The 220537-nt window shown below is 46.9% G+C and overlaps 58 protein-coding genes across 58 annotated transcripts; 30 read left to right on the top strand and 28 right to left on the bottom strand.

Moving 5' to 3' along the window:
* Window positions 1-365: 365 nt before the first annotated feature.
* LAJ45_07363 (uncharacterized protein) lies at window positions 366-1034 on the bottom strand (the record flags this gene model as incomplete). Its single annotated transcript, XM_046116921.1, has 2 exons — window positions 366-619; window positions 701-1034. 2 exons carry the CDS (start codon window positions 1032-1034, stop codon window positions 366-368), a joined length of 588 nt encoding a protein of 195 aa, XP_045969956.1.
* Window positions 1035-1730: 696 nt separating this feature from the next.
* LAJ45_07364 (uncharacterized protein) lies at window positions 1731-3119 on the bottom strand (the record flags this gene model as incomplete). The annotated part of the gene is made up of 3 exons (XM_046116922.1): window positions 1731-1813; window positions 1884-2638; window positions 2707-3119. 3 exons carry the CDS (start codon window positions 3117-3119, stop codon window positions 1731-1733), a joined length of 1251 nt encoding a protein of 416 aa, XP_045969957.1.
* A 5496-nt stretch (window positions 3120-8615) lies between these two features.
* Window positions 8616-10111, bottom strand: LAJ45_07365 (uncharacterized protein; the record flags this gene model as incomplete). Its single annotated transcript, XM_046116923.1, has 5 exons — window positions 8616-9028; window positions 9089-9363; window positions 9422-9785; window positions 9845-10000; window positions 10063-10111. The coding sequence occupies 5 exons, from the start codon at window positions 10109-10111 to the stop codon at window positions 8616-8618; spliced, it is 1257 nt and encodes a 418-aa protein (XP_045969958.1).
* A 592-nt stretch (window positions 10112-10703) lies between these two features.
* LAJ45_07366 (uncharacterized protein) lies at window positions 10704-11434 on the top strand (the record flags this gene model as incomplete). Its single annotated transcript, XM_046116924.1, has 4 exons — window positions 10704-10726; window positions 10814-10941; window positions 11162-11264; window positions 11320-11434. The coding sequence occupies 4 exons, from the start codon at window positions 10704-10706 to the stop codon at window positions 11432-11434; spliced, it is 369 nt and encodes a 122-aa protein (XP_045969959.1).
* Window positions 11435-12409: 975 nt separating this feature from the next.
* On the top strand, window positions 12410-13249 carry LAJ45_07367 (uncharacterized protein; the record flags this gene model as incomplete). Its single annotated transcript, XM_046116925.1, has 4 exons — window positions 12410-12440; window positions 12497-12619; window positions 12669-13108; window positions 13157-13249. The coding sequence occupies 4 exons, from the start codon at window positions 12410-12412 to the stop codon at window positions 13247-13249; spliced, it is 687 nt and encodes a 228-aa protein (XP_045969960.1).
* A 1232-nt stretch (window positions 13250-14481) lies between these two features.
* Window positions 14482-19931, bottom strand: LAJ45_07368 (uncharacterized protein; the record flags this gene model as incomplete). Its single annotated transcript, XM_046116926.1, has 12 exons — window positions 14482-15166; window positions 15229-15443; window positions 15519-15657; window positions 15717-16032; window positions 16082-16592; window positions 16647-16880; window positions 16931-17142; window positions 17201-17465; window positions 17519-18013; window positions 18064-18159; window positions 18209-19801; window positions 19881-19931. The coding sequence occupies 12 exons, from the start codon at window positions 19929-19931 to the stop codon at window positions 14482-14484; spliced, it is 4812 nt and encodes a 1603-aa protein (XP_045969961.1).
* A 729-nt stretch (window positions 19932-20660) lies between these two features.
* LAJ45_07369 (uncharacterized protein) lies at window positions 20661-22077 on the top strand (the record flags this gene model as incomplete). The annotated part of the gene is made up of 9 exons (XM_046116927.1): window positions 20661-20709; window positions 20794-20816; window positions 20891-20901; window positions 20961-20990; window positions 21046-21129; window positions 21184-21240; window positions 21305-21724; window positions 21778-21944; window positions 21998-22077. 9 exons carry the CDS (start codon window positions 20661-20663, stop codon window positions 22075-22077), a joined length of 921 nt encoding a protein of 306 aa, XP_045969962.1.
* Window positions 22078-22315: 238 nt separating this feature from the next.
* LAJ45_07370 (uncharacterized protein) lies at window positions 22316-23165 on the bottom strand (the record flags this gene model as incomplete). Its single annotated transcript, XM_046116928.1, has 3 exons — window positions 22316-22642; window positions 22699-22898; window positions 23057-23165. The coding sequence occupies 3 exons, from the start codon at window positions 23163-23165 to the stop codon at window positions 22316-22318; spliced, it is 636 nt and encodes a 211-aa protein (XP_045969963.1).
* A 3611-nt stretch (window positions 23166-26776) lies between these two features.
* Window positions 26777-30657, top strand: LAJ45_07371 (uncharacterized protein; the record flags this gene model as incomplete). The annotated part of the gene is made up of 7 exons (XM_046116929.1): window positions 26777-26779; window positions 26910-27734; window positions 27800-27943; window positions 28000-28070; window positions 28141-28597; window positions 28670-29882; window positions 29948-30657. 7 exons carry the CDS (start codon window positions 26777-26779, stop codon window positions 30655-30657), a joined length of 3423 nt encoding a protein of 1140 aa, XP_045969964.1.
* A 340-nt stretch (window positions 30658-30997) lies between these two features.
* Window positions 30998-32152, bottom strand: LAJ45_07372 (uncharacterized protein; the record flags this gene model as incomplete). The annotated part of the gene is made up of 4 exons (XM_046116930.1): window positions 30998-31002; window positions 31090-31792; window positions 31871-32031; window positions 32113-32152. 4 exons carry the CDS (start codon window positions 32150-32152, stop codon window positions 30998-31000), a joined length of 909 nt encoding a protein of 302 aa, XP_045969965.1.
* A 565-nt stretch (window positions 32153-32717) lies between these two features.
* LAJ45_07373 (uncharacterized protein) lies at window positions 32718-34231 on the top strand (the record flags this gene model as incomplete). Its single annotated transcript, XM_046116931.1, has 5 exons — window positions 32718-32992; window positions 33087-33835; window positions 33918-33991; window positions 34062-34083; window positions 34155-34231. 5 exons carry the CDS (start codon window positions 32718-32720, stop codon window positions 34229-34231), a joined length of 1197 nt encoding a protein of 398 aa, XP_045969966.1.
* Window positions 34232-36736: 2505 nt separating this feature from the next.
* On the top strand, window positions 36737-39755 carry LAJ45_07374 (uncharacterized protein; the record flags this gene model as incomplete). The annotated part of the gene is made up of 7 exons (XM_046116932.1): window positions 36737-37032; window positions 37119-37189; window positions 37269-37596; window positions 37655-38174; window positions 38232-38723; window positions 38799-39044; window positions 39111-39755. The coding sequence occupies 7 exons, from the start codon at window positions 36737-36739 to the stop codon at window positions 39753-39755; spliced, it is 2598 nt and encodes an 865-aa protein (XP_045969967.1).
* Window positions 39756-46392: 6637 nt separating this feature from the next.
* Window positions 46393-47690, bottom strand: LAJ45_07375 (uncharacterized protein; the record flags this gene model as incomplete). The annotated part of the gene is made up of 5 exons (XM_046116933.1): window positions 46393-46436; window positions 46493-47254; window positions 47344-47411; window positions 47471-47547; window positions 47601-47690. 5 exons carry the CDS (start codon window positions 47688-47690, stop codon window positions 46393-46395), a joined length of 1041 nt encoding a protein of 346 aa, XP_045969968.1.
* A 590-nt stretch (window positions 47691-48280) lies between these two features.
* LAJ45_07376 (uncharacterized protein) lies at window positions 48281-50053 on the top strand (the record flags this gene model as incomplete). Its single annotated transcript, XM_046116934.1, has 4 exons — window positions 48281-48536; window positions 48605-48732; window positions 48815-48896; window positions 49194-50053. 4 exons carry the CDS (start codon window positions 48281-48283, stop codon window positions 50051-50053), a joined length of 1326 nt encoding a protein of 441 aa, XP_045969969.1.
* A 5630-nt stretch (window positions 50054-55683) lies between these two features.
* On the top strand, window positions 55684-59522 carry LAJ45_07377 (uncharacterized protein; the record flags this gene model as incomplete). Its single annotated transcript, XM_046116935.1, has 4 exons — window positions 55684-56347; window positions 56401-58572; window positions 58637-58821; window positions 58878-59522. The coding sequence occupies 4 exons, from the start codon at window positions 55684-55686 to the stop codon at window positions 59520-59522; spliced, it is 3666 nt and encodes a 1221-aa protein (XP_045969970.1).
* A 3065-nt stretch (window positions 59523-62587) lies between these two features.
* Window positions 62588-63264, top strand: LAJ45_07378 (uncharacterized protein; the record flags this gene model as incomplete). The annotated part of the gene is made up of 6 exons (XM_046116936.1): window positions 62588-62605; window positions 62665-62758; window positions 62840-62945; window positions 63076-63089; window positions 63150-63181; window positions 63244-63264. 6 exons carry the CDS (start codon window positions 62588-62590, stop codon window positions 63262-63264), a joined length of 285 nt encoding a protein of 94 aa, XP_045969971.1.
* A 1450-nt stretch (window positions 63265-64714) lies between these two features.
* Window positions 64715-65708, bottom strand: LAJ45_07379 (uncharacterized protein; the record flags this gene model as incomplete). The annotated part of the gene is made up of 3 exons (XM_046116937.1): window positions 64715-65218; window positions 65278-65279; window positions 65465-65708. 3 exons carry the CDS (start codon window positions 65706-65708, stop codon window positions 64715-64717), a joined length of 750 nt encoding a protein of 249 aa, XP_045969972.1.
* An 8429-nt stretch (window positions 65709-74137) lies between these two features.
* Window positions 74138-74937, top strand: LAJ45_07380 (uncharacterized protein; the record flags this gene model as incomplete). The annotated part of the gene is made up of 4 exons (XM_046116938.1): window positions 74138-74191; window positions 74557-74607; window positions 74701-74770; window positions 74861-74937. 4 exons carry the CDS (start codon window positions 74138-74140, stop codon window positions 74935-74937), a joined length of 252 nt encoding a protein of 83 aa, XP_045969973.1.
* A 184-nt stretch (window positions 74938-75121) lies between these two features.
* Window positions 75122-76510, top strand: LAJ45_07381 (uncharacterized protein; the record flags this gene model as incomplete). Its single annotated transcript, XM_046116939.1, has 2 exons — window positions 75122-75166; window positions 75218-76510. 2 exons carry the CDS (start codon window positions 75122-75124, stop codon window positions 76508-76510), a joined length of 1338 nt encoding a protein of 445 aa, XP_045969974.1.
* Window positions 76511-77949: 1439 nt separating this feature from the next.
* LAJ45_07382 (uncharacterized protein) lies at window positions 77950-80387 on the bottom strand (the record flags this gene model as incomplete). The annotated part of the gene is made up of 7 exons (XM_046116940.1): window positions 77950-78188; window positions 78309-78461; window positions 78551-78696; window positions 78782-79065; window positions 79119-79627; window positions 79684-79995; window positions 80072-80387. 7 exons carry the CDS (start codon window positions 80385-80387, stop codon window positions 77950-77952), a joined length of 1959 nt encoding a protein of 652 aa, XP_045969975.1.
* A 226-nt stretch (window positions 80388-80613) lies between these two features.
* Window positions 80614-81268, top strand: LAJ45_07383 (uncharacterized protein; the record flags this gene model as incomplete). Its single annotated transcript, XM_046116941.1, has 3 exons — window positions 80614-81036; window positions 81096-81197; window positions 81251-81268. 3 exons carry the CDS (start codon window positions 80614-80616, stop codon window positions 81266-81268), a joined length of 543 nt encoding a protein of 180 aa, XP_045969976.1.
* Window positions 81269-81522: 254 nt separating this feature from the next.
* On the bottom strand, window positions 81523-83235 carry LAJ45_07384 (uncharacterized protein; the record flags this gene model as incomplete). The annotated part of the gene is made up of 5 exons (XM_046116942.1): window positions 81523-81773; window positions 81831-82513; window positions 82579-82937; window positions 83050-83118; window positions 83233-83235. The coding sequence occupies 5 exons, from the start codon at window positions 83233-83235 to the stop codon at window positions 81523-81525; spliced, it is 1365 nt and encodes a 454-aa protein (XP_045969977.1).
* A 993-nt stretch (window positions 83236-84228) lies between these two features.
* On the bottom strand, window positions 84229-85080 carry LAJ45_07385 (uncharacterized protein; the record flags this gene model as incomplete). The annotated part of the gene is made up of 2 exons (XM_046116943.1): window positions 84229-84894; window positions 84955-85080. 2 exons carry the CDS (start codon window positions 85078-85080, stop codon window positions 84229-84231), a joined length of 792 nt encoding a protein of 263 aa, XP_045969978.1.
* Window positions 85081-86112: 1032 nt separating this feature from the next.
* On the top strand, window positions 86113-86751 carry LAJ45_07386 (uncharacterized protein; the record flags this gene model as incomplete). The annotated part of the gene is made up of 5 exons (XM_046116944.1): window positions 86113-86149; window positions 86232-86255; window positions 86339-86454; window positions 86552-86641; window positions 86731-86751. The coding sequence occupies 5 exons, from the start codon at window positions 86113-86115 to the stop codon at window positions 86749-86751; spliced, it is 288 nt and encodes a 95-aa protein (XP_045969979.1).
* Window positions 86752-88043: 1292 nt separating this feature from the next.
* On the bottom strand, window positions 88044-88807 carry LAJ45_07387 (uncharacterized protein; the record flags this gene model as incomplete). Its single annotated transcript, XM_046116945.1, has 3 exons — window positions 88044-88371; window positions 88431-88706; window positions 88767-88807. 3 exons carry the CDS (start codon window positions 88805-88807, stop codon window positions 88044-88046), a joined length of 645 nt encoding a protein of 214 aa, XP_045969980.1.
* Window positions 88808-88977: 170 nt separating this feature from the next.
* On the top strand, window positions 88978-90507 carry LAJ45_07388 (uncharacterized protein; the record flags this gene model as incomplete). The annotated part of the gene is made up of 3 exons (XM_046116946.1): window positions 88978-89656; window positions 89722-89995; window positions 90054-90507. 3 exons carry the CDS (start codon window positions 88978-88980, stop codon window positions 90505-90507), a joined length of 1407 nt encoding a protein of 468 aa, XP_045969981.1.
* Window positions 90508-90893: 386 nt separating this feature from the next.
* On the bottom strand, window positions 90894-92673 carry LAJ45_07389 (uncharacterized protein; the record flags this gene model as incomplete). Its single annotated transcript, XM_046116947.1, has 4 exons — window positions 90894-91136; window positions 91358-91741; window positions 91977-92088; window positions 92663-92673. 4 exons carry the CDS (start codon window positions 92671-92673, stop codon window positions 90894-90896), a joined length of 750 nt encoding a protein of 249 aa, XP_045969982.1.
* A 604-nt stretch (window positions 92674-93277) lies between these two features.
* Window positions 93278-94962, top strand: LAJ45_07390 (uncharacterized protein; the record flags this gene model as incomplete). The annotated part of the gene is made up of 6 exons (XM_046116948.1): window positions 93278-93379; window positions 93449-93451; window positions 93638-93647; window positions 93704-94404; window positions 94455-94802; window positions 94858-94962. The coding sequence occupies 6 exons, from the start codon at window positions 93278-93280 to the stop codon at window positions 94960-94962; spliced, it is 1269 nt and encodes a 422-aa protein (XP_045969983.1).
* A 1626-nt stretch (window positions 94963-96588) lies between these two features.
* Window positions 96589-99391, bottom strand: LAJ45_07391 (uncharacterized protein; the record flags this gene model as incomplete). Its single annotated transcript, XM_046116949.1, has 8 exons — window positions 96589-97285; window positions 97366-97503; window positions 97572-97696; window positions 97775-97966; window positions 98029-98493; window positions 98558-98634; window positions 98711-98809; window positions 98881-99391. The coding sequence occupies 8 exons, from the start codon at window positions 99389-99391 to the stop codon at window positions 96589-96591; spliced, it is 2304 nt and encodes a 767-aa protein (XP_045969984.1).
* A 1977-nt stretch (window positions 99392-101368) lies between these two features.
* Window positions 101369-103337, top strand: LAJ45_07392 (uncharacterized protein; the record flags this gene model as incomplete). The annotated part of the gene is made up of 4 exons (XM_046116950.1): window positions 101369-101618; window positions 101727-103097; window positions 103157-103217; window positions 103289-103337. The coding sequence occupies 4 exons, from the start codon at window positions 101369-101371 to the stop codon at window positions 103335-103337; spliced, it is 1731 nt and encodes a 576-aa protein (XP_045969985.1).
* A 3498-nt stretch (window positions 103338-106835) lies between these two features.
* On the bottom strand, window positions 106836-108080 carry LAJ45_07393 (uncharacterized protein; the record flags this gene model as incomplete). Its single annotated transcript, XM_046116951.1, has 8 exons — window positions 106836-106870; window positions 106967-107236; window positions 107337-107350; window positions 107416-107417; window positions 107468-107525; window positions 107617-107640; window positions 107799-107928; window positions 107996-108080. 8 exons carry the CDS (start codon window positions 108078-108080, stop codon window positions 106836-106838), a joined length of 618 nt encoding a protein of 205 aa, XP_045969986.1.
* A 1730-nt stretch (window positions 108081-109810) lies between these two features.
* LAJ45_07394 (uncharacterized protein) lies at window positions 109811-112060 on the top strand (the record flags this gene model as incomplete). Its single annotated transcript, XM_046116952.1, has 5 exons — window positions 109811-109951; window positions 110051-111078; window positions 111157-111504; window positions 111565-111619; window positions 111686-112060. The coding sequence occupies 5 exons, from the start codon at window positions 109811-109813 to the stop codon at window positions 112058-112060; spliced, it is 1947 nt and encodes a 648-aa protein (XP_045969987.1).
* An 894-nt stretch (window positions 112061-112954) lies between these two features.
* On the top strand, window positions 112955-114619 carry LAJ45_07395 (uncharacterized protein; the record flags this gene model as incomplete). Its single annotated transcript, XM_046116953.1, has 8 exons — window positions 112955-112976; window positions 113064-113107; window positions 113172-113442; window positions 113498-113644; window positions 113697-114222; window positions 114270-114449; window positions 114503-114554; window positions 114611-114619. The coding sequence occupies 8 exons, from the start codon at window positions 112955-112957 to the stop codon at window positions 114617-114619; spliced, it is 1251 nt and encodes a 416-aa protein (XP_045969988.1).
* A 355-nt stretch (window positions 114620-114974) lies between these two features.
* LAJ45_07396 (uncharacterized protein) lies at window positions 114975-115417 on the bottom strand (the record flags this gene model as incomplete). The annotated part of the gene is made up of 3 exons (XM_046116954.1): window positions 114975-115011; window positions 115085-115187; window positions 115303-115417. The coding sequence occupies 3 exons, from the start codon at window positions 115415-115417 to the stop codon at window positions 114975-114977; spliced, it is 255 nt and encodes an 84-aa protein (XP_045969989.1).
* A 799-nt stretch (window positions 115418-116216) lies between these two features.
* Window positions 116217-118861, top strand: LAJ45_07397 (uncharacterized protein; the record flags this gene model as incomplete). Its single annotated transcript, XM_046116955.1, has 13 exons — window positions 116217-116319; window positions 116385-116402; window positions 116466-116542; window positions 116611-116677; window positions 116746-117282; window positions 117340-117649; window positions 117701-117736; window positions 117792-117843; window positions 117896-117936; window positions 117985-118048; window positions 118097-118301; window positions 118362-118592; window positions 118653-118861. The coding sequence occupies 13 exons, from the start codon at window positions 116217-116219 to the stop codon at window positions 118859-118861; spliced, it is 1950 nt and encodes a 649-aa protein (XP_045969990.1).
* Window positions 118862-120032: 1171 nt separating this feature from the next.
* On the bottom strand, window positions 120033-123288 carry LAJ45_07398 (uncharacterized protein; the record flags this gene model as incomplete). Its single annotated transcript, XM_046116956.1, has 4 exons — window positions 120033-120111; window positions 120161-121959; window positions 122018-122963; window positions 123032-123288. The coding sequence occupies 4 exons, from the start codon at window positions 123286-123288 to the stop codon at window positions 120033-120035; spliced, it is 3081 nt and encodes a 1026-aa protein (XP_045969991.1).
* Window positions 123289-125240: 1952 nt separating this feature from the next.
* Window positions 125241-127997, top strand: LAJ45_07399 (uncharacterized protein; the record flags this gene model as incomplete). The annotated part of the gene is made up of 6 exons (XM_046116957.1): window positions 125241-125369; window positions 125461-125942; window positions 125995-126471; window positions 126522-126845; window positions 126893-127317; window positions 127372-127997. The coding sequence occupies 6 exons, from the start codon at window positions 125241-125243 to the stop codon at window positions 127995-127997; spliced, it is 2463 nt and encodes an 820-aa protein (XP_045969992.1).
* Window positions 127998-128297: 300 nt separating this feature from the next.
* On the bottom strand, window positions 128298-128844 carry LAJ45_07400 (uncharacterized protein; the record flags this gene model as incomplete). The annotated part of the gene is made up of 4 exons (XM_046116958.1): window positions 128298-128426; window positions 128528-128656; window positions 128714-128724; window positions 128817-128844. 4 exons carry the CDS (start codon window positions 128842-128844, stop codon window positions 128298-128300), a joined length of 297 nt encoding a protein of 98 aa, XP_045969993.1.
* Window positions 128845-129284: 440 nt separating this feature from the next.
* LAJ45_07401 (uncharacterized protein) lies at window positions 129285-129963 on the top strand (the record flags this gene model as incomplete). Its single annotated transcript, XM_046116959.1, has 3 exons — window positions 129285-129490; window positions 129546-129762; window positions 129877-129963. 3 exons carry the CDS (start codon window positions 129285-129287, stop codon window positions 129961-129963), a joined length of 510 nt encoding a protein of 169 aa, XP_045969994.1.
* Window positions 129964-133127: 3164 nt separating this feature from the next.
* LAJ45_07402 (uncharacterized protein) lies at window positions 133128-134542 on the bottom strand (the record flags this gene model as incomplete). The annotated part of the gene is made up of 9 exons (XM_046116960.1): window positions 133128-133191; window positions 133258-133357; window positions 133430-133448; window positions 133503-133575; window positions 133640-133733; window positions 133795-133926; window positions 133986-134199; window positions 134277-134393; window positions 134477-134542. 9 exons carry the CDS (start codon window positions 134540-134542, stop codon window positions 133128-133130), a joined length of 879 nt encoding a protein of 292 aa, XP_045969995.1.
* A 610-nt stretch (window positions 134543-135152) lies between these two features.
* Window positions 135153-140777, top strand: LAJ45_07403 (uncharacterized protein; the record flags this gene model as incomplete). The annotated part of the gene is made up of 15 exons (XM_046116961.1): window positions 135153-135159; window positions 135588-136000; window positions 136055-136084; window positions 136161-136254; window positions 136311-136622; window positions 136671-136714; window positions 136775-137048; window positions 137107-137426; window positions 137488-138676; window positions 138733-138884; window positions 138934-139179; window positions 139233-140399; window positions 140454-140469; window positions 140534-140615; window positions 140663-140777. The coding sequence occupies 15 exons, from the start codon at window positions 135153-135155 to the stop codon at window positions 140775-140777; spliced, it is 4461 nt and encodes a 1486-aa protein (XP_045969996.1).
* Window positions 140778-141622: 845 nt separating this feature from the next.
* On the top strand, window positions 141623-143276 carry LAJ45_07404 (uncharacterized protein; the record flags this gene model as incomplete). Its single annotated transcript, XM_046116962.1, has 4 exons — window positions 141623-141833; window positions 141920-142023; window positions 142093-142164; window positions 142227-143276. The coding sequence occupies 4 exons, from the start codon at window positions 141623-141625 to the stop codon at window positions 143274-143276; spliced, it is 1437 nt and encodes a 478-aa protein (XP_045969997.1).
* Window positions 143277-145144: 1868 nt separating this feature from the next.
* Window positions 145145-145840, bottom strand: LAJ45_07405 (uncharacterized protein; the record flags this gene model as incomplete). Its single annotated transcript, XM_046116963.1, has 2 exons — window positions 145145-145576; window positions 145637-145840. 2 exons carry the CDS (start codon window positions 145838-145840, stop codon window positions 145145-145147), a joined length of 636 nt encoding a protein of 211 aa, XP_045969998.1.
* A 3419-nt stretch (window positions 145841-149259) lies between these two features.
* On the top strand, window positions 149260-150579 carry LAJ45_07406 (uncharacterized protein; the record flags this gene model as incomplete). The annotated part of the gene is made up of 5 exons (XM_046116964.1): window positions 149260-149479; window positions 149582-150054; window positions 150119-150143; window positions 150220-150336; window positions 150524-150579. 5 exons carry the CDS (start codon window positions 149260-149262, stop codon window positions 150577-150579), a joined length of 891 nt encoding a protein of 296 aa, XP_045969999.1.
* Window positions 150580-154139: 3560 nt separating this feature from the next.
* On the bottom strand, window positions 154140-157608 carry LAJ45_07407 (uncharacterized protein; the record flags this gene model as incomplete). Its single annotated transcript, XM_046116965.1, has 5 exons — window positions 154140-154273; window positions 154993-155058; window positions 155235-155313; window positions 155533-155636; window positions 155820-157608. The coding sequence occupies 5 exons, from the start codon at window positions 157606-157608 to the stop codon at window positions 154140-154142; spliced, it is 2172 nt and encodes a 723-aa protein (XP_045970000.1).
* Window positions 157609-163305: 5697 nt separating this feature from the next.
* Window positions 163306-164350, top strand: LAJ45_07408 (uncharacterized protein; the record flags this gene model as incomplete). The annotated part of the gene is made up of 3 exons (XM_046116966.1): window positions 163306-163812; window positions 163890-164210; window positions 164261-164350. 3 exons carry the CDS (start codon window positions 163306-163308, stop codon window positions 164348-164350), a joined length of 918 nt encoding a protein of 305 aa, XP_045970001.1.
* Window positions 164351-165052: 702 nt separating this feature from the next.
* Window positions 165053-168149, top strand: LAJ45_07409 (uncharacterized protein; the record flags this gene model as incomplete). The annotated part of the gene is made up of 8 exons (XM_046116967.1): window positions 165053-165165; window positions 165247-165399; window positions 165460-165592; window positions 165660-165794; window positions 165854-165968; window positions 166063-167343; window positions 167422-167685; window positions 167749-168149. The coding sequence occupies 8 exons, from the start codon at window positions 165053-165055 to the stop codon at window positions 168147-168149; spliced, it is 2595 nt and encodes an 864-aa protein (XP_045970002.1).
* Window positions 168150-170684: 2535 nt separating this feature from the next.
* Window positions 170685-171855, bottom strand: LAJ45_07410 (uncharacterized protein; the record flags this gene model as incomplete). The annotated part of the gene is made up of 3 exons (XM_046116968.1): window positions 170685-171128; window positions 171206-171419; window positions 171488-171855. 3 exons carry the CDS (start codon window positions 171853-171855, stop codon window positions 170685-170687), a joined length of 1026 nt encoding a protein of 341 aa, XP_045970003.1.
* Window positions 171856-173075: 1220 nt separating this feature from the next.
* On the top strand, window positions 173076-175842 carry LAJ45_07411 (uncharacterized protein; the record flags this gene model as incomplete). The annotated part of the gene is made up of 5 exons (XM_046116969.1): window positions 173076-173210; window positions 173283-173660; window positions 173743-175015; window positions 175072-175172; window positions 175240-175842. The coding sequence occupies 5 exons, from the start codon at window positions 173076-173078 to the stop codon at window positions 175840-175842; spliced, it is 2490 nt and encodes an 829-aa protein (XP_045970004.1).
* Window positions 175843-176800: 958 nt separating this feature from the next.
* On the top strand, window positions 176801-181178 carry LAJ45_07412 (uncharacterized protein; the record flags this gene model as incomplete). Its single annotated transcript, XM_046116970.1, has 9 exons — window positions 176801-177652; window positions 177713-178249; window positions 178404-179122; window positions 179275-179650; window positions 179742-179808; window positions 179920-180134; window positions 180192-180783; window positions 180939-181023; window positions 181109-181178. 9 exons carry the CDS (start codon window positions 176801-176803, stop codon window positions 181176-181178), a joined length of 3513 nt encoding a protein of 1170 aa, XP_045970005.1.
* An 851-nt stretch (window positions 181179-182029) lies between these two features.
* LAJ45_07413 (uncharacterized protein) lies at window positions 182030-186374 on the bottom strand (the record flags this gene model as incomplete). Its single annotated transcript, XM_046116971.1, has 6 exons — window positions 182030-182104; window positions 182170-182435; window positions 182493-182648; window positions 182708-184248; window positions 184303-184458; window positions 184522-186374. The coding sequence occupies 6 exons, from the start codon at window positions 186372-186374 to the stop codon at window positions 182030-182032; spliced, it is 4047 nt and encodes a 1348-aa protein (XP_045970006.1).
* Window positions 186375-190722: 4348 nt separating this feature from the next.
* Window positions 190723-191007, bottom strand: LAJ45_07414 (uncharacterized protein; the record flags this gene model as incomplete). Its single annotated transcript, XM_046116972.1, has 2 exons — window positions 190723-190756; window positions 190811-191007. 2 exons carry the CDS (start codon window positions 191005-191007, stop codon window positions 190723-190725), a joined length of 231 nt encoding a protein of 76 aa, XP_045970007.1.
* A 1847-nt stretch (window positions 191008-192854) lies between these two features.
* On the top strand, window positions 192855-194823 carry LAJ45_07415 (uncharacterized protein; the record flags this gene model as incomplete). The annotated part of the gene is made up of 6 exons (XM_046116973.1): window positions 192855-192965; window positions 193156-193308; window positions 193390-193556; window positions 193677-194351; window positions 194413-194644; window positions 194704-194823. The coding sequence occupies 6 exons, from the start codon at window positions 192855-192857 to the stop codon at window positions 194821-194823; spliced, it is 1458 nt and encodes a 485-aa protein (XP_045970008.1).
* Window positions 194824-196138: 1315 nt separating this feature from the next.
* Window positions 196139-197635, top strand: LAJ45_07416 (uncharacterized protein; the record flags this gene model as incomplete). The annotated part of the gene is made up of 6 exons (XM_046116974.1): window positions 196139-196336; window positions 196391-196516; window positions 196594-197018; window positions 197083-197191; window positions 197239-197394; window positions 197477-197635. 6 exons carry the CDS (start codon window positions 196139-196141, stop codon window positions 197633-197635), a joined length of 1173 nt encoding a protein of 390 aa, XP_045970009.1.
* A 582-nt stretch (window positions 197636-198217) lies between these two features.
* On the bottom strand, window positions 198218-199200 carry LAJ45_07417 (uncharacterized protein; the record flags this gene model as incomplete). The annotated part of the gene is made up of 5 exons (XM_046116975.1): window positions 198218-198421; window positions 198496-198653; window positions 198717-198835; window positions 198898-199031; window positions 199084-199200. 5 exons carry the CDS (start codon window positions 199198-199200, stop codon window positions 198218-198220), a joined length of 732 nt encoding a protein of 243 aa, XP_045970010.1.
* A 783-nt stretch (window positions 199201-199983) lies between these two features.
* On the bottom strand, window positions 199984-202163 carry LAJ45_07418 (uncharacterized protein; the record flags this gene model as incomplete). Its single annotated transcript, XM_046116976.1, has 7 exons — window positions 199984-200450; window positions 200503-200950; window positions 200998-201285; window positions 201491-201532; window positions 201586-201692; window positions 201858-201875; window positions 202109-202163. The coding sequence occupies 7 exons, from the start codon at window positions 202161-202163 to the stop codon at window positions 199984-199986; spliced, it is 1425 nt and encodes a 474-aa protein (XP_045970011.1).
* A 1789-nt stretch (window positions 202164-203952) lies between these two features.
* On the bottom strand, window positions 203953-205665 carry LAJ45_07419 (uncharacterized protein; the record flags this gene model as incomplete). The annotated part of the gene is made up of 5 exons (XM_046116977.1): window positions 203953-204288; window positions 204344-205119; window positions 205168-205362; window positions 205411-205461; window positions 205515-205665. The coding sequence occupies 5 exons, from the start codon at window positions 205663-205665 to the stop codon at window positions 203953-203955; spliced, it is 1509 nt and encodes a 502-aa protein (XP_045970012.1).
* Window positions 205666-208218: 2553 nt separating this feature from the next.
* LAJ45_07420 (uncharacterized protein) lies at window positions 208219-208553 on the bottom strand (the record flags this gene model as incomplete). Its single annotated transcript, XM_046116978.1, has 2 exons — window positions 208219-208481; window positions 208535-208553. The coding sequence occupies 2 exons, from the start codon at window positions 208551-208553 to the stop codon at window positions 208219-208221; spliced, it is 282 nt and encodes a 93-aa protein (XP_045970013.1).
* Window positions 208554-220537: the final 11984 nt, after the last annotated feature.

Consider the following 220537-nt stretch of genomic DNA (forward strand, 5'->3'; position numbering starts at 1 on the left):
TGTAGATCAATGTAGTCCACGTGGGCGCTGGAGGTGAGATTTGAGAGTGTCCTCATGGGTCATACTAATTTAGACGGATATGGAGTTTTAGACGGGCTTTTCATGTCTCTCGAGTGATATACCATGATTTACCGCTCTAACGCGTTAAGGTCCAACCTATTCAGTATCATTACTACATATTCATTCCAACACAACAAGTACTAAAATATTTTACAACACCCTAAATCACTTCTACTACATGTAGTTAGTGCTCGTAATCGCACACCAATTCTTCACGCAGCACCAACCGCAACCAACCCCACGCACCCACCAGAACCTACATTAACCCGTCTACCACCCCCCCCCCCCCTCCCCTCCCTCGAAATCTACAACAACGCCACCACCCCCTCCACCCCACCCTCCGGACCGCTGGCCGCCACCTCCCTTGCCACCTCCCCCCTAATCCTCACCGCCACCGCCGCCCCCTCCTCATCATCCAGCTCAGTCCTCACCCCATCCCCATACCTCGACAGCAGCCACCTCCCCTCCGCCCCCGCCAGCAACTTCTCCCTCTCCTCACTGCTCGGCCTTGGGATGATATGGTAGTGGACATGCGGGACCACCTGCGCTGCATGTACGCCTGCCCACCGTACCCCACTCTCCCCATCAGCCCTCCTCCAACACACGCACACATAAACAGAGGGAGAGCATAAACACCAACCGTTATTCTGCACAACGTTAAAGTCCCCCACACCCACAACCTTCACCACCGCCCTCGCAACAACCGGCAACCACGCACCGATGCCGCCGCTCTGGGCCGGCGTCAGGTCCGTCAGCCGTTCTTTGTGGGCGCGGGGACACACGAGGACGTGGCCGCGGGTCAGGGGCTGGATATCCAGGAAGGCCATGACGTGCGGCGTGGCCAGGATTATGTGGGTTGGGGGGTCGAGGGGGGCTGCCGGCGCAGCGTGTGGGGAGGACGGAGGGTGCGGGGGGAAGGAGGCGGCAATTGTGCAGAAGGGGCAGCTGTCGGGGTTAGAGGCGGGTGCGGCCATGGTGTATATGTGGTTAGGGTATACGAGGGAGGGGGGTGGGGGAGGGCTTAGGAGAATAGTTATGAGCTTGAGATGATGCTGATAGCTGGTAGCTGATCATTACTAGGACGAACTTGAAGTTACCGGTTGTTACCGAGGCAGGCCCCATCCCCGCGCACGTGCGAGCTACCTAACCTTTATCAGTATGTATGTACACAACCCACCAAGCGCACACCCCAGCGGGGGGCGGCAAAGATCAAAGCGGTTGAAGCGCACGGAAAGCTGCAGTTTCGATCATTGGCTCTTACTATATGTCGTTTGGGCTAACCAGATGTGTACAAGCTTCTACATCTTTACTAGAGGGATAAAGTGCCAATGATTGCTACGGCTACAATCTCAAAAAAACATAAAAATTAAAAATAAAAGATGAATATATAGAGAGAGATCCGTGGGGGGGGTGCAAAGGCCACACTAGACTGTCTCTCTTGCGCGTTGGCACTATCAACTAAGTAGTTACATTGGATCATTTCTTATTCTTGTTCTTTAAAAAGAAGCTCGGTATTGTTTGGGTATCTACATATACACATACGCGGGGAATTCTTGGGTAGTGCAGATAGCTACAGATCCATCATGTCCCTATATTCATAGCAAGAATAACGGAAGAAAGAAAGAAAGCAAGAAAACGAAGGAGGATAATACTCCCGCTAATAAGCCCCATCACCAGAAAAGCACTCTCCCCAGCATGCCACCTCTGCCCCCCTCCCCGCCCCATCTGCCTAGCCCATATGCCCACCCCACAACTACACCGGAAAGTCATGCAAATTCTTCCAAAACGCGCCATACGGCCCATCCCCCCACTTCCCCACCTACCCGACAAACGCTCCGTATCCAGCACCGCAAACACCACATCCCTCCACCACCCCCCGGTAAACTCCGGCTCCAAAAACACCTCCATGAAGATCTCCGCCACCTGCGCACTCGGATTAAGAAACACGCCGCACCCCAGCGCGCCCAGCACAATCCTCGTATGGCCCTGGTGCGCCGCGACGCGCAGCAGCAGCCGAATCTTGTCACGCATCAGGATGCGGTCCGCGTCCAGCGCATACCGCGGCGGATTCGTCGGCGTCAGCAACGGCGCATACTGCGCGGCCACGGAGACCACCGACACGCGCTTGTGGTCGTGGGGCGGGAGGATGGCGTGGCCTGCGCGCACGGAGGCGCGGAAGACGGTGACCTCGGGGGAGTAGATGGCCGAGACGGGCGGGAGCGGGTAGAAGGACGGGGTGAGTGTTACGCTGAGGGTGGAGCGGAAGCAGAGTTCCTCCTCCTGTGCCATGGCGCCGCCGAGCCAGCCGCCGCCGACAGCGTAGGCGTTGGCCAGGTTGAGGACGAGCACAGGGAGGGGGTCGCCCATCAGTTGGCCGAGTGAGATGGCGACGTTGAAGGTGTCGCCGTCGACGATGCGGATGCGCGTGCCCGGGGCGCCGGGGCCCTCGGGGTCGCTGTAGGGGAGGACGAAGCCGGGGCAGGCGGCGGGGTCGAGAGGTGGTGGGGGCGCGGCGGCGGTGAAGAGGAGCGAGGGAGGGGCTGGGGGGCGGAGCGCTAGAATTTCCGGTATCATTGTGCTGCGGACGGTGGGTTAGCTATAGCTATCTTGAAGCCCATATATAGCTGGGGCAGGTCATGTAGTTACACAGTTTCCGCTGCAATAGCAGCTAGATTGACGTCCCTTCTTCGCGGAGTATTCCTTGCGCCTGGGGACCATCCGTCGTCGCCGGAGCTGTTACCGCCACCGCCTCTATGGCTCCTGGCGCTTTCCCTCTGGGCCACATCCTGGCGGACCCATTGTAGGTCTCTGTATAACCCGTCAGAGCCTCGGTCACCGCCTCTGATTTGTCCCGGCGGTGTAGCGACTCTGGCTGCAAAATGGGGCGACGATGTTCCCGACGAGGACGCAGACGCAGACGCAGACGCAGATGATGGTGAAGGTGCGGAGGCGGCGGAGGGGGAGGTTCGGGGAGCGGCTCGTGGGAAATTGAGTTTTGACTGGATGAGCTTCCGTTCTGAGTTGGACTCGTTGAAGGGCTTTCTGGGTGGTGGGGGCATTGTGAGCGGGGAGCTGCACCTGGAGAAGGAAGAGGTTGGGGGTGTTTCGAGCTCGGAGAAGATATAAAATTTGTAGCTATTTGGTCACGTGCAGATGTAGCTGCGACTCGAGGTAATTAAGGATGGTGGTTGGAGCTGTAAAGAGTCACAGCGGTTGAGTCACGCGTGCCAAGGAGACTTCATGGGATGTCACTCGTGCAGGGGGGCGGCAACAGCTGTGCAGCTAGATAGCTAGGCGACCGTACAAGCTCTATATATATATTGCGAGGGCAGACAAAGAAGCAGTCAGACCAACCAACAAAGGGCCAACAAAGAACGAAACAGCGTCCGAGTCCGTCAGCTGGAGGAACATGGGCATTGTCATTGTTTCGATCATATGGGTCTTCGAGTCGCGTCGAAGAAGCATTGGGAAATCGTTGGATCGAAGCCGGATTACATTCGTATTATAAGAGCATCGATCCCTGGCCTAGCCTTCTAGCTACCAATGGCTCTCAGCACAGCCTAAACTCACCTTTAGAGTACTCCCCCCAAGTAAACTTCTCTCCTGTTCCTACTACCAACTCCTCCTCCCACCCCGAAACCCAGCTCAAGCCTCACTACGTACAGAGAAGAGATGATTATAGAGAAGAGATAACACGGGGCAGCTTTAGGATTCCTTGCATGAGTGGTTTTTTCGTGCGTGCTCTTAATTGGTGTCTCAACATGCAAACCGATGACCCGAGAGTGTGTCAGTGCGCTACCCGAGGCTAGGTGGTCTAGTACTAAGGTTCATGGAGTATCACTCGATTTCGAATCCTTAATCTTGTTAACTATTAGCCTTGCACGGCCTCTAGCTGTGCGGGTACTTGAGCTTATGGACGATTTATACTGGCGCTACATTCCACGTCGGAGTTGGAGAACATGAGAAACTACGGGGTAAGGGGTGAGGGGAATCAGGAGACAAGAGTGAACGGGACCAGGAGCCAAAGGGTAAATAAGAGCAAAAGAAACCCGAGCCCGAGAACTCCCCAATCCTTTTGTTGTCCCCCCGCTCAGAAGCCAGAGGAAAACGAAAAGAAAGGCAACAAGGGACGGAAGCCAAAGAAAAACTAGAAGCCAACAGGAACAGAACCAAGAGGAACAAGAGCCAAAGGAGACAGGAGCCCAGAGCCAAAAGGAACAAGAGCCAAAAGGAACAAGACTGGAGAGCCAAACAGGACAGGAACCAAGCCAGAAAAGAGCAAAAACGAAAAAAAAGAAGAAATCACCAAAAAAAAGTTCACCAACCATTTCATCCCCTCCTCGCAACTCAGACAGAAGACGACAAAACGAGAAGCAAGGCCCGCATCCGCGCCCCAACAAGACCAGGCCTTCGAAACCGAAGTTGATCAATAGCCCGGCAGCCCCCCACCCACCTGTAGCCCAACTCTGCACAGCGAAGAGCCACAGGGGGTGGTTAATGGTGTTGCAATCATATCAGCCCCAGCGCCAACAGGGCCGGTCTCTTGAAATCGTTGCAACGATTATAAGTCTAGCATTCCCCCTTACTAGGAGGGCTAATGGCGCTGGGCGAGCCGGAATCCCACTTATTGGGACCTCTGCTAAGTACCATGGGCCCCTGGTAGGTGGCAGGATCTGTGGGAGGGGTGTGACACCTCCCGGAGTGGTAGAGCTCCTGGATGGGGGAATGGGGGAGGGGGGGAGAAGGGTGGTGAGATGTTGCGCTTTTATAGTAGAGTGATAAATACCTTGGGTCTTGGCGTGAGTAAGTACGTACGGTTAGACTGGGGCTTTCCCCAAGGGTTCTGTTGATCATGTGTTGAGTGTGCATGTCTGAAATATGCCAAACCTCGTTCAGAAAGGGAGGGGGAAAAAAAGGGTGACTATGAATTCGGTAAGGTTCATTTACTGTACGTACGCTTTTCTTGTACGAAAGCTATATAGCGCGGCACCCCTGAAGTTGGCGTCCAGATACTGAGCTAGGGAGTATTACATTCAGAGAGGAAGGAAGAGTAGCAATGTTTTTTTTTACCAGGACTCGAGCTATGCAAGGCCTAGGGACTTCCTCGACTCCTAGATTTTCCCATGAGTTTCTTTCGACTTGCTTTCGACCTGGCCTGAACGGTTACGCGCATATAGCTAGCCCATACTCTTAATTCATATTGTCTTACCACTTCAGTCATATAGAGAGCTCAGTCAAATACTTCTATTGTTTTTTCTTTTCAGTGAGGTGAATCTAGAACAGTGAGACGGGGGATTAGCACTGGATCATAGATTATCACTCGCGATCGGCCGCCTTGTTGTGTCGAATTAAAGCTCAGTGCGGTCAACGAGGACGCTCGAGGCGAGGCTTGAGGGTGCCCTCGAGGTGCCTCGTCCTCATTGAACTCTGTCCTTGTCTGCCCTTGAAGTCCGGCACTGTTGTTCTCGATGTTATTGTCACGATGTTGCGCATTGTATAATACAGCTACTTTTTTTTTTAGCTAGTACATGGCTATAAACTACATACGTTCGGAGGACTAGCATAAATATCACAACCGCAAACCACAAAAGTTCGATTGGTAGGGTTTGCAGCAAATATGGCCTTACTTTTTAGAACTTAATAGTTTTTCGTCGTTAAGCAACCCGGAGCTGCGCGCACGGGGGGGGGGGGGACGGGAGTGTGATTTCACGTTTTACTCTACAATATTAATTCATAAATCGAGAGCTGCGAGGGCTCCAAAACATGACAAACGTTTTCATCCTTTTACACCCTCGGTATATCACAGTTAGAGGTATCACCCAGGGCGCAAGAGGGAAAAACGGCTTGACGCAACATTAAAATACCCCCTTCCTCCCCCACAAGGGGAAGGAAGAGGGCAGGGAGACCAAACGTACATAAATTAGCCCACTTCCCCGTAAATGGAGGGATTGGTCAAGGAGACCTAACGCAACTCGGCCCCCTCTCTCCCCACAAGGGGAGAGAGAGGGAGGTTACGCCTCCTCAACACCAGCCCGGGCGCCCAGGCTTAGGTAGAAGAGGAGGGGGGAGGTAGGGGCAGAAGATAACTCCCCCCAGACTCCCTTCGTCCTTTATGCCAGAGGGGCCAGGAGAAGGGGGGGAGTGAGACCATCCCCCATCGGGACCCTTTTAATCAAGGGCCCACAAGGGGGATGGAGGGAGAAGGCCTCCCATCCCGGCCGTTCCAACGGAACCCTTTACTCAGGGATCCAAGGGGCAAGGAGGGAGAAGGTGGGTTTTGAGGTAGCCCATGATGGAGAAAGAAAGAAGAGGGACAATGTGTGGGCTTATAAAGGAAGAATAGTTCTCTCCAAGCCCCGTTTTTTGCTGCCTAAACTTGGGGTGTACTTGGTAGGTTAGGGCTTACAGGTAGAAATGTACCAACTAGGAAGGTTCTGTTTTTTTTTGTGGTCCCTGAGCTAGCTGGTACACGTAGCTTTCTGTGATAACTACATGTAACGTATCGACTTATCGCCTTATCGCCTTATCGGGCCTGGTAGGCCCTAACAATTAAAAAGTGACAATCAAAGGGATAGAAAGCAACTTTTCTCTCACCTAAGTACATGTAACTCTTTAGATAAGTTCATTGCAATGCCTTGAACTGCCAAACGGACCATAAATTAAAACATCCACAGTATTTGCGGTTGGCCTGCAAAAAGGGGACAACCTTAGACCGTAACAAAATAAGCATCAGTTTCCTCTTCAGCTGGGCCGTAACTACATATAGATACATGTACGTAGCTATGAGCTACCTCATGGTCGCGAGTTACTACTCTTACTCGACCCTTCCCTAACGAATGCTCCACTCAATTCCCCTAGATAATAAGAGAACCCACTAGTCAGCCGGTTGTATGCTTTCAATCAACGTGTCGACTCGGTTTCCAAACCTGGCATACCGTTAAGGGGTCCCCGATATTTTTTTCCTCTCAATTTGGGCAAGCCGGCTACCATGCAGAGTCAGAGTTTCTGCTCTCGACCAACTGGAGCTAAAAGAAGTTCGAAGATTAAGGGAAGTATACATGTATACTAGCAGTTGGCTGAACTCGCGAGCGCGAGTTCCTTTTACTCCAATTAGTTGTGCCTTTCGTGGGGCCTTCCACCTCGACCGCACCACCCCCCAGGTCCTCCTCCCCCACCAGTTGATGATTCCGCTGCAAATAGCTTATTTGAGGTATCTCTCAATACCATCCAGTTAATTCAATTTAATGATAGTATACCTCCCCGTACCCCGTCTTTTGATACCCCGTTGATGATAGCTCTCTCTATACATTCATGGAATCTCAATACCCCTAGAATATTTGAAAGATTGTCTGTACCGTTGAATCCGGCCTGTTGACGGATTTGAAATTTTGAGTGGCATTTTGGGTGGACTGGTTGCTATGTAGGGTCAGGGTTTCCGCTCTCGACCAACCAGAGGGCTCCGGCGCACGCAAGAATTAAGGGTAGTTCATATTAGATACTAGCACCTACTACCCCTGGCACAATAAGTACATGTACTGGAGCCCGCGTCCTCCAACCTCCCTCTCTCGAGTTGTGCTTTACATATATGGAATTCTTTTCTGGATATATATACACGTATATATGCGACCTATGGTTTGACGTGGGTATATAATGGGTTCGTATATGAGATTCCATAGCTCATTTACTAAAGTAGAGATACTTGAGAGAGCGGTGTATTAGAGCACTATAGCCGCTCTCCATGTGGCCATATAAGATCCAAAGAGCCGCGAGATGATGTGCACGTGGCTGAATTCGAAAGGGATATACATATGCTCTACCAAGAACATCTATATCCGATAAGGCCAGAAGGGATATTTTTTATTGTTTGGTGGTTACTCGTACTTTTTGGGCGCCGCGTAGCTTGAGCATCTATCTGCACCCCGCAGCACACAGTGATGCAAGGCCCCCAGGGATCAGGCCCGTACCAAACGTCTCTTATCGTGAAAGTTACTCGTAGGAAGTGGGTACGAGGCTACCATCACACAGGTATAGAGGCAATGTGAAGCGGTTATGTACATGTAATTGATAAGATACCGGCGAGTACATATAACCAAAAAGACAGCAATCGCAAGTCTATACGTAAGTCACAACACTTGAATCATATGAATTAAAAAAAAAAAAATCACCTGAATCATAGAAAATCACCCGCAACCAAAAGCTAACCTTACCGGATTTATACAGAACCAGGGCTCTCGCCGCAAGGAATAAAAAGAAAGCAAGTGATATTTTTTAAACCAGGCATTGTGGCACGCTATAACATCGCAAAAGAATATATATACTCAAAAAACGCTCTATCAATTCACCTCTCCATTTTTTAGACCCATCCGCCCCGCCCCATTTTAATTCATGGCCTCATGAAAAAAGCAAGAAAAAATTGACAGAGAAAGAAGAAGAAAAGAATATGATAGTAACAAAAGAAGACAGAAAGTAAGTAGTAAAAGAAAAAAGAGGATAAGCCTGCCAACTAACTACCTAGTTACACCGCAAACCACGAAACCAAACCGCTAAACGTCCTTCTAAGCCTCGATTTCCAAAGACCTTCCAGCCCTCTCTACAGCGTTAGCAGACGCCTGCTGCTCCTTTCCATGCTGCTCTACAACTGCTTCCCTAGCGCCCCGGACAGTCTCCAATATTCCTCTCAAGCTCTGCCTCCAGATATCTAGTCTGCCGGCAACCTCCTCCCACTCGTGTTTACCGAATGAGCGGTATGTGGACCGGTGGATGAGGAAGGTCTGGTTGAGCTGCGAAAGCTTACCCTCGACAAGACCGGCACGGATCACGTCGATGACCCAAAGCTCGACTTCTTCACTAGGAATGTGCAAGCGTCGGGCGATGATGTTGTAGGGGAGTTCACGGTTAGGTGCTTGTGAAGCAAGGGAGGCGAGGGTGAGGAGACGGATCTTGCGGAAAGCAATGGGGTGGTCGATACCTACACCCAGGTCAATAAAAGTAAAAAAAAAAAGGTGGGGAAGACTTTAGAAGGACCAACCGTTGTCGTCAACCCAGCCGTCGTGCTCATCATTGAACTCCTCGTAGTCCTCAAGATCTCCACCAATGAAAACCTCAAGGAGAGCAAACGCCTCAGGGTCAGTGTTGGCAAGTTTTTGTACGGCGTCAAGGGCAATCAGGTCGTCGAACTCGAGGCGGGAAGGAATATTGACACCGGCCTTAACGAGGCGGAGAGCAAGAGCTCGGGCCTGCTCAGTGGCTGCATCGGCGGCGGGGATGGTCTGGAGAGCCTTGAAAAGGAAGGTGTAAAATTCACTAGACCGGGTGAGTTAGAGATAAGTTTATTATTTTTAATAAGATAAAGTGACCATACTCGTTGTCGCCAAACTTCTCGGCAGTGTCGGCAATGGAGAGGTACAACTCCCTGATCTCCTCGGGGGAGGAACCCCACTCGCCAACCCACTTCTCCACGTTCTTAAGCTGAGGCTGGAGCGTCTCGTACATTCCACAGTCAGAGGTAAGCTTCAAGGTTGTCTTCAAGACCGGGTATCGGAGCTTGCTGTCGGCGGGGAGAACATTGAAGATGGTTGAGAGCGCATGGATCGACAATGCAGGTCCGTTGTGTGGTGATGTAGGAGGGGGGGTCGCAAGGTTCTGGAGAACTGTGGGGAGAAGGTTTGGCAGCTCGGTGGAGCTGCGGATCAGGTGGATGAGGAGGTTGTAGGCGGGGATGTACTCTGTCCAATGTTAATATTTACTTTATATGTTTTATATGTATGTGTAGAAGTTAACCTACCCTTCTCTGGCGCGGAAGAAAGTACGCTACTCGCGTCAACGATCTTTTTGAGTGCCGTCTCCTTGTCTCCAGCCTCAATAAGAGCCTCGAGTTCCGGAGCGAGAGCCTGCGATCCCTTGCGGGTATCGATGTACTGGGCCATCTCGAGGATTTGGTCTACCCTGTCCATTAGCCCAATGCCCTCCAACACTGCATTGTCTGCATATTTCGGGAGTTACCGTCGAACGACCCCTCGACCATAAGGGTGTTTATCGTAGGAACCTCCATATTTGCGGTTTGGGCGATTTCGAAATGGCTTCGAGATGTCGATGGATGAGGTTCTTTTTCTGATAGACGTTGTTTAGTGGGGGAGGGAAGTGTGGGCTCGCCAAGACTGCAGTAAAAAAAGTTACGCTCAGTTCATGGAGGGGCTACCGGGATGGATAATGCGCCGGGTCGGTAATTTAGGTCACTTAAAGTAGACAATTGGCATGGCCCTGGGGGGTTTACACTACGAATGGGGGGTTATTTTAGATTTTCGGTGTAATTAAGGTCGATAGTTTTTAGATATACAAAAAAAAAAAACAAGGAGTTTGTGGTCGTGAAATTTCCATATCAGGTGACTAGGGCTGCACCCTTGCCTACACCGTCACAACACCCACCACCAATCCACACAATCACACTCGAATCACAGCTACCCTGCCAAAAGTTGTAAACGCCACTACCAACTCTACGACGACACTCGCCCGCCAACCACGAGATATTCCCTCCGACGAACCCGCCGACAAACCCTTTTCGTACGTCTAAATCGCCGACGCGCTGCTCGCGAAGGAAATGCTGACTGGGTGGAAAACTAGACACCAACAACTAAACCGCAATCATGGTTAAGAAGAGAGCTTCCAAGTACGGTTCCCCCTAGCAGATAGACGGGACATTGGGGCGCATGTGGGAGACGAGATGATGGGATTGGCTGCTGACCCGGAAAAATAGCGGTCGTAACAAGAAGGGACGTGGTCACGTTAAGCCGATCCGTTGCTCCAACTGCTCCAGATGTACCCCTAAGGATAAGGCCATCAAGAGATTCACCATCCGTAACATGGTCGAGTCAGCTGCTGTCCGTATGTGCACCCATTCACCCTACACTTTGCTTTTTCCAGCTTGGATACCCAAGGGAGGATTAGGAGGGAGGGGGGGGGTTGGTTGTCGGGGGTGACAAGAGGAGGAATATATGGAAATAAAATAAGGGGAAACCCCGGGGGGGGGGGGGGGGAATTGAGAGTGGAATGCTGTTGAGATCGATTGGTAAGATGGGATGCTGACCGTTCTGCGGCGACACAGGTGATATCAGCGATGCCTCCGTCTTCCAGGAGTACACCATCCCCAAGATGTACTTGAAGCTGCAGTACTGCGTTTCTTGCGCCATCCACGGAAAGATCGTCCGGTCCGTACATATTTGAATCTCAAGCTCCAGCTTCCTCAACTAATAACTTTCACAGTGTCCGTTCCCGAGAAGGTCGTCGCAACCGTGCTCCTCCCCCAAGGATCAGGTACAACAAGGACGGCAAGAAGGTCAACCCCAACCAGTCTGCTAAGACCGCTACCGCCGCCTAATTGTTTCCTTTTATCTCCTAAATAAATAAAAAAGTTAGGTGTGGGGATGGGAACGGAGGAATGAATGAGAGGGAGATCTAACTGTAAAAGTGGGCTCTCTTTTTTTTGTAGCACAAAAGAATCGTTTCTCTAGGGGTGTTGAATTTCAAAGCTTCTTTTCTTCTGTCCATGATGATAAACAATGTGATCACGATATGGGAAGATTGTTTCTGCTTTTTCTTTTGAGGGTTTCGGAATAGAATCTGATAATCAAATTTTTACTGGGTCTGGATCGTGTGATCATGAGTTCTCACTCGAGATAAACACTCGGTACATTTTTTTTTTTTTTTAATTCATTAATTGCATGCAACCTTACAGTTATGGCAATAATCCCCAGAACTACCCCCTCCTCCGCCACCTCTCTCGCTCTGCCTGACATAGAAAATTATATAAGAATTATATCATGTTTGTCCTATTCTTCGACTGCAGCGTCTATCAGTGTCCCCTATTCCTAGTTCCCTTCTTTCTTCTTCTGCATTTTCGTCTCGTCCACCCCTCTCATGTCTCCATCTAGTGAACTGTTTCTATATCTTTACTGCTGCTTCGAGTCCACTTGTTTTCCAGAGGAGTTTGATGATCGTGTTGTGCTCTTTATAGGTCGGTACATTATGAGGGCAGAAAGCTTCGAGTTTGTCTGGTAAAGACTAGGGCTATTATTAAAGTAATATTTCTGTGAGCTATTATTCTTGTCCGTAGCTCGTCGTGCCTAGCAATTGTGACGCCCAATGGCTCCGAGTTACGTTCACCTTATCGCTACACCCGATCATCAGTAGTAGTACATAGTCCAATGATCCTAGGATACATAAGCGCCTGAACGGAATTACCCGGCAACTAGTACTAGTAATCATATTCATTAATAATGACGCACCTCCCCCTGAGATTCCAGCTTCATCAACCCGACCTCAACTTCCCCATATCAGCCATTGTATACCCACCATGTTCACCGGAATAGTAGAAACGATTGGGAGTAAGACCCCCTATCTCTCCAATTCCTTACTACATTCCAAAAACTAATCCACATAGCTGTCTCCTCCCTCATCCCACAAGACGACACCACCACCGGCGGTGGCGGAACTTCCTTGACCATATCCAATGCCGCCCCAATTCTCACTGATGTCCATCTCGGTGACTCAATCTCTGTCAATGGTTCTTACCCCAATCGCCTCTCGCTGAAACTGAGCTAACAAGTCCTCAGGAACCTGTCTCACCGTCACCGCCTTTGACAATGACAGCTTCAAGGTCGGCGTCGCCCCCGAAACCCTCCGCCGCACAAACCTCGGCTCTCTCACTGTTGGCTCCTCCGTAAACCTCGAGCGCGCCGTTGCTGGGCACGTCCGTTTCGGCGGTCACTTCGTACAGGGCCACGTAGACACCATTGCGACGATATTATCAAAGACTCCAGATGGAAACGCTGTGACGTTCCGCTTCCAGCCGAGGGATAAGGATGTGCTGATGTACATCGTGGAGAAGGGGTACGTGACTGTTGATGGTGCGAGCTTGACTGTTGTCGCCGTGTCCGACGACTGGTTTGAGGTTATGCTTGTGGCATACACACAAGAGAAGATCGTCACCGCGGCAAAGCCTGTGGGCGGTGAAGTCAACATCGAAGTCGATATGACAGGCAAGTACATTGAGGTGGGTCTACTACCCCTGATCTTTAGGAATTGTGCTGATTTGCTGTAGAAACAAGTGAAGGCGTACCTCGGCGGAGCCAGGGGTTTTATGCTGGAATCACTAGTGGAGAAGATCGTAGAAAGAAAGTTGGCACAGAAATAAGTAACTACATTGTACACGACCTGATATCCATCGAATATATTACCACCCTGAACCCCAATATAAAACCTGCAATGTGATCATTGACATCCGGTAGGAGCAATGTGGCTCACGGGTTTTGAGATATCAGGCTTGTCATTCGCTCGTTGGGGCAGGGCTTTGCTGAAGGGGCAGAGCCTGCCTGAGCTTATTTGGGGCTGTTTTCTTTTGGTGTGTTATTAACACTTAGCAGTGATCGGACGGGCCAAGCTCAACTCCTCTGCTAGCGATGGCTGTTTCTTAGCGTAAACGTGGCTTTTCTTAAATGATCAACGATGAGTGGTTCTTCTAATTATCGCGGCCCAAAGTTTTGACCGTACTCAAGGGCAATACCCAACCTTTCATAAGGGCTCATCTATGTTTGTTCTTTCTCAAGGATTGCGTGTATGTGCTGTATCGCCCTCCCCTAATATATAAGTAAATAATGAATGGGATTTATGAGTTCCCGTAGCCTTGAAGGGAAGCTTGAACTCATGAAGATTCGATGATCTGACACGCGTCTTCGGGGCGTGTGGAGCCTACGCTATCTCTATGCCTTGTCTTAAGCTGGTAATATGCCTCTATGCAGTCCTAAACAGTCCAATGTAGCTCAAGACGCCTACTATCCTCCTTGGTTTGATGTGCCTGTGGTATCAATCAAGTATCTAACATGGCCCACCCTCGGCAAGAATAGACCATAGTATTGCATATATGTCAGCTCTAGCTGGAGAAGTGAGGCGTGGAAAACCGCTCAAACTCTAGTGCCTCTATCTTGTATAGATGTCGTTCTTCTGTCTCGGGCATATACAGAGTGCAGTACAGGATCAGCAAGAATTCTGTGACGAGTTATGTACATTGCACACCGCACTAGAGGTAATGTAGAAGATAAGTGGTATATAAGTAATTAACCGAGACCAATAACTAATCTATCATTTGCATACCCGCCATCATACACGAACACACTCCACATGTTCTCCAATAATACACACTAATATACAGGCTTGAGGTTTTATTTTCAGGACCCCAGATCTATAACGCATAATCCATAATCGTTCAAAAACCGCACGGCCCCCACCCCCCAAGTACCTTCTAATGATTACACCCACTAATAAATATTACACCACGGCCCCACATAAGAACATCTAATGTTACAGGTTTCAAAAAAAAAAAAAAAAAATATAAACGAACCAGCACACAAAAATAGTTCAAAAATGAAATTACACCATCTCGTTAACGACATCCCTCAAAATTGGCCTATTTCCCAAGAAATCTGCCCTCGACGTAATATTTTTCTTCCCATTAATAACCTTCACCAACTTCGCCGCCCCCACTTCAGAAGCACCTTCAGAAGCATCTCCAGAAGCACCTTCACGGCTTTCCTGTCTCTGAGATTGGGACTGTGTTTGGAGTATGGGCATAAAATGACCAGCCTGTGCCTCCGCAGGTAGGTCGTACACCCATTTCTTTCTTTCCATTAACCCCACAAAACTAGCCAATAGCTCATTGGTGCTCAATGTTGTCTTACTGCCCAAGATTATTAACTTTGTCTTGGCCCTCGTAAACGCGACATTGATCCTTCTCCAATCCCGTAGCAACTCGCCAACATTCTGGTCATCGTTTGAGCGAACGAGTGAGATGATAACCACCTCTTTGTCGCGGCCTTGAAATTTGTCCGCAGTGTGCATTTCGACAGTAGGCCGACTGCGGAGGAGGTTCTGAATGATTTTGATTTGAGAACGATAGACGGATATAACACCAATGGAGGAAGGATCGATCCCGGTTGTGATAAGACCTTCGACGAGCTGAAATGCAAGCTCAGCTTCAACAGGATTATTGATTCGATCACCTCGACGCTCTTCGCGAGCTGGGACGGTATCAGTGTTGACGAAACATGCTTTCACACTTGAAGACATGGAAGGTTAGCAATCATAATCAATCACTCGGTGTTAAATAAAACGCCATACTTCTCGCTCAACAAATCACGGATCCAGCAAGGACTGCCAGTACATGTTTTTGACTGGGAGTGGAGTCTATCAAGGCCCTTAATGTTCGGAATTTCAAGCTTCTTGTTCGCAACCTGCTCATTCCCGCACTTAAGCATTCCTTTATAAATGAGTTCATTCGATAGAGTCATGATCTCTTTACACATCCTATACTGGTGTTCTAGGTTGACAACTGCCTGTGGATGTGCTTCGCATAAGAGCTTGAACAGACTGATATCTAAACCTCCTTCTCGAGCCTCCGGATTCCTTACGAGCGGTGGTAATTGATAGTGATCACCAACAAGGATGAAAGTACTAGCCATGCGGATAGGTCCCAAGCAGACGGGCAAGGTGATCTGAGAGGCTTCATCCACTATGCAATAGTCGAATTTTCTTTCATTGAAGATTGTGCTAAAATGATGTTAGATGCTAGTTCCTAGAGATATTGGACAAGATAGAAATCAACTTACTGGTTAATACCTAAACACGTTGTTGCCACGACCTTTGGCTTGTGGAAAGCATCATGAATTTCTTTAAATGTTTTCCTCGGGGTCTCTGCTAGCTGGGCAAATCCTTTTACCAATGGATGGATTTTGGCCCCTGAGCCTATTCGCAAGATATCAATGTTGTCGTTCCGAATCTTCAAAAGAATGTTATCAACAGCCGTATGGGTGTACGAAGTCAAAAGCACACTTTTTCCCTGATTTACCAGGGCTCTTATGATGTGTGCAATAGTCGTTGTCTTCCCCGTTCCAGGCATTCCCAACACAAGCGCATAATCATGAGCTGTTAAATCAGCAATAGTATCTAATTGCAACAGGAAATTTAAACATACCAGTCATAACTTTCTCAATCGCTTTTCGTTGGTCCCCGTTCAAGCTTTCAGCGTTTTTTAAAGCATATGCAGTTGGAGAATCCTTGAACTTTGGCGTCTCAAGGTCGATAATCAGTCTCCGATACTTCTCTGCTGAGTTTGGCATCATCATCTGTATAAGATTATTCCTCACGGTAGCCATGCCGTTACTAAATTCGTCTTTGTCTAGCCTAAACAGCATTTCCTCGTCTTGGGCCTGTAATAACCAAGCATCCAGCGGCTTCTGATCATTCTTTCCGTCCTTCGTAACCTCCATAATTCCTGTGAAGACCTGGTTCTTTTTACTGTCAAACCCTGGCTCTCTCGTTCTAGCATTATGAAGTCTCCTATCAACCTGCACCGTAATTTTATGGCTTCTGATATCGGTGACATATCCCAATGCCAACGCATAGTGACTCTTCTCGTCGGAAATCACGATTGGCTCACCAAGACTGATCTGGGAATCCAGAAAGGTAAGTGTAGGGTCGTTGGTCTTCTTATTGAATGAGTACGTGTACTTATTAATCTTTCCGGAGGATTCGTTCACCGAAACCGAGCCGGGCTCGATCACAAGGTTTCCAAAACATCTCCCTACAGCTTCTCTTTCAGAGCTGATCATCCCCCAAAGCTCCCTGCGGAAACGAAACAGATCCTTTTCTTCTTTAGATAATAGAGTGTCCCAATGTTTGAAAAATCTTGCGTCAGAATTGCCAAGGTGATGGGTCATTTCTGTGAAGGCCTTTTCAGCACCACTGGTTTCAGGGGTTCCATCTTCCAAGAGCTACTAAAATCAGAATGTGTTTATTAAAAGTTCTTAGAATATAAAATTACCTTGTGATAAATGAAACATGGTGTTTTGGCGTAGCATCTTTCGCATGCATTTTTATTGCGTAGCATTTCAGGAAGAACTGTACGATTACGGCTGTAGCTAGCAATTTCATTGCGACCAATGATCATCCCACGTAACTCGTCTCGAATTGCCGGAACACGAATCATCTCTGCTCTCTCAATGTAATACAACATCCCGCATGCCACATCGATGTCTATCATCAACAGGTCAGCTAAGCTGCTAATAAAAACGGAGGAATGCTTGATACGAACCGTAACGGTCTGACATCAGGAGGGTATATAGCATAGTCTGTGCCCTGTGCATAGTCGAACTTGAATTTTGCCCACTCTTTAGCTCTAGAGGGATTGTCAAGGTCTTTTCACCGTTACTGTCGATGATTGTGGATTGAATTGTCGCATCAACATTACCCTTGAGTCCATACATGGGCGACCAAATATGTTCCTCAATATCAAGCAACTTGTTTACGGCAACAATAGGAGCACTTTTACCACGGTGGTCTGTTACTGTGGCATTCTTCTACAGGACTATTAGTTTTGCTCTGATTATCAAGGGAGTCAATAATTCTATACCTTTGGCTTCAGTGCCACAAATGTTTTTGCCCAATCCTGTATTAACCAGGACTTCGACCTCACATATTTCGTCGCAACAGGTATTTCCTCGTGGAGAACATAAAGGCTTTCAACATGCTCAACAACGAGTTTATCTATAACCTCATCCAGATAAACAGTTGAGAAATCATTTGCCATTAACGCCGCCTGAAATAAGGCGTGTAGAATATTTCCGTACACTAGCGGCCTGCTGACATCCCCTGCTGCTTTTACACGATCTTGCATGACCGATTTCCGAACACAGCTGAAAGAGTCTGCTACCACTGTACATGAAACGAGAAAATCGGGATGTAAAATGATCATGTTGTGGGCGTTGTCGACGATACATGTACGGGATGAATCAAATGACCCGATTAAATGTAGATGATCACCTTCAACCACGATCGTATCATACCAGTTCTCGCGAAGTTTGATGATACACTCAACTTTCTCTTTTTCGGCTTTCACTCTCAAAACCTAAATGATTTAGACTCTTGAATAAATAGGATTTGGAAAGCGCGGGAAACCTTCTCTTCCCGGTCTGAATGATTTTTCCATATCCAGCTTCCCAGGGAAATCTCAAGAACTAGATATCTTCTTATGCTCTTTGGTTTTAAATCTTTCTTGAAATCATTAGACGCCCAACGAAACACGATTGGGGAGACAACGCACCAGGCCACTAGATATTTCCAGTTCTTCGTCATTCCACTCATCAAAATCAATATCACCAAACTCCTCCAAGACCTGGGATGCTGCAATCTCAGTTGCGGTTTTGTGATATTCGGGCCGCGATCGAAAGAGTTGGTGTTGTTGATCAGGGCTTGATGTGTTTGGATTATTTACAGTCGTTTGGGTTGTTTCATATTTCGAGATGAGGTTTTCGACACCAGCCGCAAACTCATCATCATCGTCATCACCGAATTCATCCTCATCCTCTTCTTCCACCACACTTTTTTTGACAGGAGTCAGAATCCGCTGTCCCTTTCCTGAAGGTAGCTCCGGCTCTAAGACAGCGTCTCCTGCTAAGGAAGCCATGGTCTGATGCGTGCCTGTATTGTTTTCTGCGAGCTCTTCCGCCTTATCAAGCATCATCATATCAATATCATCATCAAAATCTCCAAAGTCTTCAGAGTCAGAGCTGGCCATATGTCCCTTTCCCTTATCATTACTATTATCTTCATCATCACCATCTCCATCCTCGTCCTCGTCCTCGTCCTCGTCCTCGCTCTCTTCGGCCTGAGGATTGATCGTATATGTCCTCCCGCCCCCTCCCCGACGAATTGGAGAGGAAGTGCCATCAAGAGGATTTTCGTGCAATGGTGAAGAGGATAGTATGTTTGGCATTGAGGAAGGTTTCTCTAGCGTTTCCTTCACCTTATCTACCAATCGACTAACCCTCGACAATCTCGACGGCCCGGGTGCACGATTTCCAGGCTCTCCTTCGCTCCTAATAGGTCCTTCAGGGACCTCATCTAGCTCAGAGATATCTTCGGACGAGACTATTTTCCTCCTCTTTAACCGCGTTTGCGGCCAGTCCGGCCCGCAACTATACGCCCTTCTCAATCCCAGAGGAGATTGATTCGTCCCTTCAACCCCAAATAATCGTGCCGCTGGATTGGCGTCGGGGTTTGAACCGCTTGAGTTACCAGTAGTCGAATATTTGCTCCACAATTGCATTGCTGGATCTGCCAAAGGTGTTTTAAGAACGCCCAGCCGCTGAGGGTTGAATGTCTCTCCACGTTTCCTTCCAATGGGAGTTACAACATTCGGTGATGCAGTTTGCTTCTTGCCCCGCCTACCTTTCTTTGGCGCAGGTGTTGTTTGTGACGCGCCATTTGGTGTCCCTCTAGGCGACATTTGCCACATGATTCGATCCTCAGGCGAATCTCTTGTTTGCAGAAGAGCCTGGGTGGGGGTCCCCTCATCACCAATTCCTATCAAATCCGATAACTGTAGTCTTGGGGCTGGAGTTTTGGGGCATTCTTTCATCGCATCAGGCCCTGGGATTGGTGTTTTTGAGTTGCTCTTTGAAATCTCTAAATCTGCATCATCATTGTCATCCCCGCCTCCACCGCCAGGTGCATTTCCGGGTCCTGTTGCTGCTTTAATTGGCGTTGATGGCTTATTGAACGCGAAAGCTCCTAGCTTGGATTTAGTCTCGGTGGAAACTGGAATAGAGCCGGCTGCCGAGTTTGTTCGGGATGCATGCGATGAAGGATCACGCTGTTGTAGAGCGTTTGGGTTCCTTTTCCAACGTGGGGCGCGCTTTGGGTACAATTAGTAACAAAATATACATACGACCAATGCTTGGATGCCAATGGCACGGAGGTGATGGAAGAGGTACCTTCGCGGAATGGTCCGTATCGAAGAAGCTCGTTGTAGGCTTTCGAGACATTGTATAGAAGAGTGTGAAGCTGGTAGATTGTGAATAAATTAAGGCCGCAAGGATAATAACTGATAAAAAGAGAAAAGAAAAAAAAGCAACCAGTTGCAGCGAAAGAAAGATAAACGAACGTCAAACGTTGAACGTTGAGGTGTTATGAGATTGGTGATGTTCTTTTCGGGAGCTAAATTGATGATCAAGACGCGTTTTGCCTAGCACGCGACGCGAGCGATCAAGCAATAACCACTTACAAGATAGCCTAGATTCACAATCTCAGGGATGGTTTTCTGGCCTGGACTGGACTGGTGCTTCACCCATGTTTACTTGAGTTCCGAAGCCAAATATACCATACGTGTAGTTTATAAACCCCATTCTATTACTTATCCATTATTATATTATATTTCCCAATGTTTCTCGCTCTCGCTCCTGCCCATTAATTCTAGTATTTACGATGCATGTCGAGTCCCCTCTGCTGTTGCATGAACCCTTTATGGGGCATGCAGCTTGAGCCTCCATCTTGTCATACAGACCCAGATATCCATAGCCGAGTTACCTATCGAAGTCACCCGGCTTTCTCCACCCCCACCTTGTCGCTCAAAAGTCCCACGGTCCAGGTGTTTCAATCGTGACTTTAAAACCCCTCGTGTGCCGATAATAAAAACCTCTTTCTCAATCTTCCAAACTTTTGTTCCTTCCTTACTCTCTTTACACTATAACTTTCTCTCTTCACTCATCATCAAAATGTCAACCAAAGATATGCCTATTCCTTTTTCCGTGACCTTCGCGGCCGGTGAGTAATTCCATAATTTTTTCTTTCTGATATTGCTTTTTTTTTGTACAAGAAAATTTGCGCAAAGCTGACTCGAGAAAATAGGTGCAATTGCGGGTATCAGTGAGGTCTGTACAGCTATGAGAAGATATGCAATGGCAGAAATCGCAAAACTAACTCAGTTATCTACTCTATGGATTAGATTCTCACTATGTATGTTATTTCCACTGAGCGCAATCTTTTCTATTACTGATACTCTCCGCTTGCTTCAGGTACCCTCTCGATGTTGTCAAGACGCGAGTGTATGAAACACCTTTCCATAAAATATCACTCGACTCTCTAGCTAAGCTTCGTTAGACAATTGCAAGACAACACCGCTGTTGGTGCTGACAGGTACAATGGCATGGTCGACTGCTTCCGCAAGATCGTCAAGAATGAGGGGTAATGATTTTTCCAAATATGAGTATATAGCTCTATATGCTAATCAGAAACCAGATTTTCGAGGCTGTACCGTGGTATCACAGCTCCAATCTTGATGGAAGCTCCTAAGAGGTAACTTCAAAGCCAATACTAGTACTGAAATTTCCCTCCAATCGGCTCTCTGACATGACTGAAGGGCTACCAAATTCGCCGCCAACGATGAATGGGGTAAAGTTTACAAGAAGCTCTTTGGCGTAACTGAGATGAACCAGCCTTTGTCGGTCCTCACTGGTGCTAGCGCTGGTGCAACAGAGTCCTTCGTTGTAGTACCTTTCGAGCTTGTCAAGATCCGTCTTCAAGACAAGGCATCTGCGGGCAAATACACTGGCATGATCGATGTTATTCAGAAGACCATCAAGGCCGAGGGTGTTTTGGCCATGTACAACGGTCTTGAGAGCACACTGTGGAGACACGTTGTATGGAACGCTGGTTACTTTGGTGTCATCTATCAGGTCAAATCCTTGCTTCCCAAGCAAGAGACTAAGAAGGGTCAGATGTTGAACGATCTGATTGCTGGATCCATTGGTGGTACTTTCGGTACCATGTTGAACACTCCGTATGTTCCCTAGACTGCGGTACTATCTGTTGCTGTTCCTGACTTGGGTTTAGTGCGGATGTGATCAAGTCTCGAATTCAAAACACTGTTCGTGTTAAGGGCGTTGTCCCCAAGTACAACTGGACCCTTCCTTCAATAGCATTGGTTGCTCGGGAAGAGGGTTTTGGAGCCCTTTACAAGGGTTTCGTTCCTAAGGTGCTCCGTCTTGGACCCGGAGGAGGTATGTGGACCCTGGTACATATTTAGTCCTAGCAGTTTTCTAACGCCCTCTAGGTATCCTGTTGGTCGTTTACACTGCCGTTCTCGACTTCTACAGAGCGTCGAGAGATGCAAAGGCTGCCCTGACCATCTAAAAAAAGGAGAAGAAAAAATCAAGAGGAGCGTGGATACTGGCGATGGTTTATTTTTTTTATTTTTTCAGTTTTTTACTTTCGTTTTGGCGGATGGGTAGAGTAAAGTTTAGAGTGGTGGATCCACGGTTTCTTTCCACGTTAGAGAAAAAGCACACTTCTTCCTTTTGCCGTTCATCTGGTCGTAAAGATGATTCCACTATTTCTTTTTGTATATATACTACTCCGTAAACTTAATTGTTCACGAAGAAGCTCCATCCTGTCGCTGTCTGGTATTCCTGGCCGCATCTGGCTCAATGACATGCTCCTGTACAGCTTGAGTGATCAACTCTCTGAGCTCCCTTTGCGTCTCCTCACTCTCAAAGTTCGGCCGCGACGCCATCTCTTGTATCCGCTGTCTCAGCGCCTCATCGACAGGTGGAAGAGACTCGTTCACATCCTCCTCTGCACTCAAGTTGACTGAGACACCCGGCGGAGGCTTCGGGATCGCCGGATCGGAGGGTTCGCGATCGCGCAGATAGGCAGCCACTAGTGGGAATGATCCGTCCTCTTCGATTGAATCCGCAGCCTAGAAGGTCAGAAAAGTCGCCCCACTTATGAGTAATTTCAAGTAGTAGTCCATACAGTCATCCCCGAGCTATTCGTGTGGTCCACGTTTGCGCCGAGCTCCTCCACGAGAACCTTTGCGACCTCTACAGTCTCTGCGGCAAATAGAGGGGTGTCTCCGTCGTGGTCTTCGACGTTCACGTTTCCGCCGTGGGTACGGATGAGGGATTTCAGCAGTGAGATGTGACCGTATGATACAGCGGCGTGGATCGGGGTGTCTTTTTGGTCATTTTAGAAAATTGCCTTGAAACGTAAATAGATGAATTGTTTTTTTTCTTTCTTTCTTATTGGGAAATATTTTTTTTTATATATATCTATATTCTAGTATTGGTGGTTGGGTGGTCATCTGGTGGGGGAGAGAGTGTGAGAGACTTACAACCGTTCTCATCATGAGCATTGACAGCAGTGGGGTCTTGCGCAAGGAACCAGCCAACAGAGGCGATGTCACCATCGCTGGCAGCGATCCAGATATTGGCGGAGGGCATGTCGCGAGGTATTTGTATCAATTGACTGGGCGTTTATTTCAAAACCGAGGTGATGGAAGGGCCGGATGGAGGGGTAGTGTGAGGCTCAAGACTTTTTTTTCTTTCTACTCCTGTCGGTGGGTTGGTGGGGGTATGTTTGACGTTCGCGCTCGCTTCGGTTGCGAGCAAGCTAGAGTAGCTACATCAAGCTATGGTAGAGCCTCAGTTAGGCATGGGCCACCCCCAACCGCTGTCATGGAGGGAAATGATCCTTTTGATACAAGTAGCCCCCATACTAATCAACAAAAACTACATGTCCTTACTGAGGAAAACGACAAAATTGGCAGGTGGTCAAGGACATATCTTCTTGTTCATGTAAGTCTTCCCCCTCCCGCCCCCGGTCTTCTCTTGGTCTGCGGTACCCGAGTGATTGCATGTGCATGCGTGCTTCTCTCTGTTAGAGGCCTCCAATCGGTTCAATGGAAACTTTCGTAACTTTCGTACTCAAGTACTAACTGTTGACGAAATGTACTAAGCTTTTACTAATTTAGAGGTGGTTTATTTGCCCTCCCTATATCTACCTATTAACTTTTGTATTATTAACAACAAGCAAAAATACAGATTTGCTTGTGATACGTGGTTCTCGAAAAAAAAAAAAAAACTCAAAAGAGGGCACCGGTCTTGACTATGAACGAGCATGCGGGGATCTGCAAACCGTCGTCGGAGTGAAATGATAAGATCGCCGATATTTTCCATTACAAGCTAGATCCTCCAATGAACATTGAGATGACGGATGGAAAGATTTCAACAAATCTTATGCTCCCATGTGAGATCTCTGGGCGTACTGCAGTTTCGAAATATATAAGTTGTTACTTTTGACCGCTGGACCCTTAATTGGAGAGTTTAAAGGTCTCCAATTAAGAGTTTCTGTACCCTCGTGCGCTGTCTCAATGCCCCTCCCTCGCTCGCCCCCCGCGGTATAATTGCGGTAGGTAGGTACGCTATGAGAAGAGTTTTTTCTTTCTTTTTTTCGTGTATTTTTTTTGCCTCGCGCGGAAGTCTTCGTACGTAAGGGTGGCGCGGGTGAGTGATTGTTTGAACCGTGGAAGGTTGAGTGATAGTGGCCTGATGTTTTATCCCTAAACCCACAGGTACCTCCTACAACCTGCTAAACCACAACAACATTACAACAACAGCAACCAACTGAACCCGATGAGGTGAAGAACGTGATGCTACTATATCCGCATAGAAGCTTATGTACCACAACTTATGGGTAGCTGAATCTTCCTTGAGACATTTGGAGTTGCCAGCCATAGCCTTTTTTGCTTTCTGAAAGGTCGGATGAGCGGAAACGTCAAGACATGTCGGATTGGTGGTTCAAGCATAAATCCTTTGTAATGATTGGACCCTTGTAGTTAACTACAATAAGCTATCTGGTCTCCACATTATTACAAGATTCATGACTGAAACAGGGACCATGAATGTGCTTCTGTCGGGTATGTACTCGTAGTTTTTTGGCATTTCCGGACTGGGGTGTAAATCGTGCTTGACAACCATATTTGGTATGCAGACCCAGTCCAGTCCGGAAACGCCAAAAAACTACGAGTAGATAGTAGGAGGAAGGGGTTTTGAAAAGCTACATCATACAAGTACCTACAAGTACTAGCTCGAAAGGCAATAAACAGAGAACTTAGCTGGCCCTTACCCTGAGCCCCAAGCCCCATATCTTCGGGCCGCGCCGAATGACACGGAAACTACCGCTGGTGCCTTGGTTTGGTACGGAGGATCCCAGCTCACACAAGGATCATGGCCATGTAGGTATCGGTATCTCATCTACCCTACGGTACATGTAGGTACATGTACTCAGTTTCCCTCACCCCCCCCCCCCTTCTTCCTTTGATTGCCTCCCAAGAAACCTCTCTCTTTCAGCAGCATCTGAAAGCTCTAATGGTGCGCGGCGCAGCTTCCAATTGTTGGCGCTAGCAGCACGGAATGGTACAAATGGCAAGCTGCATACATACATGCTACCTACATGTATCTACCTCCCGGTAGTAGTCTCGCAGGGAACGGCAGTCGTTGAACGTATCTCTTCGGCCTTCTTCTCAATCACTCGGCAATTTCGTGGGGCCTTAAGAAAGCTGTTTTATATGTCTCTGTCTGTAGGCTGTAGGTAGGGTGTGTAGGTATGCATTTTAATTCATGTATGTAGCTACATTGAGGTGCTCCTCGTGATTGCGGAGGATCATATTGTAATCATCTTGTCTTGCTGCTTGGTGCTGCTGCTACTGGTGTTCGTCGTACTGTCTATGGGTGTGTCTTTTATTTTGTTTGTTTGTGTGGTGAGATAGGATAGATGTGCGATACCACCGCAATTGCAGTACCAGTATGTAACAAAAAGTGTTGGGGGGGGGTGGTGGTGGTGGTGGTGGGAGGGAGGGGGGGGATTTGCTTCTCAGTTCGATCAAATCGATGTCGGCCGGAGCATCCGTGCGGCTTCTACTGCCTCATTCGGACCGCCGGGTGAGTAGGCACTTGGTTGACAGAGAGAGAAATTTGTTCTGTCTATTGCCGGGTGTTTTTGGAGAGAAGTTGTAGAGAGGTCTAGAGATCTCAAGAGAAAGAGGAGAATGGAGGTGAGGGAGGTGATGGTGGTGGGGTGGGGTACATAGAGAGAAACATTAGACAGAGACATACAGACAGACGTTCCTCAAAATTCTGTGTTCTGTCTGCTTCCTGCGCACATACTGTAGGCACTGTACTGCTGTATCTTTAGAACCACTCACTCGCTGCAGTGTTCAGCCCAATACACACCCTACATACACCCACATCACGTACGGTCGTACCGCACAGACGGTGACAGAACTGAGGAAATAAAAAAAAGGCAGCCCAGGAGACCACATACAACCAACATCTTTCCTTTTTTTGCGCCAGCACTTCCTATTGCATCCCTAGCCCATTCTGTTCTCTCTACCGAACGAAGCTTTCTTCTGGGTCCTACTATTTAATAGTTGTCCTTATTATATTATTATTTACAGTCTGTTGGGTACATACATTACATACATTGCAGGCCTACCTACTTCTCCATCCATCCATACAGAGAGAGAGAGACATCTCGGGTTTATTCTTTTCTCCACTCTCTTCTTTCTCTTGCTCTACACTTTCTAAACCTTTGCAATTTGGCGTTCCTCCTCCAATACGCACCCCCCCTTCTCTCTCCCTATTACCACCACCACCCTGTTTCCTCGGGCTGAACAACCCAACACCCCTCAAAAAAGAGAATTCAAAGAAGGAAAAAAAAAAGAAAAAAAAAAAGAGGCAAAAAAAAAGAAGCCTAGAATAAAATAGAAATCCCACCGTCGTCGTTGCCTTCTTCACAGTCACCTTCAACAACCACAACTCCCCATCACCACCTTAATCTACAGAATTGACCACAGCCTTACTTCGCGAAGGTCTCTTTAAACCTGTCCCAGCCACAACCGCATTAACTTCCTCCCATCAATTATTTTACTGCCTACAAACAAAAATCCAACTGAAGCTAGCTAGCTGTTACCCGGCGCTGATAGAGCGCACCTCCGTTAATACGGACAGTGTCCTAATTCTCATGCCTCTTTTTGTCCTGCGTTAAGTTACTTATGGTAATATTTTCACAGCTTTCCTTTTTCCGTTCCTCCCCTCTCCCTTCGTTACACGGGGGCGTTTTTTGGTTTTATTTGGCGTTGTTGGTGTTGCAAAAAAAAAAAAGCTCTCTTCTCTGACTCCTCTTAGTTTTGGGCTCTGATATCGCCATTTAGACACACAGCGGAGCCGCCGCGACTCTCCTCATCCTCTCCGCTACGGGCATTCTTCCAGCGCCATGGCGAAACGGTAGCCAGGCATCCGATCGTTTCCATTGTCACCTCCGTGGTGTTCGCTGTTGTGCTATGTTACCCTTTCCCGATCCTCTACTCAACAACAGCTCCCGGACTGCCTTCCGTGCCTCATCATGTCTGGACCTCCGCGAGGCCCTTCTCGAGTTCGTACACGGTGCCCGACATTGGAATCAAGCAGGTGTGGGTGCAGGGGTCATACATGGATGCGCTCAACAAAGATGTTCTGGAGGAAGCGTTGAGGATTCAGCAGCTGTTGTTGGGGCCAGAAACTTCTTGTAATTCGTTCTCGGAGGAGGGATACTTTAATGAGATGATTTCGAAACCGACTAGCATCTCGGCATTGGATAGGGAGAGGAATAAGAGTTCTGAGAGAATGCAGGATGGCATGTTTCTACACTCGCCTCTGCTATACTGGAATTGCTCGCTGGAAGCCATTCAGAATGACCCTAATCTACTACAAACCGTAAATCAGGGTCCCAGTCGCCGTTCAGCAGCCAATGTGACGTTGCGGTGGGGATCTGTGTTTGCCGGGAAGAGATTCCATCACCAGGAGTTGGTCGGGGCAGACGCTTTGGTTATCAGTATGTTTTATCAGCTAGATTCGCCAGTGGGGGAGATGTGGGACCGGCAGGCGGAGCTTTTGGCAAAAGGCGCAGAAACACATCAGAGATATCAGGTGTATCCGAGCGACGGGAAAGAAAGGGGAAACACTTTATACGAGGTTTGTCGATTATCTCAAACCAGGGAGGAAGGGCAATGTTTTATTGACAATGGGGAATCACGTAGTTCCGGTTTCAACTAATGAGCAGGTTGGACAATATTATGCTGGCTGGATGCTATTTTTTCACTTTGGCATATCTCGTTATGTCCTTGAAAGGCTTAAGGGCCGTGAAATCGAGGTTGGGCCTCATTGCCACTGTTTTAACACAGGTAACTACTTTTGAGGTCGGGGTTGGAGGCAGCAAAAGCGCTAACTAGGCTTTCAGATAGGCTTTTCTATCATGTCCAGTTTTACGATATTGGCCTTCTTCAAGGTACCCGTGTCTCACGTGCCGAGGTATGATTCGTGTTCAGTTCTAAACATCCAACAAAATTATTTAATTTACCCGTATTAACCGGTTGCTTAGAGAGTTCTTTCCGTTCGTCGTTATTGTCATTGGACTAGAGAACATGTTTCGTCTCATCAACGCAGTGCTAGAAACACCGGCAGAACAGCCTACAACAAACCGCATTGCTATCGCTCTCGGCGAGGTCGGGTTTCTCTCAACGGTAGCTGTAGGAACAGATCTTGGCCTGTTGTTAATCATTGGTCATTTTTCTGTGCCGGCCGTCCGGGAATTTTGCACATTTGCAGGGGTGGCCCTGATTATGGATTTTGTCTTGCACTTGACGTACTTTCTAGCTGTTTTGAGTGTTGATGTACGGCGTCTTGAATTACAAGATTCGCTCGATTGTATGAGCTTTAGTGATGACCATGACAGCAAAGACCCCTGGGAAGATCCACCTAATGAGAATGATTCATTTCTCAGGCTTGTCGTGAAAGGTGCACTGCCTGTGAGCACAAGAATTGCTGGCTCGGCGATTGTAATACTTTCCGTCTCTTGCAACTGTTTTCTTCTTTCCTTCTTTCTATCTAGGGCTAACATTTCTTTGTAGATGATTTGCTTCCTTGTGATACTCAACATGCACTTCTTGGAGAACCAGTCCCCCCTACGCACATTTAGGTCATTGGTCGAGATGTTCACGAGTACCCTGAGTGGGAGCCTGGAAAACGTGGCTAGAAGCCAGGTGGCCACCATGCCAAAGAATGTGGCTAGAACACCCACATCTTGGCTGAGGTTACAGGATCAACTTACCGGCAAAGAACTAATACGAATTGTTAAGCCTGGGGCGTATAGGATGGTTGCTAAAGTTTATAACCCGATATTTTGCGTCGTTAGCGGCTCGAATCGATCGAAGATACCCGGCCTGTTACAAAATCTTGCGAGCATGATTGATCTGGAAACAGTCGCCAAACATTTCCAGGGATTTCTTTTGACTATAGTTTTAGTGGTGGCTGGTGTGACGATATTGATGAACTATCTTCTCATAAAGTACATCGCAGATGACATGTCCGACGGTGGAACAGAGAACGAAGGACCTTTATTAACCTGTCAAACTTTGTATGAAGGACACTCATTGGATGTAGTGATGCTCGCAGCTTCAACAAGAGGGGTGGTGGTATCGGTTGGACTTGATAGGAGGATTGTGGTCTGGAAATTGAAGCCGAGGGAGCAGGTTCCGTCAAAAGATATCATTCGCCCAACCTGCGCCGAGCATTCCCTATGGCCCGTAATGGCCATCGCATTGGACGAAAAAGGAGAGTGGCTTGCTATCGCACCAAGGGTAGGGATGATATCGATATGGCATGTTGGAGAATCGACCTTCAAGGGCTCAGTAGCGATCGATTTGGCAGGGCAACAGCCAGCGGCATTTTTCTTTGAGTCATCAAAGCATGGTGATGCAGTAGACCGGGGGCCATCATTGATTATTCTAAGGCAGAACGGGTGGCTTTCAGAAATCTGCATCAAAACTGGGCAATGCATCCAACATCGAATATGTACTGGTGTGGTGGTTTCGTCGTCGCATGGGGTTTTCACGCCAAGAACGCCGTTGAGGATCGTCACAGCCTGCCAAAAAGCGAGAATCTTTGTGACATCAAAGTCTGGAGGAGAGTGGAACTCGAGGCAGCTCAATCTATTGGGGCAGCCTTGGTCACATCCATCGCTGGAGGCGGGAGTCGATGCCACCACGGTTTTGCCGTTGTCAGCACTGGGGATGATTGTCGTTTCTAGATCCTGTAGCGTGGATCTTGTGGATCTTGTGTCAGGTATGTAGTGCTAATGCGGAGAAGCGCAGGTTTATGCGGTTTTTTTTTTCTAACATTGACTGCAGGAAGTGTTGTTCGAACATTCCAGACAGGACAGTTCAAGTCCGGCTCATTAAGGGCCTTCCATGCTAAACGACGGACGTGCCTATACTGCGGATGTCCTGCTGTGCTCTCGTTCTCCATCGCCTACACGGAAAAGGAATCAGGCATGTTCATTATGCACACTTTCTTCTCGTCACGGGGAAAGATGCGGGATGTTTGTCTGCGAGCTGAGCGTGATAGAAGAGAACGCAAGTGCTTCGGTTTCGAAACTGTTGGGGAGACAACGCATTGGCTCGAAAACGTTGAAGGCTGGGAACCGACAAACTTGAACATGGTTACCGGAATCCGGCGGCGAGAGGCTCCCCAGGAGGACCAATCATCTGACGACCACGATACCTGCTCTTCCTCATCACAAGCGTACAGCCTACGCAGACGCAAGCAGATGCAGAGAAGATCCAGTACCGAGGATGAGGACGAGTGGGAAGCGTGGACCATGCATGCAGACGGCGTTGTCACATCATATCCACTATCCTACAAGAATGGGGGCAACAATGACGATTCGTTACTTGTGAGCACAGCCGGTCCCGTGTGTCGTGTTGGGCAGAGGTCAGTGGCCGTCGGCTTCGGGAACACAGTAAAGGTTCTGCTTGTTGGAAACGAACGCTACCAGGATGAAGAAGACGACGATTTGTACCAAATTTCACGCAAACCACGCAATTACCGACGCCAATGACCTTGTGAGCGGACACCCTGTTCATTTTCACGGCATATCTTTTTTCTCTCTCTTTTTTTGATTCTTTGGGGGGTTTTCTTTATTTCTTTATATCGTTTCTTTCTTAACTCCCTATCTCTCTTCTCAACGATACCTATTTTGCGACCCCTCTAGGACTCATATCTGTTGCGTCGCATTGCAAAATCCGCCTTTTTTTCTCTCTTTTTCTTTCTTTCTCTTGTCTCTTCCTCTTCCGGTTTTATCTCTGTCATGTACGCGGCTCTCGCAGCTAATGCTGGTGGGAGCCTGTTTGGTATCTTTTTTTTATCTATAGGGGTTAAATGGAGTTGGGTGGGATTCGTCATTCTAAGAATGGAATAAAAAAAAGACTTGTTAAATCGCTCGATCAATAGTGACTGTGCACATCTCTGACCATTCTCATTCACGGCTTACCTTTGACTTTCCCCCCCTCCTTTGCCTCGCTCTCCCTCTTCTCGCGCCTCAACCGCTGCCTCTTCGCCCTCTTATACTCCCTCACCGCCTCCTCCTTCCTCCTCTTCTCCCGCTCAATAATCTCCTCAAACCTCCTCGTCAGCGCCACCGCCCGCTCCTCAGCAGTCCACATCCGCGCCTTCACCTCCTTCCACGCCGCGTCCGCCTCCCGCCCAAACATCGCGCCCCCATCATCCCCCTCCTCGAACCCCACCTCCGCCCTCAACAACCGATCAAACGCGTCCTCCTCCCGCCCAACAACAACATGCTCCTCCAGCACCTCGGCAAGATCCATCCGCTGCTGTCGCTTAATGATCTTGCGCTTGATCGTCATATCCATGGCCGCGCTCTGCCCCCTCCCCGGCCGCCGGAACACGGGGAACGCGGACGAGCTCCCGAGATTTGGTATGCCGCGGCGATGGATTGCGGCGTGGTGTTGCCACCGCTCGCGTGCGACGGGGTCGGTCTGGGCCGCGAGACGCTTGAGACGCTTAAGGCGGGTGGTGGGCGGGGTGGGCGGTGGGAAGGTGGGGGGTGGCCGGGAGGGCGCGGTGGAGAGGGCTTTTTGCGTGCGCTTGAGGGCGCGGTGGGAGTGTAGTTGTTGTAGGAGTTCGCCGGTGTGCGTGGGGTGGCCGGTGGCGGCGTGGCGGAAGAGCGTTTCGGTCTGGTGGGGGGTTAGTGGGGTGGTGGGAACGGGGGGGGGAGGGGGGAGGGGGAAGGGGGAAGAGAGGGAGGGAGGTACCTCGTAGGTGGACTTGAGGGCGGCGCGGATGTTGGTCAGGCCTTGGATAGTGCGGCCTTTGCGGAAGCCTTTGGTGATGGCTATGTGTGCGTGGTTCTTGATGGCTTTGGAGAAGGGGAGATGCTTGGTGTGCTTTAGGAGGGCTTTGTACAGCGCGAGGCCTGAGGGGGGCGGTGGGCGGGTTTGTGTTAGCGGGGTGGGAGTAGATCAGGGTGGAAGAGAGAGAGAGGATGGAGGGTTACAGGCGGATCTGTGGGCGCTGATTTTGTGGAAGTTTGGCATTGTCTCTGGTGTGGTGGTATTAGGTGGGTATGTTGTGTGTATTGGATGTATTGTATTGTATTGCGGGTGTTGATTGAATTTATAGTGTGTATTGTATTGGGTGCAAGTAATGTTAGAGGGTGAATGATTAAAACAGCATGAAAAACCGTGCAGTGTCTCCCGCCTGTTTGAAATGCTGCTGCAGTCGAGGGAGGGTGAATGATTGGCACGACAAGAAAAGAGGGTCAGGCGAGTTTCGACGTCCGCGCGAGCCAATCCAATCCCAGCACCAAGGGAGCCTCACTCGTGCCCCGATCCGGGTAACCACACCACGCAGAGGATTTGAAGATATCGAGATCTAGAATTAACCCGTAATTCAGACGTCGACTGGGGATTCCCAAGCAATCCCGAACTGTCTGCGCACTCCAGCTAGCCACAGAGCTACATACCGGTCCTGTAATTGGTGAGGAAGTTTTGTTATGAGTGTCTACTGCAATTGAGCCTCTCCCCCCACTACTGGCACACCCCACTACAAGAAACACAATTGAGCAGAAACTAACCGGCAGAGACACGCAGGCCACGCATAATGATCCAGCCCATGTCGCTCTCGCGGCTGCTGCTGCGGCAGCAGCCATTAGGGAGCAGCAGCCTCCTCACGCAGCGCCTGCCCCTCGCGCTCCCCAGTCTCGCAACCACCGCACTCCGCTTCGCATCCACCCGCGTGCGCACGCGCAAGCCGCCCACACCCGCCCTCGAGGCCGCCGAAGACCTCGTGGAAGAGGAGGCGCCGCAGGAGGTCGGTTGGCGCTCACAGATGGTTGCAGCCGTTGACCGCAGCGGCATGGGGAAGAGTTTCCGCATGTATGTTCTACACTACCGTTTCCCTCTCTCTTATGATAGAAATATGTGTGCTATATATATGGGGGGACTAATAATGGGGGGCACACACACACAGGCGCACCTACAAGCCGCGCACCCCCGGTCTCCGCCACCTCAAGCGGCCCGTCGAGGACCACATCTGGAAATACGGGCCCCACCGGCCCCTCACCTTTGTCAAAGTCGGGCACGCAAAGGGCGGGCGCAACAACAGCGGGCGCGTGACCGTGCGCCACCGTGGTGGTGGTCACCGCCGCCGCATCCGTACCGTCGACTTCCACCGCCTCGACCCGGGCCCGCAGCTCGTCGACCGTATCGAGAAGGACCCCGGCCGCTCCGGCCACATCGCCCTCGTCACCAACGTCGCCTCGGGCAAGAAGACATACATCTTGGCCGCCGATGGCGTGCGCGCCGGCGACACGGTCCAGAGCTACATGGACGGCGTGCCGCCGGAGCTGATGGAGGAGATGGGCGGGAAGATTGATCCGGGTATCTTGGCGGCGAAGACGTGCTGGAAGGGGAATTGTCTCCCGCTACATATGGTGCCAGTGGGGAGCATTGTGCATGCGGTGGGGTCGAAGGCGAGGGGTCCCGCTGTGTTTTGTCGCTCGGCGGGTACGTATGCGAGTATTGTGAGCAAGGACGAGAGGACGAGGACTGTCATTCTGAAGTTGCAGAGCGGAGAGGTGAGGAGGGTGAGTAAGTGGGCGCCGGCCACGATTGGGATCGTGAGTAATCCCACGTGGCAGCATCGGCAGCTGGGGAAGGCCGGGAGGAGCAGGTGGTTGAATATCAGGCCGACGGTGCGTGGTGTGGCGATGAATGCGGGTATGTAGTGCAGTCTCCTTTAATTGGGGAGGTAGTGGCAGTAGTGGAAGTGGTGATATACTAACTATGTGGGGGCGGGCAGCGGACCATCCTCACGGTGGTGGACGAGGTAAGAGTAAGGGTAATAGACATCCAGTCTCGCCTTGGGGTATTCCCGTAAGTTTTCTCTACAATCCTATCATTACCACCTCTCTCTCTAGTACCTACTAACCGCCCAACCCTCCAGACGAAATCCGGCTACAAGACTCGTGAGCCCCCCGCTCTCCCCCATAACTTCCCTTCCCTCCCCCCTTCTACTACTACTAACAAATCCTCGCAGGCCGACCCAAGAAGGTCAACAAGTACGTCGTCACCCCCCGTCCCCGCAACCACGGAAAGAGAAGGGCCAAGAAATAGACACCTCCCCATGCACGTCCCCCATCTTCCCCCGACTTCCCCGCCCCTGCTTGCTGCGTTTGTATATATACTATTTTTCTTCCTCTATTTCAAAAAAAAAAAAAAAGGTATATATTACTATTCTTTTTTCTCTCGTTCTACCCCCTGCAGCAAAAAATAAGAATAAACCGGTAGCCTCCGATCCCCCAGACAGAAAAAAAAAATTTATACCTGTATGTACAGCTAGTAGATAATTGTAAGCGCGGACCGTACAGGAACAAGAACAAGAGTAACCCCGTGCCATGCCATATATGACGTTGGCTTGGTGTGGGTTAGAGTAGCTGGTTTCGTTGATTATGTAGCTTGTTTAGTACAGTCGAGCAGAGGATACATAAGGATAAGGCAAGCTCACCCATCCACACAATCACCCATCCGCCGTGCCATGCCATCCGCCTAGTTTGGTTCGCAATCTGTAAGACTCAGAACCCCCCCCCCCTTGTAGACTCTATATCTGCATCCTACTTTACTCCCACATCATCCATCCCATCCGGGGTTTCTCGGCAGCCAGTGCAGTGCAGTGCAGCGCAGCGCAGAAACGTCGGTGCTTTGCTTCAAGTAACTCTCCATACATACATACCATTTCGATCCACCTGCCTGATTACTCTCCCCTCCTCCCCTCCTGCCCTGCCCTGTCCTATCCTCCGCTGCTACTGCTACTACTACTACTACTACTACTACTCCTCAGTACAAATCTCCAATCCCATCTACCAGCCCCCACCCACAACCCACACCCCCGGGCAGCGGTGAGTATAATAGCGTATGTATGTATGTAGTGAGTACACCCTCCCCGACGCCGGAAGCAATGAGTACACACAGGTCCGTTCGCTGCTGCCCTCTCCTTCTCCGGTGATTAAGCTTCAGGCACAGGGGGGAAGCAGATTATTAAGTTAAGTTGCGAGGCGCAGTCGGTACCGACGGATGTGTGTTTCTCTTTTTTTGTTCGTATTTTGCTGGAGTACGTATTCTGAATTATTTACTCTGCCTGTTTAAGACGGGACGGTGGTTTTAATAAGATCGGAGCCCAACCCAACCAACCAACCACACGACAGTGCGCACTAGAGCACTACTCTAGGCATAGAAGTAGAGGACCCTGAAGCAAAACCAAACCAAACCAGTTCCGCAAAGGCAAAATGCACTATATACCATAAAACGGGCACCCACCATTGCTGCTGCTGCACTGTACTCACCAGCCCCTGTGCGACATAACATGCCCCCCCTCCTCTCCTCTCAGGATGAAACCCGATCAATTACTTCCCCATCTGCGCTGTAATCTAGAATGTTCCTTCATCGATTAACAACCACAAACCGGGGGGGTAGATACTGAGTATTAAGTGGGAGGATGGAGTGAGAGAGGGGGGAGCATGCGCGTTCACTCTCGCCCACTCAAACACACAGCCTCGCAGTAGAGTGGTAGAAGAATGATGCCATGCAATGCTAGTTAAGTACTCTATCTCCATGGATGGTACTATCTACCTACAACTCTAGATCCATCAGAAAGATGTAGACAGGCAGGTAGGCGGGTAAGTATCATATCGCCAGCCAAAGCTGCGATGCACACCCAGAGTCGTCTGCTCGTTAGGTCTGGTTGGGAATAGTTACAGAAGAAGCTTTTCTGTTCTTTCCTCTCTGCCTATCTACATCTAGGCCTGTTAAGTACATGTAGTAGTGAGTAGAGGATGATTAGAATTACAATCATTGCTCCTCCCTCCTCCTCCTCACACTCTCACTCTCACTCCCTGAACCCTTCAGCCCATTGATGCTTCTTTTACGCCTCCTCGCATCCCCCCCTCCCTCTTCTCCCTCTCGATCCCTCACCCACTCGACTCGCTCTCTTGATAATTCTCGGGCCACATCCCGAATCCTCTTCTTTCCTTTCCTTTCCCTTCCCCCTTCTTCCTGTATTCATACTCTACATTGCATACATTAAACTCCCATACCGTCCCAATAAACGCTTTGTGCACCCACCAGTGACTCAGTTTGCGTGAATTCGCTTGCGTTGCCCTGTCCTGCCCCCCTCCACCCCCGGACTCTCGGACACCCTCAAGCCCGAGTCGACATCAGGTTCGCCCGTCGCCGCTCGCAACCCTTCCTTCGTACCTTAAACCAACCGGAACGGCACCAGGAAACCAAGCACCACCGAACCAAGCAGCCCGGCTCCATCCATCTGCCCAGCTGCCTGCCTACACGGTTCATTGATAGTGGAGTAGAGTAGACGCTGCACTCCTGCACACACTATTGCCGCTACTACTCCTACTATTAACCTTCTACTGCTACTATTACTACTATATTACCTACTTGACAGCCACTCCCCCACCCCACCGCCACCACTCTCCCCCGGACTAATCCAACTATCCGCGCCGAAGGAAAAAAAAAAGACCTTTCAGTGATTTCTAAATAAAAATTAAAAAAGTAACAAGCAAGACAGCTCAAACCACAGCTACCCACCGGGCCTACCCGCCCGATCGAATGAACGCTAGCCCCCAGCTTCCCGGCGCCAGTTTCGACTTCTCGGAAAAGTTCAACAACTTTGCTGACATGAGTAGCATGTCTGCGCAAACACCCAGTTCAAACGGTGGGAGTAATAATGCCAGTCCTGCATCTGTAGGAGGGGATAACAATCATAGTAATAGTGGAACGGCCTCGGCAGCGCCGGAAGTCCCAAGGCCGAAAAGGATAGCTTGTGTCGTGTGTAGGAAGAGGAAGCTCCGGTGCGATGGCTCAAAGCCTAGTTGCGGGACGTGTTCGAGGTTGGGCCATGAATGGTGCGCTTTTCTCAGTTTTCTTCTGTGGCTTTTGATTTTTATAGGAGCTGTTACTGCTGTGCGGATGTTGACGGCGGTGATTGTAGTGCATATGATGAGATAAGGCGAAAGAGCGGCCCCAAGAGAGGATACGTCAAAGCGCTAGAAGCCCGTCTTGGTATGTTGCTCTATGTACCCGATGATCTCCTCCTCGGCGATTTGAGTCTGTCTTGTCTCAGTTCTAACACCGGCCGAAGCTCAGGTAGAAACATTGCTTAAGGAAAATACGACCCCGGAACCACCGGCGACAGTGACCAACTCTTTCGTACCCCACCTAGTCAACCCTCCTCAGGTTTACGGCGGCAATGGTATCCCTAATAGAGGTGACGGTGGTATGCTGAATATGTCGGAGCGATATTACGTTGGAGCTTCCCCGGGACAAGGCCCATTTGATGCAGGGTCGGGCATGCTAGATATACCGATGCCCGTACCGACCAACATCTTGGAAGAGCCTCAGTTACAGTGGGATCTGATTTCGATGGGGTTTGAGGAGGCGCTGCCGGAGCAGTCGGTTATTGATTCGCTGTATGTGGGCTTCCATCCTACAGTCCACACACATACACTGACCACCCCACCTTCAAAGACACCGGACCTACTTCGATAAGATACACCCATGCGTGCCAGTAATCCATAAAGGACGCTACCTTGCCAGTCTTGCCATGGGCCCCACCCAGCGGCCGCCCATTTGCCTGCGGTACGCCATCTGGACGATGGCCGCATCCGTTTCCGACGAGCACTCGCACCGACAAGAGTCTCTCTACAAACGTGCGCGCAAAGCCATTGAGGAAACGGAGCTGCGAGGCCATGGCGAGGCCATCATATCTGTGGCTTGCTCGCAGACCTGGAGCTTGATTGCCTGCTACGAGTTCAAGCTAATGTATTTCCCACGGGCGTGGCTGTCAACGGGGAGGGCGGTGCGGCTGGCGCAGATGATGGGAATGCACAGACTTGATGGGGTGGGTCTGGATGTCAAACAGTGTTTGCCGGCGCCGAAGGATTGGTGCGAGAGGGAGGAGCGCAGAAGGACGTTTTGGGTCGCATTCTGTATCGATCGGTATGCGAGTATCGGGACGGGCTGGCCCATGACCGTAGAGGAGAAAGATGTGAGTGGAGCAGAGTTTTTCTAAATCTACTCATCAACGGTGCTAATAATTCCACAGATTTTAACAAACCTCCCGTCAACGGAGGAGGCATACGAACAAGGTCGGCAAGAGCCGGGATTATCTCTAAAGGAGGCCATGACGGCTGATGGAGCGTCGAAATTGTCGCCGTACGGCGGCGTCTGTTTGATGGCCTGTCTTTTTGGAAGAAACCTCATTCATTTGCATCGACCTGATGCGGACGATGCGGACGGCGACATTAACGGGGCTTTCTGGACACGCCATAGAAATATGGATAATGTTCTTTCAAATATCAAGCTTTCGCTTCCTGCCCAATTCCGCCTTCCCAGTGGGATGAACGATCCCAATATTGTGTTTACTAATATGAACATCCACACCTCAACTATTTGCTTACATCAGGCTGCAATCTTCAAGGCGGATAAGAACAGAATGTCGCCTTCGGTATCATCTGATAGTAAGATTAGGTGTATAACTGCCGCTGCGGAGATTGCGTCGATCATGAGGATGGTTTGCCATCTTGACTTATCAGGGGTAAGTCTCTAATATTCCAAACTCCGGCCTGCCTGGGGGAAACAATTCGGGAGCTCATGAGGTATCAATTTCCAGATGAACCCATTCATTTCCTTTTGCCTCTACGTTGCTGCCCGCGTCTTCGTACAATACTTGAAATCCCGTCCCCGCGACGAGCAAGTCCGCGCATCTCTCCAGTTCCTCCTGACTGCAATGGGTCACCTGAAGAAAAAGAACCCATTGACAGAGTCCTTCCTCGTCCAGCTTGACGTTGACCTAACAGGCTCAATGGACACACCGGAGAACGTTAACAGGTTTCCGTACAGCCTCAAGAAGGGCCAGGTAAGTTCGGGCGTCTAACATAAGCTCATTTACGGGTTGCAACTAATGTGCTGAAACACTTAGCAGCCAGAGATCTATCCCGGTGGTTGCGATGGCTGCACTGCCATGATGCCAGAGGTATCAGACGATATTATCACCTCCGATCTCGCCCAGAACTGTCCATGTATGTCGGGCGACCTACGAACGCTGATCGAGCAGCACGCGCGGATGGGCCCACCCACCGCAAGTGTTGTCCACGAGCTCCAGGGGAAATTGCCAAATGTCTGCCAGTGCATGACTCCCGAGGTCAGGCTGTTTATAGAGACATGTGCAAATAAAGGAAACATGCTGCCGGACTATAATTTGAACAATAGTAATAGTAATAGTCAGCATTCGTCGCATCATAATATCAATTCAGATAATGGGCAGTCGCCGGCGTCGATGGATTTATCCGATAATTCGCAGGGCGTTACGCCCAGCTCGCAAGGTGTTACGCCGAGCTCGCATGCGACACCGAATCAGATGGGATCCGCATCGGGGTATTCGCCCATTGGCTTTTCTGATATGAGCCAAATGCAAGATCTAAATGGGAGCCAGTATAGTATCCCAAAGAATGATTGGGATGCGGAGCTATTAGGGTTAGAACAGTTTGATGACCAGCTTGGGGATTTGGCGGGTCAGAATTATAGTGAATTTTTTATGGAGGCGTCGACGCTGATGAGGGAGCACTAATAAGTCTGCGGATTGGGCTGGGAGATTGGAGTTTTTTTCTTTTTTTTTTTTTTTTTTTTTTACCTTCCCTCCTTTTTTTTAATTCATCGTAAAAGGTATTTTCTTATCTTCATTCTTATTTTAGTTTGGCGGTGGTACTGAGGTACGGATATATTGGTTTAAAGGTTTTGTTTCGTTTCCTTCGGATCTTTTTCTTTCTTTTTATGGGGTTTATTTGCATGCGTTTCGTTTCCGTCATCATTTTTTTTTATCCGTTTGACGTATATCCAGTGAGTCCACGGGAGAGAGGGCTACTGTCAGTTGAGAGACGGTCTCACCTCTTATTTTTCTTGTTTAGCTCTTTTCCCGCCCTTTTTCTCCCCTCCATTCCCATACCAAAACCCCTTCTCCCCTCTCGATCTCGGAAGTCGCGAATTAGATCTTGATGTAGATAGTTAATGGCTTTCTCAACGCCTATTGTTGCGGATATCTTGGCTCGACATGTATGTGAATAAGATGAACATATCACGATTCAAGCTTCGTATGCAGCCTAGCCATATGTAAGGAGATATATGATATCGGAAGAAGAGCCTGGAAATGGGTGTGTAAGCAGCCAAACCAATGATATCATATAATGCAAATGTTGCATGATGGCCATTTGGGCCCGGAAGTCCGATGTAAGTGAGGTCAGGTAGAAAATTTTGCTGTTACACTCCCTTTGTATATGGACAGAATTAGCCAAGCCCCACTGTGGAGTTGAGTTGTTGCCTAGGGCAAACATTCACCCATTATAATATAGGTATCATTAAGGCTTTTCAGTTGGTAATTGACTATCCTATAGATGAAAGAGATCGTGATTTTTGTTGCTGCGGCCACAGAGGGAAGAGAGGGGAGGATTAAATTCGGAGAATCTGGTGGCTAAGGCGCAGTAGTAGTGTACTAATAGTGTACTGAAGCCGCTATACCGCAAAAACTCGACAATAAGAAACGGGGCCGGGCTAGAATATATACTGTACTCTCACTAGTTAAAAGCATAGAAATTTACTCTTTCAGCAGTTGTGATTGAGGCTCAACACCCATTCAACAAATAAGAAAGCCGTATTCGCCCTGCGGTCTCAGCCCGGCTCCGTTCCTTATTGTCGAGTTTTTGCGGTATTCCTTACGAGTATCAGTGAAGTGAAGGGTATGAAGTTCATTCAATGTGGTCTTGAGAGGCAGAACCATGTAGAGTAAGTATGTCTATGGTCGGATACTGTGAGTGGATATCAGTTAAACGTTCGGGTGATGCAATCATATAATATCACTCGACAGAGCGTTCGATCGAGGCAACTCAAAAAACTTCCATGATTTGGTGAAAAAAGGTGCTGTCTGTCCTTTTACGCCTAAAAGTGCCTCTTATTGTATTTATAAAACTTCAAAAACCGAAATAGAGCTCTTTTATTACCTCCAAACCGTGGGAAATGTAAATGAGGAACTATCCGTCGGCTTAAGCTTTGGTTGGACCCGGTTATCACAAGCGTCGTTAGACCGTCGGGCCCAAAGACTAATCAACCCGAGTCCAGTCCGGATTGGAGTTCGTCCGACTGAGTGCAATAATATAATGTCAGAATAGGAAATAATTGAATATACCTCTCTAAATCTGCAGGTAGATATATGGTAATAAGCTACTTGTAACTGGTAGCTATATATGTAGCCACATATGCATACGCTTGGTTCTCGCGGGCGTGATGCGGTAATGGAGCTCATATACATCAAATTATGATTTAGATGACTTTCGACCAATCACAAATTCGAAGCAATTGGACTTGCAACCCTCGAATAAATATTTCAGTACTTGACACGCGGGATAATTATTCAGTTTAGATGTTGTTTATCACAGCTGAAGAAACAGACTTGTATTAGCGACTTGATACGTACACCAAGAATTAAATATGCAGGGAGGATTCCTTGCCTCCAATTGAGAGTGAAGTATATCTTACTGGAGCACTATAATAGTCACTCATCTTCCACAGTAAGATAGACTTTCAATTATGCGCTGTTGATATCCCTTAGTTTCATTCCCACCAGTGAAGGTGACACTAGTGTCTTAGTATCGCGGAGGTGGAATACCTTTGCATCTATTGATATTATCACAAGTATGATGCAAAATGATCTTCCGGTGTGCCATGGCCCAATTTCTTTTATCCGGCCCTAACTTCATTTTGTGATAGATCTTGGGCTACTAACGAATTATGTAGTTTGTGCATCCGTCCATTTTCTCTCCGATGAAATGACCCACGCTGATGCCTGTTAAATGCCTATAGTCACTGCTTTTTATTGGTCAATTCTTATTTCTTGAAAGTGGAGTACCATAGATAGCCAGAACTAAGTAGCATTTCTATCAACAGAGCAGGGGCTGGTATATTACGAGACAATGTAGATTCCTCCAATGTCGGCCTAATGTCCGTGAATTCTCGGGGAAGCTGCTGCAACCTTTGATAGTATGATGTGGATTGTAAGAAAGAGCGGTAGTGGGGTTTTATTGGGGTACGTGATGAGTTCTGATAAGAAAAAGTCGGGTTCAGCGAGGTTTTCAACTTACGACACTGCATAGCTAGGTCTAGATCTCCACCCTTGATCTTAGCACAAGGCCTATTGATCTCTGGACGGAAACCGATAAGGTTTGGCACTAGTAAACTAAGTCTCGGTATTAGAGCACAGGGTGTATCCTATACACCCGACAACATAGCTAAAAAAAAAAAAAAGTACTGCATCCTCTCATACATGTACCCAGGGGTGCCGGAAAGTGATGCAACGACTCAATTTACTACTCATGATTTCAACCACATGCAACCCAACTTTGACTTTAACGAAGCAGCGATATATAGTATGTAAAGTAAAGAGAGTATGAAGAACTCATCAATCACATCAAAATGAAAGAAATTACATGTAAGGTGGTTGCGAATTCACTAAGACCTCACACTATATTTCCAAGCCGTTGCATCACTTTTGGGTACCCCTGGGTACATGTATACGTAGTTCTGCACTGCATTGAACTTCACGTTTACTTTATACACTGCCCTTGTTTTACACATTAATCTCATCGATCCCAGAATCTTCTGCTTTAACTCTAGCATCTTGAGCTTAAGCTTTTAATCCTTGTTCTATATAGCATCCGAATATCCAGTACATGAACTTACGTCTGTTCTGTGGTATGGTGAGGAGTACATTTATGATTTATTAGGTCGTGTAGATAAGCATCACAAATAAGATTACTGAATGAATACTTGGGCTAGGACTATTAACTTCTGTTCACAAGGAATATAGCCATCCCACCCACCCATAGGATAAAACTAGCCTAATGCAACATTGGTCTACGGTCAATTCTTCAATGTACAAACCCTCGAAAGATAAGCAGGATTTCATAAACTTAGCAATTATTGTGGTCATAGATCGTCACTCGAATATCGATACCAGACATCTTCCTACATTTTTTTTTCGTTTAATTCATTAATTACATCTTCCTACATGGTGTCAGTAAACATTGCTGTGGTGGTGCAAGATAATTATAAGGGTGGGAGTAGAGTGTCTCAAATCATTATCCTATTGAAATAAAAGCATCCCCCGGAACTAGGAACATAATTCCCATCCCTTCGTCCCATCACAGGCTCTTTTAAGGAGTCTCAATCTGACAGGGCTACATATAATCGATGAACGCTCCTCATTTTAAGTCTCCATGACTCACCACCTTCCCTATGGGATCGGAAGCCATACCTATGGTATGTGTCCTTAAAGTGTCAATTATTCGTAGTTTACCAAATGATGTAATCCTCCATGCTGACGTTGTGAGCCCTGTACATGCCTCAGACGATCAGATCTATCAATCCCGTTAATGAGAAGAGATCCCACTGAGTGAAACGAGAGCGTAGGGCCGGTTTAGCACGCATATAGGTGATAAATATTGTACACAGAATTGGATAGCTAATTCTTTAGTGATGAGACACGAGCCGCTGGTCCATAGACTATATAAGACTCTCTTAATGAAGATCGGTTTGCCAAAAACTATCCCTTAAGCTGTTCCTTAAATGCCGCCAACATAAGACATGTTAACATCAGGCGAGCCTCGCACGCAAGTCACAGAATTGAGACATGGTACTTGGCAAAGTTGGCAGCTTTACAGCATAAGAGATAATAGAAACTGAGCAGGATCTGCAAGCATAGAGTCCTGAGCGCTTCAACAATATAGACAGTAGATCTCGTGTACTCGTAGAAATCTATGCCAATAAAACAATAGAAGAGCGGGGTGTGGTATGGATGAAAGGGAGGGGATAAAGGGCCTCAAAGGTAGAAAATAAACTCACTACATCTACTTAGTGATCAACATCAGCTCTTCTCCGGTGGCGTTGGACGTTGCATACAGTCATGGGATACGTATACTCAACCCAGTAGTGAGACGCAATTCGCTATATACCATGGATCGCGGGCCAGACCGATCGACTGATGCTGGTTATACAGAACTTCCTCTGAGTTTTAAATGCAAAAGATAATTTCATCACCGGACCGACGAACTTTACGAGGAAAAAAGTAGGAACGCAGGAAAACCAAAGTTATATCCGTTTCAAGGCCTAGTATAAATGATTTACCATACGTCCAGGCGATCTATGTTCCAGTTTTTCAAGATTTACGAACTTATTGCTGGGTGACAAAAGTAACCGTGATTTTGCGTAGCAACCAGCAAAAATTGCCCAAATCGACCAACTCCCAAAATCGGTTCTCGAGATTTATACCCAAGGGATAGGTTCTATCAATCTAAGTATTTCTAATTAAACAATCCTTTATTTCATATCTATTATGGTGGTGGAGTTATACTTGTTTCAAGACGCATTCCCATACAAAATCTGGTTGCAATGTAAAATCACGGTTACTTTTGTCACCCAGCTATACATACAGCACCAACCCTTCATCTCCCTAGGCTTACCGTCTATTTCGTTATCCGGTCGAAGTAGCATTTGGTTTCTTAAGATACGGGAGTTTCAGAGTTCACCCCCTCTGCATGGTGGCTTGCTAAGAGTCTTAACGATTCGATTCGTTGGTCGTTGATGGATTAAATAGTGTGCGTGTAAGTCCGGTAACAGCGCCTACATGACAATGTAGCCTAAGCCCCATGTAGGCCTATTGAGCTCAGAAATACAGTCAATGCGCGCCCTACACCTCTCTGTACTTTTATTGTCCTTCCCCCTTCGCCTTCTCCTTCTATCCCTTTGCCCTTTGCTCAGTCGAGTGATAATTCATGATTAATTAGCAATCCACATCGCGGCGGGCGAAGGATCTCGCCGTAAACCAATCATATCAATACTCCATACCTTCTAGACTCGTTTATCTTGTGTGAAATCCTAACCCCACCCTTCCCGACACGAGAGTTCCGAATCGCCCAACCAGGAAAGTGACCACTGCCTCGCGAAAGTTCCCTTCATGGAATATCACTCGATGCCGAGACTTGTCAACTCCCATCTATCATCGGCGCTAGACTTTTTTTTTGGAGGTGAACGAGGTGGTATTACTAGTGGATGTTTTCGTCCTCATCTAACTCCCTCATCCATTCAATCAACTATCATCTTGGAGCCCTAAACATGCCTCTCTCAACAAAAAACCGAGAGGTTAGGACGAGGTCTAAACGGAGCTCCCATGCATGACCACCTCCATACTGGACCAGTCATGTCAGTCACAGTTTACCTACAAGCCAGCAATTTATGTGTAGCTCGGCGTCAACACCCTCACTATCCCCACTATATCAAAAACCACACAACTTCGATACCTCTTATCATGTGAACTACCCCAGTTTCTCACAAACCCCCAACAAAACCAGTATGCACAGCTCAAATGACGTGCGTGCATGAAGTTCTAAAGCATCTGGAAGAGGTACCCTCCCTTCCCCAATAGATGATCGTACCGTTGGCAGTGCAATCTAACGGCTTATTTCCTATCCTCGATGCATGCAGCCGTCGATTCGAGAGCGGTGTGGGGCCGGTCTCCGGGTAGGCGTGCATGCTGAGTACGGAACGACCTCCACCTACAGCTTGGATAATAGAACATAGATACAAGAGTAAAAGAGGACTATGTGTAGTGGGGGTTGTAGGGACCAGAGTGTGGGGTATTGAGGCGAATGTATAGCTTCGTACACTCTACCCCTGCCCCACCCTGCGCACTGCGCACTGCACTCCGCTGGCTAGCGGGCGAATGAGGCTGCGGGCTTCGTATTCAGGCTATTGCTGTTTACAAAACACCATAGAAATACTAGAGGCCGGAGAACAAGCTGTTCTTCCCCGTAACAGGGGCGGATTACCATTCAGTACATGTAGTGTTGACTGACCTTAACGCACCAATCGAATCAGGAGTCAATGATCACACATGCATAAAATCTCGAAAGAGCAATGTCCAGTGATATCAAAGTTACTTCGACGAAATCCAATCACGACTCCATTCCCAACCATCCTGTATTTATACAAGAATAGAAAAAACATACAAACGCCAATTGCTATGAAAATCGAAAAATCGTGATTGAAGAAGTAGAAACCCCTTCCATCCCGCAAATTACAAGAAAAGATATCCAGCTATGCAGCTTATAAGCGGAATGCAATGGAATGACCATAAAATAGTAATAATACAGCAAATGAAAAGTCTAATTTTCAAGATCTTTGGGGTTTGGATCGCCAATGCCGTCCTCTACGATACGATTAGTCATATGATTTGAAAAAGTGCAGAGGAAATCCCAAACATACCATTGATAGCGAACATGCACTCGCTCTCAGGTAAACAAGGGGAGTCATAAATCTTGCAAATTCTCGTCTCTGCTCGCCCTTTCTTCAAAAACAATCTGGTAGTAGAAGCATGTGCAATGATGTTCCCTCCTATCGGCTTTTTGGGATCTGGGTTAAACATGGCAGCCCCACCATCCACTTGAGCGACAACCTGATTCGTGATGACAACAGCGATTCCAAACTCGTCCGCCAGGCGCTGTAATGTGCGCATAAACTTTGCAAGATGCGTTTGTCTCGCCGCAAGCTCTCCACGACCCGCAAAGTCTGTGCGGTACAACGAAGTCGCAGAATCAACAATAAGGAGAGAGAATCGAGTTTCAGTCATCATTGCTGCAGCCTGGTTAAGCAGCTGCAACTGGTGGTCGCTGTTATAGGCACGTGCGTATGCAACGTTATCTAACACCTCTTCCCCGTTGAGACCATAACGGTTCGCAACCGCAAGGAGGCGGACAGGACGAAAGGTTCCCTCAGTGTCAATATAGAGACATTTACCCTCTCCGCCGCCCATATCGAAGGGTAGCTGACAGGTCACGGCAAGGGTATGACATAACTGCGACTTCCCCGTTCTGAATTCGCCGAACACCTCTGTGATAGATCCAGTCTCAATTCCTCCGGCTAAGAGCGTGTCAAGTTGTTTTGAACCGGTCGTTACTGAAATTAGCTCAGAGCGACGCTGGTGCATTTCTGTGGCTGTAGTGAAGCCCATGGGCACAAGACGGGAAGCTAGGGGACTTGTCAGTACTTTTCTTCTTTCTTCTTTCTTCTTTTTTTTTTCGCTTTCAGCGAATATTGATTCTAGGTTGGAAATGTACCTTCGGCGATAAGTTTGTCTGCCTTTGCTTCTGAAATACCTTTGATCGTGAGAAGCTGCCTCTTGGGTCTATTGATGACATTTTTAGCATTTTGGTATATATTGGCTCTGGAAAGAAGTGAACTAACGTGTACGCCACTGACTCGACAGTATTATATCCCGCCTCGACAACAGCCTTGATATCTCTTGCAGAAATACCATTACCCTGGACAAAATCAGCTCTGTTTCCAAGACAGTTGAGGAGGTGGCGTTTCATACCTCTAGAGATGCAAGCGGCGTGGGAGCACCGGGCCCACCAAACTGAGAAGCATTGTCGTCGAACTGTTCCTCTTGACCTTCTCCAGACATGTTTACGATTACAGGCAGGGAAGACAGTTGGTTTTTGTAATCGATCAAAAACGAATGCTTCTGGGTTGGAGGCTGTGCTGTAGTGAGTGTGTCGTGCGTGGCAAGGAGCTGAGAGAGAGGAAACGCGACTTGGGCCCGCGTTGAGGGGTGCCAGCTTAAGTGCTTTCCCGGGTGGCTCAAGTAAACGCGTTTAGTGGCTGATGACTCATTGCGCGATCACGTGCATAATGTGTCACAAGATTATCTCTTATCTGCTGGCAGTGGAGTGGGGTGTGTAACGTTGCCACCACACAAACTCTGACAAAGCCCTTGTTTTGTTCGCCAATCGACAGCTGAAACATCCATCAGGGGGTCTACATCTCCCAACTCGAATCGCCGGAAACAAAGGGCCAGTGTGCGCGTCAACCAACCTCCATCTTCAGGGAAGAATACATTTCATCCTATCGTCATCGCTGCTCCAATATCATTCCATTCCATTTTCAATAAATCAACGCCGACACAAGAGACGCCTACTTTAGTCGCGCACCTCACCCTCATTCTCATCGCCTCGTTAGATCGCGCAAAAAGTTCACACCCCTTTTGACACAACAATGACAGATAAACTACCAGCAAACCTTTTGGTGCTCTTTGCACCTCGACCACCTCTCCGTTATCTCCCCCACTGCGATTATGCCCCAGAGAAGCGCAGAACCGCTCCGATCAGTGGCGTTGCGGCGTTTCTTGAAGAGCTCAAGAAACCAGATCCAAACTATGTTCCAACCGAGAGCTGGATGCAACGACGAGACCGACTAAGAGAAGAGAAGAAAGCGGCCTTGGAGAAAAAAACAAAAGAAGGGCTTGATGCTTGTATGCGCACATCTATGCAAATGGGATAATCCGTAAAGGACACGGTTGGCTAACATAAGTGTCAATAGACGATCCAGAACATGACCCGCTTGTCAGAGGTGATCCTTACAAGACCTTATTTGTGTCTAGATTGAGTTACGAAGTCAAGGAAAATGATCTTGAGCGCGAATTTGGACGCTTTGGTCCCATCGAAAGGGTGAGATAAGAATCCCCCCCCAAAAAAAACCCACCATTGTTCCTGTAGTGATCACCCGCTGACATCTCTTCTCATGATGCAGGTACGTATCGTGCACGATAAAGATACAGGCAAGCACAGAGGGTATGCGTTTATTGTATATGAACGTGAGAAGGACATGAAGGGTATTGAAACCGAAGACTCCCCCTATCCATTTTATATCTTCCCTCCCCTGCCGCAATTCGCATGTTAGCCCCCGGACGTGAAAAGTAAAAACATAGCTGCGCCGCCGTTTCAGTGTCGTGTCGTGTTTTGACTTATCTACTCCTCTTTCCCTCACCATCTGAATTTTATATCACCAACCCCACTCGAGCAAAAGCTCCTTCTCACAAAAGGAGTGGTACAAGTAAAGGAAAGTATGAAATAAGAAATAAACTGACACGGGTTTGAACGATTTTCTCTTCTTTCTTGCTCCTTTACAGCTGCTTACAAAGAAACCGATGGAATACGTATCAAGGATCGCCGTGTCCTCGTCGATGTCGAACGCGGCCGTACTGTCAAAGGATGGAAGCCAAAGCGCCTTGGTGGCGGCCTCGGCGGTCGTGGATACACTAAAATTCCTGTAACGCGCCCCACAGGTCCCTCCGGCTTTGGTAGTGACGGACCCCGTGGACCAGGCGGACCAGGCGGCTTCGGAGGCCGTGGATTTAGAGGTGGCGGAGGTGGTAACTTCCGTGGAGGATTTCAGGGTGGTCGTGGAGGAGGTGGGTTCACCGGAGGCAATAGATTCGAGATCGGAGGCGGTCGTGGCCCCCGAGGCGGTATCGGTTTCCAAGGCGGTGATAGAGGTGGTCAGAATGGCTACAGCGGTGGCGGTGGCGGTGGCGGTGGACATCCTGGTGGAGCCGAGGCCCCGCCAAATGCACCAACTGGGCCTGGAGGACGTAGGGGAGGCGGTGGAGGCGGTGGAGGCGGTGGGTATGGTGGCAGTGACCACAGAGGTAGCGGTGGGTATCAAGGATCTGGTGGGTATGATCGCAGTGCTGGTAACGACCGTGGTGGCCGTAGCAGTGGCTATGACCGTGATGGTGGCAGCAGAGGTGGCGACAGGTATGGAGGTGACCGCGACGCTGGCGGAGGCAGGTTTGGCGGACACAGAGACGACCACCGAGGTGGTCATGGAGACAGGGGCTCCCACGGTGATAGAGGATCCCATGGTGATAGAGGTTCACACGGTGATAGGGGCGGTTACGACGACGGCCATTCGAGAAAGCGCGCCTACGACGGCGCCGGTGATGGAGGGTATGGAAGCGGCGATAGACACAGGAGAAGGTATCAGTAGTGTGATTGACCAACCTGAACCTCTAAACTCTTTGAAGGAAGGTAAAGGATTAACTCACCATGCGTCATCTGCCAATCCTTTTTTCCCCCAACTACCGCCAAAAGTCCACTTCAATAATTACCTATTACTTTCGCCATCTCCATCCATCACGGGTAACAACTCATCAATGTCTTCAAAAAACAAAAACAGCATTTGTATCACTCACTTGGTAACACTCCGGAATGAAATGGAAAGTTTTTTCTTCTTTTTCCCCCCCCCCCGCAAATCACATAGGCAACAAGCAGAACTGCGGGTGGAGCAAAGCCAGTCCATGGAAAGCATGACTGGTTGGGTGAGTCCAGATATAGTCAGTTTCGCGCGCGCTTGTATTGTATCAGTTTCTTCTTTGTGCTTTCATGCTTTCTGTTCTTCCATGTGATTTTCTTGTCAAAATAATGTCCTATTTCCTATCACTCTCTTTTTTCTTCACGCACTCCTGGTCAGTTTCTTGGAGGGGTCAGAAGAACGAAAAATTATGGTTTGTATTTCTATCGTTCTTCTTTATTTCATTTTTCTGCTTGTTTGATATGATTTTCTTTCGTTCCGGGAGCATTCTCCCTCAAGCCCCTCTCCTTGGTAGGTAAGGGTACAGTATGTCTAGTATATGTGTAATCTTTTTTCCCGCGTTGGTTTTTCTGGCCCGGTTGGTAAGAATAGGTCTCCTTAACGTGGGCCAGGTACTAAGTAAGTTGGTTGGGGATATGCTGCTGCTGTTGCTGCTTTGAGAGGAGAAGATCCTAAAAATTTAAACCCTCTCTGGATGGATTGGTCTGTGAGGGTTTGGTGAGCGTGGGTGATGTGTATTTCTTTTTGTTTTTGTTCTTTTTTTTTTGTGTGTCTGATTATGCACTCTGTTTTTTTCTCTCTCGCTTGAATAGATGGAAAAGAAAGGTTTCAAACATGATTTGAGGTGTGAGGTTTGAATGATTGTGGCTAAGTGGGAAGTGTGGTCGTCGGAGGGCCTCAATCAGGCCAGATCTACGGTGCATAGTTCACGGGGATAAGTCAGTTGAGATTATGGAAAAGGTTTCCAAATGTAAGTACACCCGTGTCTAGAAAATTCCCGGATCCCACTCCATAGCAACCAAACCGCGACCCACCGAATATCTCAACTACAGATTGAATAGACATGAAATTGAAATTGTGGCATAATTAGATAGTAAAGAAATGAAATATAAAAAGCTACTATTTTGTGTGGCCCCCATTTGCCTCATAACCCTGATTCACCCTTGGCATACTATGAGCTCAAGGCACATCAAAGGTCTCTTGGGGGAAAATATCCCCACTCCTCAATGGAGGCTCTCCATAACTCATCTATACTATGAGGCCTTCTCTACCTCTTGTGCTACCTTTTCCACAACTTAGATTTAAGCAAACCCCATGGGTTTCATGGTGGTGTTTGGTCGTGGTCTGGTTGCTATGGTGCGGGATCCGGGAATTTTCTAGACACGGGTTACCGGGTGTTGAGGGTAAGTGATCAGAATCTGATAAGTTAATGTTGCGGTGAATACGTGTATTTGTCATCAGATTCTGATCACTTTTCGCTACACCCTAGTACATGTATGGTCTTGATCAATTGATACTTGCGGTTGTATCGGCCCAAGGTACGTAAACGTACATGTATGTATGCTCGTTCCACTCTCTTCATATGTACCCAGCTTGATCCTAAAGACCCAACATTTCCCAGTCCGGGCTTTCTCATCATCTTGCAAACCCGGAGTGCTCTTTTTTTGATTCCTTCAAGTCTATATACAGCAATAATATTCTTCTGGCTTCTTCTGACCCCAGACTCTACATGTATGTGCATCCAACAGCATTCCATCGTAATGTAAGATCTAAGTCGGACTGCAAACGATAGCAGCGTTGCCACTGGCAGTATTGCCTACAAAGTGAGGCACCTCGCGCTGTCTTTCAGACAACACATTGCAAGGGGCTCATAATATATGATCAAGCCTAAGCTGGCCACTCGAGGTATATACTTGACAGTGCTCGAGGTTTAGTAAGCAGGGGTAATGACCATACCGACCATTGTATCTGTGAAGGCTTTATGCTCCATTTTAATTTGCGGATTTCGCCCTTTACTAATTCAGAAACACATGTACTAGGATTCGCCAAACTCCTAGCCACTACCACAGCCAAAATGATAGGTAACCCTCAAGCGTAACAAACTAGTGGTTTGCTGCATACGGTCTTTATGCAGATACTCTTAATTTGAGAACTTGATCAAAGCTGCAAACTGTCGAGGTACCAAAGGACCCGAGTATTGGATATATACAGTACGATGCCAGTCGTGAGGGTCAGGCGCGGCGTCGCAACGCCGCGCGCGCAACAACCTTTTCACGGCAGGTTGGTACACAAGATATTAAATGTCAAATTATTGTTATTTATCTACTATTTAACAACTATACAAAAATTCAGCTCTCCAAAGGATCAATTGTGGTTGCTGTGCTGGTACCCGTGATGGTTCGGGGGGCGTTGCGACGCCGCGCCTGACCCTCACGGCTGGCATCGTACTGTACATATCGGTACTAGCATTCTTAAAACAGAAGGCTGTCACGCTAAATGAATCATCCACTAACTAAATAGACTCGGCTTAATCGGTGAATCCAATGCTACATTGACTTCCCAAAATAGAGTAGAGTATACCAAGAGTAATAAAATATCAAATCTTCTGACCTGAGAAGGCTGATGCATCTTCACTAACCTACGTAATCTCAATTATCACATCTTGTCAGGAAACCTGACCCCACCAATAGCTCCTCGTCTTTTTACTATACATGTCACTAGCACCGACTGATCTCGAGGCGCAATAGTTACCTGACCCGCTTATTTTTTAATTTCTTCTCCTCCGGTCGGGGATACCCCAATGAATGCGAAGTTCAGCCTTTGCTTCAACACAATATGCATCTGGGACTTGTTCCAATTTGACGCACGATAACAGCCAGTGTACCTACAGTCACTCTGATGAATGAGAGTTCGACATGTACTACTTCTTTCCGCTTTTTCTGGCTAGCTAGCAATATGGTCCACAGGGTAATACCGCTCGGTCGAGGCAGCAAACCAGGGCGCGGGGAATCGCAATCATACTCCAGATCGATGCGAGAATTCCAACATGCATACTCATGTCACATCTAATCAGAACCTATCCATTCATTAAGCTCCCAGTAATGGAGATGACATAAATCTGCATGCCAAGTACTGTGGTCGTACATGATATACATGAACAACTTCATAATTCAGTACCGCTAAATCTCGAGTTATTCGGGGGGTTGCCAAGGCAAAAAGCTGAGGATCTTCACCTTTAGAGGCAGAGATCTTCAATAAAACAGCCCTCTTCTGCAGGATCTAAACTAAATGTAGTTTAGCAGCTGAGCTTGGCAACCCCCCGAATAACTCGAGATTTAGCGGTACTCAAGGAAAAGTATAGTTCAAGAGAAAGTATAACTGAAATTTGATTCTATATATAGCGAGAAAAGATTTTCCGAGTATCTTGGGACTTTGTGTTGAACTGTTCGTTCAGCCCGAGCAGGACAACTAGGCTTAAGGCGGCCCATATCCTCACAAACTGCAAGGCAGAGCTGCACAGGTGCATCCGCTTAGCTTAAAAAGCATTGTATATACTGCACCACCCAGCTCTCTAAATAAGGTGTGACAATATGAATTTGTGATCCAGAATGAAACCAAGCCGGATGAATACAAAAGTGGTCATGTGTAAGGGCTAGGGTTTAATCACATACTGTCACTCGGTTGAACTGATCCTCGCGAGTCCAGGACTGCAAGTCAAAAATGTGCGACGAAAACAACTCTTTAGCCTCACGCACCTTTGATGCCTGATTAGAATCTTCGCAACTTATCTAATTCTTGATTGTCTTACTAATATTCCAGAAACGCGCCTTGGATCAATCTAACTTCACAATTTGACAGAGACTCATGGTTGAGCTTATATTACCACTTTAGTGTTAGTTTCCGAGTCTAACCGACCCTTTTAACGTCCTATAAGAGACCCTGTGATAGCTTCCATCCGATAAGGGCCGAATTTTCGTTCTAATCACATCTTGTTAGGAGTGAACCACAACGCAAGCCTACATCACATGTTATCACTCGGTATATTCTTGGAAAAAGAATACGACCAGTGTGGTCCTCCGGTACGGTTCATCTTCATCAGTACTACAAAACATAGATTTATATCATAAATACAATATCCTATTAGCTAGTCAGCCCAGGCAGGGGATCTGCTGCAACTGTTACGACTGAGCAGCAGAGTGACTGACACCCGGGCCCTCTTATATGATTATTCGATGTCATAGGACCTGTTAAGAAGAATAGATATTTCCTTATGGCGACGCGGACTATTGTATGGTACAAGACTCGTTATTCCCAAATCTTCATAATTTCTCCCCAGACGTATGGTAAGAGTTGCAACGGATAGTTCACGGTTAATTGTGCTTGATGATTTGGTGGTGCATTGAAGGTGGGGTACAAGATCCTGCCCTAATTCAGAATTTCTTTATTTTGAAGTCGCTGCAGCCAATTAAACTCACAAAGAACCCCGACCTTGCAACTAATACACGGGTAGTGTAGTCAGTCATGGCTTGGCGACTTCCGTTTTCAATCCTCACCGGGCCGGGAAACGCAAAACTTGGATAGTTGGTAAAATGTTTTCTCATAGAGCGGTGGAAGAGGATATATATTCCTAGCATGAAGAACCGTATTATAGTTCTCCGGTATCATGAGCGGCTGGCGAAAGCTATCCGGACAAGAACCCTGTCTTTTATGTGATCCTCGACCAATCTCTTGAACTGGTAGACTTTCAATTTTATGGACCGATTCTCTCTCTTGCTGACTGGAAACCAAAAACTAACTAGCGAATAGACGTGTGATTGGCTACATGTAGTTTGTCAACTGGCTGCCAAGAACCACAGAGTTGATATCAATACCGACGTCTATATGATTATCGGGTTAAATAATAGGATCTTGTCATCTACCCTGTCATATATACGGAGTAATATTCTCACATCGAGATATGAAGTACTTTGAATTCTGGTGCTAACGAACTGGCAATTGAGTAACATTTGCTTTAGACTGACACTATGGCACCGAAGAGGCCGGAGGCTACTCTTCATTAGTAGTCGTATATATTTCTGCATGACAGATGGATAAGGTAGTATGGGCTATAATGCTTACGTATGATATGTATATGTAGTGGTAAGCTAATTATCGATGGGGCGAGTTAAGAGAGATAATTGATTCGAATAATTCAGTGACCACATCATGGGTCTTAAGTAGACTTCAGTCATGGAAAATGACTCGGATTACTACCACAGGCCTTCGATAGCAGTACCTACCAAAAAATTAAACCACAGAAAGTTGTAGAAGATAATGTGGCATCAATTCTACCATATAAATAGAATACACACTTCCGGTGGTTTTTCGTTTCCGGTTGTGGTTCTGTTTTTCGCGACAACAACCTTGTGTCTTGGCAGGGCCTGCTTTTACGTCGCCTAATATCCGCGTCGTCCACAAGGAAACCAAAACTCACCAACAGCTCAAAATACCACAGCGTGGTCCAACAGTCTGTGCAAGAAGAAGAGATGACCGACCTAACACCCTGTTTCCTCTATAAAGAGACGCGTATAAATCTCGACTGGGACGATGCCTACCGACTGACCGCAAACATCTTCCTTCCTGGCCATCACGGTGGACCCAGCAAACGGAGCTCCCAACACTCTGCAGAACTCATCAAAACGCCGGAAGGAAAGCCCGATACACTATTCTCTCATAGATTCCTTGCGACAGCTGCGTCGGTACACTACAGGCCGGTCGAGCGATATCCAAGATGCATCATGTGGAGGGTTCTGGAGAATGCGCAGGTGTTGTCTGTGACGTCGGTCGATTTCACAAAGCCAAATGATATACGAGGGGAGTTTGCGACCACATTCAGATTCTACTTTCCGGAACCGATCAGGCAGAACTGTGTGGGCTTTACAGATAATCCGGATCGCGATGAGCTGGTGATCTATGCCCTGACCACTGGTAACGTCATCTACACGTTGAACTTGTCGTCAGAGTTTCTACTCAAGAATTTGGTCGTGAAGAAGGGCAGCAAAGATAGCGATTACTGCAGAACTTACTCGCCAAACTCATTCATTATACATTCTCCACATTTCCTGATGGCGATTGATCATCAATCTTTGCTTGTATCATTACAAGATGGCACATTACTCAAGCTGGAGAAAAGTCATTTATTTCCTGACGGTATGCGGTTCGCCTTTGTGCTTGTGGATGTGTAACAGCTGACAGATATATAGAACCAGATACATCGATTTCCAAATACTTTGAGAAAACGTTTAGCGAAGGGAGTTACCTTTCTTTGCTGAAAAGCAAAATGCCATTCCTCGGGCGGACTGGGCATTTGCGATATGGAAATGATAGCGTTTCATTCTCAGCGGTCATTTCATCAGCAGTATACACGCCAAGGCAATCTCATGATTCAATGATGATTGATAGCCATCAAGAAGCGAACGCTCTTCTCTTCACTGTTTCTGTAAACCACACTCTGAAAATCTGGGCTCTGAACAAAGGTCACCTTTTGCATGCCGTAGACCTTCTCAATGAGGAACCTCCTACCTCGAACCACACTATCAAAACCCTCCTTGATCCAGCGCCTTCGCAACTGCTCACAATTATCGATGTATCACTACAAGATGACCATATGTGCTATCTTGTTAGTTTCTCCTCCGCCACGACCGGGAAATTCAAGTTCTGGGCCGTGTTACGGGACGAATATGGTCAATTTGAAGGCCTTGCTGATCTCTATCCCACCTCTGAATTTTGCGCCGACCCCCCCACAGCAAACTCCGTCTGGATCATTTCCGAGTTCCGCATCACTGCAGCATCCCCCACTGACCCCAGCCTCTTTAACCTCTGGGTTCTCTGGAAATCGAACACCACATTCAAGGTCCAGAATCTCCAATTCAAAATGGAAGCCATCCCTATGTACTGGAATAAATGGACCAGTGCCACTCCGGACTCACTCCATGTTTCCCCTGGCCGCACTCCATCGGAGGTCACATCAGAGGATATCACGGACTACTGGATTGACTGGCTCTTCTTTCCGGGCCGTTTCACGGACCATGTTCTCCGGACAGCGCTCGCGGTGTATGAGGACTACTACTCCGTGCCTGCCAACAACGATGATGAGAACGATCCTATCAAGGCTCGCGTTGCCAAGCTCATTCCAGCTCAGGTTGAGCTGCAGAAAATGGTCGATGGGTCTCCGGATTATGATAAATACAGACATGAGCTTGGCTTGCAGTGGATACGGTACTGTAGACTCTGTACGGAGCTTGACAAGCAGCGCAGCGAGGCTCTATCGCTTGTTGCGGACCCAGTTAGCGGGTTCGTATGGACTGTCAATGCGGATGGCATTACGGCGTTGAGGGAATGCACAGAGAGCGAGGTCATCCTTCATAACTACGGGACACATGCAGGTAATCTGCAGCTGCTATCAGAACGCACGCCGAAACGGCTTGGCGCTTCCTTACAAGGGGAGGAGCTTTCGGATGTGCTAAGGCTTATTCAGGCTGCGACGGACCTGAAGTACGATCTCATGGACAGGGCATACGATAATTGTGTATGGAGATTGCAGAAGGAGGTACTGGAGGATGCTCTATTCTCCTATGGAGATAGGATGGACTCTCTCTACCATAACTGCATTGCGGATGAGTTATCACCATCCACCATAGACAAGATTGAGAATGCATTTGCGGCCATGAATGACCCTCAGAATGCCTTCTCGAGTATCCTATCGAGTCTATTCCACTCAGATACCTATACAGGCACCACGAAGCTTACCACGTTCGGTGGAACTGTACTGGTGACTGGAAGTCAGGAAGTCATCAACGTCAATCACAACCTCCTATTTAGTCTCGTCTTTCTCCTTGTCTTGATCTCTGTACCCGAAGAATCTCCCATTAGAATCGCGGAACCCCAGAGGCTCTTTACGCAACTTCTAGACTACGTGCGTGAGTATGAAGTCCTCGATTGGGTTTCCCGCACACCGCTCTTGATACCCGACAAGCGCCTCTCTACCGAAGAGGAGCTGTCTAAAGGCCTTGCCAAGTTAAATATTGAACCCGAGATAACTGCAACCATGAAGAAGCGCAGAGCGTCGGTTCTGCAGTGGCTCTTGGGTGAGAACTATGGTCCTCCGGCTCTAGGCCTCGGCAGGGGTGGTAATTTGGCGTTGTCTGAATGCGTTAGACAGTTCCTGACAACTCTAGAGCTGGGGACTCACGGTAACGGGTTCAGCACCATCTCGTCGGCACTGTTGGCGATTGATGCTGTTGGCACGGCGGTAGAGTTTATAAAGTATCTGCCAAGCACGTGCTGGGGTAATTATGTTGCAGGGAGGATACATCTGAGAGATGGAAATGTAGAGGCGGCGGCATTAGGTTTCAGGAGGAGCGCCTGTGGGCTTGGTATGTATTCCCATTGTTGTATAAGATCGACTTTGTTGAGTGCCGAATTAATGATGTGGTATAGCAAAGGCGAACCCGACCTATTACTCTGCGGTCAAGAGTCTGTTGACGGAGATTGAGCTCGAGTCCTCACTTGGAAAGGGACTGCCGCCGTACTATCTTCATATCGCAAGCCTCTTCGAGGAAGCGAAAGCTCCCGCCTATGTCGCAGAATTCTGCCAGGCAGCACTCGTAGCCTTAGATGATGCTGTAAGCCGACCCCGCTGCTCCATAACTTTCCATCTGCTAACTTTCCCTCCTCATAGCAAAACCTTGATCTCAAATGCGAGATCCTCCTAAAGCTGTTCCAGTCCAACCTCCAGATCTCCCTCTATGACCAAGCATACCTTGCACTAACCCAATACACGAACGGGCCGCTCCAGCGTACTGCCCTCCGCGAGCTCGTCGGGTCCATGGTTGAAGCCGGCCAAGGCTCCAAGCTCTGCTCCTACCCGTTCGTCGGCCTCCAAGACGAGGTTGACGAAGCCCTCGTCTACAAGTGCTCTTCCATCATTGACGTGACCACCGGCCCGCCCTTCCATAAGGTTCTGTACGCGTGGAGGGTCCAGCGCGGCGACTATCGTGGTGCCGCTGCCATCTTACATGAGCGTTTGCAGCGCATCCAGACGGCCAGTGTCGGCTCTGCTGACCCCGGAAGCCGCAGCGTGTCGGATGGCTTCCTGGTGCTGTTGAATGCCATGTCGTGTGTGGGTGAAGAGCAGGCATGGATCTTGAGTACAAAGAGGGTGGAAGATGGACAAGGCAGCTCTGCGAAGAGAACAAGGGTCGGGAATGAGGTTAGCAGTGCAGCGGTCAAGAGGACAGTCGTGACCGTAGAGGATGTGAGAAAGGCGTACCAGATTGAGGTTGAGAGGGTCGGGTTGTTACTAAACGGTGGATTCTTTGTATGAGTGCAGCCTAGTGGAGAACCATAGTAGTAATAGTGGTGGTGGGACACCAGGGCAATGTGTATTTTATTTTTTCCCCCTCCTTTTTTTATGATTTGTTTTTACAGTTCCGCTTTTTTTTTTTTTTTTTTTGCAATTGGGGTGTTCTGTTTCTTGGTTACTTAGTATGACGAGTAGTTTAGGATGCGTATGTAGTTCGGACTTTACCAATATCTTAGCAGTAACCGTTAGCTGTTAACGTAGCAACGAATGATATCTCATGATTCAAGCACCAATGATCCCGCCTACCCAACTAGGACATCTAACTACTTACCCAATCATATAAAGTGTCCCGATTAGAGCATAGAGACCGGCCTCATCTAGCCTTACCTGGTACCTGCGCCCGCTGCTGTAGCTAATAGGTGCATCTCTGCAGAGCGTTGAAGCAAAAGCACAACTTTCCTGTCACGTATTCCATTGGACTGTCAAGTGCTGACCTGTTCATGAGTCACGGCAAAACGTGGTTGAGGGATTGGTTCATGAGATCCAATGATTGATGGCATTGACAGCCACATTATTTTCTTTACAAATGGCCCCCACAAATAAAGTCGCCAGTTAGGTATTAGTAGTGTAACTAATGTCAGCTGGAGTAGACCTCTCTTGCTGACCTACTCGCGACCAGCAACAAGAACCCGAAAATGCACGTCCTAATCTGCAATTTCCATTGGAGTAGAAGTTAAAAATACACCAAATACTTGCAGCTGCATATTCGGGTACTTGTTGCTGGTCGCGAGTACATCTACATACTCAACTTAGCTACATGTAGCTACACAGCTACTCTGGGTAGGTATGTAATCAATAAGTACCGGACAATCACAATGCAGGTGGTTCCTGTCCGCCAGCTATGCTATGCACTGTAGCTAGCTAGAGTAACTACTCCACATAGTACCTACATACTCGACTATTGCCTCCAATGAGAAAAATTCGACAAAGAGACTTGCATTGGGCGGTATTTTTGAGTATTTCCCACAGCTACCGTACTTAACCTCAAGGCGTATGTAGTTACTTGCATGATTAAGGTAGAGTAGAGTAATATATGTATGTGCACATAATGTGCACATACCTACATACCTTTTGCTCAACTGATCAATACGTAAGGACATCCTTACTGAGGTTCTCATAAGCTTATACCAAAAGATCCTAAGACATGGCTACCTAGTTAGTACCTGATGTTCCTGACACGTAGGTGTCGGCTGTCTGATCATGACTGATCGCGAAATTTTTTTTTTAAAGGCAGTGGCTCGATCTAGTGGGAATGCAATTAATGAATTAAACAAAAAAAAAAAAAAAAACGATCTAGTGGGATCCGGGGGTGAGTGAGTACCTGCATAGTTATGGGTTCTTTTTTTTCATTATAGGTAGTTTACTCTGGATACCCCACAATATCTCCCCACGACTAGGCATGTATAGTTTAGTCAGGCATAATATAATTACTGCCTCCATGCCAACAAGCCTTATCCTTATAATACTATCATGATCATCATCAGACAAGCTTAAGCTGTGTAATATCTCGATACGAGTTCTTCAAATATACCTCCTAGGCATAGGCAGTTACCCATGGCCAGCTAGGCTTTCCCTACACAACAAGCTGCTGTAGGAACAGCCGGATCTCTAAAGCCCAACTCTAGAGTAGATAGTACAGCATGCCATATCATTACACCCAGCAGCGTGCATTAATTACTCCCGCCGGGTGCTGCCCCCCAAAGCCTCGTTATCACTATCTCACGATCATTATTAACCCATGTCTCCGATTACAAACAAACCCAGTAGGATGCATTCCACCATTTGCAAGCATACCCCCAGCTAGCTGAACTCCCCCCATGCGCAGCGACCAGAGGAAAACGTGGCCCCGGCCAGACCGATCATTGAGCTGTCTGCCTGTCTGTATATTCTATTCTGATTGCATGCATCTCCAATCACGCTATTGTCACAGGATATCACCCGCCTTGCCCACGCCCATTAACGCGCGATTACTGACTGTGGTGGTGCATGTTGTCGGTACTACTATTTTGGTTGTAGGCCTAGAAGTACTAACCTAGTCTGTGCCTGCAGTGCTAGGTAGAGTACAACCACAAGCTGATCCCTTGCAACACAGCCAACTAACAGTACTAAAGCGGCCAGGCGTCTCTATCTCCCTCTAGAGTAGGTGCAGTCACGTAATTCTTCAAGCCCGTAACGTAACTCTTCTCCTCGCGATCAACGGGGGGAGAAGGGGGAGCTGAAACCAATTGAAACGATGGCTGCTGTGCTTGCTGCAGTCCTTTTTTTCGTTTTCGTCCGATGCAACACCCTACCCCACCCTCCCTCTCCCTGGCTCCTTACCTATTCCAAAAGAAAATATAAAAAAATGAACTGAACTGAACTGAACCAAAATTGTGAAACGATCGTGGAACAGATAGAGGGTGGGAAAGATAGAGAGAGTCAGTTAGGTCTCTCCTACTTCCTCGGAGTCGGAAGAGTCGGGGGCCCTAATTTCCCTTCCTTGTTTTTATGATAATAACAATTATTATTTATTCATCTTCCGCTACGGCTGCCTACCCAACCAGGTAGGTACAGTCTCAAACAGCCTTAGCCAGCCGGCCAGCCATTCCCGCGCAAAGGAAGCGCTAATTAACCCACAACAACAAGAGAAACCCGGGACTGAGACAGGGCGGGATCTCGGAACGGAGCGATGATCATGACGTTCCCACGTCCAGGGCAGGGGGCTATCAACGTAATGTAAGGGCTGGCTGGGTGTGGTTTTGTTGGTTGGTTGGTTGGTGAAACATTTGTCTTGGTCGAGGAAACGGGATGTGGGGACTTCTGGAAGTGGATATGATTATCGATCGTCAAGATGTGTTTGATTTTGAGCCCTAACCCACGGAACATCTATCCATAGGCCGTGAGACTGACTGTGAATCTTCAACTACATACCTAACTGCCAACTAACTGAGTCCCGGGTTCTACTCTATCTAAGCCCTAATCTACATGCAAGACCGATATGGAGCCTTCTATATCAAGAATTATAAGAAAAAGAAGGTGCTTTTGGAATGTGCGGCCGCTGGGAGGTACACTGTTCAAGATTGCGACATCACCAAGCTTAAGCCCAAAACTAACCCCCACTTAGCCATGTGGGTATATAGAAATCGCGGAGATCTATATCGCACTCTACCGTGGCGGGGTGCTTTCGGAATCTGCGGCCGCTGCAGATTTAGAACTGAGTGAGTGCGAGAGTGAGTGAGAGAGCGAGACTAGTTGACATGATGTATCACGGAGATTTACCTGTCTCATATATTCAAAAGCATATGCGGCCGCTGGAGAATATCGGCATATTCGAAATCATACCCACATGCGTCAAGCTGGTAAACGTGTCGATTCGATGATTACCGTTCTGAGTAAGATTCTCAGGTCCGTAATCCGGTCCTGTATCTTGGTACTTGTGAGTCTCCGCAATATTGTCCACGGGTCCAAATGATTACCTCTGAGCATAAGTGCAAGTACATAGTGTAGTGAGACCTAACTAGCTGGAATATTGGAGATATGCAATTCTCTGTAAGTTATTCTGCAACTAGGGCATATCTTACTCGAGTCTCCAAGTAACCTCATCTGTAGTTATGGCCATGACCCACATAAGGTTTAGCTGGGTAAGAACCTATGATGAGGTACAATTAATACCAGTATATACCAGCTTACATTCTTGGGCTAGAAGTTCAAAAAAGAATCCTAGGGTTAGGTTTACTAGCCTCCAAATCCCCAAAGCCACCTCGAACCAATTGCAGCATCTGAGATACGGCGCTGTATCAGGTCAGGGTACCAGAGACTCCCGACAAGAACACAGATATATCGAACGCCACACAACCCACCCCAAACCCTCCGTCCAGGCAGAGCTTTGAGAGCAACTATCCAGTCTCATCGATATCCTGTCTGAGCTAGAGCAGACATATGCAAATAAACCCTCTAATACTTATGTCCTTCTCAGAATTCCATAAGATAATATTCCGAAACCCCACCACCACCGGTTCGGGCACAGAACAGCCCCCAGCATACATATGTGTATCCCTGAGCCCGAGTACTCTACCTACGTAACGCCTAGCTCAGCAGCACCCCGCCATGCACGTTACACAACACCGGTTCTGATGTGGTGGTGCACTGGTCATGGGTGGGTGCGGGTGTAGGTTTAGGGTTCCTGGCCGCCGCGGACATCTCGAGCTCAACCACGGTTATAAGGTGGTCTTAGTAACGCTGTCCACAGTCTAGCCTATCGAGACGTGTCACGTTTATATGTATACGATTTGATAGGCCTTCATCCTTCGCAACTAATAGAAATATCCATCCTATTACCTATTGAGCCTTCGTACAACGGTCCTATAGAGCTAGCTACTACAAAGATATTCAGCCATCCACAGAGGAGCTATGCAAGTAGCTAGAGCTCGGATTAGCTAGGTAACTAGCAAGAAACATGGGATCTCACTACATATATGGCTAGGGTTAACATCCGGCTTATGCCCTCTGCATAATATGCAGGAAGGTACCGGCGGTAGGTATTGTGCCTACATACCTGCATCATGATCATTGGCTTTAGAAAAGGCGACCTGCTCTACATACATGGACGTATACGCAAGCCCACCAAAACCACCATCTTAATTCCTTAATGGCCAGGACGAGAAAAGGACACGAAATATGCTACAGGTGCACAGAGCATGTGCGTGCCTTCATGGCTGCTCACTCATCACGCACAGCTACGGGCACCATGCGTGTGTGAAGTGTTCTTGTCAACGGCACCGCTCACCCCACTACATATCGCCCATTGACCCCACGACAATCCAGGAAGTCCTTTCAAACATTGGATCTTTTCTGTCTTCACCTTCACACTCGAGCCCGAGAGGGATTGGAGCGGTTGTTAACCTTTGGAAGATGTGGTAATATTCTCTATCTTGCGATTAGAGTAAAGAAATGTAGCAACTAGATAAGTCCCCCACACCCCACCCACTAGCCCCTGAAGACCCATCCCTATGCATATGTATACAATAAATAATAAAAGAAAGTATTTAGTAAAACCAAAAAATAAACCCATCAGCAGAAAGGTATCCACATTGCGAAAACCACAAAAACATTACGCCCAATCCTCCGTCCCAATATAATCAAACCCAAACCATAATCAAGAAGAGAAACACCCACTAATCCCTGCCCGCAGTAATCGGCCTCAACTCACTCTCCGCAACCTCCGCCGTAGCCTCCTTCCTACCCATCACCGCCGTATCTCTCCCAGCCCCATGATCCGCGCCAAACCTCGAAAAGATGCTTCTCTTCTTCGGCCTTGCCGCCTCATCCGTGAGCTTCACCTCCTCGAACGCATCCTCCAACGTGCTCGAGAAACCCGGGCCCCTCCTCAACGGCCGCTGGTCCAGTGACAGCCGCGCCGACGGCTGCACATCGAGCGACGCACGCGAAGGGCGCACATCGAGAGACGCGCGAGTTGTCGGGCGCACATCCAGCGATGCGCGCGTTGCGGGCCGCAGGTCGAAGGAGCCCCGGGACGGCGCAATGTCCGTGACTGGGGAGCGCGCGGAAATGTCGAATGAGCGACGATAGCACTCAAAGGACTCGCGCGGGATTACAAATTGCTCCTCTTCGGAGGGTGGGGTCCAGACTTTGGAACTGTGAGAGGAGCTTTCGGATTTCTTCCAGAAGCTCTTTTTCTCTGGGGGAGAGGGGGAAGGTAGACTCCGCTGTCGTTTACGACTACAGGCCGGTTAGTATGATTATTCTTTTTTTATTTTAAAAAAGTGAGGCTTCAGTATGGTGCATTGATACCCCCCTTTCCGTCACCGGAGTTTGTGTGGGGTTAGAGGGAGTAACAGCAACACAACCACAAAAAATAAAAGCAAAAAAAGCAATGATAATGATGCCGGAAGCAAGCTACATACCACTCAACTTGTACCCCTCATCATCTGCCCTCGGAATGCTGATCGCGCTTACACTACCCTTCGGCTTTGACCCAGCCAGAGTAGTCCTCGGGCGCGCATTATCCTCGTATCCGAGCGAGACCTGCGACTGCGACTGGGAAAGGTTCTCGGTGATTACAGAGTCAGAGGAGACATTGTTGAAAGCTGTGGTAGTGGTTGGAGGAGCAGCGGGAGTCCTGCGGAAGGGGTTACGTATAACCGGCATATTGATTAGCAGGTAGGTGAGGTATAGATAGGTATTGGAATGTTTAGAAAAAGATGTTTTGACAGCGGATGGAAGGGAGGGAAGGGAGCGAGTGAGGAGGGGTTGTGTTTGCTTTGGGGCGAGCTTGTCAGGCTGAAAGAGAGCTGAATGGATGAAGGGTGTTTTGGGCACTCTTGGTACTGGGCAGGATCAATACTAGTAATAGATTGGTAAGAAAGACTGCACTTCCAAGCAAAGATCGAGACAAGGCAAAAGAAGGAAAGAGCGAACGTATGTGGTGGGTATGAGTACTTCAACAACGATAGAAACAACACCGGCAGCAACAGCTCATCATCTCACCAGATAGATGCCTGTCCTTCTTCCAAGTTATGTAGGTATTTGCATGGGTCTAACGGAAGCTCCAAAACCCGAACGAGCGAAAAGAACCAAAGGGAAAAAAAATTAGTTCGTTCGCATATACCGGCACTCCCCGGCGGAGTTGAACCATCCCGAGGCTGTTTTTTTTCTCTGTGAGGGGAAGAAGAGGACCTTCTCCACAGATCAGCTCCGCCCTCTGCCCTTCTTCATCCGCCGCCCCGGAAGCCAGTTTAGAATGAATACGCAAGGTGGGTTTCCTTCTTCGGCCAGTTTCACTATACCTTAGGGCAGGTCGGAAACCGGATACCCGTGAATCATCAAAGAATCCATCTCGGGCTTTTTTTTTTCTTTCTTTTTTTTTTTGCTGGAGGAGTGCTTTAGCTGCTACATGCAAATATTAGTAAACGTAAGTAAGGTACTTATATAAGTAAGGTAAATTGTAAAGGTCCTTCGAGTGAGTGCCTTGCATAAAGATTCAAACGGGCGATTTTGAAAAGAAAAAAAAACTTACGGTATGTGCATGCATACCAGCTCTTCAGTTTTCGGCCTCGGATAAATCGATTCAAGCCCTCTTCGTAACCAGACTACATACAGTGCCTACATGCATGTACTCTAGGTAGAGTTGAAGCATACGCCCGCCAGCAAACAGCAAACAACCGAGCTTCATGTATGTGCTTTGCCTACTCAAAAGATAGGCAGGAAAACATGTAGGTACTAATGCTCGGTGCCCATGCATTCAGAACTCGAGTCATTTCCCATGACCTCCCTCCACGGTTGAGAGAGAGTATGGCGAGCCTCCATCTAGGTGCCGCCCAAGGTCACCAAATCTTATCTGCCGGTAGTCGGGGAAAAGGGTTCAGGGCCCGCGGGCCAAAAGCTCGGTATGTATATCTGGCGCTAGGAAAATAAAGAAGTGTTCTAGAAGCGAGATCTACTACTATTTCTAGATCTAGGAATCGGGATTGCCTTGGTTAGTGCATATGTAATTGTAATATACATTATCTACCTACTCGTATGCCATACAAAGGATACATGTAGCCTTGGCGAGTTTTTTTCCGTGTATGCAATAGCAGTTGCGTCCGGAAACGCCAAAAAACCACGAGTACTAAGGAGATAACAGTTTTCTTTTGTACCTACACACGCAGCAGGTGCTGTTAAATTTGCGGGACCAGTAGAGCAGGGTCTCGATTTTTTTGTGAAGCGAATATTAGCACGTGATTCTATAACAAAAGCTTTGCTACTGATACAAGGCCGAACACTCGAAAGAGCAAAGTATGCAGTAGACTACATGTATTAATACCAATATCATTCTCGCGCTCAGCTATTGAGCTCTATTAATACCGGCGCCAGACTGACCATTCCTTTAAGCCCATTCATATCATGGTATCTTATTAGACCAAGATAGAACGGATTATCACTTAACCTCGATCGCGGATTGCTGCATAGCGATAGTTGAAACGATTCCAGGCCTTCGGCTGAATTTAGGTCTTGCTACTGACTGACATGTGATGGCAACATACCAACCAGCTAGGCGCCTCTGTAAAGGCTAGGCAGTTGAGTGATCATTGACACTTTAAACTTTGCCCGCCCCCGCGGATCCATTCCAGTTAACATTTTTACACTTTTATGTACGTTATATTAAGCACGTAGATAGGCCTCGTATGTGTAATTTTTTTGATGTACCTATCCAGTTGTAAAGATACAGTGGCCCTTTTAATAGATATGTCGTGATTTTATGAAACTTGATCCGCGGGCTGATGCCTGCGCTGGATTTATTCAAAGCAATTAAATGAAAGGAGGTATGGTGCGCACACTCTTAAAGGTGACACGGCGACATACGGAAGTGGAACAATTGTGGCTGCAATAGGGCCTCATGGGCCAATAAGAGGGCCCGTTTCTAGCCATTCTACTGCATCATTGCCACGATCAGTCAGGTTTGCTTTTCTATGGGTATAATACTGTTCCACTTTGTTCAGTCTTGGCGCTTTTTACATACAAAAATACCGAATTTCAAGCTCTAATAACTTCACAATTAGAACAGATATCAAAAATCTGCTCGGTATAATTGAACTTTATCACTAGTACTACAATTTTATTCAGCCGATTTTTTTAACTTTTTTTTGTTGAAAAGTTATTAGCCGTCGACCTTCCCTCATTTCTCGGTCACCTTTAAGAGTGGGCGCACCATACATGCACGTATATACTGTGTAAGTAGGAAATGTATTACAATCATCATATTATTATAATGAGTAACTATCGGCTAATTAATATGCGTAGATGTGATATTGAGCTGGGAGCCGAGCGTCCTGTTGATAATTGGTTGCAGGGTGTGGCTTTAGTCATAACAGATGTTTCTGTGCTCACGTTTTGGGTTTAAGTATATGAGTACCCCAAAATTTGTATAGGAACACCATACAAAATTAGAAATACTCAAATCATGACTTTAAAAATCAGATCGCACACACCTGAATAATGGACTTAGAATTCTAGAATTCTCTGGGCTCTGTCTTGAGATAATTTTCAACTGTCCTTGAAACTTTAAAAAAAGTTTGGATGGGGTTGGGTGGTTGCTTCGGGTAGCTAAACATTACAAAAACTTCTATACCTAAATTCTGTTGTAGCAACCGATTTATTGGTCCGATTGGGGTTACTACTGGTAGCAATCCTGATGGTTGGTGTTCAGGCACAGAAAGCCGGCCTCCACCTATCTCAACCAGAGACAAATAATGGTTGCCCATTCGCTATCACCACACCAGTGACTAGAGTACCTGGATTATGCCTTGGTGCCTCTCTTCCACCGGCCGAGTGGGGAGTCAGTACTTGGTGAAACAATAATAATTATACCGTCGTACCTGAGCCTTTGTTAATCTGTCAAGACCGTGCACAAGCTGAAATTAGGTTCTGTTATAAACGTGAAGCCTAAAGAACGCCTTCCTCCCGAGAGGTTTTGGGAGAAGGAATAAAAAAACCTTAATAGTTTATGGCCATCTGTATAACCCTCTCCTCGTGCCCCATGGCTCATGTATTACTCTTAGACCCTCTGAGGCATAAACTAGAGCACCTCCTGAAAAAAGGAATCCCACACAGTATACTATATCCATTCACGAGGACACGAGAGCCTGCTTTCTCAGTTCATCCAGCTTAAGATTACAAAGCTAGCGAGATCAAGGATGACGGTGATCCTGTTATATATTAGTTGGAGTGGGCTAGGTCTTGAGAGAGTCAAGTCTGCATGTCGCGGCCAGTGGGCGACGAGATACTCTACATAAAACCTTTTTTTTCTTCTTTCTGGGGGGCGGTGGGTATCGGCTTCTGCGCCTGCGCCTGCGCATGCTGTGAGAGTGTACTCTACTCTAGGTGCTACCATCGAAATCGAACCTCTCGTCCCAATAACCTAAGCCCGAGCGTGGGAAATGGCAGCTGGTTGGTTTAGTGCTTCTAGACAAAACATTGATCTGGTTAGCTTCTTTCAATCACCCTCGATTGGGACGTCCTGAACGTGTACATAGGCACGACCTGACAGGTTTAAGTAAAGCTAGTGAGATCTGACACAGTGGCGGTGTAAAACACCAGAAGCCTCAACTTTAAATATTTGTGTGCAGAATGTGCCAGTTAAGTAGGTTGCAACCCCAACCTCCCCCACCCCATCCCCTGAGGCCTGTAGAACAAGACAAAATAATGAACAGCGGAGTATGCGAGAAAAATAATGTGGAGTAGAGGTAGAGTAGAACATTCAAGTATCAATGTTCATACCTCCATGACCATACAAGGTGTAATTATAGAATATAAGGTTATGAATGATCATGAATAGGTACGTTGTGGTTATCTGTCAAGGTATTTCTCCATTTATGACAGAGAACTGTCTCATAACGGCTGAATATGTAAAAGAATACTCGGGGCAGGTAAAAAGTACCGGACAATGCAGGTTTTTGGTTCACCAATGGGCGCGCGTGCTAGGCGTGAACCACTGCAAAAAAAGCCCAGAGACAAAACTTGCATTGTCCGGTACTTTTTGCCTGCCCCGAGTACCTTATGGGACAGTCCACGTTCCAAGACCTATAATTCTCAAATTCACCGGACGAAAGGCTCTTCCTCTGTTAGATATTGGATATACGGCTTTTGCCAAGCATCGAGTGACAAACCGTGAACGATGTTCTGTATCTCTTTGTAGCAGCTACAACCAAGCCTAGCTGAGAAAAAGTAATGAGGGCGGGCCAAGAACTTATAATTGAGAAGTGATTTTCAATATGTAAAGGCCAGCATAGGTTCTGTGCGTTGCAACCAGGAATTCGTAGTATTTCTTTTTTATAGAGCCCGTACTCTCCTAATACTTAGTCCGGAACGTCCAATGACAACTAGCCAACGATATGTTCCCCACGGTGAGCCACTCCCGGTCCCGAATCTGCGGTAGCGAAATTTTTGGCGTGCTGTGAGTACGGGCATAATACTACAATAACGATAGAGCTAGGGGTGGTTGGATCTCTCGGTTCCTTGGTTAGAGTCATAGTCATCGGAATAGGGCTTTTTTTTCGGGACCGTAGACGGAACACGCTGTACCCTATGAGTATATCCGTACCAATTGGACTACAGACGGATCGCAAACCCGTCGATGATCCGCAGTGGTCTTGCATCGATGCCTAGAGTACCGACTACTCCACTCTAGGTAGCCGAGAGTACAGGGAGTTTGAGACCAAAAAAGAACTTGCATTTCACATCCTTATGTATGTGCTATACCCTTTGGCTTAGTCTAAACATGTCTCTTTTAACTTGGCTGAGTAGAATTTGCTTTTATAGGTCCAGGTTTTTCTTGGAATAGTCACTATAGAAAATGCTTGCCGACACCTCCTTTTGCGTTTCTGTGGTCGATACTCCGCGAGACAAATGACAGACATAATAGCCTCTCTCATGTATTGTACGGGACAGGCCCCCATACAGCGCGTCATATAGGAGGCTGCTGGACTACGCGTTAACATTATGAAACTCTATCAACGAATACTAGTATACTTGAACCTATCACAGAGTATAGGTATATGTCTCGGGGATCACTTACTTTGAGTAGTTGTAATAATTATTGCAACTCAATCCGCAGATGTCCGATAATCGTACCTAGCAGAAATCCAGGAACGTCCAACCCGGGATATACCGGTAGAGTGGGTGTCCCGTCCGGCATACTGCGTTCGAGTAAATCGGGAACTCAAGATTCCAAGACTTTGCCCCAAAGAAGGCGTTCTTTCAGCTCCATTTAAGCGGCAAGTTCCTTGAGTAGATTTTTTTTCTTTCTTTCCTGCGAGTGATGGCAGTCTCGACTGGTACATGAGCCTAAGCTACATGCAGGTACTCTACATACGTAGAGTAACTGGGGTATGTAGGTACTCCAGAATAGTAGGGGCTGTACATAGGTCACGAATAGAGAGAAGGACCGTGATGGCGGTATACGGTACCTATTACACTTGAGAGTGGGGGGGGGGGGGTTTAGATTTCCAATCCGAGCTCCAAGAGAGAGAAAAAAAAGCAAATGAGGAAAAGAAGGAATTCTCAGGCAGTGTGGCTCATGGTGCGGCTGACTGGTAGAAGTCGAGTGTTCCGTTTTGATCGTTCCATGACACGTGGGATCTCCGTCCGAAACCGTGACGTGGGGATTGTTCAGGAGTCCCGGCGTGACTTGAAGTTGAGCCCTTTAGCACGCAACCCAACTCTACCGAGCTGGTATTGCAATGAACAGCACATCGCAGTGTCGGTATTTTTGGAAGTTTCAACATACCTGGCTGGGCGGAGGAATGGAATGCAATACGTCAATGACTGACTGGATTCCTGTATACATGGATCAACTCATCACTCACACGATTAAAATTCCAATGACAGCACGCAGCATGTCGGGCAAAATATGTTTTTGTGGCACAATTTCCTTTTTCCAATTCGTGGAAAATTCCAGGAAACCGAGCCGTTAAGATCTCGCCTCTTCTCTCTACAAGGGTATATAGCACAAGCACTCTACTCTAGGGTAGGTATTTACTTTAGAGAAGAGTAACTAACGCAGGGTGCCCCGGTAACGGAACAATTCGACTACAGGTATGTAGGAGTAGATTGTGCCCTAGCTGTGTACCGACAGATTCAATGGGTATACCGCCATAACTCGAAAAATTGGCTAGCTTCCAGAGATCAAAATTACTTGTATGGGAAACTTCTGATGCAGATCAATGCCATTCAACCAATCACTCGAGTGATAATCCCTGGCCGGAGATAGCCAATTTTTCGAGTTTTGGCGGTAGCTATGTCAGGCTATCCTTCATACGTATACAATATCCTAAACATCTTGAGTTACGCTTTCTTTGCATCGTAGCACTGGTGGGTACATACTAGGGATAGAGAAGTTATGCATAGATTTAGGTGCTTGGCGCATCCTTGTAAACAAAGTTTAAATGCTCTACTCTACATACCTGCAAGCTTGCAGTCGCCACTAGATGTTTAAATAAACAATACATGGTTGCCACCAAGAGCATAGCCTAGATACAAAAGTCGATTGGCTTAGTTTGTGGCGTCTGCTATTAGTGATGGTGGTGACTGGCACAACGACACCAACCCTGTGTTGTTACATGTCTCACTCGTATTTCTTAATGCCGTCACCGTTGAATTGACCCGTGCCGAGAGGCCGTGCGGCTCATTTAATAACCTCTGTGACTTAAGTGACATAGAGGTTTTGCTGCTGCGGCAAGCATCTGCACACACTTCCTTCCCAAGTGAGAGATCGATTCCGAATACCTTGTGATTGGGGGCTGGTATTCTCACTTTATCGAGCCTCGAAACGCATGTTCGTCTCCTGTTTGGATATATCATATACATAAGTGATAGTTCTATATGTACTCACATCTGTTTGCATATCAGTCGACCTGGATCCTATTGAAAAGCATGGCTCCGGCAGGCTGAGTGGGTAGAGCAAAAACCCGTGTAAGTTCTTTGGATTATTATTGTTATTTTTCTAGCCACATGTAGGTACTCTACTGTACTCCAGGGTCTAAGTCAGTGAGAGCAATAGATACCTCTCTATCCCTGACTCACATTCCCCAGTCACAGTGTCAGTACTCTTCGCCTACGTGTAAAGTACATAATGTATCTACAAAACAAAAACGTGAGTCGACTTGTATCTCCGACTGGACACTCACTCCTCTACACATACACAGGGTCGAGGCCGCGGCCGGGACAAAGTACTTGTCGGCGTTTTTCGCTTGTGGATGTGAGAGGCCCTGACATTAATCTTATCCCAATTCGGGAGGTTTCCCCTGTCCAACAAAGGTTTCCCCGCAACATCGACATTTCCTCATCAAATCAGCGTGGGTGATCGGGAGAGCTATGCCGATCATAATCACAACTCTGATCCAAGTGCAGTTAGCTGTTTATGAGCGTTCTAAAAAAAACACCCCTGTATGGTAAATTCTTTGACGACATCAGAAATTCGGGAGTGGTTAAGTTCTTCTGACAGGGGCGCCCACCATCCGCGATCTTTGCATTTTTAACCTTTCTTTTTTCCCTTCCGTTCTTGTTCCCTCATCTAGAGCAGCCATAGCCAGCTCTCTTATTTCCTTGGGACCTAGGTACCTGTCCTTGTTGCACAACCTTGACCTTGTGGCAGATTCTATAATTCTTTGGTCACCTGTAGCTCACTTTCGCTTGATGGCACCAAAATCTTATGTGCATCACAGTCACGCTATTACACGAGAGGAAGAGAAATCATGTTCTCTATCAAAGTCAGAATTATCGGAGGGTTTTTTTTTTTTTTTTTTTTTTGGGGGGGGGGGGGTAGCGTTACTCTTTAGGTATTGGAATATTAATGTTTCTTCTCTGAATGATACATACCACTGAGGCCTAGAAGTATCTATCTTTGATCCGCCAGTGTTAAGGTTCTTAAAAAAGAATAAAAACCTATTCTCGAGGGCCCTGTTATTCCTACGGTTTCGTTTTGGATCCGACCTAAACCAACCCTTCCAAGCAAGACACACTTGCTTCATGCTCATACCTGGGCTGCCAGCAGTGCGAACCGCCGGGGAGGGCGATCTACTTTTCCTCCTGGAGATCCAATGACGACTACCGCTGTTGGGATTGCGAGGCACTGGACGAAGTTATTCTGTAGAGTACCAGAGGATAAGACATTGTAGTGTATAATCTACAATTCTACTTACCTACACCAAACCAATTGAAACAACCATCACTAGACAAGTGCGAGCCGTGCGTTGGCGCATCTACAAGGACACGGGAAAGCCTGAATAGTACAGATTTGGAAGAAATAAGCAAGTAACTTTTTTTTTCTTTCACTTCCGCGGTCTCCCCCGCCAATCGCTACTCTCGTCTATGACCCCAGACCTGGAGTACTAAGAGCTATTGTGCTGTCCAGTAAATAGTGCGCCCCCCATCGGTCAATTAGTGTGTCTCACCTGTTCGCTTCAATCCCACCAGGGCTACCACCACCCAACATCTTGCTTTCTCTAATCTTCTTCAGGCGTCCCCCACCTCTCTTTTCATCCCTCACCTCATCCATCCTATATACTCTGTACTCTTCCCCCCAATTCATTCCTCCCCCCTCATCCCCCACAGTCGTTTTGAACGCTGCACTCGTTTCACAGTCCTGATTTTCGTCAAACAGTCGCTACTTGTGTCAATTGCATATAATTATTGTTTCTCTTTGCTTTTGCCAGGCAAGAGACTGATACAATGTGAATACCTATTTACTGATTCTATTTATGCCCGTGCACTTGATATTTAAATGTCACGTTACATATCGCTAACACGTCTTCTTCCCATAGATCCCTCGTCCCGCTGTTCACTGCATACTCCCGTTAAAGTCACTCCAGGATCGCCCAATCCCATTAGGAATCGTTGACGTTCGCTTTCAAAATCCCGGGTGGCCTCTATCCTTACACCTCATTACCGTCTTTGCTCAATCAATTGTTATATCCAATACAAACCTCTGGACTCGTCTTACAATAGCTAGCGAGAAGATTAATTGAACAGAATCGACCCTACACATCTGGCTATCCACTTGTTGCTACTAGTCGTTGCCCAATATGAGTTTCTGGGATCACATGAAGTTGTGGGAGAAGATGTTGTTGGTTTGTTGCCTTATGCACTTTATAAATTGAAATCTGCTGACTTTGGTAAAGGTGTTGGCTGTTGGAATGTTTTTGACACTTCTTGCTGGATGCCTCAAATTAATATACAACAATTACAGAGTCAAGAAGCATACGAAGATCGCTGAGGCTAGAAAATCACACATAGAAAGTATTGGTGGTGGAACCGACCTCGTCAAGTCGAAGCAGGATGAGATTCCGTTTGGAATCAAGGCATTGGAGGCCGGTGTAGAGGTGGAAGGCATTTACATTTCACGGCCCAATACTCCTGCTCGCTACACTCAAAGCCAGGCTACCCTTGTAGGATCCGACGCAGCAAGCCAGAAGTCTCGCGGCCAGGGGCCTCCAAGCCCCAGATTTGCTCATGGAAATGGGTCTGGAAGCTCATCACCTGCACCCTCAATGAAAAGCGGACGACCAATAGTCTATCAACCCAGTCCTTATGTGCAGCTTCCCCCAGCAAGTTACGCCGGAATGTCTTCAGTGCGCTCAAGTGCATCCTCACTCAACGGTACACCGCCAATTACCCGACACTCATCGACTGAAAGGGTTCAACAGAATCACCGACCTTATTCCGAGAATGGGCAGGACTGGCAGGGAAAGTCTATTCCAACAGTCCCAGATGCGGATACCCTCGCAAAGTTGGAAGGACGACAGTCATCTGGTTACGATTATTCAAAGAGCGGCAAGCGGGGCTCAAGCCGAACTCCGAGCCCTCCTGAGAGTCAGGTTTCCCCAAGTCTTCCTTCAGTAGACGAGGATGGGCCGTCAGAAGAGTCATCGCGTGAATCTGATTCAAGTCTTGAGCGTCGCCAGCACCCTAGATATTCAAGACCGGGTGGGCTTTTGGCAACATATTCCTCACCTTCGCTCCCATCAGCATTGAATCGCCCTGTGTCTGAAACAACACAGGGAGATCTCTCGGCTCTTCATTCCCATCGCTTGTCTCATGCTGCTGAGGTTGGTCAGCTTTTACCGCGCAAACGGCAGTCAAACAACCCTGGCAGTGTCACCCCAACTGGTGAAGCAAGCCAGCCTTTTTATTCACAAGCCACATCTGACCCAGTATATGCCCTGGACATTGCAATTCCAAAGGGTGGACTTGACGGTCTTCACTATCCACAGCTACCCTCAATGGATTCCTTGCCGACGCGGAAAGATACTCCATTTGGTAGTGATAGCAACTGGCTTCCAGGATCAGAGCAAGGTGGACAAGTATTATCTAGCTCTGACTCGTCGTCAGAACGAAAACCTATAAAGGGCAAGGGAAAGAATCTGTTGAAAAAGGGTAAAGGGAAGGATGTGGATTTGGAGGCCCAGAGTTGAAATGGGAGTTGATTACTGTTTATGCGTTTCCTTTGTTTTTTTACGCTTCACGACTGGCTTTCTCATTTTCGACTTGATGGTATTCAAAGTCTGACTGTTGTGGCCCCCTATGGCACAGCATGCATGCATTTCTTTTTTCTCCACCTCTTTTTCTTCTTCCCTACTTCGCTCTCAATTTTACAGATGGCGTTCATTCATTTACATAGACACATAAGGGGAGGGTTGGGCGGTTCACTCATTTTACTGTAACGACATTTGGGATATTTCTTGCTTTTTATGGCTTTTTATGGCTTTTTTTTCTTTTTTTTTTTGTTCGTATTTGCCTCCTTTATGTTTGCTTGACATTACTACACGAGTAAAGGTAGGCGGTTTGTTTGAGGACTCGATCTTTTGTTGATTGAGCAAGCAGAACGGGATGGTTAGGCAAAGTGGATAAACCGTGAATCTTGGGTTGAGGTTGGAAAAAAAGTTATGAAATAGCGAATCGGGGATTATTATTTAGCACCCCTAATATCTAATTATCTGTCTACATATGCGTTTGTGTCCCCGTTTCTGACCTCATGAAATTCTGTATTGGGAAGTGCAAGACAAAGTGCGCCTGGCTCCATTACTACTTTCATCGGACGGATTTCGGCGTCTTGGTGGTCGCCCATAATTCGCTCTTTAGGTGCTCTGCTATATCTTGCATTGTGCTTTTGGGATCATCACAGATTTTTCTGAAATTTACAAATGTACCTCACGTGGGACTTGGGCTAGCTTTACTGACAATAAAGGCCTTTCAGTAAACCGCATTTACTTATTAGGAATTAGGAATTAGGAGTTGCGGTGACCCAGATACCAAAATTCATGTTCCTGGAATTGGGAACACGGGCCGAAAAGCTTGGCTTGGTTGCCTGCTGCAAAGACCCGTGCAAGGATACGGTGTGCTCCTCGTGCTACCTGCCGACTCAGTGCCGAGACATGGGGATCATGTCACTTACGTACTCAAATAGGCTAAGTTTGAGAAGCTGGGTTAACAAACGACAACAAAGATACAGTAGCGAATGAGAATGAGCACGAGGAATCGGTGAGCTCATCGAGGATGGTGTACTCTTGTGGTGCTTGTGGAGTACATACATCATGTATGTGATTCTCCCTTTTCTGATAATTTCTTTTTTTCTTTCTTTTTTGCTGGTTGACCTTCCACTCCCTCCTGAGGTGTCACCCTACAGCAAAATGGGATGAAATACGCAGGCCAAGTAGTAGGGCAACCCAACACGGCACGATCAATCCCTGACTTGACTACTGCGTGAACAGTTGTAAGTACACACCAGCCCAGTTCCTCATACGGACAACAGTCCATGTTTTAAGTATAGTACAGATGCTTCCCTAATCATTTCCCTATTATCCATCCAACCACCTCTGCCAAGGCTAAACACAGAGTGATATGTATATTTTTTTTACTCGAGGGCCTCAAGGATCACACTAGATCCTTTGTTTCCATCCTCAACTGCAGACTTCAGCCTCGCCATTGACTTCTTCTCTTTCAGCTCCTTGCGCAGATCAGATCCGTGCTCAAAGCCTTCTGTTTCAAGCAATCCAACCACAATGAACGACCCTGCTCCCGTTGCCCAGGAAAGAAGATGAGGCTTGATTTTGGGGTAAAGAAGATTGTGGAAATTAATTGGTGGCGTGACAACTGGAAAGATCCGGAATAGATTAGCATTTTTCTCCTGACTGAGGAGAGAACCGCGCAAGTAAAAAGATGAAGGATCAAGCAGTGGTCAGTAGGGTTATGGTTGGTGTAACAGTAACTTACCTTCAACCTTCTTTTCTTTAGGATTGTAGTGACCACCTGCTACAAGAGTCTTTAGCATTCTACCACCAAAAGCCGTGCCTACAATATGGCCTTCAGAGGTTGGATCGCCTGCTGCTTGTTCAGCAACTCTTTCTAGCGTTGAGGCTTTATCACCTGCAGGTGGAGACAAATCGGGTTAGCGTTGGCCACAGAAAAAGCTTAATTCGAGTATTTGCTAACGGAAAGGGCAGCATGTGGCTTACCAGTGGCGCCCAAAAGAACCTCAATGATAAATTGACACCCAAACGAGTTTGCACACAAATCTTCGGCGTTCCCGGTAATGCCCTCTATCAGAACAGGGGAAAAATGGTTCCTTAGTTCGGACTGGCGCGTTTCTGGGTCTTTCTTACTGCAGGTTAAAATGCCGCGTCAGCGAATGATTCTTCAGTGTATTCGACAGCTTGTTTAAGCGAGCATGCCGACTCTTTCCATACCTGGTCGTCTGGCGAAGCTCGTCAATCTCTTTGAGGAGAGGAAGTGCTGAGGGCGGGAGAAGTCTAGGTTTGCGTCCGGCAAAAGGATATAGAACGGCGATCCGACCGAACTTGTCAATTGCAAGATTATTGAAGTTTGACTGGAACTCAGGCAGTAGGGACTTGGCCACAAGGACAGTATCGTCCACAGTTTCGAATACTGCTACAAGGACAAGGAAAGCTACTTCGCTTGTAGCAAGTTGCACAGTGACTGGTTTGAGTTGTTTTATCATCACTTTTCGGTCCTGCTTAATGTTAATATTTGTTTGTACTCTTGTAAATGAGCTATCTTCCATACCTTTGCAGTTCCCAGCGCTAAACATCGCATAACAACCTGAGTGCCATCTTTTGTAAAGGCAATATCATGTACGTGTTCCTTTACTAGCTCAATGAACTCGGTTACTTCTGGGGTACCAATCTTAGCGTTGGAAATATACTCCAACATGGCTTTATGAACGATTGTGAAAAACACAGCGCCCTTCTCTACCACGCCAGAGATAAGGTCAAATAGAGACTTCATAATGATGGCCCTCTTATCAGGCATTTTCTCAAGAATATCCTTCAATGATGTCGTAGCATCTTTTTCGTCTTTGAAAATAGCAAATTCAACGCCATAAAACTCGCGGAGAAGCATTGCTTTTTGTGCTGGGGTGGCATATTCCCGGAAGCAATCTTCGATGACAAAAGATGCTTCACGATGTTTGATCAACTTTCGCACGCTTCCGTAGAACTCTTCTACAACCATTTTCTTCATTTCGGGGGAACCGTAATGCATGAGCTTAACAACCATGTATTTTCCGTAGCTGCCTAAATCATAAAAGTCAATAATTGTGTTTCTCTGGGTGAAGACATTAGCGTCTTACTTTGCGCCAAAGCGACATATGTCCCTTTCAGCTCAAGTGTGATATTTTCCTTTGTCTTTTTGTCACCGTATTTCAATGCGGTCTGTACAATCCGGGATGCATCGTGCTTGAAGACCAGCTCTTTAACGTTTCCTTTGATTAGTTTTGACAACTCTTCAATGAGCCCCTTTCGCTCGGCAGCAGGCAATTGTCGTCTTCTAATCTGTTCCCATATTTTTTTCCCTCTGATGAGGATGTTTCCAAGTGGCTTTGCTTGCTTTCGTTCTGCTGCAAGACGTTTCTGCTCTGCATGCGCTTCTTTGGATTTTGAAGCTGCCGAACGATGAACAATTACATTAGTTTCCACCTAAGTAATTCCAGCCTAACAAGATATTCATAAACCACTTACATCCAGTTCCAGCCTCGGCGCTCCCGTCTACTTTCCCTTCAGTGTTCATTTTGTCACCTTCCTCGTCACCTTCCTCATCTTCTTCCTCTGCCCCACTCCCGTCATCCTTGATGCCCACGAGCGCATCGTCATCGTCCAATTCGTCGCTATCGGACTCCACGTTTAATACCGGCTTTGATTTTGGCGCAGCAGCAAGTTCCTTTTTGCTCTTCTTAGTTTCACCATCTTTAGAGTTATTTTTTGTAAATTCTTTCCCGTATTTAGGCTTCTTACTGGCCACGGGGTAGTTATCTTGTTTCCGTTTTGGTGCCGCCATTGTGTATCGTCTAGCGTAGTGGATGTAATAGAATTCTACCCAAAAATTCCACTGTAGCACCGCAAACCAACTGGGAAAATTTCAAGCCAAGTCTTAACCCGGCCTTTTAGTTACCCTGTCCACACAGAGCCGCAAAAAGCTTCAACTAAAGTTTTCCTAAGAAAAGAAAAAACCTCCACGACAGACGACGACCCACCAAAAAGTCGCTCACCCCCCAAATATCAAAATGCGTCCTCTCACTGATACAGAAACTGAACGCCTCTTTGAGAAGCTTGCAAATTATATCGGCCGTAATATCACCCACTTGATTGACCGACCAGATGACCCTCACTGCTTCCGCATCCAGAAGGACCGGGTTTATTATGTCCGTGAATCAATTGCAAAGCTAGCCACCTCTGTCGCTCGCGACTCCCTCCTCTCTCTTGGAACCTGTTTAGGAAAATTCACAAAGACCGGAAAATTCAAACTTCATATCACAGCGTTAAACCATATTGCGGAACATGCGAAATACAAGGTCTGGGTGAAGCCCAATGGAGAGATGCCCTTTCTGTACGGGAACAATGTTGTCAAGGCACATGTTGGTAGGATTAGTGAGGATACACCGGAGCACCAGGGAGTTATTGTCTACTCAATGAATGATACACCGTTGGTTTGTTTTTCCTGACTCTCTTTTCGGGGGTGGGTTTGAGGTGCTGATTACGGTTGTAGGGGTTCGGAGTAACTGCAAGATCGACTGCCGAAGTTAGAAGGCTTGATCCTACTGGCATTACGACCTTTAGGCAAGCAGATGTTGGAGAATACCTTAGAGACGTATGCATCCAGTTCAAGTTCCGTATATATATCCTATCCCTAACATTTCGCAGGAAGATACATTGTTTTAAATTCGAAACCTTGGAGGTTAAACTTTTGCAATGGATGTTCATGGCGTTCTATCATTTATGGGTTACCTTGTAAATAATATCATTCGGAGAAAAACTACAATCAAGAGAGCCCAGAAATTTCGTATTTCATGGGGAAAAAACTAGGATCTAAATCCTTGGTATGGGAAAGAGTGCTATGATACACAACAATGAAAAGAATGAATTAATCGTCATCAGATCCTCATATTTGTACTTAGACGCCTAACTAAAAACGCCTACAAGTACAAACCTTCCGGCTCACTCTCATTCTTGGTCTTCAAGACTCTTTCCCTAGCAGTCCTGAAATCCGCCATTTGTACCCTCATTCTCCTCTCCCTCAGCGCGAGTAGACCAGCCTCAGTACAAATTGCTTTGATATCAGCACCAGAAAGGTCATCCTTCTGATTGATAAACTCTTCAAGATCTACATCACTACTGAGGGACATTTTTGAGGTGTGGAGTGTAAAAATCTTTCGTTTTGTGTTTTCTGTAGCTAGACATTAGTGGTTTTCTTGTCATTCACTCCTTGTGAAGGCGAACTTACGATCTGGATTCTCAAATAAAATCTTACGATCAATCCGTCCAGGCCTAATCAATGCAGGATCTAGGGTCTCGATCTTGTTTGTGGCCATGATAACCTTGACATCACCCCTGTCATCGAAACCGTCCAATTGATTTAGAAGTTCCAGCATGGTCCTCTGTACTTCCCTCTCACCCCCACTTGTTGAATCATAACGTTTAGTACCGATAGCATCAATTTCATCGATGAATACGATACTAGGCGCGTGCTCAGCAGCGACCTGGAAAATTTGACGACAGAGACGAGGTCCATCACCGAGGTATTTCTGAATAAGCTCAGAACCAACGATACGTAAGAAAGTGGCAGATGTTTGATTTGCTACGGCTTTGGCGAGAAGGGTTTTTCCGGTTCCGGGGGCTCCGTATAGAATGACACCCTTTGGAGGCTTGATGCCCATTTCTTCATACAGCTCAGGGTGTAGTAGGGGTAGCTCGACAGCTTCACGGACCTCCTGGATCTGGGTTTCTAGACCACCAATATCTGCATACGATTCTGTCGGGGCTTTATCAAGCTTCATAACTGAAATCAAAGGATCCGACTCTTCTGTAAGGACACCGACAATTGAGACGGTCTTGTGGTGAAGAAGAACAGAACAGCCAGGTTCTAGAAGGTCCTTATCGACAAAGGACATGATAGAGACGTAGTATCTATTTACCCGTTAGTGTGTCTTGCACTCTATCAAAACTGTATCACTACGAAGGAAGCATCGTACTCAGGCCCGGTCGCGGAGGAAACAATTGCATGATCGTCATCAATCATTTCCTCCAAGTTCCCTACACCCATAGGGCTTCCCCGCATATCGTCAACACGACTTCGTTCCTCCTCTTGCCTCTGCTCTAAGCCTCCCTTCTCACCCTTATTCCGGCGCAGCTGCTCCTGGTTCTGTACAAACTCCTCCTCGAGAAGCAAGTGATCCTTAATACGTTCCATCCGTAATAATTTTAGTTTACACCGTGCATTTGGAAACACTGTTGGAAGCTTGCTAGCAGCATCGGGACCGGCGGCGGCGCGGCGTTTGCGACGGCCAACACGGGTGGTTGGTGGCGGAGGCTCGTACTTTGGCTTTTCCTTCTGTTAAATTATTAGCTTATTTTATCTGATGGTAAATAGCAACTTGATGGAACTCTAGTGATGAAACCCGGGGGTGGGAGCGGCGGTTGTAGATGAGGAGATGGATAATTACTTTCTTGTCCTGCGACTTATCGTTTTGGTCCCCGGAAGGAGGACCACCCATGCCAGACTGTGCACTACCCTATATCGAAGATACATGTTAATCTCTTGAGCTTCTAGCTATCTTAAAACCTTGATGTAGCTGATAACACCGATTTCAGGTAATATCTGATACCAACTCTTCTAGGTTACCTACCATATTAAATGTCTTCTTTGGTTTGCTTTAGGAATGACAATAGGATGTTTGTATGTAAAAAGGGATAGCTTCTGATGATGGATTGATGGAGGTCGCCGATGGAGATCAGATTCAAGGATGTCACAGAGATGATGATGATGGAGGGAGGAGTGAACGAGGGCGTTAATCACTAATGGCCCGATAGCCCTGTGCCCTAAATATAATGGTTGGTCAGCCAGCCCGGGTAACCACTTTACTCATAGAAGATCACTCGCAGCTCTTGCATGTTAACGCTGTTACCTATAATACATGTATCTATTTACATACAACGTCCGAATAGGCTATGACATCCAAAGTCGCTGTACTTGTTGTTGTTGATTTACTCACATCTAAGTATTAATATTGTACATATCTTAGTGCTCTCCAGTGTGAAAAAAGTTTGTATATGGGCCACTGACCCGCAACTATATACACGTACTCTTTTGGTCCTTCAATTAAGTTCCGACCGAATTTGGCGATTTGTTCCCGTGAAACAAAAACCAACGTATACAACTCCCTGGGTTCACAGGGCTCGACTAATTAAAGCCTATAGCTAGTCTTGATGTTAGGTTCTAACTCTATCTTCATGTAGTTGCAGATTTCATCGAAATAATACTCTTCCGGTTAATATTTTTCCAAGACCGTGTCAGGATCAAATATATCTAGATCTCTCCTAACCAGTGCTAGGCTAGCTAGGCAATTCCTAATTTCAGATCTAAAAAATATTTTTAAGCTTAATAATATATATCCACTCCGCTGAGATATAACTAGGCAGCAAGTCAAAGGATACTCATGTATTAACATAGTAAATCGAGAAACGCGTGGGATAATAAAAGAAGTATTTTCAATAACTCTTTTAGTATAATGTTATCTTTGCTTCGTCAATCTATCACAAGGTCGCCATTTTATATAATTTCTCGATATATAAACAATAATTCTCTCACAGATGAAATTCACATGGTAAACACACCTAGGTTTTTACCTTCCCATCCATCCTCCATCAACAACCAAACACTCCCCACTTACATATCCACTTGCTTTCTCGGATGCCAAAAACACTACTGGTCCTTTAAAATCCTCCGGACTGCCCCACCTTCCGGCCGGAATACGGTCCATAATTTGCTTCGCTCTAGTCTCATCGCTAATCAACGCCTTGTTCATATCCGTCGCAATATATCCTGGCGCAATGCAGTTGACGCCAATTCCTCTGCCAGCCCATTCGTTACTGAGCGCCTTTGTCAGTTGTAGCACACCGCCTTTCGAAGCAGAGTATGCTGGAACTGTTAGTCCTCCCTGGAAGGAGAGAAGAGATGCAACATTTATGATGCGTCCTCTCAAAGGAGGTAAGTCACTAAGCCAGTAATTCCCAATATCACGGCAAAGAACGAAGACCGTAGAAAGATTGGTTTGCAGAACTTCATTCCAATCGTCCTCTGGGAACTTATGAGAAGGATGGCGACGTTGGATGCCGGCGCTATTCAACAGAATGTCTATACGTCTGTTGGGAAGCTTTGAGGGATCGGCTACAAGAGTCGGAATAAGTGCAGCAACAGATTCCGCTGAGGATAGGTCGGCGGTGACGATATTGCAAGATTTACCGAGTGCTCTAATAGCCGATTGAGTCGTCGTATTTGAAGTATCCCTCTACAATAGGATTCGATGTTAATTGGATGAAATAAAAGTATATTTAGACGAGAGACCCACCTGTACAAGAATAATATCAGCGCCAGCTTCAGCTAGCGCAAGGGCCATAGCTTGGCCAATACCACGGGTGCCGCCAGTGCACAGGGCAGTTTTCCCCGTGAGGTCAAAAGGTGAGCTAGAAGACATCGAGTGAGAGTTGATTGGGGTGAATCTTAACGAAGATGTTTAATTTATTATCCATTTAAGAATGCGAGGGGTGTGCGGGGAATACGGTTCCTCGGGATAATATCGCGGTGCCGAAACCCTAACCCTGAGTGTGCATGGCCATATGGGGAGCTTCAGTATCGTTTGGTAGATACATGTAGTAACGAGAACTAAGTGCTCCGGTCGATTCGGTTGAATACATGTATACTAGTGGCCTTGGAATATATATAAAAAAGTAGGTACATCATGTATGTGATCCTAGAAACAATTCAAATGACTTCACACACACATCATGTATGTGATGCCACGAAGCTCTTACAGACATCTAATATTGATCATGATAGATAGACGACTTCCCTAGCCACCCGAACACCCCCTCACCTAAACAGTCAACGTTAAAAAAGAATAGATCTTCGTTGTAACCGGTTTTTATACCAACCATACTCGACTGTTCGGGTGAGGGGGGTGTTCGGGTGGCTAGGGAAGTCGTCTATATTCTAAGGTGTAATATTTTCTTAAATCCGTGGAATAATTATAAGTATTGTAGTTACATACTTGTATGTATATACATGTATGTGTATGTATTTACATGTAGCTATTGACCGTTATGTAAGATGAATATGTATACATGTATACGTATGATCGAGAAGGAATATAGATGAACAAATGACGAGTAATCTCTCATGATAGTACATAAATGCAGCCCGAGTCTTTGACTTTTGCACATTATATTGTGAATTACTACATGTACCCGTAAATTCATGACGTTTCCGAACACGACTGCTATTGCATACCATACAAAAAGCGCCAAATCCATCTTTTTGTATGTCATGCAATATTGGTTGTGTTCGGAAACGCTATGAAATTACGAGTAATTAGATCAAATATCGTAACTATCTGACCGGTTCTCATTCACTGCGTTCGTTAAGTGCTGTCTGTAGATTCTCACATGCAGTTTATAATTTACCTAATCGCGCTGCGGGGTAGTTCATTTCTGAATGCATTTCAGCTGACATGCCAGTTGTCGAGAATTGGAAAAGAGCGCTAACGGGTGCGATAAAATCGTATAAATTCATGATCAGTCAAGGATCTAACGAAGTCATCGATCTTACGATTTCAACTCGAAAGTCAAGAGACGCAATTATACTACAACACTGGTAAGTAAAGATATTGACATACTATAAGTACATTCGAAATTAGAATACCTATCAATCAGCTGATCATGGTGGAATGGGAGCAGACAACGATTCAAAACTACAAATGGAAAACCTAGCAACACTATACCTAGTGGACAATAGGGGCAACACAAAGGGACGAGGGATGATTTGTCCTTTGGAGCATATAGACACTTACGAAGTATGTGAGACTTTCACAATTTGAGCTTTTATATATGTCATATACACTGGCAGGACTAGAGAGTCATTGTTAACCATTGAGTGAACTCTGAATACAGAAGCTTGCCTCAACGCTGACCCTACTTTTCCCAGAGGACGCGGCTAGGGCGGGAGATTTGAAGTTTCAGGTTATGACAAATGACCGTCTGGTAATCCACCAGCAGTTTTGGGACGAGGTTGCTGCTGTTTGCACCCCTAAAGTGTTTTACTGCGATTTTAATGAACCGGAAAAAACAAGTTGTTGAACCAGGGAATTTAAGGGACACAATTTTCATGGGCGATCTATGTAAACAATGGACATATACATTAGCTACATGTACTTTCGAACAATCGTATTTCAATGTCTCGGTCTCTCTTGGTTTGGTCCGCGTGGGCTATATGTACCTTAGCGTCGAACCGCATACAATTATAAGCCTTATTCAGCCGGCTTATCCAGAACGTAGGCTCACAATAGCCTTATCAGTACAAAAAGGTTCAGGTAAGTGCTATTTAAGCATGTTTTAAGGATGAAATAACGTTTTCGACCCAGTACTGTGTCAGACCTAGAAGTGTGTCGCATGGCAACGGCACCAAAACCAGACACAAAGCCCCCAAAAAGAAAGAAGACCCCATAACACCATAATAGAGGATAATCCATCTGGAAACCATCCTAATCCGTGTGCTTTTAAATGGAATTCATTTGTTAAAAATCTGGCAGTAAATATCTCAAGAGATGGTGGAGATAGCTTCGGCAACAGAAATCCCCGTACAAATTTGTATGGGATTGACACTCTTCTATGTCTGACACAGAACCCGGTCTAAAACGTTAAGGCTTAAAAAAGGGTTTTTGTACTGATAAGGCTATTGTGAGCCTACGTTCTGGATAAGCCGACTGAATAAGGCTTATAATTGTATGCGGTTCGACGCTAAGGTATATAGGTATAATTATGTACATGTAATCAGTAGATACGAAGAGTTATCCTTTGCGCATGAGCCTTAGCTCATTATTATAACTCATGTCCATGGATAGTGAAGAATTGATTGGTTACTGTCTACAATCTTGACAAGGGGGATTAATTTATCAAAGGAAGTACTTACATACATGTACTTTAACTAAAGCTTGCGAGCAGCTTGTTGCACGCGAATTACTAAACCAACGTTCGATCGTACAGTGTCGAATACCAACAGGTCAAAACGGAGCTTATAGGGGGCCAAACTCCGCTTCAGCGGGCTTTTTGTTAGGCTTTGGCCCTTAGAGAAAACTCTTTTGTCTTGTTGCCAAACGGGCCCGGCCCTAAATGAGGAAATTTCATAGTGAATAGAGTATAAAGATAAAACTGCGAATTGATTGATGTAGTTACATATAAACGTGGAAGGTGAGGTCGATCTAAGATTAAAACCTTTACATGCCAGGTCATAAACAATGAATACCTGGTAATGGTTTCAATTCATCCCCTGGTTTGAGTATTATTCGGAAACAGATAACTTTTTAGAATTGAAACCCCGATAATATTGTACATGCAAACAATTTAAGAACTATACAACCAGCTCATTATATCGTTAGACCCAATTTTACCTCTTCTTGACACCAGCACCCTTCGGAGCCCATACTTTTCCACCAGTAACAGCCCTCTTCTCATTCTTCTTCATTTGCCTCTCATTTTTCTTGATTCTTTCTATCCTCTCTGCACGGCTCAGAGATCTTGGGTCCACATCCTCCTCCTCGCCGGTCCTCTTTTTCTGCTTCTTCTCATCGACTTCAACGATCCAGTCCCCTTCGCCATCCTTGTTTTTACCCTTGTAGCCCCATTTAGGAACCCATTCGCCCTTCTCCTCGTCGTAGACGAGCTTGCCATCCTTCTCTTTGGCCTTGATGCCCTTCTTCTTGGCGAATAGCTCCCTGTAGCATGGTCAGCAATTGACTTCGAAGATTGGCGGAAATGAGGAAAGTCAGCATACCACTTCGTGGGCTCCTTCGCCTTTGGAATCGGCTTCTCTCTGGGCAGTGGCGTCACTGGTTCCGGTAGCTCAGCGTATACGCCATCAGGAGTGCTCTTTAGCGTAATCGTGGTTAAGACCTGGTTGATGAGCGCTTGTGCACCGTCACGAGCTGCTTCCTGGAGACATTGCTCAAGGGATTCTTTATAGGCTGCAGGATCGAGGGGGTTGGTATCGAAAGCGCAGAGATTGCCCATGTCGAATTCAAGAGGAATCGGCTTCTCTACCAGAACAGGTCTGTGCTGTAGTGTTAGTAGCCATACTCTTAAAAAGAAGAATGATAGAGTTGAGACATACAATCTCTCCATTTTGGTATCTATTTCCATTGCTGTAGGCATTGTAGATGACACCGACCGCTGATTTGTTTACAGGAAGAGAAAGAATATCTGTATCCCAGAGCCTCAAAGAAAAAAAACGCCCACTCCGCGACAGGGTAACTAAGGATGCACAACCACCCACCAGACTCTTCCCACCCCACTACCAGGGCAATCTCAGTACCACTACCGCAATGGTCCTCCTACCGCTCTCGCTCCGCTGTCTGGGGGCTCCCCGACTCCCGCTCGTTCTGCGCCCTCTTCCGCGAGTCTTCCCGACCTCTGGAGCCGCCGCTTCATTCACCACTTCCTCTACCCTACTGGCAAACCCCCCAAAAAAGGCCAACCCTCAGAAAGGTGGTAACGTTAAAAACCTCAAGGCGATCGCCGCTAAGCAGCGCGCATCGTCCAACAAGTTCCAGCATAAGCGAAAAAAAAGGGATATTCCGGAAAGGAAGCGACAATACCTAGACGGCCAACGCAAGATCATCAAGAACACCATCGTCCTTAGCAATACCAATGCACCGGCGATTACCCTTCCAGAGATGGCAAAGGAGCTAGCGGGAAATCCAGAGACCGAGAATACGGTGTTCGAGATCCCTGGATCTGTGGTAGATAAATTGCGACACATTGAAGCCTTTAAGACAGGACAGCACTGGCCGTATTTCCAGAAACCGGGGACATTGGTTAGGAAGGAGAGCACGGAGATCGGCGCGATGATTAATGCGGTCAATGAGGCCCGTCTCAATAAAACTGAACTACACGAGCGTCGTATCTTGGATGGTGTCAAGGGGAGTGGGAGAAGTATCTTACTAGCACAAGCAATGGCATGGGCCTTCCAGAGTGATTGGGTCGTCATTTCCATTCCAAACTGTATCTCCTCTTTCTCCTTCTCCCTACATGCGCATAGAAGTGTGCAGTTATTAATACCCCCGTAGCTTTGGACCTAGTACTCGGGCATACAGAATACGAATATGATACACACTGGAACGTGTGGGTTCAGAAAGAATACACAGCAGCCCTCCTGCAGCGTATCCACAAGGCCAACGCTCCATTGCTGAAAAATCTTAAATCTACCACGCCTCATAGAGTTGGTAAAACCGAGAAGACATTCCAAACGCTTCTTAAACTCGTTGACGCTGGCATTGAAGATTCAACAGTGTCGCATGACATCTTCATGGCACTAATCGCCGAGCTATCAATGACTGACCGGTACTCCCCCGAGCTATATTTATCTCTGAAGATTCAACTAAGTTATTCCTATTTGCAGTCCTCCTGTTCTCTTTGCCCTCGACAATCTTAGCCTCATCTCCCGTCTCAGTGAGAATCGCGACACGGGCTTTGCGAAAATCCACGCACACGACCTTGGTATTCCAAACATCTTCCTTTCATACCTTAATGGGACTAAGGACTTCCCTCGGGGTCTCACTATTGCCGCAACTGCTCCCTCCCCACGCACCCCCGACCTTACACTCGCACTAAAAGGCGAGAAGCCCGGTCCTTGGGACAAAACCGATGAGCGTATTGCGCCAAGTATAAAAGGTGCGAAGGTTGTTAAATGTGATCCTTTAAGAAAGGAAGAGGTCAAGACTTTGATGGATTGGTACACCGCGGGCGGAATATATAAGAGTGCAGTGACACTGGAGACCGTGGCGGAGAGTTACGCGTTGAGCAATGGAAATCCCGCAGAGCTATTTAAGGGATGTTTGAGGCTGAAGTATTAGCGAGTAGGAATCATTGTAGTATAGTTAGGGTCAGGATATCGGATTGTAGATATTTGAGGTTTTACAGAGTAGAGCTTTTCACTCCGGCTAGCCATAAGCGATGACTCGAGTGATGAGTGATGATTAAACCGAGTGACCATTCAAGGTGCACCTGCAGGACGACTCGGCATGGAAATGGCGTCCTCCGGTGGTAGACGGATGGGATATGGAACAATTAATTACACTCTGTTACAATTTACAATTCTCGATCGAGCAGTTAAGATCACTTTCGGACGATCACTGCCAGTGAAAAAGAAAAACGCCATCCCATTTCCACACAAATTGAAACAAAAAAAAACTTTTGCCTTGAACATAGTTTATTTAACACCAAATCCCTAACATCCAACTTAGTTCATCTTACGGATCAGACCGTTGATGAACTGTTCACGGTCACCAAGGTCACCACCCTCAACGAAGTGCTGGAACTTGCGAGCCCTAAATCCACCGGTGGGAGAAGAGAGCTTAAATGGCCACAAGAAGTTGGAGGCCTGCTTGAAGTTGGGGCCGACAGTGAAAATCTCGTGGATGAGGTCCTCAATGGAGATGATACCGTATTGACCGAGGGACTCCTCAATGAGCTTGTTGTCGGTCTAAGGAGTGTTAGTGGGGAGTTTACTAGTGCTATAGAGCTGTGGGTATACGAAGAGGGGTATGGGAGGGCTCAGAAGGAAGGCAACGGAAAATATCCACATGGTTTGCGCTCTTGGACATATATAGTGATTTACATCCGAAATTCTTCATCATCGGGGCAGAATTGGGGCAAGTAAAACAAAGGCTGAGTGCTTTGGGTTATAATAAAAAGGGCACATACCAAAGCAATTCTCTGGCGATCGATCTTCCCGTATCCACGCTTGTAGATAAGCTCACGAACGCTCTTGAGGTTAGGTTCACCATAGGCGATCCAGGGCTCAACAACGCGCAGCATCTCAAGAGTGGCCTTGGTAAGGCGGACGAAGACACCGTTGTTGATCTGGAGAAGACGAAGCAACTGGAGGATCTTGCGGGGCTTGGGAGCAATCTTGTTGATACCCTTGATACGGACAACAAAGACAAGCTTGGCCTGGGCTGGGACGTAGAAGGAGCCATCGATCTTGGCCTGGCGAGAGACACGGATCTTCTCGCGCTCAGCGTCACGGTACTCCTTCACGTACTTCTCAGCGCGCTGGAAGATGGTAGCGCGCTTCTCCTTGTTGGCCTGAGCGTTCCCAAAAGCACATGTTAGCAGAGCTCAGCAACGACATACTAAAAGAAATTCACGGATGGTCAAAAACAACAATGTTTCATATTTATTCTCAGTCCCGAAAGATGGTTAACAATGACAGCATCGCCGGTGAGGCTAGTCTTCATGTTTGGTTGGTATCATCATCAAATGCCCTCCTCTTATCCACCTCTTGCAATGAAAAAAGAAAATGGATGATGGATGAACAAACCTTCTTACGGGCCGCGGCCTCAGAGGCACGCTCCTCAGTGGTCTTCTCATTAGCCTTGCGCTTCTTGAGAAGGGTCTCGGGGACGAGAATCTGGTCTTGAGTGGGAACAGTCCTGTTAATCCCACGCAATAAAAACGAGCAAAACATCAGTATGGCCATTTCCGCGAAAAGAAAAGGATTGTGAAGTCAAGACAGCGCCGAGTATAGGTAACGGGAAGACGGATTCCCATGCTATCTCATGAAGCTAAAATCTAACTCGACTATAATTTATTTGATTGGTAAAGATGACCATCCCAGCCACAGCTCCTCGACATACCGTAAGTATGGGCAAAGAGGTGGAATTCTGGGATCTGCAAGCTTATCCAACAAGACCCCAAAGTATAACCAAGGGAGCGTAACATGTACAGGCAAATCAACCCCCTACCATCGCTTGCAATGTGTAGTAGAAGTATCAAATGCAAGACAGTATGGATTTAAGGGAGAAAGGTCTTTTCAAACAATTTCAACCCCAAGACCCCGATATTCATTTAATTGATTATTTCTTGCTAAAGAAAATAAAAAATTCTTTAGAATACCAGGAGAAGAGAAGATCGAGCTGGCCTGTCTTCACATGGAAAAGACAAGCCCAGCGAGCGGGGGCCATATCGCGCGTCTATGGAAATAATGACAATGGGGGGGTTGCATACGCGTTAGGCATTTTGACCGTGAGGGGTGTTGTCGATGGGTGTTTGGTGATGGGTAGTTATCGTTGACGTTGTGGTATGTTTAACCTTCACTTAAGGGAAATTCGATAATAGGAATTTTTCTTGTGGGCGTTGGAACGGAGGACTGTGGATATCAGGGTTCAGCCCTGTGGCTTGACTTGTTGATTGGATACTTGAAGTGGCTAACCCACACAACAAGAGGCTCCGCAACCCACATGCAAACCCTGGTCCGAGAAAATATTAAAAACCGGGACTCGGGAACCTTCCGAACCTCTACCCACCAAAACCCCTGGATCTATCCACTCTAGAGTACCACTGAGCCTAACAAAAGCACTATTCCCCCTCGGTGTCTCTCAGACCATCCTGCGGGCCCAATAATTCACTCCCCTCCCCCAGCTGTTTCGTTTTTGTAATAGTTAATCGTAGTCTTACACTGGCATTGAGCCTAAAGCTCGCCTCCCCCACATCATTCAACCCCCAAACACACTACGGGTTTTAGCTATATTTACTGTCATCATCCCGCTCTCTCCCCCGCTCTTCCCTCTGCTCTGTAACCCATTGTCAACCTCTCTGCAACTGCTCTTAAAGCCGATAAAAATGCTATCCTCTGTCAAAGCTGCGTCCACCAGGACCCCACTCCGTATAGTGGCTGCTTCCAGGGCTTCCAGTAGTTGGGCAAATGTTCCCCAAGGTCCTCCAGTAAGCCACCTTTCTGATTGGTGTTTTTCCTTATGATGAAGTGCTAACATGCTTTGTGGTATTTCGTAGGATGTAAGTTTTTTTTCCAATTGAAGGTTTGGCGTATCATTAGCTTGCAATGAAAGGTCGAGAATAAGAGAATATTTCACTTTCTACTCAAATTCTTGAGTATCCATTCTTAATCTCTCTTTTTTGCCATTCTCAATGATCCATTGCACTTTTCACGTAACTTACACGACTTCTTTCCGCAAACTCTAGGCAATTCTCGGTATGACCCACAATACTAGTGATCAAACCCTCGCCGACAACACTAACACCCTCTAGGTATCACCGAGGCGTTCAAAGCAGATACTTTCTCGGGGAAAGTAAATCTCGGAGTCGGCGCTTACCGTGACGACGCCGGCAAGCCCTACGTCCTTCCCTCAGTCCGCACCGCTGAGAAGCGTCTCCTCGACAAAGCGCTCGACAAAGAGTACGCTGGAATCACCGGTATTCCATCATTTACCAAGGCAGCTGCCACCCTCGCATACGGCGCAAACTCGCCCATCCTCGAGAACATCGCTATCACACAATCCATCTCAGGAACCGGTGCTCTTCGCATTGGTGGGGCCTTCCTCGAGCGTTTTTGGCCCCACGCAAAGAACATCTACATTCCGACACCCTCATGGGCCAACCACGGCGCCATATTCAAGGATTCTTTGTTGAACGTCAAGCAATATAGGTACTATAACAAGGAGACCATCGGCCTTGACATTGATGGGCTTTTGGCCGACATCAAGGATGCGCCAAAGAACTCAATCTTCCTCTTCCATGCTTGTGCACACAACCCTACCGGTGTCGACCCGACCCCCGAGCAATGGCGTGCTATTTCCGATGCTGTGAAGAATAACGCTCACTTTGCTTTCTTTGACATGGCCTACCAAGGGTTCGCATCAGGAGACACCGACAAGGATGCCTATGCCCTCCGCTACTTTGTCGAGCAAGGTCACCAGGTCGCGCTTTGCCAGTCTTTCGCGAAGAACATGGTAATTTATCTCCCCCTCTCCTCCAATGATCAAATATTGACCCCCATCAGGGACTCTACGGTGAGCGTGTGGGTGCTTTCTCCCTCCTTGCCGCCGACAAAGCCGAGAAGACGCGGATCGATTCACAGATTAAGATTCTTGTCCGCCCTCTATACTCCAACCCCCCCATTGGCGGTGCTCGTATCGCGAGCGAGATCTTGAACGACCCAGAACTCAACAAGCAGTGGCTCGCTGAAGTCAAGGGTATGGCAGATCGCATCATTAGCATGCGTGACGCGCTCAAGGATGGTTTGGCGGCCGCAGGGTCCCAGAAGAAGTGGGATCACATCACTAGCCAAATTGGAATGTTCTGCTACACAGGCTTGACACCAGAGCAGGTTGGAGAATTGGCGACTAAGGTATTTTCTCTCGTTTTCCCCGGTGTGAAGAGATCTTCTAACATAGTGGGCGTAGTACTCGATCTATGGAACCAAGGATGGAAGAATATCAGTAGCAGGTTTGACATCAGGCAATGTCAAATACGTTGCTGAGTCGATTCACAAGGTCACCTCTAAATAGAGGATTTCTATGTCAAAGAAGGCGGGTGACACAAAACTATTTTTTCACTTTTTGGCCGCTTTTCATGTAAAAAAGAATTTTTTTTTTTCGTTCTCCATCCAGTCTTCGAACGTGTATTAGACCTAGATCTAGAGTTCTCGGGTTTGGGGCTAGAATTTATTTCGTTATCTTCATCCCTACCCATTTCAATACTTGCAGGCTGGAAAAAGCAATTTGGCCGAGTGAGTTGTTGTGATTAAGTACGCCACATTTTGTACTAGTGATAAGTTCATCACTTATCACTCGGTGTTCCGCACCCAACAAAAAACAAACGATCGATCTATCGATAACCCGATAAGGGCGGATATAGCTGATACCCATAGACAAAAAAACAGATTCTGCGTGTCTCTTAGTTTACTATGATTAAGAATACACAGTTTCTTTTTTTTGGAACTGCACCTTGTACCGTTAATATATACAAAGGGTAATGTTAATTAATTGTTGGACGTCGCCAGGAGCCGCAGCGTGATACATATACTCCCCCAAGAATCCACACCTGTAGAATCTGTGTTTTACGCTAAGAAATGAGAATAATTCAAATACCTTCTAAATAGAAAGGATAGCATGACCGTTATATCATACACCTACTGCTGCGAGTGATATTCTATGAAGATTATAATAACTTAGTGATCCCCGGAACCAAGGTACATATACTCAATGACCGGTTCAGAGCTACTGTTAACCTAGATAAAACTTTATCTGTACCTCTTATGAGGCTAATACTAGTCTGGTACCCGCCCCCTATGAACAGCTTGCTAGCCGCCGTAGGTAAGAGCCGGTAGGGGGTGGGGTCAGGCCTAGCTACATAGCCCACGTGGCCACAGAGCCGTCTTCTTCAGTTTTAAGAATTGATATCTAATTCTCAGATATACAAATATATACCTACATATCTTTTTTACCAATAACCAGTGTATTCAATCCTTGGTGTATCGTTTTATCCTGCGCTACATGAAGCCTGTTCCGCTGCATGACGAATCCAGGATTCGTGAAGGAATTTAAAGACGACTAAAAGCTTAGAGAGTAGAGCTCGTGCTCAAGGTGTAACAAATGTTCCTGATCTCATCTTAAAGCGTCTTAATGGCCATACCAATACTATCATCACTGGGTTTAGCAGAGAGAAATTTTCGAACCTCTGTTGACTAATTGAGTAATTAGTATCTCTTTACACTTAAAAAGATTTCCCCCAATCAATAGGTAGACAGAATTGAAGATGGTTGGGATGGATAAGAAGGATACTTAGTGAGAGAGGACGGCGGGGGTATTGTAACCACCTGTTTTTATCTGGGGCCGGACAACGACAATCTATCCCAATATCCAGGGGACTATCTAGATCAAGCCTTCATCTTCCCATCCCTGAGCTCTCTCGGCGTAACAGTGGTCAGATCTTAGTCACTGCTATGGAATGTTTTCAGGGCAGGAGAAATAAAATAGGAAAACCTGGCTAATTATTAATTGGACGCTGATATTATCTTTCCAGAGATTGCACACAAAGTACGCGTACGGCTAGAACTCTATCTATATCTAAAATAACAATAATTACAATTTACACGCCAGTATAAATTGATCAAACAAGCATAACCACACTGTTCAACAAATCCTCTCTTCTGGCTTTCTGTAAGGCACTCCCAAGATCTCAAAAATCTCCTCCTCGGAGTCTCCCGCCACCTTTGTCCCATCATTCAACTTCTGTCTTTGTGGGCCCCTCAAAATATCTTTAAACAACCCCCTCTGATTCAGCCCATAGCCTTTTTTGCTCGCTAATAGCCTCATGGAACGATTGAATATATCATTCCCTGTGAAATACAGAAGCGCTGCACCACGTTCATCCCACGGCACAACTAGCAAATCAATTCGTCTCCAAGTTGGAACATCTAGAAGCTTCGATGCCCCATGCCACTTCGACCCATCATCTCTCCCACGTGACATCGCAAGCCCACACATGGCAAAACCAATCTCAAACAGTCGCTCAATAAGCTCGTCGAGAAGCCCGCTGATCTCTTGGGCGCTGACACCGGGCTTTGTGATCATAATGTCAATGTCACCACAATCTTTGGAGCCGCGGCGGTAGCTACCCATGATTTGGAGCTGCAGCTGAGAGTCAAGATTGGCGGCCGTGGACATGACAATGTCTCCGTGTCTTTTGACTTCGTCGCGGGGAATACGGGATGCGAAGTCCTGGTAATGGTCTATACCGACCTTCTGAGAGGCGGTAAGACGCACGTTTTTGACGACGTCATCGAGCGTTTTGTAACCTGATTGGACCCACCGAGCGGCAACACTGGGGCTAAGGAGTGTTAATAGCATAACACGCTTAGGCTAATGAGGCCGTGTGTACATGTAGTTGGGGCTAGAAAATTTACATACCCAACACCGTAAACTCCTAGAAATAACTTTAACGCTACATCCCCGGGCTCTAGCTGTGCGTATTCCAGCTTCCGTAACCGATCCGTTTCCACGATCTCCTCAATCTTCTTTGCTAGGCTTTCACCAATCATTGGCAACCTAGTCCTCCAGATCAGCATACTTCACCTTAATCTTCGTCACATCCGCGCCCACAGAATATAACTCACTTCCTCGCCTCAGCAGCCGTGCATATCTTCTTCGTCTGTTTCCTGAGCACACTAATCCCCTTCCGATAACTGATGGACCTCCACTGATCCTTCGTCATCTCATAGTATTTCTGCATTTCCGACAACTATCCTTAAACTCTTGTATCAGATCCCCTACGTAATAAAACGACTATGTAAGTGTGTGGTATCGGCTATAAACTCACGATCTCAATAGTTCTCGCGTTCGGATTCCCCTCCTGCTGCTTCCCATCATTGGCATGCATACACTGGAACTTATCCTGCCACTTCGAATTACCTGTCCTCGCAACAGGCTTCTTTCGCTTTACTGCACGAATAGGCTCCTCATCAGACGAAGTCCCCCCATCATCGGGCGCAGATATGTCATCATCTAATGGCTACACAAACCGAACATCAGCTGACCGAGTGATATCTCATGACCGGATCAGGTGTGTCATACCAAATCACCCATCCGCACCGCCTCGGCAATCATGATATCTAGTTCGTCTTTAACCTCACATTCTTGCGTAGTACTTGGTCCTGGAGTGGATAGCAGCTCCGCTGCGAGCTGCTGTAATACTAGGTCATCAGTCGTTACACTGGCCTTCAATTCGGCCTCAACAGCAAGCTGGGAATCTGTAGGTCTATCCCCCGCTGCTGAACTTGGTGTATCATTAGCCCTCTTGGATAGTTGTGGCCTGATATGGAGACTCTGTGTTGTAGCACTGGAGCTCTGTTGATCACAGAGCGGGGTTTCCGATGGAGTAGAAGATAGGGGTGGCGAGTGCGGCTGTGGGAGAAGAAATGAGTTCTCGGTAGTGGAAGGCTGCCCGGCAACTTTGTATTGAAACTGGTCATGGTTTAGGATGCGTGCAAAGGCGAGACAGTCGCTGATGTATGTGTCATTGACTATGGCTATGTGGTCCTATACAGGGTATGGAATTTAGTGACCATGGGCGAGTAAAGGCGAAGAATGAGGGGGAATTTACTGGAATGAACTCTCGTCTAAGTGATTTCAATACGTCAGAATACTTTAATTTTGAGTCGACAATGATATGCGTGATGTCTACATATACACTGTCAGCTAACTTTCTCTCCTGGAGGCGTATATATATATCAACGGGAGGTACGCATGTTCATACCCTGCTCCCTCCACTCTTTGAGACAAAAACCGCCGTGTTCGTCGGCTTTCTGGACCCGAAACTTGCGAACAGGGTTTTTGATGTCATTAGGTATAAAATCTTAATTCCACCGACACCATTTAGTACATTGCTGTAATCACGTGGTCAATGATTAGTAGAATATGACTTACAGAAATACATCCCACCGAATATCTGCTTCTTCGCCGGCACTACAGGGGTTCTTTTTCTTTTCGCTACTTTTGTGTGAACTGGCAGTATTCTTGATGACTCTGGTGGCGGCAAATGCCTCGGGGTGCACTCGAGAGATGCCGGGGCCGTTGAAGGGGCGGTAGTGACAGCCGATATATCTGGAGTGGAATCGGCCATATTGATATTATTCTCCGACACAACTGGCTCCGGAGCAGCAGTAGAAATATTTTTGGTGAAAGCTTGTATACTTGTACTCCTAATCGATTCTAGAGCAGTGGATGAGATTTTTGTTGTAGAATTAGATGAGGCCACTTGCAGACGAGAACTGCGTCGAACAATACGTTTGTATCTCTGGTTCCTGCTCGCTGCAAGAGCTAGAGATGCTTCACTTGTTTCCGCTTGCTCTGGCTCGGAATCAAGTGAATAAAGACCGGTAAAGAACTGTTCTTTGTTCAGGAATGGGTCTTCGGAGCGCCCACAAAGCTCCCACATGTCGGAATTGAAAGAAGCGAAAAAAGGAGTGTTTATATATAAGCCTTAAAGGCTTTAGTATCTTATGAGTCAAGAGCTCTGCCGGTTGGAAGACGCGCAGCATGCATGTCACGCATCTATTGCATGAGTCTGAGTGGTTACAAGAACCCAGGAAGGAAGGGATCGCGTCAAGAGGGGGCTCGGAATTATAATTAATTGCCACACGTGATTTTGTGTCGCACTAGTGGTAGAACGGGGAACAAGGATAGAGCTGAGGGAATGGATACATGTAGGCATACATGTAAGCATTACATGGGGTACATGTATGTTTAACCAACTACGGTACTGTATGAGGGTTACATGCTTCATAATGGGAGTTTACGAATGTAGAACATGTATAAGCCTATATATTTCGAGATTAGTTTGAGATAGTACGTACAGGATATATATACCTATTCCGTCTATTTTAAGGTTATATATACATTGAATATTATCATTCAAGAAGACAGAACAATCCGACGATAATGAAGGGTAAAAGGTAAACTACATGTACATAATTATGTACTGGCACTGTACTAGGGAGTTCACAAGTACATTTATTTACAGTTGAATCTTAATTAATATATATTGCAGGTTGATAATTTATAAATTGGATAAAAAGGTTGTGTACATCTTGTCATGCCGGGGTTCAACGCAATTACCCTGCTCTAGAAAAACATCGGAGTGAGATCTGATGACGCTGGTTTTTTATCTGATCGAACACCTTCGGGTTAACTAGATAACAGAAAGCCACAGCGCAAATACAAATGATGACACCACTGCTATGGGTGCCCTCGCGATCGGTCCTCATAATCCTGCGGCTGAAAACATGTCTTGTGCGGGGTGGTCGGTTGACAGCGTTGCCAATGCATGACTTGCATGGTTCCCCCTTCAATTCTAGCCTCAATTGTAGTAGATTGACGGGGAAGGGCAGGGGCTCTGTTATCATACATCATCTACGCCGTGTTGCATTTGAAGGTGCCTAGCATAGGTCGCTCTCCCGGCAGATAAACTGCCATCGGTCACCCGGTCGCTTCCCTCACGGGCAGGCGAGTGAAGTACAAGATGAATGTGCATGCAATCAGCCGTATATCGAATTCAATTTCTTCCACATTCCAGCTACCATGGGAAAAGAGTATCGGACAGAGGGGGAGGAAGGCATTGGGTGAACTTTTTCTAGAGTACGGATTGGAAGGTGGGAGAGGTGTGGTAATTGGGATTCTATGCGGGAGGACGAAAACTATATGGGGTGATGGTCCACATTGTTACCATACCGGTATCGACAGACACGAGTCCCTCGCATAAGAAGGAAACGAATGAGGAGAAAGAGGTGGGGAAGGAAAGGCACTGAGAATGGAGAAAGTTGTGGCAGGCGGATTCGACGCCGTGTCCCCGGGCAGGCCAGTTGAGCCGAAAGATGAGGGATCGGGGGAAGGGGCTCTCTCTCTTACAATTAGGTACAACTCAACCTAGGCTTTTCCCTCAGTGGAACCTTTTGAGGAATCAGCACAGTAATAGGTTTGTTATTGCTTCTTGAAACATCATGCCAAGCACCAGCACCAGCACCAGCACCTGGACAGCGTCCAGCGTCCAGCTTTCTGTGCCGCTGCCTGATGCTTCTGCGGGAGCATCTATGTATGTACATACATACATGTAGTAATTGTATGTAGGGTACTGTCTGTAGTCTACTCCATTAGGTACGTTAGTTAACTTTACGGGCCTTCCTCACTGCTTCTTCCGCTGTTAGCTCCCCCCAGTCATTTCCGTATCGTTACCTCACGTTCGTTCGCTGTTCTTTTTTCTCTCCCACCCCCTTCCACCCTTTCTACACCATCATCATCATCATCACACCGTCAACAGTCACCATCCTTATCCCCTTCCCTCAACCGATTTGTTCCTGCTCCAACCCCATCCGTAATCACCAACTCTCGCTCGTTTTCTGCATCACCCTAGCTCACGATGCAAAATGGCCCTGAACCGCCGACAAAGAGGCAGAAAACCTCTTGTTCTGCCACCGTCGCCTCCACGGTCGCTTCTGTGGAACCCCCCGCGAGAAAACCGCCTCAGATCCTGGACTTTAAGTTCCCTCCCGTAGAGCCTATTGCTCTGAAAGAGCACAAACGTTCGGTAGACTGCCTAGTCAAGCTTCTACAGAAGAAGAAGAAGATAGTGGTTATTGCAGGAGCTGGCATTTCTGTAGGGGCTGGAAGTGAGAATTCCCCTATTCGCCTTACCCACTTGTTTTTGTTGTGGTTCTGCCTGCCAGCCACTTGGTTGGCGTCGTGTAGTACAATGCTTACTAATCGACCAACCACAGTTCCCGACTTTCGATCGTCAAATGGATTGTTTTCTTCTTTAAGAACAGACATGAAACTAAAGTCTTCTGGGAAGCAATTGTTTGATGCGTCTGTTTACAAAGATGATCAACTCACTTCATCATTCCACGATATGGTTCGCAATCTCCATACCATGACATCTAACGCCTCGCCAACCGAGTTTCACCACCTCTTAGCAACATTAGCGAACCAAGGAAGATTGCTTCGTTTATACTCACAAAACGTTGATTGTATCGACACGCAATTGCAGCCTCTAAAGACAGCAGTGCCCCTCGGTAATAAGGGACCTTGGCCTCGAACTATTCAATTGCATGGAGGGTTGGAAAATATGGTCTGCTCAAAGTGTGGGTGGTTGGCCGCGTTTAACGCGAGCCTATTCAAAGGGTCGGAGCCTCCAGACTGTACAGAATGCATGGAAATGGATTCCGTGAGGGGTGTGGCTGGAAAGCGGGCGCTTGGCGTTGGGAAATTAAGACCAAGGATTGTCCTGTACAACGAGTTTAACCCGGATGCTGAGGCGATTGGTGCAGTCACAAAGGCAGACCTAAAGTCGCGTCCAGATTGCTTGATAGTAGTCGGAACAAGTTTGAAAGTACCTGGGGTGCGGAGGATCGTCAGAGAAATGTGTGGAGTGGTTCAAGACTACCGAGGTGGAATGACTGTGTGGATCAATGAAGACGACCCACCAACCGGGAAAGAGTTTGAGGGCGCCTTTGATCTTATTGTTAGGGGGGACTGTGAAAAGGTTGCAAAAACCGCCAGCATGCCAAGATGGGATGGCAGCGAGGCGCCCTTGCGGGCAGAATTCGAGACAGATAGCGACAGCTGCGGTTCATTCATGATGGATATAGATTCCGATGAGCCCACCAGGAACACCAACAATGTTGAAGTCCATATTCCCCCACTTGCTCAGATTACTCAACTTCCTAGTCCTTCTATAAGCCCTCCACCGAAAGCGAAAGGTGCGCGTAAACGACCGCCCCCCGACACCAAAATTGGTCCGTCAGCGAAGAGGGCCAAAACCAAAGCGAAATCAACAGCTACAGGCACAAAGGCTAAGGCGGAGCCTAAAAAGAAGAGCAATATTGCCACCGCGTTCAAAGTTAAGAAGGCAGTATCCGTGACAACCGTCAAAGGAACAAAAGCAAAGCCTGTAGCTAGAGCACCAAGAACGCCAAAAACAACAAGTTCGGCAGCTACAAAGAAGATGGCGCCTTCAGTTGAGATTCCGGCAAAGGCAAATACTATTACTGTTGAGATTCCGGCGATGGCTATAATTTCGACATCTCCTACTACGCCCACATCTGCAAATTTGTTTGGCAGCGAGAGGTCGTCTTCTATCCCAATCTCGAGTTTGCTCAACTGAGTAGACATGTTTATAATGTAAATTTTCCGGAGAACTATGATAAAGGAGTTACGGACCCTACGGAGGAAGAGGGAATTTTTTTACTGGGTTATTGGTGGCGTATAGTGTATGAAAAGTGGACCTTGTCTTGAATTCCATTAACAGGCTACATCAGGAATTAACTTGTATTGCTTGAAGTCACGACGACAGAAAAAGCGTGTACGTGCATTGGGAAGGAGGACATTAGTCTTAGGGCACATTATAAAATACGGCCCGGGAAGAACTGGAAGACTGTGGATTTTCCATTTGGTTACTGCTTTATTTATTTTCGCTCTTTCCCTTTATTTATTCTTCATATTCGATTGGAGTCGTGGGATGTTATGTCGATTCCCTTAACTTTCTTATTTTCTTTCCTTTTTTTATACTATGGTTGCTTTTTGAATCCTAGATCTTTCTTTTATGGTGTCGACAGGAGTTTTGGGTATCGTTTGAATTGAGGGATTTTTCTTTTTATTCTCCAATAGCATTCATTTGGTTTACATGTGCACACATAATTTTTCTTTCTTGCGGACTGGATCCGGAGCTTTGTGTATACAAGTATACGAATCACATACACACAGCGGTAACTTCCACCGCTGCTGGCTGCGCAGTGAAGGTGTTTGTTTGAGTTGGAGACTGGTTGGCACGTACGTACGAGCGTATATAGCTACATAAAAAACATGTGCAGATCTTAGACGCGCGATTAGGTCAGTGATGTGTTCTCAAAGGCAAATACAGTCATCTCTTATTTGCTAGTTTGCAAGTGAGAGGATGAATGCTCTATAGCTAGCTAGCGAGGCTGTGGGCGGGTGCTGGGGTGCATTGGGAATGGATCATAGGATATCACTCGAACTGTATACGTGGCGAATGTAGACGATTAATGTAGTCCTAGGAAGCAAAGAGACAGACAATAGTGTATGTTGAGGCGACTGTTGGGAGCGCGTGTCTGTGTGTTCATGAACGTTGCTTATTCTTTTATTTACTTTTCGTAATCATTTGATTGCGGATCATCCAATATGCAACAGCCATATACTTTATATTATTATTTCCATAAAACACTTTGTGTGTTTGTGGTGTACTGCCTACGTACGTGTAGCTCTCTACATATAGGCTATAGAGTGTATTATTAATGACTAACTAGCACCACCATTAATTAGAGCTTTATGGTACTGAATAATCCAATCGATCTTAATTGAGAAGATAGATTATCATGTATACGTAGTTATACAGGCCTCCCTATATATATAGCTGGCTAGCCTTATAGCTGGGATTATGATCAATTAAAGAGACTACTTCGGAAACTCTCCGGATCCCTGAGAATATATAAGTCCCTGAATTTCTCTATCTACCGTGTACGTACCGGCCTTGATCACTTGAGAGTCGCACTTTCAGAAGTAAATGTAGCTATATACATATATACATTAAGTTATAATAGGCCTAGGGGTACTCACTTCTTCAAATACGTGGCCCTTTTTGCCCGGCTTTCAGCACTGGCACCCTTTATATAAGGGCAATCTCTCTATAATGGGACAAAATACCGGTCACGAGCGTACCCTTATAGAAAGCTTTCGCTGTACCTATAGGTATAGTCTAGGCTTTATTTGATACCATCCCCATCCCCTACGTGTACAAGCTGCTCGTGAGATGGGCACAAGACTACATGAGGTACATGTATCTCCACTCCTGAATGACGTTCAATATACAAATTTAAGAGATCATAATCATAATAGACCAGGAATAGAATATACCATTAATTAAAGGTGTTTATGCACATTGACACATTTATATACACTACATATAGTAAACCCTAGTAATTACTTTATATATTTTGCTCCAATATAATGCATAAGTAGCTAGACCAATGAAGACTACATGCAACTATAACGCTAGATGGCTATGTATATATATATTCGATTCAAACTCGTGTCATGTACATGTTTCTATGAAATATTCGCAATTTATCTCCAAGCTTTAGGTTTGAACACCTTCAGAATAATATCCACGGGATGGCTTCCGTTAAAAAATTTAACTAATAGTCGAATAACAGCCCCTCTCAAGTTATGTCGAGCCCTGGTCTATTGCCAAAAAAAAAAAAAAATGCAACGCTTCATCTAATATATTGATTCCTCACCGAAATACATGGATAGAGAAAGTCGTCTGGCGCTCTCTTCCAAGGGATTCTTCAAGGACAGCGCCTCTGGATCTCTGGGGAGCTACGTTATCCCTACGTCTCCGGCTCCTATGACAATATATTATCCACAACTCCTATAAAGACTATGAAAGTAAGCACCGTAATAGCGATGAGCTTCCGGCAGGTTACTATTAGCTGCAGGGAAGAAATAATTCGTTACCTCAGATGTCCTTTTGGCTAGTCATTATCCTACTAGTAGTTTCTAGGGACATTAGTAGTAGTATGTTATCTGTATTACAGACAGGTTAGGGACGATCAAGTACTGCGAGTCTCCCAATATATACCAGCTTACCTAGCTACATATATATATTTATGATATCTAAGAAAGGTTACTTGCTGTATCCCATAATTAACCGTCGATGTTGATACCTCTTATAAAGGCAAAAAGATAGCTGGTGACAAGAGATCCTATTACTTCGTTAATCTATCTCCCAATAGTACTATAACTTTATATCACGCAATAGGGGCATCGGCATCGTCGATTTATAAAGAGTAAATCTTTGCACATAGCTCATTTGCTTAGCCATGGCCAGTAACGTATCCTTCCAAATAATTTTGTTCTCTGGCTTCAGATGTGGTGAGAGATGAAAAAGGCTATCATTTATATCTCACACGCGGCGAAGTAGTTTCAAAGGTAGATCGTAATTGTAGAAAGATTTGGGGATTAGGCAGACAGCAGTGGTAGTGCCTTCCTGGCAGGGGGAAATTCGGAGACCCAAGACCATCCCGGAGGAAATAAACAACTGGAATTTGAATTTATGTCCTGTACTAAAGTATGTTATTGTTAAATTCTCAAAGACCAAGTCTTAGTTACAAAAGACTCCTGATGACATGTTGTAGGATTCCGCCTACCTATTTCACGCAAGGGGGTGAACCTGAATACTAGTGCCGGAGTATAGAACCCCTTGACGATGTATCGATGGCGCAAGGCGGCAACAGATATAGCCAAACTGACCGCGACACCCTTCATATCTAGCTTTAGCTTTCTTTGTCAAGAAGTATATAGGAACTAGATATCAGGGTGCTCCCAAATCCCTCAGACTTTTCACACCTCACAGTACTCCCCTTAATAATTCTCATTCAGGTCTAGATTCGTAACTTCAATGACAATCATGGCAAGGCTGATAGTACTCATTATTTTCATTTTAACTGCATTTTCCACTGCCCTAGCAGCCCCTACAACTAAAAAGCGTGATATTGTCTATGAGGTCTTCCCCAACTACCTGGTTCCCGCAGTGCAGGTAGTCCCAGGCACTGCGTACAACACACAAAACACAGGCCATATAAGCTACAGTGGCAATGATCTTGATATGAACGAGACAACGATGTTTGGTACGTGATTCGACATATCACCCTGCATCTGAGCTGAGCTAACTATAAACCGTACGTGAAGTTGGCTTCGATATCCCGGCGAATGAGGCAACAAATTGTGTGGTCAAGTTCGCGTTGCCACCGCCATCGATTCCTTGGGGATATGAGTGGAAAGCTCAGGGAAGTGGGAGGTTTGATGTGTATCTAGTTACAAGCCTCATTGTTCCTGGAGAGCTCAGCTGGGGAAATAGGCCACAAAGGTATCAGCTACCGGTGTTCTCAGTGACTGTATGTGATATCTCTATTCTACTTGATTGGTATTGTGTTTGACTAACCTTGAATGTCTGAGAAGCAACCTACAGATGGTGGAGAGGCTACTGTGGACGGACACAGTGTCCGGTGCTTTAATGGCCAGAGGATGGACTTTGAGCTTGTTGCGACCCGTGAGAGGGGTTTCATGGGGCTCGACTGGTTCGGTATGTCCCATGGATATTTCCTATTCGTCCTAATGAAAAATAAAGGTTCTAATACCAAGATTTCTCTAACCTGCAGAGCTCGATAATCCAAGGACTGGAATAACGATGGAGATGTCATTGTAGAGGTATCTATTGGCCCCTAGGTTTGGGTTGGTTAGTAAAGCAGTATTCGTGTATTGTAATTATCTCGCGATCGTAAATACAAAAACAATGAAATGGGTGTGTGCACCTGCATTTATTCTACTGGATGTGGAATTAATTTTGGCTTGTCCCTTAGCTACAATTGCAGGTAGCTTTCATGAATCAACGTCTGCAAGATCAGCTCTATTTCCCGCAGTATTGCCTAAGCGATGGTCTTACAGAATTGGCATCCGCAGATCGTGGAATAAGTTCTTGGAATGTCGACCTAGGACCGCCTCTACGTACATGTAATGTCAGTCTCCTCGTTGTTGTTCCTACTTCTAGTCCTGCAGGGCTTGTCGGATGCTTTTTTCTAAAGGGATACCTGCATGTAAGTAATGTTGATAGTTGGCCTAAAATCGGGTTAAGCACATATAAAATCCGGCTATCGCATATGCCCATCCCCTACTACTCAATTTCTTGCAACGACCAAAGCATATAGATTGTTCATCCTATCCGCCAGCACTACCGCTTTACAGAAGCAATATATGATTGAGTGATCTTAATCTACCATGGTTGTGCAACGTCTGTGAGATAAGAATGCAAGTTCGCTCTTGCAATTTGGAAGAGACAACTCATCAAGCGAGCTGCCCTAGCTAGCGGGTCCTGCAGTGCCATGTCGAGCGGTGAGAGGAAGGAAACTACATGTATTCAATGTTAATGAACGGGCAAAAAAACAAATTTTATTGTGGGTTTGATCGAGTTCACCTGTAATATCCCTTCTGACAACACGTACTTGGGTATACAAGTGTCGAGTGATACTCCATGAGCTTTGCACCCACTCTGTTTTCATGCTTGTGATCGGGTCGAAAGGCTGCAACTGCTTGTTATGTACGTACTCGCACTCGTAATAAGGTTATAATGCTGAATCGCGAAGGCACATTACCACCTCGGAAGATTTTTTCTTCTTTCTAGAGAAAAGGTCTTGATGCTACTGAAGATGCCCGCATCCAGGTTCTCATGCCAAATCCCCGCCTTTGGAACCCAACCACCAACTGCCTTAAATAATAAATATATATGCGCCTGGGCCTCCTTCCGCCGATGTTATCTACTCTATGATAGGCCCAGTTTCAGACATCTCTATAACGTTAATTGACGACTGTACCAGACATTCGGTGACCCAACAGACTGAATGCCGGTACGTGCTTCCGTGGTCCCGACTGTCTATATATGTAGGTGCTCTACTCTAGAGTACAGTCGCCCTCCGCTATAACGAAAGTGCATATTGGGCCATTTTTCGTTCGGTACAGCGGTGGGTAATAAGTCATCGGACGACCTAGCCACAATTTTGCCTGCAAACGCGTATTTTGGTGGCGTTCCGTCTGATGACTTATTACCCATCGCTGTACAGCAGATTATTCGGTATTATTCGGTATAGCAGACTAAATTCTTTGCTGAAACAAAAAAGAAGTTGGCCCAAGTGGTTCGGTACAGCAAATATTCGGTATAGTGGCATTCGTTACATCGGAGGGTGACTGTATACGTTGAGTAGGTATACGTATACACAAGCAAATGTGTGCACGCTATGTTATCGATTGGTCTCAACGACCTTAGAGCTAGAGAGAGGCATGCTCTCAATATCTAGTTCATCATCGACTTCGCTAAAAGTTCCAATGGGTTCAAACGCCAGGGTCCTGGCCGGTGTCTCCAGCCTTCCCCCCTTGATTTACACCCTATATTATAAAATGTACCATGTAACACCACCCACACCCTCCCCGAGCCCATAATATCAAGCATTTAAGAAACAAAGTCTCAAATCGATCCAAATAGTTATGCCCTCATTGGTATCGATCCGTAGTGGTCAATCCATATTCTCAGATATGAACAAAACATTTCCGCAGCGGATTCCCCCGCCTTCTAACCGCGCCCAGGTACTATATTACCAGTAGAGTAGGTAGTAGGTATTCATCAGAGATCACTCGGAGGGCATAGAAGAATATGCATGGTTTTATTTAGAGACATGCACGTTGTAGGGAAAATCCTTGAACGATTTCATGCCACATCTCCACCTTTAAACCTCATCCAGCGGATTAGTGACCGGCATGCCCACATGTTGCCCCGGCTCGCTCAATTCTTGGGTCTTCTAGGCCACCGTTTCAAATCAGGCTCTTTTCATCCACCGGACTCTCGACAAATCAGATCTCCAAGATATGGAATTCCGAGATGGAAGCGAGGCGGCATCATGCCATACCACCCCCATCGAGGATGGTAACGGCATCCAGATGTCACCGAATTTCTCACATACCAATCAGCTTCACCCGGTACTTCAGCTCCGCAACCTCTCCTAGTAGTTTTACTGGCTAGAACTCTGTGCAGAAAATCGAGGCAAAGACTCACGAGGCGGGCTTTATACGCAATTTATAATACAGGGGCCAAGAAGGCCCTTTCGCACGCGCTCGAGTAGTTCTCGCCCAAGTTATAGGAAAGATACACATCCCGCAAGGTTGATTAAAAGGCCCAACGCTGCGACACAAAATCGACCACCTCGAGCCCTTTATTTCGGAAATAAAAATAAAAATAATAATGTCTCGAAGATTGCTACCGAAGCCTTCGTTTGCAGCTACGTCGGCAGACGAAAATCGGGTTACCAAACCCCTGGACCGGCGGGTCAAACGAAACTGTGTAGCTACAGCTTGTATGCCATGTCGGAAGCGGAGATCAAAGGTTCGTTCCTGAATAAAGTCATGACATTGGCGGCAATCCGCTGTTTAAAGGAGTGGGATGCGCTTCAACACGGCCGGGCTAACACAATCCCAAACACAGTGTGACGGACAAACTCCCTGTGCGGCGTGTCTAGCGAACGATAAGTCCGAATGTTTTTATGACAAGGAAAGTGACGGACGGCGATCGGGTACCCTGAAAAAACATGTTACCGAGTTGTCTTCAGACAACAACAATCTTCGTTGCATTTTAGGAACTCTGCAAAATTCATCAGAAGATTACATGCGTAATATAGTCAATCGACTACGCATGAAAGAAGATATCGAAGTTATTGCGAAATACATCAAGGAGCATCCTCCAGGTTCAGAACCACCTCCAAGCAAATTAAGCACAGCAGAATCCGATAGATCGAGTCCGCTTGTGCCAAGAGAACACCGAGAGTCCACTGGATCCACAGACGTTGATTCTTCCAACGGAGGATATGTGCATTCTTATGGATCTCCCGAATTGGAGGAAGGGTGGACGTATAATAATAATGGGCGTGGTACGACTCCAAGTTCTTTCGGAGGCTCTGCCACTTCTGTTGGAAGTCCCCCATCGCTAGGTAGTCCTCCTCCTCCGGATATCAACACAACAGTTCGTTCTTGGACGACTGTGACTGATGATGTCGATTTCATTCGTCATATACTGGATTGCTTTTTCATATGGCAACATGCCTGTACTCCAATTTTTTCGAGGAGGAGGTTCTTGGAAGACTTTATTAGAGGTAGATCTGATTTTTGCAGTTCTATTCTTGTAAACGCTCTGCTTGCCTTGGGATGTGCCTTTTCAGATAGACCTGGCACTCGTACAAACCCGGAAGACCCAACAACTGCAGGCGACCATTTCTACGCTGAAGTAGAACGCCTTTTAGAAATTGAAAACGTGCAAAACAAAATCACAACGATACAGGCACTTGGAATCCTAAGCATGAGAGAAAGTGGGTACCTTAGGGACGTCAAGGGATGGTTTTACGGAAGTCTTGCTCTTCGTGCAGCCTCTGAAACACTACATAAGAGCTCGCAAGACTATACCGAGCCAGACCTTGAGGTTTGGAGGGTGACATACTGGGGGCTATTTAATCTTGACTTGTATGGACTCCTCTTCTATTTCCTTTATCCCTCCTGCCCTCTAATTTCCGTGAGTTGTGGTTAATGCTGCCAACATAGATCATGGTCGATTGCAATAGCAAGGTTACCCCAACTCACTGGGAGGGCCTGGGAGCTACCAACTATCGACTATGAATTAGATAGGGAGGAGTACCTAGAGCCAGCGGAGCTTTTATGGTACTCCACAGGAAAGGCCCCTCATGTTCACGGTGCATTCTTACAGTATATCAAGTTGTCAGGAATTGCTAAGGATATTGTAAATGCCTTCTATTCCCCATCAACCCAAGAAGAAAAGGTCACGCCAAAGATGCTGGATAGATTTCATAGGCGTCTTCTGGCTTGGGATGTGGAGCTACCCGAAGAGCTAAAATTATCATCCACAACCTTACCGCATATTCTTCAACTTCAGTAAGTAAAGACTTGCCTGTACTTATTTTCATCATAGGACAACCTCTAAAACGATATTAGCTTGATCTGTCGAGCGACTACCATCATGCTTTTCCGCCCGTTCCTACAAGTACCAGTGAGCCGCTTGTCCGAGAACTCGCCGAAGAGCATTTGCAAGAAGGTAGCCAAAGAAATAATCAAGATTGCACATAGATATCGGCATGAAATTGGGCACAAATATTTCATCCTTCCATTCTGTCACTATACCTTCCTCGCGTGCCAGACATTTCTACAGGATCAACCAGCAGAGGAAGAGAACCTAAACCATGGCCTGCGTTTGCTTGCAGGAGCCAAACACTTATGGCCTGCAGGGGCCCTTGGGCTCTTCGGATTGCCCAGGATTGCTGAGACTTGCGGCATCCAACTCTCCAAAGAAACTCTTTCAATCCCAAATTTGACAAAAATCGAGATCGGGCGCATGGCCAGCACCAGTTGGGCTTCAGCCAGGGAGGAGGAGGTCAAAGTAGTCACTGATGAATTTCTCGATTACTGGGAAAAAGCTTTTGCAGATGTATAAATAGGTGTATCCGGTGGTCCAATTCTTGTTACATGTATTCAGTCTTTTGGTTTTGGGCTGCGGCCAATTTGTCTTCTTTATTGTGTATTAAATAGGTGTTTTATTTTTTCTTATCGACCCTAAACTGGTGGCGTAATATGAGCTTGGACTCTTCTAATGAATTTATGTTGGTATGTGAGCTGGCGTATGGTTTATTAGGAATAAAACGGATTGAGGAATTGAACCGGGGCCGAGGTTAAGAAGGGATTCGGGTCGGGCAAACTCGTGTTACATTTAGTTTGATATTGGTTGGGATATCAAGGGCTGATATTTATTGAGGCAATTGATTGATGAACAAGTTACTTTGTAGGTTCATCAATTTTGTTTTTGTATCCACATACTTTAGATGTGCCTGCATGTACGTACGTTAATGTATGTACGAAGGGCCTATGCCAGGTTCCTAGTCTGATAGTGGCCGAAAACACGTGGTGTGGCTTTTTCTTTGCGAAACTGATGTTCATCGTTCTAAAAGCACAGGAGATGCTTCTATTCCTGGTAACTACATGTACTCTCGGTACATAAGGTACACAGAGTACTATTTTGTCTAACAAAACAACACAGTAGTACTAATTGCGATGGGGCGATACCCTCGACAGGATTTTATTACTTACTGGTTGCGCATCCCACGCCGAATACGGGGGTTTCGTTTACCAGAGCCTGTTGCGTCATGGTCAGGCAGGTTAACCACCACGAGATTTTACCCCTCCACCCCACCCTCTTGGCCGAGGATTTGATAGATATACTCCTCTCTTGTCCCGTTCCTGTCCGAATAATTCAACAGTGAACATCGAATAGTATTGGTTTAAGCTCGAAATTCAAAGAATTCCTATTAATCGATCTTCACGGAAATCCAAAATGTCTCTTTCAAACAAACTCGGTATGGAATTCATCTCCATTAAATTTTTAATATAGAAATTATGCTTCCCCTCCTTGCAGACTGACACTCACTCCCCCATTTTTACAGCCATTACCGATGTTGATCTTAAGGACAAGCGTGTCTTAATCCGAGTGAGTATCTCAGATCTCCATACATGCTCAGTTATAGAACTGATTCACGGAATTTTCTTTCTAGGTTGATTTCAACGTCCCTCTCGATGGCACCACCATCACCAACAACCAGCGTATTGTCGCTGCCCTGCCTACAATTAAATACGCCTCTGAGCAGGGCGCTAAGGCCATCATTTTGATGTCCCACTTGGGCCGTCCTGATGGCAAGCGTGTCGAGAAGTTCTCTTTGGCCCCTGTAGCACAGGAGTTGAAGAAGCTTTTGAACAAGGATGTTACTTTTTTGAATGACTGTGTTGGAAAGGAAGTCGAAGAATATGTTCAGAAGTCAAGCGGAGGTTAGCATAAATTCAAAACTGTAACTATGGGCTTTAGAAACTAATTAATGGACAGGCGAGATTATTCTTCTTGAGAACTTGCGTTACCACGCCGAGGAGGAAGGTTCCTCAAAAGGGCCTGACGGAAAGAAAGTTAAGGCTGACCCTGCGGCCGTCGAGGCTTTTCGCAAGTCGCTCACTTCTCTTGGGGATATTTACATCAGTAAGTCCCACACATGTCAATAGTGGATAAATAGGCTTAACACCGGTAAAAGACGATGCCTTCGGTACTGCCCACCGTGCACACAGCTCTATGGTTGGTGTCGACCTTCCTCAGAAAGCTTCTGGTTTCCTCGTCAAGAAGGAGCTCGAATACTTCGCCAAGGCTCTTGAGTCCCCTGAGCGCCCTTTCCTCGCCATCCTTGGAGGGGCCAAGGTCTCTGATAAGATCCAGCTCATTGACAACCTGATTCCCAAACTGGATAGCTTGATCATCTGTGGTGGTATGGCTTTTACCTTCAAAAAAACCCTTGAGAACGTTGCAATTGGTAACTCCCTCTACGACGAGGCTGGCTCCAAGACTGTCGGTGACATCATCGAGAAGGCAAAGAAGCACAACGTTAAGGTTGTCTTGCCTGTCGACTATATCACTGCCAACAAGTTTGCCAAGGATGCCGAGACTGGATATGCCACTGATGAACAGGGTATTCCTGACGGCTGGATGGGTCTGGACTGTGGAGAGAAGTCCCGCAAATTGTTCAACGAGACCATTGACGAGGCGAAGACCATCCTTTGGAACGGGTAAGATATTAGCCAAATGGCTTGGCAACACTTACTAACTAGATTAGACCTGCTGGCGTTTTCGAGTTCGATGCTTTTGCAAATGGCACCAAGGCTATGCTAGATGCTGCTGTCGACGCTGCCCAATCTGGCAAGATCGTTATCATTGGTGGTGGTGATACTGCAACTGTTGCTGCCAAGTACGGTGTTGAGGACAAGTTGAGCCACGTCTCAACCGGCGGTGGAGCGTAAGTCTTACCCCCCCAAATTCAAGTCAGCAGCTGACAGCTTTATGATAAAGTTCTTTGGAACTTCTCGAAGGAAAGGATCTTCCTGGTGTCTCCGCCCTCTCCGTAAGTAATTGTCCTCCCTTTCATCCTCACAAAATTCTTTGCTAATAGTCGTATAGAGTAAGTAAATAAGATTCGTTTTATACCAACCAAGGTCAAAATCGCATGAATCTTATTGGATGGCGGTATGGCAGTTTCTCGGAAATCCAATTTATAACGTGCTGTTTCCTTAGATATTAATAAAAAAAAAATAGTGCCCCAAAAAAGAAAAAATCTCCACATGTGTGGCTAAAGATATATTCATAAATCGTACGGTAAGTGTAGGAAGTGTAGAAAGTATAGTTGGGATGAAAAAGGATATATTGTGAACATGTAACTGGAGCTCTTATTTAAGGCTGAATCGCTCTGTAATTCCCGTGGCTATATTACAAATGTCCTCGCTTTTATTCTAACTAGCGTTGACTCCGAAAATGCCGTATCCAGCTATGACTTGTTCGCTCCAGTCTTTTTGAGCTCCTCTCTTGAAGGTAGATATCATATCAGCACATATTCTAAATATTATAAAGTGTCAACAAGTGTAGATGGATAATAACCTGAGCTGCGCAGAGAAGTCTTCGCTAGTATCGTCATCATCCCAGCTCTCCTCCCAAAGGTTTCCCTTTCCACCAGGCACATCGGCCTCTGCATCCTCCCAATCTGCCTCACCCAACTGTTAGCCATTTCTATCTCGTATCACTATCTAAGTTTCTTCGCCCATCTATATCATTGGTTGGTAACACAGAGCCGCTCTGACATCGGTCTATGAGCTCACCTTCGACAGGGAAATCCTCAAATTCGTCATCCTCTTCCAAGGAGACGTTTGGCTTTTGTGTAGGTTTGTCGTCCTTGGGATCTGAGGACTTCGGCGCAGCAACTTTTGATGACATGATGAGTTTTGAAGATGGCGGAATAAATGATCTGACAAGCGTTGTGAGGGGGACCTGGGGCTATGCTTTAGATATATCACTGCTACATGAGCTAAGTTCCCGTGACCGTAGTGGACAGGGTAACTTTAAGGTCAACTACCTAGTTCACAAAACCTTACTAAATGGGGAGTGGTAGAAGGTCTGCCAAGCCTACACTTTCGCTGAAGCGGAGAATTAACGTCAGAGCCCAGCGGAGGCTCCAAAATCCCGGGCACCGGTGTTTATATGTTATCAGCGGGGCAACGTCCGTATTACGATGCATACTTGTACCATGTATTTAGTGATCCTACGCATAAATAAGTCCAAATTGTAAATCTAAACTGTTTTATTTGACTTAGAATTCCACTACCTGAAGAGATGTCAGTCTAGAACTATACACAGAACCCACCAGTGCAGATTATCAATCCCACATATCCCTCTCCGGAACAACGATCTTCAAGATCAGTAACCTAGCTGCCCAAAGCCCAGGACTGAAACATCTTCACGCGTACCTTCCCAACAGTACCCTTCCGTCTGTGCTCTATTCTTCTCAGGATTTCACACCTAATTCTAGTCCCTCTTTATATCCTGCTAATAAAGCTGGCTTGCAAAACTACGAGCCACTCCTCCCCTTCACATCTTTCTCCTCTTCCGCGGCTATTTCTTAACCACACCTTTAACTTCATTATTTGAAAATTCAATATTGGCTCTCATCCCGTCGTATTACTCTCCTTTTATACACTCTCCGTGATATTCTCAACAGCCTTGTTTCATTGCGATCATGTTGAAGGGATGGCTTGGGTTCGGGGGTGGAGAAGTTCCAGCACAGGTCACTCATACCAAATCTACGCAGTCCTTAAGTGCTCTAGATGAGCCGCAAGCATGTTTGTGCCCCTGAGTGTTTAAACACGATCAACCATGGCTTTACTGATATTGTAATGTGATTTAGTGGATCAAGCAATGAAAGGTCCCTTCTATACCTCTTAATTATTTCTCTGCAGTGAACGGCATTATGCTAACTTGACTAAAGCCATGGACTTGCTCTTGAACGATGACGTCCTCGGTGCTGAGAAAGCTGTCGAAGAGGGGAATTCAAGTTACCACAAGGTTCTCTCCCCTCCAATCGTTATTTACTGTATTCACGGAGACAGATAATAATTTGCGCTCGAGTGTAGCTCGCTGGTGGTGTCGTTGCATTTCTTCGTGCAAGTCTAGGTTTTGAAACTGAAATTATGAAAGAAGGTGTTTATCATTTGTGCCTTTTGGACTGTTCTAATATCATCTAACCCTTGTTTTTAAAAAATCAATAGCCTCGGAACGTCTCGCAGACGCCGAAGCATCTGCCGAACGGGATCGGAAGAAGGCTATCAAGGAGAACCATCACCGAAGCTCCTGTCCAATAGGCGCCGAGTTTGCGTTGGCACATGCGGAGGCTCAATTGATGTCTGCTGTAGTTGCAGTTCTATCAGAATCAGTAATAGAATCCATGAAAGCAGTCTACAAATTACGAACCGCGTATAAAACTTTGGAAGGTATCCAAAATGATATGGCTAGGGGTCCAATGCAATTGGACGGAGCTGGGCAGAGTAGGCAAAGTCTTGGGATAGGGAGTAATTCCGAATGTGAACCTTCGGGTTTATTGACTCCTGGGTTGGAAATGAAGGGCTCCGGTGCTAGTATCCGATCGACAGGTTCCCGCCCCAATACCGCCAGAATCCGGTCAGAAAATCTTGTGGATGAATTTGTAATCTCGGGAGTCAATCTTTGCTTTGGGGTTCTACTACTTATTCTCAGTATGATTCCACCAAGTATGAGAGTAGTTATGTCCGCAGTGGGATTTAGAGGCGGTATGTAATCCTGATGATATTTTTTTAGACTAATATTAACATTAAAGGTTTGTTAAGACCGTGAAAAAGGGATAGAAATGCTGTGGAAAGCATCTACCTACAGTAACCTCCATGGTGCAATCGCCGTATTAGCCATCTTACAATACTATGGAAATTCGGTACAGTTCTGTGATGTTTTACCACCTCAAGACCACCCATCTGGTGCAGGATACCCTAAACAGAAATGTCAAGAAGCATTGGAACGACTCAGGGCAAAGTATTCCAAAAGCGCTTTGTGGCGATTGGAAGAAGCTAGGATGTTAGCTGTTGATCGCCAAATGGACGAGGCCATAGCAATATTAGCCCAGCCAGCACAGACACAGATGAGGTATATCTCTTGAAACTTCCTACTGCGATAGGTCACTTATCCCAAATATAGACAGGTAGAGGCATTGTCATTATTCGAAAAATCCTTGTAAGAAAATACCCATTCACGGAATGGATAAAATTCATTTTCTGACATCCGATAGGAACTTGATGTTCATGCACCGTTATGAAGAAACAATTGAAGGTTTTCTGAAGGTATGAGTGATAACCAGTAATAATTGATGATGGGCAACTGATCTTGTCAAAGCTCACAGAACTTAACACCTGGAGCCCAGCACTTTACCACTAGTAAGTCCTTATTACCTCACACCACATGTAGATGTTGACCATTCCCAGCTTTGCTGCTGTGTGTCAAGTGGAGCTTTATAGAAAATACATCGACACAGACAAGAAAAAATCAGTACGTTCATACCTAAAGATGATGAATGAAAGTTGATTGGGAATTTAGGACAAGCACGGTGAACTGGCAGAGGAATTATTCGAGAAGATTCCAACTTTCATGGGTAAGAAAAGATTCATGGCGCAAGGTCTCCCTCTAGAAATGTTTGCGGACCGCAAACTCAAGAAATGGAAGGCACGGGCCCTATCAAAGGGTGTACGGGTTATCGAAGGTGTTGGAGTTAGCCCAGTAGAAGAAATGATTTATTTTTGGAGTAAGTACCGTTGAATATATATATACTCAAAATACAAAGCTAATAAGGTGTATTATATAGATGGGTATAAACGGATGGATCAATCAAATTTTGAAATTTCAAAAAAAGCTTTACAATGGCGAAATGAGGAGATTATCAATGATGCAGTTGATGAACAGGCAATTCAGTGGATTCTACTTAGCGTTGTTTCCAGAAACCTTGATGAGATGGAGAAAACGAAGATGTACATCCAGAACGTTCTTGCGATTGATAGGAATGCGTTTAAAGGGTTGTTGAACGACAACTGGATGGGTGGGCTCCCCTAATTAAGTAGATCCCTATATTATTATTAGTGCTAACGAAAATAAACAGCACCAACGGCGCATTATGAGTGGGCTGTTGCGCTTTGGAAAGAACATGGCCAGAAGGAGTATTTTGAGATCAAATGCTGGCTTGATAAAGCAGCGAATTGGGGGGCCTTCGAGCTTGATGCAAGAGTCGGATTGAGGGTGACTACAGCGCTGGATACAATTAATAGGTTGAAGAAATGGGAAGGGTTTGGATCAGAGGGGGAAGCTTAAGGAAGAAATAAATGGGATACGAGGAAAATAAAGAATGAAGATTAGTTATCTGTGAATCATCAGGCAGTTATCCAACCCGGTTTTCCTCTAGGAACTCATGGTTGATTGCTTGATTGATAGGAAACGCACGGTCAACTGCAGGAGCACATGTAGTTATTGGTGGGTGTTAGTTTTGTTGTCCGTAGGCCTGCTACAAATATTGTAGTAGTTACATGCATGTACATACAATTAGCAGTGAGGTTCGCGCCACTTCCCAGCAGTACTAGTATTATTCCGATGAGAGGTAAAAGCGGTAATGAATGCATATGGACTGAGTGATATCCTATGATTAGAATAAGAATTCGTGGTACAGCGAAAGCTTGCTATAACGGGACCGGAATTTGATACCGTTATAGAGAGATTACCCTTATATAGGAGGTGCTGGTGCTGAAAGCCAGGCAAAAAGGACCGAGAAGTTCTACCGTTATAGAGAGATTACCCTTATAGAAAGTACCGTTATAGCAAGCTTTCGCTGTACATGTAGTGAGGGATCAACAGCCGCAACCCGAGGGATGGCACCAACCCAAGCACAGAGACATGATAATTCAGTCTCAGTTTAATTGGCATTGTTAGCATACAATTTCCTATAAACCTAAGACCCAGGAAAGTTTAAATGCCGGCAGGTAGGCAATATGCCTCTGATAGAATTGGCCTCATTTCCACAAAACAAAACAAGTCCGAGCATGTACACTGCAAGTGGTAGAGATAGACGAGGAAGGGATAAAGTCACCAGCAAGGCCCATCAAGAAGAAAAATCTCAACTGCCAAATCACAAAAGAAGAGAAAAGATATTAACGGAGTAGTTGATAAAAAGAAAACGACCGGCGAATACGCAAGAAAAAAACTTGAAACATGAAGAAACAAAAGAAACTGCCCATCCCAATGCAATACCAGTTGTATAAAAATTACCCAAAGGAAAATAAAGAAAAAAACATCCACTCAGTGATGCCAAGCCCAAAGAAAAGAAATCCCAAAATATTAGACTTTTGAAAATAACCAAGTCATGACCAGTACCTGGTCTGTCCCATTGAAAGACTCGCCACTCAACACCAGATCGTTAACATAGGAAATATTGACAAAACAAAAACGATAACTAGATGTTTTGAAACTTCATAGGAGCCAGTTGTGCATTTCACACAGACTTAATGAAATTGGCCCTCTCGATTTCGATTTCGGCTTGAAGCTTTCTTGTTTTACGAAGAGATTCATCCCTAAATAAAGATTAGTCTGGTAATTTCATATTGAAATAAGTTATAATACCTTTCATTTTGTAGCTCCATAACCTCGATTTGGGCTGTGTTCATTTTCCCGACAACCTCTGCCATCTCGTTATCAGCCTGGCCTAGGGCCTTCTCTAGCTCATCAACGCGCTTCTCCAAGTATTCAATTCTTGAAGAATCTGGGATTGATTGAGATGGTTTCTTGAAACCAGTCCATTCTAGCCGTGGCGATCGCAGCATGGGAGATAATGGTGATCTTGCCGCAAGCCCAGTGGGCGATCCCATCGCTGTTGTTTTCAGTCTTCGAAGTTGAGAAGTGTGTGTATCCTTAAGTTTTCGTACTTCCTCTTCATGGCGAGCAACGGCTTCTTCGGTTTGCTGCTGGGCTTCGAGGACCTTGTCTTCCAAGACTCTAAGCCTCTCCTGAAGCTCATTAATCTTTTGTGCTGACAACTTCTGGTCCTCTTCTCCCCGGCCAATGGCCTCCGCCAGTCTATCCCTCAGGGAGTTGTTCGATTCAAGTTGAGAACGAACTTGTGCTGCCAGTTCTCCAATTCTCTCTGTTGATATTTTCAATTGGATACTGAGGCTTCTTTCCTCAGCAAGGTGTTTCTTCTCCGAATTTTGGAGTGACTCTGCACGCTTCCGGTATGCTTCTGCTTCAACCTGAGCCTCGTCCCGCTCAGCCTCCACTTGAGCAACACCCTGCATTAGTTTGGTGATGGCTCGTTGCGACTCCGAATGCGCCTCTGAGAGTTTGTTTTCCCGGTCTGTAATGTCCTCGGAAAGATCATTTCCTTTCTCCTCCAGCTCATCTAAGCGTGCCAGTGACCTTGCATGTATGTCTTGTAAATCATGGTAGGCTCTCTGAAGAGAAAGAGATGTTTCTTCGCCGGCTTTTTCTTGTCTCAAGTGTGAAATCTGTTTGGACTGTCGGAAATAAGAATCACGTAATTCTGAGTGTCGGCCAACGAGTGAGTCGTGTTCTTGAAGAAGGGCTCTCAGTGTGGCAGTTTCTGTTTCAGCTTGTTCCAGGTCCATCTTTAATGTCCCAAGATTTTTTTCGCATCTAACCTTTGATTCAATTGCCTCATCGGCCCGGCGGCGTAACCGCTCCATCTCTTTCCTTATTGTGCTCATTTCTCGGTCTTTACCATAACGCCTATTGGTTTGCTGTAAAGCCTTATCACGCTCTAGCTCCAAAGCCCTTATTCTCTCCTTGGCTCTCTTATTTTCATATCTGTGTCGCTCTTGTAAACTCTTCAGCGCAGAATGCAAAGCATCTCTTTGTTCCTCGATGCCCTTCACCTTCTCTGCAAGGGTCTCTCTATCTTTAAAATCTAGGGCTAGAGGCATCGTCGAGATAGGTGAGCCCATCAAAGAAACAGGACGAGATGGTCTTCCAATAATCGACTGTCGCGCTTGTTTCTGTACGGCCGATGTTTGAATTGCTGAAGCTTGAACCTGAATCGCTGAAGCCAAAGAAGCATTCTCATTTCGAAGATTGAGAAGTTCCTGTTGCATTTTCGAGTGCTCTTCTTGCATTTGCGTGTGATCCTGCTGTATCTGGGTGTTCTCGTACATACCCTTCTGTAATTCTGATGTTTCTGACTCGAGCCCCTCAACGCGTGCCCGTAATCGAGGTACGATCTCATCACGGAGGTTGTCACGTTCATTTCGGAGCTCCTCTAGTTCACCTCGAAGAGCAGTAAGAAGATCTTCATAATTCTCCTTCATCTGACGTTCTTCTGCAAGTCTTCGCCTAGCATCCTCCAGTCCTACCTCCAACTCCTTAACTCTTCCCGAGGAACCTGCAGTCAAAAACTGAGCACTCTCACGCTATATATTGGTAAGCGATTTGTTCAACGTAAGCAAGAATATGCAGAGAAATTCTTACCCTCGCAGATTGCTCTTCCATTTCTTTTACTCGTGCTTCAACTGCCTTTCTTCGTTCCCTCTCTTCTTGAATGCTACTTAACATTTCTAATCGTACTCTCGAAATATCCTGTTCGGCCTTCCGTTGCATCTTATCTACGTCAACCTCTTGCTTGGTTTCTGAATCTAAATATCGTGTAGAGGTTCCAGCATCCGAGAAGTAATCACTCGTCCTTTTGCTCTCGCCATTCCGCTCCGCGGCCTCTGCTTGCAAACGCTCAATAAGGTCTTCTAACTCCATTTCTCGACGGATAGAGGCAGCCAAGTCTGCGGAAACTAGTCGCACCTCTTGCTCAATAGCGTCAATTGCTGAAGGGGTTTGAGGGGCAAAAGAAACCCCTGAGTCGGAATGAAGGCCATCGGAGACTGCAGCATTTGCGCGAGGAATATCAATTGCTGGGGGTATAGATCTTGATGATGAATATAGTTGTTGCGTGTTGGTAGATTTTGGTGAAGGTGCCGGTCTTTCAGAAATTGAGGTAGATGGTGATAGTGGCACGATTCCTCCTTGATCGGAAGCACTTCCCCACCGGAGAAACGAGGTTATTCTAGCACTTGGTGACCTTGGTGGCTTATTTGCTTCCTCAGTAGTTTCTGATATCGATGGAGAGCGACTGCGAAAGGGAACATCCGGGAGATTTAAATTTGCCGGAATCGTCGGTGAAGAATCTGATGCTGCCGAAGAGCTTGCCATTGTTGAGGCAGGCCGTCGGTGCGGTGGGTCAATATATTGGTTACTTTTGTTTACTGAAGATTCGCTCCAGACTCTCGCATGACTTGTGTGTGAGGTCAATGGAGATGGTGGATAAACTCGTGGTGTAGGAAGCTGGACTCGAATGTCAAATTCACCATGTGAGTCGGCAGCCCAGCGACCTTGTCCAAGATTGGGGGAGTCTCCGTGAGGGAATCTAGAGAAGAGAATATATGTCAGAGGAATAGGTCTTCGGAACATGCCATGGAGCTTGGTTGTCCGTACTTGTCGAGATCCCGTATGACAATGCCGCCTGAGTCTAGCGGAGGAGAATGTTCTAAGAGACCTTGAGCACGGTTACTTGAACTTTTTTTATTTAAAGATTGCTGTAGACTCGGTGACTGGTTGCCGCCAGAGGGAAGGAGAGGTTTGCAGCGTACAAGAGAGTTTGAAGAAAAGGGAGGAGACTCCAACTGCTCACAGGGTCGAGGAGGAGATTGGGGAGGTAGAGACGGGAGCGTAGAGGGGCCGTGTTCATCCATTTTTGAGGTTAGACCTTCGGGGGGGATGTAGGAATCAATGCTTTTTCTCACACTATTTCTAGAAGAATAGAATGTCAGCGCGCCGGCAGAACAATACGGGGCCAAAAGTCGTGCATAAATTTATGTATGAATATGGAAAAGAAAAGGGGCCCTTGATAATGAGAAAGGGAGACAGGAAATTTCGGGTTGTAATGAACAGTGATGCGCTAGAGATGTTGGGGAAATGGAGGGTCCAATCACCCACCTGCACAGGCCAGATCAAATCTAACGGGCAACGCCTGGTGAACGTATGTATGCTATCTTATAAGTCGGGTGGACCGTGGGGCCTCCAGGGCGGTTGCACGGGTCTACAAGGGTTAGCGGATCGAAATAGTGATGTTCTTTGGATTTCCCCGAAGTCAGTCGGTCAAAGCAAGGTGGAGAATTTTGCAAGGCGCGGAGTTCTTTCTAACATCCAAGTAGGTCTTTTTGATATCTCAATACTACAAGAAACGACTTGTACAATCTGGTTGCTGCTGTGAAGCCGTAACACGTCTTTGTTCAAGAGATGATGGACGTTACAGTATTGTACTTAATTAGCGGTCCACCAAAGGTTGCTTAGCCTGAGCAAGTGTTGAGTTCTGTTGTCTGTTGTAGTAGGTATGATGTATGTACACTGGCAAGCACAGGGACTGAGCTTCAGGAATCGAACTCATGAATATGAAGGGCAAAATCGAAAGAGCTTGATGTTTGCCTTCCCGATTGCTCGCCAGAGGCGCCCGGTGATTTACTGGCTGGGGCTCTCCTGAACCCCTCCTACCATCTGACATGGAAGGATAATGGTACCAGATCCTGTTTAGGCTTGACCTCCTCCAACGCCTACTGGTGGCGCTGTCGAGTACCTAAGGCTTGAAGGCACGCCGATGCTGATGGGGAGGTTTTTTCTCCTTCACAATAAGCCCTAACGGTCGTGTAGAGGTGGTGAGCTGTGGAGACAAGCTGCTCGAGCTCATGTCCTATCTTCCCCTCTTCCTTTCTATGCTAGAAAGTATTTCGATAGCTCGCCTCCCCAACATTTCTCGGGCTACATCGTTGACCTGTTGAAAATAAGACATGCGATGTTAGGAATGCTCATGTCGACCGGAATAGGCCTGGGTGTTGCCTGCCCTGCCCAATAAACCCTGGCTGCCCCTGAATCTAGCCATAAATGGAAGTCTGCGTCTCGGTGATCAGCTTCTACGTTCCGAGTTGTTGTTTCCGGATTGGTGGCGGCGTCTCAACCGCTCAAGTAAAAACGAAATTGGCGCTGGACACTTGAAGCCTCATGTCCATCGCCACAGCACGTAACACCTAGGTACATACGTGTAGCTAAACGGCATCATTGGCGCTTCTATAAAGTAAGTTTCTTTCCCCCTTAAGATAGCTACATGTATCTTTGTTCCTTATGAAGATAAGGAGGTCTTCGTAATAATAGAGTACATGTAGTTCAGCCTTCCAGTGGCTCGTAGGTATGTATGTACATGTATGTAGCGGTAAGGAGATTCTAAGCAGAGAATTTGAAGACGGTGAGTGGTTGGTAATCCTTCGGTGAAGATTTAGGTTGGCTCGGTCAATAAAAAGGGGAAAATATTATCTAGTAAGTACATGTATGTACGTACCTACATGTACTCGTAGCTTTATAGCGTTTCCGAACACGACCAATATTGCATGACATACGAAAAAGCGCCAAATCCACCTTTTTGTATGGCATGCAATATTGGTCGTGTTCGGAAACGCTATAAAGCTACGGGTACTTTATTTATTCTATTGGGTAGGTGTATATAGTAGTACTTTAGGGTTAGGGTTTTAATACCCATTTGGCTCCCGACACGGATTCAACGCGACGCACGCGAATGAGTGATTGAACAAAGAGATGCGATAGCTGGACCTACATTCCTCCAACGAAAGTCCATTTCGAATCCTTCATAATCGACATGGCTCACCATATTCCAGAATACGACGGCTCTCTTACTGTCCCAAGCTGCACAACAGTCCCAACATCATCGCGGAAGAGAAAACGTGAAGACGAGAAATCAGTGCTCGGGGATCCTTTCGTCATTAAGGTAACTCCATTTCGCTCACCCCACCACCTCAGCACCTCGGTTTTTGATATAAATTTCATTTCGTACCGCTTCTAACCATCACTTCGTATAGCCCTATTCATCTTCGGTTTTTGATCCCTCGGTAAAGCTTACTCCAGCCGTTGTTATCCCACGCTCCTATATCCCACTGCAATGGCTCGCCGGGTATCCGTCACGTCTATTCTCGATACCAACTCAAATACAGGCCTTGGATGTTCCCGGAAATGTCATCATCGTAAAAATAGATGGTGAACGACAGTTAGCTGCTGTTGAGAAGGTCAAGGATGATGTTTGCACACTGTACAAACTATCGACGCAGTTGAAGATGAAGGATGTCCGTAAAACGGCTTCACTTATTAAGAAATCACGCCAAAACCCAGAGCAAATCTCTGAAGACACAGATCCTATGACAGAAATACTAAGTGCAAACTGGTGGTCAGGTTTGGAAGTGCCTAATTTCGATATAAACAATGTTATATGTGTAGAAGAGCCTACTATCAAATTGATCGTGGGTTGCTCAGACCTAGATGTCTGTCAAGACAGCACGCTCTTACCGTACGTCGATTTGTGACATGTAACTTATCAAATGCTAATATTATGTTCCTAGAATCCAACCAAATGCACCGATATCCCCTCTAGCAGCCGCAGACACTCCTTTGAAAGTGGTAGAGGACTTTCCAGAGCCCACTTTAACTGACATTCTTGAGAGGACTCGAGTGCAATATTACAAAACTTTATATATTGCCAAGACCTCTCTTGCGTATTTCGCCAAATCAACCCTTTCACGAGCTCGTGTGGCTGTGCAGCACGAGCAAGGAAGTGAATTATCAACATCTTTGGATTCCAGTAACAGATTCCGCACTTTTTTACTGGATATGTATCTACCGTTTAATAAGATGAACACCAAATATCGAAAATCGATGGTTCAAGTTGCTACGGAAGACCCGGTAGAGGATATATCAGTCTTTAGGGTCGGAGAGGAGGAATATGTGCAACAGTGGAGAGTTGCTACATGGGAGGAGAGGCTAATGCAGGCTAACGATCCTGTGATGAGGCGGAAAGTGGAGGAGCTCAAAATTAGAGAGTATGTTTCCAAGATCCTCTATTGACATCAAATACTAAGAACAGGAACAGGACCGAGTTGCAAATCATCATTTTGCTTGAGATGCTAGCACTGGAACGAGAACAGGCAACATTGGCAAAAGGATTGCCAATCAAAAATCAATCATCCGGAAAGAAGTTCAAAAAGGAGGCCAAGAAGAAAGGGAAAAGAAAGTCTAAGACTAATGAACCAGATCCTAAACTCCTCCTTGATCTGCTCGTCGATCGACTTTGTATTTGGAGATCTATAGGCTCAAGTCCAGAAGTACTGGATGATGAATCTTCTGATCAGAAGAAGGTTACTGATAAGGAATATGACCATCTCAGACATTTCTGTGTAGAGGTGGTCTTAGCATTGTAAGTTACACGACTCTTTTCAATTTGCCTTTGCTAATAAACCGAAGTTATGCGTCGAGGCTTCCTGAAGAATGCGCTGCCATCAACAAAAAATGCGGAGGGTCGAGCTCAAGAGCTCGTACCCCGGGACAGCCCAAGAAGGAAAGAAAATCACAGACAAAAAGACCTCCTGTGACAAGGGTCTCCACTGCGCCGGCTGCTACCTCTAACGCGAGAGAAGCCAGTGTGGACACACTGGCAGCCCTTGTTGCAGCTGATGCAGCTTCCTTGCCAAGAAAAAATGTTCGTGGAGGAACGCTCAATTGTAAGAGTTTTGCGAAACGAGAGGTACAAATCGCTTCGAGAAGCGGACAGCAGAAGAGGGTGGACGAGGAGTTGAAGGAAGCTATAAACGCTTTGAAGAAACCCAACCGCATTGCTGCGGCTTCTGGACTGGTTGATGAGTCGATGAAGCGGGTCTCTAATAACAAGAGTAAATCTCACTCGAATGATATGTCGCAGTGGAAGATTGCTAAGAAGAACCCAGAGTCGAAGAAATCGGCCAGGAACCCTCTAGCGAAAATACAGGTTATGGCCACTCCGAAGCGGAGGAGGACGATTATGCCTCCACAGCCCTCCCTTCAAACTGTGGCAGAAGATTCATCTAGCTTACATGCACATGACCCGTTCTATGCCCCCCGAGTACCCAATCCAAGAACTTTACGTGATATCCCTGGCACGCCGCTCCGACGGGGCAATAGTAGGATGGATTTTGATGTTGTTCCCGCTACCAGTCCCTTCCAACCACCATCAGAGACCCGAAGAACTGCAACATTCCCAGGTGCGTTTACAACGCCGCAAAAAAAACAGCCTCGCCCTTTAGGCGCCGATTTAGGATCCAACTTTGTCCCTTCGTCGGCAACAAAGAATCCTGTAATTCTACCTCATAACGATACCCACCCGTCCGGAGTTTCCAAATTTATGGAAAAGAAGCCTTTTGACCCGACAGATGAGCCGTCATCTCCCGCGGGAGGCGTGATGCTTTATGATACTGATGCTATTGGGGAAACACCTTGTAAATCTTTTGCACCAATGGCTAGGATGGTTAAAGAAAAGAAAGAGGTATCGATATATAACAGTTTGGGATGGGATGATGATGATTATGACCTATGAATTTGAGTGAATTGGCGTTTTCCTTCCTCATATTATTACCTGTGCCGTTGTCATTGACACCACATCCCTGTCTCAATCAATTGCATGTAAACTGGAGTTGGTTTTGGCTTTAAAAATATAATTTGTTATTGAAGCCCTGTATTTTTAGACGTAGACGTTGAACTCGCTAGCTGTGTGAAACGATGTTGACCCCACTCAACCACAATCTTCTCCGAATGTTTATTCACATGTGTGTATACCTTATGCATTACAAGATTTAGTACTCCCTGTGCTCGCACTTCTTGGTAACCTCCACAATTCTTATTTCGAGCCTAATAGCCCCAGACTTTTAACATCTGTCTCGCCTTCGGGTCGGGCCCCAGAAGCGAAATCGGGATCAGTCTTCGCGCGGCGGATATATGCAGATTGAATGGCCTTTGCTTTCGCAAGCTAGAAATCACTAAGATATCAGTATGAGTTCATTCTAACCCCTCCTCATACGTGAGCTGGAGTGGCTCTGTTCCTATTGGATGCATCCATTATTTACTGACCTCCTTTTTGTGATGGAGACATTCGTAGTAATCGTCATGTTGAGGGGCACACTTCCATTTTCCCTCATCACTCCCTGAGTTTGTATTCATAACGTAGCAGGCCAACATGTCCTGCCAGAATGGAAAACACTGGGATGATACATTATTGTCAGTTCGTATCGTTTACAGTCATACGCGGAAACCTACTCTACCGACCCCTGTGGACAGGCGTGATCAGTTTTAGTTTTCTTTTCTTTCCCTTATCCATTAAGAGCATTTCCCGGAACGGGGGAAAGAGGGGCCCACGTACCGCCATGAAGACCGTAACCAGAAGCCATGGTGTTTTGACTTTTTCAGGTATCAAAAGAAGAGTCGCGGGCGCTGGTAACGATTTAAGATATGGGAGATTTGAATAGAGGTTGAGAAAAACCGGGATGATAGTCAGTACCTAAGCCGAGCTGTCCGTCAATTATCGCACTTCAATTGCCGAGAGCTGCAGTAACGAGGGCTTGGCGAAGGTTGGCCCTTCTCCCATTGGATGGATAGATGGACTCCTAGTAGTGGCGTCACTGGTCACCTCTTCGGCTTCCCCAGCCTCTGTGCCAGGATCAAGATACAGCATAACCTGTGTGGTTACCCGCTGCTTTCCCCATTATTACCTTCTCGATCTCACCCTCGCCTCCTCCTCCTCCTCCTCCTCCGCTCGCTCCTCCTTCTCTCCCAGCGCTCCAAACCATATCTATTTTCCTAAAAACTCTTTATATCTACATTTTACACAATGAAACTCACCGCTGTTGCTCTTTCTGTGTTCGTCGCGTCAGCCACTGCCTCGAACTTCTTCCAGCAGCTCGCTGGAAACTCAAACCCGTCAGCACAAAGTGGTGCAAAGATCCCCGGAGAATCTCCGCTATACCACTGTGGACCTACCAGCGACGATATTCTAACCATCGATAAAGTTGATTTGGTCCCGAACCCACCTGTCCCGTTAGCCGCCTCCAATAATAACCTTTAACCCGCAATGTGCTAACTCCAGTTCTAGTGGACAATCGCTCACAATCGAAGCCTCTGGCACTCTCCACAGAAGTGTTGAGAAAGGTGCTCAGGTTGAAGTCACTGTCAAATATGGTCTTATTACTCTGATTAAAGAGACACTTGACCTCTGCGACCACGTCGGTGAGGTCGATCTTGAGTGCCCCATCAAGGCAGATAAGATGGTTTTGACCAAGGTGGTTGATATCCCGAAACAAGTTCCTCCCGTAAGTGATACATTCCTCTTTTTACCGACATGATTCGCGATCGTATATGGTATATTGCTCTTATACCGCTCCGATCGTTCTTGTGGGGCTTTCGTTAACAACCTTCTGGCACAGGGAAAATATAACGTTGCCGCAAATGCATATCTGGAGGATGGGGACCCTATCACTTGCCTCGTTGGCCAAGTCATATTCACTCGCTGAATAGGCCACCAGGTCGTTATGGAAGTTGTAAACCTATGCCTTAGTGTGGCAGACTTAATGTGTTATGCTTGACGGAGACGAGGAATTATAACTATCTCCTTTATGGAGACTGGGTCGCTTGAAAGGTTGTTATTGGGCTTGTTATTATTATGCGTTTTCTGCTTTTGTTATTAGTTTTACATTCAGCACGCATACCTTGCTTTTTTACTTTCGCCGTGCTCTCGATCATCATTTTATGCTTCAAAAGGCTCTCTTCTGTTTACCATTTCAACAAATGTAGGTACTTGGTGGCTCTTGGGTACTATTTTAAATATTCTTTACCTCTCTGAAGTACATGTATTATTACGAAAACTGTGACTTAATCCCCTGAAGGTGCACACGTAGAATCCAAACCTACATGTACTTTGGTGTGCCTGAATGCAGCGGTAGATCTAAGACCATGTACCTACCTCCGATTCGCAGGGAAACTAAAACTTTATGCCAGGTGGGCAGGTAAATACTGTAGTACGGATAATGGCGTAGGTTTCTAGTCGACTCCACCAATGAGTGCGCGCGCTAGGCGTCAACTACTGCCAAAAAAGGTCAGAGATAAAACCTGCATTGTCTGGTGTCCCGAATAACCACCTCACAACCCCCAGTCAAGATTCTTCTTTGAGAGTACTCGGGGCAGGCGTGAAGAACCTGAACATAAAAACGCGCTAGCAGGGGTCAAGTGGCTGGTACAGCGGTGGGTAATAAGTGATCAGACAGAACGCCACCAAAATACGCGTTTGCAGGCAAAATTGTGGCTAGGTCGTCCGATGACTTAATACCCACCGCTGTACCAGAAAAACGATGTTCAGGTTCTTCATGCCTGCCCCGAGTACATACCTACATGTACCTACATGTAGCTAGGCACATACATGTAGGTGTAGTAGGCCTCAGTAAAAAAAACTACATGTATTATGTGTAAGCGCTTAGATCAGGCCCTCCAAAATATAATATCCGATGATTCCAGGGTGTCATAACGCAGTTGTTGTTTTGATTGATAATTTTGCTATAATAACATTCATTTATTTTAATCGGTCTGAAAATATAGGTCGTGGTTTCCATACAGCGTCTGTACATACATGTACTTGATGCAGCCCCTAATGGTTGGACCGAGTGATACTCTGTGAAGAATATTACAATCAGCCCATTGGTTTCGGCCTCCGCCCCACATCCATATATAGTCACGTGAGATATGATATCCGGAGACAGTGATTACATACAGGTATTTAATACTTGGATTTACCACAGCGAATAACGAGGCGTAAGCGTTATGTACAGCCGCACTCGAAAAGTACTCGCACCCTACTATATTGAGTCGTTCATGGCACTCGCGCATACTCAACTTATTGATAGGTATGACCGCAATAGAGACATTGCAGCTCTCTCTGGCAATTGTCTCGAATATGGGAACTGAGGAGCAGAAAGGATTGCCTCGTGAGTTTGGCTCGGAGGTGCTAATGCTTTTTAAATGCGGCTGTACGTACATGTAATATGGTGAACTGGTACATAATGCGGGCGAGGAATACTACAGTGCCGGAAAGGTTGGTGAAATTGCAACAGGATTCATCAGCATGCTATACTGGACTGCGGTAGTGGTACAGCTTTCCCCCGGTATTTATGGCAGCGCGCGGAGTTGATTACATACATGTACATGTAGGTATTCTCAAACGATGCCGCATCACTCACACGCGAATTACATCTCATTTCCTAGTCTTGTACCCATCAGCAGGAGGGCTGGATATGAGCCTACTCATTCCCCTGTATAATCGTAAGTACATGTACAGCCACTCAGCAAAAGTGTTCGTGATATAGTTTTAATGTCGGTGCGCAGTGTGGCGCACCCGTAATATTAAAGTTGAGATTCAAAACAACGAGAAATATATAATATAGTTCGTGACTATATATAAAAAGAGGATAGGTCATTGATCTTATTCTTCATTAACTTGGGCGCCATTGGTAACTGGGAAGGTCTTCTCTTGGGGGTTCTTGATGGCCCACCGCAGTTATATATGGAGAAATGTCTCACTCCGAAATAGGAATCACGAACACTTTTGCAGAGTGGCTGTACATACATCCTACATGTAGAGTACTCACTTATCAAGTACAAGCGGAGTGCGGCCTTCGGCCGCCCAAATGTACTGAGAAAATAAGGTGCGGGCGGTACTGCGATAGTAATTTCTTAGGTTATTGCTGTCGTTCTGGATTATTGGGTCATCCAAACGTACAGGCATGCACTAAACCTCATCTCCATCTCTCCTTATATGTAATCTGTGATATATTAGCTCTAGTATGCACTCTAAGTCATTCAATGAGTAGCGTTAGTAGTATGTACATGTAGTCCATGATAAAATGGTATCAGCCTGAGGGAAATTCGGCCTTCATATATAAAAATATAGCTGTAGTTCTGTCAGTGTTTGTTCTTTTATATCCATCAATTGCAATAGCTACACGCCTTTTAATGCCAGTTCCCTTCCATCTTGGGAGTAGTTCTTTGTCGAATCATGATATGCAATCAATATTAGAAATACATGTAGTGCGCTGTAACCAATAGGAGACGTTCCTGGTGACATATACTTGTAGTTTAGATATATTTACCCAATCAGCAAAACACACCAAAAATCGAGGTTTTCAACAACTCAAAAAATCCTATAGTTGTACCAAAACTGCAACGATCAGGTATAGTATAATTTCGGTAAAGGGGATTCACGCCTCAAATTCTGAGCCTAATTGGTATACTGGTAAAGGTGGAGAGGAAATCAATAAAAGAACTTTTAAACGCCTTTTGCCTACAGGGCTTTCAAGTTATGGATATGGCTTAAAAACTGGCCTGTAGAGTCTTTCAGGTGTCTAGATAAAGAATACATACTTTCAGGTGAGATGGGAAAGTTCTCGGGATTCTATGTGTTTTGCTGGTTGCGCAAATACATACTTGAAATGCGAGTACATATCATCAAGTTTAGCTTGTACATGTAGTTAGATTCGAATAACACATTCACACGTAAAGTCAAGGTCCATATTAACCTGATGAATAATATTGTTCAGCTGAAGTGTAAAACCACCACGACCACAAATAATACGCGTTTCAAAACAAAGGTGACACGATCTATATTAATATTTCCATTTTGGTATTTTCTTCATAACCTCAGAGTTCTAACTTCTTTGAGTCCTAATCCTAAGTATGGAATATAATGAAGAGCACTACCGGAATAAATAAATAAAAACTAAAAAAAACTAAAACTAAAAAAACCTATAAGGTGGTATTACCTATTAATATTTGTCATCTGCCAAAAGCCAAAGTATGATGTAACCAGATGAACTAGGTCTTCTTTTATTCCAAAATAAACGCCTTTCAAACAGGGTTCAACTTTAAGATAGGTTTAGGCTCAATTATCAGAGGTATCGTTTGTGAGTGAAAGGTACGTGTTCCATGCGATACCGACGGTGGATGCGAATGGCTATGCTAAAAATGTAAGTTGTATGATACTCAGGAGAATCAAAAGAGGACTGACCAATTGTAACGCGAGAGGTACAAGACGGAAGTTAAGTATTTGCACAGCTGGCCAGATAATATAATTTACTTTTCTATTGCAATCCTTCAGGTTAAATCGTGTACAATACGAGAGCTGAAATAAAAAGGGGTTCTTACAAAACAGGAGCATAGGCAACACTGAACTTTCGGGCTATTGCCTTTTTCCCGCCTCCTTCTGCCAGTGTCATGTAAATGAAGAAGATTGCCAAGGCTACAAGGATTATCAGTAAGATACGTAAATACTTTTCGTCAAATCGTATGCATGTACTTACAGATAGGGGAAAAAACCACTTGGTCGAGAAGAACACGCAGCAAAGCAGGGCCATTTCTGTTCTCCGGCGTTATGGGGAAGATCTCAGAGAGAAATTCAAACCACGAGAATGACACTGGTGCCATGATTAAACCTGCTATTTTGTTACTTCACTGATCCTATCTAGTTCTAGTTGCAGAAGGTAAGACATACCCCATGCCATGAATCTTATCCATCTCTCAAAATCAAAGCCTAGTTGGGTACCGACGAGGTCCCCTCGATGACTTGGAAGAGGGCCTTTTTCGTTTAAATCATGAATCTCTATCGAGATGCCATCCTTTTTGGAAGAATCCAGCGGCTTCCGAAGAGACTTTGCTTGTACAGAAGACACGATTTGAGCAACAGTATCTGCTACTCCGCCGAGTATCTACTGTCAGACATTGGATTACGGCGTAAGCTTTCAGTCACAACTTTGTTTTGCCCCTTGGAGAGAATAAATCGCACCGCGTTCGTAACCATCATGGTTAAAATTGGTTTTGCAGCAAAATGCAGATCAAACTGAAAGGCCAGCTGTGCCAGACCAACTATTTCAGCAAGCATGATAATCGCGTGCACAAGGGGCTACATCCAGGCAATGCATTCCATCAGCAGCTGCCGTGATTTGAAGAAGGAATTGGTAGTAGCTATGGGAGAAACAAGCGCACCACGCGACCACACAGATAGTGATTATTAGCTGATCGAAGAAGATGGGAGCGAGTAGTGGTAGACATTTCTACGAATAATAGCTATATGGGGGAAAATATGTACGGTGGACAGGTGATAGTAGAGAGATAAGGGTTGTATGAAAATCTGTGATCGATAGATTTACGGAGCGTGTACTGCGCCCGTTGTTGAAGGGATATCGCCAGATTCACGGTCTTGTATGGTTGAGTGAATAGGACAGCTAATGTAAGCTTGGATAAAATGTACTCACTAGAGTACATGGTGGTGGGTGATCCCTGTGTACATACATGTGGAGAGGAGAGACAGTGTGATCTAATCTGATAAGATGCGGCTGATATGAGCATAGAATTCTGCTGACTCAGATATCAGGTCCTGGCATTGGTTAGTGCCCGTCTCTCTCCTGCTGCTCCTGGTACAGTTGCTCTGTTGCTCCTCCCCTTCCCCCCGTCGTCGCTCTTCACCCAGCTGCTGGGTACAGTACATACCTACGTCGGTCGCCCACCCTAACCCCCACAACTCCTTCCCGCAACCACCACAACCTCCCACCGTCCTTCATCACCCAACCACCTGCAACCTCGCACGAAATATCCTCTCCCCATAAAGTGCGCCATAGCGATACCGTATTTATATTCGGATCGTCTAGTCGAGCTGCAAATCATGTCTGGTGGGTCTCCTTTTTTTCCTATCGTGTTTCGCGCGTTGTTGTTGCAAAAATTCTTGTCATCCTCGTGCATCCCGCTCGCTCGTCCCTCCATCTTGAATCTATCCCCAAAGGTACCCGATGGCCATTCCCTTGCATGCCACCCCTCAAAACGTGCCTGCTGAAGCAGGTGACATTACTATCCCGCTTTCATCTTTCGTTTTTACCTGTAGCCTTTCCAAGACTTCTTTTACCCCCCGCTACCTTCCATCTTGAGCTATCATCAACATCGAGTCCTGCATCCCCGAAACCTCTTCCTGCCTCGTCTAGTGCCTCCATCTTCTGTCTGATGCAATCGTTTTTGTCGCCTTACTCGTGATGACCTCTGGCAGCTTTCCGCTGCTTTCTAGGTGTCTTGTGGGCCTGATAATGGTGCTGACGTCCAATTACAGAAGGTAGCGTGGTTATCCCGTCTCCCCCGGACGACCCAAGTTTCGTCACGTCCCCTCCGGACACCTCGTACCCTATTGTAAACCATGCATCTAGTCCGGAAAACTCTTCGGAAAGCGAGGCTGGCTTGTCAGATGCAGAAGAGGAGCATACACCACAACAGGAGTCGGCCTCGACTCCCGAATCGAATCATGACGATGACGAAGAAGTGAGCTCGGACAATTCGTCAGATGATGATGTAGAAGGTCAATCGGAAGATGGAGATTACGAAATAGAAACGCCGCTTGAGGAGCCAGTTGAGGACAATGGGTACGAAAGTACAGTGAAGTCTGCGAAAGAGTCACGGAAGACTACCAAGATTAGAGTTGCGGATGATTACAACGAGAATCCAGACCTATATGGCCTACGCAGAAGTGTAATTCTTGTCTAAACCATCATATAGTACATCATATTGACCAATTACTTCTAGGAACGAGCTCGCCCGACTGCACGACTGACTGTAACCATCCTCTTCCCTGCTGATCCTATGGCATGCCTTGAGTGGGCCTGAAAAACGCATCTAATATATTTGACAGATTGATACCTCTAGTTCAGAGTCAGATGACTCGGAACCAAAAAGCAGCCGTTCACGTAAAAGGCGGAAGCCTGCCCCCACAAAACCATCTAAATGTTAGCGCTCCCAAGATTACCACCGGAAAAGAGACTGTACTGACCCTATTATTCAGCATCTAAGCTTCCTTCGCCTGTGCATGAGTACAACTCAACCGATGAAGATGAAAGCGAGGATGAGTACGGAGTCCGCCCTTCCCACAAGTCACGCAAAAAGAGACGACGCGTCGCAGCTACTACCAATGATACCCCTCCAGCCGAAGTTCGTTTCTCCACTCGTCGAGCTGGGAGGGTGACGAACTATAATGAGGATGATGAAGATGACTTTGAGGAGGATGCTACCCCGGGATATGAGTATCTGGAGCCAGAGCCAGATGCTGGTCCTGGGATAGATCTTATTCTAGATCACAGACCCCGAGAGGGCATAGGTATATTCTTACCCCGAAACCTCTATTTTCATCTCTAACAAGATCTAGATACCTCAAAACCTCTTTACAAGCGTGCTGATCTTGAGTTCCATGTAAGCCCTTTCTACGATTCTGAGCCATGTTATTTAATATTCAATGCTAAACTCAAGTAGATAAAATGGCAAGGGCTTTCACATTATCACGCAACATGGGAGTTATATGAAAACTTAGTCGATTATAAAGGAATAAGGAAATTAGATAACTACATGAGAAAGGTAGTTGAACAAGATTACTATATGCGGATCAGCTCGAACACAACAAGAGAAGAAATCGAGGCGATGGATCTTGATCGTGAACGTGAACGTGACGCAATTGCAGAGTATGTTATCGTGGAGAGGGTCATTGGCCACCAAAATCATGGCGAGGGGTTACAGTATATGATAAAGTGTTTGAAGTCCCTTTTCTCTACGCGAGCCGTCTCATCGTGTTAATTCAATGGCTATAGGGAAACGTCTTTCATACGATTGTTGTACATGGGAGGACGAGGACCTCGTTTCTAAAATTGCCCAAGAACAAATCGATAAATACTGGGATCGAACAAATTCTATACCCTTATCAAAAAAGTCCGAAACTGATACGGGCACTCGCCGGAGTTACCAAAAACTTGATGCTCAGCCAAACTATATCAAGGGCGGCGAACTACGGGACTTTCAAATGAAGGGCCTCAACTGGTTAGCATATAATTGGACAAAGGGCAATAACGGTATACTTGCAGACGAGATGGGACTGGGGAAAACAGTTCAGACAGTGGCTTTTATGAGTTGGGTAGGCAGCCGAGGAGTCCTATCTACGTTTCATAACATAGACTGATTGGTGCAAACTTCAGCTTCGACACGATCGGGCTCAGCATGGTCCATTCTTAGTTGTAGTACCGTTATCTACTGTCCCTTCTTGGGCCGAAACACTTGAGAACTGGGCGCCGGATATGAACTTTATCGTTTATACTGGTTCTGGTAAGGCACGAGAAGTATTGCGCGAATATGAGATGTTTGTCGATGGGAATCCCAAGAAGACTAAGTTTAATTGTATGGTCACCACTTATGAGTACATCCTAAACGACGCCAATATTCTGCAGCAGATCAAATGGCAATTTCTTGCAGTTGATGAAGCTCATCGACTCAAGAACAAGGACTCTGCCCTCTATGATAAGTTGAACGACTTCAAGGCACCAAGTCGTTTACTTATCACTGGTACTCCCTTGCAGAATAACCTGAAAGAACTGGGGGCGCTAGTAGACTTTCTCATGCCTGGGAGGATTCAAATCGATAACGATGTTGATCTGCAATCTGCAGATGCTGCCCGACAGATCGAAGCGTTACAAGAAACCTTAAAGCCCTATATGCTTCGGCGGGTCAAAAAATCTGTTGAGAAATCACTCCCGGGAAAGACAGAAAAGATCATTCGTGTCGAACTCTCAGATATCCAGACGGAATATTATAAGAATATCATTACCCGGAATTACGCAGCTTTGAATGCTGGAGCCACAGGACCGAAACAGTCGTTATTAAATATCGTCATGGAACTGAAGAAGGCTAGTAATCACCCGTTTATGTTCCCATCCGCAGAGGATCGAATACTACAAGGCAGTACCAAACGCGAAGATGTCCTAAAAGCTTTGATCATGAGCAGTGGCAAAATGGTTCTCCTTGATCAATTGCTTACAAAACTCAAAGCGGATAACCATCGTGTTTTGATCTTCAGTCAAATGGTTCAAATGCTAGATATCTTAGCAGACTATTTAAATCTCAAGGGATATGCTTATCAACGTCTTGATGGTACAATAGCTGCTGGACCTCGTCGGATCGCGATTGATCATTTTAATGCCAGGGATAGCCCGGATTTTTGCTTTTTACTCAGTACTCGAGCTGGAGGGCTTGGTATAAACTTGATGACAGCAGATACGGTTGTTCTTTTCGATTCAGATTGGAATCCCCAAGCAGATTTGCAAGCTATGGCTCGTGCCCATCGTATTGGGCAGAAATCACATGTTATGGTTTACAGGCTAGTATCTAAAAGTAATTACCTCTATCACCCTTAACCTGAAAATGATAAATAACCGTCTATCTTTTAGATACCATTGAAGAAGAAGTTCTAGAGCGTGCTCGGAATAAGATGATCCTGGAGCACTTGGTCATCTCTCTTGGCGTCACCGATAAAGGTATTACGGATAAGGTCAAAAAGAAGGATAAATTAGAATCTGCAGAACTTTCTGCTATCCTTAAAGTATGAATAACCCTTAGAATTGATCGGGTATAGACTAATTTTCATCAAGGCACGTGCTTCCAAAATGTTTGAAGCCACGGATAACCAGAAAAAGCTCGAGGAACTGAAAATCGATGACATCTTGCTTAATGCAGAAGACCATATTACCCAAGTGGAGCCTGGTTTAGGCGGAGAAGGAGGCGATGATTTCTTGAAGCAGTTTGAAGTTACAGATTTCAAGGCGGAAGTGTCTTGGGACGATATCATCCCGAAAGAGGAATTGGACGCGATCAAGGGTGCGGAAAAGGTTCAAGAGGTAATATCTTTTTCTTCTATTTTTGTATGCTCTGGCTAATATTTAAAATTTAGGAGGAGGAGTTTCTCAACGAACAGATTGAGATGAGCACAAAACGCAAGCGCAGGGGTATTGCAAATGGCGAGCCGGAAGGTCGGTCGGCCAAGCGGCGGGCAAAGGAGCTTTCAGCTGCAAGAATTGATTACAGTGATGATGAGCCTGACGAAGATCCTATGAGGCCTCTAAACGAGCGTGAAATCAGGAATCTCTACAGGGCTTATGGTCGTTACGGCTGCCTTGATGAGTGCTGGAACGATATCATCAATGACTCTGGATTAACTAATCGCGACCCGGATGTGATCAAATCAACGATTGCTGACTTAGTCGCGCTAAGTGAGGTCGAAATCCAAAGGCATCGGTCAACATTCGATGACGGTATCGGAAAGAAGGAAAAGAAAGCGATATTATTCGATTACAAAGGCACTAAGAAACTGAACGCCGAGACAATTGTTCAACGGCCTAAAGAGTTGAAGGATCTTCGAAAAGCCGTCTCCCTCTGCCCGGACCGGTCGAAATTCCGCATTAATGATGTCAAGTCGGTGCACAACTGGTCTTGTGAATGGGGCGCTCGTGAAGATGCCATGCTATGCGTCGGTATCGCCAAACATGGTTATGGTGCCTGGGTTGCGATTCGTGACGATCCCGAGCTTGATATGCAGGGCAAATTTTTCCTTGAAGAACATCGCGTCGATAAAAAGGAAGAGAGGGGGAGAGCCGAATCTACTGCTAAATCGCCTGGCGCAGTCCATCTTGTTCGGAGGGCTGATTATCTGCTCAGTGTTCTAAGGGAGCGTTTTGGAGGTGATGCGCCTACGAATCAGTCACATAGGAGATCACCGGATACGAATTCAAGACACCCAAAACGAAATGGTGTATCGGCTGTCGATCGAATTAGCAAGAAAGACAGAATATCTGCTTCTGCTTCTCCTGCACCGAATCCTAAACGCTACAAGTACAAATCAACTGTCATAGTGACAGAGAAGCATCGGTCACCAGAGAAACACCGATCATCGGAAAAAAAGGAATCGTCTACCAAGCGACACAGGCTCGAAGAGGCAGGCGACAGAGAAAGGAGGAAATCGAAAAGCTCACTGCAAGCCTCTCCTAAGAAAGAGGAACAGCAAAATGGAGAGATTTCTGAAGAGAAGAGACCGCTCACTGCGGCTGAATTTGCGGCTAGGGTAAGGATTCCTAGTAACAATACTGTCTACAAATTTGGAGCTAAGACATTGCAGAAAAAAACTACGGCCTGTTCGTAGCAAACTAAGGGAGCTGGAGAACGTAAAGAAGCTCGACAAGAACATGAGACTTAAAGTTTTGAAAGAAGGACTTCTTGCCGTAGGAAAATTTATCAATACCATCGAGAAAAAAGGGACAACAGAGTACAGAGACCTCTGGTAAGTTCATTATCAAATAGTCTGGTAATGTAACTAACAAATTTTAGGTACATTGCCTGGCGTTTTTGGCCTCATCATGAGAAGCCTTGGGAATCGCTGGCCGAGTTCTTCGGGAAATTGGCGCAAAGCACAGAGGGTGCGGCCAGACAGAATGGCGATTAATACGACTAATGCAGGTGTGATTGTTGAACGTGAAACGGCCTTTTTGTGTTTAAATAGGACAGGGGGGAGTCATTTTGCTGCTCTTTGCGTTCCCCTCTGTCTCCTTCTCGCTCCATCCAAGCTACCTATCATATTCGTCCAGTATGGGCCGAGTGATATTCTCCCCTTTATTCATTTCTTTATTTTTTTTACTAGTGGGTTTATATGTTATCTGTTCTACATTATCCTTTTACCTCTGTGGACGGTATGGCAGTAAGTGGGCACATCACGGCGTACATTTGACAAATTTTGTTCTTTTAGTTTCTTCTTATCTCATCATTGTGGGTGTACAGTTGGTGTCAGGCCGGAGCGGAAATCTTCTTTCTTCTAATTTGGGGGTATTTTATTATGCTGTTTTGTTCTGCTTCTGGGTTTTTTGTCAGGCTTCCTTTTCTAAATTAATTTCCTGTCCCTCCGTTTTGTTCCGCTGGGTGCATGTATTTACCCCTTGAGGCAGAAAAGTAAGATTTTATGTAGGCAGAAAAGCTGTCCTCCATTCCTCCAACCTCTCTCACATTTTAAGAGAACAGAATAGAAAAAGCTCAATAAAAAAAACCCCCCGTAACAGACCGATTCTCTCACGTGGCTTCGGGTATTTATTCGAACGCTGGGTCATGCACCTGAAACAGTGCCTGCATCCCCCCACAAAAAGCTACCGGTAGTCAACCGGCTAGAAGCGGCTTCTATAACAAACCCCGCCGATACCATTGAGGTCCACTCCTACAAGTATCAGGGAAGGCACTCGTGTATCGTCCCTTCATACAACTATATCAATTTTTAATTTACTTCATCTCTTCTTCGCTGAGATGAAATTAAGTTACGCCCTCAAATCAATCCGGACACCCCCCTTAAGCATCAATGTCATCACTGGCTTTAATATTATGGCTAGGCCTCGGCTGTCCGTGCAGCTACTGCAGCGTCGAAGGCTATTACCGCAGTCATTGAATATCAGAAAGTTCAGTTCATCTATGGGATTGCAAGAGGTAAAACCATTTCTATTGGCGGATATCGGTGAAGGTTTGTCCATCCGTTCTCGTATTTGTTTCTACAAAATTGTTTGTTGTTTTTGAATTTCTTTGGTGACAATGAGTGTGTCTATATAGGAATACGAGAATGTGAGGTTATACAATGGTTCGTTGAGGCGGGAGCAAGGGTAGAGCAATTCGATAAGCTATGCGAGGTCCAGAGTGATAAGGCTTCGGTAGAAGTAAGAAATCTCTTTGGTTATATCCTGCAGGGGATATCGGATGCATTTCTAATATTACTATCCTAATAGATCACTTCGCGATTCGATGGTGTGATTAAAAAGCTCCACTACGAAGCAGGGGATATGGCGATAGTTGGAAAGGTGTTTGGTTCTCCTCCTATATTTTCCTAATTAGCTAGCTAATAAGTTTCCCTCAAACCTAGCCACTTGTTGATATCGATATTCCAGGAGAAATAAACGACACATCACAGCTTGGGTCAGCTGAACTTGAAGCTATCTCTGAAACAAAGACAGCAGAACCACAGCAGTCGTCGCATGAAGCAATCCTAACACAGCCTTCGGGAAGACATGCGTCACTCGCAACACCGGCAGTAAGGCATTCGGCGAAAGAGCACGGTGTTGACATAACTCAGGTTTCGGGCACCGGAAAGGATGGACGGGTGCTGAAAGAAGATGTCGTGGCATTCAAGAAGCGTCGGGATTCTGGAGAACTGCCGCCCCGGCCAATGGCTGATATCCCTGGGACGATTCCAGTGGCTGAAGAACAGAAGGTGGCTCTTACACCTATTCAAACCATGATGTTTAAGACAATGACCAAAAGCTTGTCGATTCCACATTTTCTTTACTCCGACGAGATTCATCTAGATCCTCTTGTGCGAGCTCGAACTGCCATCAACACATCTCTGGGTAAAGATTCGGTGGTGCATAAAATATCTTACATGCCATTTATCATCAAGGCCGTTTCTCAAGCCCTCGAGTCCTACCCTATCATCAACAGCCGCCTTGATACTGACGACGAGAAACCGCAACTGGTATTACGTCCCCAACACAACATTGGAGTTGCTATGGATACGCCTATTGGCCTTATCGTACCAAACATAAAGAACGTCAGAAGTCTAAGCATTTTGGAGATCGCAGCTGAGTTAAGAAGACTCCAAGCAGCTGGAGCTGAAGGAAAACTCTCTCCAGCTGATTTGCAAGGCGGAACGATCACCCTGAGCAATATTGGAAACATTGGGGGTACCGTTGTGGCCCCAGTGATTGTTCCCAGCGAGGTGGCAATTCTGGGTATGGGCCGCGCACAGACGGTTCCTGCCTTTGATCATAAAGGCACTGTAGTCCCCAAAACAATCATTAACTTTTCATGGTCGGCGGACCACCGGGTAGTTGATGGTGCAACTATGGCAAGAATGGCAGCCCTGGTCAAGTCCTTCCTGGAGGAGCCTGAGTTAATGATGGCCAGGTTGAAATAATCAGCCCATCCGTTAAGTGGACCTATTCAAGGTGGTGGAATTTAATGAGACACGGTAAATCGATGGGTTTTCTATTTAGATGCGGGGATATCATTGCGAAGAATAATGTTTTAAGCATGTTTGTTGATGGTAATATAGCTTAATTCTCCCTATATAATAGCTTCGGAGCACACCTGTAGTCGTGAAAATAGATTAAGTGTTTTTGTAGCTGGCTTTTATCATCGCGGGCATTATTTTTTGCTTTGTGGGGCAAGGTTTTTTCGTGGATCCTCGAGCTCGAAATAGACAGTGCATGTGTGTTTAATGTTAACCTCTTCAAAATCATAGATAATCACTCGGCTGAGTTAAAAAAGAATACACCGCAGTCACAAGTAAATGAAAACCAAAGAGGATGACGTTGGGATAAATCAGCGCCTCCAGATTCTAGGCCGTTTTTCTGCTGGGACATTTTTCTTTACCAAGATTATAGACACCATTGGCTACAAATCGAGGTGGGGGCTCGAGCTTTAAGATGACCTTGGCAATCATTTCGGTTTTGTTGGACTCTTCCGGCTTCGCATACCGCGAACAGTCTTAACACTGGTCTCGTGGTAAACTTCGTCAGTCAGCCTCGTTTGATATCTCGTGCCTGGATTACAAACAGGACTTGTATCGTGGCGAACCTCAATTGTAGAAGCCCAATGCAATTCAAATGGCTCCAATATCTACGTTTTGGAATTTCCTTCTTGTGGCCAGCTGACCAGCACTATGCAAGCGGTTCGCCTCACACTTCTGAGAGGCAGTTCAGGTATGCAGAGCACGTTAGACTATGTACCATGTATGTACCTTGTAGTTACTCAACATACTTTTTTTTTCGCTCTTCCTTTTTTTATGCAATGCACGAAAATCCCATCATCCCTACTTTAGAGGATCACTCGCAAGAAATTTCCATCTTCTAACATGCCAATCACCCATACCCCACACGGACAACTATTGGCCCCAAAAGTGGATCCCCTGTCCATATATTCGTGGGGGGTACTGCGTTGTAATTTTGATCCGCAGCGAGCGCTTGTTACTTCGACGACGTTGGCGTGCATCTTGCGTCTCTACTTCATTTTTCCGGACGCGACGCATGCTGATTGGAGTGTTTGGCTGAGCAACTATTTTGAGGAGAAGGGGGGTCTCTTTTGCAACGCCAACCGATAGGTGTCTAAGTATCTATCGTATCTTACGGTTTTATTTGATATCAACGTCACAGGGGAATTAATAGACATACATAGGTAGTCGCTTAAATGTCGTTCAACAGTTAGTACCAGGGCTCAGCACCGTCCTATTCAGAATTGGACGTGATGACGATCTACCTATCAATATTTCAACTCAAACGGAGTGATAAACCGCTTCCCCGAGAGAACCCTAGATTTTCATCCACGCATGTGTCGATAACGATACATGTGTACCCCACAGTTTAATCTCTAAATTTTCTTTTGGTCGGATCAATTGATCATCTCATTTTGGGTGAATTACAGAATGTAGGTAGTACAATAACATGCATGCATTATTTAGAGAGAGAAATATCATCGATTTATGATAAAGAAAACCAAAGACCAAAAGAAAATAAGAAAAACAGCTTATTTTACTCCCTAATTCAACCATGAAGTCTGACCCCTAGAACGCGAACTGTGAATACAAATCCATTAATAAATATGAAGAACACCAGGATCACTCCCCAAAAGTAGACAAAATGCAAACGCTGCTTTATAGGACATAGGAACCCCCCAAGGTAGGAAATAATAGAAGATAAAACACGATAAATACAATCCTTAAACCCCATCCACGAAAGAAAAAAGGAAGAGGAAAAAAAAGGAAAAAAAAGGAAAAAAAGCCAGATGCTAATCCGATTCCATGCATTCTTGGACCTTTTGCAGCGCCAGACTTTGTACTTGGGAAGGAGTACCGCTGACATCAACATGAACAACGTCCACCTCGGTTTCGTCTGGTTCTTCGAGGGCGGTAAACTGGCTGTGAACCATGTCGTCCTTCATGAAGTGGTCCTTGCGAGCGCGGACTCGGGAGAGCAATAGCTCTTCGCTAGCTGCCAAGTAGACAAAGCGAACGGCAACATCGTCCGCTTCCCGACCGGCAATTCGAATCACATCGCGATATCGGCGCTTGAGGCAGGAGCAGGTGACAACACAGCCCTCAGCTCCTCGTTCAAGTTCCTCGACAGCCTTGTTCCGTAGAGTCTCAAGCCAATCCCAACGGTCGTCATCGGTCAAGGGAATACCGTTCGCCATCTTGTCAACATTTGATTTAGGGTGGAACTGTAGAAGACTTATTAGCTAGATATTACACCAGGATTATTGAGAATAAGGTCTACTGACATCATCCCCTTCAATGAAGCGAAGATTGAGCTGTTTTGCTATAAATTGGGCAACTGTTGATTTTCCGCAGCCGGCAGGGCCAGTGATAATCCAAATATGACGAACTTGTTGCTCAGTTGTCATGGAATGGATGTTCCCTAGGAGGTGTGCAGCGGATGGCTTTGGCGAAACAACTGAATCAGATCTGTCTCCGTAGGTGAGCATGTTGAGGATTTTGATGTGAGTAGTGGTGAACTGGTTTTTGATAAAAGGTCAAGTTTAAGAAGGAAGAGAGGCTGAGGAATGGGTGAAAGCAATGCTTATATAGGAAGAGCAGATATGATGCAATGGCTGGGTAGATTTTGAATTGTTGATTTGATTTGCTTAGCGTATAACTAAGAGTCCCCCAAAACCGGCGGGCTGTCTGAAGCTTTAAATACTTGTAGATGGTGCCTGGTAGGATGAATATGTTCATTTGCGGTTAGCTGGCCACTCAGTTCCACTGCCACTCAACCTCCTTCACCAACCTGTCTTGATCCATGTCTATCCTGGGTGATTCCAAGTACGTAGTAGGTTGTCTCGCAAGTCACGCGGGAAAAAAGCAAGTTGCTCCAGCCAGCTTGGTGAGTGGAAGAGAGAGAAAAAAAAAAAATCAAGAGCCCGGGCTTAGGACTCCGACTCGCAGTGTTCCCAGGTCCCGCCGGTCCAAGCGGAAATGCCGTATGTACGAACCCACAGCTTTTTCCATTCCCTACATCAACTCCCTCAACCCCCTCCTCTCCCAACCCCGCACGCCACCGGGGGTTCCTCTTTGCGGCTTTTGCAGTAGGTAGGTGAGCGGGCGCGGTAGGCACTAGGTAGTCAGAGGCATCTCGCTGGGCGCAGTAATTAACGGAGATACGTTTTCATCTCCTCTACTTTAGTACTTGCTGTGAGAGGGGGAGAAAAACGACAGGTCCAAATTTCAATAATAACTCACTCTAGGAGGTAGCCTGCAAATGGGTAGTGCGGAATCACGAAGCAAATCAAAAGAGAGCGGGACTCGGGAGTGAAAGAAAGTTTCCTCAATGAACTTTGTACATACTGGAAAGGACAGGGAGGACGTTTGGAGTGAGTGGATGGTGGAACAAAAAAGCGTGGGGGAACAGCAGCGCGGGAGGGAGCAGGGATTATACTGGGGGGGCTTATTTTTATTGGGTTGCAGCAGTCTCAGCAGACAAGAATTGCTAGGTGATGCACTCCTTGACTGGCCGATAGCGCCTACTATCTAAGAGTAACGCTCTACTTAGCAGGGCAACATGTACCTATTACACAAAGCTCAGCTTTCACCCATAGAGCACCTATTGAGAGTACTCTGCTGTGCCATCCATCCCGATGTAACGTATTACATGCCTCTACATATGCAGTGCACGCAGAATAGCAGTTAACTCGTGGGGCTTTCTGTGTGATCCACGCTGTTGAGCCTCGTGCGTGACATGAAGTCTGATGTCTGAGTTACTGCAAATGTATGATGACGGATCAAACGTTAGTGCCGATAGAATTCTGGTTCTTTTCAATCTGACCTTCTCCTGTCCGGTGGTATTATCAAAGCTATTTTCTCCCCTGGTTCAGTTGGGTGTTTCTGGAAGAGTGGAATCCGCCCAAGGAGAACAACGCGACATTGGATTGGAGGTGCTCGGTCAGAACCGTGGGATTACCTATCCCTGCTGCAGAAAAACTGTGGGGGGACCAGTATCCGTAGGCCCACAGAGAAATCCCCTTTAGTAATTGAGGGCAGGGAGTGAGCCGATCGGAAATCAGTTTGATGGCCCATTAAAGAAGAAATTGTATACAAGGGAGTTGGCTACCAGGTTTGGCAACTCGATCATTACCTGTGAAGTCAACCGGAGGCGTAAACCGACCTACTGGATTCTCCGGTTGCTTGAGCATCACTCGGTGGCCCTGGTCCCCACAGACAGACCCGTGTGAAGGGTTTTCGCAAGCCCTGTCGAGGGCCCTTCAGAAGTGGTTCACATTCTGGCCTCAACGCCCCCATCTTGCTTCAGCTCATCTGGCTTCTTAAGTTGGCCGCAGCTACCTTGCATGCAAATCCTGGGGTGCATACACTAAAACACAGGCCTTCCTCCATAAATCATGTTAAATGCTCCTCATTGTGTTGCACATACATACATAAGTACACGCTCTAAGCTGGTTCCGTCCATACGGCTTGAAGTCACTGGTGCACACTCGCCGCAATACGTACGTCTGAAGAACATACATGATGTGGGACCGGACTACTCAACGAGTTTCAAATATGCGAACCAGAGATATCATTGTACTCTATGTACGTATGTATGTCGGCAATATAGGGCCCCGAACCACCGCAGCTGAAGTTGATCCCATTGATGTCAACCTGGAACATCTGCAGATCACTGAGCAGCCAGATAATCTCAACCAGAAATTTCTACCCAGGGTCCTAGACATCTACATAGTAGAATTTTCAAAACAGCTGGACTGGACCCTGACTAAATGACGTCACCTAAAAAGTAGCTAGGTATGCCTATTGAGATATATATATCTAGCTGGTTATAAGTAGAGTGTACTTCAGAGAAGAGATTTCTCTCATTACATCTATGTACGTAGTACTCACATTTACTTGATACTAATGATAGGTCCATCGGTACATACATGTAGAGTCGTAGAATAGTGCACATGCTCTACATATCGAGTACCCGCCGGTCTGCAAGACGATCCCAAGCAGTACTAGGGTGTAGCGAAAAGTGATCAGAATCTGATAAGACAAATACATGTATTCACCGCAACATTCACTTATCAGATTCTGATCACTTACCCTCAATACCCGGTACATGTATGTATGTACTTTCTAGTCGCCCCAAGCGCGAAGTTGATGGTGGTAAGTGAACAAGAGGGAGGGTAACTAAATAACACCAAGGGTCGACTCCCAGATACTGTCGTTCAAGGGGTATTGGCGGGTACTGGGTGTTGGCGGATAAGCCTAAAAAGAGACACCCAAGCCAATTTTTAGCTTCAATCCGCCAACACCCAGTATCCGCCGATACCCCGTGAACGACGGTACTTTGGTATCAAGGGTAAGTGAGTAGAACGTGGCAGCGTGGCTAAAGCTGTAGTTTTCCTGCTTTGCTCGCGAATATGAACCGCCGCGTTCTACTCACTTACCCCTGATACCGAAGTACATGTGTGTGTGGTGGTGTACCGGGTCTCAAATCTGGTAAGGGTTGGATGGGTGGACTAGTTTATCCCCACAATGGGTGTCACTTGGAAGAGCAATGCAGGTATGACACGTACGTCTAGAGTAAGTTATACAAGAAGGTTACCCGGACCAAAATCACCCTTTCCGGACACAAACACAGCTACGACTGCCAACTCAGGAAGTTTGCCGGCTATTCACACAGCAAGGTGTGCACACGGAGACACACGACATCACCGCCATCGTATCATCAACTCTGCATCGAATCGAAATCTCATACCCCTACGGCTTGCGGAAAGAAAAAAAATCCCTCGGAAGACTAGGAACGGCTGTTGGAAGGTATCAACCAGAGCAGTGACAGAAGCATCACTGCAACAGCAACAGCTTCAAACATCCATCTATCTCTGCTCTGACCACAATTTATTCTTCAATTACCATGTCTTACTTCTTCTCAACTCCTCTGGACATCGACATTCGGCTTGATGATGGGGACGATAGCCGGCAGATGGTAGATGTCAAGTTGGACAAGAATAGACGAGAGAAATGCCCTCTATACCAGGATGGCGAATCTGTAAAGGGGGCAGTGACAATTAGGCCAAAAGATGGAAAGCGTTTGGAACATACGGGCATCAAAGTGCAATTCATCGGAACAATAGGTTGGGTATCCTTCCTCCACCTACGATGCGGAGCTTGCGTATTCTATTTCGAATCTCATTAGCAGAAGAACCATGTGCTGAATCTATGGGTGTTTAATTCAGAGATGTTCTTTGATCGAGGAAACCACTATGAGTTTCTATCATTAGGACAAGAGCTTGCCGCCCCCGGTGATCTCCAGCATCCACAAACATTCGATTTTGAATTCAAGAATGTCGAGAAGCAGTACGAGTCCTATAATGGCATCAATGTCAAGCTTCGCTACTTTATCCGGGTCACTGTCTCGCGGAGGATGGCAGATGTGATCCGTGAGAAGGATATTTGGGTATACTCGTACCGCATGCCCCCAGAAAGTAATAGTTCGATCAAGATGGATGTTGGAATCGAAGACTGCCTTCACATCGAGTTCGAATATTCAAAGTCGAAATATCATTTAAAAGATGTCATTGTCGGGCGTATATATTTTCTTTTGGTTCGACTTAAGATTAAACATATGGAGTTATCCATTATTCGCAGGGAAACTACAGGGACAGCACCAAATCAGTACAATGAAAGCGAAACACTTGTCAGGTTTGAGGTGAGTCCACATTCCATGTGGTCTATTTTACTCGACAACACACCGAACCTAATATATTATCTAGATTATGGATGGATCGCCTTCCCGAGGTAATTGCCATCACTTACACATTATGCAGCTTATTACCGATTCTGAACACGATCGCTGACGCTGCATTTATCGTAGGCGAAACTATTCCAATTCGTCTTTTTCTTGGCGGGTTTGACTTGACCCCCACATTTCGCGAGGTTAACAAGAAGTACTCAACCCGGTACTATCTAAGCTTAGTACTGATCGATGAAGGTTTGTTTTCTCACTGACCAGATTCCTTGCACCATTTTGTTTTCTTTTGGTGCTTCCCCGTTTTACAACCTAAGCGAGAGACTTCTTGGCGTGGGGGTACACAAGCCTTTGAATTCCAGGCCGGGCTCCAGTGAATTGGTAATGGGGAAATTGTGGCTGGATAAAACAACTAACAAATGGTACACAGATGCAAGACGTTACTTCAAGCAATCGGAAATCGTACTCTTCCGTCAAGCTCCATAAAGCGCCTCGTAATCTCTGTACCGACTCTCACGGAAAACCGAGATGAAAGTATATCATTTTGTGGGATACTAATTATAGTAGTTGAGGACAGAGGAGTCTTTGATGTTGCTACTAATAATTCGTTTTGATTACGCAAAATTCCTATTCATTTTTTCTTTTGCCCTTTCTATTTTTTTCTTCTTTCGCCAGTTGTATCAAATGCGAATGATGTGGACAGGGATTCTGATGTCTGTTCTCTCGGTTTGATTCATGATGCTTGAAAGCAAGCAACGCAAATCCAATCCGTTACTCTAGCGCTAACTGGGGAAAGTACCCTGCGGAAATCTACCGGAAATCCCACCGGAAATCCCACTGGAAATACCATCTCCTCGGAAATAGGGGGAAGGTCGTATAACCAGAAGCCAAGAACGGGAAATATGTTTTCTTTGATCTCCGGGCTGCTATCGTAGCTACATTCTGTAAATATAGCGGGTTTGTTGGTGTATTATGTACACGTATAGACATAAAATGGCTGGTGTCATGCCTACATAGGTGTTTATGCCGTTGAGTGATCTGCCTACATGCCCGGCATTCAAAACTCAATGGGGTGGAGACATTTTATTATTCTCACACGGCTATCCCTTGGACGTACGAGACATTTGGAGAATCTCTCTCATGCATTAGCGTGGCCCATCTGGGAAACGATTTACTGTAATAAAGCAGCAACTTGCGAAGTTTTTGGCACCTCTGAGTATTTCAAAGACCGATAAATACAGCAAACTGCTTACCCGGACGCTTTCTCAGCCAAATTCTAGGTCACATGACTGCCAATTCGCGCTAATGCATGAGAGAGATTCTCCAAATATCTCGTACGTCCAAGGGATACCAACACCAGCAGAGCGGTCATTCAGCCCTACTACATACTGCTCTAAATAAATATTAACAGGAACTACCCGTTCTCTCTCTCTCTCCTCCACACCCCAGATCCAAGTCAATGCAAGACATTTTCTCGATCCAAACATATAAGGAAAAAAGGAGGGAAAATTACAAGCAGCCAGTGAGCGGTTGCTGGTGCCATCAGTACATACTTACGACCTAATTGTACCTATTTAGGTATCGTCCTCTAATAGAGGCGCATATAGCCTTACCACTTTACGTACTACTTTACGTCCCTACATATATACCCACAGAGAGAAAGAGTGGTAGAGCGTCCTATGCATCTGAACTGTCCAATACGATATTGATCGGATGAACTCTCTTGCATTTAGGCAGATAAAGCTTGAGCGCCGCGTGAAGAAATCATGCTCCTTTGGCAGGACATGGACTGCTCCGTCGTACCCCCACAGAGGACCATAGGTTATGCGCACATCTGGGCTCTTCAAAGATTTTCCTATCGAGATATTTTGTTTCGTAGTCCCAGTGGTGCACGTTTTACCCAGAAAGGTGTCAGAAAATCAAATCAGACGAAACCCAGCTCTCCAGCTTGCCAAGGAATGTCAATCTCTGCAGCGCATGAGTCTGAAAAGTCTTCTTTTCAAACTTTGAACGCGGGGGCGGGAATCTGGGCCCAGGCGAAAGGAGTGCCCGCTTCCCCGAGACAGTGATGGATACCAAGGAATAATATCCGCGATCACCCATCACTCAACGCCCTCCCCGCTGCTGCACGAAAGTAGATGGGTGGCCCTTGCACGATCTCGTTTCCTCCGGCCGAAGGACAATTTATTTTTTTCTAGCTTTTTCTTATTTCTTATTTTTTGGGGGCGTTCCCTTCTTTTCTTTTCAGGCGAGGGAATGGTTAAAAGTAATCGGAGGTTTAATTTGGCAGGGACGGCATATCATGGCTACTTGGATCCATGGAAGGAAACATAGAAGCGACTCGACTACATTGAAAGTTGTTACTCTATAGTACGGTGCTACCTAATATAGACTTACTAATTGATGGACTGGGATGATAGTACGCGCCTGTCATTTACATGCTCTCCCTATTTATTGCTACAATGGAAAGTATATGTAGATACATGTATTGGTTACATGTAATGTAGGTACAGTACGAGTAGAGTACTCGGGGCAGGCAATAAGAACCTGAAAATGCAAGCTGCAAGCAGGTGCTCAATTTGGTGTAGCCTTTCGCCAGCCGCGAATCAGAGGTTGTTACCATCAAAAGTCATTTTCAGGTTCTTCTTACCTGCCCCGGGTAGAGTACATGTATGCAATTCAGATGTGCGTTTTGAATATCCCTCAAAAGAAAAGAAGTAAAACAACTCGCGATAGGAACTACATGTACATAGAGTAGATACATACATACATACATGCACAATATCTACCTATTCCTATGATACATACACGTATCAGCGCTTAAAGCCCAGCGCATGTGGACCATTATGGCGGAAAGACATTCAGTGATAATTATATATGAACAACATGTACTCACTCTGAGTACACCCTGCTATACACATTTCATGCACATTACTCTATCTATCCAAAGAGCTATGCTGTCTACATGTATGCAATAAGCACACCTCTACCATCAATCGTGCCATCGTGTTTGAGTCCATCCCATCACTTGTCAGCGTGGCCAGCAGAGTTCCTGCCTTGGAAATCACAAAAAGAAAGGAAAAACAACCAAGTTGCAAGAGAAATGTTCTTGTTGGCTTTCACACACGCGCACACACAGCAGAAAGCAGCACAGCATGTAAGATCTGCCCCCCCCCCCAAAGCCTACAACCGAAGAAACGAAAAAAAGAAATCAGAAAGGGGGAATGTGGGGGAATAAATGCAAGTACGAGACTATGACAAGAGAAAGCTAGCTGAAACTCGGCTATCCAAGCCTAACCCTCTATGAGACCGGTTGCAATATCAAAACCATCACTTGTAATCATTTTTCCTTTTTTCAATATCAGACAAATTTTATGATGTGACAGGTAAACCGGAACGGCGGAAATAAATAAATAAATCCTCCCGAGAAATAGCAAGGCTGACGGAGAAATTACCCAGGATATCAAGCAAGTTAATAGTCATGTGCAATAAGGCTCAGACACCACCTACCTATATGTATACCAGTTCACATCAGTACTGCATACGAGGTACTCACGATAGCTGACGACGCCATGCCTTCGGGCTTACGAAGTTTATCAAGCAAGAATAACAAAAGAAGATAGATAACTAGCTCAGGGGAAAGCCCCTTATCGGGAGCAGATCGGGGTTGTCCTTCTCCGAGAAAAACAAAATATACAAAATCCTATTTCTTTTTCCCTCCCGACGAATTTACTCAAAGAACCCTTTGTCTATTGAAAAAAAAATATAATGGAGTCTGTTTATAATTGATCTGTTCATTAGCACGCTGTTATTCACACATACTCCGTGTACTAAATGTGTATGTCCAGTCGCGCAAAGTGCCCATTACGTGCTCCCTGTTTAAATGAATAAAGAAAGTCATAAACGTTTAAACCTCCAAAAACCTTTGAAACAATTTTAATGCGCCAACGAACGCCAAAACCCATATAGCCCAGTTGCCAAGAAAAGAAGAAGGTTGTTATGAGAAGAAATATCGGATCGATTTATGAGATCATGTCCTGTTGGTTTTATGTAGGATGAGGCTGTAGTAAAAAGTTGTTGAGTGAGTCTGATTCATCCAGGAGTGGATTATTGTCGTTGTGATCGTTGGAAGTGAGAGAAACGAAGTTGCCATGGACTTTCTGATGACGCTTCATCTGGTCTATGAATCAAGTCAGCAAAAATACGGTAATTCCCAAATTGATACCAAATATGGCTCCGCGGAAAGCCAGAGTCGGAATGGTTTGCTTTTTCTCTGGGCGGCACATCGCAACCCCGATATAAGGATAACGGATCTCGATGCAGAAAACAAGGCATTCTCATCCCATCCCAACTTCGCCGCCACCTGGGAAGATGCAATAGTACATCCCCAAATAGGCTTATATCGAGATTGCGATGTCCAATCGTGATGGAGAGTATGATGAATATCCTATGTAAAGGTAGGCCCATATTGGATACCAATCAACATGACCCCCCCACGCTCATCTCATATTTGGATGGTATGCCTTCAAGTCCTTTGGGGGGTTGGATAATCGCTGTGGAAAATACCAATATTAACCCCTCTTTTAGGCACATAACTTGGGTAGAATCATGGCGGGCGTCTTGGCATAGGATGTTCGCCAGACTCTTCATCACGATTGTGACGTAACATAGTTGGTAATGAACGAAAAGATACGGGCATAGCCAATGAAGGGTTTGATATCCAGCGAGGGGAGGGTACAACCCAGTGGTAGATGCGCAGCCGTAGTTGCAAATCCCCAAACCCTTCATTGGGATTTGCGCCGCTCAATTATTCATCAAGTACATTGTTTGATCACCTTCCAAAGAATCAAGTAGAGAAAAGAGGAAGAGGCATGCCAGATTGGGTCAACGACAACGTACCAAGCCTGTGAAAAGTCCTCTCACAACCAGCAAAGCCGCATCGATGCTGTCCAACCGATAGATGTGCTGTGGGAGGTATAGGTTAGCAAATATTATTAAACCTTAAAGTCTAAAAACCCTCTGATTGTGGTCAAAATAATGAGAGAGAAGGAAAGAATGGGTAGAGCCAAATAACACACTCTTGCGATGTTTGCTTAAGTTGCTACTTTCGGAAAACCTTTTTCCGCAGCCCGGAAATTCACACTTCAAAGGTCTATCCCCGGTATGCACTCTCTTATGCATCGTCAAGGCCGAGCCCTGAGCGAATTCTTTGAAACAGACCTGCAAAAAACGAAAATTTTCCGTAAGCCAGTGTTAAAGAAGACATGAAAGATATGTACAAATCCAGATTCCAAACGAGAAGCCAAGGTATGACTTGGATCGGCCCGTGTATGTGTTTCGTGGATGCGGGGTGTGCGGGGCGTGGGAAGTGATGTGATAATATTGCGGGCATATATGTAAAGAGATTTGAGGAGGGGTATCGGAGAGGAGAAAGCTTACATCACACTTGTATGGCTTCTCTCCAGTATGTGTTCTGATATGTTGTTGTAACGCCTGTGCAGCAGAAAACTCCTTATTGCAAAACGTGCACTTGCAGCTTTTGACTGTTACACCACTCATCATATTAGCATTAATCTCATTTCTGCTGACGAGCTTAGGTGTGCACGAAAATAAGTTGAAATGCTCCTCTCCAAAGCCTCAAACGTCAATTGACGATCTTATTAACTTTGTACTAGTAGAAGCGCTTGTTCCTATTTGATATAGTAATGGGATTCACTTCAACCTACATCCGGTATGTGTTTGTAAATGTCTCTCAACCTTTCCTTTTTGACTAAATGGCCTATCACGCCGGGAGCAATCCGCCCATCCGCAGAAATGTCCTGTCTTTTTCTTGAGTATGGCAATATGCTCGTCTTTTGCATGTTTTTGCAGTTCCTCTGCGGATGCAAATGTTTTCCCGCATCTCACCAATTCTTCTTCCCCACTAATACTGATATTCTTGCCAGTACTAACCAGCCACTCGCACCGCTTCGGCCCCCCGTCATCGATGGTCGGTGCAGGGGAGGTTCCGCTGGATGAGTCTATATCGGGTGGTAGCAAATGAACTGCTAGGTGCTCCTTCAAATCTTCAAGACCATCGACACTAGTCCCGCATGCATCCCATAAACACTGTTCTGGAGTCAACTTGCCAAGGTGGGTAGACAGATGCATCTGAAAGTCAACTTCTGAAGCGAAATGGAAGTTGCAGCCATCCCAGTGACAGTCGTTTAGATCCATTAAGCTATTGCTGTTGACGGGATTAGTGTTGAATAACATTCCGTTATTCCAATTTTCATTGTGGGTGGGGGTGTAGTTTGGCCAGTTTTGTACGGGTTCGGCGGTACTGAACGGTGTACTTGGCTTCGAGGGGTACTCATAAGTGGGTGAAGTGATGGGGGTAGTTTGGGAGACCCGACGACGCTTTGAAGGTGCAACATAATCGTGATCGAAGGTGGAGGAAAATTCATTATAGGGTTCAAGGAATGCAGATGAGGAGCGAGATGATTCCGAGGGTTCTGATGCAAGGTTTTGTTGTGAAATGGGATAATGGATTAATTGTTGCGCTGGCAAAGGGTAGTGAAGTTGTAAATCTTGCAATTGGTCAGGATTACTGTAATCCAGAGACAAAAGGTTTGGCTCAACGCTGCCACTCTGGTGTTGATTCTGAAGTTGATCTCGATCTTGATTACGATTGTGATTCTGAGGTTGCTGATGCGCAAATCCTCCTAGCGGCACGCTCCAGAGAGGGACATCGAGCCCCGGGACGTCACCACTACCAAACACGCAGTCCGAAGGATGGCAGCTTGTGACCTCGCAGTCATCTTTAGCACATATAATCTTCTGAACACAAGAAGCATCCTCTGGGCAGGAGGAGCTTTGTTCAAGACAAGATTCAGAATCGCAAAACTGAGGAACTATCTCGCAAGCCGTGCAATCTTCGCATGCAGGAGCGTCACAGTCCTCGTCCTCGCATTTTGAGGAACAATCATCGTCATCGCAGCAAGATGAGGAGGCGCTGCAGATCGATGTTGTTTTTTGTTTTATCTTTTTAGTTGCTGGAATTATAGAGTCTCGGGGGTCGGGTGTTGTAGTCGAAGCCTCGGGGGAGGACTCTGCTGCGCATATGAGAGTAGTCAATCCACTTTTTTGTTCGCCGTTTGTATCTTTTGTAGTAGATGCCAAACTTGTCCATGGTAGGAAATTCACCGCTTCCCTTTGCTGCTGATGTTGATCTTGCTGTATCTGATCGTGGAAATCGATATCGTCAGGCTGAAGTCCTTGCCCGTCCATCGCCTGTGAAAACTTGCGCTTCTCGGGGCCACCGTAATTAGAGTTCTGGTAATTAAGCCTTGTATACTGAGAAAGATATGGTTGGTAATAGGGGACTCTATCTCTCTCGGCAGATGGTATGGGACGAATATCATGAGATCGGGGAAGTAGATCTCGGAGGGAGCATTCGGCCAATAGGTGGAGAGGGCGAGGCGGCGGTGGTGATAATTGCGGCTGCGAAGACTGAGAAAATAGCTGAGACTTCATTGGGGGCGGTAACGCGGGGTGGAGCTGCCGACACCCAAATAGAAGAAGTGCCCAACAAGGTGTTCATGGAAAATGTATGTGTGAATTTGAGGTTGCTAGGTAGGGAGACATGGATATGGTCACGCGTATATGTGAGCACGACACCCCCCCTCTTCCTGATCGGGAAAGGGTATTCCAAGTGTAATCATGAAAAATCACTCCTGAAAGAAGTTGAGCAGAATGGGAAGGATGTGATGTGCGATTTTCGCTAATCAAGGATTTCTTTGGAATGGCTCTGAATGCCCTCTTAACAGCGACTTGCAGACGTTATATACATCTATGTACAGTCGCATGCATCAAGTTCTCGCCATCCACGATGCAACACCCAACCTCAATACTCGTTACTCAACCACAAGTGAAGATATTTAATAGAGAATACATAGTAGAGTTAAATAGAATATAAAGGAATTATTTTGAGACTACCATCCCATGTGCCCTCCATTGGCTTTGAGACATGCCTCAACCCTTAATGGCAATTTATCTAGCTTTGATTGAGACAATGCCTCCCACTCCTCTTGTGCAGTGATAAAAGGTTCATCATCACGATGAGGTCTTCTCTATCTATAGCTTCATCGTCTTTTTAGTTCACTCTTGAGCATTTTCCATGAATTTTCTATGGCGTTGAAATCTGGTGATCCAGTAGGCCAATCCTCCTCCTAGCTGGACAGTTTGTATCTTTATTTATCTGTACAGTATTTCGGCCTATTTTATGGAGAATAACAACAGCTTGCCACTTGTCATATCCTAAAGCTTTTGCAGAGTTCGTGGTGGAGTTGTTATGGTTTGACTCACCATCAAAAAACGGCAGGAACTTGCATGTTGCATGCGACTGTACGATGTCAGATAATCTAACGATTGACGGCCTAGAGATATTTGCTTCATAGGCTATCACTCGAAACATATTCCATTAAGGTATGTTTTTTTTGTTTTTTTTGTTTAATTCATTAATTGCATGCAATCCATTAAGGTATAAGTACATAAGACATACATGTATATGTAGGTATATATGTAATTGTCTGGTTTACTATATATATAGAAATATTGGTTGAAACCTTCTTAAGGAGTTAAGGTATCCAAATCGACCAATATCTTCATATGATCATTCTCACGTGCACGCGTACATCCCTTCGTCAGAGACGTCATATTAGGCCCACGTGCACGACGGCGTGGTGATATTCAAAAAAAAATCTAGCTACAGACCGCGGAGACACCAGAAAAGGTATAGGAGTGGTCACAAAAGGTGGCTTCACAGCAAAAGAGGTTCGCGGGGTGAGGGCTAGGTAGTACTAAAAGTTGCCTACTAGCTCCCGGTCGTGAAAACGCACGAAGGGATATGAGTTTTCAAGTAATTGGAATTGAAGATATGCGAGCCTCAATGGTGCCTAGGAAATCCCGTTTGATTCAGGTAGGTAAAAAGAGAGGACGACAAGATCATATACAATTGCTGTATAGTGGCCGAGTACAGGAACCCGGGCTCGACTTCGAATACTGTGGTTTACGACGTATCTTATCTTTGAGTCGAATTACGTTACATGTAGCTATAGGTCAACCGATTACACAAGTATACCCATGTCCTGTACCAAGCATTGAACCTTGGCCTATTACATTGTACCCTACACACAGTACCAGCAAAAAAGGGGGTGTAATAGGTACTGTATATATACGTACCAATACGGGATTGTGAAAAACCTCCGAATTAAATCGGAATCCTAACTGCTATACCTTAGCAATACCTTAGCAATACCGTAGCCTTGCAGTGTTCTGTTATGTGTGGTACTGGATCCACCCGCTTTTTGGTACTGTATACATATATGTGTCTCGAAAGCTCCGTTTGAATTATTAAACAAAAAAAAAAAATCGAAAGCTCCGTACTTGAAATTCTATGAATATAAATGTATGTTACTACATGCATCAAAAAGCGATATTTATAGTTAAATAGTCGATTTTAACCAAGTACCTTCTTGTCTAAAATTCCTAAAAGAACATCTCGAGGCCGGGCCGAGGATCAATTATATGCAATATATGTGGTACGACCACGTAATATTCGAAATCAGAAAGGCTTTGATAAGAAATATATAAATCTCCAAACATGGGGGTTATTAGTCTCGTTACTCGATACATCCGGTATTCTTTTGAGGGTGGTAGTGCATACATGTAGTGGTGGTACATTATCAGGTACATGTACGTACGTACGGGCACGACGAGACTGCATGTAGGTATATACATATACATTTATATATATGCAGTGTGACACACCCATAGGAGTAATTAATGATCTAGCCCACGGTTGTTACAACATCTTGTTGTAATTACAATACCGTAGATGATAACATATTTAATCGAATGAGATGACGAATCCCCTAGTATCAATCTCAAATCCGGAGAAAAATAATCTACATAAGGGCCTCCTACTCTGTACGTTGAGATCCTATGATAGACAATATACTTCGTGACCGAAATAGTTGTGCATGGGCAGGCTTACGCTCTGCTAGCTGCCATTTTTGCAGAGAATGGGCTGGATCCAATATGGAGTCATGACGGCAGATATATCCTATCAAAAACTACATGTATTTATTTTATTTACGGAAATATACTAAAATAAATTATTAAGTTTGTCTACATGTACCTAGTCCTCAATGCCATATCTCAACACCATCAAAACTGACTGCCGACATCGATGCCCGCTTGAGCAGATGTCTTTTGTGTGTTATTCAATTCAACCTACATGTATTTATTTCTCTCCTTGCCAAAATGGATGGAACTTTTATGAAGGGAGCACTCAATAGGGTTATAATTATCAGCGTTACTTTGGATACTGCTTATTCTGGTGGTGTGAACTGTGGTTGGGAGAAGGGGGGGGGGGGGGAGCGGGAGCTCCTACGTTTTTCCTACGTCGTAGATTATAAAATGAAGACAACAATCCCGAACATTGACCACCTTTTAACGACGGTCCTGAGTATAGGTGTCGATATCCCCCCAAAGTATTTCTGCAGAGGCTAAAGGTGACACAAGTTTAGCTGAAGTCTGATTTACCGCGGCCATGGTTACCTACTTGTAAATTTACCTACATATACCTACATATATGTATGTACATTTATGCAGAGGATATAATATTATGGTGAAAGAGAAAAATGTATTGATTCATAATGCGGTCTATATTCCACCGAAATTCGGTGAGAATACATGTACTTGTAGTATATATTAAGTAGAACGTATGTACACATAGTACATGTATTGAAGCTTCTTGAGAAATACATGTACATGTAGTTATGTAGTACGCAAGAGGTTTCTCTGAACGGATTCTGGGCGTTTTAGGAAGTAAGGTTCGGTCTAACTATATAATTAATATGTACTTATACAGGTAGTATGAACTAAATCAGGTTCTATGAAGTACCAAATCAGTGAAGTGCCCAATTAAAATTGATGAAGTAGTGTTGGATCGTTACTGGTGGTACATGGTGCCGTCAATTCGTTTATATTTTCTGAAGGCTTAGGCCTCAAGTACAAGGCTCTGGGATTAAGTGAGTGAACGGATCCTCACCAGTCAACACCCATTTAGTTCACCCACTTAATGCCAGAGCCTTGTACGCACTGGATGCATGTACTCAAAGCTCTATGCCAATATGTGATCACATGATTCATAGAATCTTCGGTAAGTACCTACATGTACTTTACTTGGTCGCCAAATAATTAATTTAAGCTAATCTTACTCATGCGTTCATTAAATGGTCGGAATTTTTAGTAAGCATTTAATTGGTTGCAACGATATCCGACTACTTAATTAACGCGCGATCGGAGTATAGGCAATCTTATACCATTCTACAACATTAGGAGCACTCCCGTGTATGGTGCGCACCATACATGTACTTCGGTATCAGGGATAAGTGAGAAGACACCACGATGCCAAGATTGCGTGAAGGGTGTCTTCTCACTTACCCCTACCCCCGAAGTACATACTCAATCTGTGGGCAAGAACCCTATCACAAAAGGGGCCGAAGAATGGTTTCTAGAAGGTCTATGGGGTTCTTCAATTATGAATAATCTCGTGAAGACCTTAAGATACCCAATTGATGGACTTGGCCTTAGAAATTCATACCTGTATCTAAATTTAAAGCTGGAGTACTCGGGTGTGCACCAAAGTGATCAGAACTCAACGGAGATTGGTTAAGGATATGTGGGTGCAACAGGCTGGGGCCAATAATATCTGACAAGAATTTATATCTTGAATGGGGGAAAAAAGTCATCAGAACTATTGCCAAATCCCCATCAAAAAATCCATAAAATATATAAAATATTTTATTTATCAGCACCTACTCTATATTGTATTTGGACACACATTTGTCTATGTAGAGTTAAATTTCAGCAGATATCAATAAAACTGAGGGCAAAATTTGGTCTCTGGAGTTCCTTGGGGCATATGGTTGATATGCCCCGGGTGGGCCAACTTGGCACACCAGGGCAACCAGAAGGTTCTCTCGAGGTTCTGTCCAACCAGAGGCAGTTCTGATCACTTACCCTTACACCCGAGTACATGTAGTTCCTCTCTGATCTTGAATACATCATCATACAGTGCAAGTCCTGCAGCTGGGTTGTACAGCTATCGGTAGAATTATTGCAGAAACAGGGACCGACGATCACGCCGAGAGCAGGGCGATTTTCCAACGCAATAATTCTACCGATAGCTGTATTTGACGACTGCCAAGTCTTGCATACATGTATGTTAATGTACTCGTAGCTTTATAGCGTTTCCGAACACGACCAATATTGCATGACATACGAAAAAGCGCTAAATCCACCTTTTTGTATGTCATGCAATATTGGTCGTGTTCGGAAACGCTATAAAGCTACGAGTATGTAGGTACAGCGGTGGGTAATAAGTGATCAGACAGAACGCCACCAAAATACGCGTTTGCAGGCAAAATTGTGGCTAGGTCGTCCGATGACTTAATACCCACCGCTGTACAGCCACTCTGCAAAAGTGTTCGTGATTAGAGCGTATTTGACAACTGTCGATTTCGACAATTGACAGTTCGGCTTTGACAGTTGCGGGTCGCAAAATTGACATTATACTTTACGAACTCTCAAATTATTTACCATTATCAGTGGTGACGAGATCGAGACATAAGGCCTTTTGCGCATTGATAGAGTCCAGCTCCAAGTTCCGGTACCCTGTGCCGATACCCTCATCAATCAAAATTGACGGTTCGGCAAACCGCTATTGCAGCCGGCGAACTGTCAATTGTCGGAATCGACAGTTGTCAAATACGCTCTATTCCAATTTCGGAGTGAGACATTTCTCCATATGTAACCGTGGCGGACCACCGAGAACCCCCAAGAGAAGACTTTCCCAGTGACCAATGGCGCCTAAATTAATGAAGAATAAGATCAATGACCTATCTTCTTTTTTATACATAGTCACGAACTATATTATATTTTTTTTGTTGTTTTGAATCTTAACATCAGTATTACCGGTGCGCCACACCGCGCAGTGACATTAAAACTAAATCACGAACACTTTTGCTGAGTGGCTGTACATCACGCAGAGAAATCTCACCCCCACTATTTCTTTGCCAAGGCCACACAAGCCAACTGTCCCACTTTTCTCCAATCCCATCAACACTCCTCGCATTCCCATCGTCAATTAAAACATCACCAACAATGGGAATTACCAGTACTCTTACTCACCGCCTTCTCACTTTATCTCGCCCTGGCTTGATACTCAATCGCGGTCTCAATGCGTGTATCATCCCCGTCTTCACCGTCACCAGCCGCTCTCTAGCCTCTGCAGCCGCTGCAAAGAAGCCCACCACAAAAACCGCAGCTGCCGCTACACCTAAGACCGCTCCAAAATCATCCGCGGGAGGAAGAACCAAAGCAACTGCCACCACCAAAGCTGCTGGTAAAACAGGATCAACTACTAAAAAGTCCACAACACCCAAGGCAGCCGCGAAAAAACCAGTCAAGAAAGTTGCGAAGAAGGAGCTCACAGATGAGCAGAAGAAGAAGATCTTGATCAAGCAGCTGAGGGCGAAGGCACTAAATCCCCCGTCCAAGGTTGGTAGCAATGGATATGCTCTGTGGTTTGGGGAACAGATGAAGGAGAAGAGGAGGCCAGCTGGCGAGCTCGCGATGATATGGAACGGAATGTCGCAGGACGTGAAAACTGTATGTTTGTCTTTCCGTATCTATTTGGCGGCTCTAAACCCACATCCTGATTATTCACTGACAATTTTGAACACAAGCCCTACATCAAAAAAGCTGAAGAAGCAAGGCCTGGAAAGGCCGAGGAATACAAGAAGTGGCTCCAGGGCATATCACCCTTGGTTATCCGCGAGGCCAACAATGCACGTCGTCGTCTCAAAGAACTTGGCGTCGGTTCAAATATTACCCAAATTTCAGATGACAGACTTCCAAAAAGAATTACAAGACCGCACTTCATGTATTTCCGGGAGCAGTATGGAACCGGGAGAAAGTTTTTGGATGCGGCAGGGAAGCCCAGCGTCGTAGTTGCCATCAAGGTAATGGGAGAGGAATATGAGAAGCTTCCGGTGGGCGAGAAGAAGGTATGTAAAATCTCCTGAGTTCGTGGGGGGGTAGTGTTAATGTGTGACAGCGTTTCGAGGATATGGTCAAGAAAAACAAGGAAGATTACGATGCCGCTATGGCAAAGTTGGAGAAGCAAAGGAATGCCTCAACAGCCTGATTGATCCCTCAGTCATTACCCTATTTACCTTTCCCCACGTTGATTAGTCTTAGTTTCGAAGCTTAGGTGGGAAATGAAATAAAACCGACCGAGGTGAAAACATTGGTTGATACAAGGATTGCCTCTTCGTGAAAGTTAAATATACTCTGCGGCTCATATGATAAGGACCATTTTCCCAATGCGTGGTTTTGAGATAAGACTTAATATGGTCCCTACACTTGCGATCCGTGTCATCGTACTTTAATTGGCGAATTCTAAGACAGGTTAGAGTTTGCAGTGTTCATCGCACTTCCTAGTTAATTTTTTGATCGTAGGCTGGTTTGTAGGTCACATATCTCAGTTCAGATTTTTTTGAGTGGAGATACCTTCCACCCCAACAAGGTGAGCAGGTGAGGTCCGGAGATGTATTTGATTACTCTTAGTTGCCGCAAATTCAATTAATCGCATTGGTATTTTGATATTGGAAGGATCTTTAATGCCTTGTTAATAATGAGTATCACGTGATGAAATAAATTACTAGTTAGTAACGTAGGTGATGCATGCAGGTGCATGTATGCTGCACCTACCTACATTGTTGTAACCACCTCCAAACATTGTTGACACCTCCTTCAGATCGCCCACAGTTCAAACCAGCGTCCACAGATCAGCTACAATCCCCTCCCAGTCCAGTCCCGCGGAGGTTTTGAACCCGATTGACAATCGATGGAGAACGGCTTTGGTGTTGAGGACCTTTTTCAAGATGACACGGCGCCGCGCACCTCACCGCGGAGAACCGATAGTAGGATGGACGAGCTCCGGCTCGGGGGTTGTAATCAGTCCGTCCACTCGCCTCCTCCTCATCCCCCGAGTGGCCTGCCGTGTGTGTGTGTTCATTGGAACTAAAGTTTAACCTACAGGAAGATAGCATGGTCGAAGCTCGGGTCGATAGCGATAATCAACGCCGCCGGTACGGGAGTCGAAACCCGCCATCTCTCGTGTTCGCCAGAGGACGGTCGCTGGCTGCTTAGTGACGCATACCCGGTCGCCAACGTATCACGGTACCACGAAGGGCAGCAGCTTACTCACGTCACCTGGAATAGCCATGGCGCTGAACTGGCCGTGATGGATAGGCTTGGGCGGGTGTCGTTCTATACGGTGTTTTTGGCGGTCAACCATCTGAATGTTACGCGGCATCAGATATTGGACCAAGACGACGATTTGAGCGCGCTGGTGGGGTTCTGGTGGTTGCCGGTTGAGAGAGCTGTATTTTACCCCTACTGCGGAGGGCGATGGAGGGTGCAGATGAGGGAGTGCTGACGGTGGGAGGTAGTATGCGCTGTATAGACCTGCGACAAGGCAAGAAGACCGGAGCTTTAGGTATCAAGCGTTTAGTTTCAGGCCCTATGGGCCCTTTCACCCCATTCAAGGGAAGGTGGCGGCGATTGGTATAACACGGGGAGGGACTGTATGTGTGCCACTGTAAATAATCTAGGAGAGAGCAGGTGCTGACAACAGCATGTTTAGGCCAAAATGTGGTACCAGGATGCACATAGTCGATATCAAGAAGTTACTACAGAGCTTGAAGGCTTTTCGTCACTCGATGACCTCTTCTCTCATGCCGCGATCTCATGGAATAAAGGTATCTTCCTCTTTTCTGCTCAAGTGCTTCAATCCAGATTTTTCGTCTGTAGGTTACTTTTGCGTGTGATTAAAGAGCTTACATCTCTGCCCAGACAACGTTGCGGTCTTAGCAGCCTACACCCTTTCCCACCAGCTTCGTGTATATCGGATCTCTATAAATTGGAATCTCCAACAGAACCCCCCAAATCAACCCCCCACAATGCTCCCGGCTCCCCCCACTCTCGAGATTAAGCACGTCAAAGTCGAGAACCACGCAATGCCCATGGAATCTGGTAGCCAAGATGCTTCGTCTGCGCAGCTATCGCATCTAGAAATCATGGCGCCTACTCCCGGCTCTCCAACGATCCCGAATGTACCTTGTGTACTAGCAGTATTCTCAAGCCGGCGTGCAGATGGGGAGGCTTTTAGTGTGGTGTGTAGATGGTGTCTCAAAGAGAGCCCGAGCACCTTGCATCCCTCCTTCGACCAGCTGGGCGTGAGAAGGAGTAGTGTTTCTAGTCCGACGAGCGTAGAGCTCGAGCTGTTTAGGATGGATGATCTCTTTATCCCCAAAACCATCATATCTGTTTCCCTTGTGACCTCCGGCACTGTTGTTGCCTTTGCCTTCTCAGATGGCTCCCTGGAGCTCCGTGACCGCTACAACTTCAACCTCCTGCAGAATCAGAGCACAAGTAAAGACCTGGTTGTGAATATGGTGCAGGCCGGGTTCTGGTTCCCGCCGGGAGAGGACTGCATTGACCTTGCGCTGTCCCCTAACAATGCAGTTGCGATCAGACTGGGATGCGACCACTCGATCAAGCTCATGGTCATGGAATACAACGGCAACATGCAAGAGGAGGAGAACATGGAGATCGCCTGCATAGCACTGGCGCACCAGCACGCATACAGCTGCAACAACCACCTCAACAACGACGACCTCCTGCTCGTCGCGCAGCAGTACAGGAACCCGGTGTTCAACAATATGTTTCTCTCCGAGGCCCACCATGCCCTGAACCTCAAGATGGACTTTGCAACCGAGTCGCCCTCCGAGCGCCTCTTCCGGAACCCGCTGCTGCAGCGCTGCCTGAGTCTGCAGAACAGCCTCGATTTCCAGGGCGAGCGCGTCAATAAGCGCCTCTCCGGGAAGCTGGCTTGGGCGACCCTGCACCTCCGCGTGGCGAGTGTGGCGTTTGCGCTGACGTTTAACAACCCGCAGCGCCAGCAGGGGGCGGGCGGGAGTAATGACTTTGATCTGCGCCCGGAGGCCCTGCAGACGCTGTTAGGCCTCGTGAGGTGGTTGATGGATATCATGAGCTTGACGATCAGTGATCTCTTTGAGCTGGCCAAGGCCACAAAGGGGAGAACAAGCGACCTTGCTTTCGTCCGCGAGAAAGGTACGTTCGAAACTTGTAGTAGTAGTAGTAGCAGGCCCTGTCTAGATTGAAAGTGTGCTGAAGACTATCTCCGTGCAGTCATTGAAGGGAACTCACCCGCGCTCTTTTTGGCACTGGCTAGTGCGCCGCGTGCGCTGCTGAGGTATAACTGTAGGAGCCTGAAGGGGCTGGAGACGACGGCTGGGAAGCAGCTGGCCATGCTGCAGGGCGGGCCGGTGGACGAGGAGCAGAGAACGACGTTCCGGAGCTTGAAGGTGCCGATTGAGAGCTGCGCGGTCAAGATTAGCCAGTTTGAGCGCATCATGACCGATATTGACGGCACGATCAGAGCGGCTTATCACAGTAAGTTTTCACCCCCCATCTCAAGCCTTCCAGGGTGTGCGCGGGTAATGAACTAGTTTAAAGACGTCGCCGAAGCCGAGCGCGCAAACGCCGAGAAGCTCCTCTTCGTCAACAACGAGATCCCGCCCATCTTCGCCTCCGCCGTCGAGCGGCTGCTCAACCTCACGCTGCCGACGCTGCGCAATGACCTCGACGTTGCAAAGCTGTTTTGGCACGACGTCACGTGGCTCGGCTTCCACGATGATGTCGCGAGCAGGGAGTACCGCAGGCTGAACAGGATCGATGCGATCAGGAAGGTGGTGCTGCCGAAGGGCGACGACAAGATTAAGCTGCGGAGGTGCACGAGGTGCTGTGCGGTGGTGGAGGATATCATTCCGATTAAGAGCCCGAGCTATTGGTTGGGGAGTATGCAGAGGATGTGTTTTTGTGGGACGCTGTGGATGCATATTAGTAGTCCGCCTTGAGGCGGTGGGGGAGGGGGGGAGGGGGAGGAGTGATGGGAAAGGGTGGTGTTCATGGACATTTGTGGAGTGTGGTTTGGTTGTTTATTAATTTATTTATTTTTATTTTTATTTTGATATATATTATAGGCTGTTTTTTTCAATGGATTCTGTTCTGTGCTGTTTAGCGGCCCGTGGTTTCTGGTCCATGGAGAGACTGGCGGGGTACATGTAGGTGGTGTAGGTATTGGAGAGGCGAACTTGGCTCTCTATACACAGCTCATCACTCGCTGCGAGGAGGGTAGGGATCAGGGTTACATAACCCCATTGGCCGTAGTTGGAGATACAGTAATTTAATTACGCATGGAAGAAGGAAGTTCTACGTAGAGATTCTGCATGCGAGTCCTGAGCTGGACGCAGACGAAGGTCTCTTTCTTCTTTCTTGAGTTGGGCTGGGCTGGGCTGGGCTGGCGGAGGTGTGTGGGTGTATAGGTATATATGGTGCTGTTTGAGGAAACCCCGGCTGCTTTCTCGGCGTTATGTTGTGGCTAAACCCCCTCCTACATATTGGTATTAAGAGTTTTGGGTCGTTGAGCCGGTATTGCGCGTGTCTGTGGTAGAATCTGTTGAGGGCGACCCTCTCGACCGTGCCGGTAGTCGCCGCGCCAGTGGAGCCAGCATGGAGGTCGATTGGGTCTCCCCGGATCCTGTTTGTATAAATGTATGTAACGCGCCGGATGTGTTATCTGCAGTGTAGTACTTGTGTCCTCTGTGAGCCCCGGGGGACTTGTCACGCGCAGCGCGAGTTAGTCATGGAGTATCACTCGATGACTGCGCGGTCTAGTGGCTGCGAGTGATGGGCTGTGATTATTATTACCCGCGGGCATCGCGTCTTCTATCGGCTAGACAGGGGTCGTCTTTGGGTAGATGTGTAGGTGATGGGGTGAAGGGGCGTCTTTATTGTCCGCGTAGCGCTATGTCTCGGGGAGAGGGGGGGTTATGGGGTTGTGGGGCCCGGGGTTGGGGCGGCTGTGGGGGCGTTGGGCGTGCGGGCGTGCGGGCGTGCGGTTATCCAGCCAGCTGCGCGGTGTCGGCCGCAATGTCAAACTGCAAAACTAAATCCTGAAATCCTGCCTTTGTTTGCTCGCCCGACCGGGTATGCGGACTGGGGGGCCTGGCGAGAGAAAAAGAAAAACTCTAATACTGACTTCCGGCACCCGCCTGGATTACTATGGGCATGTAGGAGTATATGGGCTGGGTTTGGCTCCTAGGTTGGCTTGGGGGTACTCTGCTGTCTTTAGGGCTGCACCTTCCTGCTCTAACTTTCCGGCTGTAGCCAGGCCCCCGTTAATATGGGGAGAAATCTGGCAGGCTCGGCGTTTGGGAAGGGGGGGGGGGGTTTGAGGCGGTGGACCTGGACCTTCTACAGGAGGTGCTACACTGACTTTCTAGCTTAGGTTTGATGCCTATAGGATACGATCATAAGGTCTTGTAACTGCTGTTGGACCCAGCATAAAGACAGACAGCATACTTGGGTTGGTGGAAGCCCAGCTACGAGTACTCGACTGCTGGTGCTGCTGTAGGCTAGTCTGGGTAGACATGTACACACATGTAACTGGGACTCGGCGTGGTGTGTCGAGTTTGGTATTGCTTGGGATGTCTAGAACCTACGAAAGGACTGCTCATGAAGTATCTCGTCGAGCTCAGAGTTTAGTAGAAGGGCTGGGTACAGACAGCATGCGCATCTAGTTAGGAGTATGATTCCGGCGGTGATAGGCTTCATGTGCTTCATTCACCCGGCAAGGAAAGTTGGGCGCTCTAAGCTTTATTTACTCTACAGGACTAGCATATCAACACTAAACCTTGAAATTGAAGAGAAAACTATCTCATCATGTATATACAAGAAGGTGGCCAGTGAGTACGTTCGTGGTGGATTGTGACTACAGGGTTACTAGGTGTCCCCCTACTCACTTTTTCCACTCACTCACTTAAATATTACTTCCCGGCCCTATAGTTGTGCAGGCGAGGTAGCCTAGTGGTAGACGCCTCGTCTTGCTACACCGCGTGGGTTGAGCCACCATGACCACCCAGAGACGTCTGGGTCCGGAGACGTCCGGAGGTCGGGGGTTCAGCTCCGGGGGTGGGAGTGATACTCGGGAAGTACGACATTTTCACGGGAAGCAGCGTTCAATATCTCGAATTAGAACCTGTGGACCGTGGGTGGCGTATAGTCGCAGCATCAACTTTTTGTGTATATTTATTACCCATTTTTTTTTCTGAAGGGGTATGAAGAGGAAGGGCCTTAGTGGGGTATGTATGTGTGATATCGATTGGAACTCTACAATTAATTGCAGATTGAACTACATGTATTTGGCTAATCGGTCTCCAGGGCCGGATGTAGGATTAGGCCGGCCGGTTTAGCGAAACTCTTCCAGGCCATATTCTTTTATAGTATAGTAGATATCCGGACGCAGTAAAGAAAAAAAAAAGAAAAAAAGTCTCCAGCTCAATTCAACGAAACTCCCCAGTTAAGATATACCAACAATTACCCCATCCCATCTACAACTTTGCCAACAACCCCAACCACTCCTCCCCCAGAACCCTCTCCCTCACCACCCCCTCATCCTTCTCCACCTCCTTCCCCCACCTCTTCACCAGCCTCACCAAATACCTCGCCGCCAGCGCCGCCGTCTCGCCCGGCGCCTCCATCGGAACAAGGTGTCCGGCGCCCTCCACCATTTCCATCTCCGCCTTGGGCGTGTTCTCCATCTTCCGCTGGTTCACCTCCGGTATGCAGACCGTCGACTCGCTGCCGACAATGTAGAGCACCGGCGGAACAAGCTGCTTCAGCGCCCGGAAGGTCACGCCCGGCTCGGGACGCCCGAGGGTACCGTCAGGCATGCGCCGGAGGAAGGTGTACACTTCCTGGTGCTTTGTCGTTGCGAGGGTGACGCCGGTGGCGTCGGGGTAGATTGCGGTTGGGAGCGCGCGGAAGCCGTGTTTCTGCCCATCACCGGCGGTCAGCCAACCATCCAATCCCAATCCAGAGCTCCGCCAAACACAAATCTACAAGGACATACTAGATACAGCTCCACCACTCTCGGATCCCAGCGCTTATAAAACGGCCTCCCCCTAATAAACCTCTCCGCCTCCTCCATCCCGGCCCACACATCCCTCCTCCGCGCCGTCGCCGCCGCCGGATGACTGGCCACGTGCGGGAAGCGCTCATTCTCCTCCACCACGGGGTCCAGCAGCACCAGCGCCTCAAACAGCCCCGGGTGCATCAGCGCCGCCCTGACCACCGCATGCCCGCCAAAGCTGTGGCCCACGCCACGAGCGGCGCCGGCATCTGCGCGGCAAACGTGTTGACGGCGTGGAGGACGTCGCGCGGGAGGTCGTTCCAGGAGGGCTCGTCGCCGAGGTGGCGCTCGTTGAGGATGCCGGAGGCGCCTTGGTGCGCGGCGTCGAGCGCCCAGATGGAGCGGATGCGCTGGCTGCTGGCGCTGTAGGCGGAGTGCAGGTCGGTGAAGAAGGGCTCGTAGAGCTCTTTGGGGAAGCCGTTGGCGTGGCAGAAGAGGAGGGTTAGGTCGCCTGGGGAGGGGGGGGTGGCGGAGAGGGGTGTGTATTGGTTTATGACGAGGTGGAGGCGCGGGGAGTGGGGGGTGGTGCCGCGGAGGTGCTCGCGGGGGTAGGAGGCGGGGATGGTGTGGGTTGTTGTGGTGAAGGCCATGGTTTTGGGGGGGGGGGGGGGGGTTTGTTTGATCAGCTGCTTCTTGTTCTTCTGCTTGTTCTTTTGCTTCTCCTTCTTCTCCTTCTTCTTCTTCTTCTTGCTCTGGAGAGGAGAGGAGGAGAGGTAGGGGACGGCATTGGATTGGGGGCATGTGCTGCTCGATGTTTTGATGTCCCGAGGTCGAAGGTTGCTGCGGCAGGGGTGAGCGAGCGAGCTAGTGATAAACACTGTAACCTGTGTATGTACAGCCGCATTTGAAAAGTATTGGCACCTCCGAGCCCAAACTCACGAGGCAGTCCTTTCTGCTTTCAATTCTCATATTCGAGACAATTGCCAGAGAGAGCTGCAATGTCTCTATTGCGGTCATACCTATCAATAAGTTGAGTATGCGCGAGTGCCATGAACGACTCAATATAGTAGGGTGCGAGTACTTTTCGAGTGCGGCTGTACATAGCATCACTACAGGTGCTCGTATCAGCTGGAGTCAATGAGCTGCAATTCCATTAACCGCATGATAGACCGTTCGTAGCCGTAGCAGAGTACATGTATGTACCTACGCACCCTCACACGGCTGCAGCCAATCGTTGTCTCTCTCTCTGTGCCATTCCGTCGATTCTATTGACTGTTTCCCATCCTGTAGGTACACAGACAGCCATCCATCATCTACCTGTATCTCAGGGGAACACCAATCTCAATATCAATCTCAATATCCAAATACTATTCCAGACCCCAGAGCCTGCCTGCACGATGAGTAATTAACCACACTGGTACTGCTGCTGCTGCTGCTGCTGCTGCTGCTGCTGCTGCTGCTACTACTACTGCTACTGCTACTACTGCTACTACAGTACTGTACTTACCGTAGCCAGCCAATGAAATCACCACACAGCCAGGATCAGATCGCGCAACTCACACGCACGCGTCCTCCCGCAGCAACGCCATCCATCCATTCCCGGCGCGTCTTCCCGGTTCCTCTCCCTTCTTCTCTGGGCATTGGTTGGGACGTCACTGCTGCTGTCTTCGTTCTGCACTTTCACTTCCACTCCACTCCACTTCACTTCACATTCAACACTCTACACTCGCTCTCTCTCTAGATCTCTCTGCACTAGAGATATTCACAGATACGGATACTGACACTGCAAACGCTACTACTACGAAGACTACGAATACCACGAACACTAGACATAGATAATCCGGGCGAGCTCTACACCTAGCAAGCCAACATGGAGACCCCCGCCCCCGCCGCCACAACCACGGCCACCACAGACCCCGACCCGCAAACGCCCCCCCCCATCTTCGCCGACGTCGTCTTCCACCTCGTCCCCTCCGATACCCTCCCCCCCTCTCTCGCCGCCTCCGTACGTCCCCTCCCTCTCCCATCCCCTCCCTCTCTGCCCCCAGCCCTCTTCCCCAACTGACATCTACCGCAGACCACCAAACTCCTCACGACCTCCGGCGCCACCCCCGCCACCCCACTCGACTCGCACATCCGCATCGACCTCGCAAGCGTAACGCACATCGTCAGCACCACCGTCGACTTCCCGGGCTACACCGAGGCAGAGCGGTTCATGATCCCCGTCGTCACCCCCGCGTGGGTCACAGCCTCGCTGGATAAAGGGAGGATGGTCCATGTGCGGCCGTACAATCCCGACCCGCGCTTCTTCTTCTCGGGCGTCATGGCGACGGTCGCGGAACTGCCGGAGGGCGATAAGGAGGCGATTTGTGGTGGGGTGGTGGCGATGGGGGGGCAGTATACGGGGCACTTGACGAGGTTTACGACGCATGTGGTGGCGTTGAATATGGATAATGTATGTTCTTTTTGTAGGATGCGGTGCTTTATGGTACATGTTTTGGGGCGAGGAGTGCTAATGTACAGTGCGAGAGATGTAGGACAAATGCAGACAAGCCCTTCGCAAGAACCTCAACGTCAAGATCGTCCTCCCCCACTGGTTCGACGACTGCCTCAAGCTCGCCCGCCGCATCCCAGAGGACCCCTACCTCCTCCCGGACCCCGAAATCACCCGCGTCCCCTCATCAGCCCCCATCCCCCTCCCGCAGGGGCCCGACCTCACCTACTCACACGACCGCCGCCCCCCGCCTCTCGACGGCGCCTCCGAGGACCCGCCCACCCCGCGCCCATCCTTCTCCGCGTTCGACGGAAAATCAGTCTTTCTCGCCCCCGACCTCGACATCTCACTCCGCCTGCGCGGCGTGCTCGGCGAGGTGATCCAGGGCGCCGGAGGCGCTATGGTGAGCGCTGTGGAAGATGCGAGTGTACTGGTGTGCCAGTTCCGCGCGGGGACAGACTACAAATATGCGCTTCGCCGCGGGCTGGAGATTGGGAACCTCACATGGCTGTACTGGATCTTTGCGCACAGCACATGGGCGTCGCCGCTGCGGCGGCTTCTGCACTTCCCGCTGCCGCCGGGCGGCGTGCCGGGGATGCAGGGGATGATCATCACGGTGAGCAACTACGGGGGCGACGCGCGGCTGTATCTCGAGAACCTTGTCGAGGCGTGCGGCGCGCGGTTCACAAAGAGCATGAAGGCCGAGAACACGCACTTGGTGACGGCGCGGGAGCATAGTGAGAAGTGTACGGCGGCGAGGGAGTGGAATATCAATATGGTGAACCACCTGTGGCTCGAGGAGTGCTATGCGAAGGGCACGGTCATGAGTCTGGCGAATAGACGGTATGCGATGTGGCCGCCGCGGACGAACCTGATGGAGGTGGTGGGCATGACGGGCGTGGATGTGGGCGCGCTGGAGGAGGAGGATAGGGATGGGGAGGCGGCGGATGCGATGAGTGTGGATGGGGATGGGGACGGGGCGGAGGAGGACGCGGTGGTGAGGGGCGCGAGCGGCCTGGCGATCAGTGAGCGCAAGGAGGAGGCGCCGCCGCCGCCGCCGCGGCAGCAGCAGCAGCGGCAGCAGAGGGTCTCGACGCCGTCAAGGTGGAGCAGAGACATCGAGGCGCCGCAGTCGGTGTCGTCGAGCGGGCGCAAGGCGAAGGAGGCGGCGGCGGCACGGCTGCACGACTCAATCATGCCCGATGTGATGAAGTACCAGCAGGAGCTGAAGCGGAAGGGCGGGGTGATGGGGACGGGGCGCAAGCGGCGCACGGGCAGCTTTGGCGACATGGCGTCGATGGGCGCGGATAGTGGCAGTGAGGGCGAGGGGTGGGGGGGAGGAGCGGCGGCGCGAAGAAGGTGAAGGTTGCAGCGGCAACGGCACAGGGGAAGAGGGTGAAGCCGAAGGTGTTTTTGCTGCTGACGGCGTACAAGGGCTGGGTGGAGAATCCGGGGAAGGAGGAGAGCGATAAGGTATGTCCCCTGTCATTGTTTCTTACATCAATGGGGAGCTGGGCTAACCATGGTGGACTACCTACAGAGAGGCCTAGCAGCACTTGGAATCCAGTGCGTCGCTGACCCCGCCGTCTGCACGCATCTCGCCGCACCACACATCGTGCGCACGGAGAAGTTCTGCTGCGCGCTCGCACGCGCGCCAATCATTGTCTCAACAAGCTGGATCAGCGCCTGTCTCTCCAGCTCCACCATCGCCGACACCACGCCACACCTGCTGCACGACCCCGCCGGCGAGCAGAAGCTGAACATGGTGCTCTCCGAGTCGCTGTCGCGCGCGCGCGCCAACGCCGGAAAGCTGCTGGCGGGGCAGACGATCTATTGTGCGCCGAATGTGCATGGCGGGTTCGAGACGTACCGCAAGATTGTGGAGGCGAATGGGGGGGTGTGTGTGGCGTTTAGGATGGCGAAGAGGGTTGTTTCTGCGGAGGGGAAGGGGAAAGAGGTGGAGGAGGAGAGGTGGGTGTTGCTGAGTAGTGATGAGGAGGGGGATCGGAAGTTGTGGGGGGCGTTTGCGAGGATGGTGAAGGGCGCGGGAGGGACACCGGTGGTGGTGAAGACGGATTGGTTGTTGGATGCGGCGATGGGGCAGAGGGTGAGGTGGGGTGGGGGGTATGAGTTTGAGAAGTAGTGAGGGGGAGGGGGGTAATGGTGGTGGGAGGGGAGGGGCGGGGCGGATAGGGGTTTTCTACTGTAGTTTAGTTAGATAGCATGGCCGTATATCCAATTCGATTCCTTGTTAGAAGTGCGGGTGTGGGGGTGTGTGTGTGTGAGTGCCTGTGCCTGTGCCTGTGCCTGTGCCTGTGTCTGTGAGGGTTGGTATGCGAGTGAGTGTGCCTGTGCCTGTGAGAGTGTGTGAGAGTATGAATGTGCCTGTGAGAGTTGGTGTCTGTGAGTGGGGGAGGGGGGGGGGGGGGGATGTGAGGGCCCATGAACGAGTGGGTGAGATGAACGAATGGGCGAGGGTCCCTGTACAGTAAGCGAGTGAGCGTGACAGCGGGTGCCTGAGTGAGTGAGTGTGAGTGTATTCCTTCTTCCCTTCACTTCTGTGCAACAACCCAGATGCAGGGATCAATGATCAGAGTGCGGTTCTCGGTTCCCCACACACAGCTCACACACGTCATTCACGGGGTATTGGCTGATGGTGGACAGGGCACGACAGTACTCTTCCTTGATTGACTGACTGACTGATTGCTCTTGATTGGCCCTGCAGCAAGGCAAAGGCACAGTACCTACAGTCTGACCTGTCATTGGCCCCCCCCCGCCCGTTTGGCTGGGCTGCAGAATACGTGACAGTTGCCAGCTAGCTTGAAGAAAACGAAGCTTGGGCCACACGTGCTCTCCACCACACAGCAGAAGGAAAGACAATCACTCACAGCACTCACAGCAAATTCACAGAACGGCTCTGTCGGAGGCTGTCTATTCGGACCCCTCAGAGAGAGATAGAGTAATTATCACTTCTCTCCTGCTTCACTTCTATCTCCTCTTGATCTATTTCTTCTCAATCTATCCCCCCCCCCAGATCTACCCCCCAGATCTATCTCCCCACTCACACCTCCCTCCCACCGCATGTAAGGAACGGCCCCTCGATGCCTCGCTCCCCGCCACGCCTCCTCTCGGCCCTCCTCGCCCTCTCGCTACTCCTCGTCCTCGGCGCACGCCTCTTCCCCCCACTCCGCTACCTCCTCTGGAGCTTCCTGCTCGGCGGCGCCTGCACCCTCCTCGGCCTGCTGGCTCTGCTGGCCCTCACCGCCAATCAACACCCCCCCGACAGCGCCCTCCGCACCATCAAGCCCCTCGCCTTCACCCACCCCACCAAGTGGACCGCTTCCCTCGACGCCCTCACCACCGCCGACACCTTCCACCGCACACCCCTGCACCCACCCTCCTTCCTCCTCTCCGACACGCTCGACTCCCTCATCGACACCATCCTCCGCACCTTCGTCACCTCCTGGTACCGCAACATCACCCCCGACCCCTCCTTCCCCACACACCTCGACCGCACCATCCGCCACGTCCTACAAACACTCCAATCCCGCCTCGCCCCACTCGACCTCGTCTCCATCACCGTCTCGCGCATCGTCCCCCTCCTCACCGCGCACCTCCACGACTTCACCGCCGCAGAGCGCCTCGTCCGCGGAAAGAACCTCAACAAGAACCTCACAGAGAGCGCCGAGCTCGACCTCGCCATCGCCGCAAAGTACCGCGAGGGCCGCCTCCACCCCGCCGCCGGCCTGCGCAACTCGGACACGCACGCCGCGCAGACGGCGCATCTGCGCAGCCTCGTCGAGCGTGTCCTGCCGCACCTGCTGCCCCAAGAGGAGCTGGCGTCGCCGCTCGTGCGCGTGCTGGTGCGGGAGCTGGTCGCGGGCGCGGTGCTCGCGCCTGTCTTGGCTATGCTGGCCGAGCCGGACTTTTGGAATCAGTTTGTCGAGGCGATCGTAGGTTGGCCATTGAGCTTCCTCTGCAGAACGGGCTAATGGCTAGGTGTGTGTGTCTAGGGCCGCTCCACACTGCAAGACCGCAAGACCGTGCGCAAGCTCCGCGCCGCACTCGACCAGCACGCCACTCCCGCCGCAACCAAGCGCTCCTCCTCCTCCTCAACGGCCGGACAACAGGCGCCGCAAAAACCGTTCGTGCGCCTCGGCCCCAAAGACGACGAACGCACGTTCGAGCGCTTCATCCGCTCCATCCGCCTCTGCACGAACCTGAGCGACGCGCGGCGGCTGCGCAACGAGATCAGCGCGCAGCTGAAGCGCGATGGGCGCGTGGAGGGGAACGAGGGGTGGGCGGTGTATCTCAAGCGCCTGGAGACGGGCAAGCGGGTTGTGGACCAGAAGGTTGCGTCGTTGTCGGCGGCGGCGGCCGGGGGAGGGGTGGGAGGAGGAGCGGGAGCGGGAGCGGGTGGGGGGGGACCGGGGGGACCGCTGAGGAGTATGAGTGAGACGTTTGTGGGCGGGAGGAAGGCACCGAGTCGGTTGGAGAGTGCGACGCTGGATCAGGTGTTGAGGGACTCGGCGGGGTTGTCGTATTTCATGGTATGCGCTCATTCACTCCTACATCTACAGCTCTCTCTGTAGCTTTCTATAGCCCCCCCCCCCCCCTCTTACAGCTCTCTACGGCTTCCTCTGGGGAGCTCTAGACTCTCGGGGAAGGAAAATAGCTAATTGACCCAACTACTACTATCTACAGGAACACATGGACCGCCAAAAGCACCTCGCCCACGTCCAATTCTGGCTGGTAGTCGACGGCCTCCGCAACCCCCTCGAAGAAGACATCACCTCCAGCGACTCCGAATGCGAGTCCGTCTCCACCACCACAACCTCCATCCCCCCCTGGACCCCCTCCGACCGCAACGACCTCGCCCAGATTCATGACGCATACCTCTCCATCCCCGAGCTGCACATCAGCGACCGCTCGCGCGCAGCCGTCAGCGAGTTCCTGGCCGCCGGAAGCAAGGCAACACAGGCGCAGTATGTCAAGGCCCGCGCGGCGATCCTGCGCGCCCAGACGGGCGTGTTTGAGGAGATGCAGAAGAAGGACTTTGTGGACTTTCGCGCGAGCGGCCTGTTTTATAAGTATCTTGCCTCTGACGAGGCGGGCGCCGCCGCTGGGGCGTCCGCGGCGGCAATGGCAACGGTAACGACAGACCTGCACCGGAGCAGTAGCTGGACCGATACCGCGCACGCTGCCACTAGCACTTCCTCGCCCACCGATCTCACCACCATGGAAGACTCGCTCAGCTCCTCGCGGCACTCGCTCGACGGCCCCAGGGCGGAGCTAGATGACTGGGACCAGGACGCACTCAGCGCCTCCCGCACCTCCCTCGAAGACCGCCGCAACAGCGCCAACGGCACGCCCGAGAACGGCATCGTCGAGGCCATGGAGGCCGCGCTCAACGACATCATCGAGTCGCGCCCCACCACCGACGACGCCCTCCTCACCCGCGACGACACCAACAGCTCCCCGCGCAGCAGCATCGACCTCCCCCTCCCCCCCCCCAACCCACCACCACAAAGGCCGCCAAGCCCAAGGCCGCCAACGCCAAACCGCCATCCATCAGCTCGCTCGGCCTGGTAGGGGGCAGCACCCGCGACGCCGTCTTTGCGGACGAGCTGTTCCCCGACGACGACGCGCCCGAGTATGCGTCCGACCCGTCCGGCGGCGAGGAGGAGGACGACGACGACGGCGTGGTGCATCAGGCGGCGCCCGGCGACCTCGGGCTGGCGGAGGCGATCAGTGCGCTGAGCTTTGATATTGGCAAGTTGGGGGGGCAGGAGGCGGTGGTGGAGAGTCTGCTGAGGAAGGCGGAGCTGACGGGGAATGTGGTTGAGTTGCGGATTTTGAGGAAGAGTCTGGCGAGTTTGCAGAGGGAGGTGAGGAGGAAGGAGCTGCAGAGGCAGATGTATATTGTGCAGGAGAGTGATAATGGGTTGTTTGTGAGTTTTTTTTTTTTCCTTTGCTGTTTGTTGTTTGGTGGTGGTGGTGGTGGGGGATAGAGGGTGCTAATAGTGTTGTGTCTGTCTACAGGGACGATCAACCATCCGCATCAAAAGCACCATGGTCGGCAACGAGAACGGGCAAGAGTACGCACTGTGTAAGTCTCTTCTTCCTCCCTGCTTATCCATAGTCTTCTTCCCCCCCTCCATACCTAATTCCCCCGGCCTACACCAAAAACCTGCAGTAACGATCATTGACTCCCTTGCAGACATAATCGAAGTGCAACGAAAAGGCGGCGAACAGATGCCGGCGGCCCAATGGGCCGTGGCCCGCCGCTACAGCGAGTTCTTCCAGCTCAACCAGGCCCTGCGCGCGCGCTTCGACTCGGTCAAGGCGCTCGACTTTCCCCGCCGCCGCGTGGTCATGAAGCTCCAGAAGGACTTTCTCGAGAAGCGGAGGGTCGCGCTGGAGAAGTACCTCAAGGTCTGTCTAACCTTCTTGCGGGTGGGAGTATGTTGTGCTGATGAAGAACATTATTAGTCTGTGTTACTGATACCCGACGTCTGCCGCTCCCGCGAGCTCCGCGCCTTCCTCAGCCAACAAAGCATCGCCCCGGCGCTACCGGGCTCCCCCTCCTCCCGCCGCGCCGGCAACGGCACAAGCGGCACCGACATCATCAGCCGCCTCTACAGCACGCTCGCCGACGGGATGGAAGACGTCCTCGGCACACTCCCGCCGCTGCCCACCGACACCTCGTCGTCGTCGTCCAAAGCACGCGTCGACGCAGCAGAGGCCGAAAAGGAGCTCAGCGCCTTCGAGGACAAGGAGCTCGAGCCGTTCGTGAAGCCCATCTGCGACCTCTTCCTCGAGGTATTTGAGCTCAACCGCGGGCGCAGCGGGTGGCTAAGGGGTCGGGCCGTCGTGGTGGTGCTGCATCAGCTGCTCGGGGGCACGATTGAGAGGAAGGCGAGGGAGCAGGTCAGGGTCGTGACGGGCGAGGAGAGCGTTATTGGGTATGTGAAGATGCTGAGGGAGGCGTTGGTGCCAGGGGTGGAGAGGAAGGTGAGGACGCAGAAGGAGAGGGTGAGGACGAGGGAGCAGGCGGGGGCTATGTTGGCGACGTTGTTGCCTGGTGAGTTTTTTTTCCTATTCCTTTTTTCTCTTTTGGATATGGTGCTTGCGGGGTGCTGGGAATGTTTTTTTTTTGGGGGGGGGGAGGGGGCGGGGTGTGAGTGAGTGAGTGAGTGAGTGATGGGTGGTGATGCTGATGTCGGGTGGTGCGCGTAGATGTGGCTGCGAGTGTGGTGGGAAGAGCTAATGCGCAGGCCGCGGGGCGGAGACTCTTTGCTGCGTTTAACAACCAGCGTTTGAAGTGAGTCCACCGCATCTATTTCTTTCTTTCTTTCTTTCTTACCCCACATCACTACATCGTCTACTATTGAGCTGACAGCCCACAGTACATCAATCATCTACGCCATCGTCGACGAGATTGTCGCCGCTGTTTTTAACGATCCCAAGCAGCCGTGATACATCTCTCTCTCTCTCTCTCACCCATGCACCCACGCACCCACGCACTCTCTCTTTCTTTCTTTCTCTTAATGAACGAACGAAACGAATGAAATGACATGACATGACATGAACTGAATTGAATTGACCTGACCTGTATGTATTTTTTTGTATAGTAAAAAAAAAGGGACGGAAAGCGGCGGGACGAAAAAGGGGAATTAAACAGAGAGAGAGCTGAACAAGGGGGAAAAAAGCCTGGGGGAACTGGACTGGACTGGACTGACAGACAGAGAGTATAATCGTGTGTGTTATCCATTAGACAAAAGAAAATTAATATTTAGAGTTCTTTTTCCCTTTTATTTTCTCTCTCTCTTTCTCTCTCAATTTTTACCCTTACTTTTCTTTCTTTTGAGATTGAGATTTGCGTTAACTTTACTTTGCTTTACTCGAAAAGATGAGGGAGGATAGAGATGGAGAAAGAGAAAGCCTGTATGTGTATATGTGTGCGTCTCTGTGTGTGAATCAACTCACCAACACAGAGAGAAACAAAATGCCATTGATGATATGGTGCGATAGATTCTTAGAACAGAAGGCTGAAAAGAAAAAAGAAAAGTAATAAAAAAAGCTCGGTCATTATATACGTGGTCTGCGGTCACATATATCATATTGCAGCCCCCACCCCCTTACCGTACCCCCTACCGTTTGCCACCAAGCCCTAACATTATAAACGACATAAAAGGTATTGCCAAGAAGATGGATGGAAATGTTGCATAAAAAAAGAAAAGGAAACAGGCGCCCCGTCACCCACCACCCTTCTCCCCCCTTCTCCCTCTCCCTAAACCAACCAACTCTAGCGGCTTGCTCTCAAAGTTTCATCGGCCGCTTTGTGACGAGGTGTCTGAGGCTGGTGTAGAAGGCTCAATCACTTGGTTGCGAATGGTAAGAATCTACAGCCACGTGATGTGAGTCATTGCAATCCCAAAAAGTGAGCGCGAGAGCGCAAAATACATACCCATTCATGTTGAAGAAGCTCAGCAGCTGATGGCCGAATAGCAGGATCTTTCTCAAAGCACTTCTTCAGAAAGTCAATCCCGGGCTCACTAAGTTGATCCGAGGTTGGTAGTTGAGGCGCTGAACCGCCAGCAATATTCCACATGATGGCCCATTCATTGTCAAGGTTTGCCCACGGTCTACGGCCAGTCGCCATCTCGAGGACAACACAACCTAGAGACCATATGTCAATACTGCCATGTCGGCCTTTGTCGGTCCCCGTAATAACTGTTGAAGGTCAGCGAGATTTCTGGAAGATAACGTAACATATTCAAGGGTAACTACCTTCAGGAGACATGTACATTGGTGTACCAGTCATGCTGTTCAACTTTGTTTTCAAGGCTGCAGTCCCTGCTCCTCGAGTCTTTCCTTGCCTTGCGATTACTTTGGCAGCGCCAAAGTCAACATACTTGATGATGCCGTTGTGATCCAACAAAATATCTACGTGCATATCTTAGCATCGACTTAGGAAAAGGGTTTGCACCTGGAGAATAACTTACTTTCGGGCTTGATATCACGGTGTATGATCCCATTTTCGTGTAGATACGCAAGACCTTCCAACATTTGAAGGGCGTAGATCATGATAACTGTCTCGTCCTCGATCCTGCCGTGCTCAAGGAGTCCTGCAAGAGAACCACCAGAACAATATTCCATAAAAAGGCACACTTTATCACGATGAACCTCGATTCCAAAATATTGGACGATATTTGGGTGGTCCAATAATTCTAGGACTTGCATCTCCTCGCGAATTGCGTTGGCAATCTGCGGAATCATTTGAGGGTCTTGAAGCCGAATTTCCTTTACGGCCATCAAGTAGCCCGAGTCCAGATTCATCGCCGCATATACCGTACCAAATGTGCCTCCACCAACAAACTGGCCCTGTTGCCAACGTAAGGATACGTTGGAAAACGACGATTTCGAAAGTGATGTTAGTGATCTATCCGTTTGATTGCTATCATCGAGAACCCTTCCTAAAGCTTGTCGTTCACGCATGAGATTCTTACGGACATCATCGATCTCCGTGAGTTGCCGCAGCCACTCTCCCCGCACACGTTCAGCTGCCTCGTTATCTTCCATCATTTTTCCAAGGTCTACACCCTTCAAGGAGCCTGCCAAAACCTCCATTCGCTGTTTTTCGGCCTGGGCGGCAAGCGTTGATCGAGCACCCATGATATCAAAATGCGAGATGAGTAGTGACATACACCCGCCAACCTTGGAGCGTAATCTTTCGTACTCTGGCTCGCTAAAAGACAATATGTTTTGGCCACGAGTCATGACCATCGCAAACTCGAGAGCCTTCACTGCCCATCGAAAGGTCATACGGTTAGAAGCAACACAGTCATCACAGATGAAGCTAACCCAGTCGATTGCAAGACGAGTGAGCTTGAGATTGTTCATGGCCTTTCGGTTGTTATCCATGTAAAGAACAGAACGCTGACCGAACTCAGTCGCGAATGCAAAACAAGTTTGAATGAGCTCCTGACACCCCAGGCCCATGGTTTGTCGTCGAATTTTCTCCACACTGTCCATAATGGTGTTGGAGAGCCGGTAAGTGGTCTTTTTGATTTTCATCAACTCCTGGTTAACTCGGGGAAGGTTGGCTCGTTGTTCTATCAATATGTCGAGATTGTGGCCCGTAGAGTGATCGAAAGCGATGCGAGCGTTCGCAAGCCTGGCCTGAGAACCATCGGCGACCAATCGAATTCTTCCAGGCTTGATATCGACAATTGGCTCTTTCATATCGACACTCAGTATGCGGCCATCCCATTGCAGCTCATCCTGGGGATAGATAACTAAGATATAGGGGCATGACGGGTCGTCTCTAACGACGTCATCGTGAAAACACGTTCGAAGGATGGACTGTATTTGATGAGATCGATCATATAGAGATGGATCGGCCACTAGATATACTCCTTCGTGCTCAACACTCGCTGTATAAACCAAGAAGTGGCCTGACTCAATCAACGAATCCACAAGTCTTCTTAGCTTGAATCTTTCAACACTATATTCTGTTGCGTTCTCAAACCGCTGGCTCAGTAGTCTATACGTATAGAGTCAGCTCAGTAGAGTGCACATTCCACAAAATTGAGTTCACCTTGCAAATCGAAATAACTTTCTCTGGCGAACGCGGACCGAGTCTAAAGTCTGCTTGTAGCGTTTACTAATGTCCTCGCCCCTGTTTTCTGGTGGTTTTTGAAGCTCTTTCTCGAAATGGCCCATCAAACGACTCAAAAGCTTACTCGTTAGAGAACTAAAGATTGTCAGACATTATAACCAGAACTGGATTTGTGAGATAGAGCTAAACGCAGCGCACCTAAACTGCTCGGCAACCTCAACATCTCCTCCCTCAATAAAACGACCAATCTCGTTCGAAAAATGCCATTCTGTTTCAAGAATTTCGGCTTCTTTAAATGTATTCTTGTTCGATCCGATCCTCCAACCTATAAGCTTGAAATAGTATCTCAACCCTTGTAGCACGACTTGCTCAAAATTTTCATCCATGCAAGGTGGCAAGTCCCACCCAGGCTCGGGCTCAGAAATGACCGTATACTCTTGTTTGATCTTCACTGCCAGTTGCAGCACAGACTGAAACTGCATTATTAGCTGATCTGTCATCATGGATACCGGCTCTCTCATCCGTTCGGCGTATTTCAAACGCATCCCAATGACCTCTTCAATGAGCCGCGTAGGGAAACCGATTAGAACAAGCAGTTCTTCGACATATGGCGGAAGATGTCGCTTCTCGAAAGCATCTGCATACTCTATCAAAGTTTTCTTTGCCTTTCCGATGACAGAGCTCAGTCCAATGAGCATATTACTATCCCCAATCAACGATTTCAGATTATCCTCCTTCAAGATGCGATCAAGAAATGAAGCCTCCCGATCGATCCCATTAGCATCGCTAGTTGAAATAACATTTTGGCGACCGAAATCAAGGTCATCGTTTCCGACCCAATTTTGAAGGATCTTGAGCTCGGTATTAATGAGTTCCGTGATATTATGCCAGGAAACAATTGCATCCCAGCTGGCAGCAAACGCCGGGGATCCGGATGCAGGCTTTTCTTCTATCATAGCAGTCCTCGTTGGCCATAATTGCTCACACTTTTCCCACTTTTCGATTATATCTTGCACTTGTGCCCGTGGGAGCATTTGAGTCTTGTCTTTGCCCTGGATTTCGAATCGTATTATCTTGTCTATCAAATCGTCCACTTTGGTCCGTCCCTCATCAAGTATCCTCCTTTGAGCCGGAATTGATCGACCACAGATCTTTGCTCGGATCCCAACAAAAAGCTCCGTCTTCATAGTTAGGCCCTCCTTCTCCTCGGTATTTCCAATTAATCGTTTCTTCTCCTGCTTTACCACATCTCCCATCAACACTGAGGCCAACATCGAATGCCATTCCAACCGCTCTCTGTTTTCTGGAATTTTAAGCTCTTCTGCCGAGGGTTCCATCTCATCGTGACCATATAGTAATAAGGTGTCCCCATCGTATATATCATTGTCGAAATTATGAACTTCTGAAGATGGTGACTCGTCATCCATCATATCCAGGTCAACAGGATAGGTCAATATATTTGACGAGGAGTTGAAATAGTCGCTATTAGGGTCCTGACGAAGTCGTTGGACATATGCCTTCTCCTGTGATTTGTATAAAGCACTAGGGTCGCCACGCCGAGAAGGATTGGTAGAAGGCGTTCGATTCCGCGACTGAGTGTTAAGATGGCCTATTGGATGTCGTACAGGAGCATAGGTACTAGATGGTGTTCGTATTGGGCCGGATGGCCGCTGAAGACGAGTAGCGGGAGTGGGAACACTTTCCGGAGACAATCTTCCAGTATTGTCAACACTATTAGCGTAAGGTAGGGAATTACTTCCTCCCCGAGGCCTGGTGCTAGTGTTCCAGGACGCGAACGAGCCGTTGCGAATAGGGGAAACAGCATCCTCATCCCCAGGAATCATGTCCTCCTCGCCGTCCAGATCATCGTACTGGGACCGCATATATGGGACGTGTTGAGAATCTTCCAAGTTAGAGCCATCAAGCTGTGATAGCTGTGCTCGTGCCATCCCATTCATAGGGCTTTCCTGGTGATGAACTTCGGTAGCAAACTGGACGCCGCGTGGGGTGAACGATTCAACCTCCGCTTCTCTGGCTGAACCAGTAGTCATGACTACTGGGGCAATGGCGATGTAGAGAACACCACAAAGTATACAAAGTAGCCGGGTTTCAACCGATAAACTGACTTGCGGTCGTGATTAGTGCAGATGCTGCTACAGCGTGTTTCAACGTTAGATCCTTTGACGTACGATAATAGAAAAATTATATAGACAATGGATAGCTAGAGGTTTGTGGGGCAAACATAGGAAGTTTTCCTAAGGTTGGAGCTGGGGCGTGTAGCTGCGCTGCTGAGCAAGTCGTTTATGTCTTGGATGTCGTGGACATGTGGGGTCTGGGGGATTGCCGTAGGATACCCCTGTACTGTTAACAGCCTGCACTAATACTCTAATACAGACAGAACATCTGGAATACATGTAGGTACAGTCGCAACTTGTTTTAATTATGCCGAAACTCAATACCCGATCCTTTACTGTACCGTACGATATCCTCTTTTTTTTTTCTCTTTTTTTTTCTTTTTTTTTCTTTTTGCTTGGAATCTTGGCATACTCTAATATCTACAGTAGGTAAATTTAAAGCTAGTTCAGTTTACTCATTCTACTTTACATGTACATGCCTAGGTCGCCGCCAAGAGGATTTTTGGAAATAGACCCAGGCACCGCGAGAGCTAGAGATGGAGAGCAATTCCTTCATTCGCTCCAGGTTGACGGCGGAGACGTCTTAGTTGAGTGTAGTAGGTCATAGATTTTAGTACTCTACAGTGCCCCCAGCCTTAAAGATAAGATCGTGAGAAAACTAAAACCGCCAAGTCTCGAATAACTTTTTCAACCACGATTGATATTAAAATCTGTGCGGTAAAAGGCTAGATACCGTGATGAACTAGAAGGGTTTTACTTTATAGATTTTTGATATCCATTTTTATTGCGTTTCTCATGTCATGTTACCTTTAAGGCTGGGGGCATATATATATATATACGTAATATACTCATTGGAAGTCTTCCCATAAGCAACATAGCGCGTTCTATCGTCCAATAGACCTGATTTTGTCTTTCTATCATCTAAGAACCATCCACTATTGCAATAGAACACGCTTTATATATTGCTTATGGGAAGCCGTCCACTGTAGTAATTAACTTTATAGTCATGGGCACGTATACAATTATATTAATGGTTGACGGAAGCTTTACTCAGAATAGAATATTTTTGCAACCTAGAGCCACAACATGCGCGCAGCCATACGGAAGGATATTTAAGGCCGCACAAGTGTGTAAGTATAGAACAAGCTTCTTTAATTTAAACCATACATAGAAAAGCCGGGGGGGAGATTCGAAAGAGGAGGCCATAAATCTAACGCGTACGTACGGTGACCGTCTCTTTCTCTCTGCTAGCTTAATTCTCGCACCACCATTAATTAGGTTTTTTTGCAGTGAATCGCGGGGTTGTACATGTACCCAGGGTGTCGGAAAATGATGCACATTGGGTGATATCTCAACCACGAGAGAATTAATCTGTACACAAGTCTATCTTGAGGTTAATTTAAGTGTGTAGATTCCTTTCATAAGAAAAATAAATAAAAAAGGTCTGTCATCGATACTTTTTGGTTTTTTAACACTGATTTTCGCTACTGGATAGTGACTTCTTGCTTGAAGAATAGCTATTTTGTATTCAATTAGCACCAGATGAATTCTTAGCCATTGTAGAGATGCCTTACACTCAAAGTTTGAATTTAGGGAGCGTTTTGCGTTGCACCAAAATATAGGTATTTGGGGTAATTGGCCTTTGTCAAACCAAAATGTGCATCACTTTCCAACACCCTGGGTACATGTATCTTAGTAATAGGATACACTCGAGTGAGATATTGTGATCCAAAGCCCTTACAATTTCATGTTTCCGAGCTCTGCAAGGCTGTATTAGGCGAACGTGCACGCGTGCCGTACCAGGTTGGATCTAAATATAAATGTATGCGACTGACGTTGCAGGCAAACTGTTGGATGAGTTTCTGCACCAGGAGCGCGAGCTAGTAGCCGTTGAAGACCTTAAGTTCCATACATGTATGTACATACGTTCTCTGCGGCATGCACGATGATTCATAACTTGACATCTCAAATGAACTTAAGTGATAGGTGTGAAAGTGCAGGGTATCGATGCCTGATCCTACTTTGGGTCTTGTTGGGCCCTTCAACAAGTGCCATGTGTCGTAGTTGGGCTACGTATACCCGGACCTTGAACCCGAGCTCGAGAGGCCACAAAATCTTGGAGCTTCATGAGTTCTCGGAATCCGCATCTCGAGTAAATAAATAAGTCTACATGTAACTTGCCTACATGAATTCCACTGTGGGGATCGGGAGGAAAAACGAGAGAAAACGCAAGTCTAGTTTATATTTACCGCGCATGCGCGTGTCGTTGGGTATAAATAAGCATGTACTTGAGTAGATGTAAATTTATGTAGGGCTGACGAGGCCTCTTAGACAAGGCTGAATATAATACCGGCATAAGGACACTACGCGTCAGTCCAATAACATATAAACCTCTCCAGAAATAGCATGATTTCTTAATTACATGTAGCTTATAGGCTTTAGGCCATAGGTGCATGAACATACAAGATATAGGATATAATGCTAGAAAGAAGAGTTCGTGCCCATACTTACCTACTGGAACTGGCTGCTGATTACTTAGTTACATGTAGTAGTATATTGCCCCCTTAACGGTGAACATGTACAGCAAATCCGGATCCCAAACCAGCATGTATGGGTCCAGGGAAACCGCTGGCGCTCAACATACTGGTCCTGGAAACTGGCACCGTATTAGCTATGGTAACTACATCATACTATTCATCTCGCAATTCTAGCGGGTTGATGCTAGAGTTGGCCTATATAAAGTACGTACTTCATATATACATGTATATGTGGCTTAGGAATTAAGCTCAGATACATGTATTCAAATGAGACCACTTTGTGGTATGTATATATACAGGCAAATAAATTATAGTACTTATATCAAGGCTACGGATGAGATATGATGCCAGACAAGTCAAGCAAAAATACTCTTACGCATGTGTTACCACGATTCACCCAGACGCACTATCCACATAAGTAATCACTTCCTTCTGCACGCACTAGCTGTAGAACACTAAATTGGCCAATAGTCCAATCTTTCTAGCCATGTACATACACGAGTACTCTACTCGCCAGAGCACAGTAATGTTATATTTCACTCTGCTTCTGGACACCTTAAAACGCAACTAGAAACTCACCGAGGTGCTAATGTTTGTGCGTCATTTCTCATGTTGTGATACCGTGATCCATGACGATCAAGCGTTGGAACAGCTGACTGATCAGCTGAATCTGCCGATGAAGGTACGTGTTCGTATAGGCTTTCATCCTAGCTGGGTACATGTACCGTACAGTGCTAGCAGTAGGAATCATTTTCTATACTTCCGATACACCCCACGAATCACAATTGTAATATGTGGCAATTATTAACAGTATGGAACGACAAGACCTAGGCACAATACATATACCGTTCATAAGTTGGCACGATGTAAATTTTGGGCTGATGATAATATATATATTCTATGTTTTATGATACATGTATACACGTGTAAATATAAACGTACTAGTAATTTGGCTTAAGGAAAGGCAAAATCAACAACTACATGTATACCCACCTAAAATCCCCTACCAAGATCCCGGAAGAAAGAAAAACATGTACTTCGGAAGATATCAGGGATATTCCCAGGTGATGTATGATATCTGTCTTTGCGGAGCTTTGCCGTTTAGGTACATGTAATTATCCTAGACGGGTTAAATCCGGGATGCTATAGGGTCCTGACTTCATGTCCCCTAGAAGTAAGTATAGCTCTTCTTCACGGAATTTTGAGTTCCAAGAGACGCTTGCGAGACTTATCATGAAGGATTATCATCCTAGATAGAGGGAACAAGACAAGTGCATACAGGTAGTGACTTTAGGTTTGAATAATCTGTAACTCCCACCAAGGCCTGGGTAACGTTGGGTCTGTACTGGCATGCATGCGATTATAAGGATAGGCTTGGCTTTTGCCTAAAGACAATCCGTATAAATTCGTAGGGGTCGTGTGCTGTGGCGAGCTAGCGTCATGAATCAGGTTAGGCCCCTTCCCCTTAAGCCGCTCTTTATCAAAATTGAAGGCTTCTCTTTATCTGGCGCGCTGCTGATAAGGAATCCAGGACCCATGCTTGAGTGATAGATAGTTGATATGCCATTTGTAAGACGTAGGTTCTACAATACAAGTTCGGGCCACTAAGTGCCAAGGTGTTGGTTTCTGTGGCTTTGCTAATCAATAACGCCCTCCCTGATAGGCTAGTAACTGACAAAATACATCCTGATATCATGAATCCTTAGGAGTCGTTAAGAAGTAACGTCCTACATATCAGGTATGTACATGTAGTACATGTATCTATAGGCACATGTGTATAAGTACATGTACTCCAAAGGAACAGTATGAACATACCTTAGACTGTGAATCCATGTCATAATACCCCAACGACTTGGTCCTCCCACGATATTTTCGGTAAGCTCCGGGAACGCGCCTAGAAATAGTCTAACTATGCCTGAAACAGTAGGGGCTAATAGTTCAGACTCCAAGGGGTTTCGTCGCTTGGGTTTGTCGGTGCCACTTATGTTGGATATCACGCAGTAAACATACATGATGTACCGACCTAGCATCTGCTCGATACATGTAGGTATGGTACTACTAGCTACACACTTTATTTTGATTGCTCGATGGATAGTGCCACAAAAGGTTGGCCAATCCAGGCCTGCATCCTTATCTACCCAGCGAGACAAAGAGTACCAACATGAGACCCAAAGTAAATGTTTCCTTTGGTGATTTTAGGCTCTGAACCAACACCGTACCAGAATTCAATCCAAACGATGATAAATATATGTACTTATACAATGTATATATATCTAGACCCACAAGATTTAAGTTTATCTACATAAGCTTTTTGCTTGTACCCGTAATATATTCGTGATACCGTGTGTTCAGATGATTAAGACGGGGACATAGATGTAAAGTTTCCGATCCACTTCCGACAAGCGGCCATGAATAGCTATATCAAGGCCAAGAGCTTACTGTCTGTGCACGCGCAACTCGCGGAGCGGACTTGAGCTGCCTTGATAGGTGTAAAACTATATGTAGGTTCGACACATGAAGAGGATATGTTTCTACATTTTTGATTATTATTCTGGCGATCTGCCGCTTTCATCAACAGCCCGCGGTAATTTCCACACTGTGGATCGGAGCATTCTAGGACAGAGCCCCGTCACGCATGGAAGGGAGGGAAGCAGGTGAAAGGCGGAGAGATAGAGATTCAACTCGGATGTAAGGCGCACAATCAAATTGGCTGGAATGAGTGAGCATGAGGTTTGCGTGTGTGACACTGGGCAAGTTATTATGTAGGCAGACGCACCAGAACAGTACTCTACATAGTAGAGTAGGTACATGTATGGAGCAAACGTAGTAGCGGTATCGCCATATTATGTACGCAAGCATTTGGGACGGAAGGCCGACATGTGTGCACAATTATATATTAATATATAAGCGGCACTATGCAGCGTGTTTGTATACCTAGAGTAGGGTATCATGTAGCGAGAGATAACATGTATGTATAGTAGGCCCAGCGTAGGTACTCTACATCTGTAGGTTTATTAAAGAAGAGTGCATTTTTTTATATTATTGTACATATTGTACATTTTTGGGTTGTTAGGGGGGGATGAGGTAGGATGTCTGGTTACCCCTTGCTCATCGATCACCAAAACTCTCCCCCACTGAGGCGACACACAAATGCGGACGGTAGTGGTGTAGGTACTAGAGCAAGTCGTGCGACACCCACAGCTCAACCCACCCACTCCTAGAACCCTGTTATCCCCGTCGGCCTAAGACTGTACCCCCACAGTCTAGTAGGCTCACTTATCCCTCTTAGCAGCAGCAGCCCCCCCCCCCCCCCAGGTATCGAGATATGGAACAATTGATTTCTGTCAAGAGATATAACAACAGTGTCCCCAAGTAAAGCGCCTACGTTCGGTTTTCTCTTTATTCTCTTCTCTCCTCCCGTCTAACAAGGTAGTGGAAAAAAAAGTCCGAACGTACTTTTTACCTCCTTTCACCAGTGCCTCAATCCTATCTAGATCTGTGTCTGTCATTCTTTACCATTCCAGCTTGTGGCCGGCGCTCTCGACACTTAGAATTCTAGGATACCTCTGAGAGTTACGCAATTTGGGATATTTCTCCAGCTCCTCTCGACCATTCTAATTTAGTTTTTCTTCTTTCTTTCTTTTCTTCTTTCTATTTTGTCATTGCCATTGTCATACATACCAGTCCCACATTTAAACCGCAAAGTAGATAATCCAACTGCAACAACAAAACATCCTTCGACCCTTCTCCGCCCCTCTCCCTTCTATCATTGAGAGATATTCATTCAGCCTCAACTTCACCAACTGCTTTTCCTCGTGTGTACTCACGAGTAGACCGAAGACGTTTCCTCTAGGACACGATGTCTTCAATAGATGTCGATCATCTTAACTATATCCCACTCGTCCCCTATAATGGCTCAGGCCCGACGGGTGGTGATTCGCTTACCGAAGATTTTAACATTTGGTACGAGGTACGAGCGACCGCGCAACGGTTTTCATCACTTCCTTTGTTTTGGTTTTTGTCTGGAAAGAGAAGGGGATCCAACATGAGAGATGAAGATAAAATAAAATCAAGACCTAAAAATGGCGTTCACGGAGAAGGGAAGAGTGACGAGTTTAAATGGGGAATGATTTTTTCTGACATGCGATCGCTTTGAATAGACAGGAGACTATGCCTGGATGCTCACATCCACTGCACTGGTTCTCTTGATGATTCCCGGTGTTGGCTTCTTTTATTCGGGACTCGCGAGAAGAAAGTCTGCCCTTTCACTCATCTGGCTGTCGATGATGTCGACGGCTGTTGTTAGCTTTCAGGTACCTGCCCTGCATCCACCCCTAATGCCAGCCCTACCCGTATGTATTAGCGACATACATGTAATCTAACTATCTTGGCAGTGGTTTTTTTGGGGTTACTCTCTAGCCTTCTCCCACTCAGCGGGAAGCTTCTTGGGAAACCTTGAAAATATCGGGTTTCGAAATGTTCTTGGTCAAACATCTGTAGGCAGTTCGAAAATACCTGACCTTCTCTTTGCATTGTACCAGGGAATGTTCTCATGCATTACGTATGTGGTTTTCTTCCCTTAATTTTTTCTGTTTTCCTTTGGGCAAGCTTGGTATACATACACCACGTATATTCCATTTATTATATAATGGTTTGAACCTTGATTACTGACCTCACCTAGTGTAGCTTTGGCAATCGGAGCAGCGGCAGAGAGGGGTCGCATGCTTCCATGTGTCGTTTTCATGTTCGTCTGGGCTACTTTGGTTTATGATCCTATCGCATGTTGGACATGGAATGCCACAGGATGGTCCTTTAAAATGGGGGGGCTTGACTTTGCCGGAGGCACTCCAGTGCATATCTCTTCCGGTTCTGCGGCGCTGGCTTATTCATTAATGCTCGGAAAGAGACGAGGGCATGGAACTCATGAACTGAATTATCGTCCCCACAATGTTACACACATTGTTCTTGGGACTGTCTTCCTCTGGGTTGGGTGGTTCGGCTTCAATGGTGGATCCGCACTTTCTGCGAATCTAAGGGCTGTTATGGCTTGCGTCGTGACAAACCTTTCAGCCTCTGTTGGAGGAATTACTTGGTGCCTTCTTGATTATCGCCTTGAACAGAAGTGGTCAACCGTTGGTTTCTGTTCAGGAGTAATTGCTGGTCTTGTTGCGATAACTCCAGGTTCCGGTTTTGTTCCCCCATGGGCTGCTGTCATATACGGGGTCGTGGGTGGTGCGGCTTGCAACTACGCCACAAAGCTCAAGTTTGTCATCGGCGTAGACGATGCCCTGGATATTTTTGCGGAGCATGGAGTCGGCGGTATTGTCGGTAACATTATGACTGCCTTCTTTGCAGCGTAAGTCTCCTGTATTATCTAATATAAAAAAAACGATCGATGTATTAACAAGAGATTTTAGCGATTACATTGCGCATTTGGATGGTTACAGTGAAATTGATGGTGGTTGGATCAATCACCACTGGGTCCAACTCGGCTATCAAGTAGCTGACTCCGTTGCTGGATTCGCGTATGCTTTTGGGGGAACTTGCATAATCCTTTTCGTTATGAATTTAATACCCGGCCTGAGCCTTCGAGCAAGTGAAGAGGCTGAAATACTTGGAATCGATGATGCCGAGCTTGGCGAATTTGCCGTATGTACCATTCTTCTGTTATAGATGACGAAAAAGGGAACTAACTGTTTTCAACCTAGTACGATTATGTTGAGCTCACTCGCGAGGTCATTTCTGAGGACGATTCCGCTCCTAAATTCTCTTCGGAAACCGGCACTGCTCTGGGTCACAGTACAGGCGAAACACCAGAGAAGCCTTAATCGTTTCAAAAATGCAATTTAAGATACAAGTTTTGTTCATACCCTGGTCGTAGGTGTAATTTTATTGTTATTCGGTTTTCTTAGGAGGAAATTATTTATTGCTGTGTTTCTACCTCTTTTACTTCTCTCTCTCTCTCTTTTTTTCTTCTCTTTTTTTTTTCTTTTCTTTTCATGGTGGGGCTGTCACTTGAGCGAGGAGTAAGGACGCTGAGGAGGATATCAATTGACTTCGGGGAAAGATAAAGCGAGATATATACATGATATATGTTTCTCGGTAGAATCGAATTTAGAGTCGAGGCTTTTCACCCATCGCTCTTACCAAGTTCGAATGATAAAGGATAATTGACACGAGAAATATCGGATATGACCTTTGATGTAAAATACAATAGCAAAAAAGTCAGTATTTACAATGGCATGCAAACATCGATAGAAAATTTCGCGTTAAACTAGAGTTGTAGGAGTCAAATTGTACTGCTGCCTCTTCTTATCGTTTTGCTTGTATGTTAGCCAATGCAAACACACACCCCAAATTCTTTTTCGATGGAATTATTAATGATCTCACCTCAAGCTCTGAGCAGCCGAAAGAACACATGTGTGGTGAAGTACCACTTGTAGGTACATACATGTATACATGGTACCGGTCTCGATAAACCGACAATCTACGCGCTAATAGCCCGGACAAAAATCGATTTATTGGGCATATATAATCTATTCTAACAGAATAACTTCTCAAGCGAATAAATTGTCAGAATTCTAGAAACCCTGGTCTTGGGAGGCGGCATTACTACATGTAGCAATGCCTGGTCACGTGGGGATACACCTAGAAGGTACTACTCTCACCTAGGCATTATTTAACCTACACGTGACCGAAATTCCAGGCAGTAGAGAATTTATACCCGTAGATCTATATTCTACTCCTTCAATGGAAGCATTCCCGTGGATATTCTGAAGGTGTTCAAACTTGAAGCCTTGAAGATCTTGTATAATGTATGTATGACCTAGATGTAGTTCGGATCATGTGACTCGAACAATACAGTACTTTATCGGCTCGCAGCATGTAACGTCATGTACTCATCTATTCATAGTGTTTCCGAACACGACTAATATTGCATGACATACAAAAGGGAGGATTTGACGCTTTTTAGTAGTAGTTGATCAAACAGGAATGCCAAGACTATCCAACTAAGTAAATGTATGCACCCCAGAGCTCCCGGCAGTGTCCACCTCGTTGGAATACACCAAGTGCATAGCACTTTTTTGAAGTAGATACACAACATAATCCGCCCTCAGACAAATATCACAATTCTTCTTTGCAATGAACAACAGCCTGGTAGAACCGGCGGGCTCGGCCGATCATGTACCAAGTGAAGGCCCATCTTTTCCGATGACGCGTGAGGAGTTTGAGGCAGATCCCCGAGTCGCTTGGTCTAGGATATCAGGGAAATGGTCGTTGGAAGCAGATGATGGCTCAGAGTATGAGTTCGACGAGGCTCTCAAGCGATGGATACCTGTGGTATGTTCATAACTCCTCGTGTCAGTGTGTTGGGACCACTAACTTTCGGTGAAGTTAGACGAATCTCTGGCCGAGCAACAACAGGCAGCATACGCAGTGGCTGGAGTCGACGAGTCTGAACCGGCTGCCCCTGTAAATAAGAAGAGAAAGAAGATCTACACTTCAAATGAGGGGAGTGAGGTATGTACGCGTTAATATTCTTATATCGGAGATATACTAGATCTAGTACTTGGTACTTACGCCAAATTACTGCCCAGGAAGCTTCAAACTCCAAAAAAGCTCGAGGAAGTAAGAAAGGCGACGGAGAACCACCAGCTCGCAAGAACACAGCTATATATATCACCAATCTTCCTCAAGACGTCACAGAGGAGGAGATCAAGGATGTCTTTTCGAAATGCGGTGTAATTGCTGAGGAGATAGATCGAGGAAAACCGCGTATCAAGCTTTACAAGAATGATAAAGGGCAGCCGAAAGGCGACGCGTTGGTTGTATACTTTCGGCCAGAGAGCGTAAAATTGGCAGTTCAAATGCTTGACGATTCAGACTTCCGGTTTGGCGTGGAAGGTACACGCATTAAGGTCCAGCCGGCGGACTTCAGTTACAAAGTGCAGCAAACAGCACCGGTGACAAAGACCATGAAAGATAAGAGAAAGATCATTGCGAAGACCCAAAAACTAAATAAGTTCGATCGCCTGAAAATAAGCTTGCAAAAATAGATACATGAGAAGTTGACTATTGAATAACAGCAAACTAGCGGATTGGGGTGATGATGATCCATCAGCGCTTCAAGAGAAGAGCTCGCGATGGGATAAAGTTGTCATCTTAAAGCATATGTTCACCCTCAAGGAGCTCGAGGTAAGCAACTTGCGTTTTAATCACTGGCTCGTGCTTATCCATTCTAGGAGGATCCAACAATGCTCTTGGATTTAAAAGAAGATATTCGTGAGGAATGCGAAAAACTGGGCGATGTAACGAACGTTGTGCTGTTTGATGGCGAGGAGGATGGTGTGGTGAGTGTACGATTTGCCAATACACAGAGTGCAAAGGCATGCATTGAGGTATGATAATTTGATAACACTCCCATAATCCCCATTTTCACAATGTGGGTGTATTTCCTGTGTTTCTTACAGCTTATCCTAGGTGATGAATGGTCGCTTCTTTGGGGGGCAGAAGGTAGAGGCGTATGCCTTCGATGGCGAGGAGAAGTTTAGGAAAAGCTCAAAGAAGGACGCCGACGATGAAGGCGAAAAAGAACGCTTAGAGAAGTTCGGTGATTGGCTAGAGGAAGCTAAAGAGTAATCGATCGGCCATATGCATAGCATGCATTACATCTTGGTAGAAAACGATCTCTCACGGTTTTCGCTGCGTTGGAATCGAATTTTTGATGAGGAAATACTAGAGAATGGCCGTAGGGCCAATATTTGTCTGGGACTAAACAAACCTGCGGTAGTATATTGTGTTGCATGTCCTGATGCATTTTGTAAATGCAACTTACCTCTAAACTCCTGATGAAACAGGTGATATCACTCAGCGCAGAGTTACAAAGTGGAAATTTACCTCTTGATAAAGGTACCGCCTATATACCTAAGGCTTTGGTTGAAGGATTTTGGCCGAGGAGTGATATTGATGTTTACCGTTCCCTGTATTTGACTAAGTCCCAATTATAAATTATGCGGTACTACTTGCTAGACTAAAACGCTCTACGAATCAAGGGATTTTCTTCTTTTTTCTTTTTTTTTACCAATGTAATTAAGTGATTTTTTAATTTTCCGGGGGTGAGTGAGGTCCTCAAAGTCCCCCAGCGAACGTTGTACCCTAGCATTTTATTCTTGCAAGAGTAAGCGAGGTGCTCCTACAGCAAATATCGACATCAATAAGTGGCTAATCACTATCGATGCCGTTATCAAGTGCTTCGTCCTCCTCATCCTGGCCATTCCTTCCATCAACCTCTTCAGGAGCTTCATCACTTTCTTCGTCCAGGGCTTCAGACTCGGTTTCCTCTGTCTCGTCAATATCGTCCTCTTCTTCATCTCCTATCTCCTCTTCCTCTTCCTCTTCCTCTTCCTCTTCCTCGTCCCCCACCCTCTAACAGGAACAGAATTTGTTATATGTCCAGTGCTCTTTGATTGATTTGTTCCGGAGTCTGTAGTCGCACCTACACGCATCTTCTTGGGCGCTGGGGGGGAGTCATTCCCATTACGTGAGGACTCGGAGGGCGAATGCTTAACAGCACCGGATCCTGATATAGCAACACAGTCCTTGGATTTTGAAGGCTTTTTTGCCGCTACACGCTTCTCGGCAGCAAGTTCATTGAATTCTGCGGAAGTATGGCAGTCAGTTGATTGAAAAGATGGAAAAATTGAAAGGTAAGGAAACTGACTAGCTAGTTCAGCCTCCAAGCGAGGAACAAAGTCATCAAACTCCATCATCTGCATGGCCTCGAGAATATCTTTAGGATTGATCATTTTTCTTCCATGGTTTTTAGCTGTGTCGTTTGCTCTAATTAGAGGTCAGTATGATTGAGATTCAGGCATAAGTTTCAACTAGCAAGGGATTTGTACGTTGCACAAAGGTAGTTGATGAATACAGTGCCGCCTTTAGAAAGAGCAAGGATGGCATCTTTCTGAACACTGGTGTTTTGCGGGAGCACACCTTTGGCAAGGCGAGTTACTATAGATTTTGGAAGAGTATGGTCCTAAAAATTGGGTTGAACTCTTTGATTGTGGGTAGTTGAGATAGGAACTTACATCAATGGACACGCCAGCTTCCTTCGTACTTATACCGCCTGCCCCTAATCCACCACTGACTCCTATAGTATTTCCTCCATCTCTAGCCTCTGTAGTGTTATCAGACTTACGAGGCATTTTGTGGATTTGGCGTTGATGTGTGACGATTTAAGGAAACTGGCTTGCTTAAACTCGTGATGCGAAGGTCAGAAACGTTGACACGTCAAGTCGGACGCGTAGACGTCAAGAGGTTGGCATTTAGGAAATAAAATTAAACGCGACAACACAGCAGGTAATAGGATAACAAATTGCAATGGCTCTCACAAAATACAGATACAAAACCCGTTCTTGATAGGATACTGTACCTACAAGATAGTTCTCTCATGCCTCTCCTAACGAAGCAAATAGTAACTTCTAGGACTAATATGCAACTACGATAATGCCTTAGTGCCAAGCCATATGTGATGGAATCATTTATATGACATTAGAGTGCGTTGGCCAATCCCTGTTTTTCAAATTTTGAGCTCAAATTTTGAGTCCTTGGCGGGATTTTCACACCAAAAACAGTCGCCAAGAACAAAATATTTAGGTTTGGAGGTTGATGGCCAATACACTCTATTATCCCTTATTCTCTTCCTCCGTTTCGGAGGGTGGGAGGACTTGTATACATGTATTACATCCCGTCGATATATCTAAATCAAGATATCTCATGCATACAGATACCAGCAATGCTTGTAATTAACCGAGTGATAAAGGGTGATTGCAGAAGTTTTTTTTTTTTTTGGTTTAATTCAGTGATTGCGGAAGTTGAAATGCCACAGAGGATTGATAAAGCTCTGTAAGATTATGAATGAGCCAGGGGATTAATTTTTTTCTAACGTACATTTACGGCTAAAGATGAGAATGAAAGGCTAAATGGCATCAATGCCAGATGTATCCTCTGCAATTCTTTGCGCCACACTTGCAGGTCCACCTGGAGGGGTCGGCGTCCTCCTTGTCGGTGGTTGAAGGCTTGTCGGCATCCGCGTAAGAAAAGGTCAACTCCTCGTAAGCGCTGACTTTCCTGCCCGTGAAAAGACCAAGATTATAGACCCTTCTCTCAGAAGGATCATTGAGAACCGCATAGGTCTGAAGGTTTGGATCACATGAATGGTTGATGAACCTGGCGATACTGCCGCAGGCCTCACCGTCAATTGTGAACTTTCCCTCGGCCTGGAGCTGGTGATGGTACTCCGGCATCTCCGCAAATTTATCAAGGTCAAAAAGATAAGAGACTCCTTTGGTATCGGCTAGTTCGGCCCGCCTGATGGCTTCCTCGTCCCCAATGACCTCACCAAGGTATAGATCGATGAATGTCCCGCGTGGAAGGGCGACAGGGCAGCGCAATCCTTCGTTTCTCAACATTAGTATCCATATATTAGTATCTCTAAGGAGACCCACCCCATCCTTTGTTCTGAGTACGAAATATCTGTAGCTCAACTTGTCTACCGCGCTCGACAACCCTGTTGCCGCATTCAATTGTGCAAGAACATTTTGGGTTACATTCATAAACCACATTCTGGTTATCAAAGCCAGTTCTGATGACACCGTTTTTATACGCAAATTGTTGTGGGATCAGGTCCTTCACACAGTCACAAACAGTTGGATCAGTGCAGCCAGATGCTGGGCAAGAACACCCGAACAGGAAGTCAGAATCCTTCACAGGAACATCTTCAGAAAGGCGTAATTCCCGTATTAATTCGAAATCGAGCGGTGGAGAGTGTTCGCCGTCGCCGGTAGTATTGACCAATGTGACTCGTGGGCCAGGCAACTGGTCGAGTTTCTCTTGGAACTTTACCGTGTCGGGGTGATCAGGAGTAGATAATTGGATTGAATTGCGCCGTGCAGGCTATCGAGAAGTTAGCTCCGTTCCCCATGTTCCCTAGGTGTACTTACTGTTCTATTCTGTATGATCTCGACCCGGTCACCCTTGGTGATCGCACCTTCAGTCAAACTCTCGATGGAACCGCGGCCGTCGTCGAGTTCGGCTTTGATCTTTTTGAGAGCCTTTTGGACGCCCGGAATGGACAAGCTACGCTTGAGATTTTTTTTCCCGGATAAAATTCTTTCTTGTGGATTTTTACTATGCGTGCGCCATTCCCTGAGAATCTTATCACAACCAGTCAGGTTGATTCTCGGTTCCCAAGTTGTTGTGTCGTAACCTTTCCACTCGATCTCGTAATACTGTAAGTCGGTTAGACACCTACTGTCCGGCATAGAGTATCGCGCGGCCAGTTTGAAGCCGCTCAAAGAACTATGGCGAGTGATCTGGCAGCCAGCGAGAGCTCACGTTTCTGCAGTATTCAGATCAATTGCCCCTTTTGTCTGAGCGGCTTCAGTCCGGCAGCGCGAGTAGGGATTCTCGATGAGAACGCAGACTTGTACTTACAACTTGAGATTTGCAGGTCTTTTCAGAGACAACTCTAACAACCTAAAGGAGAGTGAGTTAACCAAAGCACGGGAAGCTAATGTCGGGTTACCCACCTCAAATTCCCTTTCTATATTGAAACAAAGCTCTTTTGAGCGGGTTGTAGCAGCACTTGAAGAAATTTTTTTGCCAATGGGCTTTGATTTATTACCAGCCATTATCACTGTAACCAATATGAAAGTCAGTATGGATTTCTGTAAAAGTAATACTGTAGTTAGAAAACAAATATTATGCTCCAATGCTATATTGAGTGGGTTGAAGTATAGGGGGTGATGTATTTTTTATTATTCATCAATTAGCAAGGAGTGAAATAAAAGAACAATGTTACCAAAATAAAAATCTGCAACTGTTTTTTTGATTTTTGTTTTGTTCACTTTATTGAAGGGAAAATTGTTGTAAATTGTTGTAAGTGGTTGATAATTGAGATTGTTGAAAAGAATATTCAATATTGTTTAAGTTAGAAAGAGAAAAGGAAGCATATAAGAGTCAAATTTGACTATTTAAATACAAATTTCAATGCATATTATTTAAGTAGGGTAACACTACTATTGATTACTAATATGAAGTTCTGTCTAGTACTAAGTAGGCTAGTTTCAATAACGCTGTTTTTCTTTTCGAATTGAATTGTATACATTTTACTTATATTAATTTTTCTATTTGAAGCTAAATTTTATTTAGAAAAAATATTGTGATAATACATGTATATTATCGCTGGATATGAGTGTTCAATAAATTTTTTATTTTTTTATATATATATACATAGAATTATATTCTATTTTTTTCTGTTTCAAGTTGATGTAAAATATAATATCAAATAATAATAAAGAATTTCAAATATATATTTGTTTAGAAGAAACATTATTATGTCATATTTATATCAAAGATCAAAAACTAAAAAAGTATAGCTTTAAAATATTGTTTTTGTTTTTAATTTTTGTTTCTAACAGTACTACTAAGTCAAAGCCTGTTTATCTCTCAATAATATATATGTGGGTCTATTATTAACTGTTGTAATTACATATTGGATTTTCCCTACCCGCACTTGACAAGTGGTCCCGGGCTAAGTCCGGCAGAAATCGTGACTAACACATATGTATGTAATCTCTTTGTTGTGGCAGAAGTCTCGGTGCAAGCCTCGGACTATGGATTAACTGAAGATGTAGAGTATAATACTTCCTCAAGTGAACCGGTTTCACTGACGTTCAGACTACATTTCGGGTTGTACCCACCCCTATAGTCCCAGTCTACCACGCTCGTTTTGGCTAATTTTACATGCTTTGAACCTTGGGCATGAACGAAGAGATCTTTGTTCGTGTTCAGTTTTCGCAGTAATCATATAAAAACTTGGCTACGGGGGGCAATTGGTGAGGCGAGAAAAGGGAAAGAGGAGGTCACAAACTGTGACATGCGGTCGGAAATAGTTAACGGAGTGAGAGTTAGGCTACCGGGGGCAAAAGACTTCGAATTAAGCAAAGTCTATTACTAGGTGTAGATGTCTGAAGAGATAGAGATAAGTGCCTAAGAGAGTACAAACCTGGCTTCGGCCGGCTGAAGCAAGGGAATCGCACATCGCAGATCCATATAATTTCTCTACTATGTAACATGGTTGGACCTCATACGCAGGTAGATGAACTAATGTATTTCCCAATACCACGAGGGGGTTAAATCCACTCATTCTTACAGGATTGGTAGTATCGGTTCCTGTTGAAGGACGCCCTTCCCAACGAGGTCCCGATATCCTTTTGACGGTAGTAGTACGGAACGTAAATTGAGGAAAGATTGTGCAATACGTGTACCCCTTCGTGCGTTGCTACAAAAGTCAAGAGTTAATTGAATCACTAAGACTACAAACACCATCCAGGGCAACGCTAAGAACAGACGAAAAGTTGTGGGGACGCATTTTGTGGTTCTATTGTCTTGCAGGGGAACTGAACGGGGAGGTTGATGGTTTCGAAGTTAAAAGTGCTCGCTATAAGTAGCGACCGGAAGGAATTCAGAATCACGGGAATACCTTTGACTACAGGAAGGGTTATGTATTCTATGTAATAGGATTACGTGCTCTCGAGGGGGATAGAATTTCCGTCGGAACTGTGGCCTCCTAATCGGAAGGCATTCGTGGGATCCGGTTGAACACTGTCATATTCCAGCCAACTGTTTCTAATGGCTTTCTGGGATCTTTACGTTGTTGATGTATCCGGGATACAATCTAAACTTCATGTTGCTTTTGTATTTACGGCTCCTATGGAAAGACGGTGGTGGGAGCTGATGGTAATAAGCGTAGGTTCTTGAGAATGGATGGTGTCTCAGATTATGGCACAGTTTTGACTTGCATTGAAAAACCTCTTCGATAAAAACCTAAAGAAACTAATGTCCCAAAACTTCCCAGTTTATGTATAATAGAGCGCCCATACTAGGCCAAATTGTTAAACTCCAGGAGCTTCATAACCATCTCCCTTTGCTAGAACTGTCCCAAGACCTTGGTGAACTTCAACTTGTAGTGGGGCAAAATCCACGCGCTCGCCATCAATACTGACATACTCTTCTGCCACACCTTCGCGTTTATGTGGCGTTATACGGTATGCAACAACTTTCTTATAGTTAACTTGGTCCAGATTAAAATGGTGTCCTTTTTCGACAGCAAGGAGAACTTTTGTAGCGGATAGACGGGAGAGTGTCCCGGGGATTGTTATAACGTCTAGAAAACCGTCACGGGGACAGGACGCCGGGAAAAAATTGGCACCGGCGGACATCCAGGCCATCTATGAGTATGGATGTCAGCTTTGGACGAAATTTCTGGATTAGGAGCTAACTTGCATTGCCTGCATAGAAAATTCCCATCTCTGCATGGTGTACTGTTTCCCAATCCCCTGGTAATGGGTCGTTTACGGTCCCGTACTTCAATCCTGGGAACTGACCCCCATTATCAATATTTTGCTTGATTATACCTTTATCGCCTTCATAGGTGCGGTAATGATCACGGATAGAATCTTTATCTTCAATCGCCGTTTTAATCGATATATCGCATGGATATATAGTTTGTCTGGATATGCGTTGTAGCAGACCGACGGTAAACCTTGCATCACCCATCCAGCGGAGATGTTCAGTTCCAAGGTCAACTTCGGCAATCATTCCGACAGACTGGGAGAGGAATGATATCAGCCGGTTATTTCCTTGGGTTATAGAAAGGAGATCAATAGATCTCCTTTTGCCCTTGATAATTGCAACGGTTGCCAAACTCGCGCTTCCAGTACCAGTGAGATTCCAGCACATTGCATTTCCAGAGCCCCCGGGTAGCTGGCAAACAGCAATCTTATTCAGAGCTCGCGTTGCGTCGTTCCTTTTTGCGAAACCATTGAATACTTCGTGTGGGACCCCGTCGCCGGAACAACATATAATTCCATCAAATAAATCAATGTCCAAATTCTCTGCAATGTCTACTGCATGTTTATAATGAGTGGTATGTTCAATATCGAGTTTGCAACGTGCAGCTTCAAGCAAAGCCTTTGATTGCTTATCGAATATATTTACTGCCTGTCCGGAGCCACCGAAGGGGTTGATGATGACTTTGAAACGCTTCAGTGCAAGGGAATCTAGCATACATCAGTAAGAAAGAGTGATAAGCGTGTTGTGGGTCAAACCCTCGTATGCTCTATCGAGAAGATATATCACCCATTTTTCAACCGATTCGAGGGCGGTGAGTTGAAATGGGTATGTTAGGCTAGTAGGCCGGACTGAAGAGTTTGATGTTGATTCGGCAAAATTAAGCGTTATGGCTGTCACACCAACATCTGCCCATAGGATATTATACAGCGCGATAGTACGTTTACGGTTAACTACCACCGTGTCAGTAGGTACTTCAGTAATAAGGGGTGATTGCAAACCAGTAGGCCATGCACTGCAGCATGAGCGGGATGATTTTTTGATGTTTTCATCTGAACCGTTGATGTCAGTTTCTAAGTGTGGAACGAGCGCGTACCATGCTTACCAAGGATAATTAAAGATTCCTCGGTTACTGTAAGAGATAATAACTTGCCGAGGGTTATTGTTTTGCCAAGGGGAAATTCCGAGTCTGGAACTACACTACTACTGGGAGATGTGGATCTTGGGGCAGCTGGCATCAATGGACTTGAAGACATGAGTGATTCCTGAGGATGATGGAGGTTGGGAAGAGCTATGTCGTGGCTCTGATTAAAGAGCTATGGAAAAAAAGCAACTAAAGAAGAGCTAACCGTAATGAGATCCTTCTATAAAGTACCTACATGTACATGTATGTACACTCACACACACGGGATGAAGGCGGATCCTGTCTAACGGCGGTCAGGTATTTGAGGCCAATAACAGAGTTAGGATATGGACGCCAAGGGCAAATTACTGCAAACAGAACCATCAGACAGGACCCGCCGTCAACAGGTGAGCAACTGTACCTGTGTAGGCTATGCCGTGGGGCGTTGGGACCTGCAGCTGCTAACGCCTTGGGGGCGCGTGAAGGTCAGCATACCGGCTACCAGAAACACCTGTGCTGGATAGACAAAGTTCGAGGAACCAACAGCAACTGAAGACAAAGAATACAGGAACATAAGATTAATATTCTAGTGAACTCACAGGCTCGAAATGAAGATGTGGTATGTGGTGGTGGATATATGGTGGTGGCTGGGGTGCAAGGCTGGGTGGGCGTTGTTTTGCGGAGAAGTAATTTGCCATGAACCAATAACGAGTGATGTACCGTGATCCCGGGGACAGAACTTACGGATTTGCTGATCCTAAAGGTTAAAACACTGTTACAGATATCACTGAAGGTTATTTCCAAGTTACACAAATGCGGGGAGTCCAAATTTTGGATCGATTTGGCTCTGAGGTAAACAAACAACCAATTGCAGCTTGAAGTATTAGTATCAGAATTAAATATGTCTGATGATAATCAGAGGAAAAATATATCGTTGGCGTGAATTTTATACTATTTACACATGTAGTATCTGTAATGGGGGTTTCGACTAGAGAAGAATAGATTAAAGTAGAATAGAGGTGGCCGTGCAAGATAGAAATCAGGTTGCATGTTATTCAAGGATACTATTTCTAGAACCGTGACTCAATAATCTTTAAAGGCTTTGCTACAAATTAATACTCAAGATAACTTCTGATAAAGATAGATGATTGAGAATCAAGACAGTCAGATAGTAGGAAAGGTTATGAGTACTTATACTCCAAAGGACTCTATTCTCTGTTCTTACTTTCTTATTAAGTTCCTGTTATGCCTTCATCAAGAAAAAAATGGGTTACGTCAAAACGAAATCGGGCATCCAGATATATAAATTCGTCTTTTCCCTGTAGAACCTAGTTTTTTCAAGTTGGTCAAACAAACCCGCCTTATACCCCACCCATTTTTGCTCATCAGCAAAAAAACGAGTTTTGGCAAAACGAATTCGGACGCCGAGATGTCCAAATTTGTCTTTTGTCCACAGAACCTCCTCTTTTGGTTAAATGATCCAGTCTGATATCCCCACAGTTTTTGCCCCTTATCTTTTGACTACAAAACATGCCCGTTTGACAGCTCTAATTAAGAAACACGTCGATGGATTCAGACAGATTATTTTTTAATTATTTCATCCTATGCTCGTTTTATTGCCAAATGTCCTCGTTTTTACGACCTTTCAAAATTGAATCTTTTGTCAGAAATCTATGTCCATTCTGTCTAAATATACACTCCCACTAATGAGACCATCAGAAATTTTAGTCTGACAATTATTCTCTCTAAATACACATACTGCTAACGACAACCATCAAAAATCAAAGCCTAAGTACACATTGCGAAATACACACTGCTACTAATGAATCCCATCAGAAATCTCCACTGCTTGTCACGGCTAAAGACCCAAGTTCCTCGCCGATTTTGATGTAATGCCTCATTTTCTAAATTGATTATAAATTGGCACTTGCCTATCTATATAAAATCTATACACGACTGACTTCAGTCAAGTGCCCAACCTTATTTCAGTAAATTAAATTGTATATCGATAGATCGATAGTACTATTGATAAACCACTGGCACATCAGGAAACCTGTAGCCTTCGCCAGACGCCCGGGGCGCTCAGGGCGCTCAGGGCGCTCGGTAGGTAAACTACCTCTCCAGAGATACCGGCAGTGCTCCTGGCGAGGTCTGGCGCACATTATTCCGCCCCAGCGCACACTAGTCCGCACAACGGGCCCCGACACTAAATAATAGCGCCCGGTGTAACTAGGACGTCACTCTACCCGCCAGAGAACGCCAGTTGCACGGTTGGATATCCTGACTGCTCCTGGAGCACTCTTCACTGCTCCAGCGGGCTCTGGGGATAGAATGATTGCCCTGACTCCCCCTGACGTTGCCGGATGGGGTGCTTTGAAATCTGGCTGATGCCCGACGTACCGATTCCTACATGTCGGCGCCCCGTTCTCTCTAGGCATACACCTCTCCGCCGTTCCGGCCTCTGGTATTCACAATTCCCCCATGAGATTACAAAAACATCACTCGCACGACGATCTCTACTGTCTCCAGAGCACTCGCGACTGCACTTTGAGAATTGGTGTATTCAACACCGTGATCCTCCGCCTAATACTAAATACAATACGCCATTTAACACCCTAACTAACCCTAATACAATATACGAATCAGAAGAAATCCCCCACTATCTTCCTTAGCACTCGTGATTGTTCTACACATCCTCCTCCCCCCCCCCTTCGTAATCCCCCGCTACAGGTAATTCCGGCTCTTCTTCTTCCTCCTCCCCCTCCTCTTCGGTGTCAATGCCGCGAAGTCGGGCATTAATCACTTCGTCCTGGGCACTGTCGGAATCAACCCGACCTCCTGGAGCACTCGTGGGTGTTCTCCGAGCATCTCGGAATGCGGCAAGATCCGCAGCCAGAGCCTCATCATCCTCGCTAAAACCCTCCTTCAGTATAATCTCAATCGTTACCCCTTTTTTATCTCGTATCTATTAGGGTTAGCATTTAGAATACCACTCGCATTACCGGCATCTAGAAGTATCATACCTTTTCTCGAAGGTTATCTTTGATTACTTCCAAGGTTGCCTCCTGGTTCTGTTTATGTAACGGGTGTCTATGGACGTAGGGGCTATGATGCCAAGGAATACAACCGAGGCAAAGATGTAGCAATAGGTATACGAGACTATGGACTATGGAGTGGCTCTGCCTAGTATGACTACTAGTTGAGCCCTATGACGAGACGTAGAACAAAGTAGTATTCGTGGAATGAATACAAGATAGATAGATATTTATTTTGCATAGAAGCACATAGCTTATCGCACGCCTACACTACCGCCAAAGACAAAAGGAAATGTACGTACAAACATCGCGCGACATGGTGTAGATGAACAGAAACTAAGCGACGAACAAAGTAACAACACTACAGTAGACATGGAATCCCAAAAGCTTCTCCGTCAAACAACATAAAGTCAATCGTCTATATACCTGTTCACCATAAACCAGGATCATTACCAATGCCTAATAGGAAGTACTGCACGAAAGCGAGGCGAGAGACCGCCGAAGCATCAGGTGCGAAAGCATAGGGAGGGGGTGTCGATGGGGTCCCTGGTAGTCTGCTCGTCAGGCAGCAGGGAGTTAAGATAGGAATGGCACAGAGGCCAAGTGTAGATGGGGTGAGCGTGAGCCGCTACCTGTTGGTGGTCTTTACAGTGGTGACCTTCGAACTCGATTTCCATAGTATATAGGGTGGTCGCAATCGTGGGTGCCGACCGTGTCTTGATGGGGTGGCCTCGGTTGTAGTACCGGGCCGATGGGGTTGGGCGAGCGGGGAAGCCGACTCTGTTAAAATGGGTTGCCTGGCTAGGGCCGTAAAGCGGGGTAAGGCCCAACGAAGGGACCTCGCGTACGGTGAGGAACGAATGTTTCGCGAGCATAAGGTCGCTAACACCGTGGGTTATCGTAGGCTTTGGCAATGGGTCTGTGCTGACCTCCAGACTATTGACAGAGTGCCAATACGACGTAGAGAGGGGTAGCCTTGAAGGGCTAGTTGTTTGGGTGTCGCGATCGGGGGCGCCGACGGTTTTGAGGAGGGGGTGAGAAGAACGACGCATCCTCATAAGAGGGTTCAACTCGGTAGATAGGGGGACGTCTCGTTCAGGGCCGGAAGCAATTCGAGAATCAGGATGTCGAAACGGGAGGGTCGAGTACCCTCGCGCGGTCGGGCGCGAGAATACAGAAGATAGGCAGATAGTTTTATATTGCTTTGAAGTACAGGACTTATCGCACGCCGGATCCACCGCCATAAACATAGGAAAAACAAAGGAGACAGAAAAGAAAAGAAAAGAAGACGGAAAGCAACGAAGATCAAAATAAGGTACAGAAAAGGAAAGAGAAAACAAAGAAACCTTTCATCATTCCTCCGGGTCCTCCTCGTCCATTTCGTACCAGTCGAGTAGGTTGGTTTTTGATGCGAATTGTAGAATCAGGTCTACGTTGAGGTTGGTGAATAACCAGTTTTCCCAGGTGTGCGGTCCTGGGATTTTATCCATAAGTGGCCTTCGTATTTGAGCCCATCGCGGGCAGTCGATCATGGTATGTTTGGAGGATTGTTCCGAGCCACATTGGCAGGGTTCGGGTTCCGTGAATGCTGCGTGTCTGTCTATTCTGGTGACTTGGCATCGTATGCGATGTATGAGTTTTGCTTTAGATCGGGGGAGTTTTGCTCGTTTGGGGTGAATTTTAAGGGTTCCTGGCTCGTGGTAATTGGTGCATGGGATGGAGTTCCATTCTTCCAGCATGCGTTTGGTGAGGGTGTCGTTTTGGATCCATCGCTCTCTGTGGTTGCCTGGTTCTTGGAAGGGTAGCATGAGTGATGCTATCCGGTGTAGGCCTGTGCCTTTTATGTTTTTTATTCTGGTGGGGAGGAGCTGTATAAGTCCTTCGTTGAGTGGGTGGTCGGCAGGGTGGCAAAGGATGCGCGTCCCGTATTTTCGTAATTTGTGGTTGAGGAGGTGTTCGAGTGGGGGGAGTGCTGCCTCTTTCAGCAGTTTTTCGGTTTTTGTCCAGCGGGGTAGGCCTGTTACTATCCCGGCAGCTTCGTTATAGAGCGGGGATAGTGATCGGAGGATGTGGTCGGCTCCCGTCCACCATGCCTCTGATCCCCATAGGATGGTGGGGAGGAAGCCTTGGACGATGAGGTGGTGGATGGATTCTACTGTTGTCCCGGGGAGGTGTGCGATGTTTCTGATTCTGCTTAGGGCTTTAAGGCCTTTGGCGATGGTTTCTTCGATATGGGGTCGGAAGGAGAGGTTTGAGTCCAACCAGACTCCAAGGTATTTGAGTCTATCTTTAGATTGGATTTCTTCTTTTGCGATTGTTACCGAGTTTCTGGGAGTTGGAGTGTTCGACGATGTGGGTTTGAAGAAGACCAGGTCGGATTTCCGAGGTTCGTATTTGATATTGAGGGGTACTGCTTTCTTGACCCTTTCCGCCATTCTTTCGTTGAGTCTTTTGGTGATGTAGAGGGGGGACTTTGCGAGTTGTACGATTGCATCATCGTCGATATAGGTGGTGTTGGTTTCTTTGGGGGAGTTGGTGGGGTCTGTTATCACCCCGGCGTATATCATAAATAATACTGGGGAGAGGGGGGAGCCTTGGGGTAGTCCTGAAGCATATGGTTGTGGTTGTTCCAGTTCGTGGTTAAATTGGAATTGGAGTGTTCGGTTGGTGTTGAATTCCTTGCACCAGTTGGTTAGGTATGTTGGGAATTTTTGTTGGGTCATGATTTCTGCGAGTAGGAGGTGGTTGACGCAGTTGAAGGCTCCCTGTATATCATTTGTAAGAAGGGCTGGTCTGTCTGGGGTGGTTCCTGTGGTTCGTTTGATTAGGAGGTTTTGTTGTATGGGCGTAAGGGTCCGTAGTAGGGTATCGATCGCTGAGATTGTTGGTCTTCCTCCAAACTGGTCTTTGCTAAGGATCTCCAGGATGGATCCAGCGGTGCATAGTCTTGTTGCCACTATCTTTTCCAGTACTTTGCTGAAGCATTGTAGCAGGGAGATGGGTCGGTAGGCTTTAGCTGACGAATAGTCGGATTTTCCTGGTTTCGGGATCGGTATGCATTTTGCCGCTTTCCATCGGTCCGGCTGGACTCCATGTCGGAGCATGGCCGAGAACATGTCTTGGAAGAGTTGGGTGTTTGCCTTGATTGTTGCCTGTATAAATGGGTATGGGATGTTATCAGGTCCGGTGGCCGAGTGTGTCGGGCAAGATCTGATTGCGGATGTAATTTCTTCTGTTGTTACTTCCTGGAAATCGTCACTAAGGTCAAAGGAGGGGGGTCTGATTTGGAGTGGGGGGTTGTCGGGGGACGTCCAATTTGTGGGGAAGAGTTGGGCTCTTAGAGCTTGGCACTTCCCCACAAACGTTTCTTCACCTTGTATAGTTGGGATTGTGGTGTCCCTTCTTTTCCCCGTGTTGATTAGTTTCCAAATGGCGCTTCCCTTGGCTTCCATGAGTTCTTTTTCCCTTTGTTCTGCCTTGGCTTTTCGGATTGCTGCCGTCCATTTCCTGCTGGTCTTCCTGAAAGATTCCCTGTCTTGGTCCTTTTGGGTGTTTCTGGCTTTCCTTTCTAGTATGTGGAGGGTTGATTTAATTTCCTTCAGCTCTGGGGTCCACTATTTCTTAGATTTAAGGTGTCCTTGGCTCCATTGGGTTATTTGGTCTATCAAGTTATCTATATGTTCGAGTATGAAGTCAACCGATTGCTTTGTGTGGTTCTGGCTTTCCCATGCTTCGGGGGGAAAGTGGAGGCCTGAGATATTTTCTTCCAATTTTTCCCAATTCGTTCGGTGCCATAGTCTCCTGGGAATGTGAGGGGGCTTCTCTATTCGTAGTTGTAGGATGGTTTTCCCGTGGTCGGATCCTGCTCCATGTCGGTCGATGGTCCAGCGGACGTCATGGTCCAGTATTGGTCCTTTGACTAGTGTCAGATCGATGATGGTCGGTCTGTTATCATTTCTGGGGAAGTGTGTGAATTCGCCTGGTTCATTGAGTAGGGATAGCTTTTGTCGATCAATCCATCTTTTTAGTTTCTTGGATCTGGGTTTGTCTGCTCTGATTGTGTTGGTGTAGTCATGGGATCTATGTCCATACCATAATTGGTGGTGGCTGTTGAAGTCTCCCATGACGAGGCAGTTTTGGATGGTGGTTATTTGTCGGGAGATTTCTGCGAAGGGTCCGCTCCGCCCTGGTGAGTATATGTTGAGGATTTGTGTTTTTTGGTTCTGGATTTCCACCGTGACGGAGACGATGAAGTTGTTATGGGTGTAATGGTGTTTTGGTTTTAGGTTGGCGTGTTTTCTGATATATGTAGCGGCTTTAGTGCCTTTGTTGCTGGCTGTGAATAGATAAAAGAGAGGGGATTCCGGTGGGTGGCCGTCTTTATTGTTCCATGGTTCTTGTAACAAAAGAAAAACCATGTTGTGGTCCTGTTCTGCCTCCTCCACTACTGACTTTGTTGTGAGCTCGTTTTTCGCGCAGTTCAGTTGCTGTGCGATAGCCGTTGTCCTTTTGGTGTGACTCATTGGGTGTTATCCATGGCTGCATCTTCTTGGGGGGGGTCTTGGGCCGGGATGACGATGGGTATTGGTAGTGGGCTTGGGTTTGTATCTGGTTCAAGTTTGTTTGTGATGCGGACTTTAGTGCGTTCCGGGCAGTTGGCGTCTGTTGCTTTGTGGGGGGCCTTGCAGTGATAGCACCGGATGGGTGTGTGGATGCATCTAATACCTCCTGAGCATTCTGAGCATGGGAGTTCTTTGTTTGGTGGTCCTCTGCACAGTGTCCGCATCTCCCGGTTTGGTGGGAGCATCTTTCGTGTCGGTGGCCGTACTCTAAGCATTTGGAGGTTGGGTTTCTGGGTTGGCTGGGAGGTAGTTATCGATTTTGCATTGCCGGTCGAATAGGGTGAGGTATCTCAGTCCGAGGTTATCCTTTGTGTATTGTCCTGGGAGTGCGATAATCATTGATGAGTGTGTTTTCCCTGTTCTGGCTTCGGGTCTACTGAGCCATCTGGGGATTTGTGCCATTTCGAATGTGGTTCCATAGTTGCTTCTGACTTCTGAGGCCATGACCTGTCCTGCTTCATAGCCGTCTCCGATTGTTGTTGGGATTCCATGTACGATGAATTTGGACCATTTGGAGTTGACCCTGATGTCCACAAAGGGGACCTTGAGTTCTCTTAGGGCTGTTTCTATTTCCTGTTTGTATTCGAAGACTTTCGAGGCAGGGGTAGCGAATTTGGTCTCTAGCACAATGTTGTTTTTCGAGGTTTTCCTGGCGGCGATCAGCTGGCAGTCTGGATTTTCGATTTTTGCGTTGATTCTTGTTCTGACTCGGATGTCAGAGGGGGTGACTGGTGATTCCTTGTTCGTTTCGATGACTATTTCTCTGTTGATTTTGGTGATTTCTGGTTTGAATAGTGGGTCCGCTCTAGGCTTAGGCTTTCTCCTGTTCGTGACCATGGTGTATTCGGGGTTGGCGTTTCCTGCTGCGATAGATGCGTAGGATTTTGGTGCTGGTGGGATTGCTGTTCTTTTCCTTTTCCTTTTGGTTGTTGGGCATGGTTCACTTATTGATGGGTGCTGGGGGAGGGGCGGGGATGGTAGCAGCAGCGACGGCGGCAGTTGCGGAAGCTCTTCCTTCGTTGATTGCTTGGTTGCTGTGTCTGTTACGGAGAGGTTGGTGAGCTGCTGTTGGAGGCGGTGGAGTTTTTCGGAGGTCTTGTCTTGGTTCTTTGTCATTTCAAACATTTGTTTGACCAGGACGTCGACGGTGTGTTTAAGGGTTTCGTTTTGGGTGGATAGGACTTCAATGGTGGCTTTTAGGTCCTTGTTGATCTCCTCGGTTGTTTGGTTGAGGGGTTCCAGCGCCACGGTGAGGGCATTTCTAATAACCCATGTGATATAATTGAGGTCCATTCTGGCATGGGTTTCTTGGGGGACGATGCTAGGGTGGATGTAATCATATTTTGGTACGTATGGTTCGTTGTATTGGGTGTATTCTGCGAAGATAGAGAATGGTTCGCCGCTGAGTTGGGTTTGTTCGATTGTGGTGGATTGTGTTTGTTGGGTGGGTTGGGTGGATTGGGTGTCGGGGAAGCGTGGGGGGGCTGGAGTTCCTGGGGGGGGGGGGCTCCTGCAAACCAGGAGCTCAAGGAGGCTTGTTGGGACATCACTGACGTTCCGGTTCGGGTTGGGTTGGGAAAGACTTCTGATAAAGTTCTCTTTCTTCCCGCGAGGTTTGGTGGGTTTGGTGGGGTTGGTGAGGCCAGGTTGTTGCTTTTCGCTACGGTCGCGAATTTAAGCGAGGGTTGAGGGGTGAGGGATCACAACTCAGGGACTAGAGCTGAATAACTTCGCGTACGAACAGATGTGCGATAAGATACCAATAGATTACGCGGTCTATTGACATACAGGATCGTGTTCGAGTAAAAGTTTTATCGGAAAGGCAGGCCAAAAGTTATTGTTGTTCGAAAGTTTTGGTGTTGCGAGGAATACAGAAGATAGATAGATAGTTTTATATTGTTTGAAGTACAGGACTTATCGCACGCCGGATCCTCCGCCATAAACATAGGAAAAGAAAACAAAGGAAACAACAAAGAAGACAAAGGAAAGAAAACGGAAAGCAACGAAGATCAAAAGAAGGTACAGAAAAGGAAAGAAAATCAAAGAAACCTATCGTCATTCCTCCGGGTCCTCCTCGTCCATTTCGTACCAGTCGAGTAGGTTGGTTTTTGATGCGAATTGTAGAATCAGTTCTACGTTGAGGTTGGTAAATAACCAGTTTTCCCAGGTGTGCGGTCCTGGGATTTTATCTATAAGTGGCCTTCGTATTTGGGCCATCGCGGGCAGTCGATCATGGTGTGTTTGGAGGATTGTTCCGAGCCACATTGGCAGGGTTCAGGTTCCGTGAATGCTGCGTGTCTGTCTAATCTGGTGCTTGGCATCGTATGCGGTGTATGAGTTTCGCTTTGGATCGGGGGAGTTTTGCTCGTTTGGGGTGAATTTTAAGGGTTCCTGGCTCATGGTAGTTGGTGCATGGGATGGAGTTCCATTCTTCCAGCATGCGTTTGGTGAAGGGTGTCGTTTTGGATCCATCGCTCTCTGCGGTTGCCTGGTTCTTGGAAGGGTAGCATGAGTGATGCTATCCGGTGTAGGCCTGTGCCTTTTATGTTTTTTATCTTGGTGGGGAGGAGCTGTATAAGTCCTTCGTTGAGTGGGTGGTCGGCAGGGTGGCAAAGGATGCGCGTCCCGTATTTTCGTGATTTGTGGTTGAGGAGGTGTTCAAGTGGGGGGAGTGCTGCCTCTTTCAGCAGTCTTTCGGTTTTTGTCCAGCGGGTAGGCCTGTTACTATTCTGGCAGCTTCGTTATAGAGTGGGGATAGTGATCGGAGGATGTGGTTGGCTCCCCGCTCTGATCCCCATAGGATGGTGGGGAGGAAGCCTTGGACGATGAGGTGGTGGATGGATTTTACCGTTGTCCCAGGGAGGTGTGCGATGTTTCTGATTCTGCTTAGGGCTTTCAGGCCTTTGGCGATGATTTCTTCGATGTGGGGTCGGAAGGAGAGGTTTGAGTCCAGCCAGACTCCAACATATTTGAGTCTATCTTTAGGTTGGATTTCTTCTTTTGCGATTGTTACCGAGTTTCTGGGAGTTGGGGTGTTCGATGATGTGGGTTTAAGAAGACCAGGTCGGATTTCTGAGGTTCGTATTTGATATTGAGGGGTGCTGCTTTCTTGACCCTCTCCGCCATTCTTTCATTGAGTCTTTTGGTGATGAAGAGGGGGGACTTTGCGAGTTGTACGAGTGCATCATCGTCGATATAGGTGGTGTTGGTTTCTTTGGGGGAGTTGGTGGGGTCTGTTATCACCCCGGCGTATATCATGAATAATACTGGGGAGAGGGGGGAGCCTTGGGGTAGTCCTGAGGCATATGGTTGTGGTGGTTCCAGTTCGTGGTTAAATTGGAATTGGAGTGTTCGGTTGGTGTTGAATTCCTTGCACCAGTTGGTTAGGTATGTTGGGAATTTTTGTTGGGTCATGATTTCTGCGAGTAGGAGGTGGTTGACGCAGTTGAAGGCTCCCTGTATATCATTTGTGAGGAGGGCTGGTCTGTCTGGGGTGGTTCCTGTAGTTCGTTTGATTAGGAGGTTTTGTTGTATGGGCGTAAGAGTCCGTAGTAGGGCATCGATCGCTGAGATTGTTGGTCTTCCTCCAAACTGGTCTTTGCTGAGGGTCTCCAGGATGGAACCGGCGGTGCATAGTCTTGTTGCCACTATCTTTTCCAGTACTTTGCTGAAGCATTGTAATAGGGAGATGGGTCGGTAGGCTTTGGCTGACGAGTAGTCAGATTATCCTGGTTCCGGGATCGGTATGCATTTTGCCGCTTTCCATCGATCCGGCTGGACTCCATGTCGGAGCATGGCCGAGAACATGTCTTGGAAGAGTTGGGTGTTTGCCTTGATTGTTGCCTGTATAAACGGGTATGGGATGTTATCGGGTCCGGTGGCCGAGTGTGTCGGGCATGATCTGATTGCGGATGTAATCTCTTCTGTTGTTACTTCCTGAAAATCGTCACTAAGGTCAAAAGAGGGGGGTCTGATTTGGAGTGGAGGGTTGTCGGGGGACATCCAATTTGTGGGGAAGAGTTGGGCTCTTAGAGCTTGGCACTTCCCCGCAAACGTTTCTTCACCTTGTATAGTTGGGATTGTAGAGTCCCTTCTTTTCCCCGTGTTGACTAGTTTCCAAATGGCGCTTCCCTTGGCTTCCATGAGTTCTTTTTCCCTTTGTTCTGTCTTGGCTTTTCGGATTGCTGCCGTCCATTTCCTGCTGGTCTTCCTGAAAGATTCCCTATCTTCGTCCTTTTGGGTGTTCCTGGCTTTCTTTCTAGTGTGTTGAGGGTTGATTTAATTTCCTTCAGCTCTGGGGTCCACCATTTTTTTGATTTAGGGTGTCCTTGGCTCCATGGGGTTATTTGGTCTATCAGGTTGTCTATATGATCGAGTATGAAGTCGACCGATTGCTTTGTGTGGTTCTGGCTTTCCCATGCTTCGGGGGGGAAATGGAGGCCTGAGATATTTTCTTCCAGCTTCTCCCAGTTCGTTCGGTGCCATAGTCTTCTGGGGATGTGGGGGGGTTTCTCTATTAATAGTTGCAGGATTGTTTTTCCATGATCAGAACCTGCTCCATATCGGTCGATGTTCCAGCGGACGTCATGGTCCAGTACTGGCCCTTTCACAAGTGTCAGATCGATGATGGTTGGTCTATTATTATTCCTGGGGAAGTGTGTGAATTCGCCTGGTTCGTTGAGTAGGGATAACTTTTGTCGGTCCATCCATCTTTTCAGCTTCTTGGATCCCGATTTGTCTGCTCTAATCGTATTGGTGTAGTCGTGGGATCTGTGTCCATACCATAATTGGTGGTGGCTGTTGAAGTCTCCCATGACGAGGCAGTTTTGGATGGTGGTTATTTGTCGGGAGATTTCTGCGAAGGGTCCGCTCCGCCCTGGTGAGTATATGTTGAGGATTTGTGTTTTTTGGTTCTGGATTTCCACCGTGACGGAGACGATGAAGTTGTTATGGGTGTAATGGTGTTTTGGTTTTAGGTTGGCGTGTTTTCTGATATATGTAGCGGCTTTAGTGCCTTTGTTGCTGGCTGTGAATAGATAAAAGAGAGGGGATTCCGGTGGGTGGCCGTCCTTATTGTTCCATGGTTCCTGTAACAAAAGAAATAGTATGTTGTGGTCCTGTTCTGCTTCCTCCACTACTGACTTTGTTGTTAGCTCGTTTTTCGCACAGTTCAGTTGCTGTTCGATAGCCGTGGTTCTTTTGATGTGACTCATTGGGTGTTGTCCATGGCTGCGTCTTCTTGTGAGGGTTGGGCCGGGATAACTACGGGAATTGGTAGCGGCCTTGGGTTTGTGTCTGGTCCGAGTCTGTTTGTGATTCGGACTTTGGTTCGTTCCGGGCAGTTGGCGTCTGTTGCTTTGTGGGGGGCTTTGCAATGATAGCATCGGATCGGTGTGTGTGAGCATCTGAGGCCTCCGGCGCATTCTGTGCATGGGTGGTCTTTGGTTTGGTGTTCCTCGGCACAGTGTCCGCATCTTCCGCTGTTGGAGCAGCGTTCCTGTCTATGGCCGTATTCGAGGCATTTGGCACACTGGGTTTCCGGGTTTGCAGGGAGGTAACTGTCGATTTTACAGTTCCTGTCGAAGAGGGTAAGGTATCGGAGGCCGAGGTTTTCTTTGGTGAATTGTCCGGGGAGGGCGATGATCATTGACGAGTGTGACTTCTGGTTTTGATAGCCATCTCGGAATTTGTGCCAGTTCGAAAGTGTTGCCGTAGTTGTTTCTGATTTCCGATGCTAGACATTGTCCTGCGTCGAAGGCTTCGCCTATGGATGTGGGGATGCCATGGATGATGAATTTTGACCATCTAGAGTTAATTCGGATGTCGACGAAGGGTACCTTTAGTTCGTTCAGGGCAGTTTCGATTTCCTTTTTGTATTCAAGGACCTTGGTTGCTGGGGTTGCGAATTTTGATTCTAGGATTATGTTGTTTTTGGTTGTTTTCCGGGCGGCAATTAGCTGGCAATCAGGGTCCTGGATTTTTGCATTTATCTTGGTTCTGATGTCCGATGGGGTGACTGTGAGTTCCTTGTTGGTTTCGATCACGATTTCCCGGTTGAGTTTGGTGATTTCCGGTTTGAACAGGGGGTCTGCTTTGGGTTTGGTTTTCCTCTTGTTCGTGACAGTCGTGAATTCGGGGTTTGTATTTCCTGCCGCGGCGGACGCATAGGATTTCGGTGCCGGTGGGGCCAGAGTTTCCTTTGCTTTCCCTTTTTGTTGTTGGGCATGGTTGGGGTAGTTGGGGTGGTTGGGGTTGTTGGCGGGTGTGGTGTGGGCGGTGATGGTGGCAGCCGCGACGGCGGCAATTGCCCCAGTTCTACCTTCGGCGATTGCTTGATTGCTGGGCCTGTTGATAGAGAGGTTAGTGAGCTGTTGTTGGAGGCGGTGAAGTTTTTCCGATGTTTTGTCCTGGTTCTTTGTCATTTCAAACATTTGTTTGGCCAGGACGTCGACGGTGTGCTTGAGGGAATCGTTTTGGGTGGATAGGACTTCGATAGTGGCTTTTAGGTCCCTATTGATTTGTTCGGTCGTTTGGTTGAGGGGTTCGAGTGCTACGGTGAGGGCGTTTCTAACTACCCAAGAGATGTAGTTCAAGTCCATTCTGGCGTGGGTTTCTTCAGGAACGATGCTGGGGTGGATATAGTCATATTTTGGGGCGTATGGTTCGTTATATTGAGTATGTTCGGCGAAGATGGAGAAAGGTTCGTTACCGAGTTGGGTCTGTTCCACTGTGGTGGATTGTGTTTGTTGGGTCGATTGGGCGTCGGGGAAGCGGGGGGGTGCCGGGGTTCCTGGAGGGGGAGCCCCTGCGAACCAGGAGCTCAAAGAGGCTTGCTGGGACATCACTGATGATCCGGATCGGATTGGGTTTGGGAAGACTTCTGATAGAGTTCTCTTCCTGCCCGCAATGTTTGGAGGGTTGGGTGGATTTGGTGAGGCCAGGTTGTTGTTTTCCTGCTGCGGTCGCAAGGCTTAAGCGAGGGTTGAGGGGTGAGGGGATCACAACTCAGGAACTAGAGCGTGAATAACTTCGCGTACGAACAGATGTGCGATGAGATACCAATAGATTACGCGGTCTATTGACATACAGGATCGTGTTCGGGTAAAAGTTTTATCGGAAAAGGCAGGCCAAAAGTTATTGTTTGTTCGAAAGTTTTGGTGTTGCGAGGAATACAGAAGACGTTGCGTGAAGAGAAGAGAAAAGGAAGGAAAACATGAAAAGGCACGAGACAACACCCCCTTATATATAAAGCCTCCAGTCCGCTGATGACTCATACCTCGCGTAATGGAAACCAAAAGAACATAACAGAAACCCCATTACAAATCCTAATTCAACTGCACAATACCTT

Source organism: Morchella importuna (genome assembly GCF_003444635.1).
Source record: "Morchella importuna strain M04M26 chromosome Unknown Morimp01GS023, whole genome shotgun sequence".
NCBI classification, from domain to species: domain Eukaryota; kingdom Fungi; phylum Ascomycota; class Pezizomycetes; order Pezizales; family Morchellaceae; genus Morchella; species Morchella importuna.